General features: G+C 42.9%; 5 protein-coding genes and 2 long non-coding RNA genes across 16 annotated transcripts; 3 read left to right on the top strand and 4 right to left on the bottom strand.

The window, feature by feature from the left end:
• Positions 1-1,504: 1,504 nt before the first annotated feature.
• Positions 1,505-32,503, top strand: LOC125698278 (uncharacterized). Of its 5 annotated transcripts, XR_007379151.1 has the most exons (8): positions 4,799-4,909; positions 5,810-5,860; positions 6,005-6,118; positions 11,298-11,498; positions 20,934-21,088; positions 21,670-21,715; positions 22,510-22,595; positions 30,752-32,503. It is a non-coding gene; the product is annotated as an uncharacterized LOC125698278 (long non-coding RNA). The 5 variants fall into 5 exon arrangements; XR_007379149.1 differs by lacking the exons at positions 4,799-4,909; positions 30,752-32,503 and adding an exon at positions 1,505-1,720 and having other exon boundaries at positions 22,510-27,327; XR_007379148.1 differs by lacking the exon at positions 30,752-32,503 and having other exon boundaries at positions 22,510-27,327.
• A 6,587-nt stretch (positions 32,504-39,090) lies between these two features.
• On the bottom strand, positions 39,091-41,495 carry TLNRD1 (talin rod domain containing 1). Its single transcript, XM_048956435.1, has one exon. The coding sequence runs from the start codon at positions 40,969-40,971 to the stop codon at positions 39,904-39,906; it is 1,068 nt and encodes a 355-aa protein (XP_048812392.1). The 5' UTR covers positions 40,972-41,495; the 3' UTR covers positions 39,091-39,903.
• An 829-nt stretch (positions 41,496-42,324) lies between these two features.
• LOC125697980 (uncharacterized) lies at positions 42,325-49,199 on the top strand. Its single transcript, XR_007379035.1, has 3 exons — positions 42,325-42,520; positions 44,088-44,273; positions 47,055-49,199. It is a non-coding gene; the product is annotated as an uncharacterized LOC125697980 (long non-coding RNA).
• Positions 49,200-51,303: 2,104 nt separating this feature from the next.
• Positions 51,304-63,977, top strand: MESD (mesoderm development LRP chaperone). The gene is given in 4 exon segments (XM_048955698.1): positions 51,304-51,511; positions 53,913-54,145; positions 54,870-55,105; positions 55,108-63,977. Coding segments are annotated over 4 exon segments (813 nt in total). The 5' UTR covers positions 51,304-51,346; the 3' UTR covers positions 55,287-63,977.
• Positions 57,026-167,755, bottom strand: LOC125697977 (cell migration inducing hyaluronidase 1). 5 transcript variants are annotated; one of them, XM_048955693.1, is made up of 29 exons: positions 164,225-167,755; positions 114,220-114,330; positions 111,919-112,071; positions 111,096-111,234; positions 110,112-110,348; positions 109,538-109,717; positions 105,244-105,314; positions 104,587-104,682; positions 103,847-103,968; positions 101,531-101,672; positions 100,334-100,525; positions 92,572-92,747; positions 91,788-91,997; positions 86,308-86,513; positions 83,070-83,139; positions 82,084-82,212; positions 81,287-81,372; positions 77,879-78,010; positions 75,914-75,949; positions 75,676-75,831; positions 74,281-74,461; positions 72,564-72,779; positions 71,441-71,652; positions 70,787-70,972; positions 69,885-70,089; positions 69,046-69,132; positions 68,650-68,807; positions 66,231-66,331; positions 57,026-65,611 (listed from the first exon to the last, which is right to left on the bottom strand). In XM_048955693.1, the coding sequence occupies exons 2-29, from the start codon at positions 114,293-114,295 to the stop codon at positions 65,484-65,486; spliced, it is 4,083 nt and encodes a 1,360-aa protein (XP_048811650.1). In that variant the 5' UTR covers positions 114,296-114,330; positions 164,225-167,755; the 3' UTR covers positions 57,026-65,483. The 5 variants fall into 5 exon arrangements, with proteins under 5 accessions (XP_048811650.1, XP_048811654.1, XP_048811651.1 ...); XM_048955697.1 differs by having other exon boundaries at positions 111,919-112,068; XM_048955694.1 differs by lacking the exon at positions 164,225-167,755 and adding an exon at positions 119,382-119,482.
• Positions 121,022-170,171, bottom strand: LOC125697976 (cell surface hyaluronidase-like). Of its 2 annotated transcripts, XM_048955691.1 has the most exons (25): positions 169,926-170,170; positions 169,715-169,840; positions 167,752-168,243; positions 163,579-163,719; positions 162,925-163,486; positions 162,543-162,712; positions 162,034-162,222; positions 161,434-161,603; positions 160,416-160,625; positions 156,451-156,656; positions 154,950-155,019; positions 154,174-154,302; positions 153,092-153,177; positions 152,586-152,717; positions 152,447-152,482; positions 152,052-152,204; positions 150,481-150,658; positions 145,547-145,762; positions 139,753-139,961; positions 129,535-129,717; positions 127,587-127,800; positions 126,773-126,874; positions 125,388-125,548; positions 124,156-124,265; positions 121,022-122,121 (listed from the first exon to the last, which is right to left on the bottom strand). In XM_048955691.1, the coding sequence occupies exons 1-25, from the start codon at positions 169,933-169,935 to the stop codon at positions 121,922-121,924; spliced, it is 4,455 nt and encodes a 1,484-aa protein (XP_048811648.1). In that variant the 5' UTR covers positions 169,936-170,170; the 3' UTR covers positions 121,022-121,921. The 2 variants fall into 2 exon arrangements, with proteins under 2 accessions (XP_048811648.1, XP_048811649.1); XM_048955692.1 differs by lacking the exon at positions 129,535-129,717 and having other exon boundaries at positions 169,926-170,171.
• Positions 170,172-172,769: 2,598 nt separating this feature from the next.
• On the bottom strand, positions 172,770-204,008 carry ABHD17C (abhydrolase domain containing 17C, depalmitoylase). Its single transcript, XM_048956093.1, has 3 exons — positions 203,206-204,008; positions 178,301-178,480; positions 172,770-174,290 (listed from the first exon to the last, which is right to left on the bottom strand). Exons 1-3 carry the CDS (start codon positions 203,736-203,738, stop codon positions 174,071-174,073), a joined length of 933 nt encoding a protein of 310 aa, XP_048812050.1. The 5' UTR covers positions 203,739-204,008; the 3' UTR covers positions 172,770-174,070.
• Between the last annotated feature and the right edge of the window lie 20,979 nt (positions 204,009-224,987).

Genomic DNA, 224,987 nt, shown 5'->3' with positions numbered 1-224,987 from the left:
GAGTCAGATATGTATCAATTCCCAGTATGTGTCTGATTCCTATATTATAAAATCAAGTGGGTTTTGTCAGCAGTTTGTCAAATCAAACACTGATGGTTTTTCACCCCAAGCAGAGCAGGAGCAAAGCAGCGCTGTGAGAAAAATGTGTGATTTATTGTTATAAAAGATGTTGCTCTGAAGAATATTTATGATTTAAATGAGATCATGTGTTGTTTTTTTTTTCCCCTCGGTAATGGAATAATAAGAAAGTTTTGAATGGATCCAATTCTAGTTATTGTGAATACCCATCTTGACTTTCTTTGTGGTATTCAAAATGGTGAATTATGGGTCTGATTTAGAAGAATAACATGAGCTATTCTGGGACCATAGTCTCCAAATTCTCCCCCTTTGGGTGTAAAGCAGGCAAAGTGTCTGGATTTGCTGAATAATAAGTTGATGCCAGTAGATAACTGTTGGGAACTATTTTGACTGCAGCCAACAAATATATCTCATCACTATGGCTGCAAAAACAAACACCCACCAAAGAACTGTATCCGACACAGAGAAAAGAATGAAGGGAAACAGAATAATTTGCAGGCTGGATTAAATTCTTCATGTTCCCTCACACAGATCAGTAGTTAAAATGGGGTGAACTCTGATTCTGGTGCAGATACACTGCTGGAGATTCTGCCACTCTGACAGCGGCAATCGAACATTGCTTTAATACAGAAACATGCCTTCTATTCAAAAATATTCCATCCCATAATTTTGATTATGGAACAGGTTTGAAATCAAGGGTATGGTTTTGCTTTTAAGTGTTGAGTTCAAATTGATTTTTTTAAATGTTTTCTTTTCTTGCCCTTCTGTTTTGTTTGTAGCTACAGGAAACAGAACTTCCCCAATGTTCTCTTAAGAATTCTGCCTATTTAAGTGGAATGGGACCAATCTATACTTAAGCAAATATTCCAGTACTAGCAAAAATGTAGTTTCCTGTAGTTTCCTGTAAAATGCATTCATATATTTTAATTCATATATTTTAAAGCTTGTAATTACGAAAAAAAAGAAAAAAGAAAAAGGAAAAAAAAAAGAGTTCTGCATCCAGGGCTATATCAATAAAAGGAATATATAAGGCAGCATATGCCTTAGTAAGGGGGGGGCCCAGCTCACACTGGGATAGCTGCTGCCCTTCCTCACTGATGTGCCATTTATCCACTTATGCAGCAGCTGCTGAAACATCAGCATTTACAGCCAGATTGAACACGAGTTTGATGCTATTTGGTCTGAGCATAGTTGGTTGTAAATAGCCATTCAGCATCCTTTCTGCCAGGACCTGAGCAGCAGGGGAAACCTGGAGAGAGGAGAGGCCAGAAGAAGAAATAGAGAACCCATCCCAAAATAAGCCTGCAGATTTCACAGGTTCGTGCTGTAAGAAGAAGATGATAACGATCAAAACAAACAAGAAAGCTAAAACTCCAGCTTAGAGCCTCAGTTCTCCAAACTCTTACCAGATGCTTTTCTGCTCAGGGAAGCCCTGCTCACTTTGCTGGGAGTTATTCCTGAAGACAAGCTGTACCAGCAGTCATGTCCTTCCTGCTCTTTCTCTGGAAAGATCCAGTTCCTCGTAATCATTCTGAATCACAGCACACAGCCACGGGACGTGCATCCCATCCTCTGCTGAGATGTAATGATGAAATACATATAAAACTTCAAAATAATGGATAAATTCTTCCTTCAGAATAACGTGAGTATTCCTTTGTCATACCCTGTCATTTCTTTATAGAAAGAGGTTCAGGAAAAATGAAAGATGTGAATCCCTATCGTTAGGAGAGCTGACTGCAATAAATGTGCTTGATAATGTGCTTACTATTCCAGACCATATGCCATCCAAAGAAAAGCACTGTCTTCCAGCGCTTACACTCAAACAAATGAAATGTGTGTGCTTACAGTGGTACAGCAGAACTAAATAATACACTGATGCACTTACAAAATCTTTCTGACAACAGCTTTTTAAACATTAGAGTTTTGTATTTATATTGCAGTTTATGGATAGCCATAAACATTACAGAAAACATTTCCTAGCTGTGATAGGACTGAGGATCTAAATCTACCTCACCTCTTTTAATTTATTTTGCACCATAAATGATGTTGAAATATACTGAATTTAACAACTTTCAAATCATTTCTGTACTTTGCTTGTGTATTTTAGAAAAGTAAATCGTATAAATGCACTTCCCTCAGTCAGAAGTAAGCGTGACATCATATAAAGGGAATGTACACAACACCAAAAGTGTCCTGCTGGTTTGTGTTAGCTTCCCTGGTCAGATCCATCCTGCGTAGCTCTAGTTAAGCTTTACCGGTTTGAAAATAGAGATATGTGTTTGAACAAAGAGGGAACAAAGGGTTCACTGCGGGGAGAAGCTTCCCTGCACCCAGCAAACATGGAGCAAAGCTGATAGGAACATTTCAAAGGTGAGTGCACACAAATTGATCCATGGTCTTTTGGTAGAAATTTAACCTCTCCTCCTCAAAACTGCCATGCTCAGGAAAAGAAAGAGAGAGAAGAGAGATGAAAATTCTTACAGAGAGCTTTAATTTTTTTCTCCTTCATCCAGATAAATATTCACATATTTCCCCAAACAGATGGGTAAAATGACCTGGGACTTAAGGAGAAGGCAGGTCCTTAGGCAGTGAGGGGAACAGAAGTGTTACCACATGTTTAAAACAAACGGCACATCATGGTGGGTCAGGCTGAGTAATGGAGGCCTTCCTCAAGGTTTGTTTCTTGGGGTCTTTGCTGGGGTTTTTCACTGAGGTGAGCGATGAAAACACGTATTTCTTCTTCTTAGTTGGAAGAAGTTCATATTTGAAAATGGACTTAAGAATAACTCTGAGAAGACAACACCACTATAATGCACACTCATTTCATGTGCATATTTCTTATCTCTACGTTAGCCAGTTAAACTGAGCTGATGCCCAGTTGTTGGTGGCAATACAGGCAGCAGTATCATTGTAGTTCATCAATGGCTTCTTAGAAAATTGAGGTGCTAATTAAGATAAGAGAACAGGAGAAAAAAAAAAGAAAAACAAACCACTTGCATTTGAACTGTGTATTTACTGAAAGATCACAGCCCACTAGTAGGAGGTATATTGAGCAGATGAGTTGGCAGAGCCACACAGACAGCTGGTTTTGTCTGGCATACAGGTGTTTAACTTGGCTGCTTACAGATGAGCCGCTACATGCCAGAATCAGTGAGGGATCACCTCGTTTAAGAAAAGGTAGCTCTTGTCCATCCCCATAGCAAGTTCAGTGAATGAGCCAAAGTGGCTATTTTATTTCCTCCCCACTCATCTCTGTCATGGTTCAAAAACCCCACTCTTCTTCTGCAACAGTTGAGTTTAGATGAGAGAAAAAATAGTCACTGTAGGTATTGGATTGTGGTTTTGCCTTTTCTCATGGTAGGTGTAGCAAGAACACACGTTGCTGGTGCTCAGTAATCATTTTTTGGCTCACAAGCTATTGTTCATATTTTGTTATTCTTCAGAAGATGGCTGGATCATTTTCAATAGATAGCCGAGCTCTGTGTGCCTTTATTTGAAAGAATGTTTTTCAGTAGTTCCAAGATGAGATAGTATTTGAATGTAAGTATGTTGGGATTTAGTCTGAAACTTTTGGGTTTTGTCCAAAACTTAAGAGCACAGAAATAGCTGTATAACATCAGCAAAGACAGTCTGCTGTTTTTTAAATTGTAGTGAGACATAAAGCAAATGTGCTTTATATGCTGTTGATAGGTGCCATCTGAGAATCTCCAATAGCAGTTTTAGATACACATGGTTAATGAAATGCTCTCTATTGGAATTCAGATCGTCAAATCCAAACCTGGTGTAAATAGGTTAAAGAAACTTGCCCAGAACATAATATTGTCATTGGTGTACTTTTCCTTTTTATAGTCTGTGTGTTTGCAGCTCTAGTGATCTGAAATGGCTCTTGAAGCCAAAGTTCTCCTGTCTGGTATTCCAGCCTACTACCCTGTCAACAGCACTCACTTGATGCCTTTTACGGCGCCTGTCTTTCCTGTATGGAATCAGTTTTGTGAGGAAGAGATGGAGCAACCTCTCTTGAATTCAGATTTGTGGCTACCATAAAAAAATTACAGTGAAATTTTAATAAACTCTTTCATTATTATTTTTACCCATTATGTTTAGAACTTAATATTCTGCTCTTGCTCTTCTTTTCACTTTAAGTAATAAACACTCAAAATGCTGTTAAAATGCTCTTCCTGATATGGTGCTCTGTGAATGCAAGTTGTGCAGTCAATTTCCTGAACAGTGATTTTAAGATGTTAATTCCTATCCCTGGAATACAGTTGATCTGAAGAGCTTCTTACAGGCACCTGTATTTTGTGTTAAAGATGCCCATGCTATGAAGTGTCAGCTTTTTTTAGCAACAATTTTTGTTAGCGTGTTATTGCAGCAGAAGCTATATTCAGTTAACAGGTAGCCCCTAATATAGAAATATTTGTATTTTTGTGCACATTAATAAATGCATAAGTAAACATTCTGTATAGACATAGAATGTTAATTCTGCAGTAAAGTTACCAGACATCACAACTTACAATAAAACTACTGGACCACAGTGACAGCCATTCTCTGTTTCCAAGTGTACATGTGTTTTTGTTAAGGAAGGTGTCAGATAAGTGCAGAAAAAGGAATGTGTTTATATTTGGGATGAGCAATCCTGTTATGCTATTTCCAAGTCTGCGTTAACGCTGCATGTTTTCATTGCGTTCCAGAGATGGCAAAAAAAAAAAAAAAAAAAGGAAAAAAAATCAATGAAATTGCAGACAAAGCCAAGTAAGAGAGGGATAAAAAATGAATCAAGAGAAGCCTGTGTGTAAAGAAGCGAAGTGGGAAAATGAATATTTTAATCCAAGTAAGTGTCTATGCCAGTCTAGTTTTTAGAGGCTGCTCTGTTTCAATGAAAGTTCAGTTAGTAGAAAACCAGCGTTGTTAAAAGTACGAAAAGGGAGTTGCTCTTTGAAAGAAACACGAACTTAACTGATGGAAGAAACAGGTCCATGAACCGTAGCAAGTTTTACGAACACTAAATATAGTTCAAGAGGTTTGAATTGCTCTTTTAACTCTTGCAAATCTTGGTGTCTGCTGTATGTTTGTGAATTCCTGACAGTTCTCCAAATGTAAAATGTGTAACGCGGTGGATTGGTCCTAAAGCTGCAATGCTGGGTTTTGTTGTTGTTTCTTATTCCTTTTGAGGTGTTCTGCACTCTCATATTCCTTTCCATATGATATGGAAAGCCCTACCTCTTAATGATGTCTCAAGAAACGAGGCATCTTTTGATGCCACAGTCCAGTAGCATCATCCTATTCAGCAGTGACACATCTGGGGCATTTCAGCGTCTGCCATTATAACAGACATGCAGCTTTAGATGAAATACAATGGTTTGGTTGTGTTTTAGACATCCCCAGTGCTTTGAGTTAATCAGTGTGCTTATACGATATGCTTGGATACAGTGATGTTGTAACTGCTTTTTTATAGGTGTGGTAGGTGTGAAGCTATAAGGTAGGAGCCTATGAATCCAGACCAGTCATTGGAATACCATATGGAGCCTGGCAGTGATATTGCACAGATCAGTGCTTTTGTACGGATGTATTGATTTGTATTTAGAAATTTGGAAAAATGACAGAGTGGCTCTGAATTAAGGATCTTCCAGCTAAGCCGTGCTGAGGGACTTAGGGCAGGGGCTCAAATGAATAAAGGGGTAATTGCCATGTGAAGACAAATTGTAAAATGATCAGTACCTTCTTTTCATAGATGGCCATGAAGACTTATCTCAGTGAAGCCCCTCAGAAGTCCAGCATGTTGGTAAGGCATTGGCACGAGCTGCCCAGATGGTGGTCCCTGGAGGTATTCAAGGACCGTGGGGATGTGGCACTGAGGGGCATGGTTAATGGGCATGGTGGAGGTGGGCTGATGGTTGGACTAAATAATCTTTGTGGTCTTTTCAAGCCTCAATGATTTTATGATTCTAAAATGAACCTCTGAGAGGGCAAGGAGACCAGCTCCCCCGCAGCCCAGCAACTTCAAGAGTCTGCCCCAGCCAGAGCTTGTGCTCATTCTGAGGTAAATCATAAAAGTTTGCTTCTGAACAGTCATTCTGTTGAGTGTGTCTAAATCAGCTTTTGCAATCACGTCAGTTCACAAGCTGACAGCTTAACTTAAAACACAGAGTACAAGCTCCACTGTCCTCAGTGCCATGAGACTGCCCTGAAGACGTGGAGCCTGCTCCAGCCCTCCCTCCCCAGGGTACCACAGCTCCCCACAGACCCCTGGTTGGTGGCTGAGTGCCACAAGTTACACTTCTGAATGTGTCATTACTGCCGTGTTACTGCAGTGACTGATTTATTATGCAAGTCTGCGGTTATACTGTAATCAAAAATCCGTGTGGCTTAAGGGAGAGGGGATAGGATAACCAACGTTAGCAGGGAGTGGGTTTGGACTCTGTAGGTGTTGAGTTGTCACCAGAAATATTCAGCTTCCCTTTAATATACTGCACAGTGCATTACCTTCTTCTGAATTAAAAAAAAAGCAAACCCTGATAACGAATTAAAAGACCTTGTCATATATTAAAGAAACTTAGAAGACTGAAAACAGGGGGAACAAAGGGGTAGTCAATATAGAATGTGATATCTCAAACAAGAGCCAAGTTAAGAAATGATTGGGTGTTTACTGGCCAAAGAAAACAAATCTCTGTTAGGCCTACCCTGCCCTCCTAAGGCTCATATACCAACATATGGGAGCTCTATGGTGGAAGTTTACGTTTAATTCTGTTTTATTTTACTTGGCAATTGTATTCCTCCAACATTATTGTTTTTCAGCACTCAGTATTTTTAATGCTGCATCTCAACAGAAGATATAAGACCCCAGTCAATCAGTCCTGCAAAAAAATTTTAAAAAAATTTTATATATATATATATATGTATATGTATATATATATATAAATGTCCCTGTCATGACATGAAGCATAATTTCCAGGGAATGACCTAGAGGAAAATCTTCATTTTAGCCATGAAGAACCAACTTCATGCCTCTACAGTAGATATATGAGAAATGTACCAAATATCAGTCATCAGCAGACTGCTACAACTATGATCTCTATTCCTGATTTTGAATCTATTGACAAATGAACTTGTGCTAATACTGCATTTTTGTCATTGTACACGTGTTTGCCACCCAGTGTTCTGGGCCAGCATTAAGACAGATGTGGTACTGAGAACCAAAGACTGACTTTACCTGAAGGAAGGGATGCTGACAGAAGGTGAGGAGGAGCACGTTTTCACCAAAAGGCTGAACTCCCATCAGTTCAGGATTCTTCGTTCATACCTCATCATGTAGAAAGATGTCAAAAATGGCAGAAACTATAGATGATGGTCAGTGGAGTCAATGATAAATTGCAGGAAGAATTGAAGTGTCTAGAGAAAATCCAGGAGCATTGAGAATGTTACTGTTTCTGGAGATCTAACACTGAACATCAATGTGTCCAGTGCCAACCTGTTGGAATAAAACAGAAGTGTCAGGGAAGAGTAAGAAGAGTAGGAACATATGATATTTCTGTCATGTAGACTTCTGTGTTCCAGCTATTTTTAGTTTATGGAATTTTGTGAATTTCTTGATATTTGTCTGTATAGCAGCCACTAAGGATCACTTTTCCATGTCCTTATTCAGATTTGTCACAAACATGCATAAATTTCTTGCATCTATTGTATCCATTTTTCAGTTTCACTATTACCTGTGGCATGCAGAAAATCTACACTGGTTTGAACCTGGCTCTCTGTATCTTTGTCTGTTTGTGTCTGGTTCTTGTGCTGAAAGAAGCAGCAGTCAGTCTGTAAGCCCTTTATGTCTTTAAGAATTTTGCAGCCTTCCCCTCTTTATCCAGCATGAAGATTCTGAGCCCACCTAATAATTTTTTTGTATGAAAGCCCTTCTGAACTTTAATCATCTTTGTTACCTTTCTCAGAACAACTGCCCGATCTTATGATGAGGGCATGGGAACTGCACACATCATGTAGGGTGTGGGTTAGTAGTGGATTTATATGGTGGCAAGAAGATTTCCTGTTTTGTTCTCTATTCTGTCCTGATTCCTCTTTCTTATGCTTTTTAAAGTATATTTATTCTAAGAGATGTGTTGTGGGTTTTCCAAACAATTAAGTGAGAAAAGCAGTGAGTATTTTGGACCTAATTTGAATGGGTCAGCACAATAAGACATAGATATCCTGATTCCATGTGTTCTTCAGAAGTCACGCAGCTTTCCTTCCATGGTGTATAATTAGAATCATGGGTCCAGGTTTTGAACAGACATCTCTGAGTTATACATGCTTCCAACGTCTGTACAAATCTCTTATCAAAACACTCATGCTTCTCAGCTGAATCTGCTTCTCCCTTAAAGGAACATCGTATACAATAGGAACTTCTAAAATTACATCATTTGGACTGTAGGCATTATGCTTGAGAAACCTTTGTGCTTAATACTGGCCAACCTGTGGCTTATGTAGCACTCTTTAAACTCCCTCATGTCATGAGCAAAACAAACCACCACTTTATTTCTTTCAATGTGTCTATTAAATTCCACAGGATATTTGGGAATAGGAAAACAATCTATTATTCTAATCAATTCTGTAGGTTTTCTTCCATAATCTCTTCGCTGCTTCTTGGCCCTCTTGGTGAAATCATGTCTATTATCACTTCCTACATCATCTTACACTCTTTTTTCTTGTGTCTGTTTCTCCCAGACAAACCTCAATTTTATTATTTTGTTTGGTTACATTATATTGTCTTCACTGCAGTCATTTCTTTAGAGCATTCAAGTTGGGTTTATGTAGAGATATTATTTACGAATAAAAGTTTAGAGTGAGGAGCTGGGAAAGATAATTTCCTAAATTTCCTCAGTAAATCACAGTTTTGACTAGACCTAGGCCAACTCTGACCAAGACAATTTAGAACTGATTTGGGGTATGTCTACGTTATTCTAAGAAAGCTGCTGTAAGTGTATACTTGGATGGGTTTTCTGTAGGTCTTTGCAAGTCCGGACTCCGTTTTATGGCGTTCACATTTCTTCAGTTGTGAAAACAGAAGAACACGATCTAGTATTTACCTTACTCCTTCACATGCCAAACATCTTAAATTGAAATAATCTCTGTATTGTAATGACTCATTCCGTCAGAGAAACTTAATGTACTTCATTCACACAAATGTTTTAACCATCATAACACTTCTGTGAACTAGTGGGGTGTTACTGACCACTGCTGGATGTTGGCCATCCTGCCAGTGTCGCCTGGGAAATTTGGCACATTTGGCAGCGCATCTTCGGAATCTCACCTTTCAGTTTCATCTGCACATTAGAAGTACTGTTCCAAAATGAAAATAAAAGGATGCTTCACTAAGAGTCAGCTCTGGCAGGAACACATACTACAGCACTGAACTCATCGTGCTAGTGAATGCCGTGCTCCAGCAGTTTATTTAATAGTGGTGGTATTTATAGAAAGCTCCCTCCCGTGATCTTACTGCCAGTAACACAGATGTCCCTTGAATGCACTCTACTTTAAATAAAGGTGAAAGGCTAAGGAAAATATAAAAAGAACCCACCTTTAATATTTTACTCGAACAATAACAAGCAGGGTGTGGCCACTCCGAAACTGCGGTTTGACGGATGCTTGGGAGAAGGGAAGGGTGGGAAATCTCTCTGCTCACCAGTTCCACAGTCTTGTTAGCAAAAACACATCTGACACCCGCGATTGTGGCCTGGGAGATACAGTGAGAACAGGCAGTGCTCTCAGTTACTGCAGTGAATAAAGTGTCCTGCCAGTGCTTGGAACGTAACCGTGGAATAAGCATTTTTAGGGCTGTTAATGTGAATAGTGTTTGCAGAAAATGCCCTTTCCAGTTTGAGAGTGGTACGATAGTGAATGAAACCCACAGGAATACGGGTAGGTCAGAGATGGGAAAAAGTACCTTTTACTCATGGATGAGAGTTCTCCTTGGGATACCATGTAGTTTTCAAAGGGTCTTGTTTGTTTAATTAAAAGTAATGGCCTGAAGTTTCTGTGAGCCAAAATGTTAAGCCTTAAGTAATATGTATTTACCTGAAATCAACTTAGTGGAAGCTAGCGGTATCCTCAGCCTGAAAGAAAAATAAAAAATCACATTTAGATCCACCCAGCATAGACTTCCAGTAACCCACAATCACCCAGAACTCATTCTCCAACATATGATGTCACCTGGAACTTGCACTCCGTTTTCTGAATTTTCCTTTTATTGGGGTTTATTCATTTAGTTCTGATTCAAGAGGAGTCAGAGCCTAAGGAAGAGTTCTAGTGACTATAGTCACAGCCAACGTGCTTGGCTGTACCAGAAGACTCCAGCAAATATCTTCCACTCTATCTTATCTAACTGTGAAAAATTTCATTCTGAGAAAAGGGAGTATTTTTCAGAGTGTACAGCATGGTTGAGTACCTGCCGTAAAGCAGATTTCTCATGTCTCCAAAAATGATACAAGCAGGTTGCAGTGAGCCTAGAATCGAGACAGATTTTGTCTGGGCTCATTCAGCACATGGAAAAAATATTTCATCTCATTTCTTCACAAGCTGACACCACAAAGCCGTTCCATTTATTTTTTCCTGACATGTTGTTGTGTTGTTCAATACTGTATTTCATTTCCCCTGACTTTGGAACAAACTGGTAGGGCTGAGTGAAACTCTGATATTTCCACACTTACAAGGAAAAATGAGATCATAAAATACAAAGCTAACATCCAAATAATGATTGGGGTCCCTGTACAGTTAGCTGGATGCTGTGCAGCTATTTCTGTTGCTATCTGTGCATGGGCACTACTTAAAAAAAGAAAAAAAAAAACTACCCTACAACAAATTTTCACCTAATCTTGGGCTGTCAACTCGAGAAAATTAGCAATCCTGAAAGGCACAAATAACACAACTTCCTCATCTGTGTCCTTGTAGCTCGCAGCTGCTCTGGGCTGAATGTTAAGCACACAAGTAAAAGAAAATGGAGCACATTGGAGTCTTAGAGAGGGACTGAGCTTTACTGCATGAGAATAAATCTCTTGTGGAGTTCCATATTAGTTGAACTATGAAGGTGAATGTAGAACCAGCTGCATTTAAAAGGTATTGAAAAAGTACATAAAACATGACTCACTGCCATTTTCTTTTGTCTCTTCAATCCATTGTGGGCAAGAATCAAGCAAATACTTTTTACACTGACCCAGCAGCAAATGTTTGTTTGTCAGTTTGTTCCAAACAGCAGCTGAGGAGAGAAGCGGAGACACATCTGAGCAAAAAATCAAGGATGGAAAGTTCAGAGAATGCAACGAAGACAGAGGTCCCTTGTAAAATGAGAGCAGGAAAAACTGCTAACAGAAACAAGTCCATCATCAGTGTGGAGCCACCACTCCCCTTTCCAGTGGAGTCTACTTTAGCTCTGAAGCTGGGTAAGTCATCAAATCACTTTTACCCATCTCTGGCCTTTTGCCTCTGTTGATTCTTTAGGCTGAAGGCTCCTCAGAGGTGGCAGCCTGTCCTTGCAGCCCCAGGCTCCGTGCTGCCTGGTTGGAGACGTACCGCCTGTACGTTACTGTCTGGCAAACACTGCAACACAGTCCATAAATAATATTGTTTTACAACAGCCCTTTTCTTCAGATCCCAAGAAAAAGACATAACATATTGTGTTATAGGAACAGCTCTCATCTGGTAATATTAAAGATTACCCAAACTACTCTCTGGTTCCCCCAGAAGTCAGATGAAGTTGTAAAATCCCTTTCAGCAAGTTGGTGTGATTCTAACCTGAGTTTTGGCCTGAGCTTGAAAGAGTTTCTTCTGAAGAGAGTTCCTTTGAAAAATTAAGGTGTGAAATGTGTGTCTCAGAATGATCATGAAGTTTTCAGGTTTTCAGGTCTTATTCCCATATTTGCCAGTACCTTTTGGCTTGCCTTTCTAGCTTAAAATGGCAATTTTAAAAAGGGGGAAGAAAGAATCTGCTATTGAAAGTATATTAATGCAAAGTGATTTTTTGTATGTGCACAGCAAAATAACAGCAATGACTCTGTGACCTGTCCAAGCTCAGGGAGCTGTTTCTGTCAAATACTTGTGGTATGACTGGACACACGCTCAAATGAAGATCTTTGTTTAGTAAATACTGAATATTCCCTAGTCCTTTATATCCTGTCGTCATTTCCTTTGTACAGCTCACAGCTGTAGTTTCAAGCCAATGTGCAGAGTTACTTGGTCAGGGAGTTTCATAAGTGCAGTTAACCACGTAACAGAGATCTTTTCTGATGGTTTTCCTCTCAAAGTTCTTGGAGTTCTGGAGGCTGCATCCAAAGGCTGCATACCAACATCTTCTGTGTAAAACTTGTAATTAGTAGATTTGTTCACTGTCCATTTAATTATGAACGTACTGTAATGCAAACACAGATATACGTTTATATGTATAAGAATAGGGAAGTTAGTTGCCATGTCGTCATGTTCTGTGGTTTTGGAAAACCACAGGGTGTAGGGTGGAGATAGCCATTGTACTACATTAGCTATTTTCTCACAGTTTTGAGGAGCAGCAGCTCAACACACTGTGGTCCAGACAACAAAATATCCAACAAAGCAAATCTTTCTGTAGGTGCATCTGAAGAGAGGTGGGAAGAAGTGGATGCTGGCTGGTTCACGAGTGCTCTGTGAAGTCAGCAGAAACAGGAATAGGGAAAGGGGAAAACTGTGTCATGGTGGAGCCTCATGATAAGGAACATACACTGAGGGCAGGAGGACTGCTCACGCTGGGTCTTCACCATGATTAATGACTGTGTACGTGTGGGCTTTCTGTGGCAAGATGGAAACCAGCAATATTGGCAGGTTTGAGTCATGGACAAGGCACACTGGTTTCAGATTGAAATTTTCCCTCTTTTTTTTTTTCCTCCCATTGAAATGGAAATCACCACTGTGGGTATTTTCCTTTGTATTGTTCTCTTCCTGTATGATTCCACTGTCTGAATGCGCAAGTGATTAACGCCAAGCTACAGTTAATTAATCAAATAATAAACATCTGCGAAGGGGATGCGGCCTCTCTCAGCTCTCACTCCATGGAAGCTCTGATGATGGGCTTTGGCTGTGCAGGGCAGGAGAGAAGCTTGGGAGGTGCACAGCAGGAAATGAGAGAAAACCATGAGCCTCCTGCAAATATGGCAGTAAGCAGCTCTTAAACGGCAATGTGATTCAGCTCTGTGACTAAGAGGTGGAAGGCAAGCCATTGTTTTCCCCTTTCCTACCATGTAGAATTTATATCCAAAGCCACACTGTGAAACCTGCAAATTTTGGAAATACTCAAACCCAGCACCTCCTGGGAATTATTCTATAAGTGATATCAGAGAACAGAACAATAAAGTCCCATGGCCATGGGCAGCAGCAGGTCACTCAGTGCTCCTGCACTAACAGCTGAGACCCAGAACTGCTCACATCAAGGCAGTGATCCTCCCAGATGTGCTTTCTCCAGAGTTAAGACAATGGAACAGCACAAGCTTTCAGGAGCATGGAAGTCAGAGCATCGGTCTGAAGTAGAAATGATTCTGTTGATGGGGTACCAGAAGAAAGATGACAAATGATATTATCACACTGAGGGAAGTGATAAATCTGTGGTGTCCAGAATACCAAACTGATGATTAGCTCATTCAGTCTCAAATTAACCTCATTAGATTTTGTAAATGCAAAACCTCTTTTGAAAAATGACTTCAAAACTGAACCTTACTCCTGAGAAATGGCTGGAATTTGACCTCTTTCTAACAGCTTTAATTTTTCCCCTTTTACTTTAATGTATTATTATGTCGCCAATAAATACAATAAGCGGTGTCTTCTGCCAAAATACTTCATAACATATTATCTGTCTTCCAGAGGGAATGGGGAGGAGAGTTCTGTTTGCTCAAAAATTAAGGGAATTAAAAAACAGAGGTTACACAGAACATGTATTTCATGATTAGAGAGCCTCAGAGGCCATGAGAACAAATAAGGATGTTTTTTTTATTGGACTTTCATGCAAAAATGGTTCTTGCCAATTCATTTACACCACTAATTATCTTGCATAAATAAAAGCGCTCCATGAAGGCTCAGAGCCTGGATCACAGTCACACCTGCCCATAGGAATTTTAACACAGCATTCCCCAGGTGCTGCAATTGGGTCAGCAGCTCCACCATAGGTCTCATGTGGAAGCTGGGCAACTTCAGCATAGCTGGCAGCAGACACCACCCGGGGCACAGGTAGGGAACGTGTGTTTATCATCTCCAGGCAGACTATGGAGCAGGAGCAGTTCTGTATAATGGCTTTTCTGCAGCACAGTTCCCTATGGCTGGAAGCGAGGACAGGTGAGTCAGCAGTCTGTGTCCTTAAGGTGTGGGAATCCTACCATGCAATTTGGGCAGTGAAATTGTAGAACATTTGCATTCAGCTTCACAATACGTGGTGGTGAAAATACTCCACTGCCATTTCCAGAATGAAATGTTGTCAGAGCAGCAAGGATAGCTCTAACAGCATGGATTTGGGGGGAATACTTTCTCTTTTGTTTCTGGAAACTGAGCTCTTTATCTGGCTCTCCCACCTGCTCCAGCTGCACTCTCAGGATTGTTAGTTTGCAAGGTTCAAGGTTAGCCTGACGTTGGGCTCAGACCATGGCCAAGAACTGTAAACATGGGAAAGGCTTGTGGTATGCACCCACTGGGGATATGCCATATGGTGCTCTTCCTCCTCCCCTTCCTTTCTAGTGAAAGGCAACTGATGTTTTTGCAATGAACCCTCGAGGAGAGAACACGTAGCACCTAGACAAAACTGCTGCAGAGCAGGGCTGGAGTTCAGATGGGAGTTTGTTCCTTGTCTGAAACCTTTAATCACACAACTCATGTATGGGACTGGTGTTTGTGAAATCACAGTTTCTGCTCATCTCAGTGCTTGTGGTAGGGTATGTCTGCACTGCTTAGTGGAGATACCTGTTCTGGATCCAAGCAAGTTAGCACATAGTACAGACAGCTGTGTCACTGCAGTGCCCTCAGTCCTGTTCTCCACCATATCCAGACAGAATGAACCTACTGCTAACTACTACCTTGTATGGGCTCTGAAAAGGGCAATAGGTAAATGTTTCAAATTTGATGTAAGTGTAAACTCACAAAAGGCTAATTTTTGTGTAAACCTTCCACAAATTCAGCTAGAGCTGTATTGCAGTGCACAATTTCCATAGCCAGTAGCTTAAATAGGTGACGTGATTCCATCACTGTGTCTCCATGCAGCATGTGACTGGCTGGAAGGCACCCCACACCATCTGAGTTTTCCTTTGAAGGACTGGGCACTATCAGTGCATTCTGAAAGTTTAAACCTGGTTTGCTATTTTTGATTTGGTTTCTCTTGCCTGAAAATTCCCTTAGTAAAAGCAGTGCCTGCTCTTACGTCCTTTCCTGCTTCCCAGATGCAGTGGGGTCTCATAGGCCGTACACTGCTCCCAGTTCTCCCCATCCATTGCATTGTACCTTTTGCCACCCTGGTGCACATAGAAAGAAGGCAGAGAAATGTGTTAAACTGGCTTTGTTTTGTAAGCCTTTTCTCCAGCAGAGAGGAAAGAAACGTGTACATGTACTGGAGCACACAGGACAGAAAATGAGCAGCGTGTCAGGTTAAAGCAATTACAGCTCTGGGTTGTAAGGGCGACGTGTTAACGGGGCTTCTCAGACAAGTGATTTGGCCTCTTGGCTGCTCATGGGGATGCTGGGTGGTATCATGATAGAGTTTTCACATGGCCAGAGCTTCATTACATCATTTGTTAGTATATAGTATATCACAAGGGAATTTTGCTTTATTTAATATAGTAACAATGAACATCTGGCTGCTTTACAGTCCTTTATGTCAGCAAGGACACAGTCAAAATATATCAGTCTCATTTAAAACACTCAAATTACATTTTTGTAGGCTGGCCAGTATACACTGTGAATGAGCAAAACAAGGAAAAGACAATTCAATAACGAAGATAAAATGTCAAATATAATGAGAGCCTGAGCACCATGCAGAATAAATGCTGGCATGAAAGGTGTTAGAGGGATTTAACCTAGTTAAGGAACATAGATTAAACAGGTTTCTTGTTTCTGAGGCCTAGCAGGACTCTAAGGCAGGAGTTACATATGATATGCTGTTTGTATCATGATTCTGATAAAAAATAATGATCTGACTTGCCTGAAAATTCCAGTGTTAAAAATGTCAGCTGTTAGCTCCTTTTGTGTCTCTGTGAGCTTAGTGGAGACATCTGATCATTCCTGACTACTGACATTGCTCTGTTAGGGCAGTGTGTGAATCACATCCTCCCCTTCCCCACCAGCCATGTCATCAGTGCTGCTGCAGAGGACACTGGACCTTCTCTGCCAATCTGGATATGCATACTACTATGCATAGAAAGCATATGCCATCTGCACTCTGGCACTGTGTGTTCTATCACAGGAGCTAGCACACAGTTACAGCCTCTTTAATGGCTATTAGACTGCTATGTCAGCCTCTTCTTTCTCACTGATTCCAGTCTGACCTACATCGAGTCTCCTAATTTTTCTGAACCTCTGTTGAACAAGAAGAGAGTTAGGCCTAAGAGTCACTTATTTGTGTGTTTTGACAGATGGAGAGTTCTGTAATCCATTCCACAGCACAAAATCTTATTGTCATGGGATTTTCAGTGAAGTTTGCTGAAGTATATACAATATTAGAGTTTAATAATGGGAAGAAGAGGACTTGGATGTCAATTCTTGTCAGTCCATAGTGTTACAAACAGACCTTTCCAGAGCACTTTGTGAATGCTGGTTTACACGTTGGAAACAGCCAAAAGGGTAATACTACTGTTAGCTTTTCCTACCAGTAGGCACAAGTAGATTCAGCATGTCCACCCTCCTCCTACCTGGTTTCTTTGGGCATCAAATGCTTGCACTGCTTCCTCAGAGCACCCCAGCTCACCTGCTATTCTGCTTTGTGGATAGATGGTCGGAACTGATTCACTTACCAACCACTGAATGAACTACTGACACTGGGATCTTGTTAATTAAATGTAACCTAGTCACACCCAAATGGCAATAATAGCTTTGGAGTGTCACCTTCAAAGAAGGTTTTCAACAAGATGGACCAATTTAAGGTCATAAAATTAGAAAAAGGAATTATATTTTGCAGGTTTGTTTTGTTTTGTTGTTTGTTTGTTTACTTTAGAAAGCAGTTTTATGATCTGTCAAAGACACAGAGGGGGAAACATTGCCCTCAGCCCCAATTGAAGTGGATCAAAACCCATACAGGGCCTGTGAAACAAACAGAGAGAGTGGTGATGTCCCACATCTTACAGCCATTCAGGGGGAAAGTGATGACTGAAGTTTGTAGGAGTGGATGAAAACTTCCCAGTGCATGGACTCCCTGTTGCTTTGGTCCCAAAGTGACAAATTGCTTTGGAAGCAATGAAATGCAAATGTCCTGCTTGCCTGCAGCAAGGAAACACCTTCCTGCCTTTCAAGCAAGAGAAATTGAAACGCAAAGCTGCTGCTTTTATGCACGATTCCTAGCAGAAAGCTGCTGAAATGGTTTATTTAGCTCACACAGATGTGTTTGGAGCCTGTGTGAAGGAAGGTGCCTCCTACCTGTGGCTTCCCAGCTGTGGAGGCAGACACTGGGGAGGGCATGTGACACGTGTTGAAGGAGGAGGGAAGAAAATGATGAATTCTCAGCCTCTTGATTGAAGCAAGGGAATTAGAGTGAGAGAGATGTAGTACTTCGTATTTGGGTTGAACATTTCAGATGACAAACACACAGAAAACATTACAAATGTAATGAAAGTTTTATTGTCTTCGGAATAATGGAGGGAGACGTTTATTATGCTTGCGTGAGGACAAATAATGTAATTAAGACTGCATTACAATAACAATTGTGACATTAGCAGTTTTTAAGGTACTTAAACTCTTTGACAAATTTTCCTTTTAAGCTTTCTGGATTGCTGCAGCAGGTGATTAAAAAAAGTCATATCCAAAGGTTTATTAAGCTTGTTTAAAAAAAAAATCTGTTGAAAATTAAATAATCTGCATAACTTGATTCCAAGTTGCATCGTTGAACAAAAATAGATTAGGTAGCATCTTAGTAGGATTCAGTAGAAACAGCATTTCATATGTAGAAATTTCTATGTCTATTTTGTTTGGATAAAGGGCACTTTAAGACAGTTTTCCTAAACTTATGCATCCTAAACATCTCTAAATGTTCCAGCTCTGGAGTATTAGCACGCACATTGCTTGGCAGTTCCTTTTTTAACAATTCCAAAAGCAGTGCCATTATATTAAGGCTTTGATGTAGCATAATACTTAACAAACTTAGTCACTCTTCAGCATTTCTTTAAGTGATTTTTAAATTTTATTTTATTTGCCACATAGGCACCGGACACCCAAGGTCAGGCTGGACAAGGCTCTGAGCACCTGACCAGCTGTAGGTGTCCCTGTTCAGTGCAGGGCAGTTGGACTACACGGCCTTTAAGTGTCCCTTCCAACTCCAACGATGAAGTTAAGCATGTGCTTAATTGATGTACTTTATTCACAATTCAATTGATGTATTCAATTGATGTCGTTTATTCACAATGCTCCTGTAAAATCCAGAGCCTTATTTTTATTTTATTCCAGAGCCATAACAATTCAGACTGGGGCATTTTGGTGCTCAGCGAGAGCTGATGCAGGTGGGCTGTTAGATCTGCTGCAGGATGTGCAGTAGTTGACATCTGCATTACTAATACTGCATTAAAACTTTTAATAAAACACGCTGTCTTTAGCACTCATATTCTCATTTCAGCTATTTTCCAGACACCAAAAAGTTGATTTATTTTTTAAAAGAGACATTACAAGTATAAACTATAGCACATCTTTTTTATTATTTGTATGCGTTGCATGTTTCATTGCTGAATACTGGTATCAAATCTTTACACAGGATATTGAATTCAGTCCTGCTAAGGGAAAACGATCCATCTTCCCTGTGCAGAAAGCATTACGTCATGAAGGGATGGAAACAAAGAGCTCTGAGGGACTAGGATAGGCAAACTTCCCTCCTTTTACAGGAAATGGGTGAAGCCTTGCTTGAAATTATTATTCAGACGTTTTGTGCTGTGAAGGAAATGTCTCCCGATAGCACAAGCTATTGGTTTCCTGTTGTGCACTAACAGTTTTGGCATGCCCAACAATGGACAGGAAGGGCAAACATTTGGGGGCAGCTGGAGAACTTGTTTAATGAAAAGAGCAGCCCAAGTAAGTGGGAAGAAGTGTGGCCTGAAAAATATAATTAATAAATTAAAAGGGAGAGGGGAAGAAAGGGGATCAATTATTGATTGCTTTGGTGTGTTTGTGAAAGTAAATAATACCCACAGAATGGCACATCAGGGTTAGCGGAAAGCAGGGGGCACTGCTGCTGACCAGGAAGTATTGTGGGGGGAAAGGCCCTTTGTATCCAACCTAATTAAGAGCCTGATTCAACGAATATATATCCGGCTTCTATACTGAGGAAAGCGATTTTGGGAAGTTTTCACAGATCCGGGATTGTTTTCAAGCAGGACCTTGTGACAGAGGCACTTTCAAGTGCTGTTTTCCAACCCTGGTGTATAAATAGCACTGCCACCAGGTCCCCAGTCCACCTCAGCATTGAGCCATCTGTCTGCTGTCTTCCATTGGAAGCAAAAGCAAGCAAAAGGAAAGGGCACAGGTGATGTTTTTCTCTCTCAAGCCTTCTTCTCAGCCTGCTGCAGCAATAGAAAAGAGGTGGCTTCCCTCTGTTATTTCCTGAGGTCACTGGGATCTGTCCCACTATTACCAGTGTGGTGATGTAGTGTCAGGGCTTCCCTCACGTTTGCATCGTTGTCTGAGTCATTTTGGCTCTCTCTTGCTCTTGAGGGCACAAAACAAAACTGGCTGGTGCCTGGTACTTGGTTACAGCCTCAGAGGCTTCCAGAAATCTTTCTCTTAAAAGGGAAGTAGCAGTGGGGCAGGGAGGGGATTGTCCCCATCTGATCTGCTCTTGTGAGGCCCCATCTGTGTCCAGGCCTGGTGGCACAGCTGCCCAGGGAGCTGTGGGTTCTCCATCCCTGGAGGTGCTCATGGCCAGGTTGGATGGGGCCCTGGGCAGCCTGATTAGTGGGGGCAACCAGCCTGTGGGGGGGGCTGGAGCTGGGTGATCTCTAAGGTCTCTTCCAACCCAAACCATTCTATAATGATACAATTCTTGATACTTGTGATGCAGACACTGCATTGCAGGGCCAGTACCCTCCTTTCCTGAAGCAATGGAGGACACACTGGGGCTCTCCATCCTGAAGCGACACAGCTGCAGTTTCTTACAAGATTTGATTTTCAGGACAAAAGTTTAAAAAAAAAAATTAAAAAAAAAAAGAAATCAAGAAAGAATTCTCTCTTCAGCATTGCAGGCTTCTTTTCAAGATGGTGGCATAAGTTTCATTTTTAAGCCTTCCAAACATTTAAAGGCTATTGCTATAACATATGAAACCTGCATAGAATTTTGTGTTCTATATTTTTGGCAGCAGCTGTTTTTACTGCAATGATCATTTGGATTGTATGGAAATTCAAGTTGTAGAAAACAGCCACTTCATTCAGAAAACAAAGCATGAAAAGAGTCAGTCTGTGCCTTGCCGACCCTTGGAAGGCCTTTGGTAAAGTGTTTTTTATGATGCCAAACCCACAACAGTTTGTAAAAAAGTGCCTGAATTTCTCTTTGGATTTAATTTAGATAGAATTTTAAAATCCATGTACAACAGTATTTCTGCTTTCTACCCTTACCAAAACACAAACCTCAGTCATGTTTGAATCCCACTTTCTTTTAACATATCCTTTTAAATATTTTTGTTTCCATTTAGGACTGCCAACGTTACCATGGAAACCCCCAAAAATAAAGACTTTCCCAGCCTTGTGAGAGCACACCTGCAAGAGCAAGAACGACAGTTAGCCTTTTGCCTGTCAAAAGCAAATCTCCTTCATTCTTGATGTCACCTGAGGACATTTTTTACCCTCGGTATGATTTCTTACCTCAACACTTACTGAAAGTATATGCTTAGAATGTACACAGTTTGAAATATTGCCATGGACCAGTAACAAGCATCTGTTGCTGTCCAATAGCTCTCTTCTTAATATACAACCTCAGTTTCAAGAGGAGAAAGGGCTTTACAGATTGTAGTGCTGAGATTGGAAGTCCTGAAATAACAACATGAAGAACTCACCTCGGTGAGACAAGAAGTCTACAGTGAAGTCCCAGTAAGCTGTCTTAATAGAAATCTTTCCAGTGGCTTCAGAGGATCTGAATTACAAAGAGAACTGAAAGAATTCATCTGCTTCTTCCTAGTAGAGAGGTGCAGCATGGTTAGTGTGCAACCAAAAAACTGGGTTCTACAAAAACTCAGCTGTTCAGAACTTTAGACTTTTCAACACTGATAACTGCTATATATATATAGAACTAAATTTTAGGCAGTCTGATACATCATTTTATAATGGCAACTAATTCTGTGTAGATTTTCATAAAAAGAAAATAGATCATTAAAATGGCTTCACATCTTCTTCTATTCTTATTTATTTATTTATTTATTTATTTCCAACCAGAAAGCAGTTAAGATGGTCGGATTGACTTCAGACAATCTGGCAATATGTAAGTATTATATTTCAATATGATGTTCTTAAATGTCTTAAAATTTAAATAAAAACCCTCAAGCTGGCAAGGTATTTTTAGTTTTTGGAGCCTGCTGTCTTTTTAGGCTGTATGAATTATACATTCTGCTTGTTAAATTGTTAATTTTCTGGTACATGAAGGCTTTTTGTTTGTATGTATCTCTGCAGCATGGTGTCAGATTGACATCAAGTCTGCATCAGAAATGAGCACCACTGGGAAATATAGAGGCTGTTCTTTCTTTTTACTAAGGAAAGGCATAACATAGAGCCCAAACCTAACTAAAAACTGAACTTCAAATACTATTAAAAATACACCTTTGTGTTATTAATGATAATTCACAAAAATCTCCTATATATTGGTTTGATTGTTTAAGCATACCCAAAAACTTAAATGCACTCTGGTTTCACCTAGGTCTGCTGTTTTAATGTTCAAATTCTGGAGCAGAATTGTTTGCCAGTGTGGGCAAACTGCTGAAATGCCAACTGTAACATACACACGTGCTGCATCTTATGTCAAATGACCCTGTTGTAATCAATAGGAACCCTGAGAAATTAGATTCTATTCCACTGGAGTATCAGCCCTCACATCTCAAGGAATATGAAAGAATTAAAGGAAAGAACAAATGCAGACCCCAAGCAAAGTGTTTTCACTGGGGGCTGAGTCTAAAGGGAATGAGATTCATTTAGGCAGAATAGAAACTGTATGTGAAAAATGAGTGTCATGACTCACAGCATCTCAGACTGCAATCTCATCAGAACGTATTTGTTTTGCAGGACTGGAGCTGCCTGTTGTACACATGACAAGCTTTCAGAGAAGAAGCCTGGTGGTTATGAGAGGAGAATCCCACGGAACTGCACAGGTACTGCCAGCAGGAGTGGTCATTCACACAGGGACAGCTCACTGCCACTGCTAACAAAATCCCCAGCCCAGTCACTTGTGAATCACTTTTGGCTGAACTTAGCAGCTTTAAGTATGATCAAAGTCAAGAATATTTGCAGTCAGTAGGATTTCTGTACATCACAAGGGAAACATTTTGCTAACAAATGCTGATTCAAATGTTGTACGTTCCCACTGCTTCAGTTCTTGCTCTCGGCTAAGTAGATGAATGACTAGTGTTGCTACAGAGCTGTCAGACAGCAGTTGTGTTTCAGCATTAGTTGGGGGGCATTCCTATGCATGCATTAGTGCTCAAAATGACCGTTAAGAATTTTGTTGTATGTGTTCATAGATACTCTTTAAGGTGGATTGATGTTGCAGATGGGAGTAAGAGTTGAATGCTCCCATGAAGGTGGGTGGGAGCCCCAATGGAAATCAGATTAAACTGGACTAACCTTACCAGTGTTCTGAGTTATTCGGTGGCAAATCCCATGGAAACTGCACATAGATGAAATGTCTGGGAATTATGATTTTCAGGGTCAATTTTTTGGGTAATGAAGTAAAGAAATGAAATGAATTGTAGAGGAAATTGTAAACTGGCATAGATTTCAGTTCTGTTATCATAAAATTATTCCTGATCCTTTGGCTGGATGCTCCGTGTGAGCTGCCATTCCCCCTCCTAGTGTTAAAATCACCTCTTTTGTTTGTGCATGCTTTTTGGAAGTGATGAGACTGAAACAGCATTATACCACTTCAACTCAATAGGGAATGATTGCAACTGAAAAGCATTTATTTATTTGGTGTGAATCATTCCGTATTGCATTTCAGTTCCATTCTGATGGGGAGCTTTGTTTGTCTTTTAAAGGGTTTACTTAAACATAAGAGGAAAGGAGAACCAGTCCCTGGCACATTTATTTTGCTAATACTGCTGACACATACCTCACTTCATAGAGCTGACATCTTACTAAAGGACATCCAGGACAGTTTCAGCTATTCCAGTGTTTATTTTTACTACACCAAGTCTTTGCCGTTGGTTATCAGGATGTTCGTCAGTGAGAAAGAGAGATAATACTGAGATACTAGCATTAAAGAGAAGGCTACAAATAAAGATGGTGGGGTTTGCTGTAAATGTCAGTGTTTATTGGTTCTACCTTGCTAGATGAGCTAGATGTTAAATAGGTTGGTCTAAGAAACTAAGCTGACGTTCTATGGAGAAAGTTGACTCTTGAAGATTGATGTGTTATGAAGAGGATAAGAATATTATGGCAAAATCCAAGCTAGAGACAAGGATACGCCCTATTCCACTTAGTTTGTTCTAGTTCTGTTTTTCAGACCACTTGAGAGATAAGAGCACTTAGCAAGTGTAGAGCAAGGCTCCTTTCTGTATTACAGCATTCATATTCTGCTGGGAAAAGTTATGTTGCAAGGTGAGCAACATGAGTCTGTACGTGAATTCTCAGAGGTTCCTTAATTGCTGACACACACATGGCCATACTGACAGCATCTCAGCCCAGCCGTGTGGAGTAAGGGATCTGCAGTATTCAAAACCAATCCGTTTTAACATCACGATGCAACATTTGTGCACAGGGCTCTATCAAACCTGCACCTCATCCGTGGCTGGTTCTTTTTGAGACCTGCAGGAGCTTACTGACTCTCATTTCAGGAACCCCTCTCTAGTCCCCACCTGAGCTGGTGGGTGGGTGAGATTCCAGACAAATGGATGGATTACTGATAAGTTGTGTTGTTTGGCCATCTGGTTGTACTGCTGCTGCTGCCAGGCTCATTCTTCAGCTTGATGACCATAATGATTTTGGCAACAATTGTAGCTGCTCCCATTCATTCTTTCAATAATTTCCATTGCCCTTGCCAATTATTTTGAGGATCTTAGTCTTTTCTTTCAGAGCAATGTGTTTTTATGTTTCACGATCTCTGAATGCTGATTTATATACGTAAGTCCCTTTGCAGGTGCTGTTCTTAGAGCACGTTTTACACAGAACCTTTTGAACTAGCTAGTGACAAAATGACTCAGGCAATGCTGCTGTAAATAACCTTTCTGCAGACAGAGAATGAAAAAGAGAAAAGCCTCAGCTCTCCATTTTGCTGGACAGGGCACTAAGCATACAGTCAGACAGGAAAAAAAACTCAGACTTATAGAAGTGTTGTCAGTAGCAGATTCCAGCTGTTCCCTTGGATATAGCATACAGAGGGACTCCCCACACAGAACTGGCTTCAGCTGCATTTTATTCTATGGTTTTGTCTATTTTTAGTATTTTGTCAGCCCCAACAGGCTGAAACAGGCATCTTCTTGTGTATTTTAAGCTGAAAGAAAAGTCAGTGAACACACAGTGAGTCTATACAGGCATCCAGAAACAAAACTGGCATTATAGGATATGAAATTCCTTGCTCTGAAGTATTGTTAAGGCTTATTCTGTTAAGTCCATACAGGCTGTCCAGCTCACATCTTAGCCCACTGGGGAAAAAAAAAGAAGAGTTCCCAAACGTGCTTGAAATACTAAACTACTCCCAGGAGGGAAAACCTAAACAAACAATATCCCCCTCGCTGAACACATCCAGTCCTTCCCTAATTTAAACAGCCACTAGCACTGTTATCACCTTCTGCCAGCAACCCTCTTTTGTTGTTCGGAAGGAAGGCTTCTGCTGCTTCCACAAGTTTTTGCCACCTCTGTACATTGCATGCCTTGGATACTCAACCAGCTGCTGGGCGCTGCTGAGTCTTAAAGGGAGTGACGTACATAGAAAGGGATTCTGTATCAAAATGCTTCTGCGTTAAGGCTGTGTGGTGACAGGTCATTACGTCACTGCCATTCACTCGTGCCATCCTTTACATAACGGGCCAAACAGCACAAAGATTTTAGCAGAATGCATTCAGAATGAGAAGCTGCCTATTATTAACATATACTGGTGTATATCACAATAAAGCAGATGGAGCATCTCTAATTACCATCTGCAACTCATGAAATTAGGGTCTGCTAGTCTTAGAATCTTGATACAAGAGGTTATATTAGTAATCAAAGCGGTACTTGGAGAAAATCATCAGTTACTACCAGAAATAAAAGCATTTCAGATGTCATTTCCTTGAATATGTGCTTAATAGTTTCAAGTCTTTGAAAGCATGTTCCAGCTACTCCCCATCACACAGCTGCACTGACTCCACGCTCTTTGGATGCAGTTCAAATCCTGTTTTCAGTATGACAAGAACTTTTGTCCACACTGCAGTCCAGCAACAAGATGCATGCCAATAACCAGACAATGAAAATACCTTAGCAAACAGGCAGGGTTCTGGATCCTAAAGCCTTAAAGGCTGGCTAATCCTTCAACACAAACAGGCACATAGCTGTAGTACTGGATGCACAGTTAAACTATACCTGAGATGGCCACTCCCAGAAGCAGGTTCTGTGACAGGACCCAACTTCTCCTGCCCAGGCTGCCAATGCAGACACACTGTCAATTTAGTGCCATGTCTCCTTCCATCACACCACATCAGGTTCTGTCTGAAAGGCTGCAGGACACCTCAGCTGCCTAGCCTCAAACATATGGCCTCAGCACAAGAGCAGCTGAAACACAGGGAGGTGATGGAACCAGGTAATGCCCAGAGCCTGCTGGCACTGCGGCGTAAGGATTAGATGCTCGGGGCAAAGTTGAATATTCTCTGAGTACATCAGTTTGCTCATCAGCCTGAAGTCTGCTCCAGGGGTCTGATAGGAAATTTAATTCAGAGCAGTTGTGAAGTCTTTTCTGTAGGATGTACTCATCTCACCAAGCTTCCCTATCCACTGGATCAAAGAAACTGCACAAAATGACACACAGGCATGCACAATTTCCTAGCAAATGCAAATACGTACTTTAAATGTGATGTTAATACAGTGGATTGCATTCAAGCATGCTGAAGGTCTACTTAAAGACCAGCATTTGCATTTCTGAAATGCTTATGTAATTCATAATCACCTGCTAACTTCATGAAGCTCTTCATGCTTCAAGGCTGAAAGACTTGTATGTGATATACATCACAATCCCCAAAGAATAATGGGAAAAGAAAATAGGAAAATTCATTCCCTATTGAGAGGATTTCTCTAAGGCTTCAAGGACAACTTTCCAATTGAAGCCCTGCAGAAGGGCTGATCTGTGGAACGTGACTAAGGCTCAGTATCACCACAGCGTATGTCAGTCTGATGAGGTGCCTACAGCTCTGCTCTATCGTTACAAACATGTAACACCTCTGAATGTAGTAGTTCATCTGCCTTGAGAATTAAGTTTGTCTTTTAAAGTGCAGCATGGCCTTGCAGACAGAAGGAGAAAGAGCAAAAAAAACCCAACATTTATCATTCCTTTGCCAGGCAGTTTTGGTTTGAAAGAAACCAGATGAGTTGTGCATCATTCATCTGAGGAACAAATCTACTCCACAGATTTGTCTGAGAGACAAGTGAATGCAATCCAAAAAAGCTATCCATTTCAGAATGGGAGGCTTGAATTCCATCCAACGGCAAAATGCATGCTGAGTAGCATCCATTTATTCAGGACAGTAATGGCTTCTTTTAGAAGCACATCGCCTTCATCATTTGTGTTAAACATGGCATATATACCAACAAAAATTCCCGTATCTGTGAATGCAGGCTATCTGCCAGCTCTACAAAGGGAATTTTTCTTTTTAAAACAGCTACTGAGCTAGAGCTGTTGCCTGCAGAGCAGATTTTATATGTTCAGTCTACTGTGATCATCAGGTCTGAGTGCACAGTAACTGGAATTCGTGAGCCTTTCCAAGTCACCTCCTGAGTAAAGCCCTGAACAGACAGTCCCAGAAGTGAAGTAAGGAACAACTTCTCTCCCCGCCCCTTTGGGCAGCTCACATATGTGCTTTCAGCAATACCTAAAGCAAGAAAAACACCTAGATCCACTTCACTGGGACTGACAGAAACAGAACGGAAATGAGAAACTGATTAAGTGGTGAGCCAGCTTTACTTGCCGAAAAACTTACAGTTTTCTTCCCTAATGTTTTTTTGTGTTTTTTTTTTTTTTTAAACACTTCTTCATTTTTGCTTGTATTCCATTAAGAAGAAAAAAAAAAAAACAAAAAAAATCTTGGCTCACAAGTTCTCAGTGCCTACACAGATGAAAGCTGTGAGAGGCCTTAAATGACTTCAGCAGGAAACTACTGGGAAGGGGAGTGGTCTGTTTTCTGACAGTCCCATTACACATTTCTAGGAAAAATCTTTTCAAGTTCTGTGTACGAAAACGAAACAGGATTACAGCACTGCCTCTCTTGGAGACGATCTCAATAACACTTTTCCTGCTCCCATGCCGGATTGCTGCAAAGTAATTCCCTTTTTCCTCCCTCCTCTTCTCCATCTATCTCAGGATCTCAAGCTTAGAAATAGCGCTTTATGTTGAACGAGGTTTTAGACTCAACACACTCAATGTCTGCTCAAGGTTCCTTTCAGGTAACCTTCAAGAATACTCTGTTCCACAGCTGCATTCCCAAATCCACCCCATTACCCAAGCCCCTCACACAAACTGTTTAGTGAGCTCAGGAGTTTTCCACTTAGTAGCGATGACAAAGCACTGGACTACTGCGAAACCCATGACAGAGGAGCTGAGCAATAGCAGACGCCAGCCAAATAGATCACTGAGGTGGAAGGTCATCCTTGAACTCTATTTCCATTTTTCCCCTCTTGGTAAATTGCTCTGGGAACAATCCTCTTTGCTAGCATAATGTAATCAAGAATTAGAAAGTCACCACTGCTTACACAGCACAGCAATTCCTGGCCTGACTGACTGTGCTGGGAATTTCAGCTGATGTCTCCACCCAAGCAGCATGTGGAACCAATGTAATGGCTAACACAATTCAGAGCTTAAAATGGAGTGATGCTGCAGTTCCAGCTGGTCATGTAAGTCAGTACGAGAGATTCTTGGAAGCATTATAGGAGAAATAGAAATAACAGAGGTGAGGAATGGCTCCTTATCTGATGATGCAAGATAAAAGCAAAGTAGACAGCGCTACACAGCACAGTGCTCAGAACCAAGGCAGCATGGGAAAGAAGTACATTATTTTTATCCCTGCTTTTAGAACAGCTACAGCCCTTTGCGTATGGAAAGGTGATGATATGTAAGAGCCTACAGGTGAAAAAAGAAAGCTTTCATTCTGCTGAAGAAAATAGGTTTGCTGTATGAGCTAGGCATGGCCTGAGTGCCCTTAACAGGTACTGAGACTCACAGTACAGTGCTCTGCAAATCCCCTTATGGCCTGAGAGCTGCATCTCCCTATGCGTCAGCTAAAGCCAAGTCTAGAAGGGCCTTCTCCATTACTGAGAAGAAACATCTACTTTTTGAGCAACTTTCTCAGGATTCCCTAGTCCTAACATGCAGAGACCCAGAATACCTGACAAGGCGTGATCCAAAGGGTTAATCTTACCCTCAAATATACCCGTGTACCTTCCTGCCTCTAAGCAGTTTTCAATTGGCTGCTAATTCTTGGCTGTAATTTAATAAGTAGTTACTATTTAAGTATTTCACTATTTTGCTATGTAATTTGGTAGACCTGCTGCCTACCCAGTGCCCCTGCTTTGTGATTAACTGTCTTCCCAACAGCACCTGCTACTCTTTGAAGGCAAGAAATACTGTTTTGTAGAGAAGTCAAGCCACAGTCTTCAAAAAGAGTCTCCTTTGCATATATTTATACTTGCATACCCAATCCTCTGCATTTACCACAACTGGTATGTCCTTATCTGCCCAAAATCCCTATTGGCTGCACTGTACATTGGGATCATAGCGAAGTTCCTTGTTTTCAGACTTAACACTAACAGTAACACATAGGGAGCTGGAGATGAAGTATTTATCCAGTGAAGAGAATCATGGTACAAAATCAATCCGTGCTGATTTGCTACCATGATCAGTGGGTAAGTCATACAAGATACTTGCACTTAGAAAATGTCAAAAAAAAAAAAAGAAAGTACTAGAAGCATCTGAGGAGAAACGGAGAGGTGAGATCACCCACAAAAATAAATTTAAATGGTAACTTATAAAAATATAATGTGGATTTCTTTGAAAAATCTCAGATATCACAATCAGAAGTACAGCAGTTCTGAAGTAACATTACAATAAACCTTGAGTGCAACATGCTAAACCTGTACATCCCAGTTTCCTATCTGCAGGCAGAAGTAGAACTCGCCTGCAAACTAGATCTGATCGGTATCTTTCCTCCTAAGTACGCTCTAAGCTTCAATTCCTAATAACCTGGTCTGGAGGAGACAACTCCATGATCTCTAGAACAGTGATAAACAGTTTAAAAACAGTGTGCTTGGGGCTTGCAAGAATCCTCAGACACGCTACTACAAATACACTGAGCCTTTAAAATTACTAGGTTGAATCTGTCATCAAACCAACTTTCACAAAGCTTTGGCTTTTCTGCTTAGAAATGAACTCAGTATCATTTCACTCAGTCATTAGCTGGGATTCTTTAGTTCTGAGGCAGAATTCACATGCAGTCGATACAACTGAAGCACAAGCTGAGGGGGTTTGCTAAAATAAAACTGTAGGATGTCAATGCAAATCGACTGTCAGTGCAAAAAAAGGTATTTCAAAGTGTAATAAATTAACTACACAACATCTAATGGACAAAAGGGATATTGATTGTTTTCCAGTCCACTTCTGAAAACAAAACAGGGGAGAGAGGGGGAACTAGCTCAGACAGCTATTGAGAGTTGTCCAACTAAAAGAATTTTCGTGTAGAGGTGTTCTAAACTTTATGCTTTATTCCCTGGCCAGGACTGATTTTCCCTGGATATCAGGGATTCACTTCAGCAAAGTGCAGCTTCACAGGGAAACATCTGCATCACAGCCCTAAGAAGGATCCCAAACCAGCAACTGCATAGTCTGTATGCGAAACTACTCCATCTGATAGATATTTTTTCTCATATAGATGATTCTAACAGTAATATCAAATTAATGTAACAAAAACCAAACAGGTAGAACTGTGGCTAATACAATTGTGCTGGGAAAAGCTATGAAATAGTCACTATGATTTTTATCATGTTTCTATGAGATAGAATTAATAACCTTTAAAGTCTGTTTTACTTCAACTTCTGAGCACCATTCCACATTTGCAAAGTGCATTTCTCATCCCAGGAAGAGTCTTCTCCAGCCCACCAGTATTTCCAAAGGAAAAGGGAAAACAACACAGCAAAAGCTTCAAAGAGGTGAGTGAATTATTTCACCCCCTTACATGTGCAACATATTCTCTCCTTTTACAGTGACACAGTACAGAAAACAAGATGTAATTAAAGCGGTTCCTTTGCCAAATGAGAGGGACCTCATAAAGAATTGGCACACAATTCTGATTAGAGCTTTCTTGTCTTTAACAAAGCTAAACTTATAGGATGTAATGCAAACAAAATCATTCAGTGATTTTTTAAAGGCAAGAGACTGCAAAGTGCTGAGCCTGTAATCAAAGGAATGCTCAAGTCCAAAATAGCAATATTGAAGGAAACAGGGATTTTTTAGGTAGTACAGTGCAAGCCATCATGCAAGAGAACCAAAAAGCATTTGCCATTTTACCTTATACACCAAGACAAAAAAGCTTTACTTCAGAATGGCTTTTCCTCTGGTCTACCCAAATGGACAAGTCTGTTTTTAGCCACGGACCAAACAAAAAGCTCACACGTTTCAGAATGTGCTTTTGAAATTTAGTATGAAAATTGTTTTTCTAAGGAAGTGATTTTCACTTTATTATGTTATATTGAAACTGTCTATGCAAGGCAGATAGGAAGAGAATCGGACAAATCCAAGAAATTTTTCAGTTGGAGAAAAAATTAAGGCAATCAAAATGAAAATTAAAAATCTGTGGTAGTACAAGCTAAGCATGAGATAAAGTCCACCATTAACGTGCAAAATTTTAAAAGGAGGCTCAAGGCCCACTCTTAAAAGATTCAGCAATAAATAGACTTTACAGTGCAGTGCAAATCCAGATGCTGTCTCTCACTGTACTCACGTTGCTGATTAACCGAATGCACATCATTAGCAGAACAGCAGAATTAATTCAAAGAGAGCCAGGAAACGCCACATGAAGCCTAGGTGCTATTCTGTTGAGCTGCAAGAACTTTGCTAGCCACTAACCTACGTCTCACAGTATCCAGCTAACTCAGCACCATCCCTACTGAAGAACACCCCATAAATACCTGAGGTCAGAATTCCCTTTCTTCTGAATAGAGTTAGAACTCTCTGACAAACTGTGTGAGAAACACAGTTCCCAGGAATATGGATTACAGACAGCTCTGCAAGATGTATTTTGAAAGGATGGATGTGGTATTGAGGTAGCTGGAAGTTGCATATAGAAACAGCAAGAGCAGGTATATTTGTAATGCGAGCTGAACCTCAATTGGCATGAACTATCTTTAAGTACGCGGCTTGTATGAGGATAGCATGCACACAGTACAAAGGGATCTCTGTTCCACATCTGGGTGTTGTACCAGGAGCAGAGGGCGGAGGGAGGGAGGTGAAATCTGTGATTCTGATGGGAAGATGCAAGATGCTGGCATCTGGCAATCATAAGAGCAAATGAGGTAGAGCCAGGGCCCTGGCTGCCTGCCAGCTAGGGCGTATGCAGGGATCACAAGAGCTGGTAACCGCCACTGGGAGGTCAGGATGGTAGGAACAGAATTACAGCACGCTGTCCCACTTGAACTGAGAACTTCCAACTTTAGAGAGCATAACTGAAACTCTACCAAAACATTCTATGATTAATTTTAAAAAGGTATGCAGTCACGCTTCATCACAAACGACCAGGTCCACAAAACATCCAGACCCACAGGTCCCATTACATTCACTGGGAGTTCAGCCTTTGAATGCCCTTACAGTTCTGACCACACATTTTAAGTTGGACTTTCCCCCCTTTTTTTAAGCACATGGTACAGGCCTTACTTTGAGACAACTCTCTTTCTCTCATGACATTTTTTAGAGTTGCAGTGAAATGCAAGTCTTGCATTTCACTGCAACTCTTTATGAGCACTACAGCCTGCAGTGCCTTACCCAGCAGCACTATCTCTAAGTTTCAAAGATAGTACTGATGTCTTTCTGCAGCTTGTACCACTCACTTCAGCTGCTCATCAGCCTGCTCCAACACTACCAACTCCACTTACAGGCTGTTGACACGAACTTCTCTAATATGACAGACACAGGACAAGACAAGATTACAGATTCTGAATGAATTACTGTTTAAGCTCAGTGCTAAGAACATTTTAAGCAGCTAGATTTGCTCATAGATTCTCACATCAATCTCAGCTTTTTAAAAAGCAAGCTTTTCATCATGTGACGAGAAACAATAGCTTTCTTCAACATGAGAAAGAATACACCCACTATTTTTCCATGTTCTGTAATTCAAAAATAGGTCAGCCTATTAGCTTTAAAGCTTTAAAAAAAATCTAAACCAAAATATAAGGTTCAATTTCCTTTTTATTTTTTAAGCCAGACTCAGAGATTGAAAAGTTTCAGACTAACGGCTACCTTAAAGTAATAAAAGGGGGAAAAGTTTTTGAATTATGGATCTAACATTGCCAGAACAGACTGATTCCATGCTAAATTTTTAAACAGAGAGTAAATTTTTAAACACAGATTAAATTTGAAGCATTTAAATAAGACCATCGTATTAACTGTGTGGCAATTCAGAAATGCCAGAGGGCCTATAATTTGTCACACTGCACATACAGACCTCCCTGGCTTTTCTTTATTCTATAGGGCACCCATTTAGAATGCAAACAGGGGCCAAAGCAAACCTGAGCAGCACGCCCACCAACTCAAGAGACTTCCTATATTTAATGTGAATCAGACAGAACCAACGCATACTGAAAAAGCGATCAGAAAATCACATTGTTTTTCACTCTGTACTTTAAAAAATGTAACTCTGGAGGCTAAAATTACTCTTTTGACCCTGTTCAGCAGTTAATGACAGCAGAAGTATAAGCAGCAGAGTGTTGATCCTTAGCATTTCTAGGCACTTTCTGCGAGAGCTGGAGGAGCACCTTGTATAGACGGTGTGAAATAAGGTCCCTCCATGCATCGGTGCTGCAGTCACAGTGCACAACAGGCACCGATTTGCCAGGAAACTCCTAGTGGTGCACCTGAGTTTCAACCAAAGGAAGTGACACAGCTTCTGAAGTCCAGACTTCAGAAGGTCGGGGAGGTGAGAGACACGGGAGCTACCACAGCCGCTCACGCTCATCCAAAGGCTGACTGAACAAACTCAGGGATCCGAGCTGCTTACAGCAGCCTAGCATACCACTGAACCACACCCTTCAACTTATTTCCAGAAATCCTAACATGACTGTAGTCTAAGACTGTCTTGGGGTTTCCATCTGAAGTTCAGAACCTGTAAGAAATGCTACTTGCAGCATTCTGCGCTTCTCAGGATTCGTTGTCCTTAGGCTTCAGTGGAGTCCTGCTGCTCAAACAAACTCAAAGAAAAACTGCTGGTTTAAAATACTGCTAAGTAAGTCAAACCCTCCAAAAACTAACTCCTTGGACATATCCCATATTTGCAGTCACTTCATCCTGAACTAATTTGATTTTAAAAGTAACGGTAAGCAAGTTGCCAGTTACTACTTTTAAAGTATTTTGTTGTTGTTGTTGGGGGAGGAAGAGAAGGAGAAAGGGAGGGAGAAGAGAAAAATCAAGCTATTTAGCTTTCTAACTATTTAACATAAAATCCAAAGGAGCTCCATCTGGCAGCCAGCAGGATTTCTAAATAATCTAAATAGTATCTACATAAGAACCAGGCTGTCTAGAGAGTAAGACAATTTCAACTTTTACAGCCACAAGAAGCCTTTATTAACATAAAAGGAAATTATATATATATAAAAAAATTAAGTCAGAACAGGAACAAGAGTCTGGCAAGCTGACAAAGGACCCAGGAATCTCTGCATTAATCTTGAAGTGCAGCTTTTGACTTTGTCTGCATATAGTGCTGTATACTGTGCGGTTTAAAAGAACAAACAGAACAAACAAACAGAGCCTTTCAGTTCAAACAACTGTAGTATAATAAAACCAGTTCTAGGAAAAGATTCAGATTTATTAAAATCAATACATTATTCCTCACTGTGCAATACAGGCGGACCCCTATTGTTTTAGCATAGTGGAAAATAGTAAGTAATTACACAGACTTCACTGAGTCATGGAGACTCTTCATGTCCATAGACATCCTTCTTCATTAAGAAAATGGTTCATAATACCATTAATTATGTCAATTAAATATACCTTTGAATCACTCTTTATATAAAATTTTGATAATTCATAATTTCCATGCAAATAAACACCTCTCCACATTTAATTTTCCGAGTTATTCCTAAGAAGGAACTGGCCTTCCATTTCATACCTAGCCTGTAAATTTTTTGCCCCATTTGTGAACAAGCCAAGCCTGGTGGCATTTTGGTGCATTGCACAAAATACTTCATTGGCCTGGATGCCACTTCCAAGCTGCCACTCGGATTTTCTTTTAAGTGTCTTGGCACAGAGCCCACGAGTGACAGCAGCAGGCCCCAGAAAAATGTGTTGTACTGATCCTGTGAAGATAGGGCAGGCTTGGAGCTCTGCTCTTCCTGTAGCTCTTCTGGGCTCCAGGAAGAGAATTTCTATGTTTGTCAATGCCCATCTGGCACCTTACATGGGCAGCAAGAATAAAGAATTGGAGTGAAATGTTCTGCTCCCTACCATCTGCTTCCCCTGTAAAGTCTACACAAAGAACCTGATGGGGAGGGCAGTAAGGAGGGAGAGAGTTAAAAAAAGAACAAGAAAGCACCTTAGTTTACCATCCAACTGTTCTGGCAGGTACACGCTTTTGCCTGTACTTCTCACGTCAGCCCTAGACACCCACTGTTCCCTACAGCAGTACAGCTGCTTGACACAGCATCTCAAACACTGCTAGCCCAATGTCTTCACAAGCATCCAACAGCCTGGAAAAAAAAAGATCCGTTGTTGAGATCAGCTTTATTGGATCAACCTCTGTTGTATCTAGAACAGGAAAATTCCTGTGGGTTTAATAGGAGGTATTACCCTACAGATTTTCTCTGGTTCCACCTCCTTTCCCATCAGCCACATCCCCTCTTGCTGCAAGGCTGCATACACCATGTGTTGGCTCGACCCCTTCTGTCTCTGACAGAAGTTTGGCCAAAAAGAGCAGATTTTCTGCTACTTTGATCATTTCCTGTGGTAAAAAGTGAAGGGAATTATCTGACCCATGGTCATTTTTTTTTTCCCCCTCTTAGTTTTGAAAAATAACAAGGATTTACATTTGCAAGTTCCCTTAAATAGCGTACTTGCTTTTCAATAGCACTTTGCTCCTAGCTTACTGGTTGTCTCACAGAGCTTTTAACTTTAGAATCAGAAAACACATCCCTATGATGTCAAATTCTACAATTCAGCTACTGCATTGAACCAACACAAAAACTTAATTACGATGAAGAAGCAACCAAAAGGTAGTATCAAATTCACAAGCAACACAAAAGCGGCAACGTCTACCCTGTTAAAAAATTCTCACATTTAAAAAATGAGCTTAATTCTCTTTTGGTGGGGATAGTGTTATTTTTGGCTACCAACATGCATTGCATAATGTGTTTAGAAATACATTAACCCTTTTATTAAATACACTGTTAGAGGAGATCTATGATATATGTGATATAAGCAGCCTGAAATATTTTTCTTTTCATAGAATCACCAAGGTTCTAAGTCACAATCCAATGCTTGTCTAATCCTGTGTTGAAATAGTGACACTACCTGCCTAGCTAAACAGTGTAAGCATCTGGGCAATGAGGACCTCAAGTAAGAGGCCAAGTGATCATTAGTGAGTCTATGTGATCTGGAATTGCACCCTGACAAAAAGTCCATCATATATTTTTTTCTGTCCCAGAAAATACAAAATACGAATATCCCTACTGAAACGATGTCTCATATCAGAATTCTATAGAAATACATTCCAAAGCAATTATTCCAATATACATCAATTCTTTATGAAGTTTTTTTCCTGTTAACCATTAGCTCAGAATACATCAAAACAGACGTTTGCATTCGTATCAAAAGCCCTTTGTTGAACTTTGCTGCGTTAAAAACATGTAGCACAGATTTTGCCTTGAGCTGAGGCCAGAGCAGTGCATGTCTACCTCTGTCATCAGTGGGAGTTCTACTCTGGAAAGAAATGAGGAAGTTATATACATATTTATATACATATGTATTTCAAAATACACTCAGAAGTTGGGGTGGGGCAGGGTAGGATTTACAGTACCCTTCTTACAAACAGAAATTGTACTAAACCACTTAAAATATCACAACAGCACAAACTGGCACTAACATCATTAATAATATATTGCCTTTCATAGGCAGAGGTAATAAAGAAGCTGTGCTGTGATCCACTCAACCTCATTAATAATGTAACAATGAATCAAAAAGAATCTAATTAGTTCAGCAGTGCCAAAAATGGTTAAGCAGAAACACAATTAAGAAACAGTAGGACATTTTTGTTTTGTTTTGTGTGTTCTTTCTTGTCAGACATGTTGCAGAGCTGCCCTTCAGAATCCCCTGGTGTATCTGGAAGCAGCCCCAAATTGGGGCACAGTAACGTGAGAGCACCAGGCTAGACCAGGACGGAGGCTATGTGTGTGGAGCAGGCCCTGCCCCAGCCGTGGGCCCTGCAGGCCTCTAGCACCGTCCCCACACGTCCCACACGAACTTCTGCCCCATCCAGGATCTATGCAAAGGAAGGGTGGAGCCGGTTCCTCACCTCCCTTCAGCAGCCACACAAGATAGCACATCCTGAAAGCATTATGTTTGCTGCAGCCCCTTTTTCCTCCTTCCCCTCAGCGTAACTGCAGAAAAAAAGGAAGGGCAGGCTGGGACACTATCTCGGCTTCCACGCAGACATGCTGGAAGGGAGGGAGATACAAAGGATAGCTGAGCAGACAGCCGCAAACACTTAGGAGGCGCGGGACCTCCCTGTAGATGGCCTTGGCTTCCTCTGAGTCCCCTGGGAGTCCTACAGCTGTGCCTGCCATCCAGATGGGAAAACGTGCATGCATGCATGCGAGAGTCTCTAAGGAAATACCTGGGGAGGGCTCCTCAGCTGGATATTCCAGCAAACGGGATTATCTAAGTCAAGGTTAGAACAGTATGTGTCAGTCTGTACGTGCATGTGTGTGTATACATGGACAGACAGATACGTATGTACATGAGAGAACTTTCTCACTACACTGCATGCATGCCTCTGCAGCACACAGTGATGGAGTCAGACTGCAGCACAGAGTGTAGTATGAAAGTCACACCCATTCTCCACAAAGACAAGTGCAATTCACTGAAGTCAAGAAGTTTCATTTCAAAATAAACAAGACCTGATACTGGGGTCCACTGTGCCGAAGGAAAATTGTTTTTTCTGACCCTGAAGATATATAAGTTTAGGATGTATCCCCTTTGACAGGAGGTTCTTGTCCACTACACATTTTACTTATGTTTGAAATTAAGTAAAAGCACCACATGCAGGACAAGACAAACACAAATGCTATGAAGGAGAGACCTTTCACTGACTGTTCTATATCCATAGCCAAAGACCTACTTCTTTAAGGAAACAAACAGGACAGTAGTTGCACAGTAAAGGTTTAAACCACAGTAACAACAGTTTTAAGGTACATTTTCCAATAGATTTCAACATTGTTCAATTTGCAGACCTGTAAAAAAAATCCAGTTATGCAGTGAAGCTGGGCAGACAGATGAGGCCTACTCAGCCAAAGACCTGCTTTTCATATTTACTTTTCAGGGAACATACAGAGGGCAACAGATGGCACAAGCCTACAAATATCAGGCTGAAAAGGTCACTGCAGTTACACTAACTACTGTGGTGTTCTCTAAGATCCACCCGCAGTTCCCAAGGAATCCAACTGGAGTTGGACCAGGCCTGAGCATTAGCTAACTTTACACGATATCTGCAGCATCAAATTCCATGTACTTTTGACAGAAACCTGCACTGAACAGCTCCAACACCAACCTCTGAGCCATCAGTGCCCAGTCCAAACCTTCACACTCCTACACTGCATAAGCAGGTAGGCTTTCTCATCCCAAGGAGTCCACAAGTTTCACACACGTGGCCTGCGACATCTGCAGAAGTTGAAATACACGAGCGTCTCCAAGATAACATGGAATGCTGATAAAGACAAAGCCAGCCTATGTCACTGCGCAGCAACCACCAGAGCCCTGCAGATAGAGTAATCCCAGTGCACACAGCTCCACAAATACAATGAAAGAGTATCTCTATCACAGACATCCGTCCTGAGGAGGCCGGACAGCAGTTAAGAAAATAAAGAACTGAATTGAAGCCTGTATGCTGCTGTCTAGCACTAGTTACATTTGTACCACCCATTCCCTGGGGAAAATGACACAGAATGCAAACAGGCCTTGTTGTTCAATTATTCAAGTATTAAGAGATTCACAGAAAGACATCTGAGAAACATAACATTTTAATAGATGAAATAAATACTCCAGTACATGCAAGATAAAAACTGACATTGGAAAAAAAAAATTAAAAATCACTTCTGTTATAGTGTAATTTTTTTGTTTGTTTGTTTAAACACTCACAGTAGCTTTTCCCCCAGTTTGGAAATCAACACATGGAAAACATAATCACAACCTCCAGTCCTTCCACTCCTACACACCAAATGCACTTCTAACCTAACACTTGATGCAAAATTTAAAAAAAGTCATACAAAACAAAAACAAACAAAATAGTAGCTACATCCATCATCTACATGGTGGTGTTTTCTTCTTTTCATTTTTAAAACGAATGAGAACTGAGGTAACCTTTTTCCTGCACAACCAAACAGTAAAATTTAGAAGGGAAATTTCGGAAGACAAGACAAGACAAACTTTAAAAACCGCACCCAGCGCGATTAAAGCTATTTTCTTTTCCTTTTTTCTTTTTTTTCTTTTTTTTTTTTTTTTTTTTTTTTGTTAGTTCAGATACCCCCACCTCCCCAAATATAAAACTTTTAAACAGTTGCTATTACCATCTGTGTGAAGATCTGGTTGAATAAAGGAACATTTATCTGCAGGTACTTGCTCAAAATAAAAAGAAGCCCAAACTGGCTACCTTTGTTAGTACGTATAATTTGAATATGCTGTTCTGCTTCTTCACCACGTGAAATCAAAGGATTGGGCCCATCCAAGCGAATTCTTTGGTATACAAAACAGGGGTGAGGAGGTGGGATATTATTTTCCTTTAGCAATGACTGAGATCTAAACAGAAGGTGTGGGGGTTAATTCACAGAATTGGAGTTCACTGGCGGTAAAGTCCTGGGTGAAGATCTTTCTCTTAGTGCCTGAGATAACAGGTTGCAACCATCCGAGACGGCGCAAGCTGAGTTCCTCAACCTTTCCCTGTAATCGCTCATTTTGGTGCTACTTTCGGGGTGTTGGGCTATATCCCTGAGGCATTGGGTCAGGAGCACACAAGCAGAAACCACACTCATGGCTCCTCCTAGGATAGCAGTTTGCACAGCTTTGCCCTCCGGATTGATGGTGGCAGCTTTACCCAAAAACTGGGGCTCAGTGGCAAAGCCCACCAGAGCATAGACAGACTGCACCAAAGGTCCACTGAACAAGACGCAGCGGTTCCTGGTCAGCTCGCTGGGTGAAGTCTTGACCTCCTTGACACACGCCAAGAGGGCGGAGGCGCTGGTGCTCATACATTTGACACTGAGTTTGAACTGCTCCTTAGCAAATTTATCCTTGGATTTCTCACTGGCCAGCACACAGGCGTCTGTCAGGAATTTCAAGTTCTTGGACATGTTCTGGGAAACCTCCAGCAGGAGCTGAGGGCTCATATCTGCCAAAGGGGTGGTCTTCAAGACCCCGCAGCCATGCTCCACCTCGTGCCGACATCGCGTCACCTTGTAGCGATCCACCAAGCCGGGCATGGCAGGCTGGGCCCCTGGAGTCTCCACTGCAGCCAGATAGGCAGCGTGGGCAGAGCACTCGGTCAGGGAGACCACCAGCTCCCCCATCTCCATCAGGCTTTCCCCCACCTCCCCGAAGCGTCCCATATTGAGCTGGCTCTGGACGTCGTGGGTCAAGATGGAAAGTCCTTTGGTCCTGGCGATAATCGTGTCCCTGCACTTCTCGAAAGACTCGCCGAAGACAGACAAGCTCTCAGTGTTCACCGGCCTGGTCTCGCTCGACAGCAGAAGCAGATCGGCCACCAGTTGCATCTTGATCTTGCAGTGGTCGCAGATAGAGATGAGCTTCTTCCTCTGCAGGGAGCTGCCGCTGGGGATGCCGCCGCCGGACACCTCGCTGCTGGACTTGCCAGAGCCGCCGCTAGCCATAGCGCCGGGGGGGGCCTCGCATGCCGCTCGCTACCCCACTGCCGCCGCCTCTGCCGCCGCCCGAGCAGTCCCGACTGAGCCCGGCAGGATCGCTCTGCCTTTTCCGCAACATCATTCCATTAATCGCCGGGAGGCAAGAAAAGGCTCTGGGCGCCGGGGCTGCCGTGCTGCGGGGGGCGAGCTCCGCCGGGGCTCCCGCACCGCTCCGGCTCCAGGCTCCGCTCTACGGCTCTCCAGCGGCGGCTCTGCGCTGACCGGGAGCCCCCGGGCCGCGCTCCGGCATCGTGCGGCTTAGCAATACGTATATATATATATTTCTCCCCTCGTCTTTGCACTTCCCTCCCTTCCTCCGGCTGCGGGATCCTGCGCAAAGTTCCCTTTAGGAAACGGAATAGCCCGGAGGAGTGGAGCTAAAGCGGAGCTAGCGCGGGGCCGCAGCCCTGGGGGCCGCCCTCCCGCCGCCCGGGCGCTGCTCGCAGGGGCCGGAGGGGCGGCGGCTGCGCACCATGTGCCGCCCCCGGCGCGCCCGCCGCGGCCCCGCGCCGCCGGCTCGCAGGAAGCGCTGCGGAGGGTGTGGCCCGCCCGGGCCGGGAGGGGAGAACGGGGATAGAGAGAGAGAGAAGGGACCGTGGGAGGGGGTTTGTTAAAAAAAAAAAAAAAGAGGGAGGGGAAAAAAAAAAAAAAAAAAAAAGCCACGCAAAAGGCAAAATAAAAATAAAAAATTAAAAGAGCCACCGGATCCGGGCGCTGGGGAGGGAGGGCGGGATCCGCTCCCCTTCCTTCTGCCGCTGCCTCACTCCTTCCTGCCTCGGTCATTCACGCGGCCGCCCGCCGCCCGCCGCCGCTTCATGCCCGCCGCCCTGGGCCCGCTCGGCGCCGCCGCCCCGCCCCGGCCGGCCCCCGCCGCGCCGCCGCCGCTCCAACTTAGGCTCTTCCCGCAAACAAGGGCGGGGGCTCCGCGCTCCGACCGCGGATGCTGCATCCCGCCCGGCCCCGCGCTCCTCCTGCCATGTTCCGCCGCCGATCGCCAAGTCCCGGGGAAGAAAAATAAAAATAAAACGAAAGGAGGTTCTTTTAAATTCCCTTCTCGGGCTCTCAGACAAACTATTGGGAAGAGGCGGCCGCGGCGGCGCTGCCAGCCAGACGCTGCACGGCTCTGACGGAGGCTCTCCCCCTCCCCGTTGCCTCCGCCGTAACCTCGCCGGAGCCTATCGCAATCTTTTGTGCGGTGTCACCGCCCTCCGTTTAAACGCTGCCCTCCCCCCCGCCGCCCCGCTCCCCGCCCGTCGCCTCCCGCTCCTCCCCGGCGGAGGGGGCAGCAGCGCCGTGCCGCGACGGCGCCGCCCGCGCCAGGCACCGGCCGACGGCAGCGCCGACCGCGACGGCCTCGAGGGCCGCCGCTCCGTATGGCGCCCCCTCGCGGCGCGCGGCGAGAGCGGAGGGCCGAAGTAAATAAATACAGCGCGTGGCGGAGAGCAGCCGTCGGGTGGGAGGAGGTGGGGATGGGAGCGGAGGGACGGGCATCTTCCGGCAGCAGCCGCGTTGTGAGGTGAGTTGGCCGTATGCGGCTCAGGTGCGCGGCCTGGGGGGGGAGGGAGGGAAAGAGGGCGGGGGGGCAGCCGTGCTCTGGCTTCCTTTTCTTCCGTTTACTTTAAAAGTCTTATGTTTTGCTAGCCGTAATCGGTGGTATAAACATCGTTACGCTTTTATTTGCATATAAATATTGCCTTTAGCTGCTTGTAGCATGAAACGAGACTTAAACACGTTTTTTTTTTTAACCATGGGAAATGAATTTGGTGTCCCTGTTCGAAGGTCGGCTGCCATTGGTTAGAATGGAGCAGGGAGAATGTAGTCTTCCTGACGTTTACTTTGTGCATGGGGAGCCCTGAAAAAAGCACTTTCTTTGCCTGTTTCTGCTCTGGAGCACACTGGGAGTTGCATTGATGTTAATGGGAGGGTGCTGGGCTCAGGGAGTCTGAGGCAGACAAGTAAATGCCATTAAATAATTAAGTGAAAACTACTAAGTATGCTGGAATGAGTTTTAGGAAGATGGGCTTAACATTCCCTGGAAGGAGTCCACGGGGAATGAATGTATCATTTGGTAAACGGTGGTGATGAGAATATTGATGTCACACACATGAGGCTCTCTGCTGTCGTGCAACATCCCCATCAAAATAACCCAAAAGAATGAGTCCATGTTGAATCCATATTTTGCATTTGTTACGCACCCTTCTGCGGCCAAATATCAGTGCTCTTTCTCTCCTTTCATTCAGGCTTTCCAATTCTGGCAGTTGGTTACGTGCATATAGCAGGCAGCATGCATCCAGAATATATTTGTCCCAGCTCATGTTTACACAAAGTCCTGCTATGTTCATACTGTTGCAGGGGTAGGAGTGACACTGCTGTGAATGGAAGTTAGACCTGCAGGCCAAAACCAGTGTCACCCTGGCACAAGGAGAGCCCACCTAATGGCATACTTTTTAAGATCTCCAAACAAGTACAAATAAGTACATTTCCTCACCCACTGCCTAGAGGAGTCCTTGGCCTTCTCCGCTTGCAGTGAGCGGGAGGAACACAGTTCTGGGAGAGGTAGGGTTAACAGGATGCACGCTTTGTGGGGTGGAGGGGAGCCCTTATTGTAGAGCCAGGATGGATGGAAGGGCAGATAGGCAGCTGTGGGTGTGTTGAAAATGGGCAGTTCTCCACCCATCTCTCCTCGCAGTAACAGCATGAGGGAGATTCTGTTTACCTAAATCAGATTATAGTAGTTTAATGGAAGGTCACTATTTGGGCCTGAACAATTTTGGTTTGCTGCCAACAGCTCATTTTCAAAACTATAAATAGGAGTGATTTCAGACTACTCTGACAAATAAAAATCAGTGGGCAGCAGAAGCCAGCTGAATTGTATTGCAGAATATTTCCAGATATGTCCTTCAGTGAGGCAGTGAGAAATAATGTAGCATGAGGAATGCCTTTCATAAGAATATTAACCTAGTTTCTTTTAACGAGTAGTGACTACATTTAATGAGAGTTTGAGTATTTCATTTTAGAAACCTTTGGTCTCGTGCCTGGCTAGAAGAGGTGTTAAATGACCTAATAATCTTCTCCATTTTTAGATGCTGCCGCAGGAGTCTCCATATGGTTTGTGTCATTGCCCCAGGACAAAAGAGACATCCAGGATTTGGACAGAGTTTCTGCTGCTGTTCTTCCAAAGCCTCCATCCCAGCTGCTCACATCAGGAACAAAGCGAGGCCCTAACCCTTGGCAATTCCTAGCAGCAGAAAGGGCCACCAGAGCTAGCGGTTAGTAAGAAGTAACCACTTTAATATAAAGCAAATATTCCTCAAGCTTCTTCAATCTGTTCAAAGGATTGTTTTAATGCTTACCAGCCTTGGTATTAGCAAGGGGCAAAAGTGGTCATTACTGTAATTTGGTCAGTTGCTTGACTCCAGATTCGTCTAACCAGACGTCATTTTGCTCCAGTAGTAGCCTCAAGTGTTCTGTTCTTCTGTATATATGTAAAAATATGATGAAGAGTGACCCAGCCATCTCATTTGGCTTGCATTTTGGAATTTAAAGAAATAGAAAATAGAATCATAGAGGTTGGAAGGGACCCCTGGAGGACCATCTCTCTGCTAAAGCAGATTTCCTGGAGTAGGTTGGTTGCGTAGGAAAGCATCTGATTTTGTGTATCTCCAGAGAAGGGGACTCTACCACCTCTCTGGGCAGCCTGTCCCAGTGCTCTGTCACCCAAACAGTAATGAAGTTTGTATGAAACTGCCTATGTTCCTGTTTGTGCCCATCGCCCTTTGTCCTGCTGCTTGGCACCACTAAGAGCCTGGCTCCATCCACTTGACTTGACTCACCGCTATAGGTAGTCTTTTTCAGTATTATCACTAAGTGGCTATTTTTAGTGAACCTGAGTAGGTAGCACAATTATGAAATGCATTGTGAGAACAAGCTGCACATTGTTTAAGAAAAAGAAAAAAAAAATCTGTGCTGTAAGGGATGATAGGAGGGAGGAGGGGTAGGAACCACTTATACTTGTCCTCAGTATATCCATAACTAACCGGTTCTCTTCCGCCCCTCATGTAGTGACACTCCAGTGAAAAACTATTTCCTTCTGTTACTTTTATACAATTTGCAGGCCATTATTTGACCATAAACACATAACCTTACTGTAAATGGGAGCCTTGAAGACAGATTTGCTTGTGTCTAGTAATTTGAGTAGCACTGAGGAACAGCTACAATATGCCTTAAAGGCCCAGCAGATGTATCTGCATTGTTCAGGATGAAAGCTTTACTCAGTGATTTTCGGGGTGGGTATTTCTTAAGTTCTTTGCATGTCTCTGGGAGGATTTGTGTATACCTGCTTGATTTCATGGCTGCTGAGTTCAAAAATGCCGTGCAGGACTTGGGCAGCCATGAATCAGTGTACAGACTGAGGAGACATGAAAATGAGGTGATGAGGCTTGGCTGTAGAAAGATTTTTGCTGTCAGTCTGAATGAAATAACACTGTGGGACTGGAAACAGCAGGCACTGTCAGATAGAAAGGATTAAAAGGCTTTTTAGCATGGCTTAGTAGTGTACAGAAGATTGGCTTACTTGTGATAGATCTTCTTTTGTCACATTGATCTTTATTTCGCATTGTGCTTAATACAACAAAAACTGGAGTCTGAAGTATTCTTTCATGAATCGTCTCACACAATGTGTGCCTTCTATTCTTACAAAAATCTTTTTTTTTTTTTTTAAGAAATTGATTTTTTTTTTTTTTTTTTTGCCACTATAGCCAATGTTGAGTCATAGCTGAACAATACTGAGTTGTAATAATTTTATGATCACTGTATGTGGCCATGTTGATGAGAGGAAGGCTATGATAGAATGAGCTACACTACTTTATGTTACTTTCCTGTATGGATGTATCGATCTAACATAATAGGGAGCTAGCTGATGAAGGAATAAAAGGCAATTCAATGTGTCAGCTGTATGACTAAACCCATGAGGTGGTAATTACAGGATGATAGCTCCTGTTCTAGGGGATGCAGCTGGCTTGTCAGGCTGGAAACTAGAAATGAGGGAAGGATGATGTTGGCAGAGGCTGACAAAGGAAATTATTTGACACAGAGCAAGACTTAGCAAGAGAGGCTGGAAGAAGCTGGGCCTTCCTTTTGCCAGCACTGGAGCAGTAGGTATGACATACAGAAGGAAAGGTGTGTGTGTTGACTGGTTTATTGTTTTTAAGATTTATTTTGTCTTAAATGGTTGGTGCTAAGTGTTTTGTGATTGGTGCTTACTGTCTTTACTTCACGAGAGACTAAAACTGCAAGGCCTGGGTCTGTCTTGAATCTGCAGAGATAATCAAGGCTCATACTCTGGGGAAGCAACCTGAGAACTGCTCTGCCTGTAGCTAAAGAAGACAGTGTGAGATCTGGGGGAACAGTTAGCTGATCTCTTGTGAGAACAAAAAGGCAAACGCATGAGTTCTGCTTTTTCGTCTTTGAGAATGATTAAATTAAGTAGTTTATAGAACTTAAGAGCTTAAGTAGTTTATAGAACAATGGGCATGCTTTCAGACAGACTCAAGCTTGGTGTTTGGATGTTTTGTTTTTCTTTTTTATGGCATAGTTAAAAACACAGTATCTGAAGAAAAAATATTGCATAAATAATGGTAAATATCAGTTATGCCTAAAATACGTATTAGCTGCTGCAACTGAACGAAAATACAGCAAAAGTAGGTTTTATTTTGTTCTCTTTTATTCACTGTTTATTGTACAGCTGTTCTCACCACTTACCATATATAATCAATTGGTTGTCTCCTGCTGTTAATATGGATATTTAGTACATTGAAATTGAAAAAAGACATTTTTGTGGTAAGGAAAATGCAGCTAAAAAACTTGTCTTTTCACAAGATGGAAGGTTGTGCCATGTTTTATGCCAATAAAACAGCTATTAATGGCTTTGTGCCTCATATTCTTGTCTACCATCCATGCATACAGTTATCCACCGTATGTCGGGTGTTTTATAAGGTGAGTGCTAGGAGCAGGAGATGCAACATAGCTGCTTGTGTTCATTCCCCCTCCAGGTGTTGGTGAGCAGCAGCAGGCACAGGTTTGTAAGCACTTAATGGAAGAAAGGCAGATGCCATTGGTAAGAGTGGTCTGGCATAAACAGGAATCCCAGACCTTCCCTTCAGTGTCTTTGGTCTGAGGTGTTTGTCTGGCGGTTGTTTTCTTTGTATGTGTTTGAGATCAAAGGAGAATATGGTACTTCAAACAAAATGTGCAAGGGCCCACCCTTCCTGAATTGCACTTTTGATAATGTGTTCAGTCCTGCTGCTGTAATACTCCGCAGAAGGGTTTTTTCTTTCTTTTTTTTTTTATAAACTCCACTCCTTTTTATTATATGTCACAAGAGAATTTTAATAGATGTTTTTGTAAGATTACTTTACAGTCTCTGATCCTACACTTCTTTCCACATAGTCTGTGAGAGGAGCCAGCAGCTTTAACTCATCAGAAGTTTGTGTGATGTATTACTTACAGTGGATGTAGGTGCCAGAAGTGACCTGTAAACCTAATACTAAATTGGGGCTACAAAATTAATTTCACTTAGATTGTGGAAATTAGACTAGAAATAGAATTCCTCTGGGAGCTGTGTAAACCTTGACATTGATTTAATGTAATTCTTTCCTTAAGAGGGTAACTTTAAATTGTATAACAATACATAGTTTTAACCAGCACATATTTCTAGCAAATTGTGCAGTAAGACAAGTATTAACAGGAACATTCAGTGGTATTTCTGAATTTAAAGATCAGTGTGTAGCTCTGTGGATGCTGACAAGAAGGTCAGATGTCATACCCCTCCCTCCCCCTCTGCCCCCCCACCTGATCAGATAGGTCAAGTTATAAAGCCTGTGTGTCATTGCCAAGCATCTCCATTCAGTCCATAAATTGTAATTTATAATATACAAATTATATCCAAATCACACTAATTTACCTTGACTGGGGAGAATTTGTTAACTTGGATCCAGCAATTAAAGGTCTGATTAGCTCCAGAACAAAAATGTTTATTGTGTTACTGAATGGCAAGTGAGTGTTTGTTTTATGCCTTAATTTAGACTGAAATTATTCTGAATCATTCAAATGTTTATTTTTGCTCTGGATGACAGCATATTCTATACTAAAAAGCATATTTTCTTCTTGAGATGTAGAAATATTTTGTTGTTTTTAAAGGGAACATGTATAGGTTTCTTTCTTCAGGTTATTGCCTGAGCAGGCTGTTTGTACAAGTCTGATTTAACATATGCACTGTCTTTGCACGAGAGCTCATGCATTAGATTACATTCACGAGGGAGAATTTTGAGTACTTAAGCTTAATTTCACCTATTAAAACACTAATTTTGTATGTTATACTTTAAGTAACTTGAAATACCCTGACACCCTGTAAAATATTTGACTGTTTTAAGCAGTAAGAGCGCTCTGAATGTTCGGTCATCTCAAATTTGCTTCAAATTTTCTGGCATCTGTTACTGACCAAGTCTTCTGTATTATTTAACATTGTATTGCCATGGTCCTTTGCTAAGCATGTAGGTGCAGAAGCAATTCTAACAACTATCTGACTGCAATCAGAGTACAGCTGCACACCAGACCTTAATCATTTCAGTTATTCTGAGTAACTGCTTACAGTCTGCCTTCTGCAACACCTCATTCATTTGAGCCGCTGTTAAACATTCTCTTGTATGAGAAGAGTTTTTAAAAGGAATTACTTCTTCCAGAAGTGGAATATGGTGATAGCAGGTAGCCCTTGTATTCTTCCTCCCTTCTGCATGCTTAGGGCTAATCTTCTGATCTTGTTAGTTCCTTTTAATCTCTAAATTGTCTGTATGTCCTCCCAAGACAGCTCTGCCCTTTCCTTTCCTTGATGATTTCAAGTTGTTTGTTGTTTCCAAGGTTAACTGTCAAGGGACAAGCTGTAAGATCATGCATATTTCCCCTACTGTAGTTATTTGCAAAGAAAAGTAAGCTATGATGAATGAGCATCCACACTAAAATAGAAAATCGCATACGAAAATCTACCACCCCCAAGGACTTGAAAGGGCTTTTGGCAGCTAAAAAAATACGCATGTTCTCCTAACTCATGATGAATAAAGGGACAGGAAGTAAATTTTGCAGAAATACATTTTTAAAAATTAACACCTAGATTTAAAATTAAAAAAAAAAAAAAAAAAAAAGCAACAGGACAGAGAATCCCAAACTTCATTAGCAGAAATTGAGAAGATTCAAGTTGTCCTAAAATTGCAACCTAACCCAACCATGTGAAAACATTTTACATCAAGAGGGGGAGGTAGATTTGCACTTCTTATTGAATTGTAATGTTATCTTTGAAAATACTAAGATAAAAATCGTATGTTTTAGAAGATGAAATGACACCTACAGCTTGAAACATCTCCTGACGTGACAAATGGGGCTTTCAAAATAAAGCAGTGAACACTTTGTATTTGCAATTTACAATGACAGTAGCCATTTGTTATCAGGTATGTTCTGTACTGTAACCATAATAGTGTTAGCTGCTAAGACTATGAAAACTTGTAAGGAATATAAGAATGCTTAAGGAAAAAAAACAAAAAAAACAAAAAAACATTTATGTGCATCTATAGATGCTTTGAATGAAACACATCATGTTTCAGTGGAAAAAAATAATTCAATTTTATTTCAGTGTGAGTGATATGTATTTCTAGCTGTGTGGCTTTTTGTTCTTGTACAGGAAAGAACAAAGAGGCTGAATAAGTGTTTGAATTGCAGCTGACTCTGTGGAGAGCATATGTACTTTAAACAAGTTCTTCCTCAGCACAGAATGCTGCTTGGTAGTTGCAAATTTAGAAGTAAGCATGAAAAAGCCTCCTTTCAAGTTAAAGCTTTTATATGCATGACAGATACATAGGATTGTTTGGTGCCATGCTGGAAAACTGTACTACTTGTTCACTTAACAAAGGAAATTGGATTACTCCTTAGATCTGCATGTGAATGTCGCACCAGACATTAATGAATGTCAAGTTGGCCTGGTTTGCTCTAATAACAGAAAACAGTTGAAAATATTTCCCAGTAGAAATTCAATAAAAATGTATTTTTATACTGCTTAGTCCAACATTCCTAAAATTGATATATTTTTTATTTTAGTGAATTTAAGCATGATCCAATAATAACAAAGTTAGCAGGAACATGCCTCACTAAAACCTCATTGGGCTGTGGGATGTAGTGTATAAATATGACATTTGTTATACCCAATGAGAAGGCACTGAGCAAATGTGCTTGTTAGTGACTTACTGGACAGCTTTGTGAGAGGCACTTGACTAAAACCCTGTTCCAGTTATTGTATATTTAACAAGCTCCATGAATAGCTATGGCCTAACAGCTTCCTGTTTCTCAACCGTACTGGTGGTGTTTCTGAAACATAATAAAACAATAATCTCCAGGATGGTGGTTGCAGAGAAGAGTGGTTGCTTATCAAGGCTCTGCAGTCTTGCATCCCATCCCCTCTGCTGCTTGTGGAGGCTTGGAGACTCAGTTTTTTCTACTGCACGAGCCCTTGGCAGCCATCTCCCATCAGGGCCTTAATCCTTTCAGAAGTCCTGGATGCAGAAAGCATCCCAAACCCACACCCCTGCCTAATTACTGCTGCTGTTCTGTGCCAGCAGCGCAGTGGGCTCCTGCTTTGCCTCAGGCCTGGATGCAGTGACAGAACTGCGCTGGATGTTTGCTGGGTGGAGTCCATCCCGCTGCCCCGCTCTGTACCAACCCTGCGGTTACTCTCATGCTTCCTTCTGTTCCCGTGTTCGAGTTTACTGGAGTCCATGTCCCAAAGGCAAAAGCTTGCGATATTTATAATTAAGTGACTTGTATTGAGGAAAGAACGAAGGTTTGAATAGGCCTATAGAGATGTTAATCTGTGTGATCCGTTTGGATAATGGAAAAGTGGAAAAATAGTATCTACAAAGAAAAAGTCGTGTGCGTGTGGTGCTCAGGTGCTCTGGAGTTATACTTTACTGAAAGCAACTTTATTTTTAGATCTTCCAATAAAAAACGGATGTTGCTGAGATAGTATTAGAAGACAGCGCCGCGGGGCCGGTTCCCGCCACAGCCATCGATGCACACAGCTCCTCGCCATCCCCTTAACAAGTAAGAACAAATGCTCCGCTCTCTATTCGGGAGCTGATTCGTGGCACAGCACCGAGCCATTCCGCAGCCGGAGTCACGCAGCCCTCCGACCACCCGCTCCCCCCGCCCTCGCCGCCCGTGTCTGCAGCCCCTCCTCCCCGCGCCCCCGCCCCTTCACGCGGCCGCGCCGCCCTCCTTCCCCTCCCGCCTGCTACCGGACAAGATGGCGGCGGCCGCGCGTTGGGCCGCGTTGGGTCTGGCGCTATGGCTGTGCGCGGCGGCCCGCGCCGAGGAGCCGGAGGGGAAGCGGCGGGCGGGGCCGGCCAAGAAGAAAGACATTCGGGACTACAACGACGCGGACATGGCCCGGCTGCTGGAGCAGTGGGAGGTGCGGGGCGGGGCTGGGGGCCCGCGCTGGGGTCTCCACGTTCGGCCGGAGGAGCGGGCGGCTCTTCCCAGGCATGGCCGCGGCCTGGCGGGGCGGTAGGGCTGCCCGGGGGTGCAGGCGACCCTGTGACAGCAGGTCGCGGCTGGGGTTGCTGGAAAGGAGCAGCTCCGTGCGCGGGAGCTGTGGGGAGGAGGGGCGGCTGCGCGAGGCCGGCGGTGAGCTGTGCCGTAACGTGGAGTGGTGCGGGTTTCTCCCTGTAGAAAGGTGTTTTCTTGGAAAATGGAGACAGCGTTTAAAGGAAACGGCTAAAAAGCTAAAGTTCACCTTTTATTAATCAGGCAAGAAGCAGATAGTCCTGGCTGCTGAAAAAAAAAAAAAAAAAAATTGTAGTGGGCAAATTTAGCTTAGTTTGGCATAGTAGGGCAAATCATAAAGGAAAGGTTGTCTGAGGTGGTGAGTTCGTTGCTTGGACAGAAGGGTTGGTGCCTCTGGGGCTCTCCTGCTTCATGTTCTGTGCCAGCTGGGTGGCCAGCAGCTCTGCTCTTTTCCCTGTAGCTGGAGGTCTCTGTTTCACTTCACAGAGTGCTGCACGATTGCTCGCAGACGTACTGTGTGCAGCTGTGGCTGGGCAGCTCGGCTTGGCATTGCAGCCGAGGACGTGCATGCACAGCCATGTGAGCAACAAGTTAATGGTAGTGGGAGCTCAACAGTTCTGATGGTCGGCTGTGTGGCATTTCTCTAGTAGCTGTTGGGATGCCTACAGGGGACTGGAAAGACTTGAGGGTGGGGTGGATGGAGCATAAAGAAGAAGGGGCTTAATTGGCTTGAAGGGGTGGGATAAGAGAAACAAAGGAGCCGTTGTGGATTTGGATAAGAGCAGGAATTATGCTCGGGAGTGAGGGGGCATAGGGCACGGATCTGTGCAGAGCCAAGTTTCCTTGGTTTCAGTAGATTAAGACTCCTAATATTTTCTATTTTTGTGGACAGAAACTACATTTCCTTATGAACAATTTTTGTTAGAGACTTCGTTGCAATCTTCAGTGTTTTAAAAGCTTGTTTAGATAGCACCAAAGTGGAAACAAACAAACTTATTATGAAAATCTCTCCAGGTTTCTGAGCGCCCTTTCAGCAGGTTGGAACAGTGCGGGCTTGCCAGTGTTAAAGGGTTTTAATATTGAAGTCTTGTTGATCCAAGACGCATCAGTAAGTGAGCTTCAGCTTACACAACTTACAGCACTTGCTGTATTCAGTCACTGCTTTTGTTAGAGAGGTGAAAGGATAGGAAAAGTGCAGTTGGTTTCTGCCATGTAGAGATTTCCCTCGTGGTAAGGGCCTCTCCAGCAGCCTTGAGTCCAGAGGAGGTGGAAACAGAACAACCCCTGGACCAGGTTCTCAGCTCTGTTATTGAAACAACGTATTCTTTAAAACAGATTATTACTCAGGCTTGAATCTGAGCTATGGTTATTTAATGGACTATGGATGTGGATGGCATATGTTGCAGATCCTTTTAAAAATAAAAATCCAAGATGTTGGTGAGAGAAGTTTAGGAGATGAGGTTGAGAGAGAAGGAACAGGTTGCTACTGTATGTAATGCTTTGCTGTTGAAGCCTCACATTAGCATTTAAATGAATTAGTCTGCTAGATGTTACAAAGCAGAGGGTTACACTTTTCTTTCTGTCCTTTACTTTGTAATTAACTTGATTAATAAAAATGTGATAGTTTGTGCAGGATCATCAAGGGAAGTGACGTTTAGCGGATCTTTTGACCACTTATTTCAATTGAAGCTTTAGTAATACTTCTTTATGGATGTTTGGTTGAATAGTTAAGGGTAAAATAGGTAATATATATCATCATGTTGAGGTTGTAGTTAATTTCTGTGTTGTATAGGGAATATTTGTGAACATTGTTTCTGCCTTTCTGTTTCAAAGCTGTGGAATATGTTGGTTTTGTGCTATTCCTGCTATCCAGACTGGTAGAAAGTACGGTTAATAATTCGCTCATCCATGTTCAGAACATTTACGATTCAATTGTGTGAGATTCTGTATTTGAAGGTACATGGTGTGCTTAATAAAATTCCATGAAACTGAAGGAAAAGGTGTTATTTTATGAAGCACCTAGTGGGTTTGTATTGGATCAGCCATGAGGATGGAATATTTCTCAGTATGTGATAAAATGAGATTTTACCTGCTGGAGTGAGAATGTGCATTGCTCTGAGGAGAGGGTTTATAAGTGACTTATCCTGAGGCAAAGTTCAGAGTTTCTTTTCATGCAGGGGTCTCCATCTTCAAACTACTCAGTGCTTTCTTATCAAAGCAGAGTTATTCCCTAAACAGTGGTGAGTTTCTGAAAAGAACGTTTTCTTCAACGGTTTAATTTTAACACATCCTTCTTTTCTATGTAGAAAGACGATGACATTGAGGAGGGGGATCTTCCTGAACACAAGAGGCCTCCAGCACCAATAGATTTCTCAAAAATTGATCCAGGCAAGCCTGAAAGCATCCTGAAACTGACGAAAAAAGGGAAGACTTTGATGATGTTTGTCACAGTGTCAGGAAATCCCACGGAAAAAGAGACAGAAGAAATTACTAGTCTGTGGCAGGGAAGTCTCTTCAACGCCAACTATGATGTACAGAGGTACGCCGTTGTATGCAAGGGTAAAGTTTTGCTCAGAACTCTTGTTTTTTTTTCCTTCCTGGAAATCTTTTCCACTGTTGATCCTGTACTCTTCTCTAGCTCTATCAACTCCTACTATTTCTTTGCCGCTATGTCAGTTCATATAACAATTGTTTCTCTTTTAAGTCACTTTAGAAAAATTTTGGTTTGGTGCATAAATATTTTTAACACTTATTTGTGGTTTGCATATAGCCTAGCTTCTTGTTACCTCATGGTTCAGCTTTTTTTCAGTTTTAGCTGCAGTAGTTTGCCTTCATGTTGATGGAAGACATCCTACTCGTAAGATGTGTAACCACAAAGGGTTTTTTGTTCCTCTGGCTGAAAATAAGATTTCTGTCCAAGAGAGAGTGGATGGTTTTGAAACAGGAATGTTGCAGTCTTGAGTTGAGACTGGGAACGTTTGCAGTGAGAGAACAAATCAGATTTAATGCCCATCAGTGGATTTTGTATAGCATCAAATTAGTTCTAGCGTTTTCTTCATACTTTCTCCTACTTGGTTATTTCTAAACTTAACACTTTTTATTCTTCCATGCTAGCAAACTGTTCTCGTCCACATCTCCAAACAGCAAGACCAATTACTTGCTTTTAGATGGATATCTGTCTCGGAGGGGCTCTGAATGAAATAAAACGTTTTAGCACTGGAAAAGCACAGAACTAACAGAAAAATTATGCATCTTTCCTCTAGGTTTATTGTTGGCTCAAATCGTGCAATCTTTATGCTCCGTGATGGTGGTTATGCCTGGGAGATCAAAGACTTCCTGATAAGTCAAGAAAGGTGTGCAGATGTTACTTTGGAAGGCCAGGTTTATCCGGGCAAAGGAGCAGATGGAAGTGAGAAAGGAAGCAACAAAACCAAACCTGAGAAAGCAAAGAAGAAAAAAGATGCAGAGAAGAAATCTAAAAGCAGCCAAGAGGACAACCGTGCAACCAAACAGAGAGAAGACCTATGACAGATGCACGAACCAGACTGAATAGTGCTCTGTTCCTTGAAGGGAAACTTAACTTCCTTTACAATTTCTGGCTTTATAGAGGACAAGGAAGGAAGCAGATGTTACTGAGGTTTAAAGACTTCTGTGTTGAAATACACATGTTTACTTATTAATGTTGGCTGTTTGTTTAGTTACAGAGACGGTAATGTTTAATACCAGCAATTGACTACTTTAGTTTGTAATTCTTTATGCTTTTGTTGTTGTTCAAAGTTAACATACAGACCTATGTCTGAGGTTATGAACATAGGTGGGGAGGAAGGAATAGAGACTCAGAATACACCAGTGTTAATCTGTAGTAGCTCCTGTTCGTCTTGGGGTTGCAAGTTGGTCGTTGGTTCCTTGTTGCAGGGCTTCTTGCTAAAAGATACTTTAGGAAGCCAGTTCGCCACTCTCAGTTTGCAAAACGACTTAAGTTGCCAAGAACAATGTTATGGTGGCCAGAGATGTCTGAAATGGCCAGGTTTAAGATGGGTTTGGTTAGACTGCTTTTCTGTAAACAAAAACTCTTCTGTTTGTCACTGAAAATCCACAGAAGTGCTTTGATAAATAACAGAAGCTAGTCAGACACTCAGCTAATGCACTCCAAATCAGTACAGAGATTTTGTACCCATCAGATGTGATGCAGTTGAGTGTAAGGAAGCTACAAAGCCAACGTGGACAGTGTTAGGGTGAAAAGAAAAGTCACATTCATGGCATTCAAGTTGCTGCTGCTGCCAAAGAACAGTACCCCATTATCTAGACAGTGAGTTAGAAGATACGGCTTTAACTCTGGAATTAATTTGTTGTGCTAATGGTTTGCTTGAATCCTTGTAAAAACATCAGTCACAGTGCAGAGTTAAACTTCGAGGCTGACATATCTCTTACTGATATTTAATAACCAGATTAATTTTTTTCCTTAAATTCCTGAGCGTGCTGTGGTTGATTGTAAATGATCAGTGGTTTAAATAACATGAACCTTGATGTATGGGAGCAAGTCTCATTTCTCCTTGAAAGCCTTTGTGTGGTCAGGAAGGTTTTATTATAATGCCATCAGTTTTCAGGCAAACTCGTGGGTTAGCAGTGCTTTCCTTTTCCTCTTCTATGTATTTAGGACTAAATGCACCCAGTATTTGTGGTCCACATAATTTTTCAGAGGATGAGCACAGTATTAACTGTCTCAATTCGATAGTACCAAGATAATATTACTTTCACTCTTTTTATAAGGTGCTAAAATCCAAGTGTTTTGGGTGAAAGGTCCTAACTGAACCATAATGGTTGCTCTTGTGGAATATTTCATTATCAAAAGAGGGAAGCTGACTTACTGAGTGCTTGTTCCAAAATAAAAGGATGTCACTAAACTTATTGCTTCACTGAGTAGTCAAACATTTTAAATAATGATGCGTTTAGTTAGAAGTTCAGGGAGGAAAACTAGCCTGTCTTTGGTTTCTTTAGTTACTCATAAGGACTAACTGATATTGATAAAAATTCCAGACAATCATTTTTCCTTACTTCCAGTGATAGCGTATGAATTCAAGAAATCTTTCCTGCCACACTTCACTAAACAGTTGTCTGAGTGGATAAATGAAAGTCACATATTGGTTTTGTATTCCACTGTTAATCCAAAGGCATTCAGGAGTTGAGGTAGGTCTCTAGAAACTTGGATATTGGACTGCGGAGAGATGTGCAGTCTGTTTCTTGTTCATAACTAACTTAACATGTTGTAACACTTTCAGGTACCTTCTGTTTTGTCTAAGAATTTTTCTTCTGAGAAGATAAGCATATGTGAAAAGTTATTGCCTTTTTTCTTTTTACAACAACTCTGTGGTACCAAGATGACAATTCAGTTTGTCATCACACGAGTGGAAATGCTCTGTTCTTTCTGGCTTGAGTTTTGGTTGTGTTTTTTTGTTTTTTTTTTGTTTTTTTTCAAACTGGGTTTTAATGAGCTAAGTATTTAAGTAATGCAACAAATAATAGAAAATCAAAGCAAAGGAGGAGGGTTGATCACTACCTTGTAACTGTAGTCCAACTTCTGAGAAGCAGTGCTTGTTGTTGTCGGTCGAAAGGCTGTGTTTACAGCAAGCTGGGTCTCTTCCTTTTGTGGTTAATAGGGTGGAGGGAGCTTTGCTGAAATTCAGCACACCTGTTGACCAGTTGTTTGTTACTGAGTAATTAGTGTGTGCCAAATGAAGTCATGTTTTATGCCACTTTTTTTTTAAATTAAAAATGATGGCTCATTTGATTTTTCCCTCTAAAAGTCTTTGGGACCATGGCGCTTGGACTGGTGCAGCTTTATATAAGCAGTGTTATGTTGTACTGATTGAAGAGACCCAAAAACAATATATATGCATGTGTGTATATATGTTGCATATATATACATATTGAAACTGAGCTTCTTGAAGGTAATTTTGTTTAGTTGGAGATGATAACTTCTTGTTCTTGCCTCCTTATCTAAGCTCTACACACAGGTATGTGGAAAAAAGCCTGCTGTCATGACAGCTAAACTTCTGCCTTTCTCTACTCCACTTTAATTATTTCTCTGTTCTAATGCCACAACTAAATTTGCTGGGTTATCTTTGTATTTTAACCCAGCTGCCATTCTCAGAAGATAGTTTGGCAATGTTACTACAGAAAATGTCATACTTTGTGAAAACTTTTCGTTTGATTTTATTGATTAAAATATTGGAATAAGCATCTAATTTCATTTTCAAACTAAGTCCAATGTATACCATATGCCTCATCTGTTCTACTGAATGTATTTTTCTAATTTATATTTCTAGCTATAAGAGAACAAGTGCATTCCCTATTCTTGGAGACCTAACTTTATGGAGCAAAGTGAGTAAGCAAAGCTGATGTTTACTCTACATGGAAGACCTAGCTAGCCTGTATAACAAGTGAATGCTAGTGCTTAAATATGGAACAAAACACCCTCAGCAGTGACTAAATGTTATTATTTAGGACATTCAAGCATTGTAAATGCTTCTTTCTGGAAAGATGAGAATTCGATTTGTGGTCATTACTACATCACTAAGAGGTACATGTAATAAATTTCAGTGTCATAGGATTACTGTGAAACCATAGCTGTTAGCAGGCTTTTATCTCTATCTTATCTGCTACATGGTCATCTTCTGCATCTTTTCCAGCAGGAAAAAATCTCTTTTGGTTTGTCTCCAGCACTGCTCTCTCATTCTAAGCGAAGGACACATTTTTAAAATTCCATTGTTATCTATTATGACACACTGAGCAGCTCTGTAGCCAACAGGATTTCTGGTTTTCACTTGTGCTGTCAAAGCATTTCTCTTTGAGAAGCCAGGTCAGCTTTGGTTTCAAAAAGGTCTCTGTCACTGTTACTAAATTTTTAAAATTCTTTTTGAAAAAGGAAATCATAAAATAACATTCCATTAAGATACAGGGCAGCCTACTTCTCTTTGATATTTGGCCGCTGTTATCTTGGGCTTTGTAATAAGGCTCAGGAAATATTTCTTCTCTTTCTGTGGCTCGTTTCCTTTTTCTTTTTTTTTATTTTATTCAGGGAGCATTTACCTTTTTCAGAATTTTCCTTGATTGCATGGCATGTTTATAGCAATGCAGAGAGCCATGGAGCTGCCTCTGCTTTTACAGATCATTTTACTGGTGCTGTGATGTTTCTAATTCTTAACAATTTTGCTGGTTGGGTTCTGGGACAGGAATCAGCAGGGTTCACTCAGAGAGCTTTGAACTAGATTCAGAATGGGATGGAGTTGTAGCTGGATTGGCACTGGTGGGGCAGCACTCTAGTACTGATAAAGACTGGGGTGCTTCCCCTCTCCTTAGGGTTGAAATCAGTGTGCTCAGCTTGCTCCCTGAAGAGCCTGTACACCAATGCATGTAGCATGGGGAATAAGCAGGAGTCAGAAAGCGGTGTTAGGGCAGGAGATTATGATCTGGTGGCAATTACAGAGGCATGGTGGGACAGGTCAGATGACTAATGTCATGGATGGCCATGTTCTTTACAGGAAAGACAGACCAGCAAGGCAAGGTTGTTCTCTATGGGAGAGAACAACTAGAATTCATTGAGTACGGTCCAGGAGTAGATGAGAAGCAAGTTGAGAGTTTGTGGGTGAGAAGGGGCAGGCTGGCCTGGTTGATAGTGTTGTGGTTGTCTATTACAGGCCACTGGATCAGGACAGGGAAGTTGGCGAGCCCTTCTATAGGCAGCTGATATCAGCCTCACAGTTATAAGTCCTGGTATTCATGGGGGATTTTAGCTACCCTGATATTTGCTGGAAGGCCCACTCAGCGAGCCAGCCACAGTCCAGGATGTTCCTCCAGTGCATTAATGATAACTTTTCTGGATGCAAATGGATGAACCAACTAGGAGAGGACAGCTGCTGGATCTTGTTCTCACTAACAGAGAGAGTAATGGGTTGAAGTGGTGAAGGTTGAAAGCAGCCTTGGTTGCAGTGATCATGAGATGGTGGAGTTCAGTATTTCATGTGGCAGAAACAGAATACCAAGCAGAATCACAACCCTGGACTTCAGAAAGGCCAACTTTGGCCTTTTCAAGCAATTGCTAGCAGAAATCTGATGGGACAGGGTACTTGGTAAAGGGGCCCATGATAGTTGGCTAGCATTCAAGGACTGCTTCTTTCAAGGTCAAGATCAGAGCATCCCAACAGGTAGGAAGTCAAGGAAGGCAGCCAGGAGATCTGCAAGGTCAAGCAGAGAACTGCTGTGCAAACTCAAGTGGAAGAAGGGAGCCTACAGATCATAGAAGGAAGGACTGGCCACTTGTGGGGAGTATAATACTGTTGTCAGAGGATGTAGTGAGACAACTAGGAAAACTAAGGCCTCCTTAGAATTAAATCTTTAGAGAGGGGTCAAAGACAACAGAAAGGGCTTCTTCAAATATGTTGCAGATATAAATGCCTTATTTGTCTCTGTCAACACAGCTGGAGGCTGCCCTGCATGTACCTTGAGGCCCCAGAGGAAGTCAGGATAAAGGAGTAATTTGCTTCGGTTGATGAGGTTAGAGACCAGTTAAGCAATCTGGACATCCATGAATCCATGGGTCCTGATGGGATGCACCCACGGGTGCTGAGGGAGCTGGCAGAAGTTACTGCTAGGCCACTCTCCACTATCTTAAGTAAGTTGTGGGGGATGGGAGGGGTGCCTGAGGGCTAGAGGAAAGCTAATGTCACTCCAGTCTTTAAAAAGGGCAAGAAGGAGAACCCAGGTAACCACAGACCAGTTCAGCCTCACCTCCAACCCTGCAAAGGAGATGGAATAATTTGTCCTTGGTGCTGTCTCCAGGCATATCAAGGATGAGAGCGTCATTAGAGGCAGTCAACATGGCTTCACTAAGGGGAAGTCATACTTGACCAACCTAGTAGCCTTTTTTTTTTGGAGATTTAACCAGCTGGCTAGATGACGGTGAAGTGGTGGATATGGATGTGGTGGATTTTAGTAAAGCATCTGACACCATCTCCCACAGCATCCTTGCAGCTGAACTGAGAGTGGGGTCTGGATGGTCGAGTAGTGAGGTGGACTGTGAGCTTGCTGAAGGAAAGAAGCCAGAGAATTGTGGTCAATGGGACAGAGTCTAGTAGGAGGCCTGTATCCAGTGGAATCCCTCAAAGGGCACTGTGCTGTTTCCTCTACCCTGCTGTCCTTCCCCTCTACTCTGCCCCTGGTGAGGCTATATCTGGAGTATTGTGTCAGTTCTGGGCCTGGTATTTCAAGAAGGACAAAGAACTGTGTGAGTGTGTCCAGTGCAGAGCCACAAAGATGATTAAAGGAGTGAAGGAAAGGCTGAGGGAACTGGGTCTCTAGCTTGGGGAGGCTGAGGGGTGACCTCTTGACATTTATAAATATGTAAAGGGTCAGAAGTGTCAGGAGAATGGAGCCAGGCTCTTTGCAGTGACATCTAATGATAGGACAAGGGGCAATGGGTGCAAGCTGGAATGTAGGAGGTTCCACATAAATATGAGAAGAAACTTCTTCACAGTAAGGGTAACAGAACAGTGGAACAATATAATGCTACTTAATAAAGCAGCGTCCTTGTTGTTGATGTTACTGCAGCTATAGATGTTTCTTATAGCAAAAGCAGGTCTGTTACCATCACTTAAATTAATAGTAATAATTCTAATAAATATATATTTTTAAATGGATTATTTTTGGTGTTGGACATAGATATGGATTGAGGCACTTGAAGGCACTGCAGCCCTTGCAGTGCTGCTGGCAGAGGCAGTGTGGCTCTATGTGCCATCTCATGTGAGATCTCACAAATATCCAAACTAGTACATATTTCACATTGCTTTATGGATATTAATCATCCTCCCTGTTGTATGCACACAGAGGGCCTGCTGCTTTTCTGTTCTTGCTTTTAGCTCTTGTCTTTCGGGTGCTGGTAACCTTGTTAATAGTGGTGTGAACTTCAGATATCCATGGTTATAACATGAAGGAGTTGCTAGGGAGCTTAGAGAAGCACAGGCATGGAACAACTCCAGCGTTGCTGGAGTTTCTACCGACAGCCTCCTCACTGTGTTGTGGTGTGACAGATCACAGCAGCAGGGTTCCTCTCAGTGCCCTTCACACCCCACAGCATCCCCTGCCTCCAGCAACAAGGGGTGTGCTTATAGGGTGAGAGACATGGGGCTGAGAGGACACCAGGACCTCCCCACGTCCTCACATGGAAGAGGTTTTCAAAGGTTTTGTCTTTGAATGTAACCAAGGAGCAGTGTATCTCTCTCAGATGATGTAACAAGTCCTGGGCTGGTCTCCACTTCAGACCTAGCAAAACTGCATCACCTGTATCTTCTTAGGAAAGCAAGCTGCTAAGAGCAAAGCTGAGGCACTGGGTGCGATGGTCTGAACACTGTTGGCTGCAGAAGGAGCTATTCCAGCAAACGCCACCTGATCATTACAGATGTACACTGAAGAAGCAAGACAATAAAGTAAAATGAGAAACTTGCATTGAATATTTATTTTGATAAACGTTGTGTACTCCAAACAACTACATGTTATTTCAGTTGTAAGCCACGATCTTTTGGAACGAATGTCCCGACAGCTCTTGTCACCACAAAACAGACAGTCAATTCATTACCACATTCTGCGGACATAGAGAGCTTTCAAGTGCAAAGCAGATTATCAGAAAAGCCATATTGCCGACCTCCTTAACAACCTAGCCAATGCTAAACTCCAGTAAAGATGCTTCGTATGTCTGCAATTTAGTTGTCTTAGTGCCATTGTAATAAATAAATAGAAAATATATCTTTTTCATTGGAAAGTCTCTAAGAAAATGTACAAAACACTATACATCTAACCCGAAAAAGGACCAGCTATTTCGGCGACAGGTAAAACAAGCATTTGAACAGAATGCAAAAACAAAACAAAAAAACCCCAAACATCCAACCAAACAAGCATCTGAACAAAAAAACAATCAAAAAATCACTCTGACAACAGCAACTGGGTAGGCAGAGATGGGAACGTTTGCAGTAATAAAACCTTATAAAGAGGATCATTGCAGCTGGTGCAGGGATTGTTAAATGGACATACAAAGTACAAGCAGCCAGTTAATTCACTAGTCAAAATGTGCAGGTGCAATTTCTACAACAGTTAAAGATGAAAAAGGAATCATATGGCACAAAACTATTGCTGACTGGTGATGGCATCAGGCTAAGCTGTGACTTCAGAGTAACCCACTGACTTCATCCGATTCACGTCAGTGGGAGTCCTTTGCATTTCACAGGAGTGTCTGCCCCAGTACACTGCTATGATGCTCCATTATCCCTCAGGCTTACAGACTGCAGTGATCCTGTCCTAAGTATTCACAGCATGAGACCCAGCCCTAGCTCCAAACAGGCCCCAGGTGACAAGCTCTACATGACAGAATGTGCTACTTAAAGTGTTTTTCTCTTAATAAGACAAGATTTTCTTAGGAAGAAGTTTTCCTAGAGCCAAGTCTTGTGATTTCACCCTGAGAATTCCAAAAATTGTAAAATCAGAAGCTACAACTCTAGCACAAATGCAGAGGAAGCCAGCCTAGGGCACGGTCCTTTGGGCATCTGCACATGTATAGTTATAGGGAGCCTCCAGCAACCAGGGAAGAAGTGCTTCACAGAGTGGGGTGTGGAAAACCAGATCCCAAACCAGGTACATTCTGAACCTCGCTTTCCTGCCCATGTCAAGTGCTCATGAAAGAAATGCTCACACTTTGGTCCATCTCATGGAAGCACATGTACTCCACTGGTACAGGTGCAATTATAGGAACGAAGATGTGTGGATAAACCAGCCTGACACACTCAGGGACTTTTTTTCAGTGTATTTCTCAATTTCAGGGATCTGATTCTGTTTCACCTATCAGAGAATGTCAGGTAAGTGATGTTTGGCTGAACTTAAACGGGACCTTTCCAAGGAAGAGTTTGTGCTTTGAGGGTGAAATTCCCCAAACCATCGTAAGAAAAAAAAAACCACCACCACCACCACCACCTAACTAACTTGTCCATCCATTCCAGAAACAGTGCAAATGCCCCAAACCCAAAAACAACTGTGCTGCTCCTTCATTAACAGGCTCTTGTTGAGAAGCAAGGGAAGAAAAAGGGAAAGCTCGGATATAAGCTTGAAAAGAACATTTCCAGTTTCAAAACCCAGGAGAGGCTGGAAGGAAATATAGCCTACAGTGCTACCTGACTTTTTCTCACAATTGTTTCTCCTTTCAGAGATATTGATCTAAAAAGGAGGGACAGGGCTGACAGAGCTCAGCATCAGCCCTGTTGTGGGATGACCTGCAGCATCATTGCTCTTTCATTCTAGCTAAAGGACAGCATTTTGGAAAGTGGGGGGGGAAGCAATTTAGTTACTGGAGTTCTAATTAAAACAGAGCAAAATGAAGTAATTATCAGCAGTCAGAATAATTTCTGTAGTAATATGGACAGGGAGAGACAAAGAGGGGAAACAAACCCAGATATTGGGAAAATTGACTTTCATATTTACTTTTAAAACTTCTCTCTTAAACTTCTTTATAACAGTCACTGCCTCTGCATACGCTTTCATGGCATTTCTGAGCAACAAACAGAAACATCACTGAACATCAGAAGTGCTTAAAATATTTTACAAGACAATGCTTATATTCCCACCTTCAGGAAATGTCTGTGCGGGAGTCCTGACTCTCACTGATCTGCCTTTATTACCAGCCTAATGCTTTGAAGGAAGGGGGAAGCAGGTACACAACATCCAACTAGCATATGGGAATTCCCAGTCTAATTCTTCAGCTATCTGGTAAGACCTCAAAGACTTCTACCTCTGCCATCTTCCACTCACATAACTCTTCCAGGAGGTCAAGATACTCATGGTCCAAAGGCCAAGGACTTGGCTGGAAAGCAACACCCAAGAGACTGACCCAATCTGGAAAGGTAAGTGCTGCTCAACCCATTTGTAGCTGAGAAACACAAGTCTCAGTATTCCCAGCTGAGAACTGGAAATCTTGAACAGGATGTCCTTTTTGACTGTCTACCATACACCTTCTAGATTGGTCCTGAATATATATATGGTCAGACTGAAGAGAAAGGGATGGAAGTGTTGGTGCTGACTGACAGGTCTTTCCTTCTAGGCTATGGCTGCTGTTGTGTATGAAGGAAAACCTCCCATTTGAGAAACCACTATTAGAAGACCTGAAGGTACAGGAGAACCACCGTTTTCTGAACAAGCAGAAAGATGTGGTTGCATCAGTCTCTTCTTGTACACTTGCTTAACTCCTCTCCCCTCTGTTCCCCAACTATGTGCCATGTATGTACAACACAGATCCCGAAGAGCTTGATAAGTTGTCACAGAAAATTTAAGGTACAGTCTTGCTGTCCAGTTACATTTCCTGGCATCTAAGTAGTCATTCAAATCCACACCTTCTACCTTAGATTTTCAAGGCTTTGAGTTGGCTGGTTACTCCAGGGGAAAGAAAAGTGTTTGGACGAGTTAGAGGTTGGTACAAACAACAATCCTCAGTGGCCTTTAGCCCTAGATCTCACCTTTCCAGAGACAACACGCCATAGACGTGCTGATAAAACCAGCAGCTTGCAGATCAGGTCAAACCTTGCTTAGTGACATGAGCGTCAACATCAATGGAAGTCAACTGGCGAAGTGCCGACGATCACAGAACACGCGCTGATCACAGAGGAATGCGTTTCCATCACATGCGGCCACTTTAGCTACTTACAGTAAGATTTCTTTTTTTGAACAACGACAACAACAAAACGCTACGCTTCTGGAGCACACTGTAATGTGCCTGTCATGAACAGTCAGTAGTCCATCCCAGTGGGGCAGTGCTGGCAGCCAGAAGAAGGCAAAGCTTTGCGTCCTCATAACTTCATTTTCTTCACCACAGGAATTGGCAGTGCTTGGTAGATTTTAGCTGAGTCCTCATTAGTGACCAGCTTCACCCAGACAGGACGGAAGCTGCCTTTGAATCCAACAAAAGCCATTTTTTCTGCAAATCAGAGCAAATAGATTAGAAGCATATCAGGGCTGTAGACACCCACATGGGTGGCTACACCCAGACTGCTGGACCGATGCAGGTGGTCAGGAGCACAAAAGCGCATACAAATGTTGCTGATAATGCACTACTGAGGAATTAAAGAAATATTTTCCATATCAGGTTTAATTAAAATTGTATACATAACTTCTGTGCTTCCATTAATTAACAGTAGCCACTGTGTGATAGAGAGCAGAGAAGAAAGAGATCAGGAACCCCCCTTCAGAGCTGACTATTGAAGGTATTGTTGTTGGAGTGCTTGCATATGCTCAGGAAAAAAAAAGGTTTGCAGTTAGAGCTGATCAGAGCTACATGCATGGAAGAATTATATACTAGTGCAGTATGGGATGCTTTGTAATCGAGACACTTGATTTCTGCAGTAAAGCTACTGCACTTGATGCTGCAATAGATACAACCTTTCCCAGTAAGCAAATGCCTTCTCCCAGGATGTCTGAGCACATGCTGATAGGACAGGCAAGGTGAAGTTTAGAAGCCCAGAAAAGGTGCCTCTATGAGAACCACACAGGGGAATAATCAAAGGGTTTTTAGAGCTGTGCTTTTTAGAAGTGGTTACCTTTTAAACTAAAACCTTTTTCAGCTCCAAGTTTCTCCAGTACTTTAGTCCATGGTCCTCTTGAAATGAATCTTCCTTTAGATGTCACCAGCACTATAGAGCTGAAGGAAACAAAAAGTCATTTATAAACAGGTGAGGAGTTAGGAACCATTCCTTGCTTTTCTGGCTTGAGCTCTGTTAACCCGTCTGTGCAACCCCAAGTCACCTACGAGCTGCAATGCTTTCTGCTTTAATGGCTTTTGTCAATGCTGACAGCTTAGTCATACGGTCACTTTTCCAATAATGCCAACAAAACCTATTAGGAAGCAGACAGAATTCCTTTTTTTTTTTTCCTTTTCTTTTTTTTTTCCTTTTTAAGATACTAGTGGAAGTTTTGCTATGACATTTAGTAGGGCTGGGATGCCCTGTTCTTGCATGTCTGCGAGGCAGAATAATTGAACACCTGCCTAGATGAAATAATTTCATTCCACCTTGCAGGTTTCCACAACTGAAGCTTGTCTGACTCAACTGGCATTTGCAGTGCTACAAAACGAGAGCCTTGTTGGGTCTGCTTTGCTGCATCACAGTGGACACAAGTTGCTAAAATTAATTTGGCAGCAGTGCCTGCAGAGCTCCAACCCTGAGCTGCTGAGTGCTGCAGTTACACCCAAACAGCTGCACTGGATATGGAACTGTTCAGGGGAAAACAGCACTGGGTGGTGGTAAAAGGGAAGTAAAAGAATTACGATCCATCGGGTTTCTTCCTATAGTAAACCTGATGTGTTAAATAATCCATGAGTTGCACTGCTGAGCTGCTTTTGGCTGCTTTGTGAATGCTCTTTTCTCTACTTTGAGTTCAGTAAAATCTTTAATTTCTATTAGGTGTCTTCTTTAAAATAAATTCACTTAATGTTTTGTTTTCTTACTCCTGGAGAACTTATCAAAAATTGATTTTTTGGCTTTAAAAAATGGAATTTGGCCTGAAGAGAGTTGCTTAGAGGAACTGAAAGACTTATTGCTAGAAGCACTTCCTCTCACATCCACAAAGCTGTAAATCTATTTAAAAGTCTTTTGAGCAGTATCTTGATGAGAGGCTGGCAAGACATTCTGGAATCTGTGCTGAAGAGGGCAGAGAGCTGTCCTGTACCTCCAACTGCATGGTGCCCACCTGCAGCTGGATGGCACCTCGTGCAGCAACGGATTAAAGGAGTTTCGTGGTCATAGCTGAAGTCTTTGCCTGATGGGATTGGAAAGGCCAGCAGGGGGAGGGCTGGGAAAGCTTTTGGTTAAAGGAAAAGAATGTTTTGAGTTTTCAGCCCTCACAAGGACACACAGCTGAGTGACACCCGAGGTGCTGGCTGTTTTGCATACAGATCCAGTCCTAATTGTAACCTAATCCTAATTCCAATCCTAATCATCAAAATGAAACAGTGAGGCTCAGCTTGACTTAAATGCACCTAAAGCCTAATTAACAACTCATCCTCTAAAGTAAGAAAGAACCGAAGCAGCAGGCTTTAGACAGGTTTAAGATTGTACTTTTTAGCAAAAAAATGATGGGTCCTTTTTTTCTTTGATTGTTTAATGAAAGAAAAGTGAGTAACTAGCACGCTTTTCTGTAGTAACCACTTGACATGTTTTTTGCAACCTTTAGAATTATTATAACATTTTTTGTGTTGACAAGCTTGGTACCATGACAAAACTTCCTCCAAGTCTGTAGAATAAATCCTAGAACAGCACCCTGTCAATCTGCCCACCAGGTGGCTCATCAGCAAAGCAATCACATTTGTATTAAATGTTATGTACTGGTTTTCAAATCAAAACAGATTTCATAGCAAGGAAAGGTATTCACTTCCCATAGCATTCCACAAACCATCGTAGGAACAATCCCTTTGGATAAAAGACTTCTGATGCTGTTTCCTTCACTATTCCAGCAAATAAACGCTATATGCAAGAACATCTGGTGGGTAATTAGCACCCACCTGAAAAACTGCATTTCTAGGTGCTTAAAAAATGAAGCATAGAGATTTCAGGTATGGGTAGGGGACAGATGCAAAGAGGAATGTATTTTATTAGCAGGACTTTCTGCTATTTAAGAAAGTGTGCAGGCAGTAGGAAAATGTAAGCTGTACATCTGTACCAATATGTGCTCAAGTTTATTTCTGAACTTAAGCCTTCTGTTGTCTCTAACCCACAGCATCAGTGTGGATCTGCAGTTTATTAATCAAATGTAGCTTACTGGAGGCTCGATCAGCTCCTAAATCTCACTCTGCACCCTCAGCTGCCTGCATGTCCTGCTCACATTTGGACTCAAAGTCAGCAGGTACAAAAGCACACACTGTTAGCTCAGTCAGTCTGGTCCATGTTAGGTGACCAAAACCACAAAAAAATGTGTTATACAGCATTCTCAAATGCTATGCCTTACCAGCACCAAATTACTCACTGATTTCTGATGTTGTTGACATAGTTTTCTATCTGCGCTGGGATTCCTTGTAGAATTGAGTTCTTGAATGTTACTCGATCAACTACTTTCCCATGATGTCCATCGATCACTATCAGCTGAATGCCCTCTTCGGTGAGGAAATACCTTACACCATCAACCTGTGGGAGGGGGGAAGGAGCATTATCAGTTTATTGAAGAAACACAAATGCAAAATAATCAACTCTAAGAAGCACTAATAGCCTTGAATTAGGGGACTGCTTATTACATCAAAGGGCAGATTTCCAGATCTCTGAGGTCAAGCTGACCTGCTTTTTTTTTAATTATTTTTTGTAAAATTCAAAGGAAAAGTGACTCAAATCTTTTGTCCCATAAAGTTTACTGAGAAGACCCACTTACCTCAATGTATGCATAGTCATCCTTCAGGTGGAAGTATTGTTTCTTATAAGTTTCTATTTTCACTTCTAGTAGGTGGTCCTTCGTTTTCTGTTCAGAAAAAAAAAGAAAGAAAAAAGAGTTTTTAATGAGGGTGTCCATTACATGAGTGCTGCACCTTCAGTAAACATTTTAAACCACAAAATTCAGTCAAGAAGACAGCTACAGAATGAGCTGTGACTTGCCAAATTGCATTGCTAATGAGACTGGGCACAATGGCAACCTCTCTGTTCATCCTGTCTACATCTAAACTGTTTCACCAAATGGCCGACTGTGATTCTCACTTCATGGTGCTTATACACAATTCTCTGAGGCTTTGCTATGATTTCCTGCTTCAAGGGTGATGAGATAAATATCCTCCTTCCTCTCAGAATCAGACTGGATAGAATATAGGATACACAGCATTGTGCAGAATCCTATATACAAAGGAGACACTCTGCTGCGCAGTCCCCTGTCTGCTGCTGTTGTCCTTACAGCTTGGAAAGACAGCTTGCATCTCTCCAGCATCACATTCCCTGGACCAAGCCCTCTTCCAGCTCACCACTATTTATCCTGTTTTTAAGCACGGCACTTCCCAACAGAGACTCAAAAGACTGGGTATTTAACTTGAACTGCTCTGTCCTTTGAACACTTTCATACTTGGCACTTGCAAGAATCTGTTTCATATAATTTCTCATGTCTCATCCACTTCATAAAAACAGGCATGAAATATACTGAATCCATTACAAAGTCTTTTCATGAGTAGAGGAACAATATGGGCTAGAATAACAGACAATTTTGTGATAGGAAATCAACTACTTTACCAGCTGTACAGTAGACAGCTTCTTAGGCATTGGCACTTCTACTACAGGCGTCTCAATGTACTTGGGGTAAGCCATGGCTTGACAGTCACTGACACCAGCAGTCTTTGGAATCATAGCTTTGATCCTTATTCGTTCACAGCCTTTGACAGAGCAGAAAGCAAATTTCTCCTTCTCATTTTGAGCTTTAAGTTTCAGAAACAGCAGCCTGTACATAAGGGAGAAAAGTGAAGAGCATCCTTGAGTTCAATGCAAAAAGGGACTAAGGTTCAGTGGACTCCTTCCTAATACTTTGCAATAATATGTGTGGAAAACCCTCTGTGCTGGTTTAAGGAGTTTATAACAATAAACATGTTACATACATTTAAAAGGATGCCTGCATCTCAAAAATGCTATGGGAAAGTCAGGAAACCTAAGAAAGGTCAGCTGGCATCTAAACTGCCCTAGAGCTCTATTTCATAATGTCCATTTACACAGAAATACATAGTTTGTATTTTAGAACTCTTTCTTTAGGTCTCTCACATTTTCTTAGTTCTGTAAAAGAAAACAACAGACTTTGCACTCTTGGTTATTGTGCCTCCCTGTCTTAGGTCTTCTAAATGGTTGCTGTTCAAAACAAAAAAGGTTGGGTGTGTCTCCGGTTCAGTACTATGGTCTGCTTTTTTTTTCTTCCTAATTTGTATTCACTTAGCAAAGCATTTCCCAGAGGAACTGGCAGGACAGCGCAGCATGGCCTGCAAATGACTGGCAGCTATGGGAGTCCCAAGAAAATTAAATGCTGGTCACATTCCCAGAAAGAATTTCTGGTTTTGCTGTGATCCCAACTGGTGGCATTCGCCAAACAGCTCAGAATTCCAGCAGCTTTCTCAAAAAGGTGTCCAAATCATCAAGGGCCATTTCCTTACCCAGTGTCCTCATCCCAGTAGTAGTATCCTTTGCTAGGATATCTGTACTCCAGTTTCTCCATTTGAGATACTCTGTAAAAGGTTCCAGTTTTGATTGTTTTCTTCAAGAGACGATTGTGGATGTCTGAGAGAATGGAAAATGTCGACCCTTTAGGATAACAAAACCCTACTTGGATCCAGTCGTTCCTGAAATAGCAAAGACTCAGGTTGTAACAAGTCGACGCATTACTATTAATTTTCCTGCACATGTTAAAAGCCAAACTAAATACTTCACTCCAAAATGTAACTTATTCTTTTCCTGGCCAGTTAAAATTGTAATGGCTGGGGATCAATCAATGCAATGTAAATTAGACATAACCTCTACGGGTTGGTTAAGCAACAGGGGTCAGATCTGCTCCTGACTTCCACACCTCTGACTTCTATGCACCAGGAATGCATTATCTAGGCTTCTAAAAAGGACTGTGTTATCTTCCAGGGCTTCCCCAGGGAGCCAACAGGAATCTGAGATGTCAAATGAAAAGATGGTGAACTCAAAGGAGTTCCTGGAACAATTATGTTAATTCTGGAAGAGTTCACACAGCAATGACCTCACCCACTAAAAATGTGCAGTTACATTATTAAGCTGGAATGTTGGAATTCAGTTGGATCACTCACTTGTTGAAGTTGATGAGCCATATGGTCAGCTCTTCAGGGGCTGTCTTGTCCCAGTGAATGGTGTAGCCTTTCCTCAGAGTTATAACTGGCTGATATTGCTGGTAATGAGTGCTTTTGCTCAAAGCCCCTTCCAAGTAGAGTGGGTGATTGTGGTAGTCATTTTTTATTATTTTCATTTTGAGGTTGGCTGGCTTGTAGGCTTGGATGTATATCTGGATGAAAAAAGATCATCAAGTGTTTAATGAAATACAGTAAAACATTAAAGGTTCAGCTACTCTACAGCTGTGAACTTGTGTGAGGTCAGTCACTTCAACAGTGACCTGTACACCATACACTTAAAACATGTACATTCAGTTTCTTCAGCTTCTTTCTTTTTAAAAAAATAGACTGTTCGGGTGTTGTTTTGTTTTGTTTTTTAATAAAAAATTAAAGATGGGGAAATGTAAAGATCATTTCCTTATTTAAAGTATGTCAGTTAAGGCCCCAGATAGGCCTACAGTAGAGCTGAAGTATTAATGGAAAACATTAATACTGTGGGACTGTGGGGCTGTGGAACATCTGACTTGTGTTAAACAAGGACCCTTCTATCTGGATTTGAGAAGGAAAACCAGCTCAGTGGTTACAGCTTGACTTCAGTGGCACTGTGCTGAAAAAGCAACACTCTCAACACCTAAGACAAAAAAAAAAACAAAAACCAAAAACAGTGAAAAACAAGGACTCTCTCCAGACAGTAGGGTGAAAGCTCACATGGTGGGAAGAATGGTTTGGTGGTTACTCAACAGGATGATGAAAGACCATGAGAGCTGAAGTCTAATTTTGACTCCTCAGCACGCTTACAATAGTCCTGTGGGCAGCACTTCCCTCCTTGGAGTGAGAGGAAATAACCCTTCCTTACCCAGTAGCTGGTAGATTTATGAATATTAATCTGCTAGTGCTCGTGGGGTAAAAGCTGTTTCAGCCCAAAGTGTCCAAATCAAAGCACAAGATCTTCGTATTCAAAACCTCCTGCGCACACATGCAGTTAAACCCCGAGCACTCTGCAGAAAGCACGTTTCTAGAAGTCATGCTTTACAATGCCAAGATAATTAAAGTGATAATGATGCATCAAATTAAGCAGCTTTACCTGTGCATAGTGTCCACTGCAGATAGAACCTCTCCAGTCAGGCACATCAATGCAGTCTGGGTGTTTGATTAACCAATTATCTTCTTTTATCAGGTAAGAGCCTGGATATTCAGACACAGAACCATCTACATCATGAAAAACAGATGTTTTATCACCATCCATATCCAGATCATTGAACCAGGGTCCAGGTTCTCCAAAGAAGACCCTTGAGGTAATCTAAACAAAATAGTGAGACACATTCATGTCACTAGAAAGGAATTAATTACTTACAGTACAAAGCAAAGGAAGCTGTGGTCACTGAAATGGCTCAACAGACCAGAAAGGTTGTTGGCTTTGGGGGCAAACTAATATATGAAGAAATCAGTGTATGCACTAATAGTGTCATTCTTCAAACAGCCACGGATTTTTGGCTGCTCAGCATGACACACTGCAGGCCTGATGTTCAATGGCACTGAAGCTCCATGCCTCCAGATGAAGTTTGGAGTGGCCGGTATTCCGAGATAACATTTACATGCTAACAGAACTACTAACTTCTGAAACGGAGCACCCACAGATGAAAGCATCAAAATCAGTTTCGATTGAGTTGGTCTTGTTAGTTGGCAGAAACGTCAGTGCCATTTGGTGCAGGACTGTTAGGGTTTCCTCTCCTTTACCTGAACACTGCCTCTTTGTTAAGTCTGAAGTTAATGTAGAGCTGGGTCATGCTTCTTAAAGGTGTGTCTGATTTGTCAGAGAGAGCAGACACAGATTTTCCTGTTGACCTCGGTGGAAAGGCTAAAACAACTAGAATTGCAGCTGTAGCAATGAGAAGGTTTGTTTTAAAATTCTGGAGGAAGGTTCAGGAGACAGAGCAATTTCACTAAGGCCACTTCACTCATTGTCTGATAATATATTTTTAAGGTTCCAAAGCCACATAAAGTCATACCAATGCTGGGAAAAGTCAGCGACCTCCTTTGGGAAATGACTGCTCAGGCAACTTCTGACTGATATTTTTATCCAGCACAAATAAATGTCATGTCACCAGCCTGCTTGGTGTGATGTGAGAGAGGGACAGATCAACACTTTTAGGGGAATTTTGCCTTTCCCATCGTATTTGGCACAAGGACCACCAACCAGTCAGCACTTTTCCTGACATCTGAGCAAGTCTGCTAACTTTCTGAAAGTTAAGCAACCCAAATAATTTCACTTCCAACCACTTTATTTATTTGTTTGTCATGTTTGGCAGTTGGATTTAACAGCTGCTAGAGGTGAACATTAGCAATGAGTTCGCTCATATTTGTGCAAGCAAACACAGAAATAACTCTAAAAGCACAGACCCCCAGATGAGGTTCAGAGCAGCACCCAGAAGTTCATACTGTAACTCAGCATTTGTCAGCCTCTTTTTGGCTGGGTTCTGCTCTCATTTATGTCTGCAGAACTGGAGTCCATGTGCAGATTCTTCTCTCTGTTTTAACAGTTTCTGACACACACAAGAATGGAAGTGATTTTCACTTGACACCACTATTTTTTTTTTTTATACTTCTGGTTTGCTGCAAACCAGATTTGCTCATTATTCCATCCATCCTACTTTCTCAGCTGCCACTCTCTTTGCTTCTGGCAAAGACAACGGGCAGCTCTTGCGGAACTCCTGTTTTCTCCAAAAGGCTGTTACACCCTTTTTGCCCATAAACCCACTTCCAAGCCCAACTGACAGGCCTTGCTGGGAAGGATAACTCACAGGGACGTCTTCAAAATGAATGTCAGTGACGTTGTTGTTTGGGCAACTCTGCCAGGCATTGTTGAGCCTGAAGGCCAAGGCACTCGTGTGCCTACCATCCAGGGCAGCAAATTTGCGGAAGGTGCAGTTCTGGACATTGATTGGGCCATCGTAGAACTGAATGCCTCGAATGGGAAAATTCCTAAAACACATTGGAAAGAGACAGAGACAGACAGTCATGACATAGGCATGAGGTTGATAATGTATCTTGGATGTGGACAGTCCTGCAGCACTTGATTCTCTGCTGCTTTTTTTTAGCAGCTCCGGAGTTAGTGTTTTGGAAGAGAAGGGATTTCCCTGCTTTTTAGGTCTGTGAAGTCTTCTTAACCTTGTAAGTTCATCTCAAGTTCTCTCATGTTTGAGACTGATTGCCCTTATTTAGTCTGCACTCCTCAAGGGAAGGAACTTACAGCAATGCTAAGGCACTGACCTAGAAATGAATAAATTCATGCTGGCCATCACAAATGAGTTCTGCAGCAGCGAAACCTGAAACTCTTCAGGTCAGCACAGACTCCTTGGGAATGTACCAGCACATCTTTCTCCAACTGGAGGAGAAACAGTGTAACTCAAATGCAGTAAAAATGAATTTGAAAACAAGGAAAGATCTCACCAATCAGTTTGAAAACAAATGAGGGGACACAAACTTGTGAAACTTTATTAAAATAGAGCCTTTCCTGATAGAAGCTGCAAGGTAAAGATGACAGTGTTTTAACATTAAGTTAATGTGATGTTTAAACGCCTTAAGAGGAGAAGATATTTTATATTTCACTTATAATAAGCCAGTTTGATCCCTTGCTCGTATCAATGGTTGCAAGTTCACAGTTTTGCCACTGTGAGTATCAGCACTCAATACTAACAATGATATACACCCATTTACTTAAATGGAAAGGACATTTAGGAGAGTCCTAGGCTTTTCATTATCACTACAAAAACCTATTGCATCACTACCAAAAAAACAAAGCTGAGACACATAACGTGGCAGAAAAACATCAGCTGAGCTGTTTGGTCACCACAGAGCTACCATTAGGATAACTACGCTTTCAGGAACAACAGCAAACACTACTTCATGTGCAAACCAATCCGTAGGACTAAAGAAGAGACCACACACAAAGTTCTCTGGATGTTTTGAAACTATTTAATGAAGGAATCGAATTCCTGTAGCACAGCTGTAATAGTAACAGTAGTGCTGAGCTCTGTAACTACATCTGGGCTAGGACTTCGGGATTGAGAGGCATGGAACCGAAATCCTTTGTGTGCAAGTTTCAAAATCAAACTGTGCTGAAGAAACCACTCTGTGCTGGAGCTGGTACTGAGAGTGGAAATAGTGAGTGTGATGATGTACTGAGCTGAACTTACGGGCCGATGGGCAGGGTCCTGCCTCTGTGATCCAGGCCGCCAGGTCCCCAGATCTCATTGTCCATCGTCTCGGTGCCCAGGTTTCCACTCTCACCAACAAACAAGCTGTTCTTGATTTCTTGCTTAGACCCATCATCGTGAGGGAAGGTCCCACCGCTAGGAAGGAAAGGGCTGGAGGTGAAAGGCTGCTCACACCGCCCCTGTGCCCCAGGCTGAGCACCAGCTGTGTGACACCTACCTTGCCAGGGTCAGCCCAATGCCGTTGTCTGCAAATCTGCCAAGAGAAGAGAGGTGTGTCAGAAGGGTTTTCTCTGTTTAATCATGTCAATATACAGCCACTGAGGTAGAGGGCAGATGGGCTTAGTTACCAAACAGTAGTCATGGGAGAACTCAAGATTTTTCATGCTTGTTCCTTTTTGGAAGATATTTTTTTTGGCACATCATGTAGTACACATTGGTCACATGAAGCAGTAGATGTGAACCTGATTGCTCCAAGGGGGAGTTATGGCTGTGATTGCTGGCCATTATTTACTTGTCTGATAATGCTTTTTCCCTGTATCTAATGACCACACTCTTTTCACTGTTTGGTAAAAAATAGAATGTTCATCTCTCCCTCCAAATAGCTTTTATTATTTAATAATATTTTGCCTTACATTCTCCTCTGTGTTCGTGCATCACATGCTGCTTTCATGACATAACTCTATAGGGGGAAATTTTATAAAAGCAGCTTGGCTTCTCTTTCACTAACAGGAAGACAAAGATCAGACCTTCCTTATTAAAAACAAAAAATGGCAATGTTCTCCAATTTTGCTGATATTCTAAAGCTTTTAGATAAGATGACAACTTTTGATCCAGGCCTCCAGCTTACAGAAAGGCTATGAGTAATACAATATTTTGAGTTAATATCTTGATGGTATTTACACCAGTACATAAATGCCTCTATCACCCAACTCTCCCATACATTAAAGCCATCAGTGCAGAACCGAGTAAAACCCGGCTCTGCCTTGTCCTGCTCCTGACTCTAGGTGGCAGTCCATTACACAGCATCGCCTTCCCTCTCATATCTGCGGCGCCATAAAACGTACGCTGCATGCCACATTAACATTTGTTTTGTTAATGCAATACATAAGTCTTACTGTAGCAACAGAAACGGAAATTACTGTGGCCATAAAAACAATTACAGTTTACAAGCCGCTTCCTTGAATTCTGATACACCCATAAGATCACTACTGGAAGCTCATAAAGCAAGGTAATTCACTCAGAACATTGGTATCCTCTGTCTGTGGCACTCAACAACACAAACTTTACATGACATGCAAGAGATCTGCAAATACATCTTGCTGGTCACGCTGTGCCTCAGGTATCCCTGGCTCATAGGTTCCCAGGAAGCACAAACAGGACGGCTCAGCATCACATTTCAGAGTGTTCTGCCACAATCTTGTTCTCACCAATCTGACAGGTTGCCAGAACCAGCCCACAAGGTTTGGCTCACTCTGAGGTAAGGCAGCCCTGCCAGCAATTGGACACCAGATAATGCTGAGGCAGATACCCGTGGCACGGTTATCACAATATGCCTTGTAAAGTAGCTTTTTCCTTTTTCTCCTCTTTCTTCTTTGTGGTTGATATCAAGAACCTGGCTCAGCAGAAGAAAATGCAGATGATCATCTGTTTTCCACTGCAAAAGAAATATCTGTTCTGACCAGCTCAGGAAATGGCCCTGAAAGAGCACAAGACACACGTGCCCAGTTTCTCTGCCTTGCTGCTGTGACGCATAGTTTCATGTCTGCCCCATCACTCCAGCTTATTCAGCATAACAGCCAACCACATAAAGCTGATCTGTTACCAGGCTCGGCCATGTGGCGAGGTGGTGGATTTTGCTGCTCTCTTTCTGAAGTACCTCATTTTTCATGTAAAAAAAGGGTGCTGTTATTTGCATTGGTGCATGTGTGTTTGCACATTATCATTTTGAATGCCGGTCAGAATCACACACACAAAAAAACCCCCAACAACCTCAGAGATCTTCAGTTCAGACAAAAACAGGTTTTCTTTGAGTAAAATAATGCCTGGGTTTACGTAACATTTCATCTTTATTTCAATCTTGGCCATATGAAAGGTGCAAAGCAGTATAAATAGTCTGAACCACAGCTATGCTCGCCATAAACACCGGGCTGAACTCTGAGAGTTGAAATAAGGCAAAACTCACTGGCAGTTGTCCAGCCACACATCTCCGCCCCGCAGCCAGGCCCCGTGATCCTGGTTCTTGTAGGCAATAAAGCGCTCAATTATTGCAGGTTCCCTGGGCTTCAAAGGATCAGCGTCTTTGTGTGGGCTGTATCTGCAACCAGAAGGAAAGAAGGAACGTTGGCAAGGGAAGGCAGCCTTGCTTGGTCTACAGCCCTGCTAAACATCTGGTTTCTGCTAGCTGAGAGCGGCTCTGGGACAACAGTCCATCCAAGCAGCGCGTCTAGGCAAGCAGAGGTGGCCAGAGCCCTCTGCCAAGGGACAGCTGGTCCAGGAGAGGCTGTTGTAAAGACCTGCTCCAAGTTTCCTTTCACCTTGCCATTATTGTATAGCTGATATATTGCTGAAAGCATGGAAAGTTTATTATTGCTCCCAAAAGTCAGAGATATTTTTTAATCCTTTACTGTTTGTAGGATGGCTTAGGTCGGAGGGGACCTTACAGCCCACCCAGCCCCAACCCCCTGCCATGGGCTGGTTGCCATCCACCAGCTCAGGCTGCTCAGGGCCCCACACAGCTTGGCCTTGGACACCTCCAGGGATGGGGCACCCACTGCCCAGCTCTGGGCAGCTGTGCCAGTGCCTCACTGCTCTCTGAGCAAAGAATTTCCTCCCAACATCTAACCTAAATTTTCCCACTTTTGAAACCATTCCCCCTTATCACTATCAGAATGTGTAAAAATCTGGTCCTCCTCCTGTTTATACGCTCCCTTCATGCACTGGAAGGCCACAGTGAGGTCTCACCAGAGCCTCCTCTTCTCCAAGCTGAACAAGCCCAACTCCCTCAACCTTTCTTCATAGAAGAGGTGCTTCTGCCCTTAGCACACTCCTGTTTAGCTAAATACCCTTTTCCCCCATTTTGAGCATCCTTCCTCCTAACCTTGGCTATGTTGTGCCAATGAGAATTCTTCCTCCTTGTGAAAAGGAACTAAAGTATCTTGGAGAGAGGCTGAGAGCAGCTCCTCTGCTATTCTCACCACACACTGCTCAGAACAAATAAGAGATTTTCTAGCTCTGAAGTTCTCAGTGATGATGAAATACTGGGCTGAGACAGGGAAAAAGCAGACACAAGTGGAAGCTGCAGCAAAATGTGACCTCTGTTGCCCTTCTGCCTCCACTCAGGCAAGAGCATCCAAGCAAGGATTTGGCGCTGCTGAGCTTGGCTGCCATTCACCCAGGAGCTCTCCCTTTTGCTGCTGAAGGAGCATCTCCCATCAGCTCAGCACAGCTTAGAGAACCTGACAGCTGAGCATTCAACTCAATGCCAGCAGCGGATGGTCCAGAGATTAAAATTCATGCCTCACCAACGGGTAGTGAGACCAAGCTGTCAAATCGCTAACAGATATTCAATAGCTCTTTGCTCTGCTTAATAAGCCATCATATCAATCTAAATCTGAGCACTGGGCTGATAGGGTTCCAGTAAATGAATATTACTTTGGCAGCTTCATCACTACGAATTTGCTTTCAGAGAAATTTAGTATCAGCCCTTGTGAATTCCCTAGACATTGTTAAATACAGATATTTTGAGATAGATTTCCAGTTTCATTCACATCCGTGTGAATATCTGGAATAACACTACGGGGTACAGACTTTTGCCCAGATACTTAATGCTGTAACTGAATGCAGAATAATCTCTCCAGCTTTGTAACTGCCCAGCCCATGTCCAAGACTGCCCTGGCCAGTGTAGCTATAATCACTTAATCAGTCTTTCAGTCTCAACAAGTGAAAAGTGGAAAGCAGTACAAATAATCTGAGCCGCAGCCTGTACTGCTGGGTAATCACCAAGCACAAACATGACTGCATATTGAATTTCTTGGCTTCCAGGGGTCATTCCTGCCTTGTAGGGCAAGGGACAAATTGCCTTTTGTAATCCCTTACTGTGCCTGTGGCAACCAGCAGTTTCCCAAGGCACGCGTTCAGCTATCTGGTCATCAGGTTCTCAAGAGAATTTAGAGGTATTTGCAGAGAAGATTTGTGTGGTTGTTTTTTTTTTTTATGGTGGGTTTTTTTGTTGTTGCTGTTGTTGTTTCTTTGGAGTAATTTTTACTATTCAGCTAATTATTTCAATTAATTTGGCATTAAAACAAGGTCAATAATATTCATTTTTCAAATTCTTTCAGCATCAGCTGTGGGGTGGGGCACTGTGCTGATGCAGAGCACAGGATGAGTTCCGTGAAGAAGATGCTGAACCCACTCACATGGTGCTTTCCTAGTGCATAACCAGCAGTGTGGCCAACCTTTACCCTAGAGATGGAAAGACAAAGGAAAAACTGAACAATCCCTTCCTGAGCAGTGATGCTTCTCTGCCCTGTTGGTTTCTTCTGTCCAGAGACTCAGCCATGGGAAAACGCCATCTGAGTGCTATGGAGGCACTGAAGTCAGGAATGAAAACTGTGCAACTTGAGAGCATTTAAGTCCTTTTCTCTTCCTGGGGTTGGTAAGTATGTTAAGAGCCAGACTGACCCTCTAATGAGATAAAAGGGTGGAAGTGAAGCCCATACACTGGTACGCATTTCCTGCAAGAAGCCCTTGGCTTACATCAACCTGCTCATGGGGGTCTGCTTTGGGAAAAGACTGGGACTTCCCAGGAGCCGCCACTGAGTTAAGTCTGCTGATACACAATACTCTCTGTAAAGAGGTTTTTATCAATTCTAAGCGACTCCGTTATGTCATATAGATGCCACACACAGCTCCAGGGATGGAGGGTCACACCACGCATTTAATCGTAATTATCGCTGCAGTGTCAGATTTGGAACTAGGCAGAAATTGGAAATCAAATGTAAGCTCTGCTGCTGAAGTGTTCCCTGCTCAAGCAGGTCCTGAAGGAATGAAGAAGATCAACAGCATTACCTGGAAGTACTTTCACTTCCTGTTTGTGGAAAACTTGCAGCAAACTCTAACCAGCAGAGCTGTTGGCCAGACAGCATTTAATTTATCTCTGTCATCTACCAAAGAAATCAGTAGAATACCATACAGCAGAAGTAATATCTATGCCTGCTCAGCTCCAAGCTAAAGAGCAAAGACAGCAACAGGAAGATGAGGTCTGGGAGTCCTTTATGACAAGGAGATGAAGTTAGAAAGTGATAAATCACCATGGAGTCACCATTCCTGGAGGTGTTCAAGAGCCATGGGATTTGGCACTGAGGGATGTGGTCAGTGGACATGGTGTGATGGGTTGGGTGGTTGGACTGGGTGAGCTTAGTGGTCTTTTCCAACCTTAGTGATTCTATGAAATTTAAGTGAAATCCTTTCCTCAATAACTTCCACCCAAAAGCATTGCAATGATTTATATCAGCTTCCTTGGGAGCAACATTATAGTTCTAAACCAGTACTATAGAGAAGTCTTTTCCAAACCAAGTGCAGAGCACCTTACCTCCCAGAAATCAGTGTCAGAATGGGCCTTTTGTCCTTGGCTGAGGCAGGAGTGGTTTTAACACCGTTATCGATGATCATTCCAGCCTGAAAGAAAATGGGAATGTAATATTATGGTTTATTTATATATTCTACAGTTCTTTCCACTTCCAAGTTCTGTCTCCAATTGTCCCAAGCCAAAGTATATGGCACAATCCTAATAACTGCTTCTGCTAATAATATATGAAACTGAGTATTGTCAATACCATCAGGAATTGCATGCGTCACCCCAAACTGCTCAATATTTCCTGAAACTGCAGCTCTCTTCTAAATGCACTCCCATACACCTAAACACAGTGCTGCAGCCTCAGGACCAGCAGTCCTCACCACGGCACCACACACAGCGTGCTGAGGGCAAACAGGGAAAGAGTGAGAGAAGGCGATCAGACACAGTGGCTGTATTTATTCTTTTAGAAGCCGTTTGGCTAATTGCTAACATTGGCAGTTGAGGTCTATAATTAGACAAGCTGCCAATAGATGCTCCTGTAGGCACTATTTTAGGAAAGCAGAAGCGAAGAATGAGCCTGGCGCAGCCAAGCAGAGAGAAGAACTTTGGTGCCTAGGAGCCAAGAGGATGCTGGCCGGCTCAGAGTGCTGCCACACCAGCCTGCAAGCTGCTCTATCTGCAGACACAAACAAGTTTGCATGAACTTCGAGCGAAACAGAAAGCACAGGCATTAATAGCTTGCAGATCCGAAGAGCTGGAGCGAGAAAGCAATGTTTTTTTGACGGCAGCATTCCAGTTGCGTGCAGACTCACTCGGTAGTTGGAATGTGCGCGGTTGTTGGAAAATCTCCCCATCGGCATGTGCTCCGAGTAGCCGGGGGAATACATGCCCGCCGAGGGCCCCGTTGGCACGTGGTGCAGAACAAACCAAAAGCCTGTTTCCTGAGAAAAAGAAATGACATCTGAGCCTTCGCTTGAACCTCTTTGCTGGTCTGCATTAGCCCAAGGATTTATCCGTAAATCCTCAAGACGTAAGCCAGAAGATTTCAGGACAAATCACAGCTAGCAGCATTGACCTGTCTAACTGCGCTCAGCAGAGAGCTGAACTCACATATTTACAGTCACACTCCTGTGCAGCAACAGCAGGCTGCTTTAATTTAAACTGTGACATCTATCTTAAAGTTACATGACTTTTCCAACTCACAACACACACATACATTGATGCCCTCCCATCCATGCATGTGCACATCTTAAAAATCACATCCATTTTATTTAGCTGTCTAAAACATATTTAGGAACCCGAACCTAGGCAATCAGGTTTTGAACTTCTGGAAAGACCACATCTCCTTGTTTAAGGCTTGGTTTGCTTGCTTATTTGTCTTAGTAGAAAATTAAATCTCCCAGTGTGACCAAGGATTTCTGTGGAATTAGTGTTAGTGTTGATTGAGATTTCAGGGCAATGTTACTGTACTGCAATCAACAGAATCATTGCCAAAGACTTCACTGGGACTCCACAGCCAGATATATTTCATTTATTCAGGCTGCACACTGTGCAAAGGCTGGGAAGTTTTGTTAAAGCCGTCCAGCTCTAGAAACAGCAAGTGTGGAGAAGTAAGAAGTACGGAGCAAAAGAAAAAACATTACCTTTTATTGGCAGCGCTAACCACATTAATATATGTCTCTATCTAGCAGTTTCAAGAATGCCTGAGTAACAGAAGCAGGTTTTATTCCAACAAGAGCCTTGGCTCGCAGGGCCCTCAGCTCTGAATCGTTACCAAATAAGAAACTTCTGTACTCACTTCAGACCCCGCAGCTGCACAGTTTATAAGGTTGTTGTGTGGGTTGGCTATCCAAAAGGTGGATACAGCGCTGCAGATGAGGAAAACAAAGAGTGAGATGAAAATGACACTTTGAGCACACGCCAGAATCACAGCTCAGCTCCCCACAGTACAGGCATGGCTGATAAGACCCCAGATAAGGGGTCTTGCCCAGGGGCAAAAGGGCTGTTTGTTGTTTTTCTTTCTCTTCTCATACCACATTTGTCCTTTGTGGTTTGACAGAGAACATGGCCTTATCTCTTAAAACCCCAGAGTATTAAATGAGGAATTTCTATTGCAATTCCAAGCCTGCTATGAAGCTGTCAGATGTCAGTCATGTTTTATGATAAGGTAAATATGTTGTTGCACAAGCTACAGAAAAGCATTTGCCCCCAAATAAGCCCTCAGGTTCATTAGAGGTTTGTTTAATCAAGGGACCCAACGAATTCCCTCTCTAAAGGCTTTGCAAGTATACTGTAGCACGTGCTTTTACACAGAGCTGCTGTGATTCATTAACTTTATTTGCTCCCACCCCACTATGCATTGCATTTCTTCTGGGACAAAGGGACTCCATTTGCCCAATGCACATAAAAAGACTCTTAATTGAGAGATTCCCATTGAGGAGGAAAGATCAACCTATCACTGTCCATCCGGTGACATACAGTCATCATTAACCAACGGGCACAGGAACTTTGGGAGTGAAACATCCAGGAGACATGTGACTCGCTCCCTAAATTTGCTGGGTGGGATTCACCCTCCTGAAGGGGATGCACCTACCTAACCCTTACATCTCTTTCATGAAAGACTTCAAGAGGTCTTTATATTCTAAAGGAATTTCTGGTCTAAGGCAACATTTGATACATGTGACTGCATCATGAAATCGTACAAGTCTGGGCTAGAAAAAACAACTTGAGATTATTGCATCCAAATGCAAAAGCAAGGCCTTGAATCCACTGTATTTCCCAGTGACCTGTCTCAGCCCAGCCCTGCTCCTCACAGCCATGTGCACTGGGCATGTTACTGTGTCATTTGGCACAATCCTATTGTCTTAATTACCAGCAGCAGCTGCCTGCTTGCCTCTTCCAAGCCAACAGAGCCACAGCTGGCACTCATCCCTCATCCCTGGGCCGAGTGCCTTGGCTGCTGCTCATGGGGATGGTGTGGGTTGATGCACAGGGCAACCATGGTGTGGTTGTGCACCAGCAGGCTGGATGAGCACAGTGCAAAACTCTAATCTGTCCTTAAATTCTTTTATAAAGGAAGACGTGGCGGATCAAAGTACAGTAGAACTTTTTCATTACACATCAGCATATCATTCCTAGTACTATTTTTCTGTAATAATATTTCAAATGACACAAAACATGTTCAGCTGACAATTAAGTGAATTATGTGGAAAATGAGAACAACGGCTGATTTACTCTTATTTTATGAATGGATACATTAAGTGTCATTTATAAACAAACACAGATGTGAAAGAAAGCACCGCATGAATTTCATCCCTTTCTCTTGCCAAAGTAAAAAGCTAAAAATATGTTTCTCTGGACCAAACCCCAGTTAGTTCTGAGGACAGAATGGGTGATAGTGATAGAGTCTCAGCAGACTAAGAGTACTTTTAAATGAAAGAAAACACCCAAAGATTTTTAGCTGTTATTAGGCATCAATCAGCTTCTCACTATCTCATTTTGAAGACAGCAGTCTGGCTCTGGAGACTTTCTCATTGACTTCTTGCTGGTCAGAAATTAGGTTTTTTTTGTGTCATTTTTTTCCCCTCAAACTACACCAAAAGAAAACCCTGAAGAAAAATCTGAACAGCTATTTCTCCCAGCAGCATCAATGCAGCAACAATGCTCTGTGGTCTCAAGGCAAAACTTGGCTGTGGAGGAACTTCCCTCCTCTTGCACAGCAGTCTTACTGTCAAGCTTTGATGATCACCATCAATTCAAAGCTTCTGAAGGATGCCCACATATTGCGCATCCAGTGTCCACATATTTGCTCCAGATTATTTGCCAAAGTCCCTTCATTACAGTTGCTTTTCCAGCTGTTAACTACACAGGTTTCACTTTAAGAGTTTACTACTCTCTCAGGAGTTGGTGTGAAGGGAGAACAAGGAAGCTAATGAGACACCACACATGCATTAAAATGAGCACTTTTTCCCATTCCTTGGCTGTACACCTTGATTTTGAGGTAGAAAAACAGCATGAAAATCAGGGGGAAAATGGCCAGAATGGACTGCAGGAGCTCAATGAGTCCATACTCTGTTTTATGGTAGGATCAACTGCAACAACGGTATTCATGAGTGGTGTTTCTGTAACCTGCGCTAAAAACTACTACTAACAAAAAAACCATGAATCCTAGCAAGAACATACTCTACTGCTTAACTATGTGGCTAAGCTGGTCATGTTTCTTCTATACTTCATTTGATTATTTTTTTCTACAGGCAACAGAACTGCAAAAAGAACTTGTGAAATCCCTTCTCATTGCAAATGCTTCTATAATCCTCATCTAAACCTCAGTTGGCAGATCTGAAAGGACACTTAGAGGAAAGGATCTTGCAAAAGGGAGATGAAAGGCATTGAGTATTTTTCAAGTTTAATACTGAAAAATAGAAGTTTTGGGAAGTTCTCATGGAAACATTTTCATGAGCTTATGCATGGACATTATTAGTGATCCAACAGGCATATATACTCTTTGATCTTCTATTGCCAAGCCTTAATTCTGTGCTAAACTGCATTTATTACACCACGTTTGTTTTATTCTTCAGTTTGGGTAAACTGCCAATAGATGCGTAATGCCAATCCCGTATCATTAAACTATATCTGTTCTCTGCAGATAATGGCTTCAGAATAAATGGGAGTGTTTTCATAATCAACTACCGTTCCACATGGGCACAAATGTCAGAATCCAGCTCATTCTGGGAACGCTTTATTGAACCACTGCAACACCTGAATGTGCAAGGCATAATCCTATTTTAGAAGAGATTTCCAATAATATCTTAGGTAGCAATCATCACAATTGACTTCATGGTAAAAATGAAAATTACAACCCAGGTGTGTAGACAACTAAATAACACAAGTGGAAAGACCCTGAAGAGACTGCTCTCCCAAACTTTGGGAGGATGCAGCCAAGACTTATAAAGGTGACAACATCAGAATACATTCACAACATTTTTGTGGGTAAATCCTGCAACAATAGAAAGAAGAAAAGAAAGGCTCCCACTCACCTACAGTCTTGCCTGGGTTTAGGGATGTACCCTGGGTAAGCACCCTCTGTGATCAGTTTGCACATCCTGCTGTCTCGGTCAGAAGGGAGCAGAGTGCTGGGTTTAACAAGCAGTCCAAGGCAGTGATCAAATGTGTTGCGCTCTTCTGGTCCATCCTCCGTAAAGAAACAATGGCCCAGTGCATCATAACCCACAACATCCTTCACCTGCAGGTACAAAACAAAGGCCAAGTTTCATCCTTCAGCCATTACATATAAAGAAAAGACTTCATAGTAATAGCACTCCAGTATACTCTTGAACTCAGGGTGTACAAGCAAAAGCAAAAGTAAAAGCAATATCACTTTCTACTCTTAAGAGTTCATTGTATAAAATAAATTTAGATGTGGGTGTTGTTAACTAGAATTTGTTATCTTCCCAAAATTTAAATTCAGCTAGAATTTGTTGTCATCTAGGAAATGCCAGTTCCATTCTTTTGTCTATCTGCAAAATCAGACTATCTTAGCATGAGACTGGAAGAAACATGGGGTGCGGAAGTGAATGAAGGATGTCGGATGTTCAAATTACATCTGGGCTCATTCATCTTCACATAGAGTTACACAAGCAGCTACGTAAAATACATCTGAAAAATGCAGCTGAGCTGAAAAAATATTTTTTCAGGCTATCAGAGAGGTGGCAAGTCTTTTTTTCCAGACAGGCTGGCTTGTTTTAGCTTTGACCTGATCCTTTTTTCCAAGTTGTTGACAGAAGCTTTACTTGACCCTGAGACAAATCAGCTGGTGTTAATCAGTGCTGTTCTGGTTTGGGTTTCAACGGTGTTAACATCAGAACACTATTGTATTGGACAGAACAATACCCATCAGCTCACTGGAGGATCTGAAAAAACAATTTCAGGAGCAGACACTTGAACTCAAAGCCTAAGGCTTGGATTGGCTGGAAAACAACAACCCTCAGTGTCCAACAAGTTAGTTGTTAATATATATATCTGGAATATGGAAAATGAATTTCAAGCCTTCATGTGCCTGGTGAAATGCTGTCTGTCCTGGGGTCTCTCTTTGCTTGTCCCATCAGCCTTCACCGATTACCTACCTTTGACCTGGGAAACCTTTCTAGCAAAGCTTAGATAGATACCAGTGTTTTCCTACAAATGCTTCTTCTGAGACAGCAATCATGAAGGGACAAGTAAGATATTAAAATGGACACAGAACCCATTCTTTACAGGGTTGTTGAAAGATCTTAACTCCTAAGCACCTGAATTGCTTTTGCAAGCAGGACTGAGATTCTTCTGTCATCTACATGCCTCATCTTGAGGCCAGGAGAACCAATTTCAAATCAAATCCCAAGACTAGTGTTGAAATGATTACAAGAATGTTTTCACTTAAGAGAGAATACTTTGCTTGCCAAATCTACTGCAAGCTTACATTTGCACACACATCTATTATGTATCATCCATGCTCCAGTGTAAATACTCAAATCTCTGAACATAAGTCACCACAGTAAATTAAGCAGAGTTAAAATGACCTGCAAAGTGGTACATTCCACTAAAATACTTCACTAAAATTTACTGCTAACTTCTCTAATTTAACTAGATGACAGCTTTTGCAAGGTCGAGGCTTCTTTATTTAGGCATAAACAGTATGTACTACAGTGAACCATCCCTCTCTGGATACATGAGATGTCCCAGCCTTGCAATTATAAAGGTTTATGGGATAGCAGAACATCTCATTAGAGTGACCTCTTTTCAGATGAAGATTTCCAGTGTGTAGAGGAAGCCTTTCAATCTCGGAGTTGTTAAAATTGCAGACAGCCACCAAAGATAATTAGTTTTCTCACGCACAACAGTAACACTGGAAAAGCAAGTAATGGTGCTGCGACATTTAGATGATGGAAATGGTTTCCTCAGAGAAACATCAGCCACACAGAAAAGTCATTTATCTCTCCAACCAGCACAGAGCTGCACCAGGACTGGGATATGACAACTTGTGGCAATCAGATGACAGTGGGGCAAAGCCCACCACTATTCATGGGATGTAATGTTACAGGAGACTATCACTTCCCAGGAGTGAAGCAGAAAGAGGAACGTGCACTGGCAGAAGGGCTCAGAGCCAACAAACCCAATGTTGTCCTAACTCATCCCTGAAAGCCCACAGAATAACACGGAGTTATCAATCAGGGGGACCTGGTCCCTTCTGTCTCTGTCACCCTCCATTTGATGAATTACTTTTCCCATATCTCATCTCCCGCTCAGCTCTGACAAACATACAAGTTTCCTGTATGTTTTTTCATGCACAAGCCCAGTACTGAAATGTTTGCATTGCAAAAGAACTGCGTGTTCCAAAAGATTTTTTCCAAAGGACTTAATTTTTGATTAAAACCTTCTTAATGGTCCATAATCTTACCTTAACCATGAGTAATTTATAGCCAGATAATGCCCTCCGTGGCAAAACAACCACTGTGCAGTACAGCTGGATTACTAAAATCAGATACTGCTTAAGTAGTCACATAGCTCAGCCTCTTACTCCATGAAGTACAGTTCTCCCCTGGATCCTGACAGAGTGTTTTTATTGACCTTCATTTAATTTCTTGCACTAATGGGAGTTTCTATTTTAAGTTGCTCACTGGGGTCCAGTGGACAGAGTGGGAATCAGAGTAAAGTTTGATCCCAGGCATTGCAATGGTGTAAATAGGTGGTTTTTATGGCCAATGTATTAAACAAAACATTGGGTAATTATTGGAATTGTCAAGAATTATGCTGAGAATTTCCACAGATTTGTTTCCAAAAGGACCCTCTATGCCCCCTAGTGAATGTGAATTTGTAGACAAGCACAGAAAAACTCACTGAGGGAAATGAGATTCTGCTGGGACAGGGACTTTCAGCAGCACCACGCAGACCCACAGAAGAACAGTTCTGCCATCAGGAATAAATAGATGGCTCTTCAAAGCTTTTGCACAGGCATTTAACTACAGCCATGTGAAAAACCCCTTGGAAATCAATGGCCTACAGTTAAACACATCCTTAAATGCTACGCTATGCTGAGGTTTAACAGTCCACCTAGATGTTTTGCATGGCTATTTTCAAAATCTGGTTCATGTACATCATCAAGGAGAGTTTTCCCTCAGCAAAGCATGCTATGGATCACCCTGACCTCAGAGGGAATGAATGTTACCTGGGGGAAAAAGGAGCTATTTGCTGTCTGTACAAATGCTGCTCATGCATGTAGAAACAGGTAGTGTTGCCCAAGTCAGAAGATAGTAAGTAGGCAGCTAGGAAATGCACAGAATAATCACAGTACTCACCAGAGACCTATGTGGGTGCCTGTGAGCTTATCTGGGGCAGAAGGAACAGGAAAGGAAGGGAAATAGAATCGGAAAGCAGATGAGGAGATTGCAGTGGGATCACATGAAGAATCAAGGTTTGGAGCTGCTAACTGCAGATGTCTATCTGAGCAATGAAACACCATGTACGTGATGCAACCTACGGAGTGCCTGTTCTCTGATGAAACTGAACAAATAGATGGCTTTACTTCACTTCAGCTTTCAATTCAGCCATTAGCAAAAATTGAATGGTTAGAATAAAAAATAGGTTAAACGTAGAGTTTAGTATTGACAAATTTTGATAAATTACAATCAGCAGAGATTACATTCTTAACAGTTTAGATTTTAGATCCCAGAATCTAAGATTTCTCCAGGGTGCCTTTCCCTGAAGGGGAACCGTGGTCATTTAGGGAGCAGTGGCTGTTGAGTAACAGCAAGAGAGAAAGCTGTTTTCATCAGCTGCCTCAGTCTGTCTGAATTTCATTGTGTCATCATGGCTGAAAAGCATGAGCACATGCATCCCTCTGCCATGCATCTCCCAAAGTTGTTCCCTGGAGAAAGCACAAGAGACAGAACTATTTCCCAATGCTCTATACAAATCTATTTATCTGACCGGTACAAAAAATGCCAGGCACAGAGCATTTGCTTTGGCAACTATTAATGAACAAGGAATTAAGATCTCATGTCAGACTGATAAGCAGGGCTCTAGCTGGTCTGCAGTTCACCAACAGCTGTGCAAACTCTGTATACATAGATAGCGTGTTTATGGTGCCACTGGTAAGAGCCGTCTGTGGCACACAAATCCTGAAACAGTGCCCTTCTACTCTGCCTATTCACTGCATGCTCATCCCCTGTGCTGGTGACTTTGAATGGACAGTTCTCATATGACCCTGAGTGTCATATTTATATACTTTTTCCCTACAAGATGAGTTCAGTCACTAGATTTCATGTTATAAACTTAGAAGGACAGAGATCAGAAGCAGGATTCACAAATAGAAGATAAAAGCCATTCCTATTCCGGAACTGTCCTCACTTTAACTTCTGTGCATTTCAATTATGCCTGTGACTTCCATTTCCATTGCTGCCACTTTTGGAGGCAGTATCCTGCATTCCTTGCCAAAAGGAAGGCTTTGTATTTGAACTGATACTTCGGAAAAAAGTTGGATAGTCAAACTTGATGTTTATTCCATATCTTTAGCTACTCTGCTTTTGGGATAGATATCTTTATACTTCCTGAATGCAAGTAAAGATTTCTCTTTTCTCCTGTCTGGTTTTGTGAGTGGAGCTGATTGGATATATAGTTTCAGGAGCAGCATTCATTCAGAACATTCTGGATCTTGGTTTCCTTACCATCATCAGGTGGTGGAAAATACCCTATGTTAAGTTCTTGGCGTGGTTGGCTTTGAAGATATTGTCTTAAAATGATGGGGAGTTCAAGACTAATAAAGCAACAAGGGCTGGGACCAACACAACTTATTCCTATCCCAGAAGTGCCAAAGGAACAACTGTGCCGGGGAACAAAGGTGGGGTGGCAGTGAAAAAAGCCTCCTGGGTTCCGTACCATGCTCCAGGATGCTCAGTATGATAATGTTTCCCTCTGCACGCTTACAACAAAGAAGGTGGCATCTCTACATCTAAGGGAAAATCTGACTGTGCTCCTAGCACTTCTGCTGCACTGTAAAGTGCCTGATAAGCATAGGTCATTATATAGATTTATTCAAAAGGATTTTCTGTTGTGGAGATTAATTCTGACAAACCAGAGCTCTGTGAATGTTTAATGTTCTGAATAGCATTGCAAACCCAAAGCTTTATTATAGGAGAGATGAAGGATACTTAAACCTTCTGATTATTGTCTTTAAATAGTAAGCTCTGGCTATAGCCAGGTCCAACTACTCATTAGAGATGGGCTGGTCCACAGACATCCCTGCCCAACGACAAAAGCTCTGCCTGCTCTGATTCACACACAGCCTGCAGTGCCACTTTGTTTCCTCCTTTTTAAGAATGCAGGTTGAAATACACCTGGAACATCTATGTAATCAGGAGAAAGAGACAGATCCTATTTCTAACAATAAAACACCTTATACTGCAGTAATTAAGCTGTATTCACACTATGAGGAAATAAATTGACTGGTGCCTGGATCTATAAGGTAGGCATTGGGGTTTCTTACCAGCAAACCATTGGATCCGTGGATTGTGACACAGCGGGAGAAGGTATGGTGGATGGAGACATCCTTCACATATGTTGGAGGGTTGTAGCCTCCTTTCTCGTCTACATCTCCAGCCATGTGGAAGTGAATTGGGTAATGTCCCATTGTCTGCTGGCCCATATATTTCAGTTCTAGACCTTCAAGATGGGTAGCCTTAAAATCAAGACCAATCTGGAGAATGACAGAACATCAGTCAAGAAAGATAAAACGGTGTTGAGGGCAAGAGGGTGGGGGAATACAGGAATGTAGAGCAATGGATGTATCTGCTAGAGAGATTTACTATGTGTGAGACAGTGTATGGCTGCAGGGTAAAGGAGAGAGTCATGATAGCTAAGGTGACCATAGCTCTTCTTTGATACTGTCACTGCTGCCATGGCTACTTTTGACTTCATTCTGGAAGAAAAAGACATTTAGATTTAATGTTTCCCACGAGTTTCAGTCACTTGGGCTCAAAATGAACCTCCTGTTTGGAGCACCACTGGAATTTAGGGAAAACTAGAATTGGAATATGGAAGTTATATCCTGGATGGGTTAAGCACCAGCCTCGCTGGGCACTGTCTGCATGGGTGTATTTCAAAGCTGAGGGACTGGCAGCAGCAGTGGGGTGGATCTGCCGCAACACAGGGAGGGACTGCTTGCTCAGCAGCTGACACAAGAGATTCCTCCATTCCTGCAGCCTGACTTTCTCAGTACACGAAGGTGTGGCTGGGTGGAGAAAAGTGCAAGGGGAAGGCTCCAGCCCTACCTTGATGTGTCCCCCAAAGGTGTCGAAATCAAAGAAGGAGCACAACTTGCTGCTGTACTCATAGCACTGCCCCTCCATCTCGCCCATGATCACAACGTTCCTGCTCAGCAGCCCCACTTCTGCCCGCATGTCGACGCCATCAATGACTTCGCCAACGTGGAGGTACGCTGCTTTCCCTGCAGGAACAAGATCCATTTTCAGAGTTACTCTGCCAGCGCTGCTGGTTTCCCCTTGTGCTTCCTGTGGTGGGGTTGGTCGATAATGAAAAGAGCATTGGAATCAGCAAAAAACTGTTGGCTGGCTCCTCAAAAGGCGGAAGGCTGGAGCACAGGTGTCCCTCTATGTCCTGCTGAGACATTTTCAACAGAGGAAGTGGGATTTTTGGTCTGAAGTTGCTCCAGTTAGCCAGGGAGCTAAACCAACAGGCTGTCTGACAAAACACTTCTCTGACCTTAGAAAGAGACTGTGATCACTTCAGAACTGCACTTCAGAACCTCTCCCTGCCTGCTATCCTGAACTCTCAATTTAGATCTGTCTGCACATCTCCTGCTTGCTCCCAACACCTCCCTCTGCCCCGCACATAGGCAGCTGATAGGACTGCATGCCAGACCACATTGCCTCTAACCTGCCTCCGCAAACACACCTGGCTCTGTGGAGGGGTTAAAACCACAGAGAGCCCTCCCTGCCCTGAACAGAAAGGGGTGAAGCCCAGGCACTGTGGATGCCTAGAGAGCAAAATATTCTCTTTGCTGTAATTTCATTCAAACGTATTCATGCTCCTTCCTTCCTTCCTTCCTCAGCTTTCTGCAGAGAATGCAGTTGGAAAAAGGTTCATCTTACGGACTACATTCTGTATTATTCCAGTAAAAATAAGTAATAAACTCTTTAAGTAAACACTGAACTTTCAGGAATGCTACACTTGCATGTATTTCATTTCAGTGGAATCATTCAAAGCAGTAATTAGAAACAAATGGCAAGCCCAAAGCCTGGCTATCATTGTGAAGTACTTTGTGCTGCACTAGAAATGGCAAGTTGCGTGGAGGATTTTGAACGCTGAAACATTCTTGTTTTAACCAAAACACACTGCTATGACTTTATAACAAAGATAAGCAAACACCATTCACTCGCCCTTTCTGCTGGTGCTGGGAGCAGCGTAGTTCAAAAGCAATACTGGGATTTGGGAAAGGTTGGTGCTCCTTCTTGCTGCCTGCAAGGCAAGGTCCACACCACTGTCTTCCATGGGCACGGGGTGCTGTGGGAATTGGATGCTCAACTCCAAAAGTGACGGCACCAAGAGGCCATGGGTTTGCATCTCACTTGTATTTGCAGTTTCTTCCCTGAGCTTTCCCACAGAGCTGCCATAAGCCAGGTCTATTCAGGTTTGTGGCCAACATCAGAACCCAGCTTAGCCCCAAAACAGCTCTGCTTCCCTTATTCACTGCTATTTAAAAAGCAGTGGCAGCGGTGTCCTCTGCACAGGGATGCCCAATGCTGTACCATTGAGTAGCTCTGCTAGGAAACAGAGCCCAGAGCCAAATGGTTATGAAACCATTTTCAAGCTGTTACTTTTTAGTTTCCCTCCAAGCTGACCTTTCCTTGATTTACTGAAGTGCAGGAAGAAGTTCAGATAATCTGAAGAATGTCCTATTTCAAGCCACATCCCCAGGATTTGTGGCAGTGGAATTAGATGGGCAGTTTTGTTATTTATGTGCTGAGCTCTAGAATAATAAATGTCATGCTTGCATGTATTTAATTTAATTTAACACCAGTCCAGACATGCAAAATAGCATAAGTACTGGCAGGAATGTTAAATACGCATTAACCAGTTTCTAAATATAACTCCTTGGGTGCATGTTTTTCACTTTCTGCTTTTGCTGACTTGACTTGTTTAGAGATAAAAGGAGAGATGGAAAGCAATCCCCTTGCAATGTGAAAGTGGATTTTGAATAATAGCTCCTTTAACAGAGTTTTGAAAAACAAACCTCTCCTCCCAGCAGCCAGAAATCCAAGCTGCCCACGGCTGTGGGGCCATCCCACTGACACGGCTCACGGGAGACAGAGCCAGGCACGGGATCGCTCTGGTGATGTCAATTCCTGCTGGAAACTGGCACCAGGCACTTCCCATGGGGCCAGAAGCCCTGCGATGTGCGTCCATAGACACGTGGCACCTCCACTGGCACGGCCGGTGATTGGCATGAGGAAGGAAATCAAACAAAAGAGGCTGCTCCACGGTGTGCTTGGGCAGCTCACATGGCACTGGGAGCGTCCCACTGCAGGGCTGTAAACCTGAAGCCAGGCTGCTGCTCGTCTCCCCAAGGAGCAGTGTGACATCTGAGCATGGGCAAACCCAAGCCAGCCCAGAAGTGGTTTGGGGCAAAGAAAGGCAACTCTGTGCTGAGAATAGAGGAGGACTGTGCCTGCTGCTTCAGCATCAAAGCCATGCCTAGGATTGCCCAAGCAATTATGAGTGCAGGATCACTGATTCACCATCTCCTCTCTGAGCACATTCATGCTGCATCCCTCACGGACAGATGTTGCTTTGCTGGTGAGCCAGGCTTGTGCTGTGTTATAATCTAAACCAAACAAAGCCGTATGCTGACACAGATTACATCTCTCCACAACAGGCCCGTGTGATTGAGCTCAAAAGAACGCCCTGGCTTTGCTGCTCTTTGTCATACCAGTACCTTCACTTAGCAAAATGTTAATTCACAGGGAAAAATAAACTGCATTAATGTATGGGCTTGCTGACAAAGGTCTTGATTCAGCGAAATAGGAGACCACTTCCATACTTATGACTCAAGACAGTGACTATTAAAGTCACCAGTGCACTTAGTAGGGAGAAGGTAATTATTAAAAGAAAGTATGCATTAAGATAAACATAGATGATCCACTAATCAAAGACACACTTATGTCAACATCACAGCAATTCCGAGTTTCTCCAAGCTGTACAAAGCTCCAGGAAAACCTGCCATACCTGAACCTAACCCCAAAGCCTGGGCTCAGGCTTTATCACACTTGGGAAGGGTGGAAATGTAGAACAGTTTCAGAAGCTCCAGGTGTGGGTGGTGCTCTGGTGAGTAACACTCAGAGATGTCTCTAAAAAACCTCCCTGGTATATTTCTACTTTTCTAAATGCTTTGGCTTTAAATGCCATAAAGTGCCACATATCTCTTTCAGAAGTGAATCAGGCATCTGAAAGTCTGTATTTGGTGAAGATAAACTGGAGCTAAGACGCTTCTGGATTTGCTCTTTTTCCCTAAGGAGTTTTTTGTTCTCCTCCAGGCTCTGCGGATTAGACCTTCCCTCTCATGGTCTTTTAATGCTTCCCACACCAGAGTTTCTAAAGGGAATCATAGAATCATTAAAGCTGGAAAAGACCACTCGGGTTATCCAGTCCAACCATCAGCACACCCCCACCATGCCCACTGATCACATCCCTCAATGCCACATCCCCACGGTTCTTGCACACCTCCAGGGATGGTGACTCCACCACCTCCCCAGGCAGCTGTGCCATTGCAGCACCACTCTAAATACAAACTTGCGTGCTTAATTCATGTAACACAGTGACAATAAATCCTTCAGGGAACCTTTAAAACCAGTGCAACTCATTGCAGATGCCAGCCCACACTTCTGTCAGATTTAGCATTTTTGCCAAGCGTTTGTCATCACTGGTGGTTATGTCCCTGTTGCTTTCTATTTAATAATTGATAAATGTTCTCACAAACATCCTATCAAATTGTTCTGAATTGGTTTGATGGGATTTGCTCTTGCATGCCTCAAATGCAACACAGCATGGCTTGAGAGATCTGACCAGCCTTGAGTCATACATTACATCCTGACATCTTACTGAATAATTATTCCTTAAATTGAGGGAAAGCAGGTTTTAAGTGAAAGGACTTATAGTAAAAAGGATGAAGCTTTACAAGGAGTTCAAAGCAGTGCCCAGAGATAGAAGGAAAAGACTGCTGAACAGACTGCTAGAAAGGTGCCTTACACAATGCTTCCTGCCCAACCCTCAAGCACCAGGGATGCCTCAAAAAAAGAACTTCTGGCAAGTTCCAGCAAAAAATGATGTCAGCTTCTAAAGAGAACCCTCTAAATCTCTGAAAGTATCTGAATTTTGCTGGTAGAGTAACTTCTCCCACCTTCATAGCACACAATGAATGGTGACGCAGGCAGTTTCTGGGAAGATCACTATGTATCTACATGTTTAATTCAAAGTTCTCTACATTAACAAGTAGCTCCATCTCTCTGTAGTATTCACTGCCCCATAAGCAAGATTTAAGATACGTAGGCTCATAATAACAGATTCACTAATACGTGGGATAATTGAAGTAATTATGCTATGCACAAAAAGGTTTTTCTTGTTTTATCAAGAGCACATAGACACACAAAAGGGCATTTCATCCTTTCTATTCCATGGTGAAACTTATCAGCATTGGTAGTAACTTCACACAGTGCAGTGAAGATGCAGATAAGACTTGTTTCCCAGGGAAACTAGACCAAATACTTGATTTTCCTACTATCCAGTGCTGCCACAACACAACCCTTCCTTCCTTCCTTCCTCCTCCCTCCCTCTGCCCTGTGCCATCGTCCCTGCCCTTGGGAACCTGCAAGATCAAAAGGTTTTAATCTGTTCCCACAGAGGGGAAAAAAAATAAAAATAAAAATTCAAACAAAGGAGGTCAGTGGAGAAAAGTCCTCCATTTATCAGAGTGACCGTCTGACCAGGAGCAGGACCTGCCGAGCTGAGCCCTCGCCCAGGCTATGCTTCCCTGTGGGAACAGCAGTTTTGACTTGAGCGAAGTTGCTGCGATAAGGGAGCACATAAGATCAGTCCCTGCGTGTCCTCCCTTGCTTCCTATACTGAGATTGTCAGAAGTCTGGGTAGACACCCAAACCCTACTGAAAAAAATCCTGACGGTAATTGAGTATTTACTCTTAAGCTTTTTGGAAAAGCCCAGCCTCTAATCAGGCCACTACTAGCCAGTAAAGCAAGTAGGAGTTTTCAGCAGGAAGTATCAATATAAATGGGGCAGGACCTAAACAATAAGTCTGACTTTTTTGTCCTAATACACTAAACTATGTCTATTAAACTACTAGCAAATGATGAGAGCACCAATTATAATTAAACCTTCTTACGCCAAGTGACTGCCACAACAAATCAGCTGTCCACACAGATGAGTTTTTCTGCCTCTTTTTAAAAAAGTCTCTAAGTAGTTCAGACCTGAAACTCAAGTTTATTTCCAAAAAAGAAAGGATTAAAAAAAATAGAGATTAAAATGAACACAAACCATCTGGGTAGGAACGGTTTTATCATTTTTCTTTTAAAGGACAGACTTCAGGAGTTCTCAGCTGCTAAACTAAAACTCTCGAGATAATCAGGCCACGCCACTGACTACAAATGACATCCCTTGAGACGCCGTGTATAAATATATCTGCGTGGAAGCCTTTTCTCAGGAGGAGCAAAGCAGTCCTGAATAACTCACATCAGGAAAGGAAGCAGACATTTATGACAAGTGCTTTCCAAATGCAAATCAGAGCTGAGCACTGCTGCACAAGCACAGGGGGATGCTCACCTAGCATGGAGATACCACCCCCTGGCTCATTAGTGTTCCTTATCCTGTCTAATTGCACATCATGGCTCAGGGCAATGGATGTTAGGTGATGGTTAGGCATGGAGAAAGTCAGGGATCTCCTGGCTGCTAAAGACAGGACAACTCAGCCTTCCCTTGTTTTATTTCATCAATGCTGAACTTAGAATCAGGCAGATGATCTTATTTTCTGGTGAGAGTGTGCTTTTGCTACAAGAAAATTGGATGTGATTGTTACTACTGGACCAAATTTTGCCCTGATTTATATAATCAGTGAAATCCCATTGACGTCAATGAAGTTGCCTGGATATAAGTAAAGGCAGACTTTGGCTGCAGTGCTCATGTCATTTGTGGTAATAAAAGGAATGTCCTAATTCTCCTAAAGAGTAATTGGAGACCAAGAGCATAATTACTTTAACAAGTGTTTCCACTGCTTCTTTACTTGAAAATCACACTAACTTTTTTCGTAGTTTTTAACCCCTTATTAATTTCTTTAAACTAACTCAGTTGCTGTTGTTATAGAAGATAAAAACAAGATTTTTTCAGATCCATTAGATTATGGGAATTTCAAGAGATTTATTTCTATGTCATCTTTATTTTCACTGACGATCTTCCAAGATCATCTTCACGATGTAATTTGTAACATACTGGTCTGGTACAGTTTTTCCAACAGCTCAAAATTACTACAGAAAAACATCCAACTTGGAGATGTGTCTTCTTTGAAACTACTAGTCATTTTAAGTCATAAGACTATGATACATTCATGCTGTGAATAATATTTTTCTTGGCTTGACGGGCAGCTCTCTTTCAGACTGTCTAACAATGAATGGCGAGAGCCCTGTGGGAGGCGGCTGCCAAAGGAAGCACATTCAATACCTTCCAGAAGATGTTGCATCAGAGATAATGCAGCTCTTTGCACAGAAGTGAGCAAACTCCCTGGTGCACTGGATGTTCCAAGTGCTCCGATGGTTTCTCAGAAAGATCTTACTGTAAATGCTGACAAAACCTCTTCCTAAAGAAATTGCCAGAGCAGAAGCAAAAGATATGGTGACGTGCATGTTTCACAACCAGGCAAACTCTGCCATAAAAAATGGCTTCAGCTGTTACATGCTTTTATACTGTAAGACTGTGTAAGATTACACTTGCTTTTGTAAAGCATGGCAATTGAAAGTTCATGTATTTACAAAAGATGCAGCTCACTTGATATTTCCATGTTCTGCTCATCACCATGCCAAAATCTAGCTCTGGAAGAAAAAGGCCACCTCACAGACTCAAGTGCAGTTGCAGATTTTCCCCTTTGCATTTTACTTTCATGCTCATAGCAGAAACAGTATGTGCTTCATCATGGAAGTGTGTCTGAAGGTCACTTTACAATCACTAGACTGCAAGGTCCTCTCATTAAAAGCAATTTGTTCCAGATTTGAGCTAGTCACCTTCAACAGAAATATGCTGAAACTCTGCAAAGCTTCCTGCTCCTTCTGCTCAGACTAATTTAGCAGCACGCTACAGCCTCCATTTCCTGTGGCTCAGGATAGTACATGTGCCACAGGACTCCAGAAAAGTTTGGTTAATACATCACCTCAGAGCAATGCAGTCTAGAGACACAGCAAAAGAGAAACAGTAGCTTTAGTAGTAAAACAAAAATAAAATAAATCTAAAATGTAAGATTACTTGTCTTGTTAGATACAACTCTTTTAGGAAAATAGCCAGCTGGTCCATTACTTCATAACCTTAAAATTTCTCACACTCAAATCCTCCCTTACCATGCTCCTCAGATCAGCTGTGCTCATCTCCTGCTTTCCAGGAAGTGATACATTTTCAAATACAGATATACAAAATTGAATGTTTCAAATACATGTCCAATGTTTGTCTCTATGAAATAAATGCATCCATTCAACAGTAAGCTTCAGGACCAAAAACAAACAATCAAACAAACAAAAAACAAAAGCAAAACCAGAGTCAGCTATGGAAAGGGAAGACAGAAAGGAACCAGAATCAAGTTAGATGATTTTCTACTAAGAAAATCACGTGTTCCCAAAAGTATCATCAGAGCTAGACATCAAATTCAGGTGTCTTTTAATTTTTTCTGATTCTTAATGGAGTTCACTCAGTGAAAATGATGGAATTTATGAAATGCAACACTAATGTGACAAGATGAATCACCTCACCTGCAACCTTGACCTGGGTGGGTCTGCAAGATGGGCATGGCAGTACTTGGAACTCCTCCGCCTGGTACATGGAGTAGTCAGTGCTTGCAACCACAATCCTGTCTCCAGGCTCCCATGAGCTCACATCATCCACCAGATTCAGCACCGTGCTGTTCACGTTGGTGTCAATGGTTACTGTAAGCTTTGGTTTCACTGCAAAGCCAAAAGGAAGGGTGGAGGACTCAGTTAATCTTATCACAAAGTGCCAGTCTTTTTTTTTTTTTTTTTTTTTTTTGCCTGGAGCACCACCAAAAAAGATGATTTCCTCATTCAGTAGAAAACAGTTAACTCTTCCAATCATGCTTGTTACTGGCTTAAGCTTGGAAAGCAAGCAAACAAGAAAGTGTTTTTCTGCCAGATGTGTGCAGGTGGATTTTCCACTAATCCCATGGCTACAATTTGAAGTAGCATTGAGTGGCTCATTTTCACCCCACCCACTTACTAGTAGCTCTTCTGGGTACTGGGCACTGTTATTTACTGCAGCCAAATGGTCTTCAACATAACGATTGTTTTTTTTCCAACAAAACAACAGTATTCTATCCTCCTCTTCCCACCAGCTGAGCACTCAAGAATCCTAAAGACCTGTCCAGTGGCCAAATTATGCACAGTGGTGTTGGAATTAACAACTATAAAACAAAGTCTTTCAAAACCTGTTGTCTTTGCACACAGTGATTGACTAATCCTACCTCATCCTAAAATCTTCAATTGAAACTCAAGATATTTATGGGAAGGAACTGGTCAAGTGTTTTCCATGGTGCTGCTTGGCTTTGGAGTCATACTCTGCTTTCTCTGGTAGGGCTCAGGAACTTTTCCTGAGGTAAATCTACAGCCGTTGTATCTATGTTCACATCAATAGCTCATCCAAAATTTCATCTTGAGAAATTACTGTAGTTGTTCTTCCATTGAACAGGAGTCAGTCATTGGAAGGCAGTATTTCTGCTTTTTGTTGGTCTGGTTTATACCTATACCATCTACCTTAAGCCAAGCACTCAATGGAGAAGACTCTGTGCCTCTGGACATCTGAAACAACAACACTAGGCAAAATTCAAGTTCCTCATACGGCTTTTCTTTCTCAGGGATAAACTACTTCTACCTTTGAAGAGCCAACCCAGAGGACAGAGAGCACAAGTGTCTGGCTTTCGAACATGGAGCACATACCAGAGCTGCCACACAGGAACCGCACTCTGTAGTTCTGGCAACCTTCACCTGTCTGGTCCTTGCCATGGCAAAGAAACCGATAGTCGTGGCCGTTCTTGTAGAAAACCTCAGTGGTTAAAATAGTTCCATCGAGGGTCTCTGCCTGGAATGAGAACAGAAATATAAAATTGGTGATACATTCAGACACTGATGTCATCCTAAGAGGCTTTTGCTTTGAGTGATGCGCAACAGTTGTATAACAAAATGGGATGATTGGTATGTGTGCTATCCAGCTGGCACTCCAGCTGGTGCTTCAGAACAGCTATTGTATGTGCTGACTGTGTAGATTACTGCTAGTTGTATGTCTATCTCCTTTATCTATATTAAGACCATGTGCTTTCTTGGATAGGAGTATTCTGAACTTCACTAACATCTGGTCTTGGTGCCCTAGATTTTCTTTTGGTATTTGTTTGAGATCAGATGACAACACTGAACACAGATGCTTGTACCCAAATGAACTCATGCTCTCAAACCTCTTTGCTGCACTCATGTCATTGCTGGTGGCTCAGCTATACCTGAACTTTGCAGAAGAACAAGAGCAGGGACTTCTTCTTTCAATGAGTCAGTAATAATTGCTCTCAAAGGAAAAAATAAAAAATAGAGCTGTTCCAGTAACCTTGCTCCAAAAGGAACAAGAAGAGGAGGGCTTTTCTCACATACAAGTACCAGCCTGTAGGGTTGGCTTGAGGAAACAGCTGCATCATACAAAGAAGTGGAGGGATGTGTAGCCTCTCCTGTGCTCCTGCTGGGGCAAGTGTCACCCCTCAGGTCACAGTCCAGCTCCATAGCTTGACCCTTTCACAAAAATGCAACTAATTGCATTGGACAATCCAAATAACACATGCATTTTAACAAGGCAGCAGGAGATAAATTATCTTTCAATGAAGGGCCTGATCCTGATTAATTCATTCATGCAGACCTTCCTTATTAATGCAGCCATACTGCTGCTGCAGATAGGATTAACACCATCAGCTGAAGGAATGTGCCTCTGGCTGCACTGTGCTTCTGTTATTATCATTGTATCTTCACATTTTCACGTTCAGCACAGTTGAAGCAGGCCAGCTGGTATAAATCAATGTAACTTTAGGAATGCGATAACAAATGCCAGGTTATGCTACCTGAGGAATTGCCCTAAAATCTGCAGAAGCTAAAAAAAAAAAATTGTTTTGCTTTTAATGTTCATGGGGGGAAAAAAAAAAAGTATCTATAATTTAACAGAACAGAGGAAAAAAAGGTTGATTCTGGCACAGAAGAATACATTTCTTGTTTCTCTTTCAATACACAAGCTAATAGCGCTGTATCATAACGAACATCTGACCTCTGCTCTGAAATAAGTTGTCACTTCTAATTCATGTATATGGAAGCTGAAATGAATGTGGATTTGCTAAGGTCTGGCAAAAAGTCATAGGGCATTTTTTTCCTTTCTTTTCAAAGGAGATTCTTTAGAACAAGCAGGCCTGGAAACTTAGAGTCATACTGTCAGCATTCCCATTTACTTCAATAACTGCATTTGTGTGAAATCCACCAGTGAATGCAGGAACCTCAGATTCAACTTCCCACAGGTATGGAGTATTTTACTGGCTTTTGATAGGCAAAGCTTCTCTGGTACTTGTTTTAACAGGTAGATGGGTAAAGCATATGGCTAACACTTGCCAAAAGAAAACAAAGGCTCTTTGTTTTGATCATTTTATTTTTGCTTGAATAGGCTTCTGCAGTATCAGAAAAGATACATTTTTTCACCTCAGCCACATGGATAATTTTAATTTTTAGCACAATTTTAATGTTTAGCTCCAAATAGAATTCAAATTTCTTTCCAGAGGAAAAATAACAAACCACCAGTTGACTCCAAAAAATGGCTAAGCTCATTGGTATTTTTCCCAACTACTACAGCTGGTTGCAATACCATCTCATTACATTCTGTGATTAATTTTTGAGGTAGGGTCCACTCCAGAATCATTTAAAAACTTTGAAATTTTCATGTCTTATTTTTTTTCCTACAAGCTTCCAGCAGGGAACCACATATTTCACGATAGCATCTGTGCTGTCCCTGACCCCATCTGCACTCCTTTTCATGCCAGAGCCAGAATTTACTGAAAGGAGCTTAATTCTACAAGCATTTGTCTCAAAACAGGACTAGACAGAACTTGTTGGTTATATATTACAGCTGGAAAATAATCAGTGTCTTTTATTTAGAAACAAAAGTTACTGACAAGCACAATATTTTGGGGGCTCTCATCTCACGCTGCCTCTCTAAAGCAAAGAGGTAAGCTGGCCTACCTGGATGTCAATGGGCTGCCTACAGATTTTATCAGGGTGAGCAGCTTTGAAGTCAGAAAGCTTCTCCATGTCTTTAGATCTTGCTTTCTCGGGCTTCTCAAACCACTCTGTCCATTCTACATCTGGAGACAAGTGCAAACAAGAAGAGTCATTTGAAAGTCACGCCTAATGAATGCAGCAAAAACACATGAAGCATAATTTGATCTCAGATATCATTCACAAGTTTCTTCTCTGATGATCTGATTCCTGCCTCTTCCTGCCACTCTGTCAGCCGCTTGTAATGATGCTGTGAAGTGCAACCAGCCAAAGGAGAGCAGAGTTATTAAAAGCTGCATAATTGGAGTACGCAGTATGAGCATTATTAATAGTTATGGCTTTTGAATCCGGTCCTCCTTAGCTGTCTTTTTGGATTTTCAGATCAAGTTTCAGTTACTGTATGTTGTCTGAAACATGGACATGATGACTATGCAGTCAGAAGAAATAAGAGGCTGTGTGTGATATCTTAGATCATAAGAGATGGAATTTCATACCCAGAGCAACAGAGGAAAATGAATGCCAGTTATCCAGAGAGTCCTGGAGACAATTGAGGAAAGAATCTGTGCATGTTCTTTACTTGGGTTAGCAGCAACATAAATAGCAACTTGCAAGCCCACTCTTCCCAAATAGCTTTGCAATAAAAAGGATGGTTCACCCTATTTATCAACTCTACCACAGAGTTAAATAGCAAACAGATCTCTTACCTTGAACCCACTCACTAGTCGAAGAGACATTAAAGAGTTCTCCATTCTCAGCTTTGAATAGTTTGAATACTTTGGCCACAGCTGACCCTTTGTGACCTGTTTTTTAAAAATGGTAAAAATCAATGAATGCACTCAAAAAATGTCAAAACTGAAAAGGTAATTTTCCATGTGTATATATGCATAATTCGGGTTTATTATCCAGATTTAGCCTAGTATAACTTCCATTAAAAAGTTACTGAAACTTCAGGTGCTGGACAATCAGGAGGATTCAGATTGCAACAAAGTGGTTTTATGGAGAGATTTTGAGGCTACCAATGCAGGACAAACTGATTAAATCTTCAGTTGGTGTGAACTGGGCTTGGTTCATAGCTTTTTGTCAAAGAGGGAGGCAGAGGCTGAGCTCAACTGAGTTACAAGGATTTACACTGGTACAGTGTAAAACTTTTATTTCATGGTTCACATGACCGAGGTTATACCCCACGCTTTGATGCTTCAGCTGCATTAATTGAAAGCAGTAAAATATGAAGAGAGCATTCAATTAAATACCTCTAACCATCAATTGTTCTTAGCTTGATGTTAAGCAATGTCAAATGAGAACATCATTGACCAAGTTTAACTGCGAGTAACTTCCAAGACAGTATTTTGTGCATGAATTACCTTGATATTCAATGTGGTCCTCAACAGAAGAGGAGGGATTTCCTTTAACGGTGATAAAACTCCATGGATGCCTGGAAAATCAAAATGAGAAATGATCAAATTATGCCATGCACTTGGTGCGCATTTTTAATAGCTTAATGTTTTTACGTTTCCCAGCAGCTCCACGTTCAGAACAGTCTGATGGATGTGAAAGGCAATTTGATTGAAATTAAAAATATCTTAAGATTTTGTATTTCTTCAGTAAATATACCACAAGATAAAGAAGCTCAAAGACAAATCCTTGCTCAATACAGTGTGTTTCTCTTTTAAAATCTTTAAGGGGGCTTGTGTGTGACAGATGCATAGGACACCAGCAGCTCCTTGGGGAGACTGAAAATCTTTCTTTCTGTGTGTGCAATAGAGAATACAATTAAAAAAAAAAAAAAAAGCAGTTCTGCTTAAATACATTTAGCTGCTGAAACGTTGTATATCACAATTGTCTTTGGAATGACATATGAGAATTTCTAATAGAGTGGCTGGCAAAGGGCAATAAAAAAATACCTAGATAGTGTGTGGGTGTCCAGTTTCCTCATTTTTAACATTGAATGGAGACAAAGGTTTATGAGTCTGAATTGTCTGTTCAAATCTGATCCTGTGTCAGAAATAAGTTCATTACTGCCTGATAGTTATTGGTTGAGTAGGTTCAATAGCTATCAGCAGTACTGGAAAATGAACACATGGCTGAGTAAGCAATGGAGACAGAGACTAAAGTACCTCCCAGTGCTGGAGATGAACCCAATTAGTGGGGGTCAAGAGGGAATTTCATCTCTGAAATAGAAGAAATTCTGGCATACCAGCTCTTAATGACTAACAGAATAATAAATATGCTTTTAGAGTGGTAGAGGGAGGCTCGCCCTTACCCTGGATTTAGCAAACAACCCCCAGATTAAATCATGTCTTTGTCAGTGAAAATACCCAGAGGTTTCAATAGCATCAAGATGCACCCCTGAGTCTTACCGGTCACTTTACATTTACCACCCGCTGGCATAAGTGAAGTTACAAGCTGCTCTGGGACTTCAGAAGAAAACACAGACATTGACAGAAAGTCACTACAGCGTGCTCAGATCCCTGCCAGCGTCAGATGGGCTTTGCTGAGGGTCACAGCCCTGTGCTGCAGGGGAGCACTGGCCCACCCCCATGCCCTGCCACATCCCCACAGCAAGGCGTTCCGAATGGAAAGTCCTCAGCCCCAGCACAGGACAGGCTCGAGGGAAACGGCCAGCATAACAACCTGGGAGCCTGCCAGCCAGCCAGATGCCGGAAAACTTGCCTGTGCCAACTGCCAACGGCACTGTTGGGCTGTGATCTCCATCCAGGGAGAGGAGGGGGTGGAGAAAGGAAAGACACTTTATCACTCAGCAGGAAAGATAAGTCTTTTTCTTTTTTTTTTTAAACCCGTGGTCACCAAATTCAAAGCAAATGGCAAAAAAAGATGAGGGTCCCATAATAATCTAATAATCCAAAATAATGATCTAAAGAAAAAAGAACCTAGCTAGTTCTGCAACTCAAAGTTTGGTTCCATTTCATGTGTTACAATACTTGTTTGTCTCAGTAAGTTTATCACATAAACAATCATGAAGTCTTTCAACCCTTACACATAGACACATGCAATCTGTTTGGGCTATACGAAATGAAGGGACCAGTAAGGCCAGAGCCAAACCAATGTTATTTGGGTGGGGTTCCAAAGAGAACAATTGTGTCATCAAGCACTGAAAAGCCTTCTTTTAATTTATTAGTTGAAGAAATAAAAAAAACTCATGCTTAAAGAGCAAATTCACTTTTCAAAGGAACAGTAATAGAAGAAGAATCATAGAATCGGAATCATAGGGTTGGAAGGGACCTCTAGAGATCATCAAGTCCAAATTCCTGCAGTTCTCTACAGTAGGTTGAACAGAAAAGCATCCAGGTGGATCTTAAATATCTCCAGAGAAGGAGACTCCACCACTTCTCTTGGGCAGCCTGTTCCAGTGCTCTGTCACCCAAACAGTAATGAAGTTTATCCTCATGTTCATATGGATCTGCCTATGTGCCAGTTTGTGCCCGTTACCCCGTGTCTAGTCACTGCACACCACTGGAAAAGATTATGCTTGCATCCTAATGTTCTGGACTCAGCAAATAAGCAACTGAAACTCTGCCAGCAGCACAGAACCTTTTTTGCATAAATCAGCATTGCTCGTTGTCTCTTCTACAGCAATGGGGATTTGTATAACTTTATAATCTGGTTGAACATGGTGTAATTGGTGATAGGAATTTGTCCATGTAACTCCCTCCACCACCTCCATGAGAAAACAGCCCAGCCTATGGCTCAATAGCCTGATTCATATGGCACCTCAGAAAATATGAAATAGAAATTATCTATCTCAAATTAGTAGCTGGGTTTGACACCATTTTTGTCTTAGTATTGCCCAAGGTCAATCCCAGCCATGAGAAGATCTGATAACACGGCTCTGGACTGGCCTGCAAACCCTGAATCCGAACAGTGAGACATGCATGGGCATGCTAGAAATTAAAATCCATCCTCTTTCCTTCCTTAGAGCCTTCTTTTACCATATGGGTTGAAGTGTGTACAACTTTCTCATCCTGACTCTTTTTTAAGATTCTCCAAAAATTTCTGAAAAGCACCTGAACTTCAAGTATATACATCCCTAATAAGAGTATAGGTGTGTGGAAGGGAAACCAATAGGTCTAAATGTTGTCACGCTGAAGTAAAGCAGAAGTTCTTTTTGCATAAGGAAAAAACCTGGATACATCCAACAGAGTTGCATGTCTTCCACCCTGCCATCTAATTGCCTCTGTAAATGTCACAGTAGCTGCCATTCAGACAATTTTTCACAGTTTTTGAACATAACCACTTAGAACAGCCCTAAAAATGCAATTTTTAAACTTTGCACCACAATACAGATAGTTTTGCACATACCAGTATGCTGGTGAGAGACAATATTTACCAACCCCTGCTACTTTGTGTTACCCACCATGTCTCTGTTATTTACATAGGGAAATATTGTGGTATTAGAGATAACAGCATGACAATGATTAGCTTTCTGACTACATACAGCAGCAGTGCTGAAAGTCACACTTCAATACAAGAATTTCTATGTATTTCCTTTATAAGCATTTACAGCAAAGTGAGAAAATAGCATTAAAACACCACAGTGGCCTAAAAACATCAAGAACAACTTACTGTTATAAACATATGGGAACACCATCAATTTATTCCTGCTGCAGAATTGGGAAAGAAAGCATAATGTTCAAAAATCTTTTCCTGTATCCAAAATTTTGGTCTTTAAAAAGAAATCCATCAGGCTACTGGGCTTTAATGCGAGTTCTGAGTATATGAGAGATAGGGTTGGACTGATGGAGGTAGCTGTGCTTGGAGACTATTTCTGCAGCTTTGTGTCTCTGAAATGCACTGCCTGGTGCACACAAGTCCCTGTAGTATTTTATACAGCCTCTTTATTAACTGCCTCAAATGTTGCTCCATCTGCACATGCCAACTGACACTTGTGTGCTCCCATAGACTGCTCTTCAGAATCTTTTCTCCATGCAAGGCAGATATGTTTTTTCATGTTTTGCAGTGACCCCCTCAGTGACAGCACAGTCCACAGAGGAACACACACAGAACAACAAAAAGAGAAAAAAGTGCCTATATAAATTTAGATAAACACCAAAAATATAAATGTTACAGTTGGGTGAGTAGCAAAAATTCTCAGCAATGCATGTGCCAACACAGACACCATATTTGTCACAGAAGTATTTACAGTCCACAGCATAAATTCGTGCATGCTAAATTTCTGTGCTGCCAACTCCTTAAATAAGTATTAGACAAGATGACAAATATACTGTATAGATACCTACATGCATTTAGCCAGGGTTACACTGCTATTATGCTACTCTCCTTAATGTTCAACCCATTCTATCCAATGTGTGTATGCAGATATGCTTCTTAAATCTTTGAGGGATGGCTTGAGAATAAATAGGAATGATTGACTTGTAGGAATAGTATCTTGGAAAAACATCATTTTAAATACGAATAAATATGCTTCTCCTCAGTTGCTAATAAAAATACCCAATATAGACAATGAGTGCATCTTAAACTATCTAATTAACTGCTAAAACCTCCTGTTGAAAAGTTTTCCTGTTCTTTTTTTTTTTCATGTGAAAGAACTTTGTGCCTTTGAGAGACTGGAATTATTTGGACATCTGAGAAGCATAATAAAACCTCTGTTCTGGGAGAACTGGCAGGACTGGCACATACCTAAACCCAAGGTGGAGGAAATGCTTGCTGCCCAGTTTGGTCATTGCTTTCCTGGCTGAGTCGTCCAAGTTTCTGGATCCCTCGTCGTTCACTGCTACTGACAGGATCATGCCATTCGCAACTCTGTCCAAATACTGGGCAAGACGTTTGCTTTCCTCTTTTGCTCGGTAGGTATCAAATCTAAAATGATAAAAAGATACAAAAAAAATTTACTTCAGTAAGATCACAGCTCTAAAAAGCATTACAGAATTAAATAAAAAGTGCTATAAAAAAATATCCCTTTTTTATTGTTTATAATAATGACATTATCCCATTGCAAAATTGCTTCTCTGGAATGATACCTTACAGGTTTCTATTAAATCAAATTGATTAAGGTCCATTTGACACAATAGCTAGACAACAACACTCTGTTTGCTCTTTGGTTTTGGAGATGAGTGATCTAGAAAGAATTGTATACATGTGCAGTAGCACTCATTTGAAGTAGATGATAAAACATGCTTCTGATCTTGCTGAGAAGCTGTTCCAAACCTGTTTCCAGAGATTCTCAGATCTAGATAGCTGTGAAGACACTCACCGGTCTGAATGGACAACGGCCCCCATCTTTGGGTCAATCACATGGACAATGACACCCCGATGGCCCCAGCTCCTTTCAAAGTAATATCCTCCTTCTTCCATGCCACCAGGATGAAGAGTCTTGTTTAAGAAAGTCCAGGACAGCTTTTTCTTGCCATGGATCTCAAGAATGCCACCCTCACTCACACCAATGTACTTCCGCCCAAAGTAGGGATTGGGCTCGCTGCCGTCATCCGCTCTGCATCACAGAGGGAGGAAAAGATTATCTTATGATTTGCAGAGTAAAGAAGCCTCTGCCCTTCTTTTGTTATGTACCAACAGAGAAGTGTCATGACTAGCAATGCATTTCCTTCGACAAACCCAAGAATCAGTAGCTGCTTACACTCTACAGTAAGTAAATGATTTGAAATGATTCTAGCAACTACAAAAGATCAGGAGCAATCTGGAACTCAAATTATATGTTACGCAGGACTAACAACACATTTTTTGAATTCCATAGGAAGTTAACGTAGCAAAAATTTGGTAGATCTTATTTGTTGTTAAATATGAGTTTGGCATCCTTGAAAATCGGAGAGATCCTGCACCAAGCTGCAAGGCATAAACATCTTATCCTTTGGCTCACCTACTTCTCATTCTCATGCAGAAATAAAAGATGCTGAAGGAGGAATTTCAGAATAAATTAAATCTTTAGGCTTTGAGCTTATTGAGGAAAATCCATTAATCAGCCCGAGTGGCTGCAATATACTTGCTGCTTTTTTGGCATGTCCAAGCACAGTAATGTGCATTCCCCAGTAAGATTTGAAATCAAAACCAAAACTGTGTCATATTATTAAAGGCCATTTAAATAGTTTAATAAGCTACTGAGCTTTCCACAAAGCACAGGTCATAATGTATTCGACAAAATGCAACTTTAAAGAACATTTTGTTCCCTGTTATGGAAGAGACGTACTGGAAAGCTATGAGCTATTTCATTGTGCATACATACCTCCCGTATAAGATGATAACCACATTGCCTTGGTAAGGGCACATCTCACTGCCGATCCGTAACTCTCCATTATTTTCAATGAGTATATATCTAGTACGCAAAATGACAGGCTGTACATCGTCTTTAATGATCAGTTTTCCTGTGTAGAAAGAGTTATGATATTTGCTTTAACACACAGCAGCTCACCAGAGGTCATGACACCATTGTGCTACACTCAGAGCTGGGGTCTCACCTGAAATTTTGAAAAATTCTGCCTTTCCTCCCCCAAAAAAAGCTCTCAGTAGAAATTCTGAAGATTTTACCTATTATTTACTCAGTTCAACTCTTGGAGAATACAAATAAGATTTATATGGAAGAGAACTCACTCAAAACTGAGACAGAAATTCAGAGTTAACATGAATAACAGCTATTTGTACTAGCAGTCAGCAGCAACACTATGCCTCTGTCCTTGGAGATAAAAAGGCACATATGTATCTGCCCAGTCCAGAGACCCTGAGAACACAACTATTGCATTATTTTATCAGTACAATAATACAACAAAAAAATGTTTTTGAAGCAAAACATGGAATTAATGAGTATACTGAGGTACTTTTGTAAATTCTCTAGAAAATATGACAAATAATTAATTATGATGGCTAGAGAACTGATAGCATCTCAGCTACCACCCACCCTTGTACCAAATTAGAGCCAGCTTTGTCCAGCAGCCAGCCAGTTCCCAGGAAGCAGTAGGAGCCTCTCCCAGCATGAGGCAGAGTGATTTAAACAGCCAAAGGGGAAAACACTCCTCACCCAGCACTGCCAACTTGGGGGCAGTATGTTTTACCTCCATCCATGATGTGGATTGAGTGGACAGTTGCTGAAGATGAGAGGAGGAGCTTCCTGCCATTGCGGATTTCGATGTGGTTTTCTTCATTGTGACCTGGGTTCCAGATTTCTAGCTCAGGATCCTTGTCAGGACATGCCACAGCTGCTTCTGCTGGATAAAAGTGAGGAGCAGTTACCTTGTTGTGTTAAGTGCAAGATAGAAAACTCTACATCTGGGCATCTATAAGCTCCGTTCTCAGCACCCCCCTTTGCTGCTTCCCTGGAACACAACGATAGCCCAGTGCACCAGAGTACATGTGTCCTTACCTTACCATTTAAGCTGCATAGTTGTGTTTGGGTTTTTTTTGTTTTCTGGGAGTGTGCAAAAACATGCTATGCTGCAGAAAACTGCCAGAGAAAAGGCTGGAATTCTGACCTTCCTACAGTGACACTCTGTCTGTTCACACACATCTGGAAAAAAGTCTTTCACAGGCCCAGGGAAGAGGTTGATGAAAAATTAAAACAAGAATCACTCCTAAAAGTGCCACCTGAGGCCTGAAAATCTTTGTTAAAAAAATATTGAGATATGTTTGCAAACTGTTTTTAGTGGGGATAGGAAGTAAAAGTGCTCAAACTCTCAACAAAGTACCAACACCTGAGAATTGCCAGTACATGCAGAAAGAGCAATAGGAATTCCACAAGAGAGACTCCAGCTTCATGAACTTCTTCAGACAGAAGCGATAAGGACTTTGAGTTCCCTCATCTCTGTGCACGGGTTTGGTTATAGATTGCAGTGACGTAATAGATAAACTGTGCTCATATCGAGTCCCAGAGACTCATGTTAAAAATATTTACTTAAGATAAAATATTTCCCTGATATAATCTCACCCAACATGTGACTTTCAAATCTTATTCTAATCGATAAAACTCACAAGTGCAGAAGTCCCATGTATCATGCATATTTTCTGAGGCTGTAAACCTTACTAATCCTAGGAAACTGGGGTCAATGGAAGTTTGAACAATGAGCTTTTTGCAATCAGAAAGGCTTGGGAGCTCTGACCTGCTATCCAATTCGTATCCTTTAAAACTAAACCACCATATGAAAAGTACAGAAGCCACAAACCAATGATGACAGATGTGGATGCATCCCCTGCCTTCAGCAGAATTTTGGCTCTGTCACTCAGTAGAATTTTTTTGTTTGTTTTTACCCCATGGAAAGCATTCCTTTCAGTCAGTGGCAAGGACTGAAAATGTGGACGCATGCAAGGAAACGTGCTGGTGCTGATGCTGTTGATGGAGGCTGTTGTGTGTTACCATTGTGAAACTCAACATACATCTGTAATTCCACACCAATAGAAACAAAATTATCCACCTATGTTCAGTTTCTTCTCAAATTCCTCTACTCGCTCCATATCTTAAGAAAACAACAAAATTGGACCAATCACTGCCTTGATGACTCAATTAATATCAATTAAATACCAATATTAAAGGTGAGCAAGCAACATATGTCTTGGTTCTCTGAGTCAAATACTGATCAGCATCCAGGGCCTGATTTTGACACTACTTGTGCCAGCCAGAAACTGGAAGTGTATTGCACGTCAGCCAAACGTCAGCCACACTTTTTCTCACTTAAAAGGGTTGTTCTGGGTTCATTCCAGAAGACACACAGAATTATAGTTGAAAACAATAAATATTTCAGGCAGAAAATGGGACTTGCAAACAGATGCTCAGAGATAACTGTCATATACACTGACAATAAATTCAATTCATTTGCTAATGATGAGACAAATAAAACCAAAAGCAGTTGTTCATATGTAGAGTTGTAATTTATCAACTAGATTCCAGGAGGTATGTCCAGCTTCCCTTTCTCCTGCAACTGCTTATGCAATGGGCTGCTTGTAGGGAACAGAAACCAAGGGCATGGATACCTCAGCTTTTCTCTGACCACGTCTGTACTTGGACACTGCAGCAAAATCCTTGCCACCCGCAGCCACAGCTATGAGGACTTGAGTTTTTTTCTTTGTTATTTCTTTGTGATGGTTTGCTAGATTTTGATAATGCTTGGCAGAGCCGGAAGGCTTCCTGTGGGTACTTTCACCTGCTGAGAAATTTCACTCTTTGCCACTCCAGCTGCTTTAATTCTGGAATATTGGCAACTCAGAAAAACGCTTTTCTCCTGAGGTTTCACACCTTGTTCTTGGCTTTTCTTATAAGAAATTGGATTAAGGAGTGAAAAGTTGCTCAAAATACACCAATAATGTCGTTATTTAAAAACAGTGTTACAAACCGTGCCCTTTTTCCCTGTGACAGGAGAACTTACCTGTGCTTGCAGAAGACGCTACTAGAAGAAAAAAAACAAGGCTTTCAGCCAGATACTTGGAGGTAGGTAGAGCCATTCTTCACGATTTCTCTGGGTAGATACCTTGGATACCTGCAAAGACAGAATATGAAGAAAATGTGTCTCTATTGTTTTCTAACTCATGCAAAAATTATTCCCTGCACAAAGCAATGTCATATCCAGCTCTATGACATCCCACTTCCACTCCCATTCAGCTCAGTGACTAACACCTTCATGCTGCTTAGGGACCAATCCAAGCAGAGCAAGAAGCCAAGGGCAGCTTCTCACCTTTTGGTTTAGGATAAACCCACTTGGGAATCCAAATAGACACTCAGAAAGTAACCACTAAAAGTAACTAAAAAACGCCTTAGGAATGCAATATAAACACATAAAGCTTCAAGACTCTCTAGAGCTGAGTATTCACAAGTGCAAAAAAAGTAATGAAACACAATGGAGAAGGCGTTTGCAGAGTGACAAGTCTGCGAGGAGGAACATCTTGGTGGGACCTTCTTTCCACCTCACTACTGACACAATTTTTGCAAGTGATTTTAGCACACCCCCAAGCTAAAATCATAGTGAAACTTTCAGACTGAAGCATGCAGTTTTTCAGATTTCAGATCCAACAAAACATTGTCTGTTTAATCTGCCAGCCTATAATTCTGTTGCAAAACTCAGGATTGCTTTTTGAAACCAGTCTACCTAATATTGTTTTATTTCTTCTGTAGGCAAACCCAGGCAAAAACAAACAAGTAGTGACAAAAAAGCCTAAGTTAAAATTAACACGATTCTCTCCAACAGGCCTGACCAATCGATTCTGCAACTCTTGGCAATGTACTGACACGTGTGGTCACACTGAGATATGAAGACCCACTGCTATAGATGTCCAGTGCTTTACTTAAAAGCAGTATTTTAAACTCATACACAATCCATGGAACTGTTAGGTTTTACCATGTAGGCCAACATTGGTAGAATGTTAAAATCTATTTGTAGCCATGTCACACCACAGTGATGAAATAAGATAAACGTATTCATCGCAAAGCTTAGACGCCAAAAAAGCAATCAAAAGAAACTCCAGGGTGCTCCAGTTTCTTCAGGACAATGAAAAAAAAAAAAAAAAAGCACGTGTTATTTTTTAGGTCACTTGTTAATGTAAAACAAACAAAAACGTGTGAATAAGATATGCAAAAAACCGGAGTTTAGTCTGGAACAAATTTTACAGTGTAGATATGCAGAACATATGTCTGTGCTCTTCTCTTCCTAGAGGTGATGCAGCTTGAAGTACAGTGGTACATTCAAAACACATGTAATCCAGTGACTGTATTAAAAACAGCATTTGAACCAAATTTGTCAGGAAACATTCCAGCAGGAAAATGTTTGCTTATTTTGGTATAGTGTAATTGACAGCCATGTGCTTGGTCACAGCATAGACATGGCACAGTCTGTCAGGTGCTGAAATGCTGTTAGAGAGCAGTAGAAAAGAGGAATGCACTTAGTAACGCTATAACTTTAAATGATATACATTATCAGAGAGCAATAACATGGCCATGGAATTTGTGCCAGAACCAGGCTGCACGTGTCTGACATTTTAACAGCACTTACCATCAACATACGATAAGCCAGGGCTCTGTTAGAGGAGCACTGTTAGTGGTATACCCAGAGTACAGCAGTCACCATGAAAACGTCAAGGTTTATTAGCGATTACTACACAGCTTAATCTGCAAATACAATCACTAAATTCTGCTTTAACGACAGAGGAAAGCTGAACGACGGGTCGGATGGATATTGCAGACAAACAGCAGTCCTTATGGTGCAGGCACAGCTGCACAAAGCCAGATACCCTCTGGTAAGCTCCAGGTCATAAAAATCAGATGATATTCACAGAAATTAAAAAGAGACTGTATTTTTGACAGTGATGGCATGCATCTGCTTGCCTGTTGCTTTGTAGGAAGTAAAGAAATGGCTTGGCCCTGGCCCATTAAAAACTGCATGCCCTTAGGAGCATCTCTGTTAGAAGAGGGCAACAGACCTCACTGTGCACAACAGCAACCTGTAGCAAACTTGTAGGAAAATAACAAATCTGACAGACTTCACCTTTTAGAAAGCCTAGAATGGCACTGTACTTACCACCAGGTTGTGCAAGATGGCCGTTGCTTTTATATCCCCACTTGCTCCCAGGGTGCTGCTTCCCTGATTACATCCATCCTCATCAAAGGAGAACAAAACAAGCAATCACACACTGAAAATTCTTGTCATGTTTGGAGGCACCCGTTGTACACAAGGCTCCAATATTTTTCTACTGTCTGATCTGTTACAGCTCAAAGAGCACCCTGCTTATTTTGTGGCTGCAGCAGGGTGTTTGATTCAGCTTTCCGTGAGCCCAAGTTCATTGCAGTGTTAGTATTAACTGGCACTCAGGTTGGAAAGGCTGGGAGCTGAGAGGGCCAAGGAGAACAGCTTCTGTTGCGAGCGCTGACTCCTCTGATTCAGCTCTGACTAACGTGGTGTCAGTAAAGTGTGGTTTGGAGGACAATCATCTCAGGAATTTTCCGTCAAAAGCTCTCAGCTAAGCATCTTCCCCAGACACAAACAGCGACATGTTTGATTTTACTATGAGAGGAGGAAGGGGTAGTGACTCTTTCCATTAATGTCACCTGCTGGAGAGGGTTCAGGAGCAGCTCTCTGCTGCCAGCCAGCCGGTTCCATAGCTCGCTGCTCAGAGCCACGTGGGAACACAGCGGCTGCACTACATCGCACTTGAATGAGCGCCACGTCGCTGAGTTCAGCTCTGATGTAACCCACTCCGTCAACAAATCTCCCCTCGGATTTGGGCACTCTGAAAGCCTAAGGGCCATGTGAGCGTCCTGCTCAGTCTATCATCTCCAGTGTTTCTCAAACACCATCTGTGACACCTCTCTTGGGTGAGAAAAGCTCTTTCATCTGGCCATTAAAAGCTGCCTGGCAATGGCCAGTGGGACTCTTTATCCCTGGATCTGGCAAGGCAGATGCTCTGAAATGATTCCCAGCTGCTGGATCTTTCCAAATAGTGAACAATACCAGCAGACAATGCTAAAAGTAGATACAGGAAACCGTTAGTCCCCAGCTGGCTGCTACTGCAGGTGTCAGCAGCGATACTGTACTAGAAAGCACACTGTGTAGGCAGGAATCCCCATCCACATTGCTCCATGCAGTTTTAATGCTGGAGGCAACACAGAGCAAACAGCCCTGGGGGTAAAAAAGTACAAATGGTCCAAGGAATTTGGGTTGTTCCAGGCTTAGTGGTAGGGTCCTCTGGACACTCCAGTGCCCAGATGGTACAGCTGAGCCCTCCAGGGTGGCCTCAGCACCTTGCACGGCCAGGGAACAACCAGCCAAGCCTCTGAACAGAATTTTAAGCAAGTAACTCCTGATACAGGGTATTTTAAGATGCTTTTTAAAACCAGCTTTTTAAAACCAGCATCTGCTAAAGAGGAGGCTCCTACCTGGTATGTCCAGCAGGGACATTAACCATACAAACACAGCAAGGATGGGAGATACACAGCAGATCCCTAATGTCCCCCAAAGAAGATATCAAATAGGAGCAAGAAATCTGCATGCACCCTGATTACTACAAGAGAGGCCACATACCAAGCAGGGATGTGGAGCCATACCCGGAGAAGCATAAGGAAAGCTCACGTGAGCCTGGCTGTCAAAGTCACCTAGTAGCCCAGTGGGCAGCAGACTCTCTCCTTCCTGCTCTGGGCAGCCAGACCTGGGCCCTCAGCCTGCTGTAACCAGAATAAAGGAAATGTGAGCTGATGCTGAGCTTTTCCTGGTTCATTGGCTAGGTCTGAAGAGCTGCTGCATATTTCCTCATCTAAATGCAAAGACGCCAACTTCAGTTTGGCAGCTGATTCTTCAGAAGGAGGAGCTGTTTAATTAGCGCCTCTGCTCCCTCCGTGCTGACACTGCACAGCAGCAGCTGTCCTCTCACCCTGATCAGGAAATTTTGCATTTTAACCCCAGCTGGGAAGACAGATTTTATGAGCGCGTTTGCCTTTCGAATCTGAGGACATGCCAGCTCTTGCTACGATGACATTCCTGTACAAGGGGAGCCTTCACACATGAGCCACAAGCACAGCTAAAGCCTTCAGACAGCCTCACAAGTAAACAAACTCATTTCTAGGGATAACTAATGAAAATGCATTCCCAGGGCAGCACAGCTGCATAGATACTCCTGCCCTTCATCTTGATCTTGTGCTTGCCATCCAGCCATTAGCTGCTTGTTTTTGCTGGCAAGTACAGGAGGATGAAATGCAGCAACAAACCTTACTTTTCAATGAAATCAATACTTGAGTCAAAAGCATAACTCGCTTTTTTTCCCAATGAATCATTTTCTTATCAATTTATCCCACGTCATTCTGCTCAAATTTTCCATACATAAGTGTCACTTCAAATTCCTGATGTGCATGATGCTTCTGAAAGAGGAGCCGGAGTTAGAGGGAGTTTTTACAATGAATAAATTAAAGACAACTCAGACATTTGCAAATTTGTTGCAATATTGGCAAACTATTTTGAGGCAGAAATATTTGTGTATATATATTTATATTTTTTAAAACCTATGTGGTTTTTTAATTTTTTTTTTTTTTTTTTTTTTTTCAGTATTGATCTCTTTTGCACAGGCTCACAGACCTTGAAAAGGAAAGGAAGAAATTTTTGGCTTAGCTAAAGCAAAATCATTTGCAATTCACAATGCTCCACCCTTCAGAGCCTCACTGACTTCCAGTCTTGCATCCTTTTAAATTGCTCAGCATTTTACTGAACCCTCATCCACATCACGAAGTTTTCAGACCATCCAGGTGGTGGGAAGCTGAGCCTTAGCTTCAGAGGCTCAGAATGCACTAACTTTACTGGGTAAAGTTCTTGGTGTACAGCCAAAACAATGCTTTCAGAAGGAGCTAAAGTGTACCCATTGCAAAAATGCTCTGGAAATAACAGGACAGGCGTATGTCCTGAATGCATTAGATGTACCGAACGTGCCTGCATTAGCTACAGGGCACTCGTAGTCCACATGCACTCCAGCATGTAGATGGAGACTTTCCTGCTCTGGACGTTCCAGGGAGGAATATGACAGCTCTCCACAAACAAAATAGCCACGCAACACTTACCCTACAGCTTCACACACACAGGCTTCTGGTACACGCCAAGCTAGCAGCAGATCTTGAAAACTTCATCCTGAATGTCCCAAGGCTCCATGGAGGAACATCTTCTGTGGACCGTTCCTTGCTTTTGAGACTTCTGATCTTCTCAGGGTAAGGAAAGCGTGTGCAGTAGCTTATGAGGATCACAGCATCCTGAATCCTCTTCAAGCAGCCGCTTTTAACTATTCAAATAGCTCCATCAGGATGTAAATATTTTTCTTATTGCTTTTGTGGTACTTTGCTGTTTGCATCTGGCTCACCATGGCTCCACGCCTTCCCCTTCAGGACATTTGCCATTTGCTCTCGTTCTGAAGTGGGAGGAGGAAGAGAGATTTCTCAGGAGTTTAGGCACATTCCTCTCCTTCACCAGGCTTGTCTTTTGCCAGTTGTTTAGTCTCAGGCTGGGGTTAGAGCTCTGCAAAGTTTTATTGGGATCCAGGCTCTGGACCTGTCAGGGATTATCAAATAAATCTCCAAGAAAGTAAAGCCTCACTCTGTAAGTAGTTGTTCCAATGTTGGGCTTAAGCTCACAGCCAAAAACCTCTTGCTTTTCTTCCCCTGCATGGCCTCAGAAATCATAACAATTAGGTACTAATAGTTCAAAAGGACTTCAGAGAGCTCCAAGGAGGGTCAGTGCCAGCTGCTTGGGCTCTCATACCACTTGTCTCCACCAGGAGCCTCAGCTCCCATTGCTCCCCAAGGGGTTTGCTCCAGCCTACTTTCCTGAGCAGCATCAATGACTTCTTCACACTTTCTAGCAAGCCAGAACCTCTCCTCTGGCTGAACCCAACTCCTGCTTCTTCTTCCTGGCATAGAGATGGAGCCACAGACTCCTCTTCTGCCCACAGATCTTTCAGATGTCTATTTCCTTCAAGCCTTGGGCCTGTGGGGAGGTGTGTGATGGCACCTCAGCTGTGAAGTACAGTCCCCACGCTCCCATAAGCCCCAAAATGACAGAAGGGCTAGCCTTGATATGCAAACTTCCCACTGCACTAAATAGTGAGGGAAAGGGCAGTATAGTTTTGTAGAAGAGCTGGAAAAAAAACCATGTCTCTCTGTTGAGAAAAGATCTATGATGCTACACATTTATCTACGGCCACGGATCCATCCATTATAGACACGAAGGAACATCAGCAAATACACACTCACCTGCATATTTGAGCAGTAAAAGTAAAGCTACTTCTTTAGATTTCTCTCTGTTAGTCAGGACCCCAACACCCATTACTTTTTTTGTCTTGTTTGCAAAAAGAGGATGACGCAAAAATGAAGTTTTCTCCATGCAAATAAACCAATCCTTGGCCTTTTTCTCTGAGCTGCCCTTTCCCCCATTAGGATCTTCTCACTCAAAACCACAGTGACCAATCAACAAAGTAATCCAACACAGCTGCAGCCAGCCAACAAGCCCTACCTATGCATTTTCTTTTACTCTGCTGTATAAGAAAATAGAGAATTATCACATTTTAAGACAATGACATTGATTGGCTTGTGATTTCTGAACATAAAAAGGAAATCCAAGATTTTAGATGTGGGCTTAACAGGAAGCAAGTAAACAATAACAAAGGAACATCATAATTACCTTATTTACATGTGTCAGAATTTCAACTTTTTTTTTTTTTTTTTTTTTTTCCAGTTTTGAACGTTTTGTAAACTTGTGCAGCTCCTATAAAGAATTCCGTGGCAAAGACATGGTAGTCTGAACTTGCCCTCTCCTTCCTTGCTGTCACCAGGTAACATTGCTTTCAAAGCAAAATGAGAATCCCATCATTTCATCCTACTTTTGTACTTAAATTGTAGTCAGTGAGTCATCGGTTTGTCTCTGTTTGCATACATAGCTCTTTCTTTGCCTTTCATTTCAAAAAGCAAAGAATCTTAGCTACTAATACCAGCAGTAGTTCAACCCTCCATGGGAGCGGAAAGTCAATACAGTCATTGAAAGAGGAATGCAAGATTTTACCCTGCACAGCACATGTTTAATTAAATGTTCGCATCAACTGGGCAAATAGCATTTCACCAGTCATTAGCTACAGACAGACATTTGTAATTCCTTGTTGTCACCATATATATTCAGGTTGATTAGAAGATATTATTGTAAGATGATCACATGCTTACCCATTGATGCAAGCAGATGTCTGTGAGCTCACCTAAAATGCCATAGAAGAACTGTTTCACTGCTAGATGCTGCTAAAGTTTCCATGCCAAGTTTCATTTTCATTGCCTATGACACTGAAGAACAGGGTTTTGCCTTTAGAACTTACCGTTTGACACCAAATCATAGACATTGCTCAAACACTTCTCCTCCTTGGGAAGTGCAGTCCACAGGCTTTTCCTATCCGCCCTGTAGGGCACTGTTTGGAAAATAAAACTCTACCATAGCGAGTAAGATGAGAATACATTTATTAATTATAAAATATACAAGTGAACAACATCGGTTTGATACAATCCCATAAAAACAAGAGCAATTTGGTGACAGCTGCTGGACTTGCCTGGCTGTGGTTACACCAATGATGCTAATTGCAGGGTGCTGCAGCCCCTGCAGAGTTGTGCTCTGAGTGGTTCTGAGAAAAGGCATTATCTGAACATTGATACTCTTTCGTCTTCAAGGGAACATAATGCTGTAGAGAAGCAGTTTTCTGATAACGAGCGTGATTTAGGACTTTAATCCAGGAGGGCTTGGCTTGTCCTTTATAGCCGAGCATAGCAAAACTCCCTGTAAAACAGACACAGTGAGTGTAACCCCCTGGGTGGATCCATTCACTTACTAGCAATACAGCATGAACATCATTGGAACTTCTTAGCCTTTTTTTTTTTTCCCCTTGGATTAAAATAATGGAACACTGAAAAGGCAAAAAGAATGATGAAAGAGGGAATAGGGCTTCCAAAGCTGTAACCTCACTGCGTCACAGATCTGCTGGTATTTCAATAAGCTAAGATGGGATCCCAGATGTGAGTTAGAGGGATGTTCTACTCTTTATTTTTTAACCATTGGTACTTTTTCATATTTGACTACATGAAAATGGTTAGGCATTTTGAATCCTTCTTTTATTAGTTTACATCACTTTCTTCCTGTTATGCATAAACTGTTCCCCATGTCAGCTCTGCTCTTGTCCTCTGCTGTCCCAAAGTACAAAGGCATTATGTGTTCTTTGATTTTAATAATAATGTCTTGTGTTTATATTATGCTTTTCATTGCAAAGACTCCCAAGGCTATTTGCAGATGGTTGGATCAAGACTATTCCCGTAAACACTTCTAATTTAAATAAGGTTTTGCAGAACCAGGCAACAAGACCCTAAATCCTGATCCCACTGGGGTCAAGAGGATTGCTTTGTGCATTATCCCTGGCAGCAGCAATACGTATTTGGGAGAAATACTCCAGCCTGCCCTGAACCACAGCCCCCCAGAGCGGACCACAGCGGCGGCTGAACACAGCCCTGCATGCAGTCGCTTTTGGAGCTGTGAAGTAGAATAGTGCACATACCTGAATCAGCAGGAGAAAGCTCATGAATCTGAACATAATTACCCAGACTGGAACTTAGGGCAGGCGTGCAGGTGATCACCCTTGCCCTTAAGAAAAGTAAAACAGGGGCAACGCGGCATCAGCCAACGCGGCTTAATCCCACTGTCAGCCATCAGCACAATGACCCTGACTTCTCAAGTGAAGCAGCAGAGCAAGGAAACGGCCCTTGATGGGGACTTGTGGTGGACCTGTGTACTCCTTTGTGTGCTGCAGGGGCAGAGGACCCGAGCTCCCAAAAATGACCTGGAATGGCTGCATCCAAGCGAGCAGTGCAGGTGTGCCAGGGAACTACGTTTGACAAAGTAAACAAAAAACAGTCCTTTTTAATCAAGAAATTCCTTTCAAAAGTATTCAGGGCTTTGATGAAAGAATGAAGCAATGAAGTTCCAGGACAAAGAAATAGCAAAAAAAAAAAAAAAAGAAAACCTCAAATTTTTTGCTTTTGAAAGGATGAAAGATAAAACAGCTTCTCAGGAATCAAACAGGCACCAAAGTGAAGTACTGTCTCTGCTGTAAAGATTATGCTGTTCTCTTCCTGGAACAGTCACAGCAATAAGCTTTGAAAGTAAATTTCAATAAAGCAAAAGCAACAACAACAACAACAACAACAACAAAAGGAGCTGAAAATACAACCAATTCTGCATCTGATTTCTGCTTAAGAGGTTGCAGGTGGAACCTGACTCAAGCTAGCTAGTTATTTTCCTAATTTCCTCATCGCTTGAGTCATTTGTCCAAACCTGGACTTCAACAGCCCCGTTTTCTAATAGGAAACCCAGCACAATGAAGGCAGTATGTAGCTGGCAGCTATATGCACACTGAGCTTCCACAAGCAGTTCCCTCAAATCCATCAGAAACAGAATTCAGGCTGAAAGCTGTTCTGCCAGAAACGAGTGCTGCTTACAGGCACTGCAGTGAGGAGGTGCCTACAAACGTCTTACTATGAAGAGAACGGTCTTTGGAATGGAATAGAGCATCAATCAGGATCTGGCCAGTGTCATCTGCAATGATTTTCCTACTTTCTTTCTCATTTCTTTGCAAATACAGTGAAAATATTTCTAAACGAATGCTCTAAGGGTATAAAAATCTGTGATCCAAAATGACTTGAATTTTCTGGACCAATGATACTGATGGATTTTTTACAGCAATTCAAGGTAAAACTGTAAGTCAGAACTTCCCAAGTCTGGTGCTTCACCTTTCTTTCATCCAAGAAAATAAAAAATATTTACCTTCTCTGTGGAAGACAATAGGCTTTGCCGAACCTAACCTTGTAAAAACAGACATTTCAGAGCTCCACACCTTGTCTCCAATATCTCTAGAGCACACAAGAACAAGTGATCTGAAAAGAAGGATAGTAATTACTGCACGACTGCAAAATATTACCCTTGTTAAGAATCTGCGAGACCAATTAAGAAAAGGACTTGATTGCTTAATTTTAAGAACATACTTAAATCCCTGTGATTTCAGTCACATGTAAGCTTACAGTTCTGAGACTCTTTAGCCATCTACGCACTGAAAAGCTGCTTTAAAGTCAAGCGTTTGCCTGGCTGCAATCCTCACAGATGTGCTTTCAAGTCCTCAGTGAATTGTACCTGCAATGAATTACAGGCACAACTGGTTGCATTTAGCTGAATGTCCAGCTTGCAAAAGTATGCAAGAAAATCAATACAAATGTACAGTCATCACGTGCATATTTGTCACTTTGTGCACATTTTATACATGTACATACTCGTGTGCAGAAGTAAAGATGGAATAACTCTGCAGTGTTCTAACCTTTGGTCATGAGCTGCTCAGAAATGTCTTTGGACTGAAAGTCTGTTTTCTGGTTATTTGACCTGCTTCTGCCAGCAGCCAAGAATTTATCTATAAATCTCTGTTGTTCCATGTTTATGTGGCGACACATAAAACCACAAGGAATGTGGAACAGACACAAACAGAGATGATCCAGACCACTGCCAGGACACACTGAAGGTAACAGGCACGCAGGTCTGTTCATCGGCTCGTCCAAAGAAAAGTCCTACTGGAAAATCTGGCACACCTATGATTTTCATCTGTCAGAAGAGGTAAAAACAATCATTAAGGGTAAACAGAAACCAACCCATTTCAGAAATGGAAAACTGAATCATCAACTGCCAGGAAACTGCTGGACCTTGGGATGTGTACACAGGACTGCAAATGTCATTGCAGGGACCTTATCTACTTCCATATTGGAAAAATGGATTGTTCATTTAGAAGGAATTGACAGTTTTCTAGAAAATCTGTCTCTTTCTGCTCTAATCTGTGCAATCCTGAGAGAGAGACAGTCCTCTTATTATCTGAGTGATATTCAGGATTTGTACACATTCAGTCTTTGCCAGATTCCTTCAGAGCACAGGTTCAGATATGAAAGTAGCTCATTTTTCTTTCTTTGTCTATCAGCCACAGGCTTCTACACAAGCTGGGCTTTCAGCACTTTGCTTACCTCTCTTTTATTAATGTTTGAACATAATCAGTTATTGAATCGGTCACATTTTCCCCAGCAACTGTGTCAAAGTGCCGCCTACTCACAACTGCTCCTGAACATGCATCTAGCACCACGAAGAACACCCCAGGGCTATTGAACAGGAGCGTCGTGTCATTTATCTGCAACAAAACACAGAAGTCAGTTTTACGGAGGCAGGCAGTGAGTGATGTGGAGGTTCAGGCTATGCTCCCATTTTTCCATAAGGAGGGCATTACAAGCGAGGAAAATATCTGGTGTTTACAGCCTTTAGTTTTCCATATGTAATTAGTGCAGATGAAGTGGGATCACTGATAGACCATCAGGGAAGGAGGAAGAAAAGCCATTCGTTCTGAATAGCACTGGGAAGCCCATTGGGGTACCAAAAACATGAAAAATGAGGTCATGGACATATTTTGTGTGTTAAAAAAATACATTTGGGAAGCCAAAAATACTGGGAGTAAAATGCTTAGTTCAGCCTTAACACAGATTCTTCTCATGTGGGTGAAATGACTGTCACTTGGCATGGCAGATTTGACCAAAGAGCAGGAGAGAAGTGCTAAGACAGCAGTGGTGGGATAGAAGCCACACATGGACATTTTTTTTTGCTCCCCTGGGAATGTCAATATAGCAAGATCTCAAAAACAAACTCGTTTTTGGTAGTGCCATCCCTGGGCCTTGAGGGAGTTTAGCACACATGCCTCCTACTCTCCTCGCTTCCTGCAGCAGGGGCTCCTTCTGCAGGTTACAGCTCCCAGGATGTGCCACAATCTCTGCTTTTGACAAGACAAAGGCTCTCAGAGATGTAACAGGGGGTCAGGCAGAGCGAGGAGGAGGCATTTGTCAGCACTTAATATAACTCCGCGGCACGTGAACCTGGGCAGCATCCTTGCTGACGTGATTTCAGTCACACTTCTCCATCCAAGCAGAGGTGTAAGGCATGTGCAGGGATAACCTGACAGCTCCAACTCCTTCAGACATGAAATGCAGTTATTTTTATCTTTTAGAGCAGTGCCAGAGAAAGTCAGAAAAACAAGCTTGTTTTTTTCCCTTCATCCATTGTAAGCACTGCTTTCTGATGTGCTTTTCTCCCCACATCCTCTATATTAGAGTGGTGGTGTTAATTCTTCTTCTGAGGTGATAAAAAGCCTTTTTTCCCCTTTAGGGCTCAAATCCTCATCTGAATAGAATACGAACTCCCTGTGATTAGAATGGAGCTAATTGTAAAGGAGAACAATGCACTCCTGTCTTCCAGGGCAACTTCCCATTTCCTTCTGCCAAAGTTCAGCAAGGTTTTGCAATAACTTACCTTGGAGATAAAGTTTCTCCCTGTTTAATCACCATTTCAAATGTAGCAAAGCACATACCTTAATGAATGCAGATGTCAAGTGGTTCTGTATGTCTGCCTTGCTGAGGGACTGGATCTGGATTCTTACATACTTGACTGAGGGCGTGCTGGTGATAGCAAGCTGCAATTACATGGAGACAGAGCCTCAAAAAACTGGTAGGCTAACTGGTTTTCATCAGCAGAATGACACCAAGCACCAATGCTCACAGTTGGAAAGCTTGAAGAACATAAGTTTTTCAAACTATGACTCTAATTCACAAGTGCTTGCTGTTAAGACAACATTTACCAAAGAATTGTGGCAGTGGAGGTTGGTAGGGAACTCTGATGGTCACTCTGCCTCTGAATAAGAAGTTGAATATAAGTTTCATATATCCTGCCTGATTATAACCGAGGTGCGGATTTGTATGAGCCTGAAATCCTACAGGATTTACAGAATTGTAAATGAAAAGAGAACCTAGGTCTGATTTTCCAATCATTCTTATTAACCAGAATTACTTCCCAGTCTGAAATTCAACAGCAATACTGCACTTTGGAATTCAAAGCTAATCCAGTCTGAGCTCTCTGAAGTGTTCTTTTATGCTTGTTTGAAAGAAAAAGAAAAAAAAAAAAAAAGGGGGTGGGAAAAAAGATGCTGTGACTGTGCATTCACCTGCTTCCAGTTGGGCAATTTCTTTGAGGTTATCTTTGAAGCGTGGTACAGAAAACTGCAGAAATTTAATGCAAAATCCTTCCCTCCACATGTCACACAGTGCTGGCCAGATTCACAAGCGGCTGTTCCCTACTGACGCATACATGCTGCATGACCTCAGGTGCTGTAGGAGGGGTGCTCTTACCTGTGGGGCCCCACAAGCCCTGCATGGCACTGCCTGGTGCTGGGACACGGGGCGCTGCGGGGCAGCTGGCCTCTGCAAAAAGGGGTTGGGGGCACAGCTCCAGGACCCCCCCGGGTACATCTGCGCCATGATTTTGATACGTTCACAGCCTTGCTGGGAGCAGTAACTGTGCCCTTGCCGAGCTTCGTGGGCCTGCAGGTGGACAAATAGGTACCTACAAATGAGAGCAAACATCCTGATCAGTCATGAAGTGTTTAAGGGAAAAGCTGAATAGAGGGAGGGTCTTTGCATGCTAAATTCTATTATCCCTCCCATTTTGCAACACCACTGAAGAACCCTTAGAGTGGTGTAATACAGCACACCTGCAACTTGTACATTCAAAACAGGTCTGCAAGGACACAAGTAAAGCCTCCCTCTCAACCCAGCATGATGAGACCTGCAGGACTCTCAGCCCGTACACCCAAGCCAACTTCCTTCATTGGGCAAGCATTGTGGAGTATGCATCACCTCCAGCACCAGGCGCAGCTGCATCCTGCTAGAAGCTCATGCTGTTTTGTGCAGAAGGAAACAGGCTTGCTTAGAAATACTGGCATCGTCCCCTTTGGCTCCTGCATCTCACGGCCCTGGCCTACAGGCACAGCTTAGCCCTAGGCATGCATGACAAAACTTCTAAGGCAGCCAGATCTTCTGGCCCTTGGAGTTCATTTTTTCCTAGCTGTTCAAGTGTGTTTTCAATTGCGTCCATTCTGCAATTCAGGCAGAGGAAATTACATAAACAGCTCAGCTAAGCTTCAGGATCAAAAAGATGCATGAGCTGTAAAGGTTTTCTTGTTTTGTTTTTGCTTTTTTTCTATTTCTTTAAAAACTAAATATTTGTTTCTATTTGTCTGGAAGAAAGAATGAGTAAGCTTGGTTCCTCTCCAAGGATCCAGCATGTGGGGTTAAAAAAAAGAAGGGGAAACATCCCACTCATTATGAAATAAAGTCTACAAAACAACAACAGGAAAAGAAGAAAGCCAGTCCCCTAACTTTTGTACTCTGAGAGGTTAAAAATAGCACTGCTGAATTAAACAGAATGAAAAGGCTGATACTGCCAGAATTAAGTTGGGTTATGTCCATCAATATGCATGTACCAGGTCCAGACGGTTGCTGGCAGACAATGGTTCTGCCTCTACAGACCCACACGTGTAACAATTTTCCCCTGCTTTTCAGTAGTAAACAACCTTTTTTTTTTTTTTTTTTTTAACAGAATTTGGGCAACAGTTAACCCCTCCTCTCCAAAAAAAAAAAAAAAAAAAAAGAGAGAAAAGAAAAAAAAGGGGGGATTGACTAGTAAACTGTTATTTCACAATTCCTATCATAAAAGAGACCTGGCTATCACCAAGAAACCTGGTTAGCAGGGAAAACATTCTGGGATTTGATTGCTCATGTGTTATGGTTGAAAGAATAAATACATCACATCTTATTTTCAAGTTTGGCATTTGTGGGTTGATTTCTAAAGTAGCTGCTTAGTCAGGTGAAACATCATGGTTAGACCACTGAGCAATTTTTTCCTTCCCAACTGTTTTAGCAAATAGGGAAACATGGTTTCGTAAGATATTTACTTAAGTAAAGGTGTTCTGGATTCCTCTAAAGACAGTGCATGACCTCTAGGACTCTCTTCTTGCCTTCAAAATAAGAGATGCACTATAGTCAACCTTTCCTCATGGGAATATGAAGAAGTTGAAATTTCCCAAACTATCTTGCTGCTTGGTCCTTGACTGAAGTAGGCCTAATCTAGGTTATACCGTCCCATACCTCCGCTTTGACCTGAAATCAATGAAAAGACCATGCAAGATGGATGAGACTGAACTTTAACTATGAGACAGGGAAAGGAAGAAGCAGGACCGGAATGAGAAGAACCCCAGAGGTTTGCTGCCTGTTCACTGGAGGTCTCTCATGGGCTCACCCCAACGCTCTGTCAAAGTAGAAGAGCTGCTCGCCAGTCCCATTGAGAACACTGTCACGGGAAGGAGCCATGAGGTAATGCTTTATGCTGTGCACCATCCCTGTCCGTCGCTGGTAGATATCTTTCACCACGTGGAAGATGGTGTTCCTGGGATAGCAGAGGGCAATGTGCAGCCAGTCTCCTCTGTCATAAAAAGGAGGAAAGAGAGAAAATTTGCTTAAGGGCTTGAATGCGGGAGAGATGCTCTCCAGCCAAGAGCACAATCTTCAGGGGAAAACAAATAAATGTATTTTGAGGTTTTCTTCCTCCTTTAACCAGAAAAAAATACACCCAAATCCTCTGTGCCAGAGAAAATCAGGTTTTTTTTTTCCCTTTGTCTGGAAACAACGTCTGTTTATACAAAGGTCTGATCCAGAGACCCAAGTTGACCTCAAGGGACTTTGAGTCAGGTGCCAGGATGGCATAAAAGAAGAGATTTTCTCTTCCTTGCTCATAGGACTGAGGAACAACCAGTCACATACCTGCTCACATCTCCAGAGGCCGCCAGGGCTCAGTTTAGTTCATCTGGAGCTGCTGCAGGAGAGGGAACCAGCACTGAGCAGACATTTCACCAGGGGCACTGGTCTAGGAATCAGAAAGTAATCTCTGACTTGAACCAGAGCCACAGCCTTAAGAGATCTGCTTCCTCCACTTTACGGCAAAGTTCATGATCAGGCTTTCCATTAAAATCTCCCTCTCCCCTGCTCTTTCTTCAGTGTCAGTTTAAAACAACTAAAGGTAAAGTTAAATGGTCTTTTAACACTTGGCCACCACAGTGTTAGCATGCATATTTGCAACTAATTGTCCCTATGGCTTTCTTTATGCTGTGACCTTTGTTGTCACCTCACAGAGAGAAAATCTGCCTCAAAACTCCATTTTTTTCTTTCTGTTTGGAGAAAGATGCAGTCACAGCACAGTTCAGATGCTGATGGCTACAGTCTTTCCCAAAACCAAAGACCCTTCCTGACTGCAGGGTGCGCTAGTACCAGGAAAAGCAGAATGTCACAAGATGTTTACACTTGAAAAGAAAAACTGAATAACAAGACTATTTGTGTAATTATTTTTTTTCCTCTCCAGCCTCTGAAGTGGCTCAGTGCACCGCATGCAGGTACCTGACCAATTACTGTGGTTTGCTTTCCTTCTATTTCCAAAACCACCAAGGCTGTAAATGTAATTACCTGGCTTCCTGGTTAAAATGTGAAAATACTAATTTGGCCTGAAGGCAGACAGTTACCACCATCACCAGCTGCCTTTCAGGGCCCTGTGAAGCTGAGGAAGGCAAAGTTTCTCTGCTAAGAAGATCTGCCACTCATCCTGGTCTGTAAAGCACTGAGGAGTGCAAACAACAAAATCTGGGAGCCTGCATGCCTAGACTTTTACTTTGCATTAGATGTGGACTATATAATAGCAAAGCTGCTTCAGACATTTTCTGGCTTTCTCGTTAGAGCAGAACAAAACTACTGTACTGAAGAAGGGACAGGCTGTTCTAGAATTATAAATCAAAGCCATACACAAAGACCCATCAGCTTATGCCAGATACTGCCCTCTAGATTTTAACCAACTCCAGCTGTGTCATAACATAGGACAGCTAGAAAATGGATATATTTTCAGATGATTTGGCCTTTGACTAGAGGAAATGAAAGAAATGCACCAGAGCCATGTTAGTGGGATATTTCTGGGATGGAGTCCCAAGACATTTGGCTGTTTCATAAGGGTAATTTGCATTGCATTAGCACATTTCATCCCCTGAAGACACTACCAAAAAAAAAATGGCCTTGTCATCTCCTTCAGATGTTGGGAACCAGCTTTGGTGCCATGTTGTGCTGACTGCCACCTCCCCAGGGAACAGAAAAGGCACCAGGGAAGGAAATTGGAGTTGGTGAAAAAAAAAGAAAGAAAATCATGAAAAAACCACAGCTGTGACTGTCTTGAGTCACTGGGATACTTGGGAATCTGAGTGCAATGAGAGCCTGTTGTGCACGTGAGCAGGCTGAACCAAACTCTGAAATAAACTGTATCACGATTGAGAAGATCAAATGGAAGGCACCTACCTGGGAGTTTGTGAAAGAAGAGAAGGAAATAAATACATTCCCACAACAAAGGTCTTGGGAAGAGATGTGAGAAGGGAAGGTATTTAAAGTTATCCTTTAAGTAAATGTTGGAAAGAATAAGGTGTTTATTTTCAATTTAATTTCGTGGTATTTTAACAGCTTCCTATTTAGTTCTTTACTTTGGTTTTGGCTCTTCAGCTTGTACAGAAGCTGCTGTAAACTCTCCCAAATGCCTGGTTGTACAGCTGTGCACAACAGAAGCAAAGCACAGAGTATTGCTGTGGGACACCCTCAGGACATGGGTGAAATGTCTTTTTCTCCATTGCCAAAAGTGAATGAGAAATGCAACCTCAGGCTAGAAGAGGCAGTCAGGCATGAGATGTCTTGGACATTGCACTCAAAGGAAAGCAAATGTGCATGTGCCTCCCTCAGCCACAGCACTGGCCACAGAGACCTCCTGGCTGGCTCTCCAGTGCAGGAAGCCTATATTTCTTTCAGGGTGGTCAATGAATGATGACTCCTCCTTTATTTCTCTGCTTCAAACTCTCCATTCTGTCGTGTTTTCTTACTGCTACTTTGAGGTGAAGATTGGCAGGCAGAATCAGAAACATTTGAGCTAGTAATATCCTGTAGGGCAGAAGCCCTTGTTCTGCTGCAGTGGTTGCCTTCTTATCAGCTGGGATCCTTGCAGGTGTCCTGAGGACACGCTCTGCACTAGCAAGAAGAAATGCCTGTTTGGGAAAGGACATTTCCCATCACATGCACAAAGATCAGCAGAAAGAAGTCATTTAAAATTTGAGGGACAGAAGTCATACTACTGATACAGAAAATGCTGTCTCATGTAGCAATGCATTGGACTTTTCTTCTACTTTCATTCTTATGTGAATCTTGCAAGAAAAACAAAAATACACTCAGATGGAAGGTCTGACTTTGAAATTAGCTACTGGTATAAATGAAAGGCAGATAGACACGTGGAGGAAACTAACTTGAGATATTTAGGATGCTTTCATCACAGAACTATGCAAGCGTGTTCATAATTTTTTAGTGATAAAGTTCAGTTCATTTTAAAAGCAAGGAACAGTATTCTTTTTTCATTCCTGTTTTTAATCAAGTCAGTGTTTTCCTGTTGTTTTCACAAAAAAAAAAAAAAAAAAACAAACAACCAACCCCACACGAAAGACCTTTAAAAGGGGAAAGCTAAATATGCAGTAGCACAGCATCATTAGCAAGTTCTAACAGTTTCAGATGCTACTTGGAAGGTTTCTGAGCTTACACCAAGATCTATCAAACTCAGCACTTCTGCCCCTCTGTTACTGTCCTTTAATGATCCCCACAGCATATTTCATGTGAGTTTACGAATGTGTCTATCCTGTTTACTTCCTCTTGGAAATGGCTGGGTAGAACTAGCCCAAGAAGCCATTTTCTTTTCACCTGAATTTTGCCGTTTTGCAGTTCTGGCTCTTTCAAAACATGGGGCAAAGTGCTAAAAAATACGTGTGCTCTGGCATTGGACAGGTTTTTGGGATAAGTGAAAGCAAAAAAGGATGAGGGAAAACAGCAGGCAGGAGGTTTCCTGTTCTTGGACGTATGGTCAATACAGATCTCCATGTACACATACATACCTCTGTTACAACCTCAGAACAGCCCCCATAATTAAATCCCAAACTCCCACTCAGGGAAACAAGATTGAACAGGCAAAGGAGGGGAGACTTCTGAGAGTGGTGGAATGTGAGTCACACAAGTTTGAGATGAGATTTGGCTGCAGTAAACATTGAAAGAGCACATGTCTGCGACTCTCACTGCCTGGGAGAGGACAAACGAACACTTGTTCACTGGTGACCATGTCCTGTGACTGTGTCAGATGAAGTACCAGTACTGAGCATATGGGTAGGATCTAGTGCTGGTGTTGGAGGTTATGCTGTACATCATTGCTGGCTGTATTTTGGCTTAGGGAACCCCTCAGTTATTCTGAAAAACGGCTCCACCATGTCTATTGGCATGGTGTGTCACGTAACTGATGACCATGGACGTGCACAGTCCAAATCCTGATCTCACTGATGACAACCTGGTGTGAGCCAATGAGGGCATGCAATAGAGTACAACTGAAAATTACTTATTTTTTCCTCAGGCATGAAAAAACAAGAGACTTCCATCCAGTGATTCAGCCTCCCACAACTGTTATTACTCCTATTTAAAACAAGCCCTCTGACATTTTGGTCAGCTCTACGTGCGCTGAGAAAAATGGGAGTTCAAAATTTTCCTGTTCATAATATGGGAGCCAAGCAAAAATTCTCACAGGCTACTTCTGCATGTTTGCCTCTCACAGGATGAATTTTGAACTTCAGAAGGCAAAACCAGCAAAGTCACCACTCAGTCTCCAACCCTTCACAAGAACAAATAATAGAAGGTCTGTGTTCCTTTATCTCAGTCATGATAGTGATATTTTTCCTCTCAATCTCACAACAGCCTGCCCAGCACCCAGTTGAATCTCCTCGACACAAAATCCGTATACAGGACACCACCTCCTAAACCAGCATCACGGGTAGGAAAAATGGACTGGGAAATACCCATGGACCAGCACCCTGGCTTGCTGCAGCCATCTGAGGACTTGTTAGTCCTAGACTGCTCTTGTCCATTCACTGAAACTGTCAGCTCTCCTTGTTAATCCTGTCCAAGAAAAAAAACATAGAGAACAGAAAACAGCAAGGGCTGCTGACAGGAGGCAAAGACAGGGCTTTAGGATCACTCACACGTGGCAATGCCAGCACCCAGTTTGGCCTGGCCATACTGAAATGGTTCAATCTGCAACCCAGTGTTCTGGCAAATGTTTCAGCCTCTTTCTAGTTGTTTTTTTCCTTAAATGTTTAAAGGCTTTCACCCACTTGTTGGCCTGTGGGTAATTTAAGCGATTGAAACCGACAGAAGGGAATTCAACTGATTTCTGCGTTGTGTGGATGATTAACTCTGAATTACAGATGTTATCAGGAGGAACAAGCTATGAAACCCAAGCAGCACTTTAGTTATTATTATTGGAAATAGTGCTGGTGTTACTTATAATACATCTGGATCTGGGAGATCGAGGTTGGCACTCATGTTACGTACAAGTAACAAGTAGTCACAGCCTTAAATTGTTAGCCGCACTTTGAAACACTAATTTCATCTTCCTATCCACTTGTCAATCTGCAAATCACAAGGAAAAGCACATTTGGAACTAATCTGAAAAAGGAACAGTTTAGGAAATATCCATGAACTGGGCAAATCTGAAGCAAGTATGTTCTAGCCTTGTCTCATTATCTTTGTTTTCCTAAAAAACCCTATCATCGCTAAAGAATTTAATCACAAAAATGACAAGTAGCTGAAAGTATGAATCAGACTGGCAATGAATAAGAAGCCATAGGGAAAACACCCATCTACACAGCCCTGAAAAAAGACAAATATAACCAGTCCCCTGGAGTTTCAGTGCAGACATGGGCTGTGTAAGTTGTCTGCCTGCAGTGAAACCTCCACCTTTGAATGGATGACAGCATCTTGGAAACTACACATCATGCAGAGCCCCAGGTCCCCACGCTTTTTAATCCAAAATTTAGACACAAGCTCATTCCAGCCTCCTGAATTTTTGGATAATTAGATTATTTGCTTGTGAACACGATAACAAGCCATAGTGCAGAATGTCAGCCTAGCAAACACAGGGATATCACCATGCACCTGTGTCATCCCTGCACAAATACCACAGCAAGGGAAAGGCTGGACATGTGCCCAAGCACACACATGAACATCTGCTCTTTCATTTGCTCTTGACAAGAGATTTGGCTCTTTGCTGCCAAATAAATCTTAGGAAAAGCTCTCATAAGGATCCAAGTCCTGCAACAAGGCACGAAATGTGAGTGTTACAAGACTCGTTGTACCTCTCCAGGGGACACTGAGAGGGTGCTGGTAAAGGCAACATGGGGAAAGCTCCTTGAACTTTTCCCTGGGGCCAGCATTGGCTAGGGCAGCTGGGCAGCCCTGTACTAACCCTAACCCTGCTTGCAGCACTGTTGCAGTTCACCTATAAAAAAGTGATACCTCCTTTGTACCTGCTCACATCTTCCTGAAATGTCAAATCACAGCAGAGAGCCCTAATAAGGAAAAACTCTTCCTTCTGAGTCTTAGCAGACCAAGTATAGAGATATTTGCCTGTGCTCATAAAAAACAAGGAATGTTTAATTTAATTGCCTATACTTTTCATCCTGCTTCAACAACACAACTCATTACACTATACTGCAGATATGGGCTTTGGAGAGATTTAATTCTTATCTTTAGATTAGCTGATAACACAAATAAGCCTGGCTGATTTATCGAACAGCAATGTGCCTTTGATAATAGTATTTGCTTTAGCCTCTTCTTTGATTGGAGAATTTGCACACACACACAAAGCCTGTGTCATTAAATGGAGGACTTTGTTTGTGACTTTTCCTACCCTATGAAGAGCCAGTCCTCTTACTGTTTTCCAGCACCTGAAAGGAGGCACTTACTTGCAAGCAAATAATGTTCTCCAGGCGCTCCTCCTGCCATACCAGCCTCACCCTCCTCTCTTAACAATCCTGACGCTCTCCACAGGCCTTTGTGCTTCTAGAAATAGACAGCAGTTTTGAGCACAGCCCTCAACTCAACAGCTGGTTCCCATCTTTCTATGAAGCACAAGAACAGAGAAAACACAAAAGCAGCTCTGAGGAGGTGGGTATTGCTCCTGAAAGAAGATAAAACTCATGAAGGAGAAGTTTAAGGCCACTGTTCGTGAAGCTCTCACACTTTGTGCTTGAAAATCTACAAGTACTCTAAACATGTCTTGAATCCGTGCACAGAAGACACACGTACTGCAGCAACCCATCACGTGCCACTGCAGAAAGTAGTTGTCCTCCTTCACTGAGCAAATAGTTGAGCAGTTCCTGGACTCCCCAGGCTGGACACACAGGTGCAGAAAGCAGCACTGCCACTTTCAGCTGAACCTTGTGAGTGCATCCCTACCTCCTGCCCACACCAGGAATCTTGGTGTTCCAGTCTTTTAGTAAACATTTAAACTGGAATTGCTTTCATCAGCTCTTTTTACAGCACTTCAGAAACACTGAAAATGTTAATGGCACAAATATCCAACATCAGCTGCATGCCTGAACTCCAAAGAGGTCCAAATCGTGGTACACATCCTTCCTGTCAAATTCCTTATTTCCCCTCTGACCTTCCTTCAGCCTGCACAGAAAGTCCTTCCAGAAGCATGAGGGCTATCTAGCTGTGAAGGCAGCATCCTGGATGTACCTATCCATCATTTTACAATGACAAGTCTAAAAATAGTTAGGTTGTTTGGTAAAGCTATGTCTGAAATTAATGATTGCAAAGTTTCACTAGTAAAATTCCTCAAACATATTTTCTTTTGCATCACATATGTTTTCCACGGATATAACTATGTTAAGAGCTCATTTTTGGCAGATTATTCAGTATTTTAGAATGCAAAAGAACAGTCAGCAAAGAGCCATTTGAAACAGGCAAAAGCTTTCCCTCTTTTTCTGGATCTTCTGCCTCTGATTACTCTGCTTCACAATTTGAGATTTCTTCCTTTCAAAAAATGATTAGAAACACTGTTTAACAAATGTCATAGTCGGAACTGCTTAAGTAGGCATTTGATTTCCTTCAAGCTCCTAAACCTTGTTTTTTACTTCACTTCTTCCATGGGAATGGCTTCTGCCTATGTTGTTGCATGAAGTATGGACATTTCACCATTGCTGTTCCATTACCCTTAAGACATACAGTAGTGACATGATTTCATTCTCAACTATTTCTTTGCAAGATGCTTTAAATCATAGAATCATCTCACCATTTAGGTTGGAAAAGAACTATAAGATCACTAACCATCAAACTACCACTAAACCTTAGGGAGGTAGTGACTCCACCACCTCCATGGGCAGCCTATTCCAACCTCTAACCACCATCTCTATGAAGAGGATTCTTCCAGATATCCAATGTAAACCTCCCCTAGAGCAACTTGAGGCCATTTCTTTGTATCCTATCTTATGTCATCTGAAAAAAGAGCCTGACACCTCCTCACTGCAGGAATTGTCCTCTTTTCAGGAAGCTGTAGGGAGCAGTGATGTTCTCCCTCAGCCTTCTGTGTTCTGGAATAAATAGCCCCAGTTACTACTCCTACTACCCAGTGAGTTACCCCTCATAACACTTGTTTTGTAATCCCTTCACCATGGTCAGTGCTCTCTTCTAATTCCTTTCTATTAAGTCAGTATCTTGTAGTGGAATTAAGTAAAATTAGAAAGTAAAATTACATTTTTTTCCTTATTATGATATATTTCCCTCCTTTAGTTTTTCAAAGCACACACCTTGCCAGCTGTTTCTGAATCAGAAAAGTCTACAAACCTTTGCCCCATTCAAATAACTTAATTGGTTTCACACAAGACAAAGAGAACCACAAACACATTGTGGTTATCAATAGTAAAAGTTAGGTAATTTGCTGCTTGAACAAGGGCTAAACTTAAAGCTGAGTTCTATCAAAAACACAGTGCTGCCTTAAGATTTGAATTTGTGATTGAAGACCAAGTACTTGCCAAAGCTTTGGCATGTACTAACTGGCATAGTGATTGGGTAACCATTGTATATTGATGCAGAAGGCTTAACTCTTAATTGCAAGGAAATAGCTAATTATTTAAAGACAGATAATAATTACAAAACAGCTTATCCATGAGTGACTAATGGGTTTTGCACTTCTTTAAAGTGCATGAAGTTGCATTAACACAGAAAAGAGTGTTTTAGTTCTAGTCATCCCTCTGTGACAGGAATGTCCAAGCAGTGATTGTCCAGGGACTTGGTCATGATCCTACAGCCATTTAATCTTTAAATCCAAAGAGGACCCATTACACATCACTTACCAAAATGGGGATATACAAAGAGGGAACATTGTCTTTGGACACGAGGCTTTGGAAATGAGGCTTCATGACTGGAAATACAGATAGGGTTTTCCCCAAATTTCTTGAGCTCCAATGTTCACATTTTTTCAAGCTTTTACCAAAACTTTCCTAAACTAAAACTACGACAGTGACACCCTGCTCAAGAAGCAGACAACAGGTGTAGGGTTTGGTGGATAATATGAGACAGACTTGGAAATCCTCCCCATTTACCAATGGTACATGTTTCTCCATGTCCTCTGTGCATCTGACTTTTTCTATGTCAATTATTTAACGTCTACTTTGCAAATATGAGCCTTCATGTGGCTTTGTTGCTTGCAGTCATGTATAATGTGGCCCTTTTCCTGTACTGCCTTGTTATCAGTAAAATGAGGAGCCACGGAAACTGCAGAGCCCAAGACGATGGCCAGAGAATTTTTTGGTGTGGTTCTCATCTCTTGCAGCAGTTCTTCCCAGCCATGGCAACATACATCACAGTTAAACCAAATGGATTAGAGGATTCTCCTAGAAGTTATACCAGTGCAAAACACAAGTAATTTCACTAAAGTAAGAGGTACGCTGGTCCTGAACCATGACTGGAAACCATGAAAGAAATTATATAAAATGAAATAGATTGCAAGGGGAAAAGGCAGGTCTAAATTGGCTGTGCCTCGCTTTTACAGAACACTAGATGAGCTGGAAGAAACATGGAAAATAAATAGAGCACAGCCTACAATTTTGTTGTACTGAATCCTAAAGTTTTAAAATGCTATCAAGAAAGAAACAGTGATTGCAGTGCTATTTGGATTACAGAAGATGCAATGCTCTGTGCACATTCTGATGGACTTCTGTGATGACTTCTGCATTTTATATATATGGGAAATAAATTATGTGCAACTAGTACAAACAAAGGAACAAGAGCCAGGGCTCTTCTGGAGGGATTTCAGGGACAGCAGGCCAGGACTCACTTGGATTCTGTTTCAAAACTTACTGGAAAGAGAAACAGCTCTGTACATCAAAAGTGTTGGAATAACGAAAAAGCAGAGTCAATTCTTTGCATTGGTAAGTGCCAGTCATTAACACCTCACTTTGGTGCTCTCACAAATTGCTAAAACATTCGAAGGGTCAGTTGCAAAGAACCCAGGAAAATCGCATAACACCAGAACTTTTAAAACAGAACGTTTTCTAACAACATAGGGCAGTACCTGTTGAAGTTGATTGGGTACAGGATGATATCCTCAGGCGCTCTGCCATCCCACTGGATGATGTAAGCCTGCTCCAGCATGACGACCGGCTGGTATTGCTGGTACGGCGCTCCTCTGTTCACGCCTTGCAACTGCAAGGGGTGGGAATGGTATGCTGCTCTGGCAATGGATAAGGTCAGATTCTCAGGGCGCCTGGCCTGAATATAAAGCTGAGGGTAAAAGGAAAATGACAAACACGTCCATTAAAATAGCCAGGCTCAGCTGTAACATGTGCATTTGATCACTGTTGCCTGTAAATGGGTTTGCCAATGAAGAGCGCAGAACAGTCGGAAAATGACTGAAACATTTCCAGTTCAAATGAAAAGGTAAAACAGAAATAGCATCTGCAGCTGTTTGAGGGGACACCGTGAAGTGAGATATGAACTGTACAACACCATGGAAATGTTAACTGTTCAGATTCTCAAGGGAGAAGGTTGATCAATGAAATATCACAAAGTGACTGTTTCTTATGAATTTGAATCACTGCACTTTAAAAACAGTCTTATTCCATTGAAAATACAGAAAAGTCTTAAGCAGTTTCCTCCTGGCTTTGAATCAGGTCCAGTTACCTAATGGAATCCACACCTTCATCTTCAAGAAGCAGAAAAAGCTTAAATTTGGGGGGCTAAAATTCAACTTCTTGATTCTGTGGTCATACAGATCAAATGCAACATTGTACATGCTACAACTAGAGCTCTTCTGTTTGGGGACCAACAGATAACCTTTGTTTTCAACACCTATGCTTTCTCTGTTCTTCTTTGATTCAAATGAAGGCCAATTCATGTGGCAGACGTTATCTTTAAGGTTCAGTGCATGATGTTCACCTGCTTCCCCCTGTGTGAAATACTAGCACAGAAGGAGGACACACAGCTCGTCATACAAATTGGTTTCAGCACTGTGTGATGTAGCACACAGCTTGTCACACTCCCTGAAAGGTTCCAAATGCACTGACAACAGCTGAGAACAACTGTAATCCTTCTTCCTCCACTCTTCTATAATGGAGAATAATGCTATTTGCATCAAAAATAAGAATGTCTTCTAATAATACACGAGCACATTCAGCACAATTATTTTTAAACTCAATTTCTGTCTTCCAGCAGATTTTAACACTGCAGACAAAACTAGGAGAGGGTGACACAAGGTCCATCAGGATATTCTCCTCTCAACACAAGACTTTGCGAGCCTGACCTCTCCTATCTCCATATCAGCTTCTTATTCCTTTTCTTGTCGACACAGATTAAAAGCTCTGCAAAACAGATTGTCTTCCACTAGTTTATATATAGGATCCATTAGAAGTATATTGTAATACTAATGATAAGACATCCTTAAAATACAATAGGAATTGCTTTGCTGACTCCAAAGTGCAGTGAAGAAGCAAATATTCCCATGACATTTGGTTTGTCTTTTATTCACAGCATGTCACAGCATGACGAGTGACAGATTCCCATTACTTCCTCCTTGGAACATAATGCCTTAGCTACTGCAAAATTCATCTGACAGAAAACAGAGGTGATGCGTCCGGCATGAGTGTTATTTAACCTGAAGAAATACATTTGTGACTGAATTTAAACAGGAAATGTCTCAAGAAATTTAAGAAAGTGTTTAATTAAAGCTGCTAGTTTTCTGGTTGCTAATTCAGTTCCTTGGTCCATTGTTATGTTCAGAAGAACCTTTGCACTTGTACCTGCTCCTGGCATTGTGTTTATGCTCCACAGCACCTCCAAAACATGGGTTATTTCAGCCTAGCCGTCCTCCACCCCTGTACTAAGCATCTTCATGCTGAATGCTTGAGTGAAAAAAATTGGGATTCGTGTAAAAAAACAATGTGGAAGTGGTAATGGATGTTCCTTGGATATTCAGTCCATTCCTCCTTTCACTCCAGTGCAACCCTGCCTGTGGCACTTCAGTGATGAAGTGGAATCCACACAGATCCTTAGAGATTAAAGTTGATCCCAGAACCATATTAAACACTAGATTTTCTTGATGGCTGAAACCATGGATCAGTTTGCTCCAAACAATATCTGAGCAGCAGCCCATTTGCTCACTCTTCATGGATTGAGGAAGAGTAATTTGTGGGGTTTTTTTTTTTTACAGTCTGATAAAAGACTTTTTTTATCTATGAAACCAAGGAGGAAAACCTATTTTCCCTTCACATTAAAACCGTAATTGTGAAGTCAATTAAGTGCAGTGCAATAACCCACATTTCGACCCCATTTGTCCCCAGCCTGATGGGGTAGTTCTGGGGTCAGGGTAGGTGCTCAGAAAGGTCCCTTCAGACCTGAAATCTCATGAATGTATTAATCACTTTCAATCAGAACAGCATTTTGTGATAAAGAACAGTGGGAATGAACACTGAAAGTGCAAAGTAATATCTCACTTGTGTCTTTCTGGATAAGACACAACCATTTCTGTCCTATCTCTGTGAACTGATGTTATGATGTTATTTCCTTCAAATATTTGTATCCAACAAACACAGAACATTAAGGTGGCATCTGCAGTGCACTTGCTACCCAATTAAATGCAACAATAGCTGAGATGCCTCCTGCACAGCTCTCCAATCACAGTCTTGTTGGTTTAGTCCTCCTTATACTCACAGGTACACAGAAAGTAGCACCCCACATTTCCCATTTATCCCCTCCTCTGGGCAGGAGAACGAGGAAGAGGAGGAGGAGGAGCAATTACAAGCTAATGGAGTAGGAGAAGCAGAGCTAGCTAAACATTATAAAATGGATCCTGCTACTTGTCTGGATGGTTTAATGGACATAGTTGTCATTTTAGCTTCTTAACATTTAGTGCTGAAAAGATTTGTCAGATTTCCCTGTGCTTACATGGCAGTTTTCCCAAGTAGACTGTGAAACTGAGAAGATAAGTTCCTTTAAAATTCATGGGGATCTGCTGTTCAACTGGATAGCCAGCAAGAAGATAAACAAAATGCAAAGCAGTGGAACAGAAAATCTTCATTGCTGAGAGAAAGTTTGGTGGTGTTTTGGTTTCTTTGACATTGCTTTTGTCCTGCTGTGCTGTCAGTTGTAAAACTGGGGTAAAATGTCTTTAAAATGAGAAACTTGAAACACATCTACTCTTCTAGTTCTTCAGTTGTTCAGAAAAGGATCATTCCTCTGGGGAACGATTTTTCTCTATGAACTTCTAAGTGAAAACTACAAAATTATTTCATAAAGAAGTAGTATTTTTTCTTCCTATTATACATATCAGGACCAATTTTAGCCCTAGAAATAACAGCAGCTTTGCTGACATCAGCAAAACTATTTTCCACTGCTGTATATCAGAGATCAAAACTGGACCTCCATCCAAATCTGGAGGGCATTAGCTGAAAAATAGTTTGCAAGATTTCCTTCTTCCCAGTCTGTGTGATGCTCCTCAAACACCACACATTGGGATTGTATAGTTTTGTCTGGGCATGGAAAAGTACCATTGCTATCTACTGCATCTCTGGTTTGCTTTAGTTGTAGAATTGTCATTGCCAAACCCACTACCAGCTGAACACACATAACTTACAGGTGCGTGGTCACCGTAATTGCAAACACTGCAAAAGCAGAGCTAATAGAAGTGGAACAACTTCTATTTCAACTGACCATGGCAAGGTAGTGATTGGCTGGAATGAACTGATTAAAAGAAAAAAAAAAAAAAAAAAAAGAATTACCTAAAATGTTTAAAAGTAGCAAAGAATTAATTTTGTTAACTCAAAAATGACACTAATTTTGCTAAGCAGCAGTCTTACAACCATCTAACATCTTTTTAAGCTACTAAAGGAAAATAGCATCTACTGCCAAAAAACTCAGCCTATTTTAAAAAAGGACCTGTCCCAAAAAAAGAAAAGTTTCACAATCTGTCCTGAGTTGCTCTGCAAGCAAGCAGTAAGCACACAGCTTCAACTGCCCACTGGGAGCTAAAGCACTTCTTTTACTATGCATGTAGAAAACAGAAATGGTTTCAGAATCTCATTCACATTTTCCACAAGCAGCATAAGTGTTGAGATGTCTCCAGGTGAATGCATTTGGAAATCTCACCCACCTACATGGAGATAACTGTGGGATGGACCTCTCCCTACATTTTTCTTTTATTATCATACTCTGCTGCAGTTGTAAATCAGGTTGATGGGATACCAAGGACCTCAATGCCCTCCTGACAGAGACTGGGTGACTCACAGAAATCCCCAGAAGCTATGGTGCTGCCAGGTCTTCCAGTTTCCTTGTCAATCTCCTTCTGTCTGATGCTCTTCCCTAGAGCCTCACTTTATATTACATGAGTGTTTTAGCAGTCATTAAAAATAAAATGTTTGTCTTGTTAGGACAATACCAACCTTACAGGCTTCAGGATCAAAAGGGAAGGACAAAGAGGCCTGATAGTTCCTGCCTGTGTAAATCTTGTGACCTTAAGCTGGTCCCATAGCCCTTTTTTGGCAGAGCAAGGCAATGCTGAAGCCAAAGCACAAGGCATTTCTTAGACTTCCCACTACAGGAAGCTCCCAGACGCTACATGAGGAAGATGCACGGTGCAGAAAGAGCCATGAACCAGCCATGGGAAGTCAGGTGGGAACGTCAGCCCAAGTTGCCAGACTAAAAAATCTTCAGAAAAGTGTGTCTCCAGGATTTTGTGGAGCTAGGAACACTGCCAGAGGAATGGGCTTTCCCCTTTCTGGGCAAATTTTGTCCAGAAGAAGAGCAGAAAAGTAAATGGAAGGAACCAGAAAGGAATTAACTGAACTCTAGGCATTTTGCTCAGGAAGGATTTAGATGTAATGTTAGCTGAAGGACTTGGGTCTTGTTTTTCCATGCCAAGTAGCCCTTCCCTAGTCTATCTTGGGCCCATTTCAGCTGCAATGTAATGTCACTGTTTCCTTGAACTGAAAGGAAATTTTCACCTGCTTACACTAGGGAAGAATAAAGGTTCTTGTGTACCAGAGCTACAAGAGGAGGAAAAGAAAAACATATTTTGTAATAGCACTACCAAGATCAAAGCAAAACATCTTTCTCCTTAGTTGGATCCAATCTTTTAAGCTTTTGCTCTGAAATACAACACCCAGAACTCAGCTCACAAACAAATCATCCACTTTTAAAGATGCTGAGAACCAAGGTCAAGCTGAAGTCTTCCATCAGATATGTCCTCCACATTAAATCAAACTCCATTGCACGGGACCAATTTCTTCTGCACTGCACGCACATACATTTCCCTACCCAAAACCCATAAAGTTAATGTGAACTTCACTTATCCTGCTGGATGCTGATTAGATGAAAAATGCTGGTAACAGATCCCAGAGAAGCAAATGTTTACGCTTGCCTAAACCTAGCCAAGGAAATTTTCTATGGTGGAAAAATAGTCTCACCACGTAGAGTGCCATAGTTGGGAAAGTATTAATAGACATAAAAATATAAATGCCTACTTGTTTACAATTCTGAGTTTAACTGTTAGGTTGCCAGAGCCTGGAATATTATTTCCTTAGAGGCACAGAGGAAAATACAAGTGCCAAGCACAAAAACCCTTCTTCAGTGGGGCTGTCTCTTAGGAGCTCAATCCTGTTTCCACCTAGTCAATAGCAAACCAGAGGACACAAATCCAGTGTCCAGACACTTTAAAAGCAACTCCTGATAAAGCAAAACAGTAAAACTATACCCAAGGTATTATTCTCCTGTTATCTTTTTGAGTGTTCAGTGGGTTTCACTCCACCACCTCAAACAGAGCATTTGGGGACTCCCACCCAACACACGCAGTGTCACTGCATGCAGCACCTCCTTACCTGTGCATATCTACCAGTGCACATCACCCCATTCCAGCGGGGGACGGTGACGCAGCCGGGATGACGGAGCAGGTAGTTGTCTGCTCTGCCTACAAAGGTGTTGGAATATCCCGTCACGGAGCCATCCAGATCATGGAAGACAGACATTTTGTCACCGTCATTATCATTGTTTCCAAACCACTGGCCCGCTCTGCCAAAAAACACTTTCAGTCCAACCTACAGGAGACAGTGAGGAGACAAACCGTAAGGGCTTGAACTTGCAGTGTTTTAACAGCCAAGAGAGTGATACATCTAAGACTAGATAGCATTATCATTTGAGCAAGAATTTTGCTTGGCTATTCCACTTAGACTTCTGGCGACATTGGTTTTCACGCTTCAATTGCAGGAAACATTTTTGTAAGAATTAGACTTTGAATTGTACCCACAAAACCATTCATTCCTTGAAATCACACAGCAGTAAATTGCGTTGCGTCAAAAAGAAGAGGATGACTCAAAGGAAAGGGAAGCACTGGAAGATTATGAAATTTACAGAGAAGTAAGCATCTTTGACCCGGGTTGTAATCAAAGAAACAAAAACTACAAAAACTATGGTGAATTTTCTCACATATTTCCAATGGCTGTTCTGATTCTGTGACACAGTGTTGCCCAGAGAGGTGGTGGGTGCCCTGTCCCCACAGACACTCCAGGTAGGAATAGATGGGGCTCTGAGCACCTGATCAGCTGTAGTTGTCCCTGTTCAGTGCAGGGCAGTTTGAACAGATGGCCTTGAAAGGTCCCTTCCAACTCAAACTATTATTCTATCAAGTATTTTTTCATATTTTTTTCCCCAAAAAACCTTTTAGAATGCATAGAACTGACAGCAATTCTCAGAATTGGTGCTTGTGTATATCCTAATGTATCCTCTGAGGAGTATTTTTTTAGGCAAGAAAAATAACAAGAAAGAGCATTATCATCACTGTGCATAGCTCTATTTACAGAATTCTTCAGTAGATAAAAAAAAAAATTCTGTCCCAATATGAAAACACAACAAAACAAGGAAGCTGCAGATGTTCACCAAGAAGGCATGGGATATTTTAATGCCTACAGAGAAAATTATTGCACTGTGTGATGATTAATTTCTGAGGAAATCAAGACAATAATTATTCCAGGTTGTTTGCACAGAAAGAACCCTGAAGCAACGTATATTGAAATAGTGTAAGTAGCAACTTGATCATGCTGGCCCAAAGGACTGTAATTTGTTTAGTTTTGCTCAATTTTAATTGGACTGTTCACAAGAGTAAGAATTAGGGTCAGCAAGATTATGCTGCAAGTTCACCATGGAGTTTAAAGGCTATATTTTCACAATAATAAATAAAAATCTTAGGAGAACTGGAGGGCCGTTGTGATTCTCAGTTAGATGGAAAGTCCCACTGGCTTAAAAAGAATGACTGCTGTAACAAGAACGACTTGCAGAATGAAGCAACAAGAGCCTTACATTGCCCTAGTAAGTCTTTATTAAAGCTAAATTAAACCCTAAATCCATATTTTAGTCACCTCCTTGTTTGTTTATGAGGCTGATACTTAGACACCTGAAGCAGTCTCATTTTAAAAAGGCTCAAACACACATAAATTCAGTGTGTATTTTTCAGTGTATTAAAATCTTTTCTTACTGTGCTGCAGGAAATTTTTACCCAAAGGGCTGTTTGGCAAAGAAGAAGGATGTCCTAAGTTCTGGGGAGGTTTTTTTTGTGTGGGCTTTTCCTTTTTTCCTTTTTTTTTTTTTTTTTTTTTAAATCTTTTTAGTTCATAAAAAAGCAAAATGCAAACACTGTGCTGCAGCTCAAAGCTTTGCTATAAACACTTTGTGACAGTGCACGTCTTGGGGCTGAATTTGAAAATGGGCACTTCACTGGGGAAGAGAACAAAGTCAGCTGTACTTCAAAATAAACTAAGGTACAGCCTGTACGGCTTACATCTGATTAACAGCCCCACTGCTCCCATCCGGGAGGGAGTCTGTTTTGGTCCTGACATTAATCTCATTTCTAACATTCTCCTCTAAAAGTCTGAAAGTCAGAAATGGTGTGGAAATGTTAATGAGCAGTATCACTTTCTTCTTTCATGCATCTCAGGACAGCCTTGCTTTTGTACACTGAGGGACAGGAGGTGCACTGAGTTTGCTGCTACTGCTAAAGAGCACATGTGAAGGAAGACTCAGCTTATCAAGTATGTTCACGAGCTAGGAATGAGACACAGAAACACAGGAGCACAGAAACAGATCACTTCTAGCTACCACACTAATATTCAAACACCTAATTTTCATTAGAAGTGAACGACTCAGGAGTGACATGGTGCAAGGGCCACTTGAATTACCTGCCTGGTGCCTGACAGGTATACGACAGATGGTTATTAAAGTACATTATTTCTTAGTAAAGCTAACCCTGTCCAAAGGCAGAAAACCAACACAGCTGCGTACAACCTCTTGATTCTCACCTCACTCTACAACTGTGCAGCAACACAGCAGAGGCATGAACAGATAGATGTTTAATGACTAAAAAGAGAACACTGGATCAGGCTGCTTAGAGAGGCTGTGAAGTCTCCTTCTCTGGAGATATTCAAAACCTGCATGGACACTGTCCTGTGCAACCAACTGTAGGGAACCTGCTTTAGTAAGGTTTGGGCTTAATGATCTCCAGAGGCCCCTTCCAATCCCTACGGTGCTGTGATTCTGTGCTGGGTCTTCTTAAGAAATGCTGCACAAATGTCCTCTTTGGGCATGGCTCTGCTCTGGGGCTGTCTTCTTGAGCTCACCAACTCCCACTGATTGCCAGTAAGCAGACCTTCAGGAGACTTCAACCATCAGACCAGCCCTCAGCTGGGTTAAGACCAATTACTGCTTCCTCTGCATTGAAATAACTTTTCTTTAAGCACCCTTTTTTTTTTTTCAGCAGTCCATCATTATTTAAAAAAAAGTACAGATATCTTTATATATGAGAGTTTGCCAACGAAAATGACAGGTAGAATAATTTATGTGGAGCATAATGTTTCAGTCTTCTGTTCTACCTGAGAGTTTATTTTTATGCTGGAACGAAACAAGACCTGACGAGCTTTATTACTTTGTGGTCTAACCAACCAGCTGATTAGTCTGATTAATTAGACAATTACTCTTTCAGCATGACTAATAGTTTTATCATCATGGTACAACTTGCAGTAATGTTTAATTTATTCTTAAAAATCAGCTGTAAAATGATTGTCCTTTAGGGAATTAGTGTTTAGCTACCCTTGAAAAAGTAATAAAATGAAGCCTGGAGATGGAAAATTAATTAAAACAGTTTACAGGTTGTATCTCAACTGGTCAAAGACATATTGCCCCATGTAGTAATTAACAACAAAACAGTAAACTATCCTTCAAGTCTGAAATCAGATTTAGCACATCTGGGTTCAATCCAGATAAAATAGAATCAAAGTGAAAACCATTGGGAGGCAGGTGGTTACAAACATAAATGGTTTTGAAACTGGCCAAATATCAACTTGAGAAATGGACTTCTCTTGGATATGTACATACATAATAATGTCATTAGCATTTTTTTTGTAACAGTTTGACACTGTATTATTTTAATTTGTTTTACAGAAGTAGTTAGTAAGTCTTCTGGTCTTTTTTACCTTGAAAACCTCAGAGGCATAGCAGTATTGAACTACCCCTTAGAGAAAAAGTGCCAGGACATTGGCCTCAAATGGCACAACAGTATTAAAGATCTGCATTTTCAGGCATTCAGTAAGTAACCATCACCTCTGCTGATGTGCACAGATATTATCTGTCCGCCGCCATTCCACTGGATAGTCTTACAGCCATTACTGAAGGAAAAGTTGCAATTTCTTCCACTGAAAAAACTTTTTCATTATACATTTTTTCTTTAAGTTCCTCATCCCTGTTCCAGAACGATTTTCTCATTCATGTTTCCCATGATCATCTTATAACCATTTCCCCATGGAAGACATAAGGAAGTACAGCAAATTAGCTCTTATTACTGCTCCAAATCTCCCTGAAGTATCCAAAATTACTGAGACCTCTTTACGAAAACATACAGGATCTGCCCTTTAAAGGAGCAGTCAAGTGACTGCAGTCAGCATCACCATTCCATGAAAAACCCTCTTGTTGTTAAGCTAAAGTGTACCAGAGAGGGGACAGACAAAATGGCTGCTTGCCAGAGTAGTGATATTGGTCAATCTCAGAGCAATGGAAATTTTCCTCAAGATAAGCCAAACCTCAGCCCAAAGTTACTGCAGTTCACGGACATCCTAACAAGCATGGATCTTGTTTGAAGAGAATGTAAGGAGAGGTTATGATCCCTGGGAGTGAGCCAGGTGGAATTTATCATTTCCCAAGCCAAGTGTTCAGAGCCATGATCCCTGCAGGAATCTAGAACAAGGACTGGAATTGCTCAGCATCTTATGGCTGCTGCCAAGACACAAATACAGAGCCCTATTCTGCTCTCGCTGCTCAAGGAAAGTCCCTGTTGTTCTCAACAGGAATTTCACTGCTAACCCCAGGAAACAGACCATGGTTTTGCTTCTAATTGCATTTGCTTCTTTCATTGTAAGAACTGTACTGCAGCTTGCTGCCTCCTGATACCTCACTATGTCCCTCTCAGACTCTGAGGCCAGGTTCTCACCAGGCCCGTGCAACATATTAGCTGGCAATGCTGCACAGAATGGTGTTCCGGCTGTTCTGTTTGCAAGGTGAAAACTTGTCTACCGAAGATTTTGCTGTGTGCATTTGCCCAGGTATAAGGTACCTTAATATTGATATTTTTCAAATGTTAATGGATTGTAAATAATCATCATCAAAAGAAATTTCATGCAAAATGAAGTGATGGTACGCTTTAATGTTACATGCACCACTTCTAAATACTTTGAAAAACTCCACATCTAGCAGCATGCATTCCTGTTTTACTTACGCTCTTCTCCATCAGGATTTGTGACACATTATTCTGGGGGCTTATCTGCCAGGAGTTTTTCATGAAGAAGCCAATGGCACTTGAGTATCGGTCAGCAGTTGGGGTAAACTTCTTGAAAGTGCATTTTGCCATCCTGACGGGCCCATCATAAATCTGGAATCCACGAATAGGGAATGTCCTGTGAGATTTAAAAACAAACACAATCCTGTGCTAAAAGCTTGGACGAAGTGCGTGTTCTCTCCTGAAAGCACAGAAAGCTGTCAACAAGCAGCTAGTAGACCTTTCTTTTCCCAAAAGAGGGATCTGAATGCTAAGCACACAGCTGATAGAACTTGAATTTCTGCTTATCTCTAGAGGACAAGGCTCAAGGAACAATAACCCACACCAGTTGCATAAGGTAAAGGTAATGCAGTTCAGAGCTCTTGTCCCTTGCCACCCAGGGATGAATTGGCATGAGGAAGCCCCAAAGGGCTGTGTGGCAGCTTTGCTATGCAGTTTCCTATTCCAGGACAGAGAGATTTCTTTGGAAAACCTTAATGTGATTGAAAAAATGGCATCAGTCACAGTCCCTGGAGGGAATAGCGTCTTCATAGAAGAAATTACAGAGTGGTGCAGCACAGTTTCTGCTTTCCCCCCAGGCCACTTCAAACACAATCCCCAGAACTTAGCCCACAGCACTTCATATAGAAAGCTGATTCCTACAGTACCAGCCCATGGACATGTTGTCAAGTTGTCGGTGTTGAAGGAAACACCGCTGGAGAGGACCTGCCCTTCCCATGGCTTGTCTTGAGAAGGCTCCAAGTTTTGCTTGGCTCTGGCAATGTTTGGTTAAAGGGTGGCCTGCTTCAGCTTCACAGATGGAAATGAGAGCTGGCCAGTAGCAGCATGGCAGAGTAGGTCGCTGCCTACCACATCCAGAAATATTGTCGATTTGTTCAGACATACAAGCCACACAGCAGACAGCAAATGGGCACACAGCCTGAAGGACACTGGGAACCATGTGATATTATTCCCTACAGAGGGCTTAAGGATGGATGAGCATCAGCTAACACATACATTAGGGAAGAATTTAGACTTGGGGAAACACAGCTTGCTCTGGTGATGCTTTTGCTGGAGAGAGGTTGTGCTGCCATCGAAATAGCAAATAACATTCAGATGTTGAAAGAGAAATAAGATGCAGTAATGAAGACGCCTTTCCCCTTTGACACATTGCTCTTGCCCACACAGATATGCCAGCAGGAGAGTACGAGGGAGGCATGGTGTAAGGGAGTTGCACTGTCAGGTCAATGCTGTATGAATGAAGCACTGCACAAAAGCAATTTGGTATTTTTCAGATTCTCTAATCCACTCACCAGTGACTAATAAATCAAGCAGAAAATTAAAATCAAACATTTGGTTGAGAGTGCTCTCAAATTGTTGTCCTGAAGAGGAGTTTATTTGGATGCTTATTATTTCTGGCCTCTACAATAATTTAAACACCCAATACAAATTACTCATTGGTAGCCATATTCATTCCTGAAGCTTTTCTTCATGCTGCTCTAACAGGAAGAAACGGCAGAGGAACAACTCACTTGTTTCTGGGCAGTGTCCTGTATTCTCCGTTTGCCCCTTTTCCCCAGTAGCTGTTCTGGCCTCCTTGGGAGCCCAGATTGCTGCTTTCTCCAACAAAAATGGAGCGTGACACCTCCAGGCTAGAGCCATCATCAGTTGGGAATGTCCCATCACTACAAGCAGACAAAAAAACACAGGTAACTATGTGACCAATCAACTCACACTGTTAATTACACAAAAGATACAGTATTTCTACCCAATTTATTAAGCCAATGGCTATATGTGGTCTGGGAGGGAAATGTTTCTTACAGTAAATAGTAGATGGGAAGTAGTAGACCCAGGGAAGGGTCTCAGCTTCTATTCTTTGGCCTGATACCTTGTGAGGAAAAACAAGAAGGTACTTTTAAGAAATTACCTTGCCAGTGTGAGCCCAATTCCATTGTCTGAAAACCTAGGATGGGAGAAGCACAGAGGTGCAAATTACAACGAATGTCAAAGGGGAATTTGGCCTACAGGCGGGGGGAAAGGTGCAGCATGAATTTACAGGAACCTACCCAGAGTTGTGGAAAATAATGTCACCACCCCTGGCCCAGGCCCCATGGTCATTATTTTTAAAAGCAATGAGACCATCAATTATGGCAGGAACTCGTGGCTTTTCAGGATCAGCATCTTGATGTGGGCGAAACCTGAAGCAAGAAGCTTGGTTAATGCAGTCCTCTTAGGATCCCTTATGTCATCTTTCAGATGCAAGCTTTTCTAAGTAATTAATAAGTAATGTTGCAGTTTACAAACCGATTAATGAATAATGAAATCTAGACTTTTCAAGCCTTTCCTGGCTTAGTCCTTACAATCCCAAATGCACGCATATCATTTCTGATCAGCAAAAATACAAACAATTCAGTGCATAGCTATGAAATACTTGCCTCTGCACATCAGAGAGCATGTGAGTATTTTCAGATTCTCCAGTCATGATGAGGCACTAATGACCTGCTAAATGTGATGCAGAAGCCAAGAAGCAACAGAAGTATCCAAAGTACTTTGCCGTACAGCATGTGCTTACCTGGCATTATCGACAGTGAGATACTCTCTGGGATCTTCAGCGCTGGCTCTTGTTGTCTTTACTCCTTTTCCAATAAACAAACCAGCCTGAAAAAGCAGACAACTCCAATTACTTCACCAGACTGTACACAAAGAGGCCAGAGATCACAGATTTTATCAATGAACATGGGCAGCCTGCACGTGCAGGCAGAGCAACAGCCTGCAGCCTGGGCTCTCTCTCCCCTCTCAATGTCACTTGGCACTGCTCAGGGTGACATTAGCACAGGATGTAGTATGCTGAAGTCAGGACAGAGCCTGCTCTGCCATATGTCACGCATCAACATCTTGAGCTGTCTTCTGACCCAGTGCAAGGCACTGAACTCCCACTCTCTTTCTCTCTTGCTGAAAGCAATAAAGGACTCTGCCAAGCTCTTGATAACTTTTTGGAAAAAGGCTGTTGTTAAGAAGTGCAGCTTTAAATAAAAAGAGTCGAGCCACCCAACTGTCAAAAGAGAACATGAGCTGCTGCAACCAAGCTAAAGACTGAGATAGAGCAACAGCTGTCATAGACCAAGATGTAATGTTTACAAGAACCAGAAAATAGTACTGATTTCAGTCTAGAATCCTTAGAAATAAGTTGAAAACACTTTTCATAGCTCACAGGTTATGTTTTCATGTCAACAGAACATTAGAGGAAATGTGTTTGTCTTGGAATTACCCTTAAATATTTGGTCTCATTTTTCAAAGGTGATGAGCAAACCCTGGAACAAGGTACTTCTGCTCACCCCTCTACATCCTTACATCACTATGGCCAAAGCAGCATTCAGTGTCATCCTGCTCATCGTTTCTTAAACCTCAGCAGTAGGTACATGTCCAGTCTGGGCACAACCCCTCTAACAGAGACCCCTGAACTGGCACTCACATTCTGCTCAGCTCTCTCTTTATTGTAGAAGGAGTGGTACAACTGAACATTGAGTGTCTCTTGATATATGCTAGAAGACCATTATCAAAATGTAAGACAGCCATATATCATTAACAGTGCACATGGTCAGCCGTGCACCACAGCACTATGTTGGTGGTAACACACAAAACTCATCCACGTGCCTTGAAATTGGAGTGGACTCTGTTGTTGTAAAATACTCCCAAGGGGGTATGTTCAGCTTGTCCTTCTGGATATTGCCCTTCAGACTGTCCAGTTGGAACCCTATGGAAGATGTACCAGATCCCGACATCCTAAAAAACAAAGGGAGGTCCAAAGAATGGGACACGGCAATTAGTGATGGAGATTATCCTGGTGACTTGGTGCTTCCCAGTATGCTGGTCAGATTTTTCAGCTGAGCTTGCAAAACTCATGCAAGTCCCAAGGGACACACACCAGCCCATACTCATACACATCTTGACTTTCCCTTTGGCATGCACTGTAGGCCCCTTGGGCACACGTGGAGGTTTTAAAAATCCATGTGTTGTAGATGAAGTTCAGGTGGCTTATTAGAAAACATAGCCTCATCTGCATAGCCACGTTACACACAAACGGGATTTGGTTAAACGCTGGAGATAATAACACAGAAAGAGTATGTATTTATATAAATAAATGTAAAACTTTATTGGGCATTAAACTATTAACTACAAATAAGAATCAACGTTTTCTCAGAGACACCACACATCATTTCCAGCCACAGCTGTGACAGAAATTGGTCTCAGAAACAACTGTGAGACAAACGTGGGCAAATCCTTCACAGAGCGAAAGACTGCAGAAATATATATCCAGATTTTGTGATGACTTACTAAAAATTCATTGCCCTCACACTGGTAACATCAAAAAGAGTAGAATATATGAGACCTGGAGGCAAAGTACAGCTCTTGCTGTTAAGTGGTTTTACCTGAGCACCGGCAGCTGCATTCTCTATTAAGTTGTTGTTTGGATTTGCAATCCAGAAAGTGCTGACAGCCCTGAAAAATCAAAATCAAAATGATCCTGAACAGTTACCAAACAGGATGGGATACGTTTTCATAGCACTGTGCTGGACTTCAGCCACAACCCTCCCATTGACTTTAAAACGCCACACAACCTTTTAATGACACTCTTGAAGGGAAAGAAAGCATCTAGTGATGTCAGACATTCATTTGTAAAGCCACATGCTGAACAAATAAATTATATGAGACCATTAACACAAAATTCCAGTTCTGTTAAATGCACCTTAAGGAAACCTGATGTCTTTATTTCTTTTCTTTTTTCCCAAAATTGAAGTAGCTTTGGAAAATGCCTGAAAAATGAACTTCTGGGTTGGTTTTTTTTTGGATCTCTGGGGACAATGGCAAGAGGTAAGGGATTCGATATGGATTTATGATGCTTCTACTTGGAAAACAAACAAGTGTCCTTGCAAGCCACAAATAGCTCGTTAAACAAGAGATTAAGGAGATACTATTTTGACATTTGTTCAAATAAAGAATTTTTGCCTCAGAGGGAAGATCAAGTAGTGACACAAACAGAAGCCAGATATAGCTATGAAAACATTATCATCTGTTGTCTTGCTTCATTTGATAACATCTTTTGCTATAATGAAAAACACATGTAAAAACACTCCAAACCTTTTCTCATGACTATACCAACTAATTGGATCATTCTAGGCAGGAAATCTCAATAATTTTTTGTCTACTTTAACTACTGTGTAATCAAGAATCCCCACTCATTTGCATGAGTAGAATGACTACATAGGTGTGCAACAAACCTGTATTATCTGTACAGTCAACCTTAGCATTTCTAAAACAATAATTGTTGTTAATTCAATTGGATTACTTAAATAAATAAAATGAGTTTAGCCACTTGATTCATTTCCAGAGAACATGAAAATACAAATTTCCTTGGCTAAATTATATTCTTTTTTGCAAACACTAGGCAGGTCAGTACCTAGATCCCCTGAATGCCCATGTTATAGCCCCTCAGTCTCCAAAATGGAAGATAACTTGGTAAGCTATAGTAGTGTGTCATTTATCGTATTACAAATGAGGCTCATGGCACTTCATACTAATCTCTACACTATCATTAAATCTCCTTGTGTACTGTAGGTGTTTGTGTACCTTTGTCTTGCAGACTAACTAAAAAGGCCAGGTTGGATGGAGTCCTGGGAGCCTGAGCTGGTGGGGTCAACCAGCCCACGGCAGGAAGTTGGGACTGGGTGATCTTTAAGGTCCCTTCCAACTCAAGCCATTCTATGGTTGTATGACTATGATTCTTGTTCAAAATAACTGAAAGATGATCAGAAACAAGCCAAGTACTCTACATATTTATGATTATATTTGTTTCAACATAACGTTCTTTAAGACGTAGCTATAAAGCTCAGCACTGGAGTTAAAAGCAACTCCATTTCATGAAGCACTTACATGCAGTCAGTGCTTGGCACCGGAATGTAATTCCCATAGACGTGGCTCCTGATGGCAAGGCACATTGCTTCATTGCGATCTGAGGGCAAGATGGTTCCCGACCTGGTGAGCAGGCCCAAGTTGTGCCGGAATGTATTGCGCTGCTCCGTCCCATCCTCCAGGAAAAAACAGTGCCCCAGGGTGTCATAGCCAATGGTGTCTTTTACCTGGAAAAAAGCATACAGGCCATAGAATGTGACACTAACAGAGGTGGCAGCAATGACATGCTTTGCTTAGCAATGAATTCTGAAACACTGACTGAAAGGTTTCGCCATTGTTCTGCACAGTGCCTTCATGTGCATTGGTCCAAGAGATAACACTCACGCAGTTTGTGTAAGAGTGGACTGATCTTATGCAGTAGTGCAGCTAGTAAAATTACTCTGAGGAAGATCATAGGCATAATTAAAGGGAAGTTGTAAAATACTGGATTTTAATCTGCCCTCAGCTCTAGGAGAGTATGTTTGATTCAGAATCACAGTGTGAATATCTGTATAAATATCTGTGTGTCTCAGGTGGTACGCCAAAAAGCTAGTTCAGACATTTTCAAGACTAGGTTTCCCAAATAAAATTTTAAAAATCTTTAAAATGCAGCATATGAGGTAATTTTTTCTTTTCAAAGCTTCTCTTCTTCTTCTCCACTCTCAAAAGGTGGAGCTCCCTTTAATGTAAGGATCAGCTTGGGCAGAGCTGGTGTTTCACATTCAGCCTATTTAAGATTAACTGACATGCATTAAATCCTAATTTGACCAAGAGGACTTAGCACAAAGCTCCTTTGATGTACTGCCTTATGAAGGCAAATTTAGAAATCCCTCCTTTAAATGCGAATACTAAATCAGGTTAGTTAAAGTACCAGCTATTCGTTACTAAATCTCTCTGAAACCGAACTTTGTACTTCACATGATCCCTGCCAGCGTGTGTATTCATTCTTCAGGCATGCAAAATGGCTGTTGACGTCAATTAGAGTTATGTCCATGTAAGACTGCAAGATTGATTAATATTAACCTGCTTGGTTCCTGTACACAGAGGGAAACTTGAACTAAATCCATTTCAGTTCATATCCTGTGATCACACCTTAATGGGCCACAGCCATACATAACATCTGGAGTCACAAACACTGTAGTTTTCATAAGTATATTTCTACTGGATTTCATTCCATTCCTGGCGGTCCCTCCTTTGTCACCTGCTGCTCAGTGAGGTGTTCAGGTTAAAAATAAGGCATCACACAGGCAGGTACCCAACTCCCAACCAATACATTTTTGAAACTCCACTGAGACTCTGCATGTAAGTGAGATAATACAGAGTGAGCTACGAGGCAGATGACCAAGAACTCAGACACAGTGACATGGAGAGAAAGTGTGTCCATCAGCTGAGCCTTGGAAATGTGGATATGAAATGGATTTTGATAAAAATGCAAGTGTCCCTGCCTACCTGCTATGAACAGTAAGTCTAGCTGCTTATATCCTCCCAAATGATAGTTTGGAGTTGCACTGAAGACTGTTTTTGGAGAAAATATATAAAGCAAGCTGCCTGCAGCCGTAAAGCAAAGAGCATTTTAATTAGTGAGTTTCATTCTTGGGAATTTAGCTAACTTCAGATAATCTGTGCTTCAGAGAAGTGCATTAAAAATCAGTCTTGTCACCAAAAATAGATTTTAGCTTTAATGAATATGATTTGTGGTAGCTTCAGAAACTCATGGAAGCCCTGAAAGCTTACACAAATGGAACCATATTATTCACTCTCCTGTCCATTAAAAAAAAAAAAAAAAAAAAAAAAGAGATTTAAAGATTGTTTACATTTGCACTGAATGAGAAGGGTCACAGAATCATATAGAATGGCTTGGGTTGGAAGAGACTTTAAATATCATCAAGCTCCAACCCAACACTATGGGCTGGGTGCCTCCCCAGCTCAGGCTACCTAGGGCCCTGTCCAACCTGGCCTTGAGCACCTCCAGGGATGGGGCACCTGCAGCTCTCTGGGCAGCTGTGCCTCTCCATGCTGTTAGATCAAAACATCAGTAATCATTATTACAGCATATCACAGCATATCACAGACAGAACTGAAGGCTTGAAATGAAGAGCCACCCTGCAAGCACTGTGACATCAGTACATTACAGTACAGCAGCACACAGTGTCGTCCCCGCTCAGCCCACAGCCCAAGGCCAGATGATTAACATGCCTCTAAAAACTGAATTATATATAGTTCAGCAACACAATATAAGTGACCTTGAGGCACTGCAACTTTATACATGAAAGACTGCAATATTCTGCGGTATGCTTGACGTGTGTCAGGGCAGTGAGCAGCGTGTCACAGCCTGCTGCCCAGCCACAGTGAGTAACCCAAGCTGAAAAGTGGCTGCAAAGGGGCACGAGGCTGGCAGGCAGGAGGAGCAGGTGGGAGAAGGGCACACAGCTCCCACCTATGTTATCTAACTGCCTTGCACTGATACACATACAATTCTCTGGAACTATGGATTGTTTTATCTTAAAGAAAGGATTTTCAATACATTTTAATTACTCTTAATGGCAGCACTGAAACCACGTGATTCTTCCACAGAACCAGATATTTAACCTTTGCTATAAAACCTACTGACTGATTAATGGACTCAAAGCCCCCAGGAGGTATCACCTGCTGGCAGCCTGAATCTATTCTCTGATTCCTAATTTTGTGCCCACTTAATCTCACACACCTGGATAACCCATTGACATCCTCCCTTCTGATAAAGGCTCAGAGTATGCACCATTATTCTTGGAAATAACATTAATGAAAGGCTTAATTTTTCATGCCAGCCAGGTTCCTGATATTCACAGGGTGTAATACAATGGGAAGAGAAAGGGAGTTGAGCTGTATCTACACACACTATACAAGACTCCTGCCATGCAAGGGCTCCATCTACAAATAGCCAGAGTGAATCACATGTAAGACAAAGTAATCAACAATTTTGAGTGATCTGGACATTATAAATACTGTTTAGAATCATAGAATGGTATAAAGGCCATCTGGTCCAACTGCCCAGCACTGAACAGGGACACCTACATCTGATCATGTACTCAGAGCCCCATCCAGCCTGATCTGGAGTGTCTGCAGGGACAGGGCACCCAGCCAGGATACATGAAAAGTGCTCTCAGTCATAGAAGTCCAGTGTTGAATCTTAAGGAATACAACCCTTTGCACTAGGGTCCCACCAGCCTGTGTCTATGTCACATCTCACAGAGCTTTATGTCCAGAGCTGAGAAAAACTTTCCAGGAAAACTTCAGAGTTCACAGATAGTTCTAGGAGTGTCTCTGCCTACACACACATCAAGTGAATGAGGAAATGCCCATGAACACCAAAATGCCATTCAGGGTCTGACAGAACAATTGGACACGTTGGGACTGGAGTGGGAATCTGCATTTCCTGCTGGGGCATGTGTGGTTTTTTTTCTTTTTGTTAAGTTCCTCTCCCCAGTACCCTTGTGAATATCTGGGTCAAAACCAAGTTCCAATTCATGAAGGCATTTCTGGGTCCTGCTGCATTCCTATTGTATTGTGAAAACTTTTGGATTTGTTTCATGTTACCCTGACTTGAACAACTCTCATCTTTTTTTATTTCTGTTGCAAATTAAAGGTCCGTTGCTTCAGTCAGGTGCATTAAAAGAGCATTGCTTTTGCTTTCAATGAAAGTTCATAGGATCACAAACTACCCCGAGTAACCATGGCAAAGAATTCACTATCTAACCACATCATTAATAATACTAATTATCAAGACAATATAAAAAACCTGAAATTCAACTGTAAGAGCTGAACTGCCGGAGCAGAAGTCCTCATCTGTCAAATGAAGTCAAGACATCCCCTGGGGAGACTTTTTTCAGCATTCTGATTTCTCCTTGCATCTCAAAAGGCTTTCAAGCAAAGCAATTAACTTGGTACTAATAAAATAGGTTTCCTACCAGCAGGCCATGAGTCCCATGTATGGCAACACACCTAGAGAAGCAGTGGTGGATAGCCAGATTATCAAGGTACGTTGGGTGTTGATACCCTCCTCTCTCATCGACATCTGCAGCCATGTGAAAGTGCACAGGGTAACTGCCCAGGATTTGCTGCCCCATGTTTTTTAACTCCACACCTGACATGTGCACAGAGCTGAAATTCGCTAGGATCTGTTGAGAGAAATGTAGATCCAAGTAAGTTGTTGCAACAGAAGTATACAGAAAAAGAAAAGCTTTTTTTTTTTCCTATTAAGCAATATGTTTGCAACACAAGGCAGGGCCTGATCCCACGGGGTGCCAGCTCCCCACGGTGACTCACAGCAGCACCTGCAGAGGAGCTCCAAAGAGAAGCTGCCAACCAGCATGCATGCGTTCAGCAACAGCTGTGTGTCAGTACATTAACATCTTCACAGACAAAACACCCCTACCAGCTACAGAAAGAGATGATGTTTACCAACAGGCTCTATTTCATGACAATTTAATCTCTGTCAAGTGATCTTAAGCCAGACCTGCACAGATTTCCACCAACTGGTAATGGATTTATTTTACACAAAGCTTCTGGAACAGCAAAACTTTGAACATTGACCGAGAACCCTTGGGGCAACCCAGAGAAACCAAAGCACAACAGGAGGACCCAGCACTCAGCTGAGCACTGAACAGAGCAGGTTGCTCAGTAGGTAGTACAATTCCTTTAGCAATATCATGCAACATGTGCAACTTCACATTGACCCAACTGCGATGGAGCTGATGAATCTCCTCTGGCATGGAGAAGAGCATGTTTTTGTGTACATGGTGAACAAATGGGCACATCCCCATTGCAAGTCTCATTGCTGACAAAGCAGGCCTGCAAACCTTCCCCACAAATGTCCTTTTTCCCCCAGACACAAATGGCAGATTCATGCATTATACTGCTCATCTACAAGCCAAGAGAGGAACTAACTGAACCCACCTATAGGAATATGCTTTAAAAATCACTTACTTTAATATGTCCTCCAAACGTGTCAAAGGAGAAAAACTGACATTGATTTTCTCCATAACAGGAGTCTTCCATTTCTCCTTGGATAAGTATATTTCTAGTCAGAAGACCGACCTCTGCCCTCATATCGATGCCGTCTATGACTTCGCCAATATGAAGATAAAGTGGGCTGCCTGTGGAAATTGGAAACCTTTTTGTTCAAGTGAGCACATGTTCATTATTGCATTGCTCTAAGCAAGTGCACGCCTTTCCTTCAAGCAATCACTGAGTTTGGGACATGCCCAGCAATTAATAACTGATCCACAGGAGATCAGCACTTCCCTTGAGTTTTACAAGAGGCAGCTTCCTCAGGTCAGATTTTAAGCCCCAGTACAACACTGGGGCCTTTCAGGTCTCCTGTGACAGGGACACGGGCTTATGGGACAATATGGCTTAAGGGGCCATGGTGGTGATGGGCTGACATGATCTTAGTGGTCTTTTCCAACCTTACAGATTCTATGATTTAGCTAAGAAGACTAATTAATGTAAATGTAGAATGTAAAAGACTTGACAGTGTAAAGATTTACCTCAAATGAAAAGCTCAATTAAAAAAAAATCTCATACCATCAATTTTCACTTGATTGCTTTTACATTCAGGGCAAGGAAGGAGGTTGAACTCCTCAGCCTGATGCATGGAATAATCCGTACTGGCAATGACGATCCTGTCACCAGGTAACCAGCTCCTAACATCATCCACTAAATGGAGAATTATTCCTTTGGACACCTCCACTTTAAACCCATTATGAGGCACTCCTGAAAAATGAAACAATCTATTATTATTTTTTTTTTTTTACAGTTACACATGCCAGAATAATACAATTAACAGAAGAGCCACCAATGTTGTTTTTATCTAGATAACATCATGCGCAGTAGAAGTGCTTTTGCCATCAGTGTGTCAGTGTCATTTCCTTGCAGGTGGCAAAGGAGGTACTTCATAAGAGTGCTGCTGTTAGTGTGGCCACCGTGCATATGAGCAAAATCCAATGGTACAAATCGCGCAGTTCAGATTCATAGCAGAGAGAAAAGACTGAGCAAAGCAACAGAAGACAAATTGTTATCAGCAAACACAAAACCTTTTATCCATCCACTGAAAGCAGTAACAGTGAAACGGGTGCCATCGTAGGTGAGGAATTCTCTTTGGGCTACGGCTAACCCTGTTGTCCCATTCCCATGATACTCTCTCTTATCCTCTGCCGTCGAAAGCGGATCCCCTCCGAGGATCCCCACCAGCGCCCAGGGCTGCCTGTACGAGATGAGGAAGGAGAGTTCCGAGCTGCACCCCGCGACCCAAGGGAGGGACTCAGGAGAAGGCAGCGCGGCGCGGCCTCCATCCCTCCCTCTCTCCCTCCGGGCCCCTCCGCCGGGCAGCGCGGCGGCCGCGGAGCTGTCCATGGTTCCCAGACCCCCAGGGCCGCAAGTTCGAGCCCCGCTCCCGCCGCTCGCCCGCGTACTCACCTGTAGCCCAGCCGGGAGATGTGTTGGCTGCGCAAGCGATCCCGCAGCAGCAGCCGCGTCTCCACCGTGAGGCTGCGGGCGGCCGAGTCCCCCACGGCGGCCGCCACCACGCTGCCTTCGGGCTGCAGTGCCAGGAAGTCGCGCAGCCGATGGCACTCCGCGGCCCGCAGGTGGGTGTCGAAGCGTCCGGCCGCTGCTACCCGCCCCGTGCCGGCGTCCAGGACTCGCAGGTTGAGCCCGCGGCTGCCCCACTGCCTCTCCGAGTAGTAGGGACCGTGGCGGAGCCCTCCAGGGTGCAGGGTTTTATCCAGGAGGCTCCAGGAGCGGGGCCGCCGCCCGTGCAGCTCCAGCACCCCGCCGCGCCCCACGCCCAGGAATTTCTGCCCGAAGCCGTCCACGGCCGCCCCGTCGGCGGCTCTCCCGTACAGCGAGATGGTGGCCCGCGAGGCGTAGGGGCAGCGCTCCGAACCGACGTGCAGCTCCCCGCCGTCCCGGATGAGGATGTAGCGGGCCCGCAGCGTGATGGGCGGCCCGTGGGGGCGGTCGGCGAATACCACCTTCCCTGAGGGACGCGGGGAGAGGAGCGGGGTCGGAAGCTGGAAACGTGGGATACCACCCGCATCCATCCCCCTCTCGGTCCCCCGGGCCGCTTACCTCCGTCGCGAATGACGAGAGAGTGGAAAGCAGCGGAGCTCTCGAGCCGCAGGGCCACCCCCCGACCCACCACGGCGTGGCGGCGGGTGTCGGAGCCGGGACGCCACGGGGCGAGGTGCGAGACAGGCTGCGGGCACGGCCCTGCAAGAGAGTTGGGGCAGCGGCAGCGCGGCGATGCGCGGCGGTGTGCGGGGAGCGGGGGTCGCGGTACCGACCTGCGCACTGCTGCCGTTCGCTGCTCCCGGCGCGTCCCGCGGCGGCACCGGCATCGGTGCGAGGGGCAGAAGGAGCGCAGCCCCGCTACCTGCTGCCCCAACACGTGCGGAGCCGCGCCCGCCGCTTCTCCGCGGCTTTGCACGGAGCCGGCGCAAAGACGCATTTGGCTTTGGATTGTTTCTTTTTTCTTCTTCTTCTTCTTCTTTTTTTTTTTTTTTCCTTTCTTTTTTTTCCTCCACCTAACCGCATACATGGAAACCCCTCCCTCTCCCCGCTCCGTACAACCCCGAGCACAGAGCGGCGACCACAACAACGGGGCGAACAGAGAGAGCCGACGAGAAGGAAAAAAAAAATACCGCACCACCACCCCAGAGGCAGAACGACTGGAAGCACCGGCGGGTCCCAAACTCCGGCTGCAAAGAGCGCTTACCCAATGCCGGCAGCGCGGGGCCGCAAACTTTGGCGGCCGCCTCCCGGGAGCTCCCGACACGGCTGCTGGGCAAGGACAGAGGCAGAGGTAGGGGCAGGCAGGCGCAGGCAGCTCCCGCTCCTCCACTCCGGCTGCCTCCCCTCTGCCTCCCTATTTATATCCATCTTCCAGCCGCCGGCGGTGCCCGCACTGTTTACAGCAGCTCCGGCTGCTGCTGGCTCCTCCCAGCCGGGAACGATCCCTCCAGCCCGGACTGACATCCGCGGCCGGCGTCCAGATGCTGGGGCTGGGGAGAGCCCCCCTGCCAGGCTCCGAGCCGCTGGGGCTGGCCCAGCATCCCGGGGGTTTCCCTGGGGACTCAGAAGACCCGGCTACACTGTGGGGTTCAGGGCTCGTTTTGGGTCCCCAGGCACAGTGTGTGCTCCCATGGGGTGCCCTGTCCTACAGCTTTCTATGGGGAACATCAGAACCCAAACATCCCCCATGACAGCGGATGAACAGAGAAGTGTCTGTCGCCTCGCCTCATGTCACCAGGCTAACCTGAATGCAGAGCCAGAGAATTCCCTTCAGAAAGTACCTCAAAGAAATCCACATGCATTTACCCCTCTGGCATGGCCCACGCTCCTCACTCTTGCAGACACCTGCCCAACCTCCTCCTCCTCGGTGCACATGGCAGTGCTACCCCATGTTTATTTTCCATAAACCAGAATATCACCTTTTCCCCGATCACCTTCTCCCTAGGCTGTAAAACACAGCAGAACAGAACTTCCTGGGGACACCACTTACTTCAGTCACTCCTTCCCATCCCTCATCCCTGCTCTGCATCCCAACACCCAGCAACAAGGCCAAGCCAGAAGGCAGCAGTGCTCCCACATATGGCCAAAGCCAAAGCGCTGCGAAGCCACAGGTGCCGCGTCTCAGCGACAGTTGTGTGCCATCATCTGGTCAAACAGCTTCAATCTGTCACCACTGAAATCTACTCCAGCTGAGGATTTCTTCTGACAGAGGGCACAAAGAGGCCATAGGTATGTTAGGAACAGCGGGCAGAATAGAAGACACAACTGCTTCCCTACACCCTGCTCTGTATGCCGGATGCTGGTGGGTGTGAACACAGCTCCCATCCTGGAGGAACACACTGGGAGAGGCTTGAGCTGCCACTTTTGCTGCTGGCTGTTCACTGATCACGCAATGCTGGCACTTCTATTCTGTCTCAAACAGCTTTTGGCATTTTCCTTCCAAAAAGGGAGCAGCATTAGTCAGTGTTGTGCCTCGTTCTTATCTGAATGCAACATGTATGGACATGAGGTACAGCAGCCTGGGTTTGTGGTTTTGGCAGATAGGTGCATCTGCTGGTGGGAGCTGCAGGCGGGACGAGACAAACAGGAGTGTGTCGTCTCCAATTACCCTGAACCCTATGGTTCTAGGAGTGGAGGTGGAAGGGAACCCAAGCCTTCATTTTACATTTCTTGGGTCCCTTGAAGCCTCATCGATTTGTATTTAAAATATTTACTCTAAGATTCCATGGACTTACTTGCGACCTAAATAAGAGATGGCAATGATTAACCCAACCAACCCAGTGATAGCAGAAATAAATGTCATGCAGACTTTGGTCGGCACTCAGCTCCATGCAGGTCCTATGAAGCTGTTAGCACAGCCAAAGGTGACTCTGGTTCCTATGTGTCTTTTTTGGAAAAAGAACCCTAGATATGGACAGGGTTCAAATCCTTCACAGCCATTTCCCCTGCGGCCTCAAAACCCACATAAATGCACAGCTGAGAGCCCTTTCCAAGAGAAAGAATCCTCCTTGGAGGTGAACTATCTGTTTTCTGCTGTATTAAGCTTTCACCAGCTGAGGAGGGAGATTACAGAGCAGATCATGGGCAGATCATCTCATTTCTTTGAAGAGTGCCACCTCACTTCCAGGAAAGCACACACATTCTGCATATTGGTGCCTGTGAGCTAAAGCCCTTTCCTTTTTCCTGCAATGGGAAACCAAGACAGCCTACCGCCTACTGTACTTCTTCCTTGAAAACAGAAAAATCAATCCGATCTCACAGGGTGGCTCCCGAAAGTGTGTTTCCCGGGCACACTCCCTGGCTGACCGCTATCCTGTTTCCTTATTGCCACCCGGGGAAAGGAAGGAGAAGCGGAGTCAGCGTCCCCTCGGCAACGCCCGCTCCCACGTTCCCCCCTCTGCCGCCCGAGCGCTGCCGGCCCCGCGCTGCTTCACCGCCGGCCGGTAGGGGGCGCCATTGCACAGCCCTCACTGCAGCGCCGTCCTCCAGCCCCGCGGCGCCGCTCAGCCCCGCGGCCCCGTGACTCAGGCAGCTCCTGCAGTCCCCCTCATTACATTAGCAACGTTTCTTCAATATGTTTTTCCCTCCGCCTCTTCTTCGTTGCACATCTGCCATCCTCTGTGGGTTTTTGTTTTGTTTTTTTTTTTCTGCCTTAGTTTTGTATTTTCCAAACGCATTTCCACACACAGCCCCCGGTACCCAGCAGGGCACTTCATAGAATCATTAAGGCTAAAAAAGAGCTCTAAGTTCCAACCCCAGCCCAGCCCACCGTGCCCACTGACCACATCCTCAGTGCCACATCCCCACTGTTCTCGAGCACCTCCAGGGATGGTCACCCCACCACTCCCTGTGCATCTGTGCATCACTGCTCTTTTGGAGACAAGATTTTTCCTAATATCCAACCTGAACCTCCCCTGATCCAACATGGGGCCACTCCCTCTCATCCTATCGCTGTTACTGGGAGCAGAGGCTGACCTCTGCCTCACCACAACCTCCTTCCAGGGTGTGTAGGGAGCGATAAGGTCTCCTCTGCACCTCCTCTTCTCCAGAATGAACCATCCCTGTTCCCTCAACCAGTGCCCACAGGACATGCTCCAGACACCGCTCCCTTCTCCTGCTGGCTGCACTATTTCTGTTAGAAGCCATTGGCTTTCTTGGCCACCTGGGCTCACTGGTGGCTCATGTTCAGCTGGTTGTAAACCAGCACCCCCAGATCCTTCACTTCAACAAGGAAGCAGGAAGTGCTAGCCTAGATGCGCCTCAGGTGCTGGGAGCAGCACACTCCAAACATGTGCATCAGGGATGCACTCAGGCTGCTGTGGGCCTGGCAGCCACACTGGGCTGGAGATGTCACCACAGCGTGGCTTTTAGCACTAGCAGACAGCACAAACACAGCTCACAACTGACCCACTCCACAATGCCCTCTCACCGCTGGAGTACCTTCAGCCCCAGCCAGAGAATTAGAATCATTTGAGTTGGAAGGGACCCTTCAAGGCCATCTGGTCCAACTCCCCTGCACTGAACAGGGACGCCTACAGCTGATCAGGTACTCAGAGCCCCGACCAGCCTGACGTGCAGTGTCTGCATGGATGGGGCACCCACCACCTTTCTGGACAACCTATTAACCTGGGCCATGGCTCAGCCAAGCTCCGGGGCCTGTAAACCAGAGCAGCCCCACCTCACTCAGTGGTGCAAGACACAGGATCAAAAAACACCTCTGTGAGTACCTACCACTGTGCTCTGCTTTGGGCTTTGGTGGTATCTTCCTTGCTTTCAGCATGTGCTCCTTGAGCAGAGCGAAGACCTTGTGCTGCTGGCCCTCAGTGAGCACGCCCATGTTCCCCAGCATCCGCAGCATCCTGTGCAGCAAGAAAGGCCTCAGCTTGTGCCGCACCATCTTGAGGGGACTGACGTACATGTTGGGTATTTTGGGTAGCTTGGCATCACGATCACAGTTGTACAACTGAAAGAGGTTCCAGGCCAAGCCAGGTCCAAAGATATCCACTGAAATATATCTGGAAAGTTTGAGGAGCACATCACAGGACAACTGCTTCTCTTGTGACTTCTGGTCCAGGTTCTGACTTAGGGAACTTCTGCTGGTATTGGGATGGAGGAAGGGGCTGGGTCTGTGTGGTTCCACAGTTCCAGGCAGGGTGCTTTGATCGTGCAGCAGTTCTTCATGTTCCACATCCCACCACGAGCTGCTGGGACCCGGGCTATGCTCTGAAATAGTCATAAATACAGCAAAGCTATTACACATGAGCAATGAACAATCCTGGTGGGTCTATATACACATACACACACACTTCTATTAATGTTTTGCAATGTCCCTGGATGCACCACAACTTGTTGAATCACTTTGACAAACTCACTGTGTGCTTCTCCAGGTCAAATCAATATATTCGCAATGGGGAGATTGTGAGGTATAATAGTGGGATAATATGTATATAATTAATGTTTTCTATAATGCTTTATATGCATTCTAAAATGTTTATAACATTATCTATAATGCTAAATGGCTGAGCAAAGTCATTGCCCTGATGCAACAGGGTTAGGCTGTGGCTTCCTCCTATGGACAAAAGGCATTGCTGAAGAAGATTTGGGGCTCCGTGGAGCTTATACTTGCTTTGAGGCAAATATGTGCTCCCACACAGCACTCCTCCATCCAGGCTGAGCCTGAAGGTTCAGTTTACACCCTGAGAAGTGACCAATAAAACAATTAAATTCAGCATCATTAGGCTGCGACCTTGCTAGAGACTCAGGAACATCTATGAAAGCTCTACTGATGAAAAAGGATGAGGAACCCGAAGCTGAAATGCATCCTGCCTACAGAGTTTGGAACAGTTAATGCTTTAGCATAAGGACATACCACTGAATGCTGGAGGTCACGTCCCTGAGCCCTGGAATGTGCCCGCAGTGCTCGTGCTCATTGCTGAGCAGCAGATGAAATGTTCCATTTCCTACAGGTCCAGCATGGCTGGGAAGCTTCAAATATTTTCTATTTGATTTCAAGATTGGAGTTATCAGCCTCAAGTAGTTGCGGCTTACCATCCAGGGGATTATTTGCATGTTTTAACCAAATTGGTTATATATCACACCGCTGTGCTAGAGGATTATGTAGCAAAGTGCACATTTATGGCCGTAATTCATCACTGAAACATAACCCTGTGCTACTGGGAAACGGCAAGATGTGACCACTGAGACCAGATGGCAGCAGGTAATTCAGGAGCATCCCAACGGCTGCAGCACTTTGCATCCTTCATTCAGAGCAATCCAGACATTGCAAGAGAACAAAGCACCGCGTAAAGCATGACTTCGATTGAACAGAACTTCGGATGCTAAAAAAGCTCCGAGGAACTAAAGAGAAAGGGAACGAAAGGCCGATCGCACACAGCCACGTCCAAAGCCACAAGCAAACCGCGGCGCCCAGCAGAGCCCAGGCGGGCGGTCAGCCTCCAGCTCCCTCCCTTCGGGCAGCCGTCGGTGCCGGCAGTCGCACCCACCTCCCGGCAGGGGCAGCCCCAGTCCTGCACGCAGCTCCCATCACCGCCTTTAGGGCAGCCCCCAGCCCAGCCGTGCTTCAGACGGCAGCACGAGTAGCCCCGGGCCGGAGCGGCACCGCCTTCCTCTCCCTCTCTCCTCCTCCCCCCACCAGCACTGCCCACCCACCCCCCCGCTCCCCGGAGGCCGTCACCGTATCGCCGCTGCCTGGGGACGCTCCTCGCCGCCTCGGGTCGGGCTCCCAGCACCGCCACCAACACCAGCACCAGGGTGCAGCTCCTCGGGGGGCCCGCGGCCGTCCCCAGCCCGGGGGGGGCACCTGCAACACACACGCGGCGTTGGGTCGAGTCGGGTCGGTCTCCCGCTGCTTCCCTCTCTGCCCCTCGCCGTTCTGCCTCGCTCACCTGGCGGCATGTAGGGCTGCCGGAGCCGCGCTGGATGGATGCTCTGTGGCTGCCGAGGCTCCTCCAGCCGCTGTCAGCGCAGCTGTGCCCGCCGCCCCCGGGGAAGCTGCAGGCACGGGGCGCGCACTGCCCACCCCGCGGCTCCTGGCAGCCCTACAGGGCGGGCAGCGTACCCACAGCGCAATGAAATCCTGAAAGCAGCACGTTTACCCTTACAGGAGAACAACCTGAGGAGGTGAGGGCTGTTCTTTTCTTTTCTTTTTTTGAGAGAGAGAGAGAGAGAGAGAGACAACATGCCACCACAGTATGGTTAGATTGCAGTTGGACTTGATGATCTTGAAGGTTTTATCCAACCTGAGCGATTCCACACATGCTGCTCCAACGTTTTCTGCAGAAATACTTTGGTTTCTGCAAACTCACACCTGGCAGAGACAAGCAGCACTGCTGCCCCAAGGAGCAGCTCGTCTCTGCTGTAACAAAGTTGTGAGACCCGAATATTTCACAGCTGAAAGCAATCTCTCAGTCTGAAACCCAACTCAGTTTGGAGGAAGATGTCCTGCAGGACTTGGAAAGCAATACAGGTGCAGCAGGTAATATGGGGCTTGGCCCATCCACCACCACAACCATTCTCCTCTTCATCAGCACCAGGACAAACCACCACGGTCACAATGCAAATTACAGCACCGGATGGTGGGGGATTGCACCAAAAAGAAAAGGGTGGGTATGAGAAATCTGTGAAATGGACATAAATAAGATCATTAATTTACGAGAGCAGAACTGGGGAAAAGGATTTTCCAGATGAGAATAAAGTTTAGTGCTCAGTAAATAACCCTGGGAAGAGTGGGTTGTTTCTTTACTGTGTTTAACACCAGATAGTAAAAGCAAATGTGATATGGGTTTATTAAAGGGATGGACAACACTACGTGTAAATACAGGTTTGGGTATTTCCATAGCAGATGGGTCAGTGCCTGGAGCAGAGCTGCCCCACACTGCAGAAGGACACAGAGCTGGGGTAAAAAGCACAGCAGAAGCAACAAGGGTGAGAGATCTCAGTGCAAGCACAAGTTAACAGTTACGTAAACCTCAAAGGATACACATCCAACCCTGTGCAAAACAGAACCTCTGAAGGTGAAACCAATATTTTGCTCTGTTTCGAAGTACAAACCTCAGGCAGCTCCTGATAGGAGAGCACAACTCACCTCCTTGGAAAAAAAGAGCTGGACTGCAGATGCCGTTGCGCCGTATAAACAAAGTTAGCGGGTCACACAGGAAGAAGGGGTGGAAAAAAATGTTACTTATTTACACTCCTGGAAGGCCCGTTGCATAATTTACCCAGGCACACACACAGCCATCTTCACAGTGACACCTCGGCAGCTCTAAAATATGCATAGCAAGTGAAGGCCCACGTTATGCATTTAAATGAGTCCATGTTAACAGTTTGCTGCAGCAAACGACTTTTTTTAGCCCGATCCAAAGTTTCTCTTTCATGACCTCACATCTTCCCCTTTTTCCTACATCTCAAATTCCTATTCCTTTAAGCAAATGGGGACCTGAAATCTGCTGTCTGGTAAACCAGTTCATGAGTTGGCTGCAGATTTTAACTAATAACCCTAATGCTGATGGGCAGCAGTGCTCTGAAATGCCCAAAACAGTGATGCCTTGGTACAGGGGAGAAGCTAAAAGTTTACACAGCAGAAAGAAGGCCACTACTATTTATTTTCTTTACGGGACTTGCCAGGAAACATTAAAAACATCACAACTCACCTCAGAAGCATTCAGTAGACACAGAGCTGCAAGGAAAATGGTTTAAGGGACCCAACAGGTGAACAAATCACCGATTTAGAGGGAAGAAGCCCAGAGCACCGCTGATAGGTCACTAATAATCACTCTAATTAACAAGAACATATTTGCATTGGTTAAACATGGATAAACTTTGCAAAGCAGAGCAGACAACGCAGGAGAACAGCAAGGCACCTAAAGGGCTATCGTTAGGCCACAGATTTATGAAGGCTCACATTTAAAGAAAATTGAGCAGATTTCCTAGAAATAGAGGAAGGGAGAGGCAAGTCTGGGGTGAGCATTAGCTGAACAAGGAAGAACAGCTGGGCATGCCAGGGCTTGGGGCATTTAATACTCAGCCTGAACCACGCAGATGCAAGCCCCATAGTAAGAGCCCAACTGACTGCACACAGGTGAGTGCCATCATTTCCCCCCACTGAGTGAAAATACCTTTTTCTTTCCTTTGAAAGTAATAGCACCAAGGCAACTTCAATGACTACAGACACACCTGCAGTGCTGACCATCCACTGCAGGTCTGTCACAAGGTCTCACGACAACAACTTCAAACTTTTCTTCTGGGCCACAGCACAGAATCATAGAATGGCCTGGGTTGAAAAGGACCACAATAATCATCTACTTTCAACCCCCTGCTGTGTGCAGGGTCACCAACACCAGACCAGGCTGCCCAGAGCCACATCCAGCATGGCCTTGAATGCCTCCAGGGATGGAGCATCTGCAACCTCCTTGTGCAACCTGTTCCAGTGCATCACCACCCTCTGTGTGAAAAACTTCCTCCTAACATCTAACCTAAACCTCCCCATCTCAGTGTAAAACCATTCCCCCTTGTCCTATTGTGTGCTTATCTGTTATTTAAAGAACAACCAGATGCCATTTAAAAGTAATCTCTTCAACATTTGATTTATATACCAAGCTGCGAGGAAACACAGCTTTCCATTCAGGATAGTTTTCCTGGAAGGAAGGAATTAAATAACACGATTCAAGTACTTTGCCTTTTCTTGCAGTGGGAAAACGATGCTCCAAATAAGATTCAATAATGCAGCAAGATCTAATCCATGCATCCTTTATTCCATTACAATCACTGTGTTGCATTCCAGCAACAGGACACAAACTGCAATCAACCGCGATCAATTTGTACAACAATCTGAGGCTTACAGTACATTTAAGGCCTTAACATTTGGAAAAATTAGACCTATGCTAGTAGTGTAACAACTGTGTTTTGCATTTCTGATGCATAATCTGTGCGATTCCAGTGTCAGAGAATCAAATCACTCCTGAACTAAAAAGATCAGCTCAATGAAAATTTAGTTACATAAATTCTTCAAAACATAAATGTGTAAATTTTTTTCTTTTTTTTTTTTTTTGTCCTGGAAACTTTATAAAACTTTAATAGCAAAATAATATAGGGATAAAAACATATTTTAACAAAATGTATTCAATCATATACAAACCGGAATTTTGCAGTTTATTGTAGCTAGACTTAACTTAAAACTACCAATTAAGAATCTATGCACAATGTAAATTCAAATATGTACAGTACTTTTAAAAAGTCTACAGGAATGCTTTACAGAAGGAAATGTCTGTTATGGCTATTATTCAGACCATCTGAATATTAAAATGAGTCTTCTAGTAGTAAATTTACACATTTATTTTTAAACAAGAGCAATTTTGTCCGTAGTTCATTTGAGAATATTCCAGTTACGTTTATACAAGTAATGGAGAAGTCATTACAGAGTTTAGCCCCATATAGTAGTTTGTTTATCATCAGGAGAAAGTATATTTCAATAATTTACTTGGGAAGATCAGTAAGTTAACAAAAGAACACTAAAAGGGAGGTGGGGGGGGACTTCATCACAATACCTTTCCAGTTACAATACCACAGCTAGAAACTTGACAAAGAAAGTACTCCCTTAGGTTGAACCCACGGCCGATGGTTTAGAACAAGCTGTAGCTCATAACAGTTGTGTTCCACATACTGAGAACATTGGAAAAAAAAAAGTCTTCGTAGGACAGAATTAGAAACGATCAGAAGTGAGACAGAGAAAACCGATCTTCAATTAATACAGCACTAGGTAAAAAGTGTCCCCATAAGCAGCTAGTATCCCCACTTCTTTCAGGGCAACGAAGCTAAAAATTGTTGGAATTACAGTAGTTGACCATATTGTGTGCATTAGTAGAATAGTTTCCAGATATAAAAGACAAATTTCATCAGATGTTTGATTAGAACACCCTAAAGACAGGGTATTTCTTCATAGTATAAAGCTATGACAGCTATCCAGTTAAAGCATGTGCAAAACCAGGTAATTTCTTCCGTTCACAGTAACTGAGGTAAAATCAGGTTGGCTTCTTCAGGAGTTGGGAAGTTCGTGAGATATGAACTGTTTTAGTCTCTCTAGATACTGTGCATAAAGCTCTATGTCGTTATGCCCAGCCCCTTCCACCCAGAGTGGCTCTACTGCTCGTGGACATCGCTCATACATCGCCAGGCCGTGGGAGAAATCAATCACCTCATCTTCGGTACCGTGGATCACCAGCACAGGAGAGGTGACTTTAGATATCTTGTCAATGCTGGGGAGGGAAAAGGAAAACATTGCTCAGTTTGTGGCTTAATTATCCATGCTTACCAATGCTTGTGTCTAACTGGCTGCAAAACCCTGGAATTGTGTCCCAGCAATAAAGGACAAGGCTTACTCCCCAAATGCATGTGTAAAATGGAGCCCGCACTACCACTGCTATCACACCTCCAGCTCTGATGGCCAGAGGCCCCAGTGGGCAGTGGTGGAAATCAAGTTTGGCACCTGAACCACCAGTGAGCAGTGCACCTGTCACAGAAGCCACTGAGGAAACCTACTGAGAGGCAAATGGGATTTAATGAGACGTACTACCAGCGTGGATATTATGCATTATCACCTTCCAATGTAACAGATTAGGAACCAATTAACTACATTCCAGTTGTAAGACTTAATGCAAAAACAGTCTCAGCTCATGAGGCCGAAAACTCCCAAATCAGGTAGAAACAGAAGCAAAAAACCCACAAAGAACTGTTCTTTGTACTAGTCGTCTAAGCTCAATGGGCAGAAAACTGTGGGGGAAACTGTGTTATGCAAGGATATTTAACTGAAACCAAACAATTCACATGGCATTTTTTGCTCTGCTACGAACACAGGGTTAGAGCAAGCTTTGCAGGCCAACATACCCAGTGATCACCTCACACAGGAGAATGGAGTCTGAAGAAAGGGGAGAGTGGCACCCTCACACCTCTGAGTTCAGCCCAGAAAACCCCAGTTAGGAAGCACGCTGGTAGCACATGAATGTCCAGCTGGTGAACACCAGGCTTCTGACTGTCTTATTTCCAGACAGCACTCCACATCAGTAGTTACCACTAATTCCAGATCAGTGTACAGGTGCCAAGTGCTAATTAGCACGCTCTCTGCTTCCATCATCAAATGGAGGAATTGGCCAATGACATAACCATGCTTTGGCTCAGGACGTGATGTAAAAGTGAGCAGAAAAATGAGTGCCAGTAATATTTGGTTTGACAGAGGACACGTTTACTTCCTTACACTATCTAATGAAATGTGTTTGGATTTGTCTGTGCTGAAGAACAAGAGAGCATGTGATTTGGGTAAGACTGGATAGAGACTTTACAAAGTAACCAGGCTAATTGCTTACAATGATTAAAAAATACAGATGCCAGCAAACATCAATTTAGAAACAGGCTTAAAGAAGATTTATGAAACTATGAAGTTAATTAAAAATTAAGATGCAAAAAAAAAAAAAAAAAAAGCACTAAACCTCTCACACACAATTCTACAGAACAGTCACTGCTTTCCAGTAAATAGCTGAGTGTAAACACATTCTGGTCTCTGTTTCAATAAATACTTCTCTAGAAAACAGATTTCTTGTCATTTAAAGAAGAAAAGTGTTACTTCAAATTAAAACACAGCCTACTTCACTTTGCCTGTCTGAAATTTGAGTCGTGTGCAACTATGCTGAATATAGAAAAATGTCTCAAGAACTTGAAAGACATCAGAATAATGCAGATTCCTCCCCCCCCCCCCCGAATTTGTCCCCAGATTAGTATCATGGCCAAATGTAAATGTTTTATAATGAAAATGCTCAGTAAACTGAAATCTTAACCCCTGAAGGATCTGTCCTGAATACCACGATGTGGCAAAGCAGGTCGGTCACATACAGTTAGAGATGCTTACACATTTCAGTGGCTACAAACTGAGCTCTCATTTACTGTAGGAAACCAGGAAATCCCTTTCACTCTAGTATTCAGATAATGAAACTATTTTTTTCCCCATATATTCCCAGGCCATTAAGCTAGATGTTGGTATTTTGCAGAAATTTGGAGCGTGTCCCATTGCCACCTCAGCGACTCATAAGGCAGTGTTTAAACTGCATGTTAGACTCACTTAGTATGCTCAGCCACACTGCTCTGCAGCTAGAAAAATCTACAGAGACCACATTCTCACGGAGCCCCAGCATAAAATGTACATAATAGCAATTCACTGTAGGTGCACACAGAACTATTTTGTTTCCTGCCGTGAAGATGGACGTCTGAGCTGCACACATTCATAGAAGCACACTGCTGTTTATTTTCACTGCTTACAGTCTAAGTGAAGTCAGACTGACAGCACTGAACAGCTCAGTAGGTTAAAAACAAAACACTCAAGTGATACAGTGTGTTTTTAGGGTTCTCCCCAGCCACCTTTTATTTATGTATTTATTATTTATTTGATCTGGCTGCTATCAGCTAATCGCTGTTAGGTTTGTAATCAGAGCTATTTTTAAGGCTCCAGATTTTTTCTCTAACAGAAGCATTTTGAATATAACATTCAAGGTTTGAGGATGATGACCAAGCTTGTGTACAACAGTTCCAAATTCTGAATGCACCTAAACTTGGGGACTGGACAGAAACTGTGAAAGCCACCATTACTTGTGGCTGCTCAGGCACACATTTATGGCTTTCACACTCCCCCACTTTCTAACTTTAATCTGTTGTCATGAAAACAAAACAAACACGAGTAACACTCTAAGTATCCCCTACTACACTTACTGCAAACAGCACCTTCTGAAGCAAAGATAGGTTTGCACTGAACTCCACTGAGTCCTTTGCTTCGTCTTCTGCCCTCCACAGACCACTCAGCTTTTTATCCCCATGTCTGTATACGTTGCTACAAAGAGAACAGCTCCCCTCCCACGTTCTCAGACATCCACAGACAGCTTTGTCACAGCCTTGATGCGGGACACCGATCACTCAAATATCTCACAATCTTCTCTCCAAAGCAGTACATTTCTAACACTACCTCAAGTCCAACAGTTCAAAGTCACAACAACAAAACACCTGTAGGAGGTTAATAAAACGAATCTCAAATGCTAGCAAGTGCAACTTATAATTTAGTGAAGTCTTACAGAGTCACTGAGTAATAATATAAAGACTTTGGCTGTGGGGAAAGAAAACTAGTTATGAAATCAAGGAAATATGGTTTGTCTTATCAGCACTACAAAAAGATGGCTTTGTAAATTTCCATTCAGTAACAGCCAAATCCCTTCAAGAGGGAAAAAAACCAAACCAAATCCTACAGTAAAATAAAAAAAGCATCAGAACTGTACCTTGGAATACCAGATCCCTGAAAATGTCCGGTGCAGACATGCAGAAATAATAAAAGCATTCCTAAAACACCTGCTCTTCCTGCATCTAGTAATTAACTTGGAACTGATGCAATTTCTTTTCAAGTGAGACACTGCTATAAAGGCAGGTGTTTCATCTTGAAAACACTTGCACACAGTTTTTTGTAAGTAAAATAACCTACAGCTTCTTAAACAAGCTTAAAATCTCCCAAAAGAGACAGTAAGTCATTCTGCTTTGGTTACAGACATTAGGATCTGACATGATCCTCATCAGGGAGGAACAAAAAGAATGGACATAGGAACAGAGGTGTAAAACTGTTTTACTTACAAAGATCAAAGTCAAAGAAGCAATAGAAAGTGCAATACCTGAGAATACACATGAAACAGAGCCAAGTTGAAAAGTGACCCACACCAGACTAAGGCTCTAGCCTCCGCCTCTCTCCTTTCCCTCCCTTCAAAGCAGTGATCATCTATAATCATCTATACCCTTTTTGGTAAAACCACAGCAATATATTAACAAGTGACTTGAAAACAGCACATCCTACCGTGTTACCTTCTAAAGTCAACCCACATGCTAAGAGAGTGCAAGTACTAATTTGCTGTTCATTAGCCTGAAGAACTTAACAGGACATTAACAATTGTTAAGCTATTTATCCAAACCTGATGACATAAAAATTCTTCTACTAACAACCCATAGCACAGAAACAGGAGAAAAAATAATAGTAGTAAATGCTAGGAATTATTTGTTTGTTGACATATCACATCAGTTTGAGACTGATATATCAGCCTGTTTCTTACTCGGTGAATCTCTACAGGTGTGCACACCTTAAGTTTAAAATACAGGTGACAATTCAGTAAAAGTTGTATGACAATTCCTTTTTAAACACCTAACGGTGCACTGAGTATAGAACAATCATCCTCACAACATTTACACGTACCTTGGAAAAGCATCAAAACAGTAGGTTTTCCTGGTGTCAGGAAATGCTACCCGTAATCCAGACATCAAAGGAGAATGAAGGATTACTGCTGCACACTCGTACCGAGATGCCAGGTCTACTGTAGGGACAGTACCAATACTCTGACCATAGAGAATGATGTTCTCAGGACTAACGCCATACCTGTGGAGAAAATAAATATCACTTTAAAAATCATATTCTGCATCATGAAAGAAAAAAATGTAGGTAAAAAATCCCCAAACATCCCTCCCATCCACTGCACTTTAAAAATCTGCTCCCAAGAGAGGTAAACTTACACATCTGTAACTCTAAAATACAACAGTAAAGTAAAGAATCATAGTTGATATAGGCTGAAGAGAGCTACCCTCACAGCAGGAATGCCAGTTTGATAATCTCCACCATCTTCACGAACACCTCTTTCATTCTGCAGCAAAGCAAATTAGAAATGAGACTTCCCCATACTTACAGTCACTCCCAGGAATTTCAATTAGATATTCTGTAAGCTAACAACCCCTCCGCTCTCTCCATCATTAAACAATACAGTTACCCCTTTGCCCCTCCTTTCTTTCCACACAGCTGGAACAAGGCGTCCAAACTGCCTTACTGGCATAGATGAAGATACCAAAGAGCCTAAGAAGGGTAGTTCTGTTCATTTTTCCCCTGTTGATGATTGCTGTAAGTTAATCCTCATTTTCTCTCTTCCTGCTTAAAATACGTCAAGCTTATTTTTCAATTATAAAGATACATCATTCCATAAAATTCTGGGTTCAAAGCAAGTCTTGGATGGCTCCCAAATGTTCCTGTCTAGCCTGTAGGTTGTCTTAGCTTGTGCGCTGTTTCACAACTGCAAATAAGCAGAAGCTAAATTAACATAATCAATTCTAAGCTTGCAAAATACAAAGGAAGTGGGAAATGGCACAGACAGTGTTGGTGGGTAGGAGGAAGAGTACAGTACTATTTGGTTACCACAACTTGTGAAGAAAGCTACAAATCAAAGCTATTTCTCAGCTGGTTATAGATTATTTATCCAGAAGGTTTCTACGTCTAACTCTATTTTCTACTGCAAGCTGTATAAAGAATAAGTGAGAATATTTCTATTGGAAGATAATCTGTGCAGAATGTCTTTTTCTCAGACTACACTGCCTACAGTCCCATTGAAATGGTTATGAAAATAAAAGTATATATATCAAAAGCTCCAGTTCAGGTATTCAATGTACAGCTGGAAGTTTTCCAACTCCTTTGATATGCTGATAGAGGTATCTGGCAGAGCTTGATAGCACTTGACTTTTAAGCAGTCAAATGATTGGGTGCTTGCAAAAGAGATTAAAATTAGAATGGAAGAATAATCCAACATTGACCACCCAACCTGGATCTATCACAGAGTAAAACTGGGCTGTATTATAGATTCTGTGTAAGAGGAATTTTCTTAATATTTTTATGCTGCTGAACATTAGAGCGCTTTTCACATCCACTCTAACATGAATAAGCAACTGTATAAAAATATCTCCCAGAGGAAAATTTTATCCTCTTGGTAACCAAGCAGCAGCTCACGTTGGTGGTCTATCACTGCAGCCATGGCCTGATGTTTTAAAAGAGATGTTGTGAAGCTCTCTTAGGAGAATTTTTTCCCCCTCTTACAGTCAGAAAAAGTCCAGCACGCAGTAAAGCCTGTCTGATTTGAGTTTGTACATTAACAGAACCCCAGAGCAAAGCGTTATCCTCATGGAAAGGAGTGTGGTAGGTCAGAGGTAGGTACCTCTGAAGGCTGCATATGGAAACTGTGCCTCCATTCTGCTGAGCTACCAGTTGTTGCATCATATCAAGAACAGGCAGAAATACATCAACATCAGAACGTAAGAAACGTGATGGGAACAAGTGCATATACATAGCACTCAGAACAGAACTGTATTGACGCTGGTAGATTTTGCAGTACCATCCAAAGCCCCAATATCACGATACATTTTTTAGAAATGGACCATTTCTAAAACATTTACAATCTAAGCAAAGCACAGAAACAGATGTGTGGATGAGAATCACAGGGTAACAGGACAGTATAAGGTAGAGAAAGAATTCCTTTAACATAATTGCCTTAGCATTGCAATTTTCTCTGGCATTGATTTTCTTTGTATTCACTCCTTTTGGTGTTATTTTGTTTCTGAAAACAGCTTATGTTGCCAATTGAGCACCTCGCTGTCACCACTACAAGCAACTAGAAAGAAACAAATCTCAATTTCACAGTGCGCTGGCTGAAGTCTGAGCTAGTCTGTAGTATCACTAAAGAAAAAAGAGAGAGAGATATCTCTAAAGTAGCCCTTCATCACCAAAATATTACAAATTCTCAGTATTCAATTCTCCAGAAAGGCAAGGTGGTAATCTTAAAAAGAGTATAAGGACACTGCATGCTGCACCAGCCTGTCATTCGATGGAATGCTGTTTCTATTTTGTATCCCTACTAACAGTCCACTAAGAATCTCTTGGATCCTTCTGGTCAGGGACAGTCCAACTGTCCAAACCACCAGAGTCACTGTAACAGATTTATCTCTTCAAGCCCTTTACCATCAATCAGAAGATGACACCGAAATCTTACCACAAACATCAGCAGAAACATCTGCACGGACAGTTTACTGTAAGGACAAAGGACACGTGACAGCTCAGAAGCAAGGGCCACGAATAACGACAGGGGTGAGGCCCCTGGCACTGATGGCCACAGCTTGGCACTGGCACATTCCGAGCCCTCACGATGCTGCCCAGGCAGTGACTCAGCGAGCAGGGCTCAGCCAAGTTACAGAACAGCCCGTGGATTTTGGCCTTAACACACAGTACATTCGGGGAGCCAAGGAGGGGCCCCTTCCTCTCTCTCTGCAAGCTCCTGGGTGGTGTTAAGAGATTCTTACGCAATCAGAACAGTGATAAAGAAAGTGAAATAGAAGAAACGAGGAAGGGCGTTCATGGATAAGAGACAGCAATCAGATGGAAACTAGGTGGCATACAAGGGAGGAACAAAGTGAAAACAGCAAAAGACATTCTGAGAAAAGAGGCACTCTGCTACATCTTGTTCTCCCGTTAAGGAAGTCCTTCTGCTGGCCAAACAGCAGCTCCTAAAAACATCTTTCTTGAAACAAGGCGCTTTGGTCTCCATGGAAATGGCTCTGAGGGACAGCGAGGCTCAAGAAAGGCCCAAGGGAACGGCCCAAGATAAGGCAATGCAGGAGGGCACTCCAAGAATTGCCATGAGCACATGCAAAGCAGTGATTTGACAAGAAAATAAGGGGAAGGAAAAAGAGGAGCGTGCTTGCCCCAGACAAAAATCAGTTAGTGAGAAGCATAAAGCTGCCTGCATTGTAAAAGATGAAAGCATTTCTACTCCCCCAACCCATAGATACAGATCAGATGGCAAAGTTCTCCAGTGTAATCTGCTCCCAGAATCTCACCAGTAGGTCACATGGATTAGGGATTACATTTGCTAGGAGCACAGGAAAAAGAATACAAACATCTCCACAAGCAGCACAGCTGTAGGCACCCTATTGCTGGCCAGCTCAAGCCACGCTCAGCTGCAGCACCAACACATTCCAGTCAGCCACCAAGAATCCACATCCCTGACTTTCTTACTTACTCCGGTATGGACTAATGACAGATTTCAGACACACCAGCAGGTCTGTGCGACAGGGAAGGGATTGGAACACTGCTATCAGCAGACTACAGTGACAGGATGGGACACAGCTACCTCCCATTTAATGTGCTTAGCTGTAGGACTGTAGTTTGCACTGTGCTCCCACCTCAGTTTTCTGAAACAACAGCATGTGTTTGTGAAGTACTAAAAGCTTTCTGCTGACAGCACTCTGTACAGACTAAGCATTATCATTGAAAACATCCTCATGAGCATGAGATACTGCATTTATTTTTCTTCCTTCTGGGCTTCAGCTTCAAGCAATACCGATGGAAAATTCACCACTATTTTTATTCCTTCCTTACTCCACTGCAAGCACCAGAGGAATGCTGCTGCAGGACTACAGAAGTGCCATACATCCCAACCCTGCCTGTTCTCAGCCAAAGCCGCAGGAGCTGTGCCAATCCTCCAAGGTGCTGAATACATATTTTCAATAGTGAAGCCAGTTCTTTTTCTCAGAATTTCCCAATCACTGAACTTCACCACACCTTCTACTTTCAGTTTTGAAATGTTAAGGTATTTGCTGCCCCAGTACTCTTTACCTAAACCGTAAGGCACATTCATCAGCATGGATACAGCAGCAAATCTGAGTTTTCAAGCTACTAAAACCCAGTTGCAGTATCTATCTCAACAGAGAACACCACAGAAGTGTTTTGATAACACAAACCCATTCATCATGCTGTTGAGGCCTACTGTATCACTGCTACTGAAATAGGCAGCTACCGCTGATCAAGTTCTTCCTTCCAGAGTATTTAAATAGAAATGACCAAAAAAACCCAAGGTAATTAGCTCACGGGCTCTTTCAGTATGAAACCGTGCTCTCCCCCCTCAAGGGAAACACCACAAGGAAATGATTCAATTTTAAAATGTGGAGCAGGAACCTATCAGACATCTGGAATGATACAACTCAAAGCACATTTCGAGGCAGCAGTGAATTCTCAAGTATTCTTACTAGAACAGGCATGCAACTCCGAGCAAGTAAAGCCTTCAGACCTCAGTACAAGCCTGTTTCTTCCTCTTTACACAAGTTCCTTAAATTTCCCTCAAATTAAGATTTTAAACATGCACGTACTTAGCAACATGGGCATTACAATCATTTCAAGGAACAAAGAAAACACCACAAATTACTGTTTCAAACGCATTATCTCTAAATGGAACAATTCAGAGAACTTTAGATTGCTTGTTAAGAATTTCAAATAGGTTTTTCTGAAGAATCATTATAAACTTCCATAAGTGATGTGCCTACAGTTTCAGCCCCAATCAAGTAAAAAACCTACTTGCTGATTGAATATCTTGAACTTGAGATTAAATTGTGGGATCTTTATGTCAACAAAACAAAAGACAGTCAGCAGGAGAGATGTGCTCAGTAAGTATTCTTGCAAGCAATTATTTACATTATCAGAACAAAATACTGAATTTCACATCCTGCTTCAGCAAGCACCACTCCAACATCTCAGTCAAAACATCACAGAATTCACAGCTGATTTCCAGCCCAAAGTCAACACTAAATTGAAAGCAAGGCATTGAAGTTTTTTTGTGTGAAGCATAACATCAACTGTCAATGAGAAAATCAGAATTACTTCACAACTCACAGGAATCCCTGGCACACAGTAAGAATCTCTGCGCCAGTTTTTCATTCACGTTTCCTTGAATTCACACAAACACAGGTCTACAGTTCTTCACTGTTTTCACAGGCACAATAGACACTGACGCTGATTCTTTAAATTAGGCAACGACTTCCTTCTCTACCTCCTTCCTGCACAACTCTAAGTAGAATATGGTTCAAGTTCAGGTGTAGCAGACTTAGCACTGAGTTCATGTTTTCATTGTAGCAGGAGCCAGAAACAGTTTGCAGAGTATTCTGGCTTATGAAACTGCAAGAAAGAGACAATGTGTGTTGGCACAGATCCCAGCACACTGTCACAGGAGCAGACGCGTAATTGCACAAGTGCGTTCACACAAAATAATTTCAATGTCTGCCAAAAAAATTTAATCAAGGAATATACTTCAGTTTCATATCACTACTCTTTTATTGCTGCTTCAGAGAGTCATTTGCTTACACTACGGAGAAAATCCACAGCTAATCAACAGAGGCTAAAACCGGAGTTACAGAACAAACCAAAGACACCTGAAAACGCCCACTTAAAGGTTATTTTAGATGCTCACTATTTGTAAATACCGTTCTACAACAGGCAACTGCAGCACTAACAGTGACATAGTACAGCTTCTTTTTTGTTTTTGTTCCCCCCCCCCTCTAGTATAAATAAATGGATCAAGCAGAGGCAATGTGGCTTCCTCCAGGCACTTCTGTAGGACGACCAGCTGCACTGCAGCAACACACATCAAAGCTCTACAACTGCTTCCTGGTTACTGCCGTGTGATAACCAGCTATGTGCTATCAAATATTGAGAACTGTGGCCAAGGTTCAGCCAAGTCCTAGCACACATATTGAATATCCTTGGCAAGCTCTATCAACCACAACAAAACCAAGGCAGGCAATCTACACACTGCTGAGTAGGGATGGCACAGCATGCTTGCCCTGAACAATTAAGGCAGGTGACAAAAAAGGCTATTTCATGTCATTCTCTGGTATAAACTATAATGAAATAGCACTTTGTATTAATTGAATTACACTGAATTGTTTTCTACTACATCTCCTTGGAAAAAAAAAAAAAAGCCTATAACCATAAAATTAGGGAAGAAAAAAATTTGACTAATTTCTAATAATTAACCAGATGTATTTCTAATAGTGTTTCCTGACCAGCCACACAAGCCTCCCCATCTTCTAGTTCACATGCCAGCACTATACTGCACAATAGCAGAAAAGTGACAGAATTAAAAACTCTGTTTTGCAGACGTTTCTCCTCCCAGATTACTTCAAGCACGATGAAGGATGTGGAAATGAGCACCTGACACTGAAGTCAGGCATACGGATACATAATAATTTCCACTTGTTAGGCAAAGAAAATGGCCTTCGCTAAACCAACAAAAGGTGGAGGGTAGAAAAAAAAGAGCTAGTTGGAAAATACCATTCCTCAGGTGTCACATACCAGCCTTCTATCCCCCAACAGCACCAACTGCTCTAACACTGTTACCTCCACCAACTAATCTTGCCTTACATCCCCCCACCCTTACGGCTTGCATCAACAGCAATAGCAGAAAATCAGCTCACACAGCACTACTGCACAGCTTAATCCAGAGCCTGCCTCATTCCCTGCCGGGATACAACTGGTTAAACTCAGTACTGTACAGGAAAGAAAAAAAAAAGAGAATTACGGCAGATCCCAAGTTTGACACAAGCCTATATCACACTGTAAACACAGTACTCAGACATGCCAGATGTTCAGACAGATTATTCCTGGTTCACTCAGGGGGTTCTGGTTCTCAGCCAAACTACTGTACCTCCTTTCCACAATCAGTGGCAGTGGAGAGTTCAGATAAGAACAGAAAGAGCACATAGAGGAAAGGAAGCACGTTAAAAGATACTAAGAACTAGATGTGTTTATTCCATAGGAAAGAAGGCTTCAGAAACATATGACAACAGGCTTCAAATATGAAAGAAGCAGCTGCAAAGATGAAGATGGAATGCACTCTGGCTGGTTTCAACAGGACAAAATGGAATGAGCAAAATTGCAGCAAAGGGGCTTAGGTTCGGGTTTTTTCCACCTATCATCTGAGAAAGTACTGTAACTGCCCAGTGAGACAGCAGAATTTCCACGACTTCATGTTCGCAAGAACAGTTCAAACCACCACCTATCATGAGTAGGTCACAGATAACTGGTCCTGTCTTGGGAATGGAGGGTACTTTCTCGCCTCCATTTCCTGCACTTAAGTGCTCAGAGGGGCCTCTCACTGAGAATAAGACCAGCATGTTTTCCTGTAAACAATAAGGATTACTGCTTGACATAAACTGAATAGATTTATAAAGCTCTACATCAGTAGCTTTAGGATAGGGGTTGATTTATTATTTTTAAATAAATTCCTTAGAATATTAGCTCCTCCAAATAAAACAAACTTTTTTCCCCATCCAAATGGGATCTTAAATTGCTTAGTGCCTGAAGATGCCATATTTTAACAAGGAAAACATTTCATTTTTTTTCCAGATTCCCCAGTGCAAGTGTGTTCCTTCTCCAATTTTGCCACCTTCATGGTTGTAGAATTCCACGCCATGTACAGCACTGCCACGTGCTCATTTTGCACCACGTTACCACCATCCTGCTGTCAGCCCAGCCATGCCACAGCCCTGTACCCTGGCAGAAAGCAGGTCCACTCTGCAGCCCATCTGCTCCTAGTCATAAATCAGGCTCTTCCTCACACCCATTTATAGCTCATGATCTTATAGCAGAGACCACTCAACAAATGCAGAGTGCATGTAGCCACCCTAATTTTTTGAGCATTCTTTAGGTAGAAACAAAAGAGAAACAGAGGATAACAAAATAATTGGTGGTGTGCACCATCAGCTGGGAAAGACTTCTGCAAATCCGCATTCTGGAAGTCTCTTCCAATCTAGCTGAACTGAAGCTAAATGGGATACAGAAGACAGGGCAGAAAATACACATGCCATGCTCACTGTTTTATTTATTTATTAAAGAGGTGCCAAGAAAGACCTCTTGTGTTCTCCCACACTGAGAACTCAATTGTATTTATAACATGACCCCCAACCCCCCAATACAGCTGAATACTGAACTCTGGTGTTCTGTTTATGTCAGGCTGCCTGTTTGTCTACCACATGAACTAGCTATTATGTATAAAGGCCTGGCTTTGAAACAGTTGTTTCTGCAGGATGGAGTTGTTGTTGTTTCCCCCCCCGGATAGCAACACAAGATACACAGAAATAAATTTCCAGTAAACCTACTTTCACATTTAATCGGGAACCCACATCATGGGCATACTGGTGTGAGAGAACAACACAGCACTGCCTTCACCATCATTCATTCTCTCATACTGAGACAAAGTCAGCAAAAAGGCCACTGAAAAATGAGCAGTGATGTGGCCGAGCCTTCTGTTGGAACTTGCATCTTCATCATTCCACTATTTCACAACACTGAGATGAATAACACTCCAACACTCAGTGTGCGCTCACACAATGAGAGGAAGGGGACACTTTCCTCAATTAGTCCCATGGGCTTTTCTTCAGTTCGTCTGTTAAAGATGTTGGCTGCTCAAGAGAGCAGGACAGAACAGCTAATAGGAAGCCACAAACAAACTACTGTGATGTCAGGAGCACAGGTTTTGTCTTCTGCTTACGATGAAACTGTGATTTATATTTAACTTTTTGAAAGTATGATTATATACATGTTGCAGAACAAAAAGAGAAGCAGCATCTCCACATAACAGAAAGAGGTGCACTCTGCTGCACTTCGTGAAGAATCCAAGCCCACTGTGTCTGGCACGACGACATCTGAAACACATTCTGAGAAATGTGAAAAATCAGTTTCAATGATTAATGGAACTTTCTGACCACGGTGCCCTGCAATTAAGGGTTTCAATCAACTTCTCACATGTACTCACTGCAAGGGAAGAGAGAGACACTAAGCTTAGTTGATGTAGAAGTAACTGCAAAGAATCTATGCGTTACCATCGTTTGGACACTCAAAGAAGCCTATAACCAGCATATATCATAGCCCTTGTTAACTTGCTCTCTCCTTCAAAGAAACAGGCACACTTTGACACTTTAGCACTATTTGAGATCTTTATCACTAAAGCTCTTCAAGCCTCATTTCAACTCTCGGCTCACAGAAGCAAATACAATCAAAACCACTGGAAAGGGAAAGACAATGTAACAACAGAAGCAAGAATTAAACACGAACACACATTCAACCCTATTTGCTTCCTTGATTGACAACTTTAGAAATCAATTACAGCTCTGAAGCCAGCACCGTGCCACCAGGTTAAGGTTTTGAAGACAAGTATTTCCCCACTCTCCATAGTTTCTTGCTCCTCCTAAGTGCTTTCTTACAGCAGCTTTGATTTACACCATTTAGTCACAAGATACAATGGGTGGACGGCACACTAAAATGAATCTCTCACTTAAGTTAGTTTAAAAACAGAGCACTGGAGTTGCTTTAAAAAAGTATTTTGCATTTAATTAAGTTGGTCAGTAGCAAATAAACACGCAAGAGAGAAGTATTAAGCTTTATTTATCAAAGATAAGAAACCTTTACTGGCCTCTAAGAACAATCTTTGTTGACCACACCATCAATAATTCACAAAAAACAGTCAGCTATATTCCATTATATACTCTTTACTGTAACCAGTGTACAATACCTATGTAGCCAATCTGAGGTGCATTTAAGTAACTTGTTACAGCAGAGAAAGTTCTGTCACTTTCACAGAGAAGCTCCACAGTACCTTCTGGAATGAGGAATTTACTACCTGCACCCCCAGCTTCTCTCTCATCTCTATCCTGTTGTGGTACCTTCATTGCAGCCACGCACATCATACCACATGTTTTGTAATACAACAGAGCTAAGATATGTAAACATTTAGAGCACTTTAAGATCTTAAAGTTTGACAGCCTGTAACAAGAAGCCTGCACTTCCACTCTGGATATCCTGCCCTCAAAAGCTGGAGAAAAAAAAAAGGTAAAATGCTTCCTAAAATTGTACTCTTAAAAGGATTGTTATAGAACACCCGTGTTGTAAGAACAAGATTTGATGATATCCATGCACGTAAATGCAATATCTTTCTATATAAAGATTTCAAGTAAACCAAGGTATGTGCCTACAAGTATAGAAAGTGCTCTTGGGGAAAAAAAAAAAAATCTGATTCCATAGGAAACATTTCTTTAAAAGTGCAAATATCAACTCGGGTTATGCAGTCCCACCAGTTCTGTGTTCATAGCTGCTTCTTACATTTCAATTGCTTGAAAAGCTCAGGAGAGCCCTGCCTGATTTCTGATGCTGAGAACTCACAGCAAGCCAACATGTGCTGGCTGCCCTTCCAGCCCATCCTGCTGCCCTCACCTCCCCTGGCTCCCCTGTGGAAAAGGGAATAACACAGGTCTGAAAAAAGCAAGCTCACAACTCTCCAAGCATTTCTGTTCAGAAGCACTGTGTTATTCTTTCAGTACTCCCACCTGCTTGTTGGGGCACCTCTGACATCTCAGCTAAGTCTCAAATATACTGCTCTTACCCTGACTCCTCTTTACAGGAGACACTGAATTAACTTCCTGGAGTATTTCCCTCACCTTCCCTATTTGTAACATCATGCAACACGGTTCAAGGCCATCCTCCTCCAGCACTAATTGCCAAGAGCTGCATCTATTAAAGTCTTAAGCCTCTGACTCATGAGCTGGGATTACTTATCTGAGAAGCAGCGCAGCGGCTTCTGACCTGAGCTGCTGCTGTTCCACCCATCGCAGACAGTTCTGCCCTTCCACCACTCCAGCTGCTCTCAGAGCAGGGAATAATTGCTGAAGCATGCAACCCAGAACAGGGCAAGAAAACAAAAATAATAATAATAAAAAAAAAAAAAAGAGTGGCACCAGTGAATTTGAGAACGTCTGGCTCTATCTTCTGAAAATACTGCTATCACTGCATAGGCATATAAGCTGAGCAAGCATCCTGTCCTCGTGCAGGGTCACGTATAGATTTTCTCCCCTAAATATATCCCTGATGAAGTTACTCAGGTGCCTTAATTTAGACAATACAAAGCCCCTACACACAGGATTTTTCCTCTTCTTTCCCAGTCAGCACACAGCTCACCTGGTACAATTAGAAAGCAAACTAGTCAAAGCTGGTGACAAAAACTTCACAGCAACACTTGGATTTAACTGAATGCTCTTGATTAGGTTTTTGTCATCTCAAGAAAACAAGGCTAACCTTAAATGGTGACCAAACTCCAAATATCACCTAAAACTTCCAGGGTTGCATAGATTAGATATATACACATCAAATTAAAAAAAGCATCTCCAAAACAAGATCTCAAAATAGGAGTACATGTGAGCACTTCTAAAAGCAATTGCCTTGATGCTCCAGAAGAGTTAAATGGTGTGCCATGCTGGAATTAATCCTTTGGGAGACCAGTATTAGGAAGGCTATGCGGGGGGAAGGGAAAAAAGCAGATCACTCATGCTCTAGAACTACTCATGTAATAATCCCACTGCTGAATTCAAAGGAAACTAACCAGCTTTCTCATGTGCCTGTGTCAGTGCTGTGTTGGCTTTCCAGTTTTCTCTGATACTCCTCTATTTAGTTTCAGACTACATTAAAATATGTAGGCAAAATATCATCTGAAAACATGCTGCTCTCTTAAAAGATAAAGGCAAAAGATCAACCCCCGTTAAGGGACCAGGTTTGCTGCAACTGTTTGGTATAACTTACATCAAATATGTGGCACTGATTCAGTATTTTCCTTTTGTCACAGAAATTTGTAACTGTATTCAGAAAACAAGTTGATAAAGCTTTTCACCATTATCTCCATAATGCCAATAGCAGGGAACAAACAAGGCAAACAGCCTCAACAAATGGCAGATGCTTGTATCTGAAATCCATTTAGAGCAGACAAAGTTAAAGCCATTTTCACACTGTTCTTCAAACCCCTGGAAATCTGAATGCAGTCTCTCTCGCCAAACACCAAAGCCAGAGTCTAAAGAAAAACTCATGGGGGCTGGAATGGATAAGGATTACACAGCCTGGATGTGCTGCTGCTTCCCATCCCATCAATGCTGCTCTGGTAGCAATTCGAGTCTTCAGCAGAAAGGGATTAAAAGGACCACGAGGGGCAGAAAGGGAGGGCAGCAGAGAGGTCCTGCTGCAAAAACAACTGGTATCTATGAGCAGTCCTAGGAATTCTAAGAAGAACGGACGGCAGAAGGATGCAGCTGTCCCTGTTACATGAATATTTTATGGACAAACATTATATGAAGATGACTCAGCTGGCAGCAGCGTTCCTTGTATAGTTAGATTAATATGCTCATTCATGCACTACAGAAGAGCAAACAAAGTTATTCAATAAGGCAAAGATTGCTCTCAAAAGCAAGCAGCACCTCAAACAGACATTTAGGGGCTCAATGCGGAAGCTAAGTGAAGAGGAGCCGCAGCCCTTGTATCTAGGAGACCACACATCCTGCCTCTTCAATTCTCAGGAAATAGTTCATCTTTCTTGGAGTTACTCTGAAACCACTTCCACAGAAATAAAGAAGAAAGGCAACATTCTCTTTTGATTTGAAAATCAAAACATTTGACACTTCCCCTGCACTGACATATCTTGTGAATCCTCAACTGGAAGAAATCCTACTTGGATAAATGACACTGTGACCTTTATTTCTCCTCACCCTCAGCTAAGTGGAGAAAACACATCAGTTTTCTAAGTGCTGCAAACACCGAGCTTTATTGCAGTGTGAATTTGTATGCACTTAAGCATCTGCTTTCAGAGTGAAGAATATTCACATCCTCACAGAGAAATACCACTCTCTTGCTTTCTATCATCCATTTTCAGCTTCATTTGTTAAATATTTTAACAGAAAGCAGGAGCGATAACTGCCAAATGGAAGCAGAAAGTCATTTCATGAAAGCAATCTATTGGTAGAAAATATTTTTCCAATGTTTTTGCAGAAAGAAAATCTCAGTGTTCTTCATTTCTCATCATTTCTTGGCACTCTGACTTGAAAATCAGACTCATCAATTCCCTTCTGCTGTGGTGTGCAAAATCGGATCTCAGAGCAGCCCGTATTGCCTTTACAAATAAATGGATCTTGAGCATTCACTTCATGTTGATGACAAAGACCAACCTTCTTGTACTACAAGCAAAAATACCCAAACCTCCTCTCAGTCTAACTATGTGCAGCTTCTTTGCTGATCTCGAAAAGAAAAAAATGAATTTACATTGCAGTACCACACAAATGGGAAGCTGCATACAGCTGAAGCATCCTCTCATCATTCCATTCTTGTCACCCAAAGACGGGATGACCAGAGTTAAAGACTCGCTGCTACACAGAATCTATGCATTATAAAGCAACAGAAATTTAAATGTTGGTGTGACACTTGATTTTTTTTTCTTCTGCACATTCCTTTAATGAACTTTTAACACATTCAATGTTCAGATCTCTCTAACTGTCAATATAAAGCTGAGATGATTAAAAAAAATATACAGCAATCACCAGGATTAACAGCACCAGCTGTTCTAAGACAGCAGACACAGATAACTAGTTCAGAGCTTAAAATCAAATTTCCTAGCCAAAGCCCTCATCCTCACAAACCTGGGGCTAAAATCCCTCCTCCCTTTTTTTCCAGTAACTACTGCTTGCAATTCTGAACCACTGAGCACAGAGTCAGCAATTCTCCCATGTGTTTGGTAGAAGCAGTGCTGAAACCTGCATTGTGCTCTCTAGGAATTAGAAACAGCACCAAATCATTCATTTATTACACAAACAGATGCCGGCATTGAATTACAAGCAAAAAAAAAAAAACCATTAAGCCACTAAATTTTATCCATTTTAAAGTAACAAGTGTTAATCTAGGAAATGGAATCAGAACTTCAACATGTTCAGAAAAGCACTCCCTTTTTCCTAACTTTTCTAAAGTCATCAGAAAACACAGTGCTGAAACCAGATCACGTGTTTCAGTTTATCCAGCTCTTATTTGGCATGATTTGAGCTTCTGTGGAGTAAAAGGCATTTTGCCTACACCATGCAAAGCCAGAGGTTTTATTGGTCAAACAGCATGCCTGTTGTGTACTTTGTTTTCCTCACCAGTGCCTTATCTACTCGACAGGGCCAATTGCTTCTGTAATCTTTTTGTCAAAGACTTCTTGAGGGAAAAGGTTGAGGAACAGGAAAAAGATGTTGGCAGTCATGAGACAGCCACTCCAAAGTAGCAGTAGGGATCAAGGACATCTGTTAGTGCAATCACTTAAGTGCATTACTCCAGCCGATGCTAAGGTAGATACTGACCTGCAGGCATAGTTTAGAAATAAAAAATAAATAAACAAATAAAAGGAGCAAAAAGAAGCAGCTTCTGTGTCCTATTTGCCTCCACATTTGTGATGCAGTTCTGGTAAACCAAACAGGTTCCCTACTTATTTGCAGTACCACCTGAGAACAACTGGTTCTGCAGGAAGAAATGCCAGCAGTTCCAGTTTGTGCCACGCCAGCACTTAACTGCCTACCAGCAAATAAGCACAGCACGAAGGAGCCTTGTGCTGATGGAGTTTCTATTTCTGAAATAATAGGTAATAGCGTTGTGCTTGGAAGAGTTGGTGTATTGATGCCTACTTTAGCCATGCAGCCATTTGGTCAGTAACATTTTGGCAGTGTAGGTTTTCTGGAGTTCACCGTTTAGTTACAAGCTGCTGCTGCATTTCCTATCAACACACACTTTTCATATTCAGTTATTTAAAAAGAAAGTTTTTCCCTCCCTCCCAGTACCACAAAGCTCTCAAGACAGAGGCAAGTCAGAAATACGTAATGAGAATTTTAACATAATATTTAAGAGAAAATTGGATCAGAATTTTGATCAGCTTTATAGCAAAGGGCAGAAAAGACAGCTCACAACAGAGCATTGCACAGAAGCACTGGGAGCAGTGGAAGGAAGAGAGAAGCCTTAAGTGACAAACAATGCTTTCTAAATCAAGCCCCTTTCCCCTTCAAAATCCCAGTAACAGTGAGCTAAGTTAAAACTAACGTTGTTCCAAATTAATGCTTACTTTGAAATCAAAAAGAAAACAGAAAATTGCTGTGAATGTCCAGCCAAAGAGACTAATTACAATAATCAAATATTATTATCTCTGCTTCAGATTTCCCTGTTCTGTAATGCAACAAGTTTCAGACTACATCCAGACAGGAAACATCCAAGATCCTCAGGTTTAGCACCCTTCATTATGGTCATTATTAAACTGGATTTTTGGATGGAAAGGGTAATTTCCTGAAATAATTGGAAGATGCCAGTTCTTATTTGTATAAATAGCATCTGTACAGTGTCCCACACAAAGCGAGTACAGATCTCAGATGAGCTCTGACAGAAGGGCATGCAATTTGGAAGGATGGTGTATTTGGCACCAGCTTGCTCAGTCTCAGCAGAATTATAAAAGGCTAGAGAAGAATTCAACAGACCAAGGAAGCCTTGCAGCCTCTCACCCTTCACAAATTTAGGTCAATGCTGAGGATTTATGACAATCTCACTTTCTACACCAAGAATTCAGGCTGAATTTAAATCATATTCAAGTACATCCTTAAACTACTGGCATCTCTGTTCTTTGTTAAAGCAAATATAAATTAAAATGATTTCATTATTTCAAAGCCAACTACTGCATAGCAAAGTAATAGCTTGAAATCTGGCAGAGATCCAGCAGGAATTAGGACCTTTTAGGCGTACTGGTCTGGCTCTAGGTGAAACATCACTCGTACCACCAACTGCTGCACTGACTCCTGAAAGGGCGTTTCTTGTTCCAAACCGATGCCTGCAACCTATGGTGTAATCATTAACTGGTCTGAGGCAAAGGTTACATGTTCATAAACTAGTAGCCATTAGAATAGTAGAACTGTAGTTGAAACTCTACCCCACCTCTTCCTCCAACTTGGTACTTTTACAGCTGGTAAGGTTTGATAAGATGGTCATATCCAGACCGAAACGCACCAGTTTTCTGTAGCATTAGTAAGATACACGGAAGCTACAATGCAATAGGAAAATAGAAAAGCTTCCACAGCAGGGATCAACAAAAAATATATTAGGAAGAACATGCACAATGCAACTCCATTTACAAGTTCAGCTCCATCCCAGACTTCGGAAAGCAGAAATCAGTCTGGCTTTTGGCCAACTGCCTCAAGGTAACAAATTGTCCAGGAAAACACCTCCAAAATAAATACTACGCTGAATTACCTTCTTAAAATGAACCAAAAAAAAAAAAAAAAGCACCACACCCAGCAGGACATACACATACTGCTATGAGAAATTAAGCTATAAGGAACAAACAGCACTTTGGAGAAAAGTTTTCTAAATTTGGCCCTGGAGGACACGCTTCAACACCAAGCCCATTTTCTTGAAAGGTGCCCCTTTCCCAAGGCTGTTAGACGTTCATCCTACTCAAATTCATCACATGTTGGTGAGGACTCCACAGAGAGAGGACAAAGATTAAGATCTGTACAAACAAGCAGGCCCAACATTCGGAAGGGCAAGTTAAGTACTAAAAATTCCTTTGAAGTGTAGATGGTTTGTATACCACAAATGCAAAATCCTCAACAGAAGTTTAGTCCCGTATTACTGCTGGCTTTGAAAATAAATTGCAAGTCTTATTATAAGCAAAATAAAGTACATGAAATAGTTAAGACAAATGATCTTTCCCAAGGCAGATCCTCTATTTTAATTTACTATAAATAAGCCTTAAATATCATAGAATAATAATGACATAAACTCAACTGTATCTCAGTTTCTCTTACACCGGAAAGAATTTACAGCCATTCTTGCTGCTTTGCTGCTACTGAACACTATTTTTCAAGTTCTCATAGAACATCCAAAGCAAAGCTGACCACAAGTCAGCAGCAAAGAATGCCCAGAAAGATCTTACAATCTGAGCAAACCCTTTTCTAAACAACCCTCTTGATGAGAGAGGAACATTGCAAGCCATGTTACTGAAAGCACGCTTTCCTGAGAAACACGCTCAAGTCCATCACAGAATGTTCAGACTCCTCAGGTTCCATTATTCATTACCCCCCATTTATTTGCTGTACATGCAAAGAAGCAAACATGCCACGTCACACAGTCACATCTAACTGTTCTAATACACCAGGACCTCGAGAAATTTGGCCATGTCCTATACAAACATTATTTTTATGAAGTCTGTGGGAGCTACTGACTGACACGGCATGCCTTGGGAAGGGCTCCCTGCCAGACACTGATATATCCAGCCTGCTCCAGCAGCATGCCTTGGCTGATAAACAGGGCTCACAAGAGTCAAAGTTTTAAAGTAACATTTCGATATGCAAGCAGGAATTTCAAAATAGACTTGGTAACGTATCTTCCTCTTAGGTATATACCCCAAACTGTCTAACATACCAACTAATTTCTAATCAACAGCCAAAAAAGGAATTTCATCTTGAAAGATGTACCTAGAAACAATTTCAAAAGACTACCAATAAATAATATTACTTCCAGACAAGCACAAATGAAGTTTCTCTAAGAAATCTGCCACACAAAAACCACAGCTACAGCAGTTAGAGATCACGTTTAATTTCAGTGCTTCCTTCTGCACTTTGAGGCAGACTCAAAACCTCATCTTCCACGTCATCATTTTTCACAAACCCACACAGAATTTCCTTTTTGTCATTACCATGTTGTAGATTTATTTCAATACTGTAGGGATTTCCCCAAAGACACGAGTGCTCCTTGGAATACGTGAAACCAAGGGAAGGAAGACGGATGGAAAGGAGCAGGATAGCAGAGTTGGGCTACATGTGATTGCTCACACACTCTGTACTAGGAGGAAAAACAAAAGCAGAAGGCCTCCCACATCCAACAAAACATGCAGTTTGACAGCAGCAATGAAATTCCGCTTCGCTGTCAGGCTGAGCACACAGGACTGGGGTATGCCACTCATCCAAGAACTGGAAAGCAAGCAAGCCAAAAAATAATTGCTTATTCACTACACCAGTCTCTACTGATCTCAATTACATGCTGATTTTTCTACAGGCATGAGGTTTACGTTGGAGCCCACAACAAACCTGAGTTTGAACTAGACAAAATAATCCTTAATTGTTTACACATCAGGTCAGTATAAGCAGTCAGTGCAGGCTTAAATTAACATGAAGAAGCAATCAACACATACTGAGAGCTCTTGTACCTTCCTGAGATTCAAGAAACCACAGCATGCACCTCACCTTATACATGGATAAGGTATTTTAATTTCTCCAAAGTGCAGTGGCAACTGAAATGAGCTAAAGTTAATCACCAGAGAGGAAATTCTGCCCTTTTTAAGTGCTAATTAGCAAAGTGACCCTGGAATGTGTGCTAGCGTGCGAGCATGCTATCTTCAACATATCTGTAAGTTATTTTATGGCTCATATCAACTTCTTCCAACACAGTCTTGTAATTGATTTATTTCTGAGAAGGAAGGCAGAAGGGACTGTCACTTATTCATTAAATGTATTGCTGGCTTTGAAGAAAAAAATAGCAATGTTACTTGTCCATTTAATTAGTGCTACATAATTTTGAGACTGTTGTCTTCAAGTCAACACAGAGTGCAACTGCAGAACTAGTTTCCTGCTATTTTTCTTAAAAGCACACTTGGGACAGGATTTCAATATCAAAGTTACTACAATCACATTGCCTTTCTCCATCATACAAACCTCACCTTAAAACCAAAGCAGCAATTCAGACATATGCTACAACAGCGAGGCTCCGAAAGGCTAATTGCTTGGCATCCCCTTTGTGCTTGAGCATCTCTGCATGAGGAAGCAGCACAGAACCAAAAAAACCTGAAAACCAAAGAACCCACCTGCTTTCTTCATCTCATACAGAAATATAAATAACTTTGCTCAGGAAGTGGAAGCTTTTCCTCACAAAACCAGCTAGACGCCAGCTCAATTCTGTAGCTTAAGATGTTACTCTAACTGCATTCCCAGGTATCCACAATCCTGGACAAAGCTATTAACTGTTGTTTTCTTTTTCTCCATTTGTTCTTTCCACTTGCATCCACAAGCAATGAGCTACTGCAAACTCAGCCCAGTGCCTGGAAACAAACAGCACAAAAATAAGTCAGTACCAAAGGACAGAGGCTGCATTTTGGAGGGATCCGTTGTTGTTTTTGAGGTTGAGCCAGCGCTTCAGCGTGTGGGATTTAGCACCACAGCCCCTGCATCCTTTACGTTTGATGCCCTGGTGATGCTGACACCCGGCCCACGACCCTCCTACAGTGGTGTTATCTAACATCCTCCTTCAACGGCTGCCTTTCAGACCATCCAAACTCAGGATGATAAATATCATTACCCAAAGGTTCTTCGGCAGCTTAGTTTTCTGCCCATATAACACCGATTGCAAAATATTCTTGACAGTGAAAAAAAAAAAAATCTCACTTTCTTTAAAACATGCTTTGATCACATAGACTCCCGACAGAAGTAGGAAAATATTTAACAGAAGTACTTTCTTTTACAGCAATGACTAATTCACGTAACACAACACCAGAGCTCTACAAACAGTTGGAGTGACTTTGAACATCAGAGCACCTGTTTTAAACAGTTGTCAGTATTTGTCCCTGGGATGCTAATCATCTGAATTAATCTCAGCTCATCACAGGCAGTACAGCAGACTATTCTATTTTTAAGACAAGTTCTACACCGTTTTTCTTGAAGTACCAACTGCAGCAGGTAGAATTGATTAAGCCTTAAAAAAGAGCCTCATTAAAAGTTAGGAAGCATACATTAAATCATCCTTTGTGGACACCTTGTCAACAGCGTTAAAAAGCTGGGAACAGGAAATAGCCTGCTATGGTCAATGACAGAAAATGCCAAAATCTAAACCCACAGCCACATCTATGAGGCTCAACCACCAGCAGGTCAAGGAGCCACATGAGCACACACTGTCTACCGCACATCAGGAGAACATCTGAGCATTTTTAGCCAGAGACAACAGCAGTGAAAGGCAACACAAGGTACTCAGATTAATGCAGTCTGTCCACTGGCCTTCACCCTCTACCATCCACAACTCAGCTGCCATTTCAGCCTGCCTACCAAGTGATGCACCATGAACAAGGAAGCAGGGCGGAATCCTGTTTCTTCTCAGCATTCACAACGAGCCAAGCACAGCCTTCAACCCTCAAGATTTACATTGCTAACTTTACACCGAAGCCTCTGCCTTCACTGCACAGGTACACTGTTGTTTTTAACCTGAGGAATATGCACACAGAGTAGCAGACACACGCGGCCTACAGTCAATGCTAAGCTGAACAAGACTGCAATTTGAGTTTCCCAATTAATCAAAGTGCCATTGTAATTTACACACGTCCATTTACAATTTCAGTGCTTGATCTATTTATAGAAGTAGTAAATAAATCTCAGCTATTTAGCAATCTGCACCAGTACATTCTCATAAATTGGGCATACATCCCTTCAGTGTTGGGAAGGTGACTAAAGAAAATAGATGGAAGAAAGGTGCAAAAATCCTCTGGTAAGTTATACTTACAGTAATAGATATTAATATACTACATCCTGATTGTGTTTCTATATCAGCATTTATGCTGAGAAATTTTATTCCTAATATAAACCATGTTGGGAAGATGCTGAATGCTTCACATCCACCTCTCTGCAATAAATTATGACTCCTGTCCTCCCAAATCCACACAAAGCGCATATTACAAATTCTTCAATTAAATACTTCTGGAAGCACTGAGTGGAAAGAAAGAAATAAGGCTGAGTCTTTAAAAGGGGTTTCAAGGGTCTATATAGAATAAAAACCATTAGGTTGAACCTGAGTGCCAAAAACACTCAATCCAGAGAAGTGAAGCAAGGTCATATGGGGCAAGACAGTGCAAATGAGAGAAGATTCTGGTACATAGAAAATTAAAGCAGAAATAAACTGATTTGGTAAATCAAGGGGGAAGAATGAAGCAAACGCAGAGTAACTAAATGAACACAACCTCTGAAGTTATCCACCAATTCCTGCTAAGGAAACAGCAATAAGAAGTGACAGTAATCAGCATAAGAAATAATAAAATATTCATATAATGAAAGTAGTGAGTTTTTTTTAAACAAGTTTTAAAGACGATTAAATATTCTAAGCTAACTGCCACCCATTTATCAAAAGCCCTTGCATTCCACTGTATCATTTTACAATTCAATTCCCTTCATTGTGATAGAAGACAGATTTCGATTGCCCAGTTAAAGGAAGTGAACCAATGGACTGAAAGACAGACTCAAGTGTATCTGTTCTGAGAATGAAGTACTGAAATAATACATTAAAATCTATCATTTATCAAACGTTAGTATTCCACTTGTTAATCAAATGGAAATACATTTAAGCCCAGATTAGTTATTTGATATTGGAACTAAAACCAATGCTACACAGTTAAACATCTCAAGGAACATCTACAAAAAGCCATTTCAAGGGGATAAAATTAAATGCCAACATATTACATAGGCTGGAAGCCAGTTAGCACTCAAACTTAACAATTAAAACTCATCTGATCAACAGGAAGCAAGTTACCTCTTACAGTGCCCTAAAGGAGTGGTGAGTAGTTGACACTGATTCTCCAAATTGATAACTGAATGGAACAGAAACCTCAGTGATGCTATTTTTCACCAAGTGTTTTATAATCATTTGTTACATAAGGTTTCATACCCAGCCGAGTATGTGATAGCAAGATCTTCATTTCAATACCTTTAAAAATATAGCCAACATTTGCAGGCATGCTTGTAGCCACAGACAGTTCACCACCATTCCTAGAACTTGGTAGCCATCTGTTTTGTCCAGGTGCAGTGTAAATTCCTGTCCAACTCAGTACAACCTTCAAAACACACTGATAAATTAACATTTAATAAGGATCAGTTGTACTTCACAGGCACATTTAAAAAAAAAGGAATCAACACTTCCAACATTTAATGATCCTTTCCTGCTGCCAGGTGCAACGTCTGGTGGATTCAGCAACAGCTTCCCACAGAACTTAGCACAGATGACTAAGTGCTTTCTATAGCTAGTGAACCTCTCCTATTTTAAGGTTTCACTTTTAACTACGCATTACAGTTCGCTACCACATGACTACAGGCCAAATGCTAGAAATTCGCATGGAGAATGAAACCCCACGCAAGCTTGGAAGCTACCAATGAACTGCTGGAGCAGGAACAGCATCGTACGACATTTCACCTCAGAAGACAGACTCGTGTTTTTACACCAGAACATTTCACTTAACAGTGAGCTGTCTGGACATATTAAACAGCTAAATTAAAAAAAGTGGTCAGTCCTTTAAAGTTCACACCATTACTGTTTAGAGAACTGCTGAGCAGGAAGATTATCGCTTCCTCCTAACAACCATGGAAGTCATCTAAGAGGTCAGAATCTAAGAAACAAACAAAACTAATAAAGTCTACATTTTAGTGTAACCAATTTTAGATTCAGTGAGCTGAATCTAAAACACTGTAATATTCTCTTTGGCTCCCAAAAATCTAATGATTTTAACACACTCTAGCAGCACTCCCAGCATAGAGCTAAAATCTGAGATTGACAAACACAGCAATGTAAGAGTTCGCAAAATTCAACTCTGCCATTTAGGAAAAGAACAAAACCTCAGTCTAGTAGAAACAACAGGAAGGACTCCAACATAAAATTATAAGCTTCCTTCAGACGCACGTAAGTAGAAGAAGCCAATCCTCTCACAACAAAACCAGGCACACATTGGCATCACCTCTGTATAAGCAATGAATATAAAGATGTTATAATTATGAAATAAACAAGAGTTTGGCTAAACAGGTCATAACAAAAAGAAAACAGACAGAATTCTTACCTGCATCCTGAGCTCGCTGCAAAATTCCAGAAGGGGGATCTCCAGAAGAGATCCTTCCCCACTGGTAGTCAGCTCTTAAATGGGTCTGGGAGAGGTGCAGCCAGGCTCCACCCCTTCCGGCAGCACAGGAGAATTGCCTTCACCTGTGCTTCCAGGGCTGACTCACTGCTCGCCTCAGGTGGTCAATCAGAGGTTCAGGCAGTCATTCAGCAGTTCCCATACATCCTCCTAGGTCAGGCTTCTCAGTAGGCCTGAGTGAAGGACTGCCTTGTTTCAGGGTCTGCACTGGTCTTAAACATGTGCTACGTGCCTGAGTGCTTCCAAGCAGATGTGAAAGCACGTTTCCAGAGCTATAAAAGGTTTTCTTGAAAAGGTATCAACTAAATAGTAAGATGGAGAGAAAACACTAAAGGACAAGCATTAATCAGGCCTAGCTTATTCAAAGCAGTTCTCCCTTCTTAAAGCTCATTTACATCACCCACATGCAATATAGTGATAACTAATCATCTATTTTGCACAAAGTCTATCAGATTATTTCTTTACATAAAGCCATATTACTTACACTCAAGCAACATCTTTTGTTTGTTTTTAATTTTTAAGAGTATTGAAAAAATGAACCCAGAGTCTGTCACCACGCAGACAGAACACTTGCTATGAGAGGGCAACATTCCCCAATGATCTTAAACTGACTTGGGCTGACCAATGTCAGAAGCCAGCTGGACTCTACAAGGGACCAATCCCTGGATCCTTGAAAAGCCAATTATCTAAATTAGTAACAACTCCCGTCACTATTTTTGAAGCTGGCATGTATCCCTAAAACAGACATTACAGCATGTAAACCAAGTTCAACTACACAGCTACAGAGCCAAGAAAAGAAGACATCTTTTGCTCTTTTTTCTTGCCCTAATGCAAGAACTTAAACTTTCTCAAGCTCCCTCTTCCATTCTTTAAGAACCACTTATGCAACAGCAGAAGTCACTCGTGGTTTCTGTGGACAGAAGCCCAGGAATGCCATGCAAACACACCAAGGAGTCTGATAAAACAGCTCTGTTCTGGATTTCCCAAAAGATATAGGCCCCGTGCTGCTACTCACCACACTGCCTTGCCAGAGCCTTCTCATTACTGCTACATCCCTTTGGATGCCACCTCCTTCAGCATTTCCACCTGGCAGAATCCCCAGTTCTCACCTGTCAACATTTTTTCCTTCCAGCTCACTGCCCTACCCAACTTGGTAACAGCAGTTTGGTTGCCAAAAGAGAAAGATGTGCACATCACTTGAGCTTGTGCAAAACGCCAGACGCGTTGCAGAATGACAGCAGTTTCCTGGTAAGCACCAGGCCAGGCCACTGCCAAATTCAAAGCCTAGGCTCAGCAGGTTTACTTTTAAGAACAATAAACGTTGGGAAACATTTACACCAATGGAAATCTCAAACAAAAGGATTTTTTTTTTTTTTTTTTTTTTTTTTTTTGCATCTGGCAAGCTCAATCCGCAATCAGTGCAGTACCTTCTGCTCAATACAAAGATTTATAATGATAGAGCAACAGCTAACACATAATACATCTGCATAAATCCCTAAATCTAGAAAAAGCTCATGAATGAAGGCTTGGACATCCTTCAAAAAAAGCTATCTAGCAAATCACTGTAACTGTTGGTGGAATATCCACTGACACCATCAAGGTAACTCAAATAATCTATAGACCCTTCCCTCTGCCTCTCAGTGGGTCAGTAAACTGTGCAGACACCACATTTCTTAGGGTTAAAGAGACACTGAAGCACCTCGCACCCAACATTTACCTTGTCCTGAGGGCCTGCCAGGCGGCATCAATGTCTGCATACAGGTTTTTCTCAGAGGGCTTGCCGGTGCTCACACCATAGCCAGAGTAGTCGTAAGAGAAGACATTGCAGTTGATGCGGGAGCCGAGGCCAATGTAGAAGCTGCACATCTGGCCCAGGTCCACAGCATTACCGTGCGAGAAGAGCAGCGTGTAGCGGCCAGTGGGCGCACAGCGCACGAACATGCAGCCCAGCCTGTTATCTCGAGCCGTGCGGGAGAAGAACACTTCCACGGCGTCCAGTTCCCGCTGCGAGTACTGCCAGTCCGCCCGCTCGCTCAGGTGCAGGCTGCAGGTGCCCGATCCCGTGGGGGTGGCAGCCCCAGAGGCCGCCCCAGCCTCCTGCTGCTGCTCGGGGGGCAGCACGGTGTAGGTGGGCTCCGGGGGCAGGAAGGCCAGCTTGGCAGCGATGCGGCTGGGGCACGGCGGGCAGCAGAACAGCCAGCACAGCTCGCCCAGAGAGAAACCGTTCATTCTGGGGCCTTGTTCTGGCATCAGAGACGCCGGCGAGAAGCTAACCTGCGTTGGGATGGAGTCGAAGCGGCCGACCCGCCGCCCTCCCGCAACGCCTTTGAGGAACTACAGCTCGCCAAGAGCGGCGCAGCTTTCAAACGAGCCGATAAACACAAATCGCACACGGCACGAGTACGACCAGCCCCCCGCAAACAAAACACCGCCAGCCCTACGGGGGATGCAGCCCCCGGCCCGGCCCCCGGATACAGAGGGCAGCTCGCAGCGCGCAACCCACCGCCCGCACGGCCCGCGGCCCGCAGCCCCCTCGCAGCCCCGGCCCTTCCCGGCTCCGCCCCGGCCCCGCAGACAGCGAGCGGCCCTCAGCAGCCCCCGAGCGGCGGCGACGGGAGGAGGAGAAGGAGAAGAAGGAGGAGGGTCCGGCGGGAGGAAGGGGACGCCAAGGTCGAGGCTCAGCCGCGCGTCGTCGCGCTCAGGGCCATGCCGGCCGCGGCGCACAGCAGGAGCAGGCAGCGGCCATGTCCCGGCGCTCTCCCCTCGTCGCCGCACCGCTTCCGGGTTACGGGCGCGGGGCCGCAGGTGCCGGCGGGGACGAGGCGGGGGCCCGGCCCTGCCCACGCTGCGCCGCCCGCCACGGCTCGCGGCTGCCCCCTAGGCCTGCGCCGGGCAGCCCGACAGGTGCGCGGAGAGGGGCGGGGCGGAACGGGCGAGGAGGTGAGAGGAAGCCCGTAGACGGAGCCAAGGCTCGAACGTTCGCGCTGGGAGCGCGCCGCCTGGCCCTTTAAGAGAGCCCCCCGCCGCGGCCTAGGTCACGTGCAGAGGGAAGGGGGCGCCCCCTCCCCCTCCGTGGCCGCCCACCGCTCGCGCATGCGCGGCAGTGCCGGGGGTGGCGGGGCGCTGAGGCCGTTTGCGGCCCCGTGAGGAGGTCAGCGAGGGGCTCAGTGCTGCGCCCGCCTCGAGGCTGTTCGGCAGCGCGCCGTGCCGCTCCCGAGCCTTGCAGCGCGGGTCATCCTGAGGAAAGGGCCGGTTGCAGCTGGGGCCGCGTTGCTCCCTCTCGGCCCCGCGTGGCTCTGATCACACCAGGCTGTACGGAACGAGGACTTTGAGCCCCGCTCCAAGCGAATTGCTCGTGTAGATGCATAGAAATAAAAGCGGTTTTGGATTGTAGCATCCACAGCACTGCTGTCCTAGCGTGTGCCCTGTGTCCCAGACTGCACGGCTGTGGAGACCTGCATGTGTTTGCTTGTGGGCTTGGCTGAATGTAGCCCAGAGCTTCAAGAGATGCCACGGAGAGCTGATCAGACACACAGCCAGCTGCCTCAGCCACATTTCAGGCTAATAAACAACATCCCAAATAATTCATTGGAAAAATTAGCAAAATAGTTAGGGCACATGACAGATCCACCGCTGGTTGTGGTTCCATGACTGGACGAGTCCGTTGCTTCAGAGCACTTTTTAAAACCCAAACAACAAAACCTCTCTGTAGCATGATCTGTGGGCAGCCCATGCGGCTGGAAGCCCACGCAGCTGTGCTCAGCCTGTCGTTCACATACATCCAACCACCACCCTGCCTTCATGCCCACCACGCACATCTGCACCTTCCCAGTGCTCTACTAATGTGGCATTTACTTGCCTTGAGGAACAAAGCTTCACAAAGGGCATTGAGCTGAGGAGCCGAAGTCATTTCATTAGTGACAAACCTGTGACTAACTTTTACAGTATGAACACTTGTTAAGCGTAACAAAGTTTTTTCAGAAAATCACAGAAGAGTCAATCGTGTGATAATCTTTTGTCTTTGGCATGTAGAAAGTAAGGCCAACCCCCATTCACATCAATCTTTAGTTTTACTAGCAATGGGAATTTTAGAAATCCTTAGTTCAGTCAGCCATAATTGTGTCTGTGGTGATTGTTGAGCGAGAACTTGACAGCTGAGTGTCTCGAACAGCTTGAAAGCATGGCCTCTGATGCAGACACATTTCCTCCAGAGGACAGAGAACATCCATTTGTTACCTATGTCCCAGGCACGTCCTGATGGGAATTTGAGAGGCCCCCTGGGTCTGGCTGAGCACTGAAGCACATCCCACCTAGTGATGTTGTGCCCTGGCTTCTTTCAAATGGCAGAAACAGAGCCTTTACAGAACACTCAGACAGCTGATGAAACTGAAAGTGATTCCTCTGCAGAATGAGACAGAACAATCTGGGTAAAGAAAATGCAGAACAGATAAATGAGGAACACTGAATTTTCTGGGAGATCACAAGCAGACTCAAACTCTATCTACACTGTTATAAGGGGTACTATTAATATTCTGCTGGAAGACTGATGCAACCCTGAGAAAGCCCTGGGTATGCCCTGAGAAGTAATTTGGCTGGTGTGATCTGAGAAAAGCTTGTTCCTCTCACAGCACACATGCTGAAACCTAGATAAGAGCTGGAATTTGGTCATGTACCACCTACTGAAAGTAACATTTCTCAGAACCCTCTCAAAGGGAGTATGACTCGCCTGGAGCCAGACAGCAAGGGCTGTTATATCATTAGTAGATTGCTACTCCAAAGTAGACAATTAAAAGGACAATATTTCCCATGCTCCACCCTGGTCCTTCCTTAGGTCATGTTTTTAATAGTGAGATTAAAGTGTCATCTTGGACTCCAAGGGGAAGTGTCAAGAAATTTGCTCCTCAAGTGAACTAAGGCTGTGCAAACCTCATTGGAGTTTTTTTCATTGTTCTCCTAATACACTCTCTGTAGTTTACATTAATCTTAGTCCATCTCTCATGCAATCAAATAGTTCTTGTAACGTGGATACTTTCTCACGAATGATAACATTTGCCAAAATCTTGGAGAATAAAATGAAGAAGGGAGAAAGAGGGAGTGACTCAAAGGGAAATTGTGGTGTATGAGGATGGAGAAGTAAGGAAAGTGAGTTTCTGAATAGCTCTGAAAACACTACCAACAGGTTTGTGGCTCAATAAAGTAAAGTAATCGAGACTGAAAATTTGCACTTATTTAGAGTATATCTGTTAACCTGAGATGTCAAAAGAGACCTACAATGCACATGTGCTTAAAAGAGCACAAATGAAGAGAATTTTTATCCATCCGTTTGCATGGCACTTCAGTGGCAGACACTTCTCAAACCATCTGGTTTACCAGTTGGTGCTGGGGCTGTTCTGCAGCTTGCTGGGCTGAGGCTGGAGGGGTGGCTGTGGAATGTTAGGCATGGATGACTTCATGCCTGTTTCACACACCCTGTGCCTGGCACTGCCCGGAGTTTGGTTTCTTCTCCTAAAATGTTAGACAAGTCTTAGAGCTTCCTAATTATCACAGTCCATCATGCTGGTGCTCCTTGGATGCTTTTGTTCCTCATAGGTTTCTCCCTCTGTCCTTCAGCCACTTCTTTTGCTAAAGAACTGACAGCTGCCCTGGGATGAGAATGTTTCCAGGAAATGCAAAGCTCCTGCACTCCTTTCCACATCATTATGTCCAGGTACTCTGTTGTGGTTGGCACAGAAATAGGATAGGGAGTGTGCCTCTGTTTCTCATGCTCAACCCCTCAAATCACTACTTGAAAAATGACCGTTTGGGATCCCTCTCTGTGTGTTCCCCTCCAAAATAGTGCTTCAAGCTAGCAGTCTCTCTCGGGTCATCTGTCTTTTCCTCCTACCCCATACTACGCTCTTCTCTTTCTCCTTTTCATTTTGCAGCCAGCAGGCGTCTGCATAGTTTTCACTTGACCAAATACCTTGAAAATGCTCAAGAAAAACAATTATATCTGCCTGTTACTGCAGCACTCATCTTTTTAATGATCTGTAAATAAAGATATCCCTACTGCTGTGCCTTGTAACTAACATGACACTAGGACTCAGTGAAGTACCCTAGTTCTTCACTCAGTGCTAATAGATGACCTTCAAGGGTAGAATATTCAAGCATTTAATAATAAACAGATTGCCAAGCCCACTAAAGAATGGGAAGTAACTCAAGTATGTATCAGTGAAACTTTTAGCATCAGGCTTTAACCAACTAGTGATGGATGTGGCAAGGTGACTCAGGTGAGCATGGCAAATGTTCAGATGGCTATGCAAAATATAACAGAGGTGAACATACCAAATAAGAGCACGCAGTGGTTCACTGTGTCATTTCCAACATATCTTGCAGCTCCACCACAGTTACAAGGGCAGAACACTTTACATTCCACTTCATTTTCCTGAGCCGAGACAGACAAAAGAATAGGCAAAAAGACAGTGAAATTGGAGCCAAATAAAACACCTGGCAGCAGCACCCTAAAGACTGTGTATCTTATATACTAACCATACCTGACTTCCTGCTGCACTCCAACTGTGGAACTGTCACAGCTGGGTAAACAGTCCACATCTAATACCTGCATGCATGCAACCTCCATCTTATTTCATGACTGCTTGCAAACTCCAAACTGAGAGCATTTCTGCTGATTTCCTGAATAAAGCCTGCATGAAGAGTGTGAGTATTATTTCTTACTGTTTACACAAATTAGTGTCCACGTATCCCAGACCTGTCCCAGAATGTGCTGAAGCAGTAGTAAGGCTGAAAGGAAATGTTTCCCCCAGTCCAGGTCACACTAGAGTCTACAAAACCAAGGTGCAGGGGAAATACAGAAATGCTATTAATCAGCATGCTCAGCCACCAGGCAGCAGACTCTGATCTCTATGCTGCCCAGAGCTTAAGGTGTAACACCTAAATTAGGCACCCATGGTAAGCAGGCTAAATATAGCTCTCAGTAAACAGCCCATACTTATGTTTTTCTGTTGGGTGTATCCTTCCCTGCACTGTGCCAATGGAAAGAACTTTCATTTCTTATTTCTCTTTCTGCAGCTGAACAAGACTGTAGCAATTTCCTGCCATGTAAACTCATGGAGCATTAAATTTACAGGTCTGTGTAGGCAAAAGTGCATCAATTACTTTACCAGAATGAATAAAAAAGGAAAAAATAGAGAAAACTCACAGAGCTTGTATGATCGATTTCTTCCAGAGGTAGAAGTCTAAGATAAATGACACCATTCAAGGTTTAAAAGAGCTTTCTCTAAGTCTGCAAGAGTTTAATCAAGACCCTGCTATCCTCACATTTGCTGTGAATACAGTAGGAGAAGAATGTGGAAAGGAAAACAAGGATGAACAAACATCAAAACTTATGGGAGGAATAGTGGGGGGAGGCAGTGAAGTGGCAGCTATGTGATATACAATGGGGATTTAGAGTCTTGATTCGCAGTGACTGCATTTTATGCTTGTCACTGGCAAATTGACGTTTTAAAGATAGGTTCTTGGCTGCTTTTTCATGTCAGTATCTTTGTTCAGGCTATATCTGGGCTGATGAAAGGAATTTCAATTAAGGACAAAATCTTTTCCTTACTGTATTGAAATGCACAGGGTGGGAGCAGAGGAAAAATGGAGCAGTGAAAGCTCTATAGAGAATTCTTAAAGCATCTTGCTGACACAGGACAAGATAGTTTAGGAATGCCTGGGGCAGTGCACTCTGTAGCATGGTTTACTGTGCTCTTACAAAGAAGCAGTATCATTTGCCTTAGTGCCTACTGCCTGAGGCTGTATATCATTCAAACAGAGGGCTCAGGGTTTAATAAATCCCAATCTAGTTTAGTCCTCAAGGGAATGGCAACCTAGACTCATGGTGGGGAGAATGGCTGCGGAATCTGGCACGAAAAGGCTGATTTTTGTCCCGTGACTGTAAGCAGTGTCATGGGAAATGAAAGGAGTTGTAAATCTGCACAGCTACGTTGGGAAGAACTGAGATGAAGCAGCAACTGAAGGCCTTAGGAAAAAGAAACGTGAAAAATAGCAAGAAGATAGAAGACAGTGCATGAGAAAAGAGAGAGAAACAATAGAAAACCCACGGGGGGGTGGGAGGGGGTGGGGGGGCAAGGGGGAGGGAAAGAATAATTGTAGAAATCAAAACCACTTTATCTACCTTGTAGTCAAAGTCATAGTATACTTCAGGTGAAAGGTAAATCAGTTTCTATGGAGCACTTTCATGCAGATGCATTTCTCTTTGCATTCACGTCCTCGTGCGCCATGCTTGCCAGTGAGAATTCTTACTTTGCTGCTCTGCCTGGGATTCTCACTTGGAGCTCGGCTTCCAGCTGGGCTCCTGGCAGCTACAATAACCTGAGAGTGGCTGATTCACACTCTGCTCCCATCCTTGCATTCAGCACGGCTATAGCAAGCACACTGCATTCAGGCCTTCTGTATGGAAGCATTAACTGATGCACTTCTTTCAGGTCAGAAACTGGAGTAAGCACTGGGGCTTTGTTACTGAAAAAATATGGACAGACACAGAGCTCTGTGCCACTGTGTCTAGACCAGTAATCAAGCTATCAATTAAAAGCTAATTTGTGTATGTCTACTGTAGTGCAGAGGCACTAATGTGACCGAGTTGTAGACATCCTCTTCATTCATTGCAATAACTCACCTATTAAGGTGATCTGATTTATCAGCAAGAGCCAGAATTGCTGTTCATCTGGTTTATGTGTGTGCACATACATGTTCAGGGGAGAGGCTGTGGTGTGCACAATGCCAGCCTCTGTGCCTGCATAGCATTGCCAAATCCGTGTGTGGTGAGGGAGTAAAAACAGAGACCCCCCAGATCCCCCTGCAGTAATATGGAAACTCTGATGATATACCAATTTGTTTCCCGAGAAAATCAAAACGAGTGGTTGTTGTTTCTTCATTTTCCAGAAATCACCAGAAAACATATGCCTCATTTCATCATAAACCTCCAGGGGGTTTTCAAGGTCAGTGGAGATAAAGCTCAGGCTTCCATTCATGAGTGCTGGTCATGTAATTGGAATCGCAAAGTACATTTAGGCTTATGCGTGCTACTGTCTGTAACAAACCAGCAGTGCTTTGCTAAAGCATATGAACCTTTCCAGCTGTCATTCAAATGAAGACAATCTTTATATCCATACTGTAAACCATACTCTTCAGTGGAAATAAAGCCGTTATAATCAGCTTGGATTTCATTTTTTAAGAGTACAGAACTAAAGATGCTGTTAGCCTGAGAGCATTGCTGGTCCCACTGAAAGGGTTGGGAATCTGAAAAATGGTTCAGATGATTTCACACGGAGCATGCATTTGAGGCTGGAAACAAGACAGCACAGCTCCCAGGTATTACCTGCTCCTCCTTTCTCTTTAAGCAGTTGTCACCTCTGCTCCCCATAGAAAGCCAGGATAAAGCCGGTTGTCTTGCCAACATGCTTCTGTCAGCATGTGAGGGAGCAGGGAATTGAACTGTGGATGCATTCCCTCTTTGGTGCTGCTGCTGGGGGGCTGCAGAGGCCAGGTGCACTGGATGAGTGAATCTGGAAGAAAGAGGGGAAACTGCCTGAGATGCTCCTCTCTGTGGAAAAGAGCAGCAGAGGCAGCAGAAAAGGCACATCCTGGCTTTGTTCCTCACCAGAAGAAAAAAAGGAAAAAAATAAAGCCATTTAATTCAAGCACAGAAGCATAAAAAAGAATGGAGTGACCTTTTAGGAAGTGTGTTAGGAAGTGTCCCTGTCTTGCTTGAAGTCAAACCCATGCTATTCCTTAAAAAGGCTTTTTAACCTGTTTGGAAGTACTTCTAGTGAGGCAGTACCAGGCAGCCTATTCCACTTTCCAGCTGTCATTCTTTCACTGTGCTGGGTTTTTTTTCTTAATTTCTGAATTACGTTGTTCTGTCATTTAAGGTCACCGCTACCTTTCCTACCTACATCATCATTAAGAATGGCTTGTTTTCCTCTTCACAGCAGCTGTGTGCATTCTTATCTTTGTCTCTCCTCAGCCATTTCTTCAAATTCATGCAGTTCCTTCAACATTCCTTCAAAATTTCTGTTCCTAAATCATTCCTCTTCTTCTCTGAAGGTGACCCACGCTGTCCTCAAGTGCCTGGCCCCAGGCTGGATGAGATCTCCCAGCAGTGGCCTAACACACGCTGAGTAGAGCAATAGGATGATCTCACAGCTTATAGACTGTACTTTCACTGATCTGTCCCAGTATGATGTTGGCTTTTTTTCTCTTTTTTTTTCTTTTTTTTCTTTTTTGTTTTTGTTTTTTTTTTTTTTTTGTTAAGAGCTGTGTGATACTGCTGACTCCCATTGAGCCAGCAACCCCCTTTAACCTCCGCAGCTCCCCAGCACCCTTGCTGCTCGCTCTATTGGCTCTTCACCCCATTTCTTTGCAACTGATTATTCCTACCAAGGCGCAAAACATCACAGTTGTCCTTATCAGGTTGCATTTCTCTGCTTCAAATACATTCAACACACTGGGCACCTGCAGAGTTGCAAACAAATACAGCACAGAGTGCAGGGACGTGCTTGGGTCAGCTGCCTTTTTAGGAAGCATGGAACGTTCCTATTTTCAGACCCCTTCTTTTCTCTGGATGATGCACACTGCCTCAGCTAGAGGCCATCTGGGATGGCTGAGGTGGTCTTGGGCAGCCCTTGGTTGGCCATAGGTGCCATGAGTACATTGCAGTGTGGCAAAACGTCAGCCCTCCACCCCTGAATGGTGAGCAGTCCCACAGAAGCAAACACTCATGTGTTCCTAATGGGATAAAACATTTCACTTAATAATAGATTATTTACCACCCTATGAAAAAAATAACTTTTCCCCCCTTTTCTACTGAACCTGCTGTGCTACATCTGCTGTTGTAAGTGAGGAATTTCAGGGGAAACAAGCTTCCTTAGAAGATGATAGAGGTGTTTTGAAGTGCAGAAAGTCTTCCAAAATTCTCACATGGTTTTGTATCTAATTAGCAAACTCTCTATATGATCTCTCTGGCAATATAGAAATGAATGGAGCTAGTTTAGTCATCCCTCACACCTTTGTGTGACTGGGGTTTTTTTAGAGATGTGCTGCTGGCCACTTGGATTGCAGGAGGGTGGGTGCACAGTTAAAAAGGCACTTTATTTACTGGTTAAGTAGAAGCAGTGAAATTAAATAACAAGAGATGTGGATGGTAAACCCAGAAACAAAACAATCCAAGTTAGTTTGGCAGCAGATTAATGTTAAGTACGCATTTAGATAAGGCAGAATGAATGAAAAAGGACATAGAGCTAAATAGTTACGTTGTATCTTCTTGCCGAACATATCTCATTAAGGGTCTGTTACTGATTCATTTAAATCTCTGCTAACCAAAATGTATCAGATAAGGAGACCAGTGACATCTTCCTTTGGGTGTTACAACCCTGAGATATTGCTGAGCTAAGCAACTGGACAGGATGCTAAATAGTTAATGAGGTAATAACAGCGACGTTTATAAGAAAGAAAAGCAGTAAACAGACAGTTCCTTTAGGTTAAAATCTTGAGGTTTTAAAACTTAATGCCAAGGTGCAGATAAACTACATGATAATTTCCCGAGGAAGGATTAGAGGGCTGTGCAGAAGATAAAACCCAAATCATATGCTGGGCAGCCTTGGCTTCCACTGAGGGATAGGTGGACCAGGAGCAGTGCGTAGCTGAACATGTCAGCCATCACTTCCATGTGTACGCACAGCCCTCGCCAGCCTGCAGCAGGAGTGCTGTTGAGTTGGAAAGCAGAGGGGGAAAGTCTGACAAGTTTCATGAAGACACTGGAAAACTTCCCATGTGAAACACACAGTTTTCCTCTTCCTGCCCATCGGTTGCACAAGGACTGAAGGAAAAAACCCTGTGGGGTTGAGTCACTCACACTGTACTAATAAAAATACTTGCAGTTTCCTCTAGGGAACAGTGTCAGAATACAGCACGAGAGTAACACGACTAAGTGGGTTCCTTGGCTTTACAGCAAATGTCGTTACCTGAACTGTGCTGTTCATTTCCAAGCATCCAGCCTGGGAGGTGTCTGTTCTCACAAGTTACCATTGCCTACGTTTCAAAAGGGAAATCGGTTAAAGTTCAGTGCAATCCTTTAGTTGTGCTGAAATGGGATTGATTTTTTGTTTCTTCTAGAAATCAGATGAGTTTTCATTCTGAACTGGTAAAGTACTCACTTGAATCGGTTCAGCAGTTCCATGAAATGAGTAAAGCTGTCCACATGCACCAAGCTGCTTTCCTGTTTTTCTGGACTGGGTCCCTTCAGGGCAGCAATAAATACAACACTGAGCATAATTTTAGCCTCATCCAAAAAGAAAGCAGACTGAAAGGGTAGATCTTTGGCTTCTGTTTCTTTGCTGTTCAGCAGAAAGCTTTCTGCTTCACAGTTTTGGCCAAAATCAGGTTTATTGAGGGATGGAAAATCCACTCTGTCACAGCTCAAGCTTCCACCCCAATAGCAACATTTGCAGCTTTGTTTGCTATAAGCTTTAACAGAAAGATTATTTCTCCATCTCAGATACATATTATTTCTCGTCAGCGCACACTGCAGTGCATCCGTTTGGCAGCACCCCCTGCCTGGGGAGCTTCAAGCTGCTGCATTTGTTTTGGGGCTGAAGTTTTCCAACAAAGCCAGTCCCTGTTATCTCCCTTTCCTCACACTGCTTACCAGCATCTCGCCTGCAGAAGCCAGACGTGACTGGGGAGGTGGAAAGGCAGCTTCACGTGGCAGCAGGAAGGCTTCTCTGCTTAGAAGAGGGAAGGACTATGCACAGTGACCCACTTCTCCAGCCTGGGAGACCTGGCTGATGTGCATAGAAATGAATGAATCCAGGTCAGTTAGCCACAGTGCGAGATCTGGACAAAGGACAAATGGATGGAAAAGGGGTGTAAGTGATAAAGGAGCTGAAGTGTTCGGGGAATTAGTTCAGGTGGCAAGAGGATTAAGGTGAAGCTCAAAGACATGGTTGTTCCTGTGACGTTTTAGACTCTTCTCCCTGTATATGTGCTATTTTGGACACAGGAACGCCCTCAGTGCTTGGACAAGCATGGTCCGGTCTGGCCATGAGTTTATTGCTGACTCCACTGGACAGAAGGGAAGCTCCTGATTTACATGAAGAAGGAAACCTGGGTTGGATGGTGGCATAGCATCCCCTTCCTCCTGGCAGGAGAAGTTTGGTCAGTCTTCAAAAGATGAATGAAACTCTCAATCTCCACATAAGGATAGTTCGGTGCTTAAAATCCCTTGGCAGACATATGGATAGATAGTTACAAAGTGACATACACAAATTGAGACAACAGCACAACCTTGATTTACACCTGCAAGGCCAAAAGCTGTCTCCAGCCTTGACTATTGTCCTCACCTCCAGCACCGTCACAGGGCCTGCACGCAGCCTGCAGCGCAGTGCACTGCTGTCAGGCTATGACAGCACCCAGTGCTGAAGTGCAGGGATAATCGCAATGGTAATTGCAGAAGGGCTTGCTTGGCTGCAAGAGGAGCCCCAGGGCATTTACCTGGAAGTGGATGTGGATCGTCCTCAGGCAGGGTCAAAACTGAGTGGCTCCACTGGTGTCAGCCCAGCTGGTGCTTTCCCCGCAAGACACAGAGCTCAGAATCTGTTCTTGCTCATTAGCACAGCCTGACATGAAGAACCAACTTCCCAAGATGGGAGGAAGGCAAGAAAGAAGGAAGGAAGCAGTGACAGGCATCAGTTACTGCTGCCCTGCTCGCGTCTTGGCAGATGACAGGTTCTCAGCACATCATTAGCAGGGGACAAATGCAGAAGTCCTTAGGCTAAATCTTGCCGTTGCTCCCAGTAATTGCCTTTTAAGCAACAGGCAGATCGAAGGGCAAAGAAATGTCTTGTGCCACCAGAATGAATGCTTTCTGACAGTAAACTTCTCTGACTTTAAGTCAGGAGCATCGAGACCCTCAATAAACCTGGCTCTGCTAGTACTAACAGCAATGCAGTCTCCTATTCAGAGGGTACTCTTAATTTTGCTGTAGCTCACATGGCTAAATAAACAGATTACGCTAGCTCATGTTTTCTTTACACACAAATGGTACTAGAAAACATCTCTGTATATAAAATCTGTAAATACGCACTGGATTAGTTATTTGATACGCAATAAATTAGGGTTTTTTTGTGCAATACTCCCAACAGGAAGCAAAGCATGTGTACTGACTAAAACAACATTATTCCTTGCTTAAACAGAGCAACGCATCCTGTTGTTGAGAAGAGTAAGCTTTGATTGGACAGGACTGTTATTGCAGCTTCAAATCATTCAAAACTTTTAACAAGCAAAAGTACTTTTTATTCACTTCCAGGCAATAAGAGTTGGCATATTTCCTTACAGAAGACACGGTTGTGTCCGGCTGTTACTCAACTGGTAACATTAGAGGCATAAAGTTGCAGGAAACACAGTTCATCTTTTGCGTAGATAGGAGTTGGCTTCCCGATTTCCCTGGAAATTGGAGTTGCTGCTGGGCAGAAAACCACAATTGACAGCAGAGAATAACAGCTGCTATATGAGTATCTACCTAAGGGCTGGTCAGCAAAACAAGCGACCTGTGATGATGATGATGACCTAACTGACGTGATTTGAAGGAAATTAGTCACCAGTACTCCCTTGCCTCCTTTTGTTTTAATACACAACATTATTGTCTGTTCCCAGTTTAGCTGGGAACGGGTTAATGCAATCTGTTGTGAATAAGTGAAGCTGTTTTCATTACTCTGGCTGCCTTTTACAAGCGCCTGATGTTGGCCACGTGCCTGTTGACTTCCAAGGGTCAGCACTTGGCTCCACAGAACCTCATGCAGGTCTGAGGGTCCTGGTGAGTACCCACCCCATGAGGATAGGAGCTCATGCTCTTTGTGCACACCCAGCACACCTTTTGGGATTTCCTGCCAGCTCCATTGGGTCAATGATGGCCCTTTAAATGTTTTCCTTCCCCCAGCCAGTGGCTGGCATAACGCTTGGGGAAAACAACCAGCTAAATACTGCAGTAAAAAAGCCTCTCTGAATCTGAAATAATTGCATTTACTTCAATTTCCAGCTCAATTACACCAGGGTTTCACCAAGACAAGTATTTCCTGCATGACACACAAGCAGTAACTCTGAAAGTATATATTTTCTTCCTTTTTCATTGAGAAACTACACATAATTCATTCTGGAAGCCGAGCAGCACAGGAAATGCATAACAAACAAACAAAACAGGCGATGAGAAGAGTCCAAGATCCACTGATGTCAATGGAAGTTTTTGCTGTTCCACCAGTGCTGGGGGTTTGCCCATCCCTACCCACAGGCAAAACAGGTTGCAGTGTAGTTGGGGGTGGAAGCTTTGGGAAGGGGTGTCTTCTCCTTCAAGGTGATTTGCTGCTGCTTGTTGCCAAAAAGCCAGTGTTCTTCTCTTGGTTGTCAGTGTGTGCTGTTCTGTATGTGTGCTTAGCACTGAGGCTAGCAGCCCTCTCACTTCTTCGGCTTTAATTAGGCTCTAATCTCTAGCAAATTAGCTTGATTGCATGACCACTTCTATTAGTCCACACTCTAACGAGCACTTTCTACTTACAGCTTTGTAGCAGAAAAGATTCAGACTCTCCACTGCTTCACACTGGGCTTCCCCAGACTGACAGCAGTTTCTCACACGTAAGCTTTGGGGACAACAGCCAGCTTTGCCCTACATCCACTACAGCCCCAAGGCATGTGGCTTACTAAACTGAAACCACCTCCATTTTCCATGTGCAAAGGTCAGTGTGCTGCGGAGCAGACAGGCACTGACACCAGTGATGTGCAGGAGCTGGAAAAAGCATCAGAATCTGTGGGTGAAGATGGTGGGAGAGCCGTCTGCTGCTTTGGCAGCCATTGCCCCTTACCTTGTGCAGTGCCTTGGGCTGCCTGCTATATGGACACCCATTCCCGTGGGCAAAGAGCAGAGTTCAGGGGTTATTCATGTGTGGCTTTTTATTTTTCCATGCTTGTTTTGATGTTGCCGCTTCACTGAGAGCAAGCAGGCAAGCAATTAAATTAAAAACCCACAACCCAAACGCCAAAACAGTGTTCTGAAGCTTTGAGGAGAAATGCTCTTTCCCTTCCACCCCCAGGAAATGACTCATTACTAGAGAAACATGAAAGACAGACAGACAGACAGAAAGAAATAGATCACTTTAATTGTCTGTTAGTACAAAAATCAATTAAATAACAACAACAACAACAACAACAACAACAACAACAACAAAACCCATGAGAGCTCTGCAGATGGCTTGGCTGAACGAGGGCCTCACAGTGGGCTTTCCTCCTCTCGCCTTGCTCCTTTGGCCTCCTACCCCACAGCTGCATCTGCTCTCCTTCCAGCTGCTACTCTGTCAAGCAAATCAGTGCTACCAGAAGAGGTGGAAAGGCTGAGCCCTGGCTCCTTCACCTCATCTGCAGGAGTCAGCAGCTCCCACAGACCATCTCACTTCCTCCTTCCTCAGCCACAGCCCAGACTGGAGCTGCGGTGATGCCAGAACTTCCACCGCTGGGTGCATAGGGATAAGCCTAATCTGCAGTAAGCCCACGAGGACAGGGCCTGGATGCCACACAGCTCTAGTTTGGTTGTTCCAGAAGCAGGCTGTCTTAAGCAGCTCCTCTCTGATGAATGTACCTTTTTAAACCCCATGACTTTTTATATACTGATAATGCAAATGTTTCCTCTGATCACTACCAATCCAATGTTTTCAGTGTCAGCCTCACACTAGCCACTGCTCAGTACAAGTCACCATGCTCTGATGCTGTACCATGGCTGCCCGAGCAGCAAGGTTTCTGACTTACTCATTTGGCTGCCATTTCTCTCCCTGGGCTCTGGGAAGGAGTGCTTGTGCTGGATGGGAGCTTTGGGGACAAGCAGACCTGTGCTGTGCCTGGCTGCCCCCCAGCTGCTGTGGTGGCACACAGGGCACTGCTCGGTCAGCGGTAATGAGCTTAGAGAGAAGCAAGAGCACACATCTGGTGTAGTTCACAGGGCTGACTTCATTCACTTCCTTCCTCCTGGCTCCCCTGTCTGCCCAGCCCGGCCATCTCACCCAGGTCTGGCCCACATCCAGGCGTTGCCTCTGGGCAGAGCCATCAACTTTCCTGAGGCAAAGGAACCAGCAATCACTCCTCTGAGCCTCTGTGCGTTGATTTCCTTCTCAGGAGCCATCAGGTCTCCCCACTGGCATCTGGAGAACATCCAGAGCTGATGCAGCAGCAGGCAGCTCTGCCCCGATCCACCTGCCTGAACTGGAGACCGCAGCTGGGGAGAGAGAGAGGAAGGCTTCTATCTGCTTGGGCCACAATGCTGCCTTGAAAGCTGGAGACAGGAAACATTTTCTGTTAGTGGCTGATGAGCGTTTGTGCTGCAGCAGCTCTGGGGGCTCCCACTGACATCCTGCTCCTGTTATTCTGGGCACAGCCACTAAAATGAAAACAGTCCTGGCCACAAAGACTTTATGATTGAACTCAGCACAGGGCCTGCCCCATCAGCAGCCCCACGCTAAGGAGCTTTACTCTTCCCATTCAGCCAGCACTGCGGGGGCCACACGCTTATGGGATCACTGCATCTGTGCGGCCTGCCCAGCCCCATCCCAATCCCACATTCTGGCCTGGGGATGCTCTGAATGCCTGGAAGGAAAAAAAAAGGAGAAAACCCAGCACTGTGAAGAGCTGTACCTGGGCTGTCTGAGATTCAGTCTTGTGTTATAGGCTATGCACGGAATATTTCTGTAGTTTGAATGACAGAAAAAAAACATTTTGCCACAATAATTTCCTAAGATTTCCAAACTGGAAGAAGAAACTCCCCAAATCTGCCAGTCTGTCTTTGTAGCACTTCTTGTTGAGTGGAAAAGACTAAGTTAAATGCTAGGAAGTGGAAACTGTGCTATAATACCTTGGCTAAAGTATACTTAATGAAGAGATGCTCGCTCTGCTAGACTTGCAGTGCTAATAAGACACATGTTCACCAGACTCCATGCCGTTCAGAAGCCAGCTGTGGCCATAGGAGCCACATGGTGCTGCCTCCAAATTTCAGTACTGTCAGAGTGAAATGAGGCCAGCCCAGCCTGGCTCAGCTCCCCCACCCTTTTCCTTCACCCTTGCTTTGGCAGAGGAGCCCAGGCAGAGGGAAGCATGCACCCCTCACCCACCACACCTCATACCTGCAGGTATTTCCCAGCCTATGTGCTTTTCTTGAGTGCACATACGTACACGCGCACACACACACACTGCCCTACTTTAAACTCATGTCCCTGCCTACACACTCACTTGTACAGTGCTCTTGCCCCTTTAGGAAGTGCGTCAGACTCATTTCTGCCATGCTCGTATATTTCCATTAAGGAACACATAACTCCCATGCAAAGAGTGGTGGAACCAGGATTGGCTTCGACCATTGCACAACACAGCTGTGAAACTCGGCACAGCTCAGCTGCTCACTGCAGCCTCCATCCAGGAAGGACCCTGCACTCCTACACAGCTTTTGCAAGATCAAACTCTCAACCCAGGCTCTTGGCTCAGCTTTGTGCACCAGAGACCTGCATGCCCTGAAGTCGCTTTCCTCCCTGCCTTCCTGGGCAAACCTCAGCACAAGTCCATCTCCGGAGCTGCTCTGGTCAGTGCCGGTCCTTGTGCTCCCTGTGCAGGCTGCTGCCTTTCCCAGCTCCACGGCAGCAGCTTCCTGTGATGCTGAGCTTGGCTTTTCTTCCTTTTCCCATTCCTGGGACAGGCCGGGCCATCTGGCTTTCATTATTTTTCAGTGCTCTGCTCTATGGAGTAAATTCAAGCTCTAGAAAAGCTTTTTTTTTTTTCCTTTCTTTTTTTTTCCAACCCCTCACATCATACTTTGAAGAAACTACCGTTTAAACAAAATGCTTTCTCATCCAATGTCATCACTGGTAGCCCCGAAAGGCTGCTTTCAGCCTGCTGCAAACTGGCCTCATGGAGACCTGAACACCTGCTGAAGGCCTGCCCTAAGCCAGGGCCTTCCCAAAATCCACCCACAAAAGCCTCGTCCCCCCATCACAGCACGTCCCCCTAAGCAGGGCAGCAGCCTGACCTGACAGCTGTGCGTTTTGCAGTGCTGGGCTCAGTGCTTACTGCTTTCATTCAGATCCATGCCACAAACCCTGAGGACCCACTCCTCTGCGGACCCTGAGGAACCCTTTGGGAAAGCTGCAGGAGGCACAGAGGGTGAGCATTTCTATTTCACGCACAGCAGCGCAAACACAGCGAGGAGCTCCCCCGGAGAGCCCAGCTGTTCACGTAGCTGCTGGAGAGGAACAAACAGAGAGAACGCTGCTGATAAACACCACAGACACAACATGATGCGTGCTTAAGAGCGAAGCAGAGCGCTGGAACACGCTGCAACAGCCTCCTCCTGGGGATAAAGCTTTCAGCAGCTCAGGATGAAACGGAGCGCAGAGCGGTGGGATCGCTGAAATGCTGGCAAGGAGCGACTGCACGGACAGCAGCTCTGAGCTGTGCTGCTCACAGTGACAAACTGCACTCATTTGATGAAGCCGGAGTGAAGGCGGTTGCCCACTCATGGCCAAGACGAGGGGAAATTAAAGAAAAAAAATCAAAAGCATTCTTTGTTTGGCAGTTGGACATGTCATACTCCAGGAGAATCTCATCTCATATAACAGAGGCAAAATGAGGAAACTATGAATCGATGGCGCTCAGACCTCACCATTTTCCAGGAGTTGGGACTCATAGCTCTGAATCTTACAGCAGTGCATTTTCAGGCTCAGGAGAGGCACTCTGACCACCGAGGAAACCTCAGAAGTGAGAAGCAAGGAGCCTTCCCCTCCTGTGTCAGCCCTCCAGCTTGGGCACAGAGCCAGAGGCTCAGTGTCTGAAGTGAAGTGAGCTTCGCTGTGTCACCTGCAGCCCCAAACATCAACGTCATCTGGAATTATTCTGCTTTTCTTCATTTCCCAATGCTTTGTTTGCAAAAACATCCATTTTGGAGGAGGGATTTAGGATCTGTGCTTACAAACAAAATAGAATATGACTTGCATGGTGGGAGCAGCTCAGCATTGCCTGGCTGTCTCTGGACGTGTTTATACAGCTGGCCAGATACCGTGAAAACATATTTTCTCAGGAGGCAGCGTGGTCTCGTGGAACGAGCATGGCCAAGGAGTCAGGAACTCCCACGTCGTAATTTTGGGTCACCAGTGATTTGCTTTGGTGCACAGAGCCATTTAACCCCTGTGCCTGCCAGCGTCCCAGTCGCTAACGAGCAGCGGTAACGATCACCTTGCAGCAGCATGATCAATGCATTATCTCAGGGCAGGAGAGGACTGGGATCCCGACGTACACAGTGTCAAAAACACCCCAAAAAGGACCTTCTCCCATCTTCATCCCCTACGGGGTTGGGTTAGCCAGTCTGTATCAGAAGTGATGCATTGGACTGCTCTTGTGGAAGTCCTGCTCAGAACTGAGAGCAGCTGTAAGCGCAGTACTGCCACTGCTCACTTCTCCCAGCAGTGAAGGAAGTCGAGCCTTCTTGGTAAGATCACATCAGCTTTCTGCATCCTTAGTGAAGTGAAAAAGCAAACAAGGAACTTCTCTTCTAGCCTATGAACCTACAGATTTCCAAAAAGCTGAGGAAGGTATCAGACACTGCCCCTGCACAGAAGATTGCGTGGCAGTGGAATTATAAATAGCATAAAATGATTGGCTCTAGCTCAGTTAAAAATCAAATGAAACCAACATTTATACCTAATTAGGGCCACATGCTGATTCCACAGCCTCTTCTTAGCAGTGCAGCCCCTGCTATGGCAGTCAGACTCAGGCACTCCATTCGGGACACTTGTGCACCGAGATTACCAAGTAGACTTCCCATTAAACACAGAAACCACATGCAAACCAAATCCATTCCCAAATCCATATAGCTTCTGGGTGGCGAAGATGGAAATAATCCTACAGGACGATATTGTACATGACAGTGAAACTGTGATCTTACCCATTAAACACATCCTTGTTTACTTCTCCCTGTGTTGTTATGTCTGGTCACTGCCTTAATAAAGGTTTTACTGGTGGAAAACCAGAAATCATCCAGCAAAAAAACCATCTCCAATCAGGCAACAGGTATTTTGTTTCTTCATTCCGGTTCCTTTTTTCCCAATCTCAGTTTCTTGAGGCTTGTAATAAAAAGGAAAACTGCTTGCAAAGCTGAGGGAACTGCCTTGCTGATAGACTGCATCTCTGGGGCTTTGTCAGCAGCTCGAGGGGATTTTTGTCAACACCTTGAGTCATACCAGAGAACTGCTCTGCTCTTTGGAAGGCAAATGTCTGCAAAGGAAGATGGGTGTGGGAACAGCAGGGCGGCATAAAACCTGACTGGGCAGTGTGTTAGTGAGCACTGCTGGGGCTTCTTCAGGACATGGGAAAAGGACACGCTGCAGCATGTGGAGGAGGCTGCAGAGTCTCCCGGCCACGTATGTTCCATTTGCTGGGGAGGCCTCTCACTGATTTGGACTGGTGACCACATCAGGCTTTGGTGCCTTCTCTGGCTCCGTGCTGAGGGCTGGAGCTGACCCTACCAAACCCCGAATCCAAAAGGAGGCACTGGGACCGCAGAGGCCGTCTCTTCCACCTCCCAGGAAAGCAGAGGACACCTCCAGTCCTTGTCCATCACCAAGGCACTGTGCAGCTGATGTCAGGCGCAGCTGGAGCTCTTTGCAGCCCCCGCACCACACAGGCTGCCCAGGCAAAGAAGTTATTCCAACTATTTTCCATAGGGGCACTTCCCGATGCCTCTGGCTGCAGCTGTGCCATTCAGCAGTCAGAGCACCCCACCACCACCACTGCCAACAGCAGCGCTTTGCTCATTTCATTGGTGATGGAAAAGGTTCTAAAAACTCCAACAAATAGCATTTTTAGTGCACGATCTCTTCATGAGAAGAAACTGAAACCTTTTATTTTCTTTCTAAGAGAGAGATTGCTCTCCTCTGAATAGCAGACCTTAACAGCAAAGAAATGTGAACCTTCAGGGTATCTTTAGCCCAATTTTAGAAACTCCTGGAAAACAGGAATTATTACAGGACTTGTTGCTGGGAGTTCAGCTCCAGAGTTTTAAATGGCTGCGAAACATCCTGATGGCAAAAAGCACAAAAACGAGAGCAAAACGGGGACCCACTGATATTCCCATCTCTCTAATGAAGTTCTTTCTTGATACTGAAGTCTTGGTTGATTTTACAAGAGTACATTTCTCTTGACACCTTATTAACACAAACGCACTCTCCCATCCTGCAGTGACACAGCTGTGCACAGGGAAAGGGAAATCTGTTGCTGGAGCAGAGTGGGCGTTCAGTCTGCACTGAGGTGTCACGTACCTGCATTGATCTGCATCACCATTTACCCCATAGGGCTTTCATCTCTTAGTGGCCTTATTTATATCATCGACACTTGCTTCCGTGGGTTTGCTACAGCATTTCCTTATCATGCAATATATCCAGGTCAGCCCTGGTAGCTCCCTCAGCAAGATCTGGAAATTTAGGTCAATTTGCATCAACTTTGATGAATCTTTAGAACTAAAATGATTAAAGTGACAACTTCCATTGACTCCCTGCTGAGGTCTCCTGACCTTAAATCATGGGGATCACTAAAAATATGTTAAGAATCTAAATAACCTTCAGTTCCAAATCCCTTCAGATTAAGCATCTCTGTGCAGTGGGCACCAGTATGTCTTGTAGGAACTGCGCTGTTTTAAACACTTTACAGGTTCTCAATAATTAAATGTTTCATGGGAATTCAATTAATTTCAATGAATATCCTTTTTCTTTCCAACAACAGCAAACATTTTTTAAGAGACAGTGGAACACATCAGTATACATTCACAAACTATCAGTTCTTCAAGTTTTTGACGCTGCTGTACCCTTCTGGCTATAGGGCTGCATAGCTTCCATCCTTCCATCTTTCCTCGTGCCCACAGCCCAGGGTATCTCAGGCAGCTCTCCTTGTTATCACAGAATCATAAAAGGTGGAAAAGTTGGAAAAGACCACAAAGATCACCCAGCTCAACCTCCCCCCCCGCCCCCCATGCTCACCACATCCCTCACTGTCACATCCCCATGGTTCTGGAACACCTCCAGAGATGGTGACTCCACCACCTCCCTGGGCAGCTGTGCCACTGCATCACCACTCTTTCTGAGAATAAATTCTTCCTAATATCCAACCTCTGGGGCCCTCTTCTGTCCCTCAGAGTCTGTGCCTGCATAGCTGTAATGGCATTAATGTGTGTACAGCTGTTAAATTTTGTCTGCAAGAGCTGTGGTAATTGCACTTAAGCACTGCTGCATATGCATCTTCCATGTGTGACCCTTCAGATGACATTATTTTCAGCTGGGTCCCAAATGACACATTTTGTATATTAGTATTTAGTGCCAGTCTATAATTAGAAGATAATTTTTTTTCCAGAGCTAATGAAAAGATGCCCTAGCAACC

The sequence above is a fragment of the Lagopus muta genome, chromosome 10 (assembly GCF_023343835.1).
Source record: "Lagopus muta isolate bLagMut1 chromosome 10, bLagMut1 primary, whole genome shotgun sequence".
In the NCBI taxonomy this organism is placed as follows: Eukaryota; Metazoa; Chordata; class Aves; order Galliformes; family Phasianidae; genus Lagopus; species Lagopus muta.
Note: the sequence above shows the minus strand (reverse complement) of the source record. Positions and strands in the feature narration are given on the sequence as shown.

Bases quoted from the DNA above. Each gene is read 5' to 3' on its own strand.
- TLNRD1 (XM_048956435.1), bottom strand. From the start codon at position 40,971: ATGGCTAGCGGCGGCTCTGGCAAGTCCAGCAGCGAGGTGTCCGGCGGC.
- LOC125697977 (XM_048955693.1), bottom strand. From the start codon at position 114,295: ATGGCTCTACCTACCTCCAAGTATCTGGCTGAAAGCCTTGTTTTTTTT. The intron at 100,526-101,530 runs GTATGTGCTCCA...TTGGCTTTGCAG, and splicing joins GTTCCTGTGTGGCAGCTCTG to TGAAACCAAAGCTTACAGTA. The intron at 75,950-77,878 runs GTGAGTTTTGCC...TTCTCTTGGCAG, and splicing joins GTGTGGCTGGACAACTGCCA to ATTTGCAGACAACGGCATTG.
- LOC125697976 (XM_048955691.1), bottom strand. The intron at 162,713-162,924 runs GTGAGTACGCGG...CATCTCGTACAG, and splicing joins ATCTCCCGGCTGGGCTACAG to GCAGCCCTGGGCGCTGGTGG. The intron at 122,122-124,155 runs GTAAATATTTTT...TCTGTTTTACAG, and splicing joins TATTGTCTTCCACAGAGAAG to GGAGTTTTGCTATGCTCGGC.
- ABHD17C (XM_048956093.1), bottom strand. From the start codon at position 203,738: ATGCCAGAACAAGGCCCCAGAATGAACGGTTTCTCTCTGGGCGAGCTG. The intron at 178,481-203,205 runs GTAAATGTTGGG...TTTTCTCCACAG, and splicing joins TGGCAGGCCCTCAGGACAAG to GTATGGCGTTAGTCCTGAGA. The intron at 174,291-178,300 runs GTACGTGTAAAT...TTCCCTCCCCAG, and splicing joins TGTTTTGATGCTTTTCCAAG to CATTGACAAGATATCTAAAG.